General features: G+C 40.0%; 3 protein-coding genes across 3 annotated transcripts; all 3 read right to left on the bottom strand.

The window, feature by feature from the left end:
- Positions 1-24,924: 24,924 nt before the first annotated feature.
- LOC134490389 (cytosolic phospholipase A2 epsilon-like) lies at positions 24,925-49,766 on the bottom strand. Its single transcript, XM_063293403.1, has 19 exons — positions 49,688-49,766; positions 47,739-47,875; positions 46,699-46,827; positions 45,396-45,436; positions 45,026-45,068; positions 43,503-43,560; positions 41,421-41,578; positions 41,189-41,275; positions 39,846-39,883; positions 38,890-39,025; positions 35,389-35,525; positions 34,590-34,812; positions 31,674-31,788; positions 30,448-30,585; positions 29,825-29,932; positions 29,284-29,475; positions 28,217-28,386; positions 25,558-25,741; positions 24,925-25,321 (listed from the first exon to the last, which is right to left on the bottom strand). The coding sequence occupies exons 1-19, from the start codon at positions 49,764-49,766 to the stop codon at positions 25,113-25,115; spliced, it is 2,382 nt and encodes a 793-aa protein (XP_063149473.1). The 3' UTR covers positions 24,925-25,112.
- Positions 49,767-66,898: 17,132 nt separating this feature from the next.
- On the bottom strand, positions 66,899-111,784 carry LOC134487823 (cytosolic phospholipase A2 epsilon-like). The gene is made up of 21 exons (XM_063289902.1): positions 111,677-111,784; positions 109,978-110,067; positions 103,356-103,431; positions 100,903-101,039; positions 98,913-99,044; positions 97,024-97,064; positions 95,693-95,735; positions 90,662-90,719; positions 88,894-89,063; positions 88,702-88,788; positions 83,722-83,759; positions 81,976-82,123; positions 81,195-81,331; positions 79,203-79,425; positions 78,409-78,523; positions 76,106-76,243; positions 75,422-75,529; positions 71,708-71,899; positions 70,571-70,737; positions 68,693-68,879; positions 66,899-67,142 (listed from the first exon to the last, which is right to left on the bottom strand). The coding sequence occupies exons 1-21, from the start codon at positions 111,758-111,760 to the stop codon at positions 66,928-66,930; spliced, it is 2,586 nt and encodes an 861-aa protein (XP_063145972.1). The 5' UTR covers positions 111,761-111,784; the 3' UTR covers positions 66,899-66,927.
- An 8,803-nt stretch (positions 111,785-120,587) lies between these two features.
- On the bottom strand, positions 120,588-188,639 carry LOC134507588 (cytosolic phospholipase A2 epsilon-like). Its single transcript, XM_063318370.1, has 17 exons — positions 188,423-188,639; positions 165,015-165,151; positions 156,137-156,268; positions 155,279-155,319; positions 152,405-152,447; positions 151,252-151,318; positions 149,538-149,689; positions 140,311-140,469; positions 139,548-139,684; positions 138,540-138,762; positions 135,515-135,629; positions 133,215-133,352; positions 129,852-129,962; positions 126,689-126,880; positions 124,846-125,012; positions 123,037-123,217; positions 120,588-120,921 (listed from the first exon to the last, which is right to left on the bottom strand). The coding sequence occupies exons 1-17, from the start codon at positions 188,637-188,639 to the stop codon at positions 120,713-120,715; spliced, it is 2,421 nt and encodes an 806-aa protein (XP_063174440.1). The 3' UTR covers positions 120,588-120,712.
- Between the last annotated feature and the right edge of the window lie 16,169 nt (positions 188,640-204,808).

Raw genomic sequence — 204,808 nt, 5'->3', positions numbered from 1 at the left:
GGGTGAATCCAGCCATTGCAGTTCGTATCTGTGACTAGCAAAATATTAGATGTGCTGGGATTGAAAAGGAACCAGAGAACTAAATGCTGTTTGCTTGAAATTCTAGGGCATTATGGATTTGATGGAGAGTGTGCAAATGTTACTGAGAGTTAATTTATATAGATGCCTTGCATCACAGAAATGTCATCAAGCAAATTTCCTGTAAGGTAACTGAAAGAAGACCTTATTTAAATTGAATACATAAATAAATGCTTGCTCTTTTCAAATGACATCTATTTCAATTGTGTTCATGTTGTCATGAACCACTTTGGATACAGTTTATTGTGAAAAAGTGGCATACAAATAAATTAATCAGTGCATTCAGCATTTGAAGCCATGCAATTTTTTTTCCTAAACATATTTTTATTGAATGATGCTTGGAGTAATTAATCAATTGTTAATTGTTAACACTTGCATTTGAAAGACCCTGTAAAGTGAAGGGGGAGGAGGAACAAGGTGCTGAATCACAATTCTTAATTGTTGCAGAATTGGAATCCACTCCAATCTATGGCACTGTTCGTCATATAATTATGTATTTTATTCAAACACTATCTTTGGACTGGGGTTGTTGGTTGCAGTTAAGTAAAAATTAAAAATATATCTATGTGGATTATTAGGTTGCTTCAATCTGGCCAACTCTATATGTCTTGCAGGTCGGCAAATATACATAATAACATATCATAATAATACATGTCTCACTGTAGTGAACTGATAGGTTTCAAAAGATTTAGATCTGCTAATTTCCTGAAAATAATAATTTCAGATTTAGATGTTGGATATAAACTGGTATTTAGTAAAATGTAGGCAACTACTAATATAATATATAATGAAGCCACTGTTGAGAGAAAATCTAAATATTTCCCCCTTTTAGTAAAACTCTAGCTCTTGTTTTAGCTTGATAATTGCTCTGGACTGTTCTAGGCATCATAGGAGAGGTTGAAGTTGAAGTATCCCAAGGTCCACAGAAATGGAAACAGAAGGAGGGCAAGAACTCTTCCCAGTGTTGTTATGCACAGGAATTGCTGTGCATAAAGAATGAAGCTGGCAGGGCAGGAACCAGGGGTTCTCAGGCTAGAACCAATGCCATCAAGAGAGTGGCCAGTTGTTGACTGGGAAAGGCAAGAGGATAAAGCCTAGAATTTAATCCTGGATTATTGACCTTTCTATAGGTTTTGAATTCTGTCCCTTGCCATAGGCAGCATGCTATATCTATGTATTCATTCCTGTCTGCAGCAAAGAAAGTAATCTGAGTTGTGACTGAGAGCCTTCTATGGAGTAAACCAATTCCTGATTAAGAGGCTAAGTGTCTAGAGAGCTGAGATTTACAGTGAAGAATTCATATGAAACTTGGTATTAGTAAGTGAGGAAGAACTCAAGAGTTCATTTCCTGTAATGACCCTTCTTTATATTAGAAGTGAGCAGCACAAGTCACCTAATTTCACACAGTCAGCAACAAAATTATACATTTTGCTGACATTGCTAATTGGCAGCTGTAGTTTTCTGCAATTTAGCAGGCAAGATTTCCAAGTAAAACTGCGGTTAGCTGTGATGTGAAGCAGAGAAAAATGAATTCTAATGAAGTCAATGATACCCTCTGTACATTCAAAGGATATCCAAACTAATGTTAGTTGACTGAGAAGTTAGTAATAATATAAAAGCAGATAAACTGAGTTCTTAGGAAATTTCCCTGTAAAAATTATTCTTGCTGCTCAAGAAAGACATTAACTCTTTTTAGTTAATAACCAAAGGCCCGTTTATCCTGTCCTCATTATAAAAACTAATGCCCGATTAAATCATTAATTTTTAATTTTCTGCCTGAGGTACAGTACCTTGCATTCCACATGTTCACTCTCTTGATTTCCCAACAATTTTGTTTTGCTCTTTGGAACCTGCCAAACAAAACAAATTTATAAAATACAATACTGCAAGAGGGAGAAGAGATTTTTTGTTTGTTTGTTTGCTTGTAGTACATTTTAATAGTTACAGCCATTTCTTCTAATTCCCATTCTATAGAGACAGATAGTTGGCCCTTAACCAACACAAACAGCTGTTTTGCTCATAAACTCATCATAATATGGGCTGATCTTTTTAAAAAATTCCCATTAGAAAAAAAAAAATCCAGGCATACTTTCTCACTGGCTTCTTCCAAATTCCACTTATTCATATCTCCCAGCTGCAGTTTTTATATTTGGATTAAAAAAAACACTACTCTGTGTGATGATGGGATTTTAAAAGCCATCATGACAGGATACAATATTGGCTTCTTAGAGCTCTTATTATTAACTAACTGGTTTCTTCTTCTTTCTAGATAAGATAAAGGGAAGTGCATGCACTCCAATATGGACAGTCTACCCAGAGAGCCTAAGTCCTTTCGGTTTTATAATTCTTACCTGCAGGAAGGTAGTAGGTGATCCCATTCTAGAAACCATCAAGTTCCAGTCATGCTATGAAGAACACCTCTAAAATAACAATGGCTCCTAAGAGATAGTTACAAGCTTTGAAATGATAAAAGTTGCTCAGTAGGTGTTACAAACACTGAGTCAGAGCCCCACCTCTTTCAATTTCAGAAGCAGAAAGAATCCCTGGGCATGTGGCAAGAATGGGATTGCATCTCTCCATACTGTAGAATTGAAACAGCAATGCATATTCCACAGCAAAAGGTCACTGGGCTTCCAGGTGCACATAACTTCAGAATTCATCCTTAAAAGTAATAAAGCATTTCATTAGTTTCCTGTTATCATAAAAAGCTTAACAGGAGCTTAACACTCAACTGTAAATTTCAGCCTTCTCTATTATATCAGGGCCATGATATGATAATATGTGTATGTGGCAAATGGATTTGAGTGCCCTGGCATGGCTGCTGTTCTGCTGGTGTGAGCCAGCCATTGGAGTAAGGTAACGGAGAAAAGAAGCTTACTTTTGGCCTTGAAGGACAGCCGCGCTGCCACAAGGCCTGATGAGTTGACCTGGCTGCTAGCCAGAGTTGGTGTGGTGAGATTTGGAGACAACAGTCTCATTGATCCAGCCTAGTATATAGGTGCTGGGGACTAGAGCCCTGGGGGGCACCCACGTCCTCAGTTGGTGGGGAACATGCTGCCAGTCTAACCTAAACATTGGAGAGAAGGAGAGGAGAGAAAAAGTCTGAATGGAGTGGCCAGAGAGAAAGGTTGGAGAGAGAAGTTAAGTCTGCAGAGCGGTTGTCAGTTCCTGGTCAGGAAGGGAGAAGAAAGGTCCGGGGGTGGCTTCCCTGGAAAAAAGGAAGTGAAGACCCAGAGGGACGAGAGCTCCACCCAGGACCCAAGAGTGAGGAGGAGGGACCTGTCTGGCTGCAGGTGGCAGCTTCACCCAAGACCCCAGAGGGGATGGAGGGGAACAGCTGTGGTGCAGAAGCCCTGGTCTCTGTGGAAGGACTGGGCAGAAGACCTGAGAGAGGTTCTTCCCCCAATGGAGAAGCAGTAGGTGTTTGGCTGAGCAGTTCCGGAAGAAAGTCAACCCATGCTGAGCATGCTATGTAAATTCTAGCTCATTGCTTTCTTCTCCCTCCCCCTCCCTGGAAACAGGGAGGGAGATGGAGAGAAAGGAGGAGGAAGCAGGAGATATAGAGGGGGTTAGTCTCTGGGAGGGAGACTTAGGGTGAAACCTGATGCCAGGTGAACACTGGGACTGTGTTCTGAATAACATCACTGTATATGGTAAAAAGCATAAAAAGCCTCCACTGTCTTGTTTTCTGTGTCAACTGCTACACCTGCAAAAGCAATACACCTCCAGTTCAAAAAAGAACCCTGTCACACTCTGACAGTGTAACATCTCCACGTTCTTTTGGTGAAGAGAACTCTCATCTAACATTGTCGATCATCTTATTAGTGGAATCATAGATTCCATAATTCATGGTTTGTTGATTATGCTACATTTCTCTGGATAATGCTGTGCTATAAATAATGAATTATAGATCACAGTGGCTAAGTCCATACAACCCGGTGAGCCAAAACATTATGGCTTAGCTTCATTTGTAAACCTGGTAATTCATTTTAAGTAAGCTAGAATGATAGGGATTCAGGTTGGACTTGAACCAGAGAGAACTGAATTATCTGTAGAACTTGTGCTCCCATATCTAAATATAGTATTATATGTATGCTTCTTTATCTATAAATGTCCTTAGTTGTATCTTTCATGTAGCATCCTAAGAATGGAATTTTTATTATTGCACCAATCTGTGCCTGGTAGTGACTGATTATCAGGTTCACACCTTGAAAGGAAGCATGATTCAAGGATATCTGCTGCTTATCTCTTCCCTTTTCCACTGTAAATGCAGGGTCAGTGTATTAGAGTAACAACTTGGGCCTAGATTTGATCTTAGCCACAAGGTTGAGAAGGATACCCATGTCTCCCTTTCTAGTTAGTATCTTGCTTCCTTATCAGTAGTAAAGCCACTTTTTCTCTATTTGGGAACTTCTGCTGGTGCATTCACATGCTTGAACTTTGATCTACATTCAGTATAAGACCTACTGTACATAATCTTGTGGCTCTTGCTCTTGGATTGTCTGGGTGCAAGAGACCAGTGGCTCACTGTAACCTGCTAGCTTTGGATAACAAGATCCTCTCCAGTTGTTGGTACTTTTGGGGTGAGTTTTCCATCACGTTCTTGGCATCGCAAACAGGAAGCACCTGATAATGGATGACTGCTTTAGGGGAAGCATGTCCTGTAGTATTAAGGATAGGGGCCCAAGGGTAGCTCCACTTAACCTGGGCTTTCCTGTCTGAATTCCTAATTGGAGTCTTTTTTTTCTTTTGTTTTAAGCAATTGGCAAGCTCTGCCGGAGCAAGCAGTGAGATTCTGTTTTTGTGTATCAACCTGCAGGTTCTGAGGTGGTGAGGACTGCTGACTGTGCAGACTCTGCAAATTTTGCAAGTCTGAGAGCTCAGGCTGGTGTCTAGGAAGTACTTGTGCCAGCATTCCTGGCTGCTATTGATATGTGTATGACCTTCCCCATTGACCATTGCAGAGGGAAGTATAAGTGGAAGTGCAGAACATGGGGTCAGGAAGTGGGGTAAGAATGGGGTAGGAAAATCTCTGATCAGCATGTGTCTGTATGTGTGCATATACCTTGAGACTATTTCCTGCTGCTGATCAGAGCTATCTGCCCTGCATCCAGCTCACCTAACAGGTCTCATTGGAAAGCAAGGGAGATGAATGGTGGTGGCTGCTTTAGTAGACTGCAAATGGATAACTGAGTAAAAATAAGTGAACCTTGATGAATAAGGCCTTTAAAAATGGGATAAGGAAGCTCAAGTCTGCACCGCCATGGACCCCTAGTTCAGGAGATGCTATCTATCATGAGGAACTGTCATGGGGATTACTGGCAAAGAAGGAGGGGGCCCTCTCCAGGGGGAAAAGCGCATGCACAGTTTGGAAACCCTTGGGCTCCCAGCCAAGAAGATCAGAAAAGAACTGCCTTGGTGTTCTGGAGTCTTTCCTTTGGTGTCAAGAATTAGGGATGAAGAACCACGCTGAGCCAGAAATTGGACTCTAGTATTTATTGTTCTGCCCTATAGACAGATTCCTGCCAAACTGAAACCAAACTACTAAACTCTAAAGGAAAAACTCCAGAACGCTAAGGCGTATAACTCTTTTTTTTTTAATTTTATTTTTTATAGTAAATTTTATTAGGTTTCAAGAGAAGAATAAAAACTAAAAAAACCAAAAAAATTACAAAGAAAGAAAAAAACCCTAAAAAGTTACAGAAACACAAGAGAAAATTTTTTCAAATTTACAAAAAGATGTGGCTTCCGACTTTTAACAGCAAGGATATACAAACATTTCCATAATCAATCTCTTACTCTATATTAAACCAAAACACCACATTATTTCTATAAGTCAATCCAGTTTAACACATAATAAAAATCACTAAGTACAGTTACTCCTTCCCCTTATATTAAAATAAAGAAAAAAAGTTCATATAAACCTCCTAAACATCTTTCTCCCCTCCAAAAGATAAAACATATTTAATTATTCTCTTCCTACCACTATTCTTTACATTTCTGTCTACTGTAATAAGAATCAAATTAAAAAGCACCTATGCTGTCTGCTATTATACTTAGTAGTACAATTTTAATAATCCCAATCTTAATAAACCCAAAAAACAAAGCCAATTCAAAACAGTAATTCCATATCTTTAAAAGTGAGTAACATCAATCAAATCATTAAAGCAAACCAAATAAACATTTTTTGCCCTACTACAACAGTTTTAATAATTTTAATCTTAATAAATCCAAAAAACAAAGCCAATTCAAAACAGTAAATCCAAATCTTTAAAGGCAAACAGCATCAAACAAATCCTTAAAGTGAACCAGATGAACATTCTTCAATCCTCACCCCACTTCAAAATAAACCAGAGCAGTTACATATCCCCACAATGTGCACAGAGCTTTGCTCTTGAAAGACTCAAACAGCCCAACTGCCCCCCTCAAAGATTCCTGGTTCTTTTCATGGCATTCTACCAGGAGATCGATTTTACTTATGGCTTGCAAATCACTCTCTCCCTTAGATTTCTCCAACTCCACTATCCAATCTTCATCCAGCATCTCGAGAAAAATCCCAATCTGACTTCCGGTGGGGACATGGGGATCTGAACAGTTTTGCGTGAGGGCTTCGCAGGAAGAACTGACAATGGGGCAATTTAACAGCGATAGACTTCAGCAAAGGATTGTTACCTTGTCGTGGTGCTGGAGCTTGAGCACCTCAATGATGCCATGAGCTAAACCGTGAAGGGCCACCCAAGATGGGAAGGTCATGACAGAGAGGTCAGACTAAATGCGATCCCTGGGGAAGGTAATGGCAACCCACCCCAGTATTCTTGCCGTGAAAACTAAATGGATCAGTACAACCAGAGATATGTCAGTATACCATCGGAAGATGAGACCCCCAGGTCGGAAGATGGTCAAAATGCTACTGGGGAGGAACAGAGGATGAGTTCAACTAGCCCCAGACATGATGACGCAGCTAGCTCAAAGCCGAAAGGACGGCTAGCGGCCGACGGTGCTGGTGGTGAATGGCGAATCTGATGTTCTAAGGATCAACACACCATTGGAACCTGGAATGTAAGATCTATGAGCCAGGGCAAATTGGATGTGGTTATTGGTGAGATGTCAAGATTAAAGATAGACATTCTGGGCGTCAGTGAACTGAAATGGACTGGAATGGGCCACTTCACATCAAATGACCACCAGATCTACTACTGTGGACAAGAGGACCACAGAAGAAATGGAGTAGCCTTCATAATTAATAGTCAAGTGGCTAAAGCAGTGCTTGGATACAACCCAAAAAACGACAGAATGATCTCAATTCGAATTCAGGGCAAGCCATCTAACATCACAGTGATCCAAATATATGCCCCAACCACAAATGCTGAAGAAGCTGAAGTAGAGCAGTTCTATGAGGATCTGCAGCACCTACTGGACAATACGCCTAAAAGAGATGTTATTTTCATCACAGGAGACTGGAATGCTAAGGTGGGCAGTCAAATGACACCTCGAATTACAGGTAAGTATGGCCTGGGAGAACAAAATGAAGCAGGACATAGGCTGATAGAATTTTGCCAAGATAACTCAATGTGCATAACAAACACTCTCTTCCAGCAACCTAAGAGACGGCTTTATACATGGACTTCCCCAGATGGACAACACCGAAATCAGATTGGTTACATCCTTTGCAGCCAAAGGTGGCGGACATCTGTACAGTCGGTAAAAACAAGGCCTCGAGCTGACTGTAGTTCAGATCATGAACTTCTTCTTGCACAATTTAGGATCAGACTAAAGAGATTAGGGAAGACCCACAGATCAGCTAGATATGAGCTCACTAATATTCCTAAGGAATATGCAGTGGAGGTGAAGAACAGATTTAAGGGACTGGACTTAGTAGATAGGGTCCCGGAAGAACTCTGGACAGAAGTTGGCAGCATTGTTCAGGAGGCGGCAACAAAATACATCCCAAAGAAAGAGAAAACCAAGAAGGCAAAATGGCTGTCTGCTGAGACACTAGAAGTAGCCCAAGAAAGAAGGAAAGCAAAAGGCAACAGTGATAGGGGGAGATATGCCCAATTAAATGCAAAATTCCAAAGGTTAGCCAGAAGAGATAAGGAATTATTTTTAAACAAGCAATGCGCGGAAGTGGAAGAAGACTATAGAATAGGAAGGACAAGAGACCTCTTCCAGAAAATTAGAAACATTGGAGGTAAATTCCAGGCCAAAATGGGTATGATCAAAAACAAAGATGGCAAGGACCTAACAGAAGAAGAAGAGATCAAGAAAAGGTGGCAAGAATATACAGAAGACCTGTATAGGAAGGATAACAATATCGGGGATAGCTTTGACGGTGTGATCAGTGAGCTAGAGCCAGACATCCTGAAGAGTGAGGTTGAGTGGGCCTTAAGAAGCATTGCTAATAACAAGGCAGCAGGAGACGACGGCATCCCAGCTGAACTGTTCAAAATCTTGCGAGATGATGCTGTCAAGGTAATGCATGCTATATGCCAGCAAATTTGGAAAACACAAGAATGGCCATCAGACTGGAAAAAATCAACTTATATCCCATACCAAAAAAGGGAAACACTAAAGAATGTTCAAACTATCGAACAGTGGCACTCATTTCACATGCCAGTAAGGTAATGCTCAAGGTCCTGCAAGGTAGACTTCAGCAGTTCATGGAGCGAGAATTGCCAGATGTACAAGCTGGGTTTAGAAAAGGCAGAGGAACTAGAGACCAAATTGCCAATATCCGCTGGATAATGGAAAAAGCCAGGGAGTTTCAGAAAAACATCTATTTCTGTTTTATTGACTATTCTAAAGCCTTTGACTGTGTGGACCATAACAAATTGTGGCAAGTTCTTAGTGGTATGGGGATACCAAGTCATCTTGTCTGCCTCCTGAAGAATCTGTATAACGACCAAGTAGCAACAGTAAGAACAGACGGACTGGTTTAATATTGGGAAAGGAGTACGGCAGGGCTGTATACTCTCACCCTACCTATTCAACTTGTATGCAGAACACATCATGCGACAAGCTGGCCTTGAGGAATCCAAGGCTGGAGTTAAAATCTCTGGAAGAAACATTAACAATCTCAGATATGCAGATGATACCACTTTGATGGCTGAAAGTGAAGAGGAACTGAGGAGCCTTATGATGAAGGTGAATGCAAAAGCTGGTTTGCAGCTAAACCTCAAAAAAAACCAAGATTATGGCAACCAGCTTGATTGATAACTGGCAAATAGAGGGAGAAAATGTAGAAGCAGTGAAAGACTTTGTATTCCTAGGTGCAAAGATTACTGCAGATGCTGACTGCAGTCAGGAAATCAGAAGACACTTAATCCTTGGGAGAAGAGCAATGACAAATCTCGATAAAATAGTTAAGAGCAGAGACATCACACTGACAACAAAGGCCCGCATAGTTAAAGCAATGGTGTTCCCCGTAGTAACATATGGCTGTGAGAGCTGGACCATAAGGAAGGCTGAGCGAAGGAAGATCGATGCTTTTGAACTGTGGTGTTGGAGGAAAATTCTGAGAGTGCCTTGGACTGCAAGAAGATCAAACCAGTCCATCCTCCAGGAAATAAAGCCAGACTGCTCAATTGAGGGAACGATATTAAAGGCCAAACTGAAATACTTTGGCCACATAATGAGAAGACAGGACACCCTGGAGAAGATGCTGATGCTAGGGAGAGTGGAAGGCAAAAGGAAGAGGGGCCGACCAAGGGCAAGGTGGATGGATGATATTCTAGAGGTGACGGACTCGTCCCTGGGGGAGCTGGGGGTGTTGATGACCGACAGGAAGCTCTGGCGTGGGCTGGTCCATGAAGTCACGAAGAGTCGGAAGCGACTAAATGAATAAACAACAAACAGCAATAGAAATGTTTCTTCTAACAGTGAGATCGGGGCTTCTGTTGAAATGCTTGATGAAGATTGGACAGTCGAGTTAAGAAATTTAAGGGAGAGATCGAGTTGCAAGCCACAAGTGAAATTGTCTTTTTGATGGAATGCTATGGAAAAGAAGGGGTTATTAGGTATGGGAGGTTTTCTGAAGAGAAGTCAGAGTTTTTGAGGGGGGCAGTTGGGCTGTTTGATTTCTTCATGAAAAAAGCTCTGTGTGCATTGTGGGGATATGTAAATGTTACCACATTGTCAGTTCCACCTGCTGAACCGGTGGGCACAGCCATTCAGTCCGCCATTCCCATCAGAAGCCTAGCAGTTAATTCTTAACAAACCTCCAAGGAATGATATAGTTCCAAAGTTTGTACCAGTCTTTCTCAACCTTAGTAACTTTAAGATGTCTGGACTTCAACTCCCAGAATGCTGGCTGGGGAATTCTAGCAGGGCCGCAACTAGGGTCTTTGTCACCTGGGGCAAACATGGATTCCATGCCAATTTTGGTCCCTCCCCAGTGCTCATTTTGGTGCCCCCCCCAGCACAGCACCCAGGGCACATGCCCTGCTTGCCCCCCCAAACCCCCAGTTGTGGCCCTGAATTCTAGGAGTTGAAGTCCAGACATCTTAAAGTTACTAAGGTTGGGAAAGACAGGGGATATACCTTTGCCACTCAGAGAGAGAAAAAAATGTGAGGAAGAGAATAACACAACCATTCAGGGGAAACCATTCATCAGCCCCTTGAATTGGACCCAGAAGCAAATTGGTAACCAATGCAGCTCGTGGAGCAGAGGTGTAACATGCGTAGATATAGGAGTGCACATAATTGCCCATGCTGCTGCATTTTGCAGCCCAGATACAGTAACCTGAGTTATCATAAGGTAAGTTATGGCGACTTTCTTTTTGTACCTAGTAGTTAGATATTACTTAGAGTTCTTACTATGTCTTTACTGTCCTCTAGTGGATGTCCAGATATTTGCCAGCCAGATATGAAAGCCTTAGGTCACAATGCACCATTTGTGATGGATCCTACATGTTCTGAATTTTAAGTCTACTGTGTTATCATTTGAGAAGTGTATTCCAGCTCTAAATTATAGGATGATTTGGCATTTATTTATGGCACAGTTTGATCTCTTTCCCAGAACCACAAAACAAAATGTCATATTTTAATCTCCCTCACACATCACACCCACCCACACTGTAATGTTTAATTAATTTAGCAGCATGTGGTATTGTGAAATATGTACAGTAATTTTAAGCATAATGAAAGAGCAGTAGTGTGCATGGTTTGCATGCAAAAGATTCCCTGATAGCTTTGCCTGGGGATAAAAAAGAAGTTTGTGTAAATATGGAAAATTGCTTTCAGTGTAGTTCAGTCTTTCTTAACCTCATCCACTCCAGTTGCGTAACTTTCATCAGCCTTCATGAAGATTCTGCAACATTATTGAAGGCTGATGCAGAGCTAGGTAGATGGAAACTGTGACATAGTAAAAGGTTTCTATATACCATCATTATTCCTGCTTTTTATATTAAGAGATTTAAGATTTTATTTTTATTCATTTATTTATTTATTTATTTATCCAATTTGTCCCCGCCCATCTCCTCCCATCCGGGGACTCTGGGCGGTTTACAACAATCGATTAAAAACAATAACCATAAAATACACAGAATAAAATACAATAATAAATAATATAAATAAAGGTAAAAATAAAGAATCCAGGTGGTGAAGAATCTAAAACAGTCCAAGTGTGGGAGGAGTGGTCTATAGCAACCATCCCCATGTAGATCTATTCCCCTCTCCACCCCAGGTGAGGCGGCAGAACCAGGTCTTCAGACTCCGCCAAAAGGCCAGGAGTGATGGGGCCAATCTCACCTCCGGGGGCAGCATGTTCCACAGGGCGGGAGCTACTGCAGAGAAGGCCCACTTCCTGGGCCCCGCCAGATGGAATTCTCTTACAGACGGGGTCCGCAGCATGCCCTCTCTGCACAATTGGGTGGGACAGGTTGATGTAATGGGGAAGAGGTGGTCCCTCAGGTAACCTGGCCCCATGCCATGTAGGGCTTTAAAGATAATAACCAACACCTTGAATTGGACCCAGAAGCAAACTGGTACCCAATGCAGTTTGCGCAGCAATGGTGTTACATGTGCCCTTCTAGGGGCACCAAAAACAGCTCACGCAGCTGCATTCTGGACCAGCTGGAGCTTCCGGATACTTTTCAAGGGTAGCCCCATGTAGAGCGCATTGCAATAGTCTATATGAGAGATAACAAGGGTATGAGTGACTGTTTGATTTTCTTTAAGAAGCCATCTTGAGTGTTTATGCAAATGGAAAGGTAGTGTCATGAGTACTGATGGCGAGCTGGAAGGGGCCTCTATCCAGGGGGGAAAACACATGCGTAGTACTGAGGAATTAAGCAGCCATTCAAAGAGACACAGATCAGACCCGCCTTAACTTTTGGGGTTTATCTGTCTGGGTTTTTCCCACACTTCTTCAGTTTGTTAGGATTCTGTTTTATGTAGCAGTAATAAACACTAGAGACCTACTCCTCGTCTCAGCATGATTTCTGACTGTTAGGACATCAGTCCTAACAAACTCCTACTCCCATCGAAAGAGGGAGGAACAAAGAAAAATAAAAGAGAGACATTGGGAAAATGTCTTTGGAAAACCAGGAAATTCGGCTAGCCATCCAACAACTGGCAGCAGCCCTGCAACAACACCACCAACAAGTAGATCTCCAGATCAACATATTACACGCTGCCATGCTACAGCAGTTACAACAACCAGCTCCGATTAACCCACAACCAGTGCCAGCAGCAGCAGCAGCAGCTCCACCAATAGTCTTGAGATCCCAGGGCAGTCTACCAGAGAAGTCTGGAGGAGAAGCAGGACAGTTGAGAACCTTTCTCACACAGTGCACAATGTTTTTCGACAGCAGACCGGCAGAGTTTCCCACAGACAGAACCAGAGTCACCTTCATTCTAAGTCTGCTAAAGGGACCAGCAGCCAAATGGGCTATTCCCATGGTGGAGAACAACAACCCAATTCTCAATGATTACCAGAATTTTCTGGCAGGGTTCCGAGCACACTTTGATGACCCGATCAGAGAGGTCACTGCCAGCCAGGAAATTCAGAAGCTCAAGCAAGGCAACAAGAGAGTGGGAATCTACATTGCTGATTTCAAGCTGTTAGCAGGACATCTGGACTGGAATGAGAGTGCCTTGAAAGACCAATTCAAACAGGGGCTGGATGAAGAAATTAAGAATGAATTAGTGCGCCAGGGAACACCAGCTACCCTAGAAGCCTTATATCAGTTGTCTGTGGTCATAGATGCCAGGCTAGAAGAGCTCAGACAGATGCAGCCAGGGAGAGGCAGGGGCCTCAGGGCGCTTCCAGGATTTCCAGCTCTCTCCACAGCACTTCCTTACTCAGGACCAGAGGAGCCGATGCAGATCGGGGCGAGCAGGAGGCTTATTTCTGAGGCTGAGAGACAGAGAAGGAGAGACAGAGCCCTCTGTTTCTACTGCGGAGTCCAGGGGCACATGGTGAGAGCTTGCCCAGCGGGAAGCCAAGCAAATTCCGTAAGAGCCCCAGGGCAAGCAGCTGAAACAAGAGCCACCTCCGCCTCTACTTCCAACCAGGGAAACTCTGTCGATCTCCCTCCACAGAGCTCATCAGGGAGACCAATCAATTAAGGAGGGCTCATTCCGAGGATTCCAGGCAAGCCTTTTACTACTTACCAGTAATAATGCGTGTAAACCCAGAGCTCCAGGTCAAGCTAGAGGCCCTCGTGGATTCCGGAGCTTCAACAAATTTTATTGATGTACAGACCGTACAAGACTTAAACATCCCGACCATAGAATTGCCACGTCCCATAGGAGTGGAGACCATTGATGGCCAGCCCCTCAAGGCAGGGCCGATTAGAAGGTTCACAGAACCTGTGTAACTAACAACGGGAGACCACACTGAGTGGATCCAACTGTATGTTACGGCATCACTTAATGTTCCTATAGTCCTAGGCACACCTTGGCTGAAGATCCACAACCCATTGTTGAACCGGACTATGGGAGCAATCTCCTTCCCAGCTAAGGAATGCCAGCACCACAAGATTCAAGCCGCTCTCCTCCCTCCAGCAACCAACACAGTCACGGAAGCAGGGGGGGTCCAGTTGCCAGCCAAGTATGCAGATTTCGCAGACGTTTTCAGGGAACAAGAGGCCACAGCACTACCCCCCCATGGGGACTGTGATTGCACCATTGAGTTGATACCAGGAGCCAAGATTCCAGCAAGGAAACAATATCCCATGTCCCCCAAAGAACTAGCCACCTTAAAGGATTACTTGGATTCTAATCTCCAAAAGGGGTTTATCCGACCATCTACTTCCCCAGCGTCTGCTCCTACCTTCTTCGTACCAAAGAAGCCTGACCTGTTGACACCGGCAAACCAGGAGGCACCCATGAGAGTGGTCCACGATTTCAGTTTTTAAAATAAACTCACAATAAAAGAAAATTATCCCCTGCCGTTAATATCTGATCTGTCATGAGTAAGGATGGCGAGCAGGGGGCTCCCATCCAGACTGTCAAGCGCATGCGTAGCACTGATGAATTGTTCAGCCATTCAAAGAGACACAGATCGGGACCGCCTTAACCCTTGGGGGTTATATGTCTGGGTTTTTCCCACGCTTCTTCAGTTTGTTAGGATTCCTGTTAAGTACTAGCAATAAATATTAGAGACCAGTTCATTGTCTCAGTGTGTTTCCTGGTTGTTAGGACATGATCTGATGGATCGCTTACAGAAAGCACACATTTTTACTAGGTTGGACCTCAGGAATGCGTGCAATCTGATCCGGATGAAAGAGGGGCATGAATATCTGACTGCCTTCGACACCAGGTTTGGTAAATTTGAGTACCTTGTTTTGCCCTTTGGCTTGTCTAATGCAGGAGCCATATTTTCCCAATTTATGAATCAAATTTTCTCTGATTTACTAGATAAGTATCTGGTCATTTATCTAGATGACATATTAATTTTCTCTGAGGATGCTACAACTCATGTAACCCATGTACATAATGTCTTATAAAGACTGAGAGAGAACAAGCTGTTCGCCAAGCTAGAGAAGTGTGCCTTCGATTTAACTGAATTACATTTCCTGGGCTATAAGGTATCAACAGAAGGCATATCCATGGATCCTTCTAAGGTCCAGGCAATTCTCTCTTGGCAACCCCCCCGAAATGTGAAAGATGTACAAAGATTTCTAGGGTTCTGCAATTTTTACAGGCAGTTCATAAAAAACTTTAGTGACAGGGCTAGACCCCTCACGCAGCTTTTGAAGAAAGGGTTAAAATTCATTTGGGGGGAGAGGGAGCAAACAGCATTCTGAGAATTCAAGCAACTCTTTGCATCCCAGCTGCTTTTAAAGCACCCTGATCCCACGAAGCAATTCATAATGCATTCAGATGCTTCCGATATTGCCATTGAGGCGGTGTTATTGCAATATACAAACAAAACCGAGAATACATTACTTCCTTGTGCCTTTTTTTCACACATGCTCTCACCAGCAGAGAGAAACTATGATGTTTTTAACAAGGAGTTGCTAGCAATTAAAGCAGCATTCCAAGAGTGGAGGCACTGGCTAGAAGGTGCAGCCTTTCCTGTGAAAGTTTGCACTGATCACAAGAATTTACAGCTTCTACAAAACACCAGATCCCTCACCCCACGCCAAATCAGGTGGAGCCAGTTTTTCTCCCGTTTCAGTTTTGTTATTTCTTATGTGCCCGGGGCGCAAAACTGCTTGGCAGACGCCCTGTCTCAATCCCTTCAGGCAACCCCCGCCACTCACTAGGAAGTACAGGCTACTATATTACAACCTCACAACTTTGATCAGTCTGTGAGGGGGAACCAAACAGAGATTTTAGCAGCAGGCAGACAAGCAGAGGACCTATTTACAAGAGTCAGAGCTCAGCAGCAACAAGACCCGTATGCCAGGGCCAGGATGGATGACCTCCAGAGGGACCCACAAGACACTGCCTCACCATTCAATGTGGAGGCAGGAATCCTCTGGCATAGTGGGTGATTATACATTCCCCCCTCATTGAGGGAAGAAGTACTGAGACTTTGCCATGACCATCAAACGGCAGGCCACGGAGGTGTTTTCAAAACTCTCCATATTGCTCTGAGAGACTACTGGTGGCCTAAGATGACTGCAGACATAAAGGGCTACGTGGTGTCTTGTCATACCTGTAGACGAGCCAAGCCTCTCCCAGGGAAGCCCACAGGACTCTTGCAACCCCTACCCACCCCCAGTCAGCCTTGGGATACAATCTCCATGGATTTCATCACTGATTTACCCCCAGTCCAGGGGCTGACTTCCATACTAGTGGTGGTGGACCTTTTCACAAAAATGGTGCATTTTATTCCGTGCAAGGACCTCCCATCTGCGCAAGCCACAGCGCAGTTGTTCATGGACCATGTTTTTAGGTATAGAGGCATGGTAAATCACTTGGTGAGTGACAGAGGCCCTCAGTTCACTTCCAGGTTCTGGAGGGTGATTTTCCAGTCATTAGGGGTCCAGATCCACCTATCATCATCGCATCATCTGGCTAGTAATGGGCAAACTGAGAAAATTAACCAATGGTTACAGCAGTATCTCAGGTGTTATACCACTTATCAGCAAGACAATTGGCCAGCCCTACTCCCCGTGGCAGAATTTACATATAATAATTCTGTACAGTCCTCTACCAAGATGTCTCCTTTCCAAGCACTCTACGGGGTCAACCATCGGGTGTTGCCCACCTCTTCCCAGCAGGGAGCTGTTCCAGCCACAGCTGATTTTCTTAAAGAGCAACAAGCTGCACAGGAGTTGTTAAAGGAGCAGCTGAACAGGGCAAAGAGTGCTTACAAGAGAGCTGCAGATGCTCACAGACAAGAGGGGCCAGCAATTGCAGTAGGAGACAAAGTGTGGCTCTCTACCAAGTTTTTGACCTCTACCAGACCCTCCAAGAAGTTGGACTCTATGTTTGTGGGCCCTTTCACTGTGGTACAGCAGATAAATCCAGTGGCTTATCACTTAAAGCTATCAGCATCCATGAAAATCCATCCAGTCTTTCACAGAGCCTTGCTAGCCAAAGACCCTCCCCCAAGTACCTGGTAATTGTGGAGGGGGAGAAAGAATATGAAGTCAAGGAAATTCTGGACTCTAGGAGGAGGGGAAGGGGCATCCAATATTTCATACTCTGGAAGGGGTACCCTGAGGAAGAGCGCACTTGGGAGGATGCCAGAGATGTACATGCACCAACACTGGTTCATCGATTCCATCAGCTTTTCCCTCACAAACCCAAGCCTCGCACTCTACCAGAGATTCCTCATTTGGCTGAGCAAGCAGAGGAATCCCAAGCAGAGGAGTTCGTAAGTTTGCAGTTTCCACCCCTGCCTGAAGCCTTGACACCAGTAACAGAGGGGGGGGGGGGACCTCAGCCCTCCACTTCGGGCTTGCATTTCCCAGCAGGGAGGGGGGACAACTCTTCTAATTATCTAGCTATTTTCCAGCAGCGGCCACCTGGGCCAGAAGAGTTATCAGACCTGGAGAGCAACACTGATTCGTCCTTGGACGAGTTTTCCTTTGAAGACTTTCCATCGTTGCCCAGTTCCCATGGGAGCTTAGAAGGAGACATAGACTCTTATCAAACCTCTGGAAGGGAGGCGGCTGAAATGGAATGTGAATCTGGAGGGGAGGGTGATGTCATGAGTACTGATGGTGAGCAGGAGGGGGCCTCTATCCAGGGGGGAAAACGCATGTGTAGTACTGAGGAATTAAGCAGCCATTCAAAGAGACACAGATCAGACCCCCCTTACTTTGGGGGTTTATCTGTCTGGGTTTTTCCCACGCTTCTTCAGTTTGTTAGGATTCTGTTTTATGTAGCAGTAATAAACACTAGAGACCTACTCCTCATCTCAGCGTGATTTCTGACTGTTAGGACAGGTAGGGTATTCATTTAAGAATTCATGAAAAAAATAAACAGCGGGATCCAGAGTTCAGATATGTTATATATTATATGGGAGCTTGCTCAGGTTATAATTAATAAAAGCAATACCAGAGTGGGGATGGGGCTACAATGAGTGGTATCATTTTGGATACCATCATCACCCTAACTCTCTTGAGACTTTGCCATATACTGCAGAAAAGTCTGTAAGGTACACATATTTTATGGAAGGTATCGTTTACCTGAATTGCAGATTCATAGCCCAAAAATGTGTTAAGAACTGACCTTAACTTGCATGAAAGCTCTGAAAATGTGCAAGAATGCACATGAAATATCTTAACTATAGATTGCCCATAAAAATTATATCCAGTCACTTCTGCCTGCCTGGTATGTTCCAGCAGAGTGGGTGCTCTCCAGGTGCTCCCTCTATTAAACATTATCTTCTTACGGGACCAAGGAAGTATGCCTTCTCTGTCATGGCCCCTGCCCTCTGGAATAGCATCCTCCTCACCCCCGCCAGAATTATAGACAGCACCTTCTCTCCTGGGATTCCAAAAAGCCCCCAAAACCTGGCTATGGTCTCAGACCTTGAGTAATGTGTTGTGGGGACCCTGTTGTGATTGTTATTATGATGGTTGTTTTAGTCTGGGCTGTCTGTGTAGTTGTATGTTTTTAAACTTGTTTTTGCTTTTGGATTTTGTAGACTACCCTGTGTCTACCAGAGTGGGTGGCTATAACAAATTTAAATTTATTTATTTGATTTCTATAGCCACCCTTCTCAACAAGTGACTCTTTATATTATATTAGCATAGCATAGCATAGCATAGCTCAGAAAGCCCCCTGTCTCTGGGAATTGTACTGTATTCTTTTCTGTTCCATTATGCTCTATTCCAAGCTTGTAGCCCATATCAATTTGAAGATTCAGAGACTGAGTACCGTATGTTCAAACTAAGTACAGTAAGGTGTTGGTTGCATATTCTGGTTTATGCCAGAAATGCCAGTCATTCCAGATTTGGACAACAGGCTTAGCTTAGGGTAAGCCAAAGCTTTTTTGCTAAAATGCCATACAGGTTGGTGGAGGAAGTAAGGTAAAAGCATATGTACATTTGTATTACAATAGTAGAGAGTATGGTATGTATAGTTCATGACTGATACGTTGTGTTGTTCTCTGAGTGCTGCCTATTAGTATTTGTATTCACCAAACTTCAGCAAAGGATTGTTACCTTGTCGTGGTGCTGGAGCTTGAGCACCTCAGTGATGCCATGAGCTAAACTGTGAAGGGCCACCCAAGACGGGAAGGTCATGACAGAGAGGTCAGACTAAATGCGATCCCTGGGGAAGGTAATGGCAACCCACCCCAGTATTCTTGCCGTGAAAACTAAATGGATCAGTACAACCAGAGATATGTCGGTATACCATCGGAAGATGAGACCCCCAGGTCGGAAGATGGTCAAAATGCTACTGGGGAGGAACAGAGGATGAGTTCAACTAGCCCCAGACATGATGACGCAGCTAGCTCAAAGTTGAAAGGACGGCTAGCGGCCGACGGTGCTGCTGGTGAACGGCGAATCCGATGTTCTAAGGATCAACACATCATTGGAACCTGGAATGTAAGATCTATGAGCCAGGGCAAATTGGATGTGGTTATTGGTGAGATGTCAAGATTAAAGATAGACATTCTGGGCGTCAGTGAACTGAAATGGACTGGAATGGGCCACTTCACATCAAATGACCACCAGATCTACTACTGTGGACAAGAGGACCACAGAAGAAATGCAGTAGCCTTCATAATTAATAGTCAAGTGGCTAAAGCAGTGCTTGGATACAATCCAAAAAACGATAGAATTATCTCAATTCAAATTCAGGGCAAGCCATCTAACATCAGAGTGATCCAAATATACGCCCCAACCACAGATGCTGAAGAAGCTGAAGTAGAGCGGTTCTATGAGGATCTGCAGCACCTACTGGACAACATGTCTAAAAGAGATGTTATTTTCATCACGGGAGACTGGAATGCTAAGGTGGGCAGTCAAATGACACCTGGAATTACAGGTAAGCGTGGCCTGGGTGAACAAAACGAAGCAGGACATAGGCTGATAGAATTTTGCCAAGACAATTCACTCTGCATAACAAACACTCTCTTCCAACAACCTAAGAGACGGCTTTATACATGGACTTCACCAGATGGACAACACCGAAATCAGATTGACTACATCCTTTGCAGCCAAAGGTGGCGGACATCTATACAGTCGGTAAAAACAAGACCTGGAGCTGACTGTAGTTCTGATCACGAACTTCTTCTTGCACAATTTAGGATCAGACTCAAGAGATTAGGGAAGACCCACAGATCAGCTAGATATGAGCTCACTAATATCCCTCAGGAATATGCAGTGGAGGTAAAGAATCGATTTAAGGAACTGGACTTAGTAGATAGGGTCCCGGAAGAACTCTGGACAGAAGTTCGCAACATTGTTCAGGAGGCGGCAACAAAATACATCCCAAAGAAAGAGAAAACCAAGAAGGCAAAGTGGCTGTCTGCTGAGACACTAGAAGTAGCCCGAGAAAGAAGGAAAGCAAAAGGCAACAGTGATAGGGGGAGATATGCCCAATTAAATGCAAAATTCCAGAGGTTAGCCAGAAGAGATAAGGAATTATTTTTAAACAAGCAATGCGCGAAAGTGGAAGAAGACTATAGAATAGGAAGGACAAGAGACCTCTTCCAGAAAATTAGAAACATTGGAGGTAAATTCCAGGCAAAAATGGGTATGATCAAAAACAAACATGGCAAGGACCTAACAGAAGAAGAAGAGATCAAGAAAAGGTGGCAAGAATATACAGAAGATCTGTATAGGAAGGATAACAATATCGGGGATAGCTTTGACGGTGTGGTCAGTGAGCTAGAGCCAGACATCCTAAAGAGTGAGGTTGAATGGGCCTTAAGAAGCATTGCTAATAACAAGGCAGCAGGAGACAACGGCATCCCAGCTGAACTGTTCAAAATCTTGCAAGATGATGCTGTCAAGGTAATGCATGCTATATGCCAGCAAATTTGGAAAACACAGGAATGGCCATCAGATTGGAAAAAATCAACTTACATCCCCATACCAAAAAAGGGAAACACTAAAGAATGTTCAAACTATCGAACAGTGGCACTCATTTCACATGCCAGTAAGGTAATGCTCAAGGTCCTGCAAGGTAGACTTCAGCAATTCATGGAGCGAGAATTGCCAGATGTACAAGCTGGGTTTAGAAAAGGTAGAGGAACTAGGGACCAAATTGCCAATATCCGCTGGATAATGGAAAAAGCCAGGGAGTTTCAGAAAAACATCTATTTCTGTTTTATTGACTATTCTAAAGCCTTTGACTGTGTGGACCATAACAAATTGTGGCAAGTTCTTAGCGGCATGGGGGTACCAAGTCATCTTGTCTGCCTCCTGAAGAATCTGTATAACAACCAAGTAGCAACAGTAAGAACAGACCACGGAACAACAGACTGGTTTAATATTGGGAAAGGAGTATGGCAGGGGTGTATACTCTCACCCTACCTATTCAACTTGTACGCAGAACACATCATGCGACATGCTGGGCTTGAGGAATCCAAAGCTGGAGTTAAAATAGCTGGAAGAAAGATTAACAATCTCAGATATGCAGATGATACCACTTTGATGGCTGAAAGAGAAGAGGAACTGAGGAACCTTATGATGAAGGTGAAAGAAGAAAGTGCAAAAGCTGGCTTGCAGTTAAACCTCAAAAAAACCAAGATTATGGCAACCAGCTTGATTGATAAGTGGCAAATAGAGGGAGAAAATGTAGAAGCAGTGAAAGTTTTTGTATTTCTAGGTGCAAAGATTATTGCGCATGCTGACTGCAGTCAGGAAATCAGAAGACACTTAATCCTTGGGAGAAGAGCAATGACAAATCTCGATAAAATAGTTAAGAGCAGAGACATCACACTGACAACAAAGGCCCGCATAGACCTGGACCATAAGGAAGGCTGAGCGAAGGAAGATCGATGCTTTTGAACTGTGGTGTTGGAGGAAAATTCTGAGAGTGCCTTGGACTACAAGAAGATCAAACCAGTCCATACCTCAGGAAATAAAGCCAGACTGCTCACTTGAGGGAATGATATTCAAGGCAAAACTGAAATACTTTGGCCACATAATGAGAAGACAGGACACCCTGGAGAAGATGCTGATGCTAGGAAGAGTGGAGGGCAAAAGGAAGAGGGGCTGACCAAGGGCAAGGTGGATGGATGATATTCTAGAGGTGACAGACTCGTCCCTGGGGGAGCTGGGGGTGTTGACGACCGACAGGAAGCTCTGGCGTGGGCTGGTCCATGAAGTCACGAAGAGTCGGAAGCAACTAAACGAATAAACAACAACATGAAAAATTACCTTCATTTGCATCTCTGTTACGCTAATGATTTCATGTTCACTTTTGGCAGGGTTAGCATCTTGCCAAAGAGAAAGGTGGAAGACTCAATTATCAGTGCTGTTACTGTTTCCTGCCTGGCAATATTTCAACCATACACAAAGGAAGTATAGCTGGCCTACAATAGAGTCAGTACAAATAAAGGAGCCCATTCTTCTTTCTTGTGGACAAGAGTTGCTTCCACTGAGATAAGTAAGTCATAGCATGGGTTATTGCTTTCCTGAAGAAGTGAGGCACATTGTGAGATATATGAAAGGCTCTGGTTATTTTAATCTGTCTTCCCTGTGGGAACAGCTCAAAGAAGGAACATTTTTCTGGAAGCAGCTGCATTGGCAACGTCATTGTCTTCCTCCTCTTCCTTCTTCTTAGCACCTGCCCCTCCCCCGCCCCTCCCCTGGGCTCACTGATGCCAGCTAGCCTCAAGCCCCAGTGTGTGGGGGACCTGTCAGCGCTGGGCTCATCTGTCCCTCCCCGCTTCCTCGTTGTCCATCCCTTCGGGGGGCTTTGCATGACCCCTGGCCAGTGGCGGCAGCAGGCTGAGGCTGCTGAAGCAGGGTAGGCCCTCCAGGAGCCCAGCAGCAGGGGTGGTGGGGGTGAGGGCTGGAGGCAAGTCCAGTGCCAACATAGTCCTACTCCATGGGTCATGTGACACAGACCCCTTACTTCTTATTGATTGCTCATAATTATTCAGAAAAAGGTCACTTAGCCATGATAATGATTCGGGTGCTAGGAACTGGCCAAAAAAACAAAGGCAGAGAGACAACAGTTATATATGTGCACAAAGCTTTCTTGCATAATACTAGACAGGGATAACCAGGAACAAGTTCACACAAAGGCACAGAGTTCAGTTGATGACATTGGTTACACTCTCAGCCTAAGCGGCCCCACAGGATTGTTATGGGATAAAATGGTTGTCTTCAGCTCCCAGAGAAAAAGTGGAATGCATTAGCTAAGACATTTTATGGGTTATAACTAAGAGAAATGATTAGAATCATTACTCCCATAACATTCACAACAATTACGGTAAAGAGCAACACTTCATGCTTTTTAGGCCAGTGTGGCTGCAACTCCCAGGAGGCTCTTGAGACACATGAGAGTGCCTTCCTCACAAGTTGTTTTGGAATAGCCTTACCAATTTATATGAATTGAATGTAAGACAGTTCAAAGTCCTATAGTTGGGGACTTTGAATTGCCTTACTTTAACATACCATGTTTGTCCTTCAGAGGAGAAATCATACCTGAAGAGCATAAGGCTTCTGTACAGAGCTCCAGCCATCTCAAGCTCACTCTACAGAACAGCCTTTCTCAACTTTTTGACCCTGGAGGAACCCTTGAAATATTTTTCAGGCCTCAGGGAACCCCTGCACATTCAGGCTCAAGTATAGGCCACAAGTTACAAAATTATTATATCTGTTTCATGGGTAGGCCTGTATATATACATTAACAGTGCTCTTAAACAAAAATAAGGAATGAAACTTACCTCTTTAATGTGAAGTTGCCCGAATTTGAATTTTTTAAAAAAAAATAAATCGTGATCTCCCAGGGAACCCCTAGTGACCTCTTGCGGAACCCAAGGGTGCCATGGAATGCTGGTTGAGAAACCTGCTCTAGAGGGCATTACAATGCAGGGAAGGGAAGGGGAGGACTTACAGGGTGCATTGAGGAAGGAACTGCAGGAGTTGGGAGCAAATTTAGAAGCACCAAGCTGAAAGAGAATGTGTGCTGTGATTGTTATCTCAGTGGAGCTGAGAGCACCAGAAGCAACTTACAACCTGTGGAAGTTTTGTGAACTACAGCATTTAAGGAGAAAAGAAACTGATTTCAGCCAAGGAATTACCCTTTTCCTTTTTTTCCTGACTTTTGTGAATGAGAGCATCTTCAGTCAGGAATTGTGCAAAAGTATGCAAGTTCACCCATCCCGTTAAAAATGTGGCTTGATTTTTTTTTTGTTTATTTCTAATATTTTTTAAAGTTGTACATTTTTATCATTGTTTATTTGATACATAAGTTAAATTTTAATGATTAAAAGTGATATTTTTTTTCTTACCCAGCTGTAGCCCCAAGAAAATTAATAATTTTGTTCAAGTAATTTTATTATTGTAGGGGGTCACAGTATTATGAAGTTTGGGAATTCCTGCTTTAAGACTACAATGCCAGATCTTTTAAGCAAATAGAGAATTATTTGGTGAAATAACACTGGGACTCAAAACATTTTTTTCTATTTATATAAACATTAATATCCTGTCTTTCTAGTGATTGTGTATCACATTGGATGGATAACATTTGTGTAGCGTGCTAAGTGTTAATCAGATGCCCTTGGTCTTTGGACCTTGATGGTATAAATAACTTCTTCTGTAGTTCCACTTCAACTGAGGGGTGACTTATATCTGAGTACTGTGCTGTAAGCATGCTGAGAGATTATTGAAGGCAGTTTCAAATATATTCCACGGTAGCAACAAACCTAGATACGAAACCCAGAATTTGTATCTACATCTTAAGAAGTTTAGTGCTGTACTATCAGTCTCTCATCATGGGGAAATTGGTGAATTCTACAATTCATTTGTCGAAGTCTGAAACACTGACTTGCAGCACTAGCTGTTTCCCCAAAGTACTAGAAATGCTAGGAAAGGAGGACCTCAGGTGGCTTCTTGTTGGGGTCAAAATGGAGTTCGGTTAGATTCCTGAGTGCTCAGCATGTGTCAGTCTACATTCTAGCCTCACATCCTGTATACACAGGGACACAGGGAAGTTGATCATTTCTCAAGGATTTTTTTCCGTTCCACTGCTGTATACAGTGCCTGCAGGATCAGATGTTGGTTATTCAGAACATTGTATTCACTCAGTTCTATCAGCTGATCATATTCTTCCTCACTGAATGTCATTGAGTACGTTGAGTATGGAGTGCTGTTACTGCAGATGTCAACCTTACCATATTTCATTTCTGACTCAGAGCGTTTGACACCTAAAAAAAAAGGGGGGGGAGTTGAAATGTAACTTACCCAAAGTAAAGCATACTATAAACACAACTTAGACCTTCCTTAAAAGTTCATTTGAGTGTGCAAGCGCTCCTGAAAGTGGGTCTGTTGTTTTTTTAATGGATTTTATTTAAGTCAGATTATCCTCAGTGACTACTAGTGATGTATATGCTACATTAATGTGCTATGTTAATAATCATAAATAATTATAACATCAACATACCAGGTGCTTTGTAATAGCGAAAAGTATCATTCACTTGTGGAAAGAACAATAATATTGGTGCTGCTGGATTCTCTGCATCTTCAAATAAATAGCATTCCTTCAGATGTTCGTCATCCTCCTCCAGCACAGCTTTGGGAAATGGGATGCCTTGTTCTGCATAGTACTTGCATGACTGCTTCAGGGGCTAGATCAAAAAAGAAAAAAAGTAAATATAATGTCTAGTGTGTGGGTAAGATTATCATGTCTAATAGTATTGAGTTGCATAATAGGATAGCTTGATTATTTTAAAAACAGAAAAGTAAAAGAGAGATCGTACAATATCCTGACTTTCACATGCTAGCAAAATAAGGCTTAGGATCATCCATGCAAATTAGAGCTGTACATGGAAAAAGAGATGCCAGATGTTCAAGCTGGCTTTAGAAAAGGCTGAGAAACATGAGACATTATTGCTGATGTAGACTGGATAATTGAGAAAGTCAAAGAATACCCATAAGAAGTCAGTATGTGTTTCACTGATTACAGAAATGCCTTTGATTGTGTCAATCATATCAAGCTGTGGAAAACGCTCAGAAAAATGGGAATCCCAGAGCATCTCATTGTCCTCGTGAGAAACTTATATAGAAGTCAGGAAGCCACAGTATGGACAGAGCATGATGAAACAGTCTGGCTCCAGGTTGGCAAAGGAGTGCGACAAGGCTGTATATTCTCCCCTTATTTATTCAACCTATATGTGGAATATGTATTGAGAGAAACTGGATTGGAAGAAGATGGATGTGGATGGATTGGAGGAAGAAACATCATCAACCTGTGATATGCTGATGACACTACCTTTATAGCTGAATATGCACAATATCTGCAAGCTCTAGTAATAAATGTCAAGGACCATGGTGAAAAAAATGGGACTAAAATTAAATATAAAGAAAACCAAACTAATGACAACAGGTAGAATAACCTGCCTTCAAACTGACAAGATATTGAACTGGTAGATAGCTTCTGCCTTTTAGAATCAGACATCAACAGTAAAGGAACAGCAGCCATGAAGGCCTTGGAAAAGACGTTCAAATGTTATTATGTGTCTATACTTACAATGATCAGAATCTTGCAGGCAACGGTATTCCCTGTGATACTCTATGAAAGCAAAAATTGGACTTTGAAGAAGCAAGATAGAAACAGCATTGACACTTCTGAACTTTGGTGTTGGAGAAAGCACCTGAGAATACCATGGACAGCCAAGAAAACGAACAAATGGATCATTGAACAAGTCAACCCAGAGTTCTCACTCAAGGCACAAATTACCAGGCTCAAATTATCCCACTTAGGACACATTATAAGGGGCGCAGTGGCACTGCGGGTTAAACCGCTGAGCTGCTGAGCTTGCTGATCGGAAGGTTGGCAGTTCAAATTCGCGTGATGGGGTGAGCTCCCGTTGCTAGTCCCAGCTCCTGCCAACCTAGCAGTTCGAAAACATGCTAATGTGAGTAGATTAATAGGTGCCGCTTCGGCGGGCAGGTAACGGCGTTCCGTGTAGTCATGCCGGCCACATGACCACGGAAGGGTCTATGGACAAACACCGGCTCTTTGGCTTGAAACAGAGATGAGCACCGCCCCCTAGAGTCGGACACAACTGGACTTAATGTCAAGAGAAACCTTTACCTTTACCTAGGACACATTATATAAAGATCTAGATCTCTAGGGAAGGGTTGAATGCTGGGAAAGATAGAAGGAAAGAGAAGAAGAAAATGACCAGGAACAAGGTGGATAGTGGCTACAGTGGCTATGGGTCCTCTGTTGGAAGACTTGGAAGACCTGAAAGACCAGGTTAGGGACAGATTGTCATGGAGAAAATCTGTCTTTGTGGTCACTAAGAGTTGACAATGACTAGATGGCACATAATCAATAAGCCTGCTGCTTAGTCTGGATGAAAGAGTGGGTTTGTGTGGACAACATGAATGGTCATTTTATCTTGCCTGGTGGACATGATTTCTGGGTTCAACTACATAGTATAATGATGCAAAGAATTGTAAAGATCAACATTCAAGTGAAACCAGAACTTTTCTTGCTGGGATTAACGGACAGTCAATTAGAAAAGAGCCATGGAAGATTATTTTTATTTATGATTACTGCCGCGAGAGTATTACATTGCCAAAAATGGAAAGACTCTGAAACACTCACAAAGGAGGAATGGTTGGGGGTGATGACAGAACTAGCAGAGGGCAAAATGAACTTGTTTGATTAGAAAAAGATCAAGTACTACATCTGTGACTGGGAAACCCTTATGACCTTTTTGTTGAAAAAAGAGAAACTTATGATTTATGGGTTTGAAGATTAGAAAGGGTAGCTTATGGAATATGGAAAGAAGACAATTATGATGTAACCTTAGAGAGAGAGGGTAAAATATAAATGCATTTATAACGGGTGTCAAGAAGATCAGATGCTGCTTCTTTATAATCTTTTCTTTTTTCTTTTTCTATTTTTCTTTCTTATTCACTATTCTTCCTTATTTTCTTTGTTTCTTTTCGAGTATTTGTATTGTTTTTATCTTGTTAAAATTTCTTTAATAAAAATTATATTGAAAAGAAAAAAATCAGTAAGTCAATCAAAAGAGAGAATCCATATTAAAAAAATAGGTTGAATAATAACAGTAGGAAAGCAATCTCACCAATGACTGTGATCCTGCGCTGTAATTTAAATGTAGGATAACATCCACCTTTCTTTCTGGTCTCAGCAGAGGAGCAGAACTAGTATTGATGAAGAATCCAGTATCTTCTAGAGACAAGTAGTCTTCTGTTTGGGTTAACTGATTGGGTGAAGAAGAATCCAGTACAGTGTCTAAAGATAAGAGGAAGCCCAAGTTCTTATAATGTGTGATGGTTTGAAATTGTACTTATTCAGTGCAGCTCCTCCTAATTTGTACCTAAACAAATCCCCCACCCCCCAAAAGTGCCAAGTTATACAAAATCAGTGCAACCACAAATGATTAGATTTTCAAGCAGACATATGAACTGAATTACTGGAATCTGCTGCTTGAATCTGAAGAGACATGCAGTTGTTTGAATAATAATTTGGTTTTTATACCCTGTGATTCATGAGTCTAACCATGTGTATATTTGTATGTTTGTGGAGGGGGGTACAAACTAAAACAACCCCCCCCTCCCGTAAAGTTGGAAAAATAAGTAGAGTGAACTGAAAATATATGTTGATATTGATTAAAGGCACAGTCATGCTATGGCCCATTTAATCTATAACTACTGTGGCTTAATGCATTACAACTTCACCAACACACAAATTTAGATTTCTTGGCAATAAGGCAGAAGTGGTTTGCTATTGCCTTCTTTTTGAACATTTTTTTTACCTTCCCCATTAGCCTGTTGCTTTTTGGAGATTTCCCATTTAAGTACTAACTGGGCCCTGCCCTGCTTAATTTTTATGGATCAGGCAAGGTCAGCTAATCAATCAATCAATTAATTAATTAATTTACTATCCCGCCTTTATTATTTTTATAAATAACGCAAGGTGACAAATATACCAAATACTCCTTCCTCCTCCTATTTTCCCCACAACAACAACCCTGTGAGGTGAGTTGGGTGGAGAGAGAGTGACTGGCCCAAGGTCATGAAAGCCTCAATTATCTATGGATTTGTTAGAAGGTTGGTTTGGCATTGGAATGTATGTTACCTGAATCTATTCTTGTATTAAAGTACTCATTTAAGAAACCAATGAAATTACCTTTCCATCTACAGAAGTTTTCATTCTCATGGTATCTATTGTCCAGCTGGAGACCTTTGAAGAAATTGTGGTATTGGGCAACTGATAAGCGATCTGTAAGCACATCTCTAAAAGCACTGGATAGTGGTCCAGCAGAGGTATAGAGGTATGACTTCTGCTCATGTGGTCTAGTAGTTAAATGAGGTTTTTCATCTATAGAAGAGAAGTAGCAATGAATGAAACATGTTATTTACCTAGATTTGGCTTAGATTTGTAGTCCTTTGCAAAAATAAAGTATTATGTGTAAATATTTATTTAATCACCAAAAAGAGAAATCTCTTTTAACATTATGGTAGCATCACATTTTAATAGAACATTGTTCAACTACTGACTATTTTACTTATCTAACATATAAGTTAGTTATATTTCAAAGGAGCAGAAAATTCCTTTATAGGTGCAATGTTTTATGGTTTTTGTGTTTTTCTTTTTCTGCACTGTTTACATATGATTTGAAAACATTAGTAACAAGAGATACTGTAGGAGTGGTATGAGTACAACCTACCAATATTGACAATTTGGTCTTGAGTCCACTTGTGCCAGAAATCCTCAGAACTGTGACTTGTATTCCAAAAGTATAGCAAATTCAAGGAAAATATGCTGCTCCACATGCCTACACAGAAGAATGTATATAAATATATTTTTGTCTCCTTTTCCAACTCAGTAATCATTAAGGATGTCCTGGAGGCAGTAGGAAACCATCTCAGCAACTGGTAGGATCCAAATACTTTCTCTCTTTAATTCTTAGTTTATTCTCACATTTCCTTAGTAGCTAACAGCAGCTGCCACCGTTGCTGATGATGTTTTATCTTGCTTGAGGAAGGGTTCTGGAGAACTGAAAACTCACACTGATTTTGTGACTTCGTGCCACTCATTAAGATGTCTTCTTAATGTGAATGTGAAATAATTCCTGTGAGCCCCTGCTTTATTTTAAGACACAGCTGAACAGTTGTATAATGATTATTATTAACTTTACATTCAACAATCTTTTTTTTAATTAAGAGAACAAGTGCACTATTTGAGTTGAGTGTATTTGGATGGTATTATAGGACATTCAGATTTCCAGCTATCATTTTCTTTTAATTAAATTGTCAGTTCAGTATTACTTACACTATTATCATTTATTACCTTGCATATAACAGATCCGAGTCTCTGGTAGCTTTTTCATTAGATGTCCCATAAAGAATTCACTTCCAAAATCTTCAGCCCGAACAAAAGCTCCATATTTTAGTATTCCCACCTCATAAGGTGTGAATTCCATCCATTCTGTTGAAAGAATCACAGCCACACAAATGAAACCAAGACTTCTCCAAAGTCAGACAAGTAGACATCTACACATACAGTACAACAGGACTTTTTCTGTATTTTCCCCCATTTTCTTCTTTCCTTTTTTTTGTTTGTGTTGTTTATTCTTTTTTAATTATAGCTTTTTAAATAAAAGCTTAAATGATGTGACGTGTACTAGCTTTGCTCTTAATCGCCATTACTTGTATTGGTTCAAAAGTTCAATCTAAAGAACGAAGAAAACTCAGGACCATAGGTTAGACAGGGAACTTGAAAAACATGCCCAAAGTCAGTGACAAATCACTTTTATTGTGGCCAAGAAAACAACATGGGTGTCTACATACAGTTATCAGGATAGGGACATAAGACAGATTTGACCTTAATAGCATGAATTATTTTATGCCCATAATGTCCATTTGGGAGTGTGGAGGTGACATGTCATGGCCCTGCTAGAAAGAGCAAGCTATTTATTATTTTTCCAGCTGCTATTTATTCAATTAAAAATGTAAGGACTAATAACATGTCTTATTTGGTCCTTAAACTGGGGTGCCCCAAGTACAAAAGCAGTCTCATCAGTGACAATTCACTGAGTAATCTTGCACCATTTGCTGCTTTTCAGTCTAGAGTTTTTCACAAGGTTTGCAACCTAATGTATTAAAGAAATAACTCTAGCTGAAAATTTCAGACTACTAGAATAATCTTAAGTATTATTATAAAACCCAGATCTATATCTCATTAGCAGTGTATGAGTATGTCATCATTCATTATATATTGGATTTATATATCACCAACTCCATTCAGAGTCATGGTGGCTTATAAACAAAAATTAAAGGGTCCGTGTAACAGTAAAACAATAAACAAGCAATAAAATGTTAAACTGTAACATTAAAATGCCTATGGCCACACTGTCTTTGGATCTGATATACTGTATTACATTTGCATTCAAGGACCACGAGATAGCTTTCAAAATCTGAGATTACTAATCTGTATTTTATTTTCTCTACCTGTTTCATAAAAGCATAAAGAGACTAGTATCTAGCCAACCAAAGATCCCTTGGTATTGCCACTACCTTTGAAATCCATAGTGCTGTACTTCTGCTTTACATTGATGGCAGTGTAAATAGGGAAAGGATTCTGCCCCTCATTCACTGCTTGCTGTTGATCAGAAAGCTTATGGTTGTTTTTCTGTGTTTTAAAGGGAAATATAAAATCAATTAATGATAGAAAACAAGGTATTATTTTATTTTTTGTGGAATATTATGTAATAAAAGTATATATAACCTGTTCTGAAATTAAGTATGCTGCAAATGTTGACATCCATATATCAATTAGGTTTCCAAGAGAAATGCCATAGAAATACCCTGTGTCCTGATTACCAGGAAACACACTGAGACGAGGACTTGGTCTCTAATATTTATTAGTAGTACTTAACAAGAATCCTAACAAACTGAGAAGGCGTGGGAAAACCCAGCCATATAAACCCCAAAGGTTAAGGCGGTCCCGATCTGTGTCTCTTTGAATGGCTGAACAGTTCCTCAGTGCTACGCATGCGCTTGACAGTCTGGGTGGGAGCCCCCTGCTCGCCATCCTTACTCATGACACCCTGTACTCTTAATCTTTGAGACATAGAATGGGACTTCTGGGTAGGGAATGGCGAACTAGATGTCTCTAAAGGAGTGGAGATGATGATGTCAAACTAAGTCCAATGGAGCCTCTCTGGGTAAGGAGAGGATGAGAGATCGCCCACTTGTGCTCCAGAGGGTTTCTCCTTGTGAGGAGACCTCAGGACAGTGATTGGCCCATAGGTCTGAGCACCAGTAAATGAGGGGAGCCTTTAAGGACACTAGGTTCATCCAACCCCACTTTCTATGCATTTTTGGATTTATAATTATTTTAAAGTTAAAAGAGGTCTTCCAAGTAACAAGTTTGAAAAACTACCTGGTGAGTAAATCTTCATCCCAAAATAGAGGAAAAACTAACTACCAGCTTAAAGAATTTAAAGAATATAAAATAAATGGCAAAAAGCTAAATAAGAATTTAATTCAAGAAAGTTATAAATGAATTAAAGGACCAGATGAATTTGGAATATTAGGGCTTTTGCTAAGACTTTTGAAATAACTAAGTAAACAAATTATTATCTTCATGGGAACATAAATTGTTTAATCTTTCAGGAAAGAGATGATTGGTTGAAATTTGAAAATAAAGAAACAAAGAAACCTGAGACTTTGTTATTACAAACATGGGACACGAGAGGACACTAAAGTTCCAAGCAGGAAAAGAAGGAAAAAAAAAAAGGAAACCTGTCCTTTATTCTTGAACTGATAGAAAAGCAGTGAAATTTATAAAATAACAGACAAAGGTATGACCAGGGCTGCAACTGGGGGGGGGGGGCAAGCGGGGCATGTGCCCCGGGTGCCGTGCTGGGGAGGCGCCAAAATGAGTGCTGGGGGGGCATCAAAATGAGTGCTGGGGGGGGGGTGCCAAAATGGGCTCAGAATCCATGTTTGCCCCAGGTGACAGAGACCCTAGTTGTGGGCCTGAGTATGACACTTGAGACATTTCAAAGGTTTTCTGAAGAACTGGGGGAGAAATTTATAGCTAAACTGACAGCAATAATCTCTGCATCTGCAAATGCATTTTTTGAAGAAGACTCTAAAGAAAAAAAGAAAGATATGAAAAAGAATAATGTGGAAGAACTTATAGACTGACAGGATGAAGAGGTGAAACAAACTCCAGCTGATGTAAAAACATTGGAAAATAAAGGAATTGTGGATTATAAAACAGAGATGAGAGACAGAGTGGAAATACAAATGATAACCCAAGAGATGAAAAATGACCTGGGCAAGGATTTATTATTAGATTTACAAAAGAGGGTTTCTAAAGCTTTGAAGACATCTTTGAGACAGGAGAAAGAAAGTTTGAATGGAGATTCAATCCTACAACAGCAACTTGATGAATTAAAGATCAAGACTGTTAGAAGCAAAAGAAAGGAATACAAAGTTGACTTGTTTGATCAGGGTTAGAATCAGCAATATTTCTATAAAAGTCTGGAAATGCTTTATGGACTTTTTGCCAATACTTTGCCAGAAATGACAACAATTTTTGAAATTTTGAATGGATAAGAGGGGCGTGTTATGGGAAGAAGCAAAGTATGTATGTAATCTTACCAAGACATACAGGATCTGTATGTCTTGATGGACTGCAAGGTGAACATAAGGTAGCAGGGTGATGCAAATATAACCCTGAGCTGCATCAACAGAAATATAGTGTCAAAATCAAGAGAAGTCATCAGTCCTCTATACTGTGCATTGATCAGACTGTGCCTAGAATATTGCATCCAGTTCTGGACTCCACATTTTAGAAAGAATACTGATATACTGGAGCATGTCTAGAGCAAAGGAACCAAGATGATAAAGGGCCTGGAAGGAAAAATGTACGAGGAATGGTTGGAGGCACTGGATATAGTTAGCCTGGAGAAGAGAAGACTGAGGAAAGACATGATAGCTGTTTTCAAGTATCTGAAGGGCTGGTGGATAGCAAATAGAGCAGAGTTGTTCAGAGTTGTTCCAGAAGGCAGGACAGGAAATAATTGGTTAAAATTATAATGAAGTAGATTTCACTTGAACATCAGAAAAACTTCCTAATAGTAAGAACTGTTCAATAATGGAGCAGATTGCCTGGTGGACTTTCTGTTCCTGGAGGTGTTTAAAAGGAGGCTGGATGTCTACTTTTCAGGGATGCTGTAGTATTGGATTTCTGTACTGGGCAGGGGTTGGATTAGATGATCTAGGAAGGATTGGAAGGTACCTTCCAATCCTTATAATCTATGATTCTAGGAACAGCAAACATTATCCATACCATCCAGCTGAATGTTTATCTGCTTGCAATAGAAAAACAGTGGGCAATTTTCCCTAGGACTCAGGTCACACAGAATATACCCAAGAACCACTGGTTTCAAATCATACTATGAAAAAAAAGTACTCTACCCCATCATTCAACATATATTCAATAAGGAGACCCCACAGATCTATGCAGGATGTTTTTTGTCCTTCTTGTTTCCGCTGCCGCAGCTGCCTGTTGTAATATTTCAAACGCTCCATGGAAAAACAATTCAGTTTGTTTTTAGTTACATGTCTTTTAGCCTCATTGATTTGCTCATCCAGATTCTTTCTTGACCAGTAAGCATCTTTGTACAACTTTGCCATGGTCCTAGGAAAAACAGTACAAGAATATAAACAAAATCCTGTTGGATGAAGCTGAAGTTTAATCTAGTCAAATATCCTAGAAGATTCCCTCAAGAAGCCCCATAAAAGCAGCAGCTCTCCTATTATACTAGAATTACATTCCAAAGAATTACACAGAGAGTGGAATCCATGTTAGATTCAGCCAGCATAGCCAGTGTAGTCAGGAATTAGGGGAATTGTAGTCCAATATTGCCTGCTTCATCATAATGTCTTTATTTATATACTATTTATCAATATGGAATTTCTACCTAATTCTTAAAGCTAATAGTAGACAGATAATTATATCAAAAAGGATTTTTCTTGATATACTTTCAGCCCAAATCTCCTAGGCACATTTATATCCCCAGGCTTCAAGTGGATCTGTGGTCTTAGTTCAAATAAAGTGAAAATGAAAATAGGTTCAGAAGCAGCAAGGCACAGGCTTGTTTCTCAAGTAGGTCAGTGATTTCATGTCCCACCCAACCAAGCAACTGAACAACACAGAGAATGAGCAAATTTTATTTTTCTGGCATCAAATATGCCTTAATGCATGTATCCTTACCAGGTTGTGCCAGACAATCCAGTCATGTAGGTAGCACAGTCTATGAGATTTAGCTTCTGAAGACCTCGAAGACTCCCGTAGCATGCAGTCAGTGATCTCATACTGCCCCCTGTTGTCATGATTGCAACTACTGGGACCTCAAAGAACAAACAAGCAAGTAACTCAAAGAAGAACGAGACTCAGTTTTGGAAGGGGAAAATGAAATTCAGGATGTATAGTTAGGCTTCTTCTGTCCCTTCCCTTGCTTCCCTTTACAAATGCCCCTTGTTTGCTGCTGCTGCTGCTGCCTGGAGGTGGGGTGGGAGGACATTGTGTCCATTAAATAAGACACTCCAGGGTATCATCTTGCCATTTATGAAATCTAAGATCTCATGAAGGGTCAGACTGTGTTTCTGATCTATGGTGGGATTTGGCCAAATAAACCTGCCATTAATCCATTGGGGGGGATAAGAGGGACTGGCACCCTGGCAGAAACACCCTGAGAAACTGCTAGCATGAAAGAGAAATGACTTACACACACCCACAGCTGGATTGCCTATCCTTTGTATCATTCAGCACATACCAAGCTGAGAGATAACTCTATCAGGTACTCAATTTACCAGTAGGGAAGACAAGTTTTCTCAAAGGACCTTAAAGTAGGAGGGTTCCTTAGATTTACTGGAAATATAATCATGGAGGCAGATAATTTTTTTTCTGTTTAACCTTTTTTGTGGAGGCAGTCATCTTAAATTCAAGGTCCTCTTCCTTTTGGGAAAATACAGTACTAGTCAGCAATTGCTTAATAACTAACTGTTTAAATCCAAATATCACACATATTTCTCAAGCCTTCCTTTACTGGATTATTGAACTACCAACTGCATAAGCAATCTCCCCACCCCACCCCTCTCTCTCTTGATCCCAAAGTTATGGCAGCTCCCTTCCATATTTGTCATGGTCAGAGTTATTTGCTTATATAACAAAAAGCCTCTCCTCCACAATGACCCATCTATGGTGTTCTTTGTGACATATTCATAGATACACTAATACAGTATTATATATGATTGTATTATAATTTATAGTTTATTATGTTATAATTATTTCTTGATTATATCTTTATAAATTATATAATTAGACATAATTTATATTACATTATATAGTATATACTACACTACATTAATGTAATATACTAATATTTATTTCTTTTATTTATTTATTTATCACATTTATATTCTACCACATTTTATGCTGACTCTCAGCAGCTGTGGTAAAATGTGATTCTATTGTTTGAACTGCTGGATGTGAAGATGTGTGAAACATGTGCACATGTTGTTAATTCATGACGTATATTATGTTAAGATAAGTTTGTGCATGTGTGTCCAGGGCCGCAACTAGGGTCTGTGTCACCCGGGGCAAACATGGATTCCGCGCCCATTTTGGCGCCCCCCCCAGCATGGCGCCCAGGGCACATGCCCCAGTTGTCCCCCCACTAGTTGTGGCCCTGTGTGTGTCCTCCTGAGTTTTATTTGCACGTCAGAAATGTTTGCATTATTAATATATCAAAACCAGAGGAGACAATGTGCAATAGTTGGACAAGTCAAAACTATTATGCAGGGTATGTTTGTGACCACAATACAACCAAAATGAAGCTTTTAAAATCTGGGCTACCAACCATCTAAAAAGTTTGTAGAATTATCTGGCTGATTAATACATTTAGCATAAAGATATTTGGTTATCACTAATGAATTAGAGTTAGGAATATGAACCATTCAGTGGTGCTGAAGGATGTCAGTAATTTACAGTTTAATATGTAAGCGTTGCTTCTCATTTTTGGAAAGAAGGAGCAAATTCAGCATATCCAAAGAACTAACAGATCCAAACAAAATACCCTTTCAAGCAAACAGGAATGGCCTTAAAGTCAGTCCTAGGTATTAAAAATGGATCTTTCCACATAGACTGATACTGGTCGGAATAGAAATACTAATGAAAATTTTATGTAACTATGGATTTACACTTTTGGCACCCATAATTCTTAGTAAGTCTGAGTTCTACTGGGGAGTTTGCTTAAACAATTAGTTTATCTGTTTATCTAATTACAGTCTGTTGAAAGTCCAACTCCAATGGTACTAACTTTTCAGCACTTCATTACTTTCAGCTCAAGGAGGCAGTAAGATATAGCTAGAGCAGGGTTTCTCAACCAGGGTTCTGTGGAACCCTAGGGTTCCATGAGAGGTCACTAGGGCTTCCCTAGGAGATAACAATTTATTTAAAAATTATTTCAAATTCGGGCAAGTTCACATTAAAGAGGTAAGTTTCATTCCTTATTTTTGTTTAAGAACACTGTTAATGCAGATATACAGGCCTACCCATGAAACAAATATAATAATTTTGTAACTTGTGGCCTATACTTGAGCCTGAATGTGCAGGGGTTCCCTGAGGCCTGAAAAATATTTCAAGGGTTCCTCCAGGGTGGAAAAGTTGAGAAAGGCTGAGATAGAGAATTAAGGTTGTACTCTGCATCTCTTTGTCTATCACTCTGCCTGCTGTTTGTGTAACAGAATGCTAATTTTTGGTAACTTCCATCTGACTTTCTTCTCAGTTGCACATAGAGCACATGTTCCTTTGACTGTTTCTAGTAGGATTAGCAGGCTAGATGGTAGTCTTTGTCTATCCCTATAATGTATTTTCTGTAAATAAATCTCCTTTTTGTTATAGTTATAAAACCTGCTTCATTAATCCTTGTACAGATTAGATTCCCACTCGCAGGAATCCTCACCTGCAAATACAGAACCCTGCAACCTTAATTAGTTATTTGGTTTAAAAGTCTGATAAGTAGTACAACATTATTATAGTAATTATTAGATATTGCCAAACTTGAAATGAGGACAGATTGAAAGAGGTGGAGAAGGAATTGGGGAGCTTTTGCTTCCAATTCAGTGAAGCAACTTTTAGAGTTACTTCCCAAATCTTAAATTACTGTCAATCTTAACTTTAGTTTGTTAAAAATGTTTTCTTCATAAACCACAATATGGTTTTATTTAAATAAACTGCAGGTAAGATTCACTGTGCTTTGCTTAATCAAATTAACCACAACAAATTTGAAGATGAACCTCAGTTTTGATTAATCCAACATGGCGACAAAAGCTAGACTTGACCGCCATTTCCACCATCAAGTTCGACCTGTTGTTTAGTGCAGGAATCCAAATTAATGTATTCCAGTTAAACATCCAATGAGAGGAAGTCCTCCACCTCTCTTGGTAACTGGTTCTTGCATTGAATAGGTCAAACTATTTGGTATCTTTTCCTAACACTCAACCGGAATGGAATTAAGGAATATTGTTTCTAACATCCTTACAGGTATTTGGTAAGTGCCAGCTCACAAGTGATTATTCTTATTACTGCATGAGCAGCTGAAGAAATGGAAACACACAAAACAATGAGATACTAGGTTAATCCCTATCATGACATCTATATGTGATAAACTGGAATCCTTCAGGAATATCTGACATTCTGAATCATACACACCTCATGGTCCTGCAAGTCCTTTTCTAGCCTGAGAACCTTCTTCAAGGCACCAGCGACAACGTTCTTTCTTTTGTGTAAGAAATCTTGCTCTTGTGAACAAAGGTCATATCCCAAGCGGAGGTCAAGACCAGTCTGACTGGAATATATACACAAGGAAATATGTATAGGGAAACCTGTTTCAGCTTGGAATCTTCTTCATTACTTGAAAATGCTAATGATCAAGGAAGTCTTGAGTGACACCATGCTTTTCAATAATCCTATAATGACTACTTAATAAATCTGACATGAGAGGAATCGTTTATAAAGTAATTTGTTTTTAAATGGCAAATGACAATATTTATACAATGTTTTTTCATAGCATTTATTTTGATTATGATCTGTATAAAACAGAATGTCACTACTTACATCATCTCTTTTGCTATTAAAAGTGACTTTAAAATTCATGCCATACCCTTAGGTAAAGGTAAAGGTTTCCCTTGACGTAAAGTCCAGTCATGTCCAACTCTAGGGGGCGGTGCTCATCTCCGTTTCTAAGCCTTAGAGCCGGCGTTGTCCGTAGACACTTCCGGGTCATGTGGCCAGCATGACGACACGGAACGCCGTTACCTTCCCGCCGAAGCGGTACCTATTGATCTACTCACATTTGCATGTTTTCGAACTGCTAGGTGAGCAGGAGCTGGGACTAGCAACGGGAGCTCACCCCGCCGCGCGGTTTCGAACCGCCGACCTTCCAATCGGCAGCTCAGCGGTTTAACCCGCAGCGCCACCGTGTCCGTGCCATACCCTTATACACATATTATTTCCCATTTTCAACAGAAATGAAAACTATTCAGCTGAAACATACACAAACACTGCTAATTCCTTTAGGAAAACTGTATGCCCCCAGACAAGGACAGAAATAATTAGAATAGTTAAAATTGTAGCCATTACCATCCGAGACAGGATGGATGTCTTACCAGTCTTCTGTCTTCACATGCAAAGCAAATTTCTTACTCTGAAAATCCAGAATACAAATATAAGTTACTTTGCATTATTAATGTTTTTCATTTCCAGGAATCATCTATAACTTCTGGCACACATGTAAAAAAGTATTCAGCCATAAACTGAATACTGGTTAGTCTATATTACTAGACTAACCAGTGGGATGAACATGTAATCACATGATAATGAGTACTTAAGCTTGTGATTTCAGAGCTCATTTCTGAGACCATGTGAGGTGTCAGAATATTTAATAGGTATTTTAAAGTAGTTAGTCAACACTTTTTTCAGCAGGCTATAGGCTGTCAATCAAATACAATTTGTAGTCAATCAACTGAGAACCAGTTTGGTGTAGTGGTTAAGGCACCAGACTAGAAACTGGGAGACTGTGAGTTCTAGTCCCGAGTTAGGCACTAAGCCAGCTGGGTGACCTTGGGCTATTCACTCTCTCAGCTTGAGGAAGGAGGCAATGGCAAACCACTTCCGAAAAACTGCAGGGACTTGTCCAGGCAGTTGCCAGGTGTCAACACTAACTCAAAGGTGTGCACACAGACACAAGTCAATCAACCATGTCATTTTTAATTTATGAATGAATTGCATTTATATACATCTGTATTTTACAATTGCTTTTCTCAAAATCTTGAAGAAGAATGCAATTATGTTTTTTAAGTTTAATTTTACATTTTGAAACATAGGTTGGTAATAGCAATCCCTGTTTATTATTTTTATCATATTTGGTAGTTAAATAATGCAGTTTCTAACTTGAATGTTGTTTTTTGAGATAATCAGTAAAATTTTGTTGGCTGCAAAGAACCTGGAATTCAAGTTCAAAATGCTACTGATTGTACTGTGGTGGTTCTCTTCCCCTGCCCCATACTGCATCACACATTCATCTTGCCACAGCTACTTCTGAGGCCTGTAGGATTCAACAGAAGAAGCAGAGAACTATAGAGAATTGTAGCCAGAAGAGCAAAATGTTATCCTTTCCTCTACATAAATAGAAACAAAGTCCATTCATCAAGGCAACTACATCTTTTGATTAAAATTTATGGTTCCGTACTCTGTTCATTTACTTAGAAAGTATATTAATACTTGACTCTGAATGTGCCATTTATTGAACATATCAAATATCTGTGATAAAAATGCATGCATGCTTTGTTCTGCCTGGAACCTTTATTTTGCAAAAGCAGTTTAAATAAATAAGACTATTTTTGTACACGTTTGGGATCTTTTTCATGCAGGTACACACCATCATAATTTTATGACAATTTTAAAAAATAGAAGCAGTTTAAAGCAATATTCAGCAAAATTATACTCTTACCTCGGCTAATACTATTTTCTTGCTCTGAGGAATTGAATTTACTTCCACTTTTACAGATTTTTCTTTGTTATTATAAGAACACGGCCCCTGGAAAGATAAATACATTTGTGTAACCGGAGTTGCATGAATATGCAAGTTGTTCCACTCTTCAATATAAATGTTTTCAAAACTGACACAGTAAGAACAACAAACTCAGCATTAAAGAAAAAATGACATTTGATAATAAACTCACAAAAATATAATCTAGATTCTTCTTTGGTAATTTAATATCCAATATTGGATGTTTATATTTAATATAATGAAATGTAGATTTCATGCAGAAGTCAGAACCCAAACTAAATTCCTTGTGCCCTTCATGAGATCCTTTTGCAACAAGAGACAGTCTTTTTTCTAAAAGAGAAAAGGAAAAGAGTGTTCACAAAAGCAAACGCATGCCTTTTTTTTAACGCTACTTTTTAAAAAAAACGATCAGTCTGCAATGGCAGTTCCATCCAGAATACATTACAGTAATCCAGTCAGAAGATGGCACTGAATGGATCAGTAGATGGTGATAAAACATTTACAACAACATTTTAATTTAAAGTCTAATTTAAAACAACATATTGTAGGTATGATTGTGCCACATTAAAGGAAGATTATCCTTAATTTAAGCTGATCCCCTCCCCAACAAAAGGAAAGGAAAGGAAGGGAAGGGAAAGGAAAGGAAGGTTCTGTGAAGTGCAAGTTTTCCCATCTGGCTAATCTAAGATTGCCACCTCTAGCTGAAATTAATTAATTAATTGATTGATATTTCAAATTTAGTCACCGTCCATTTTACTCAGAGAGCGACTCTGGGCAGTTTACAATAAAACAAGAATAAAATACCAGTTAAAATACAATAAAACAATAAAACTAATTATTTTAATTTTATTAATTAAAATTTTTCAGGATTTATTCTAATCCTGGAAATTTACTCCTCCCCTCAAAGTGTGTGGATGAGGCACACTTGTATAGGCACTGTATGTACATATGCATATCTATATATCTACACCTGTCAGAAACCACACTAGGAAAGGTTCAAGGCAAGAACAAAGCCACAAAATTAATTGAATGAACAATGATTAATTTCAGTCGCTTATACAATAAAATATGCCATATATAAAATCCATTTATCCCCAACTTCATATACCAACCATTCTCTCACATGAAAACACAGAAGTATGCATACATGAACACACACCCTTCCCCGCTCCCTGCAGAAACAGCAAAGAGAGAAAAGAAGTAATAAAAGTGTTAGCAGTGCTGGGCAGGGAAGGACAGGCAGAAGAGAAGAAAGCTGGCTTGAGAAACGCCAAAGGCAGTTGCTAACTGGCTAATGAGTGGCAGGAAAAAGAGAGGCCCTGTTTAGACCTCACCCAAAAAGTTAGGATTCACCAAGCAAGCAAGCCTCCCAAGCTAATTTTCAAAAGCATCTACACTTTTCAGAAGAGAGCTCTACTACTCTTGGCACCTCCTGCTCACCCATTTATTCTCAACCAGGTCTTTTATTCTTTTCAGCAGGTGTAAAACCATCACCAGTCCCAATTCACAAGTAGTGATTGAGAAGGAAAAATCCAGCTCCATATTCTTGTAGAGTAAATACAGTATAAAATGTTACTTGGTACTTAACTCATTTCAAATGATGATATTCCTTTATGAGAATATCTTTTTCATAGAGCTTGACTAGAACTGAAATAGGCTGAAGAGACCATTCTTGATGAATCATATTTGTTTATTAGATTTACAGGCCGCCCGACTCCAGAGCATCTCAGGGAGGCTTACATTTTAAAAGAGTAGATCAGTGTTTCTTAAACTTTTTTCTCTCAGGACCCCTTCTCACTTTTAAAAAATGTGGAGGACCCCAATAGAGCTTTGTTTGTATGAGTTATATTTATCAATACTGACCATATTAAAAATTAAAACTGATGCATTCACTGCTGCTACACTTCTCTTAATTGCTTGATGGGATTTTAATATTGTTTAAGGCTGGCAAATAGTTTTGATTTGAGGACCTCTTTGAAGGTCTTGAGGGACCCCTTGGGGTCCTAGGACCACACTTTAAGACACACTGGAGTAGATAAACAATAACAAACAGAAGACATGTATGTCTGTACAAGGCAAACTCCATATAGTACCAAAAACACACCCGTCAGGGGCCTGGCAACTACCCTACCCCAAGGCCTTGGAGAACTGCCAGAGTTTTACAGATTTCTGAAACACCATCCGGGTGGGAGCCACACCCTGCACGATTATGGACGCCATACCTTCTGTAAGATTACAGAAAGAGTAATCTTACTTGAGTTTTGCGCCTTTTTCTTCTCCACCTCAATTTCCAAACAGCAAACTTGCCGAGACTATAGAAATATAAGGAAATATAAGAGTTCAAAATTAAATGTAAAATTCCTACTATTGTTTTCTCATCTGAATGACAGGACAGTATAACAACCAACATTGTTTGTGGGGGGGGGGGGGAGGGAATAATACCCATTTCCTATAAAAAATGATATGGCTGAGAACAACTATCTTTTGCTGTATCCAAATATTGAAATGTAACTCTTCTATAAACGTTTTAAAAGGCAAGTGACAAATTATATAAACATATTCTCTTCTTTTAACTGAGCTATCAGTGTGTTCTCTGAGAGAACATTGCCACCTTAGCCATATTTAATAATAAAAAACAAAGGATTTGAAAGTACACATTTTTGCTAGAGCCACAGCCTGATCCTATACAAGCTTGGAATGAGACTTATTGTCAAATAAATATTCATAGGATTGCAATATTATTTATTTTGTCATCTGTTATATATCTCATAGATTGGTGGGATAGCTTAATAAATATTGAATATTATTCATATTCATATTCATAAAAATTATATAAAATGTAAATATATTAATACATGTAAAACATTCTTATTTTTTATATTGTTTGCACTGTAGAAAATAGCCATAGAAAGAGTAAAAAATAAGCAGTTTTTATTTTTACATATGTTTGTTATGAGAAAGGGATGGAATATTCATGAGGTTATCTAAACAGTGATAACTCGATAGAACAAATAGGATTGTAACTGGAAAATAGGTTGCTTTTTTTCTTTAATATTCTGTGTCTCTCTGTGTGTGTGTTTTCTTTTGGTATGGAGAGCAAATGGCACTGGAATTCCAGCCACTCTGAGTTCTAGCTTAATTGAAAAGGTCAGGTAAAAATGGAATAAACTGGTAAATAAATGTTACAAGGCTGAGACAACACGCTGGGGCAGAAGCTTTGCAAAGCCACAATCAGTTCCACAAAAAAGGTGATGTGTTTGGTTATGAAAATGACGCCTCAATTATTCTTAATGAAGGAGACAGTATCATGGACAACCATGGCTCTCTTAATTTCATCATTTGTTCTTTCATGAAACTGTGATCCCTTACAATGGTATAAATAGTCCAACTTCCTTTAAGGTCTTGGGGAGGGGGTGTCTCTGTTTTTACACAGTGTATATCCTGTGTGGTATACAGGACATATACTGTGCATAACTGTATACAATTGTTGTATGATTATGTTGTATACAAATATAATCATATTTCCAGGAAATTGGAATACTGCCATAATCCTAGGATATTATTCACTCTGACAAGCAGGATAGAAGTTTAGCTGTAAAAATCATAAGGTTTAAGTATGAGATAGTTGAAGAAATCATGATTACTTAAATGAAAGTTTCAGACATATATCAGGAAAAGGAGAAGGTATCAGATAGCTCAATAGGAAATCACATTCATTTCATTCCATTCCCTTTTCAGAAAAAGTAGCAGAGGAAAAAAAGTCGATGAAATACTTACCAGAAGAACTCCATTTGTAATGATCAGTTCAGAAGTTCTTGATCTAAAAAAATGCATTTATAATTATTTTATTTGTTATACATAATATGATACAGCAAGGCATGGTTTTTAAAGTTACTGTTAAAAATAGTCCTAAGGAAATTCCTAGAAATGTTGAGAACAACAGTGAAAACTAGTAGTAGCTCAGGATATTTAAAAGACACACTTTCTTATGAGGTTTTGTCAAAATGCAGAGCAGCTCTGCTAAATAGTGGAGTATTGCAAAGTCTCCTTATCAGTGGAACAAAATATCCCCCAATGATATCCCCCAGACGAGAAGCAGGGGCATTGTAGATTCCGTAGAGATCCTTTAGATTCTGATTTTACTCACCTATTCTGTAATTCAAATTGTAATTCCAGCTCCTCATGATCCTGAAATTAGAGGAAAATATGTGTAAAGTTTCCTACCAAAACCATTCTAAGGGTTTTGTAAGAATCCTGAGAGTTGTAGTCCCACCACAACTGGAAAGCATCTGTTTGGGGAACTGCGTATTACTTCATTTTCGAGGCAATAACCTTTCCTGTTCTATATCAAAAGGCACAAAGATGCCTATTCTTCATATCACTGTTCTGTTCAAGCATACTGATAAATCTGGATTTTAAACATAGTTTACTGAATAAACTCGTAACACTAAACCATAATGGGTGAATGGCACATCAAACAGAGCTAAGAACAGAACAGACTGAAAAAAAATATTACTCCAGATGTCTTACAAACAGCTCATACAGTACTTAATATCACCGGCATGTAAAAATGATAGGTTGGGCACTATATGGCAGGTTTGCATGATTCACATTTATATCTCACCCTACCTCCATTGCCCTGAGGATGGTGTACAAGTTGGCTTTCTACTAACTCCCATTCCACTCTCATTATTTCCATAAAAGACGGGTTTGTCTCAAGAAAGGATGACTCAAGGTCACATATCTCTGTGTAGCTCACTGGTCTATAACTTTCAGCTGATCCTTAATAAATGCTACAATTCTTTCTGGAGGAGATTTATTTTAGAGGTTATCAGATTGAGCTCCTGTACTTCAAAATTCATTTATATTTATTTTAAAATGTATGTTCCAGTTCTCCTTATAGGAACCTTACAAAATGGTTTTCAGTGATGGTAAAATGATTCTAGAATAAAACATAGTCAAAACAAAATAAAAATAAGATGGAAACAGAGTTCTGCAAGCAAATGCTTATTCTGTCCAGTTATTTACATTAATTGTGCAAATAAATAAATGTTTATTTATTTACACAATTTTGGATTCTAAAAACAATTGTTTGCAAACCCCCAAAAAATCATATTTTTTCATATGCTCAAAACTCCGTATATAGTTTTGTACCAATTTTCCCTAACATAATTTTTTCGAGGCATTTTTCCCAACATAAAACTTTCCATAATATATTTTTTCATCTGCATTTTTAAAAATTATGATTTACTTATTAAGATTTGAGATCTTCCCTATAATGTTTAGTAAAGTGTGAAAATAAAAGGATAAGTGCATTCTGGTTTGTATAGTTCAGGGTGTAAAATAATTATATCAGTGTAGTGTGGGCATATGCATGCAAAATAATTTATTACTTTTGAGTAAACACACAAAGTTGCTCTGTTAAAAATGTTAATTAGGGTTACACAGACCTCTGGGTTGGAGTTAAAACACATGAACACTTTTTCATTCAGTGGGAGTCTAGCTATATCAAAGCATATAGTGAAAAGATTGTCATCTTGATAGACATCATCATCATGGACACTCAGCTCCAACATGTTCTGGTAAAAGAAATGAATGAGTGTTAAATAGATATGTCATAAAGGGTAGAATATACATTTAGATAGGGATACCTTTGGGCAAGGAGGGGTTATTATTTATTTATTTATTTATTTATTTTCCATCCCACCTTTATTATTTTTATAAATAACTCAAGGTGGGGAACATACCTAATACTCCTTCCTCCTCCTATTTTCCTCACAACAACTACCCTGTGAGCTGAGTTGGGCTGAGAAAGAGCTCAAGATCACCCAGCCAGCTTTCATGCCTCAGGCAGGACTAGAACTCACTGTATCCTGGTTTCTAGCCCGGAGCCTTAACTACTACACCAAACTATGAGGGCTCTTTAGTTTAGCTAGAAGAGAGTATATGATGAGATGTGATGTGCATTTCATTCTTTGCTGTTATTAAAAAATAAGGATCTGGTTGAACTGATAAGAGAGCAGTTCTGTAGGACTATGGAAATAGATGGCTGGTCTAACAGCTGCTCTAAATGGCAAGTTATGGAAGTGGAGGCTACAAATACATTGACCATGAGCGTCCACAGAAGGTTGGTTTTTTTGTCAGAGAAATGAAGGCAGCATTTGGCCTCATGTTGCAAACTCTGCCCCTTGTGTATGAGTGCAGTCTTGTGCTCCATATTGAATGGGGCTTGTACTACCCTGCTATAATGCTTGTCCCCTTTTGTGTCACTGAGCATGTACCTACTACATAGAATTCATAAGCTCAAGACACAGCATTTGAAAAATAAATGAAAATTGCTTTCAAATCTATGAAGGAATAGAAAGAGGTTGGGACGAGAGTCTCAGAACATATTACCTTCTGACTGGCCATACTTTTCCTAAATATTCACCCCTCCTGCTCCGCCGTTACCATACAGCCACTGAAATAAAATTAACAATGAGTTTCTTACCTTTACTTTGGGCTGCACTATAAAATGAAAGTTTTCATTCCAGACTGGGTCTTTGCAATTGGGAACAGTCTTTGTTCGCAACTGTGCAGAAGAAGCAGTTGGCAGCCATAGCGTCAAGTAGCAGTCAGAATGGCTCACTGTTGTAAAAGACCACAGTAAAAATAATTATGTGACAGGCAACACTGCTTTGTAGCTATACATTACAAAGATGATAGAGGCAAGATTGGTGTACCAGAAGAGGGACATGCATGTACACTTTTCTGTATACATAATATCCCTTAACCTTCCCTCCCTTGATCTGGCCTATATTTCCAATCTAATGCTAGAGGGCATAGCAGAATGATATATAATGTAAGAAGATATATGAGTGCATGTAAAAGCAGAATTTCTTTAGTCAAATTTTGGTACATCCTGTTGAAGAAGCTGATGTTTATTTATTTGCTTATTTTTAGTAATTTTATTACAAATTTAAAAAAGAAATACAGAAAAAAATCCCAATGCTTGTTTATGATAGGGCTAGCAGATCTGGGTTGCAAAAGTCTGCACAGCAACTAGTGGCATAAAATAGATGTATAATACTTCCTTTGCTGCCACCTCAGGTTTGTCCAGATGTTGACAGCCCAAATGTAGCAGCCCTAATTTATAATGCCACAAAACCCACAGTTTTAAGCAACACTAATAGAAAAGAAAAAATGATATTTACTCTAGGGAAATATTTTCCAATTACAATTATTTCTTTTTTCACTGAATTAAAGTGGGAGACAGATTTCCTATCTATATACCAAAAGGCTTATTTTTTGAGTATGATAATAGCAATCTCTAGTCTTGCCTGAAGTTAGGATATTTCTTTATATTAAAGTCAAGGTGAAGGATTCAGTGACTTCCAATCCAAAGACATCCCACTGAGGGCTGATTGGAAGGAAACAAGGCCAAAACACTGAATTTTGTGGATATACATCAGGTTGACTTCTGTCAGCAGAATAGCAATTTCTTTGAAACATTTCTTGTTTGCTCTTGCACAGAGTTTAGTAATTACTGAAGCATAGGGAAGAGCTTTCAAAAATGCCTCTTAGCTCTATAAAATTAGCTACTACCTGGACAGCAGAAGCTGCATTCTTGTCCTCTGGGAGAGGCAGAAAATGACAGGTGGCCATGGATATGTTTCTCATTATCTGTGTTAGCTAAGCAGGTCAGGGGGTATGGATGGAGTGGCAAATGCAATGGATAGCAGAGTGTCAGCCAGTTTCTGGCAGTGGTAGTCCTCAGAAACAGCAGGGGTTGAATTAACCCTCTGCTATCAAAATGCCCCAAACAGAAGGGGCCCAGAATCTCCACATCCCCAGTGGTGCCAGGAACATTGTCAATAGTATCATGCATGAATTTTCAACTGGCCATGGCATTACCTTCAGCTTAGAGCCTGAAAAGGAAAGGCAGCTGTCTGGAGAACATATTCAGTTGGGTTTGGGAATCCCTGTCCAAGTTTCTTCAAAGCAGGGGCCTTAATTTGAAGTATCTGTGGCCCTTCAGCTATAGCTTCTTGTATCATCATTGACTTTGTTAGCTGGAGCTTCTGAAAGTTGTACTTCAGCAACAACTGCAGGCTGCAGGTCCTATATTTGCTTTAAACTGTAAGTTAGACTGCCACTCCTTGCAGTTTAAAGACTATTAGGAGAAAAAATGAAAGAGTCAGAGAAACATGCCTTTTGGCATGCATTTTCTGAACTCAGCTCTACCCCTTATAATCAGAATTTTGAAATGCAGGGAGCTTACGTATTAACAGCTTGTTCTGCAGGAAGAATAGGTTCAGTGGCTAAGCTTCAACACCTTAGTTTTCCTTTGTTTAAATCAGGAAACAGTGTAGAACATTTCTTGATGAATCTCCTTAAGCAACATACTCCCAATGCCAGTCTACTACTACTCTGAAGAAAAAAAATATGAGGGCTACTCACGCGTATCTGCTTTCCGGAGATTCCTTGCTCTGATCACTCTTACACTAAGCAAATAACAAGGTGATACCTCTCCCTGCATAATAATAGTGTATAAAAAACAACATTAAAGTGTAAATTGCAAGTTAGAAGTTGGAATGGTTGGAAGAGAGAAGTGCTGAGCAGGAAAATGCCAGATAGTAGATCTCAAAAACTCAGAACGAACTTGAATATTTCCTCCAGCAAATGTTAAAAGGGTTAGGCAGTAATCTAAAAAGGAGATGCAAATTGGCTTGTAAACATCTGGGAATAGTTTATTCTATCCTCCATTGCAGGCTTATCTACTTGAGTCCCCTATTAGGTACCATCCAACATCTGCTAAAGTATTTCCAGTGAAAGAAAACTCATCTCCTTTGCTGTTGAACAGTCCTGACTATCAGGATTTTCCTCATACTCAACTGAAATTCCCTTTTGTGTAATTGCCACTAATTCATTCTAGTCTGTAGCAACTGACATCAAGGTAATACACACATATATCCATTCTTTGCATTAGTTAATTAAAGAAAAGGAACATTATCAGAATGTTGCTTGAGGACAACATTCCTTATACATTCCTTATATTCTACACAATTAGAGCCTAGCCCTTCACAGAGCACAGAGGAATAAAAATGATCAGACTTAAATAATTCAAGACAGTCATCATGGAAGCCCTGCACTTATATGTTTACAAGAGGCTAAAATGATATAATCTGTCTTGTAACCCATTATATTTGCAAATTTTCTGTGTTGCTGTTGATAAAAGGTAAAGGTTTCCCTTGACGTAAAGTCCAGTCGTATCCGACTCTAGGGGGCGGTGCTCATCTCCGTTTCAAAGCCTTGGAGCCGGCGTTGTCCATAGGACACTTCCGGGTCATGTGGCCAGCATGACTCACGGAACGCCGTTACGCCGAAGCGGTACCAATTAATCTACTCACATTTGCATGTTTTCGAACTGCTTGGTGTGCAGAAGCTGGGACGAGCAACGGGAGCTCACCCCGCCGCGCGGTTTCGAACCGCCGACCTTCCGATCGACAGCTCAGCGGTTTAACCCGCAGCGCCACCGCGTCCCTGTTGCTGTTGATAGTGTGCAGTTTTTTTGTACCTGCTGCTTATGCCAACTGCTTAAATAAAATAAAATCATTGCAGAATATCAAGGTGGCAGTGGCATTCTGGAAAAATTATCAAAATGAAGCTTATCATGACATTAATTCTCACAATCAAAAAAGTTGAATACCAGGACTGCACAAACCACTTGCAGGGGTGCTTTGTGAAGCAAGCAAAGGGACTTTCCAAACCATTGCTTGAAGCACTGTGATAGCCATATCTCTTGAAGGCTCAGCACAGCATCTTCGAGGACCTTTTCTAGTCTTGTATGTATGTGTGTATATGCACAGAAAACCTGTACACCTGAACTATTGCTGAAACACAGCTATGCCTAACCAGAAAATAAACTTGAAGTAGCCATACCATCTCTTAGAGAGAGCTACCCTCTTGACATTTTGAACAGTTTGCACAGCCCTAACAAATATTTCAGTTAAGAGATATATATATCCAAATATTGGTTAGTCATAGGCTACCAGGTAGGCTTGCATTCTAGAATCATTTCAGACTGGTTATATAATAATTTCCTGATTCCCACAAGGATACAAATCATAGGAACTATAAGCCAAGCATGGAGAAGCCATTGCTAGCCCTATGGGATAATGCCAAAGACCGACATCCAGCATCTGATCTTCCATAGTGATCCACCACAGTCAGATTTATTATTTAGATTACTAAAGTCAACCAACTTAATAATACACAATACTGTTCTGAACCCAGTAACTGGAGTCCACTGGAGTTGGGCAGCCAATACATTTAAATAAATAAACACAAACAAGAGCAAGTCCCACTCCCTTTTCGCACTGAAGATGTTGCCTAGTCTGGCAATGAAATGTCTGCAAGAAAACAAGACTCAGAGAGCACCAAGGACTCCACAAACAAACAAACAAATAACATTCAGAGGCATGATCCATCTTGGGTAATACCATTTGATAACTTTACTCTGCTCCCATTTGATAAATCCCATTTTGAATCCTTCCCTCATTCTGTAATAATTTCCACAAGAAGTGGGTGGGAAAGAGGAAGCCATAACTGCTAAGATACATGCTTTCAGCTAGCCACGAGCATGCTGATATTATATAGAACATAAGAAAAGGACACTCAACTTTGTTTTTACTCCACATATGAGGATACAAATAGAAATAAACCCGATGCTCACCAAATAAGATAGATCTCCATACACTTCCATGTTGTGGTCTGGGCAAAAATGTGTAGGCTGAATGTTCTCAATGGCAGCTGAGGACATTACTGTGAATGTTCACACAGATTTACAGCCTTTGAACCAGCGGAAGTAGATAAATAGTTGTTTCAAAAATGATTCAGAGCCACACCTTCTCTCCTTCTGGAGCAACAAAAAATTCCTGTCTTCTTTTTGTTACATCACTATTTAGAGTGGATGCCAAAGGATGAAATGTCTTTGAAGACATCATTGCTGATAGCATGAACAGACCGATACGTCTTTCCTTCCCAAATTGATTATATTGACTCTAGAATTACTTTTCTTCATTGAAACACATTACTGTAGTTGAAAAGGTGAAAATAGTTATCTGGCAAGATAGTGTATATGTGTCTCTTCTTCTGCAGTGCTCGAGTGGGGTCAGGTTTTGAAAAAGCAGCATCAATAAGCAATGGATTCTCAAAATTCTGCCCTATAGTTTCTTAGCTGAAGCCATGGCGCTTATTATTATTATTATTATTATTATTATTATTATTATTATTTTGGATGTTTTTAATATTGTGGATGTTGTTGGCATGATGTTGTTGGCATGAAAAGGATATTTCCCAATACAGTAGCCTCTTTTTTTGTAAGGTATTAATAAAATAATAAAAACCCTGAGATATTTTGGCTGAGATCTAGAAAAAACTCTTCATTATTTAAAAATATGATTTTTTTTTTTAAATAGAGGGAAAGCTTCTAAAATTAGCAACTGGAATTGGTACTTTATGCAGACATATATCAGGAATGTAATATGCAGGTCTTCTAAAAAGAATGAGTTTAGTTAAATAAAATATACTTACAACTGGCTGGCCAGAACCTTCTGGAAATAAGTCAGAAATCAGTAGGTTATTTTAGAAGGCTGGATGGTACCAAAGCCTATATGGATCTGCTGCCTTTGTTAGCTTTTGTTCATTCATCTGATACTTGATAATAAACTAGGAGTATCAGATACAGGTAGCAAAATCTGGATGCCACCAGAATGTAGCAAAAAGAGGCAGAAAACCTAGACTTTTTGCTGTCCTCTAATGGTCTGAATATTGGCAGGCAAGATTGGTAGCCCTAGATAACCCATAATATTGAGTTTGTGAGAAATAATGACATGATATGACTTCTGATTTCATAATCATCTTCTTAAGATAAATTTTACCTGTAGAACAAATCTTGAGAACCTGAAAACTTGCTTTTCTAACCTAGGTTACAAGTCTCTAAACTTGCTTTTCTAACCTGGGTTAGAAATCTCTAAACTTGTTTTTCTAACCTGGGTTAGAAATTTAGGGGTGGAATTTAAATAAGTTCCCCAGACATGCAGGAGATTGCTATTTATACTTTAATTTAAAAGGCTAATTTAAAGGAACTGCATACAAGAATGTTTTTCTGATTCAGAAGAAAGGTAGGATCATTTTAGGCATTGATTAGAGAAGGAAGGAGCTATTCTATCTAGTATCAGTGCTCAAGAGTGGGGTTCCGAATGTGGGATGTTACCCATTTCTTGGTTATGTTGAATGTTTGATTGTGGCTTTATAATTTTTTCCTGTATGCTATGTGTTTTATATATTTGTATATATTTTTATCATTTTCAATATTGTTAGCTGCCCAGAGTCAAGTACTGTATTTGAGATGGGCAGCCATATTGTCATGAGTACTGATGGTGAGGAGGAAGGGGCCCCTATCCAGGGGGGAAAATGCATGCGTAGTTTAGAAGCTTTGAATCTCCCATCAAAGAAACTCAGAGCAGACCCGCCTTGATTACTGGGTTTTATCCATGAGGGTTTTCCCACGGCCTTTCAGTTTAGCAGGATTTTCTGTCTAGTAGAGTAGAACAATAAACACTAGGGACACAAGCTACTGTCTCAGTGTGGTTCTTCGCTCCAAGATAGGACACGTATAAATCTACTAAATAAATGCATAAATAATAATAAATAAATCTGCATACAAAGCTTTTTTTTTTTAAGAATAGCTGTCTTTGTGGCTGTATTTGGAGGGTTTCAGCATAATCAAGTGGGTTATTATTGCTTTTCAAGGATATGATTTAATGTATGTGTTGGTAGTGATACCCTTGATAAAGTATTGATGGGCAGTAGTGCAATATAGGCTAATCCTAAACCATAAAGCCTTGTAAACAAATCAGTTAATTTTTCTCAGTCCTATACTAATTAGTTTCAGCTGGCATACCACTGAATTCCTATTTGTCATGGAATCAAAGTTAATCTTTTCTCTTGGCTGTTGTTTTAAGTGACTTGCTGGCTTTATGTGTAAATTAAGCCTATTTTTCAATCTCTAAATCAGATGGGTACTACCTGAAGTTCTAGGATCATACAGGGGCCCTGAAAACATTGAGTGAGGACCTTAATTGCCCTCTAGAAGTTGCCACCAGATTATAATGTTAAAGTGACAGAAAAGAATAGCTGTTAAGAATATGACTGAGGGGTGATTGGACTATATTACTGTCATTCTCACATCAGGTTTAGCTTTTTTCTCCCCTGGCATCAGTAGTTTTCCAGCATGCTGCTCTAAAACTAACTGCTGCCCTCAGTTCAGAATAAGCTATCTTCTTGCACAAAACAGTCTAATGGTGCCAGCAGGATTCCCTAGCCTGCTTGCAGATGGATTTCCTTTCTCCTTCCTGTTCATTTGCAACAGTCCTTGAAAAAAGCCTCCGGTCACTACTTGGGGCTTCAGTTAGACTTGAAAAAAAGTTTTTCCAGAGGCTTGTTTATAAACTTTGCTTAATCAGAGAGGTAATGTTAGTTTATGTAGGCCTGATTCAATTAAACTTATAAAAGTTCAGTGGTAAGCTTTTGTTATACCATATTGATGCATTCATGGAGTTCACATGAAGCTTTTGTCATGATGTCTTTACTCTCATCTGTAATTAAAATGAAGACTAAATACAGAATAATACATGCTTACATTCTACCCTTATTGCCTTTTCCCTCTCCCTTTGCTAATTCATGTTATTCTCAGTTCTAATCTGATACGATATAGAATTTAATTTTTTTTTAAAAAAAACCTCTCCCTGAGAAAAGGGCTTATCTTTATTTTATTACATGAAGCAGAGAGAGACAGTTTTGTGGGGGCTAATTGCTACATTTAGAATTTTGGGAACATATGCAGGATGTCACAGAATAGGTATTCTAGGAACATCTGGGTCCGTTTCGCATCTGTATCAAGCATGCTTTATCCATCCCTTAATCCAGTGTTTCTTCTTGGCAGCTTGAAGTTCACACATCTTCAAGCTGCCAAGGTTAAGAAACGCTGCCTTAATCTAAAAGTGATTGTGATTACAGAATGTATTTGCCAATACAGAAGTCATAGTATTGCGACTGCAGCGTAGACAGGAAAGGTTTACATAATCAAATTTAGGGAACTTCAGGACCATTATCAAAAACCAGCATACCAGGAAATTCATTCTGAAAGAGATACGGGGTTTGATATAGGACATTTCTGTGATACAGTATGCCTAAATGGATGCAGTTAATGTATACACAAAACTTCCCCCTTTTCCATATGTAATTTCTCCATGTGAAATATTAGCAGAAGCCAGTATTTCTTGGAAATATTGGCTTCTGCTAGCCAGAAGTGGAAATGCTTATGAAAGTGGTGTATAAATTGGTATTATTTTCTCATTCTGGATCATGGTGTAAGCTGCACTACTCCTAACTGCATATCTGTCTACCATTAAAGAGATTTGGAAATAGATTTTTATTGCAATTAGAGTATTTTTAGATGGTGCTTCATTTGCTTTGGTGACTGTGTTACCCCAGGCAGTTTCTCATAAAACAATAGAAGAATCAGAGTTTTAGGAAAGGTTGTCAAACCAGTCTTGGGCTGAGTGTGAAGTATCAGACATAATTTCCGGCTGAATGTTACTCTAGCAAAACACACGTGCAAGCGCGCACACACACAGATGTCAAAGTTCATTTTAAGGTTATGAATGAACATGCAAATCAAAGTACTCAAGAGAAGTAAGCAATTTAGGGATAAAAAAATGTCATTTAGGTGAAATTCTGTCTAGACTGAATAATTATAAGCCATTGTGCTGCGGGCAGCAAAACAAAATTTCCCCTCCTTTCCAAACATTCCTCTCTATTCCAGATAAAATAACCAAGTGAACTGAATCACGAGGTGCAAATGTCCCTTATTTCCACTCTTCTGGCCTTGGGATGTTCAGGTTACTTCAGGCAACCAGCCTTCCATCCCCAAGGCTTTCAAGTCCATCTTATAATTCATCCAAGACTGAACTGGTTCTTCTACATGGATCTTCATGGATACTACACTACAGAGATGATTATGGGCCATGAAGTCATTTTTGACTTCTAGCTGAGAGAGAGAGAGGGAGGGAGGGAGGGAGGGAGGGAGTAAAAACTGTTGGAGAAAATTAAAGAAGAGTTTCTGTGCTGGCATAGTGTCAAACTTTGCTCCCTTAAAATGCTGCTAAGCCAGGATTTGTGCATTTGGGTTCCTTTATCAAACCAGAATGAAAGAACAGTTGGAAGTCAGGACAAGGAGCAACAGCTGATTCTTTGCAAGGAAGGCAAACTACATTCTCAATTCTGGAGTTGCAATTGCTAACCTGAAACTGTTTTTCCTTTTCACAGAAAGAATGCAGAAAGAATTTTTCTTATTATCTGTTAACTTTATTAATTTATTTAAATAAACATAAAATTACATACAAACAATAATATCTTACAATACAAAAAAGAGAAGAAGAGAGAAGAAAAAGAAAAAAGAGAAGGGAGAGGAAAAAAAAGAAAAAGAAGAATATATATATATATAAAAAATAAAAAAAATAAAAAGGGGGGGATAAAATGAAAAATAAATAAATAAATAGAAAGATGAGGGTTTCCAACTTTCTAGACGGTACAGCTTAGTATCCTAGTGTGTTATTTTTTTTTCCTTAATTCTCTAAATTGCCTTCATTAATTCTAATAAGAGATTAAACAATTAAAGTAGTTTGCTATTTACATACTGTATATTCATATTAACTTTTTGAGTCCATTCCACATATTTAAAAAAGGGTGTCCAGTCCTTTTGAAAATCTTCCATATTTTTATCATTTAATTGGTCCATTAGTTTTGCCATCTGTGCCAAGTTTAGGGATTTAAATATCCATTCTTCCACAGATGGGATTAATTCTTCTTTCCACTTTGCAGCATAGATAATTCGGGCTGAAGTAATCAAATACAGTAGAAGTTTTCCATAGTTTTTTTCCAAATCTTTGTTCATAAAGCCCAATAAGTAGAGTTCTGGTAATTTATCAATGTTAACTGCCAACATTTTACAAATTATATTATGTATAGATGACCAAAATTTTTTCGCTTTTTTACAGGTCCACCACATGTATAAAGTTCCAATTTCTTTTTTACATTTCCAACAAACATTTGACGTAATTTTTCAGGGGTAGTATACCACATGTACATCATTTTATAAAAATTTTCTTTTAAGTTATAATTTAATGTAAATTTTAATCCCTTAGTCCACATTCTTTCCCAGACATCGTATTCAATATTATATCCAATTTTTTTCTCCCGTTTGTTCATACATTGCTTAATTTGTACATTTAGTATTCTCATTTGTAATAGCGTTTTATATATTTTAGAGATCATGTGGTCATTATTAGCATAGATTTGTTCATCCCACCAAGATAGTTTTTTTGTAAATTTGTAACTTTTGGCATCTATTTTAAATTGTTCTTTTAATTGAATATATGTAAACCATTGACATGAATATCCTTCATTTTCCAGTTCTTCTCTTGTTTTCATTGTAAATTTGGTCACTTCAAATTTTATTAAATCCGAATATTTTAGCCACTTATGGTTACCTATTGTTTCTCGCCTTACAAAAGCTTCTTGTGGGGAAATCCATAGTGGTATTGTCAATTTAAAATAGATGTATATTTTCCCCAAATTTTAAGAATAGATAGTCTAATACAATGATTGTTAAATGTTTTATTTACTTTCAATTTGTTATACCATAAAAAGCTGTGCCATCCAAATTTTAAATCATGCCCTTCTAAATTTAGTAATTTATGATCTTGTAGGGTGATCCATTCTTTTAACCATAATAGACCACATGCCTCATAATATAGCCTGAAATCGGGAAGACCCAAGCCTCCTCTTTCCTTATCTTCTTGTAGTAATTTAAATTTAATTCTTGGTCTTTTCCCTTGCCAAATAAATTTTAAAAGATCTTTTTGCCATAATTTAAAATTTTTATCAGTTATAAATATTGGAATAGTTTGAAATAAAAATAGCATTTTCAGCAGAATATTCATCTTAATTGCAGAGATTCGTCCCATAAGTGATAAATTTAATTTTTCCCACCTCAATAAATCTTGTTTAATTTCCTTCCATATTTTAACATAATTATTTTGGAATAAATCACTAGTATTGGCTGAAATCTCTATCCCTAGATATCTAACTTTTTTAACACTATTAAATCCTGATTTAATTTCTAATACATTCTGATTATTTTGTGGCATATTTAAATTTATCACCTTTGTTTTTTGATTATTTATTTTAAAACCAGCTAATTCTCCATATTCTTGTAGTGTCTTTAATAAGTAATCAATTGATATTAACGGGTTTTGTAAAGTGATAACTAAATCATCCGCAAAGGCTCTTAATTTATATGTTTCTTGTTTAATCTTTATCCCTTCAATTCGATGATCCTTTCTGATAGCTTCTGTTAGAACCTCCAATACCAATATAAATAATAAAGGAGATAGCGGACAGCCTTGCCTTGTTCCTTTTTCTATTTGACATTCTTGTGTTATCTCTTCATTGATCACAATTCTGGCTTTTTGAAATGTATAAATTGATTTTATTGCTTTTATAAATATATCGCCAAAATCCATCAATTCTAAAGTCTTAAGCATAAAATTCCAATTTAGGTTGTCAAAAGCTTTTTCAGCATCTAAAAATAACAACATAATCTGTTTTTCGTTATGAAATTGAGCATACTCTATTATATTTAAAACCGTCCTTATATTGTTTTTTATATATCTTTGGGGTAAAAAACCATTTTCATCATAATTAATTATTTCTTGAAGTATTGTTTTTAGTCTTTCAGTTAAAATTAAAGTAAATATTTTATAGTCATTGTTTAATAATGAAATACGTCTATAATTTTTGCATAGTGACGGGTCTTGTTTTTCTTTTGGGATTAGTATGATATTTGCCTCTGACCAAGATTTCGGTATTGGATTTCCTAACAGAATCGCATTCATTAAATCTTTAAGTGGTAACAAAATTTGATCTTGAAAGTATTTATAATAACCTGCTGAAAATCCGTCTGGACCTGGAACTTTGCCTGTTTTCAATTTTCTAATTGCCTTTATAATTTCCTGGGTTGTGATGGGATTATTAATTAATCCTTTTTGGTCTTTAGTTAATTTATTTAAATTTTGTTTTAATAAATAGTTCTCAATTTTATCAATTGAAGTTTCTTATATAGATTTGTAAAGAAATTATGAAATGCTGTTTTAATTTTTTCATTGTCAACTAATTCTTTCCCATTTTCTCAAATTTTAGTAATTTTTTTCCTTTCCTTTTCTTAATTTGTATGCTAGCCATTTTCCAGCTTTATTAGCATATTCAAAATTTCTTTATTTAATATATCTCAATTTTCTTTCAATTTCATCTGTTGTAAGTATTTTTAATTGCTGCTGTAAAATTTTTATTTGATGGTTTATACCTTCATCTGATGGTCTTATTTGAAGATTTTTTTCTTTTATCTTAATTTGATCAAGAACTGTTTGAATTTTTTGTTGTGTTTTCCTCTTTAAGCAACTATTTAAATACATAAAATATCCTCTCATATATGCCTTGCTAGTATCCCATATTGTCCTAATACTCACTTCATTATTTAAATTCCATTCAAAGAATTCTTTTAATTTCTTTTGGCAATCTTCTACAAGTTCTTTATTTCTCAACAAAGTTTCATTTAATCTCCACCTATAACTTTTTGGGTGGAGTTTTATAGCCAATTGAACTGGATTATGGTCTGAGAAGGATCAGGGGGAGAATTGATACATTTAAAATTTTATTTGCCAAATTTTTAGATACCCATATCATATCGATCCTGGAGAACAATTTGAATATGTCTGAATAAAATGTATAATCTCTAGCTGTACCGTTTTTATATCTCCAGACATCTACAATAGCCAAATTTTCTGACATATCAAAAAAAGATTGAGGCAATTTTCCTTGATTTTTTTAAATCTGTTGTTCAGATTTTCTGTCAATAATTGGTAAGGTAACTCTGTTCCAATCTCCCATCATAATCCAATTGTTATAAGATAATTCGGAAAGTTCATTTAATAAATTTTGATAGAATTTATTCTGATTATTATTAGGGGCATATACTCCAACCAATATTGCTTTAGAGTTTTGTAGTTCTAATTCTATTATTAAATATCTCCCATTTTTATCAACACTTATTAATTTAGGATTTAGATGGGGCTTTACATATATTGCAATTCCATTTATTTTTTTTTCATTTGCTGCTATAAATTCATTTCCTAATTTGTTATTTACCAGATATTTACTATCTTTTTTCGCAATATGAGTTTCTTGAAGATATATTATATCTTGTTTTAATTTGTATAAATAGTGAAAAACTTTTTTCCTTTTAGCTGGGGTATTGGCTCCATTTATATTCCAGGAAAGGCATTTTAATTCACTCATTGGAAAGGAGTATCGCAAATTCTTTAGAACTTGAAGCTAGTTCCTCTACACTTTGTTCCTCTATATTTAAACGTTTCACTTTACTTTCTTTACTTTCTGGCCTTTCCCTTCTATCTGTTTCTGATTCTAAATCTTTCTTATATTTTCTGAGAAATTCCTGAGCCTTAAAAATAGTATTCAATTTATATCTTTGTTGTTGGAATGTGACATTCACTCCTTCCAATACTTCCCACCTAAAGGGGATTTTATTTCGTTTAAGGACTTCAGTGAGAAAGAAATAATCTCTTCTTTTTTTTAATATTCTGTAATGATTGCCTATCATAAAACACCATCAGACTCATGAACAGGTTCATAAAGATATCTGATTTATTAAAGAATAGTATGCAGGATCACAAAGAAAGCTGAGAATGGGAAAAGCGCACCAAATGCAAACTAAAACCCCCTCGGTACAAATGAGATCTCTCCCCCCGTAGAATTTTCCCAGGCTCACAATCCCAGGCGCTCCTAACGGCTTCTGATGGTCCACGGGAAAAGACCTTGAGCAGAGCACATAACCCAAACACGTTCCATTGAAATGAACATAGATACAGAGCTTGGCACAAGGTTTCACAGCAGCTCCCTCCCAAACAGAAACGCGCATCAGCACCATGGCATGTGAAACGTTACGAAGTACAGTGCACATTGAAACAATGAACATGACATATTCTCAGTGGTATGTCTTTCAATATCATAATCTCCTCCCCTTCGATATTAATTTTCCCCCCCCAGGAGGCCTGTATTATCAATTCTTTGGTCTTCTTCCTTGCAAATTCAATTATTATATCTCTTGGTTTCTGGTTGTTGTTGTTGTTGTTTATTCGTTTAGTTGCTTCCGACTCTTTGTGACTTCATGGACCAGCCCACGCCAGAGCTTCCTGTCGGTCGTCAACACCCCCAGCTCCCCCAGGGACGAGTCCGTCACCTCTAGAATATCATCTATCCATCTTGCCCTTGGTCGGCCCCTCTTCCTTTTGCCTTCCACTCTCCCTAGCATCAGCATCTTCTCCAGGGTGTCCTGTCTTCTCATTATGTGGCCAAAGTATTTCAGTTTTGCCTTTAATATCATTCCCTCAAGTGAGCAGTCTGGCTTTATTTCCTGGAGGATGGACTGGTTTGATCTTCTTGCAGTCCAAGGCACTCTCAGAATTTTCCTCCAACACCACAGTTCAAAAGCATCAATCTTCCTTCGCTCAGCCTTCCTTATGGTCCAGTTCTCGCAGCCATATGTTACTACAGGGAACACCATTGCTTTAACTATGCGGGCCTTTGTTGTCAGTGTGATGTCTCTGCTCTTAACTATTTTATCGAGATTTGTCATTGCTCTTCTCCCAAGGATTAAGCGTCTTCTGATTTCCTGACTGCAGTCAGCATCTGCAGTAATCTTTGCACCTAGGAATACAAAGTCTTTCACTGCTTCTACATTTTCTCCCTCTATTTGCCAGTTATCAATCAAGCTGGTTGCCATAATCTTGGTTTTTTTGAGGTTTAGCTGCAAACCAGCTTTTGCATTTTCTTCTTTCACCTTCATTATAAGGCTCCTCAGTTCCTCTTCACTTTCAGCCATCAAAGTGGTATCATCTGCATATCTGAGATTGTTAATGTTTCTTCCAGAGATTTGAACTCCAGCCTTGGATTCCTCAAGGCCAGCTTGTCGCATGATGTGTTCTGCATACAAGTTGAATAGGTAGGGTGAGAGTATACAGCCCTGCCGTACTCCTTTCCCAATCTTAAACCAGTCCGTTGTTCCGTGGTCTGTTCTTACTGTTGCTACTTGGTCGTTATACAGATTCTTCAGGAGGCAGACAAGATGACTTGGTATCCCCATACCACTAAGAACTTGCCACAATTTGTTATGGTCCACACAGTCAAAGGCTTTAGAATAGTCAATAAAACAGAAATAGATGTTTTTCTGAAACTCCCTGGCTTTTTCCATTATCCAGCGGATATTGGCAATTTGGTCTCTAGTTCCTCTGCCTTTTCTAAACCCAGCTTGTACATCTGGCAATTCTCGCTCCATGAACTACTGAAGTCTACCTTGCAGGATCTTGAGCATTACCTTACTGGCATGTGAAATGAGTGCCACTGTTCGATAGTTTGAACATTCTTTAGTGTTTCCCTTTTATGGCATGGGGATATAAGTTGATTTTTTCCAGTCTGATGGCCATTCTTGTGTTTTCCAAATTTGCTGGCATATAGCATGCATTACCTTGACAGCATCATCTCGCAAGATTTTGAACAGTTCAGCTGGGATGCCGTCGTCTCCTGCTGCCTTGTTATTAGCAATGCTTCTTAAGGCCCACTCAACCTCACTCTTCAGGATGTCTGGCTCTAGCTCACTGACCACACCATCAAAGCTATCCCCGATATTGTTATCCTTCCTATACAGGTCTTCTGTATATTCTTGCCACCTTTTCTTGATCTCTTCTTCTTCTGTTAGGTCCTTGCCATCTTTGTTTTTGATCATACCCATTTTTGCCTGGAATTTACCTCCAATGTTTCTAATTTTCTGGAAGAGGTCTCTTGTCCTTCCTATTCTATTGTCTTCTTCCACTTCTGCGCATTGCTTGTTTAAAAATAATTCCTTATCTCTTCTGGCTAACCTCTGGAATTTTGCATGTAATTGGGCATATCTCCCCCTATCACTGTTGCCTTTTGCTTTCCTTCTTTCTTGGGCTACTTCTAGTGTCTCAGCAGACAGCCATTTTGCCTTCTTGGTTTTCTCTTTCTTTGGGATGTATTTTGTTGCCGCCTCCTGAACAATGCTGCCGACTTCTGTCCAGAGTTCTTCCAGGACCCTATCTACTAAGTCCAGTCCCTTAAATCTATTCTTCACCTCCACTGCATATTCCTTAGGAATATTAGTGAGTTCATATCTAGCTGATCTGTGGATCTTCCCTAATCTCTTTAGTCTGATCCTAAATTGTGCAAGAAGAAGTTCGTGATCTGAACTACAGTCAGCTCCAGGCCTTGTTTTTACCGACTGTACAGATGTCCACCACCTTTGGCTGCAAAGGATGTAATCAATCTGATTTCGGTGTTGTCCATCTGGTGAAGTCCATGTATAAAGCCGTCTCTTAGGTTGTTGGAAGAGAGTGTTTGTTATGCAGAGTGAATTGTCTTGGCAAAATTCTATCAGCCTATGTCCTGCTTCATTTTGTTCACCCAGGCCATACTTACCTGTAATTCCAGGTGTCATTTGACTGCCCACCTTAGCATTCCAGTCTCCTGTGATGAAAATAACATCTCTTTTAGGCGTGTTGTCCAGTAGGTGCTGCAGATCCTCATAGAACTGCTCTACTTCAGCTTCTTCAGCATTTGTGGTTGGGGCGTATATTTGGATCACTGTGATGTTAGATGGCTTGCCCTGAATTCGAATTGAGATCATTCTGTCATTTTTTGGATTGTATCCAAGCACTGCTTTAGCCACTTGACTATTAATTATGAAGGCTACTCCATTTCTTCTGTGGTCCTCTTGTCCACAGTAGTAGATCTGGTGGTCATTTGATGTGACCACATCCAATTTGCCCTGGCTCATAGATCTTACATTCCAGGTTCCAATGGCGTGTTGATCCTTAGAACATCAGATTTGCCGTTCACCACCAGCACCATCAGCCGCTAGCCGTCCTTTCGGCTTTGAGCTAGCTGCGTCATCACGTCTGGGGCTAGTTGAGCTCATCCTCTGTTCCTCCCCAGTAGCATTTTGACCATCTTCCGACCTGGGGGTCTCATCTTCCGATGGTATACCGACATATCTCTGGTTGTACTGATCCATTTAGTTTTCACGGCAAGGATACTGGGGTGGGTTGCCATTACCTTCCCCAGGGTTCGCATTTAGTCTGACCTCTCTGTCATGACCTTCCCGTCTTGGGTGGCCCTTCACGGTTTAGCTCATGGCATCATTGAGGTGCTCAAGCTCCAGCACCACGACAAGGTAACGATCCTTTGCTGAAGTGGTTTCCGGTTAATTTTTGCATATTTCGAATTAACTCTGAATATCTTTTCTATATCTTCTTCTAACCTTTCTTCCTCCCATTCAATTAAAATTGCAAGCATTTGAACCACTATTTCTCTTATTTCTGCCTCTTTTTTTTCAGGTACACCTCTAAGTCTAACACAATGTTCTTTTTCTTTTAACTCTAACACAGTTAATCGGTCTAATTCTATATTGTTTTTTACTTCTAATTTCTCCACTCTTTCTCTTACCTCTTGAATGTCTGCTTTTATTCTTTTGTCCATTGTCTCTAACTTATGATCTAACCTTTTTTCAAAGCCATCTATTTTCTCCTCTAATAGTTGTGTTAAATTTTGAGTAATATTTTGAATTGTTTTTTGCATAAAATCTTCAGACATAGCTTTCAACCATTCTCCTTCCCCGGCTTCTGAGCCTCTCCTATTCTGTCTCCTTGTGTTCATTTTGTTCTTATAAAAATCTTTATTTAACTATCTTAATCACTACACCTAATGTTATATTTATCTATATAAAACAATGTATAATATTTATATCAAAACATACAGAGCATACAATTCAAAATAATCTTATAAACGTCTGCAATATAGTCCAATATGGCATTAGAAATTAATTAATTCAGTTCCTTTTAAGTGAGGACTGGCAGTAAAGTTTTTTTGTCTCCAAAGTATAGAAAAGTTTTTTTTCCCCCTCCACTTAGAAAGTTTCTTCTTTTTCCCTTTTATAGTCAAAAGTTATTTCTTTTACTAGAGATGAAGGGGGCTGCAGAATTGCCTAGATAGCTAGGCTACTCATGTGGGTTCTACAGATGTGCCTCCAGGCTTCCTGGCTGCTTTGTTGTTGCGGCGAAAGTGAAGTATTGAAATAGAAAGCAAAGCTTTTGCCTGCTGCTCTGAAGCCGCTGGAGTCTTTCGCCGGCAGCGCTCCTTTTCTAGCACTGCCTGCGAGGTCTGCCCGTCTCTCTCCGACTCCGCAGAACTCTCAGCCTCTGTATGGTAGATATTAATTTTTCTGAGCTGTTACAAGGCTCGACCAGCCGCCATATTCCTTCACCAGAAACCCCCAGAATGCAGAAAGTATTTATTATAACTGAAAGCTTTACCCTAAACTGCAAGCTTCCAATTTCATCACTGGGAGATGGGGGCTCATGTTTCTAAAAAAAAGGAACTGCACTTCTTTATGGGAAAAAACTTCAGAGGAAGTATTAGGGTTGCTCTGTAACAAGGTTCATAACGTCTTCCACTCTGCATGTCCATAGAGTGGGACGGTGTGAGGAATGATGGAATGTTGTTTTTGCAATGGAAGACAGCTTGCTTTCCCAGTAAATTGTCAAACTAAGCTTGCTTTTTCAGTAAATAGTTTTGTAAAACTAAGACATGTAGTGCAGAGGATGTGGGATGAGGTTGGGTGAACAGGAGACTGTTTCCCTACCTTGACACGTGTAAAGGAAATAAGATGCTTAACCAATGCTGAAAATATGCTCAGAGCCAGTTCTAGCAAGCTTTGCAGTCAAAAACGACCCTGATCTACTTGTTCCAAGGAAGCTAGCTGCCTTATAAGGGAGGAAGTAAATAAGGGACTGGGGGAGATAAAAAGTGGGGAATGGGAGATATAAACAGGGGCGGGACTTCATGTGATATTTTTAGGCGTTTCTGATAGGCTGTACACTCCTCAGTACCTATCCAATGGGGAACAGGAGGAGGGCTCTACTGGCCAGGATAGGGAATAAAACTGTGTGCTTTGTGTTAATGGGGTGTGCCTACTTTGCTAGCCACCCGCCCTTGCAAGAATGTATTAAGTTTGCTTCTGCTGCTTCTCAAGAGCTTGTCAAATTTATTCTGTGAGCTGCATTTCTCACAACGGTGTCTGCTGATCACCCATTCTGGTGTTACTCTTGATGCAAATAGCTATATTTGTCCATATTTTCAGACATATATCAGATCTTTTGATGATGTGTGGGGCGGATGTCAGGACAAAATCTACAATGCATTTAGCACTTATGAACATAATTATTGTCTGGTATCTAAAGAGGCATGTCTACAATACTGACACACGGACATGAACTCCTTCAGGGCTGGGGTGATGCTGTGTCATTCTATGGCATACTTGTTTGTCTTTAAGGTCCAGTAATGCTTTGTTATTGTAGAAAGCAATGAAGCTAAGAGAAAGAAAGGCAACCACAATCAATTTATTATGACACACAGAAAGGAGTTTAATTCTTGCAGCAGTGCTGCCTTTTCCGTTCTATAGCTGCATGCAAAGCCTGAAAAATCATGTGCTGGTTATTCAAGATATTGTATTCGCTTAGGTTCACAAGCTTGTCAAAATCCTCATCAGAGTATCTCAGGCAGTAAGTGGAATATGGGGTATGGCAAGTAGAAACGTCAATGTTGCCTGCAGCCTTACTGGCTTCACAGCGCTTCTCACCTAGGATAAATAACAAACAGTTGAAGGTTATTGTATTATTGTATGCATTATTTCAGGAAGAAAAAAATGAATATTTATTTAATGAAAAGTTTTTAGCATCTGGACTTTATTTTTTAAATCTAATCTAGCATAATATAAATGTGCTTGTTTTATCTTGTACCTATTGGCACAATCTTATTTTGGCAAATAAAGGCTGTAGTCCTATAGTCTCTGGGATACCATTCCAGGGAAATTCAGGTTCTTCAGATTTTTTCCTTCTGAGGTCAGAGAGGGGGCTTCAAGTTCAGACAAGAAAACTGCATTTCTCCCTCAAGTGCCACCATTGGCTTGGGTTTGGCTGGTCCTTATCCATAGATACTCAGTGCCAGGAAGTTAAAGAAAGATTAGTAGGTATCAAGCATGGTGGATGAGAAGATATGGGAATAGGAGCATCAGAAAATGGGTCCCCCCGCCCCCCACACACACTTCACAATGCCCCTAAACCAGTCAAGGACAAATCTCCCTGGGTCAGGAGCTGCAGCTCATTTCCTGACTATCTGGAAGGTAGATGATGATGATGATGATGATGATGATGATGATGATGATGATGATGATGATGATGATGGAAGGTGGGCATTATTTACAAGAAAGGGTGGGGCTGTGTCAGTCCTATGAGGTAGACCAGATCAGGAAACTGACTCTACTTCATTGAGATAGGCTCTTGCAAGTCAGCTTCTGTTTTACCTTCCCTTCCTCTTATACCCCACTGAGTCAAGGAAGAGCCAGCCTGAGTCTCTTCCTAACACTATTAACTTTCCCAGAGCTCAAGGAATGCTTCTGCCCTTGTTGTTACTGTAATGTCTTCTGAATATTCCCTTCAAAGCCAGCTCCATGGCTCTCTACAGGCTGATCCGTTTGGGGGGTTTAAGGGTGGACATGGGAAAGTGAATCTCTGAAAGGCAAACTTTCCACTTACTATCAATGTTTTGTGGCAAAATAGCTGAATTTCAGCAGTTCAATTTCTGTTTATGGGGTGGAGGAGAAGGATAAAAATTGGAGTGGTTTGTCTCCTAGATCTTTAAAAAATTTAATGATTTTTCAGAAAATTAAGTCAACTTTTGGAGATGCCAGAACACCATAAGTGGGGTCCTGGGGAGACCACAGGACAGGAGCTCACCATCCCTGTTCTACACTGATCCATTATTCTGAGCATTTAGCTAATAAAATAGGAGAACTGATTCACAAACATGGTTGCCTAATTTACAATAATGCAAAGGCACTGTATTAATAATTCTTTTGTTCCTCATTGCTATCTTTTAAGACATACTATGAATTGTTGTTAATCATGGCATGTTTATTTTTTATCTTCATAATGCACAAAGAAGTAAACATAGAGGGTCATAGCAACCTGGAAGACCTGATGCATCTTTGCAAAAATCGGCTTACCCTAATCAAGGATTATGTGGGCTCCATAAGCAAAACTGAAGCACACAACACTTTCTGCAATAAAAGCAAAGTTGTAACCTCCATATAAACCATAACCAGTTCCTAGATTATGACCAACAACTTACCAGGTGCACTATAATTTTGGAAAGTGTCATTCACCAAAGGAAAGAAAACCAAGATGGGGCAACCAGGGGCCTCTGACTGATTGAAGTAGTAGCATTCTTTCAGGTCTTTCCTTTCTTCATCTGTTAGGACGACATTTGGAAATGGGATCCCTTGCTCTCTGTAGTACTTGCAAGCTTCTTCTAGAGGCTAAACTCATGAAAATCAAAGAAAGAGATTTCATGAGAAGTGAGGGCAAACCATTCTGAAGCCCAATTGTTCATATTGCACTGCAATAAAAAAACAATCATACAGTACCAGTTGAACAGGAAAGTTTGGGTTTACAGACCCAAGAATTAGTGGAAATTAGATTTTGAGGCTACTAAACCAAGTAAGTTTATGATGAACTTCTTAAAGGGTCTCCTTGCTTTTTATAACCTAAGTATTAGAATTGGCAGCTAGTAAAAGGAATAATATAATACAATCATAAAAATTAACAATGTCTGAACTTAGGACTTCATGATTTATATAGACTGCATTGTCTTACATTCATATGCAGCTGACAAATTGCTATGAAACAGCCTGTTTTCAACCCTGGACTTATTTTCTAATAGTGTGTTTGTGATCCTGATTAGGCTCTAGAGGTTTTAAAGGCATCATCTAATTTCTTCCTACTCTCCCGAGATCAGGGCTTTGGGAATTGGGGCACTTCAGGCAGTTGCCTGCATAAGGCTGAAATATGTTACTCAAAATATATGACTTCCTTATTTATTTATTTAATCACATGTGTATAGCTGCTCATCTCACATAGTGACTCAGGAGAGCATACATAATAATAACCAAAAGTATATACAAACCATTAAAACAACCAATTAGAATTAAAAATAAAAACAAGATAAAAACAAATTTAAAAAATCAAAATGGCAGCAAAACACACAGAGTACATTCCACTGTCATAGAGCCATCTAGCAGGCTCTACTCTATCATGGGATCTCCAAGCTAGCTGACAAAGCCACGTTGTAAGGGCCTTCCAGAAGGTCAACAGGAATTATAATTTGAGAAATGGCATAAATTACTAAACAGTACAGTACCTGAAGCAGAGAGAAGCAACTGGTACATTCAAGGAGAATTTGTATTGTTTTCTCATGACTGAAAGCAGGGGTGTCGAACTTGACAGCCATGACTGTGCAAGCCCCTCTCCTTTGTCCTTGTTTATGTGTGTCACACATGTGGTAAAGGTGAAAGGTCCCCTGTGCAAGCACCGAGTCATGTCTGACCCTTGGGGGGGAAACTGCTTTCACAACATTTTCTTGGCAGACTATAGAGCGGGGTGGTTTGCCATTGCCTTCCCCAGTTGTCTCCTTCCCCAGCAAGCTGGGTACTCATTTTACCGACCTCGGAAGGCTGGAAGGCTGAGTCGACCTGAGCCAGCTACCCGAGAATCCAGCTTCTGCTGGGATCGAACTCAGGTCGTGGGGAGAGTTTCGGCTGCAGTGCTACCGCCTACCACTCTGTGCCACACGAGGCTCCCATGTCACATATATAGTATATGTAAAAAGGAGCAGGGCTTTAATTGTGGCCACTTCCCTCCCCCTGTGGACACCCCTGACTGAAAGTGCTAATATTTACTTTTTTCTGCTTTTATATTTTAAAAGAGTAATCCTACTCTCATTTGGAAGTCAGACTCATTGAGCTTCATGGTAATTCTTTCAGAACAGACAAGTATTCAGTTGCATAAATATGGTATATTTTCGTGTACATCCTCAATCTTTTACTACTAAAAACAACCTGTGGGCAAATTCTACCAAGATTTTGATGAATTTTATTGTATCCATGAAATACATAGTATAGCTTCTACTTATTAGACATAAGCGAGCAAGCAATAAAATAACATCTATTACCAGTGTTTGTAAACCTGCACTGTAGCTCAAATGCACAATGACATCCACGTTCCTCTCTACCCTTAAGAGTGGTGGGCAACTTGTATTGATGAAAAATCCAGCATCCACCAGGCCCAAGTGGTCATCATATTCTGTTAGCTGATTGGGACAACAATCCAACGTAGTAGCTGGGAAGGAAACACATTTTTTCTCATCTGGAAACAATGCTATTTTCTACTGTTGAATTGCATTAAATTCAAAATTCTTAGAGGGCTTTTACTCATCCTTTTGGATGCACCAATTATAACTTACGATTTTCCAAGTGTTGAATATGCTCCTTTCCCCAAACTATGCTTAAATATTCCTATTAAATAATTCTGGAGTTACATAACATTCAACAAATCACAGGCTATGAGTTACAAGCAAATTCAGAAATTATTCTAATGTGCTATCTAAAAGGAATTGTACGGTGTGTAAATTCACAGTTAATATTAACTTTACTTGGCTAAAATAAGTATCGTATAGCAGTAAACAGCAGTAGAAATATGTATAGGCTGGTATAGGGAAAGACAAGGAATTAGCACTGCTTGTAAAATTAACTTATTTTATTAGAGTCCAGAAGAACTCCAATGTTTATATAGAAACTGTAATTAAGGTTATGAATGTATTTTTTCTATGTTCTAATGGTAATTGGACTTGTTTTTCTTTGATCTATCTTTTTTCTTAGATCTTTATCTGATATTTTAAACAAAATTAAACATTTGCAAGTCTCAGTGGTCTACTCAAGGCCCTGGTTGTATCTGAAGAGGTTAAATGGATCATAGCCTAAAATAGGATATACAAACAATATTTTGTATTCCCTGCAAATTTTTTGGTGCAGTCTCCAAAGTCTTTGTAAAATTTGCTACTTAGCAGCAGTGCTTAATGCATTGGAAGGGAGATATTATTCAATATATGGAGAATAATCATATTAACTGTTTTTAATCTGGGAAGACATGGCCTTGGCATGCATTTTGAACCCAAATTAAGACCTAAACTGAACAATGTATATCTGCAGCCTAAAATTTTAATCCCAAATGCACTCATTTAGAAATAGGTTTTAATGGTCCAGTGCTAATACTATGTTAACCATATTTAGAAACCACATGTGCTGTTCACCTTTCCATCTATTAAAATGCATATTCTCCATGTAACGGTCATGCAGCTGAAAACCCTTCAGAATATTGTGATACTCTGCAACAGATAAGCGATCTGTCAAAACTCCTCGAAGTTTCGTGGCTAGATTTCCAGGTGGGGCAAACATGCGGCTTTTTAGCTCATAGGGCTTTGTAGGTAAATGTGGTTCTTCATCTGCAATAAGGCACAAAGGGTGAGAAAGGCATTATTTCTTGGTTCAAAACATGTACTAACTTTTCACTAATTCAGTTGTTGGCTAAATTTAGACTAGGAATGGATTTCCAGATAAGGAAAATGATGAACTAGATGTCTCCGAAAGAGTGGAGATGACACAGCAATGACTAATGGACCAGCAGTGATCTTGATCCAACAGAACCTCTCCAGATAAAGGAGAGGATCAGAGATCACCCCCTTGTGCTCTGGATGGCTGCTGCTCATGAGGAGACCACAGCATAGTGGTCATCCCATGGGTCTGAGCACCAGGAGACAGGAAGCCATCAAGCTCTCAACTGTAGCAGAGCCTTTAAGGACACTGGGTTCAACCACCTCATTTTCTAATCATCTTTGGATTTACAATTATTTTACAGTTAAAAGAGGTCTTCCAAACAACAAGTTTGAAAAACTACCTGGTGAGTAAAACTTCATCCCAAAATAGAGGAAAAGTTAACTAGCAGTTTAAAGAACTTGAAGAATATAAAACAAATGGCAAAAAGCTGAATTGAGTAAACAAAACAACATTTCCATGGGAATACAAATTGTTTAGCCTGCCAGGAAGGAGATTATTGGTTGAAAGTTGAAAACAAGGTAAAGTAATAATGAAATCTGAGACTTCGTGAACCTAGAAATTGGCCACTGGAAGGGACTAAAGTTCTAGGCAGTAAAAAGAAAAGTGAAATCTGCAAAACGACAAAGATATGACACTTGAGATATTTCAAAGATTTTTGAAGAACTGGGAGAGAAACTTATAACAAACCTGACAGCAATAATCTCTGCACCTGTAAATGTATTTCTTGAAGAAGATTATAAAGAAGAAAATATGACAAACAAAAATATGGAAGAATTTATGGATAGATAGGGTGAAGAGGGGATACAAATCTTAGCTGATGGAGAAATTTTGGAAAATAAAGAAATGGAGAATTATAAAACAGAGATGACAGTCAGAATGGAAACACAAATGACAAATCAAGAGATGAAAAGAGACTTGGGAAGGGACTTATTTTTGGATTTACAAAAGAAGGTTTCTAAGACCTAGAAAAAATATTTGAGATGGGAGAAAGGAAGTCTGCATGGAGATTCAATCCTATGACAGCAACGTGATGAACTAAAGATTAAGATTGTTAGAAGCAAAAGAAAGGAATTTAAAATTGACTTGTTTGATCAAGGTTAAAAGATAAAATATTTTTATAAAATTCTGGAAACCCTTTTTGGCGTTTTTGCCAACTTGTGGACAGAAATGACAATGATTTTTGTATCTGTGAATGGGAGGCGGGGCTATGGGAAGAAGTGAACCATGTATGTAATCTCATTGGGGTAGGGAACTATTAATTTGCCTGTACTTGTTGCAAGGAAGATCAGGTGTCGCTTCTTTAAGTATGCTTTTCTCTTCTCTTCTTTCTTTCTTTTTTCTTTTCTTTTTTGGACTTTATATTTCTTTTTTTCTGATTTCAGTTTGTATTATCTTTTAGTATTGTAAAACTCTTTAATAAGAAGTATTTTTTTTAAAAAAAATTAGACTAGGTATATATACGAGGTAGGTAGAGTTTCATTTCAGTTTCAGAACAAAGCAGCCCCTATGTTCTGGCCAGAGAAGTTCCAAGAAGAAACTTGGAACACACCTTCTCTTTTCTTGTTATTCAGCCGAGGGCATTTATTTGGTCCAATGCATTCTGGCAAATGAATTCCTCTTTCAAGGGCATTTATGGAATGTCCATGAACATAAGCCAAATGAAACCATTTTTTCACTGACACTTGGGATCCCTCCCTCTCTCCTGTATTCACCTTAGAGTCACAAAAATACGTTGGATGGTATTCTGTGATGACTGCTACATTCCATCCTACAGAAAACTTAGCGGAGGGAGGGAGGGAGGGAGGAGAAAGCTCACATAAGCTCTGGCTGTCTCATCCTCCACATTCTCCCCTGGAAGTCTTGAACCATATGAATATGTATGTATGTACAGTGTGTGTGTGTATGTGTGTGTGTGTGTGTATGAAAACATAAAATGTCCCCCAACTAAACAATTGTTTTCAATGTTTCTTATGGATTTTGTTTTCAAATTATCATATATATATATATATATATATATATATATATATATATATATATATATGAGATACCCACACACGCACATGCACACAAAATAGTGTTTTGAAAAAAATTGTTTCAAGATGGTTATCCCAGCCCTTCTATATTTTTCTCTATTTATGGGTCTTTAACCCACCCTAATTACAGATACCATGCACCATAAACAATGGCTTTATCATGCCCATATACTGCCTCCCTTCACACCTAAAGAAAGACAACAATCTGGTTTCTGTTATTTGTCTCCTCTTTCTCCAAGATCTTCAGGTAGCTTTGCTTTGCTTGCTCCTTGTATTTCCGTGCCCTTCCTCATGCTTCTTCCATGCGCAGGCCATGCTACATGACAAGCCTCCACATGCCCAACACTCTACCTGCTAATCACTTTGTCTAATTTAAGCCAAGAGCAGCAGTCTTTGCTGCTGTGCTGGCTAAGTTAGACTTTTTGAAAAACCTAATTGTGAGCCTCAAAATGAATGTTTGGAACAGCCTGTTACTTCCCAAACAATGACACTCAAATCTGCCAGGTTTGTTTGTTTATTTATATTTATATATCAAATTTATTTACTGCCCATCTCACTCAGAGAGTGACTGTGGGCGGTTTACATAAAATAGGAATGAAACATTAGTTAAAATACAATAAAAGACTAAAACAGTACAATAAAAACAATCTTCTTAATAAATAATAAATAGTTGAAAGCTAGTTTGAACTTACAACTTCTTGCACAATCTTTATTCAATGAAGTATGATCACTAGCAAGACTTAATTAAATGCATAATGCTCATCAAAAAAATAAGCACAACATAACTTTATAACTGCTATGAATATTTATTGGGAGCAAGTCCCATTGAATCAATGAGATATGCTCTGTAGGATTAATATGAATTATCTATGAACTTCATTAGCAAGCATGCAGCCATCATTTCTGGTCCACTTCTATCTTTACATTCCTAGCTAAAGAATAATAGCAGGTAGGCTATCCTGATATAGTACTATCTTTCTCATGATGTTCATTTTTTTTAAGACTACACAATGCCTTAGTATCTTTTGCTAAGATAGACAGGCTTGTGGTTATTGGAATTATTTAAAGGAAAATATCATCAAAACAAGCCATTCATGGACTGAATGTAGATTGGGTTCACACATCCTGCTAAGCTGTGGTTTGTATAGCTAAGATTTACTGAACAAAACCACAGTTGACTCAGGTCCTGCAACACACTAAACCATAAACCATATTTTACAAATCACAGTGGCTTATTAATACAGCCCAAACCAAACAAGCTCCACATGAAGTGTGTGAACTCAGCTATAATATTTTGTCGGTCTTCTCAAACTGTCCTTACATACATTGGTTTAACAGTAGAAACACGGACAAAGCAGAAGCAAGAAAAATACTCACCAATATCTATTAATTTGTCTTGGGTCCATTGGTGCCAGAATTCTTCTGAACTGTTAACTCTATTCCAAATATACAACAAGTTGAGTGAAAATATGCTACTCCACATACCTAAGGAGGAAGGGAAGAGTGATATCTTTAGAGGCAAACTAAAAGCAAATCAGTTGAGAATTGTCCTGCCATTCATCTGACCCAGATGATCTCCCTTCATGTGTTATTTTTACATTTCTTTTCTTCTAGGAACTCAAGGCATTATATATAGCCATCTCTCCTGCAATTTTTCACCCATAACAACAGCCCTGGAGACATAGTGATGGGCCCAAAGTCACTAAGCGATCTTTCACGATTGAGGCTGGACTTGAACTTGGGTCTTCCCTAGTTCCTCATTCCTGACTTCTCCATGACAGAGAGTATAGAGACATAAACCAAAAGGCTCGTAGGTTCTAATCAATTCTCTTGGAATAGCCAAGGGTGGCAATGTATGGTCCTCCAACTATCGTTGGGTCACAGCTCTTCTCACCCCTTACCACTGACCATACTGGCTAGGGCTGATGGGTGTTGGAGTTCTACAACTTCTGGAGGACCTGATGTTGGCTGTCCTTGAGCTCAGGAGACAGATAGAAAGCCTCTGCATGAGGTGCTAATAATAATGCTTTGACATTTCTATCAGATAATTGATCACATCACCATGAAGATAGCACATCCGGGTTTCTGGAAGCTTCTTTATCAGGCGACCCATGAAAAATTCACTTCCAAAGTCCTCAGGACACACAAACGCTCCATACTTCAGAAATCCCACCTCATAGGGTGTGAACTCTAGCCATTCTAGGAAAAGAGTAAGGAAAAAAAGATGACCAGAGTACTCCTAATTGTAAACACATGTAAACAAACCTGCAAAACAAAAATAATTTCCATCAAGCAAAGAGGGAGAACATCTGGGGAAAGAAAGCTTAAACTGCTTCTTTCTACTTTATCCTTCTACTGGCAGGCAGAAACATTTTCATTAAGACAGGATTTTGATGTGCAAACCGTTTTGCTGCTGAAACTAGAGCATGTCAAGTGTTCTAGTTCCAATTGTTCCTACTGAGGTATTTTAATGACATCGATGTTTTAATGTTTTGATCAGACCTTGATCACTATCTATTGGTGGAACATCAGGATATAAATCAAGAATAAAATTAAGTCCCTGAATCATCTTTTTGCATTGACTCCATCCAAGGAGTTGTAGGAGAGGATAAACTATACTCTGTCAAGTCCTGTGGGAAATTACATAAGTATATACCGTACACACACACAAAACAAGTTATGTAAGAATTCTGTAAATTCTACTTTACAGAATTATTATGGACATAATTAGAGAGAAGATAAACTGCCTTGAGCTATGGAAGCAAAATTTAAATTAAAATGTATTTAAGTTTACATTAAGACGAATTTAAGTTTATTTAAATTTTAAATACAATTAAAGTGCATTACTTTAATATGTTGTTTGTTGTTTATAGTCACTTGGATCATGGAAGCAGCTTATAAATTGAACAAATAAAAAATTTGAAAAATAAGTGGGGTATAAAGCTTACAAACAAAATAATGAAAAGTAAATCACCTTGGGTTTTGAATTGGTTCTTGGTTCTTAGTAACAAAATAGAATTTCTCACTGAACATTTTTAAACCCAAATTTCCAGTGGAAGGGCGCTTTCTTTTTTCCCTACATGCATGTACACACACAGTTAAATGAATAAGCTTATATGAGAATATGAGATATATTTATTTATTCATTCAGTTTACTTAAGAAAGCCAAGGCTGAAATACACTCATGGGATTTTTTGTTCGTTTGTTTCCTCTTTAATCAGTGGCACCATACCTTTCTGAAATACAAATATACAAAAGTATATTTGAAAATCTTTGCTATTTTAATGCTTTGTCACAAAGGATTGCAGCCAGAGATAACTGAAATCTTATGCACAATTACTTGAGAGTAAACCATGTTGAGAAAGCCAGTTTGGTGTAGTGGTTAAGAGTAGAAACCAGGAGTCCATGAGTTCTAGTCTTGCCTTAGGCACAAAGCCAGCTCACTCTCTCTCAGCCCTAAGAAGAAGGGAATGGCAAACGACTTCTGAAAATGTTGCCAAAAATATTGCAGGGACTTGCTTAGGCAGTCGCTAGGAGTCAGGTCTGACTTGGAAGTACAAAACAAAAACAAAACAAAACAAAACAAAAACACCCACCAAGTTGACTTCAGCTTCTAAATACGTATCAGTAGAATGCATCTGCAAAAGCCTTCAAATATGTGGAACTAATTGTGCAAAATTTTGATTTCCAGCCTTTATTTTTAGATCACTTGTCTAAAACTTCAAAACAGCAGTTCATCCTATCAAAAAAGCTTTATTACAAATGTATAAGGGAGTTAGGGTGATCTATATTTCACGAAGCAAAAATCAGTCTCATTCTATATATAAAATAACTATATACAGTATATAGATGAAGTAATAATCAGATTTAAAGATTTTGGGGGGTTATTTAAAATTTGATTTTTTTTTTTATTTGATTCCATGGATGTTAATATTGGCAATGCTATGGCAGCCAGCTACAGTGCTAGATTTCTATCAGGTATAAATTTTAAGAAACAAAGTCTACCCTCATATAAATATTTTCTTAGTCAAGTATGACTCCTGATGACTTCATGGAATATCTTTGTAACTTTTTTGGCAACAAACTGAAGTGGTTTGTCATTGCCTTCTTCTGGGATTTATTTTATTTGCAGCCTAGTTTACAATTCTGGGATCTTCTGGTGCCCTCCCATTCAAGTATTAATCAGGTTTGATTCTGCTTAGTCACTTGGAGATCATCCAAGGTTGGTTAGATGCTGCCATCTATGCTGGTAACCAAGAGATATGATCCTATCATTCATATTTTGTGGCTCCAAATAGATTTAAATGCAAAGCTCATTTTGTTACCAATGAAAAGCATTCTCTCTCTTTAGCCTTTTCAATCACCTTTGAAGTCTTGAGTGCTGTACTTGTCCTTGATGTTGATAGTTACATAGATGGGCAGGGGGTTTCGACCATCTATCAAAGCTTCTTTTTGATCTGAGAGCCTATGGTTATCTTTCTAATTGTGAAGGAGAAAAAGTATTAACCAGAAAGCCATGGAATAGTTAGATAAAGTAATAACTAGAAATACATAAAGTAACCCTAAGAGCCAGTTTGGTCTAGTGGTTAAGGTGCTGGGCTAGAAACCAGGAGGCTGTGAGTTCTAGTCCCTCCTTAGGCATGAAAGCCAGCTGGGTGACCTTGGGCCAGTCACTCTCTCTCAGCCCAACTCACCTCACAGGGTTGCTGTTGTGGGGAAAAGAGGAGGAGGAAGGAGTATTAGGTATGTTCGCCGCCTTGAGTTATTTATAAAAATAATAAAGGCGGGATAAAAATTTAAATAAATAAATAAACTGAAAAATCATCTTAATGTTTAAACCCAAACCCAACATAAGATAAACCTAAATATAACAACTGAACATGAGTGAATAAAACAGAAACTGAAATGAGCAAAGGCTTTTCCTCATTATAATAAGCAATGGCATAGTTGCTTGATACCATCTTGTGTACCTGCAACCCAAATTAATGGTTTTAGTATTAATGCCACAGAACATTTACTTGCAAAGTTTACTAACTATTGGTAGATCTATATTAGCATTGGTATTCTAATTACTGCATTATCACAAGATGACTCTTTATGTTTGTATAGCAGGTATCTGTAATTCTTAGGAAATTAAAAATAATATTTTGGACTATACCCCATCATTTAACAAATACTCTATGATGAGTCCCCAGAGATCTATAAAAGTTGTCTTGTAGCCCTCCTGTTTCCTTTGATTCAACTGTTGATAGTAGTATTTCATACGGTTCATGGTAAACATGTCCATCTTGCTTTTGGTCACTTGTTTCTTAGCCTCCTGTATTTTTTCATCTAGATCTTTCTGGGACCAGTAAGCATCCCTATACAGGTGTGCCAAGGCCCTGAAGAGACACAATATAACCAATGAGGAGCATACCAGTAAAACTATATAAAACACTGAGCCTAGGAGCAATACATTCCTATTTTCTCCACAGTGTTTCCTCAGTCAAATTTTCATTAGGTTTATGCCAACAAACTCCAAACTGTTTTTATAGATATGGCTGAATGTTGCATCTGTAAGAGCAGCTCAGCAGAAGAACCAAACACCAGTGATGAGTTCTCTTCACTGGATATATTCAGTGACAGTCTGATTGAAGTTTTTAATATGGATTCCTACACAAAATGTCCCCTTTCAACTGGATGATTGGCCTACCAAAGCTCTGTATAGTTCTGAATGAGCCAGCAATAATATAACACATTTCTCAGACCTGCAAAATTGCTCTCTATGATGCTACTGATGCTTTTGGGAATACTTATTGTAAATGGTTTACAGGATAAATAAACAAAGATGAATGATATAGGGTATTTGAGAACATCTGCAAAATTACATAGTGACATACTTATTCAGTAAGATGAAAATGACTAATATGAAAATTGAATTAGATCTTTTGCCATTTGGATTTTATTCCTATCCTTATTTTTATATCTATTTATTAAGGGTATTTACATTTTCTATATATTGCATTTGTATTTTATTTACTGTTTTAATTGACTATCTTGTTGTAAACTGCCCAGAGTCCCTCCGGTGGGAGAAGATGGATGGTGACAAATTTGATAGATAGATAGATAGATAGATAGATAGATAGATAGATAGATAGATAGATGAAAGAAAGAAAGAAAGAAAGAAAGAAAGAAAGAAAGAAAGAAAGAAAGAAAGAAAGAAAGAAAGAAAACACAGATTTGGTGTTAAACATGCATAAACACACATACATCCACATTTGATTAAAACACAGATATCTTTAAAAATGCCTTAAAAGAAGAAGCCAAACCAATAGTCAAGCATGCCACAATTTTAGTATGATCACTGAGAAAGCTCTATCTCATCCCATGTATCAGTGGAGTGAAGAACAATGATTCTAAATGTAAACAATTGTTAGGTGGGTTAATGAGGGAATTGGTAGATTTTAAGACAACCTGGTTCCAGATTATGATCATTATATTTTGGGCCATCATTTCCAAGTCAGTTTTGAAGTGACCCGTAGCATTTCAGTAGTCTACTGTAGAAGCGTCAAAGCCATGAATGACTAGTCCCAGGCTAGAGCTGACTAACCAATGGAAGCTAAAGGAATTTCCCCTAGCCACTACCACTTTCTCAGATATGGAAATGTTGGACTGAGGAACACCACCAAGCAAGTATCTCCACTTTATCTAAATTATATTTCAGTGTATGTAGTATGTGCTTCTGAAACCAAATGGGATCTTTTACCATGATACACAGAGGGAAATGTGTATTTGCCACTGTAGGAAGATGCACAACAGGGAGATACAACAAATTGTAGCACACTAGCATTTGTAGGAATAGTCACATATATGCATATCTTTAAAATATGCAGATGATACTGTTTGGTGCATTTATAAATGCTTTGGATGCCCTTATACAAACAAAGGTGTCAAAGAGATGGAAGTCGTTGTACAGTCTGTATAATAAAAGCATGGGAGAAAAAGAAAAGTGAGATGATTCATAATTGCTAAGGAGATAAGAATATAAAAATTTCTACCTAGTATTGCCATAGACTTATGTAAAGGCCCTGCAATGTTAAAAAGTATTACCCACATGTCACTTCTCTTGCATTAAATTATCCTAAGAATCTTCACATGGATTTTCACTTACCATGAAGTACCAGACAAGCCAGTTAAGTATGTTACACAATCCATAAGATTCAGTTTTTTGAGTCCTCTTATAGAGCCGTATGTTGTTGTGAATGACCTTGTCCCACCTCCAGTTGTCATAACTGCCACCACAGGAACCTGGGTAAGACATGGACTTAGCAAATAAAAAACAAGCACAAAACAGAACCTGGGAAATGTTGATAATTAATATGTGGTGTTTGAAGGACAAGGGTTAGCCCTGCACTTACCCAAGTGCTTCTTCATATGTTCTAATACAGTGTTCCTCAAACTTGGCAACTTTAAGTCATGCTGGCTGGGGAATTCTGGGAGTTGAAGTCCACATGTCTTCAAGTTGCCAAGTTTGAGAAACACTGTTGTAACTGAATATCTAAAGAAGACCTGTATGTCATTGGCTACTCTTGGCATTCAGTCGCTTGAAAAAAGTAACTCAGCTTTTTTATAACATCAAAGGATATCACTGTGTCAGTTCTAGAGAGCTTGTTCTTTCAAATAACAATAAAGATGCATTCACAGAAAGTGTATTGCTTAATTATTAGAAAGATGTATATATCTACGTATATCCCATTTCTTATTTAAAAAATCTTTAAATAATAAGATTTAAAGCAGTTTACAGTAGTTGTCAGAAAATACAATAGAAATATGTTAAAAACACAATGAAAACAATCCAAAACTGTTAAGATGGCTGGGTTAGGGTTAGGGTTAGTAGTAGAATAAACTAATTTTTTTTAACATTAAGAAACATTTGTCAGCAACCCACATACCTCGTGATCTTGCAAGTCATAATCCAGCTGGAGAACCTGCTTCAAAGCTTGAGCAACAATTCTCTTGCGCTTACACAAGAATTCTTGCTCCTGTGGGCAGAGATCATATCCCAAGCGCACATCTAGGTTTCCTGGGCAGGAACAATGACTAAGACATACACATAGAACAGAGGCTTTATCTCAATATACAAGATACCTATGATCACACAGAAATGTAATAAAATAAGAGAGATGATTGAAAGTGAACAATCAGTGTCATAATCTATGAAATAGCCATTATCTGTTGAAGTATTCTACACAATATACTGCATATCTCAAAAGTACTTTTAGAGTACTTTTGATGGCACTCAGTTATAGACTTCATAAAAGGTACCTTATGAGGATTGTGCAAAATGGCCTCCTGTAATGAAATGGGAATTCCCTCTCCACAGTCTTTTTAGAATGGTATCAGGTAGAAAGAATTGGGCTGCCTGCATCTGAGAGACATGTGAATTAAGGCACCATTGGATGCCTGTTAACTAATACTGAATGCTTTGTAACTTATTTATTTGCCTTAGTAACCTAAAATACTTCAATACTAACTTAACATTCATAAGGAGTGGTACAAATTTATAGATACAATATAATATTACTATCACCTAAAGGAAGTGTCGGGGGGGGGGCTGAATGTGGTCCATAAAACATCTGCAGCCAGCTTCTGTTCTCCCCCCTCCATGAAACCTCTTCTATTTCCCCCATCCTAAAAAGGTTCCATGCAGGAGAAGTTCACACATAGCAGTTCCTATCTCTTTCTTCAAGGAAAAAGATTCTGTATGTCCTTTCGTCATACAGAGTAACTCAAAAAGTAAAGAGGAATCTGGGGTTCTGTGGGAAATGTTTCCCATCCCCAAAGTCCCTCTCCTGAGATCATTAACCTTGGATTAGGTCCACATCCTGGCCATAGAATCTTTTATGAAGCCCTTCTTCAAATGCTATATCAATCTGAAGGTGTTCTTAAAATAGAATGTATACTTATTTTTGTTTTAATATGATTTTGAAATTATCTTTCAGTTGAGCTGTAAGGGTTTTTTGTTTGTTTGTTCTCTCAGGCTTTTAAATATTTTAGCAGTTTTAGAAATTTTAGATCTACCATTTTACTCTGTATGTCTATCTCTTTCTTTGATTTGTTTGGTACAGGGTGGTGGTTTCAGCCTCTGGGATCTGAATTTTTTTTTGTTGTTATCTTGCTTTAATGGAATATGAACCTTTTTTATAATGTGCACAATTTTGTCAATTGTCTGTTTATTGTATTGCTGTTTTAATTCTTCTATACAGTGCTAAGAGAATTTATGTCACAAGTCTTATCTTAAATAAAAACAGAAATATTGTTGGGCTTAAAATAAAATATTAAAATGGCATTCCTATGAACACTCTGCTTAGTGAGACTTGTTTCTGAATAAGCATGTGGTCTAACTTTCAAGGCTGGTTGTATTGTTAACAACTCAGTTAGTATCGTAGCTCTTGTGTCTCTATTCTTCTAGTTTATGACTGGTTTCCTGTCATTTGGCTCTTTGCAAGCAATCTGACTGTGCTGTGTTTTATTGTAACTTATTTTATGGTCTGCTTTCCTAGAAATTTCAATTCCTATTAACCCCAGTTTTGACTTGTACAATGAATTTAATGTGATACATGATCTTCAACTCCACAGAGCTATCTGCAGCCCAGTTATGAGAAGTAACAACAGTATTAATTATCAGTGCTTCTTACCAATCATTCAGTTTTATGTGCAAATTGTACTTTTTTTCCTGAAAAACAGAATATGAACATGTAAAAATCATAGAAGGCAAACATATTTTCACTTTAAATTTAAAAATCATCAGCTGCAGTCTTTAAACTGCTAGTAAACTAATTTTGCAGGTTATTTCCCTTCAAAACACAGTGACTCAGGGTATGTTCCAGAAATAATTTGAACAACTTAATTCCTGTGTAAAGGAGCAAGAAGTGGCTTAGTGGAACAATAAAGCCCTGAGGCTGAAAGTTATTTAAATTCCAGCTTTGTAGCTGTTCTGAGTAGTAAGCCAATAATGGAATAATGTTCTTAGTTCATGAGGGCTCCTTTCTTTTTTGCACAAGACTAGAGGAAATTATCTTATGTGGTGAGCCAATCCACATGATTGTAAGTCTTGGGAAGATCTTCCACAGCTGAGCTGGTTTTCTTCCCACTCAGCTGCTGCTTCAGAAGAAATACTGCAAAAGTAGCAGAGTGGGAAGGTTTCTAATGAATATATAAACTGCCCACTTCTACTCTTTAATTGTTATATTTCTAGACTGGTATCTGAAAGTTTCCAGAGCACCTAAAATTTTTTGGTTTGTTCTGATCATGCTCTGAAGATTTCAATTCTAAAGAACAGCTGTGGTATACAATTCTGCATTTTCTGCTGTCATAATTCAATGGAAATATTTCTCAGTCACTACTCAGACCAGAAATTTGCTGTAGATATAGTATAGATGTAGACACTGAAGAAAATAAGAAGTGGAAGCCTCTCCTTATGACTGTGTACTCAGAATTGTGAAGTATGCCTAGCTTACATCTTACAGAGATGCCTAATTTGTAATTTCCAAACAGAAATAACCCAACTGGACTGGCAGTCCAATCTTAATCCAGTCCTGGCTATGGGATAGCAATAACAAATAGCAGAATACATATGGCCGAATGCATGTGACAGACACCTCTAACCTCCAGGAAATGCGACAAGTCCCGTATCTACCTACATCAGTTACCTGAGCTACCTCCCTCTAGTTCTAAATCCAATGTACAATGCATCTGCCTTCTGCCTAGCAGACTTTGTTCTTTAACTAGTACCATCCTCTTCAGCTTCTGCTTCTGCTTCTGCCTATTATAAGAAACTAATAATTAAAAGAAACTAATAATGAACTATTCCAAATGGCAAACTTCTTAAGTTTGGAAGAACATTTCTATCTGTATCTCTGTCTCTGTCTCTAACTGTAGCTATCTATATCATTGGTTATTTCCTAATAACCAGGGTTTATTTTCAAAGTCCTACTGATGCTGTTCTACTGTTACTGCCAGGAGTTCAACCAGAATTGTTTCTGGTTATCTTTGGCTGATTAGTGGAGTTCAAAAAATTCTGTGCTGCTCTTATTTTGTAGCAAGTGGAAGGGGGGAAATGCATTGGAATAGCAAATCAACCCCTTGAATCTACCCAGGAAGGATGGGGAAATGATTACAAAATACAATTGTGCCTTGTTTCAATGGGAAGAAAGAGATCCAGTGAGATAGGAATGGGATGAAATGAGGTGAGGTTTCATTAGAAACCTTCCCACTCTGCTACTTTTGCAGTATTTCTTCTGAAGCAGCAGCTGAGTGGGAAGAAAACCAGCTCAGCTGTGGAAGATCTTCCCAAGACCTACAGCACTGTGGAGATACACATCTCAGATTTGCACAAAAAGGCAGCATATGTTCTGCAAAGGAGGGCTGTGGGTGTGCAGTGAAGGAGGGCTGTGGGTGTGCATTCTTTTGCCTGAAGCAATCTAAATTTTAGGTTAAATAGAAGATAGTTATCCATGCTTGAAGAAGAGATTGTTTCTCCAAGAAGTTGATTCCATAGCATTAAATAACATTGTCCATATCTCCCAGGGTCTTGGTAGCTAAACAAAATCCTTTTAGGATCTATGGGTCAATTCTATGCTGCCATTATAAAGCTTCCATGTTTTCTTAGTTTAATATCCATCTTGTTTAATAATTCCAGTATTATTAAGCAAGGAGGTGGATTAATAACTTGTTTAATAATTTCAATATTATTAAACAAGATGGCAACTGAAAGACTGGATCTGTTAGCAGGTAAGTGCTGGCTTGGATATTAAACTGTTGAACTGTAAGAGGCAGTGATTTTCCCTGTGATGCCTTATGGAAGTGAAGGTTGAGGACAGTTTATCCTGGAGAAAGTCTATGTGGTTGCTAACAGTCAACACCAGCTTGATGGTGCATAATCAATCAATTAATACTTTGAAAGAAGAAGGGGGAAGAAAGTTGGAAGGAAAGAAATTGGACTGAGAAAAGAGCAGACTGAGAAATTGTTAAAACCATTAAAAAGAAGAGAGCAAAGAAAGCTTGAGATCTTACACTGGTCAGTTCCATGAAGCCTGTGTTTCAGCAGAAGGGCTGGTGCTCCAGTTTGGAGACTTGGCTGGGATCAAGGACTGATGCTCAGGAGGTTTGGGGGTGGGGGGAGGCTTCTGGCATTGGTGGTTTGCTTGGTGGTGAGAGGCTGTTGCCTGTGGTGGCCTCAGATGGTACTGAGTAGATTATACAGCAGAGATGACTACAGAGAAGTAGAGAGGCTATCACAGTGTTTGGATCCAAAAGTGCAAAAAGGTAGGAGGAGAGAAGAGAAGACTTTAAAATGAAAGAAGAAAAGAGGAAGGAGAGAATTAAATGGTGCAGAGCAAAACAGGGTGGAAACTGTGCCAGATGGAATTGCCGGTTATGCAGGCTATGGAGGAGGATGAGTAAACACAACTGAAGGAGGAATACCAACTATATTGCCCAATGTGGAACTGTGACCGAATTGAGGGAACAGTGAGCCACCAACCACATAAAAAGAAGAAGAGAAATAAGAGGCCATAAGAAAACAAGGAGAGGTATTTACCCTTGCCATAGGCCCCCAAATGGAAGAGTGGGGGGAGGCAAGAGGAAATAGAATAGGAGAAAGCTAGTCTGCTCCTGGAAAGGGTAAGGTTGGGTTATAGCATTTGAGAGCATATAGCTGCCAGGCATAGCGTACTGAAGTGTTGACTGTCCCATGACTGGGTGATTATGAAGGGGAGCTTAATTAGCCTAGGCAAAGAGAGATGGAAGGGAGGATAACAGTAGGGATAGGCAGGGAGATGGAAATGATCCATTCCAGGAAAGAAAGACTGAAATACTGATGCAAATCTCTACTTCCAGCTCCAACCCACCACCCCCTGATCTTACCTCATGAGCCAGGCATCCAAAAATCAGGCTACATAGAAGAAAGAAGGAATGGCCTTGAAGGACAGGAGGAAGAGCTGCCACCAAGGCAACAGTTAGATAAAAGGGGCCTGAGCTCTGGCCAAAAAAATAACTTGAGAAAATGTAACAGCTAAACCCCTCTCTAATTTATATAAGGATAAAGTGAGGGAGGAGGGAAGGACATCTATAGCTGCTACAATGGAATAGAACTGGCCAACATGGCGTTGGTTTCTTAGTCTGATTTACCTTGTAGGCCTAACAGGCTGGTGTTTTTGAATGCCAGTTCTGCTTGTAATAGATTCAACTTAACCATGATAAAATTGTGGATGAGAGGGTAGACTTGGAATATACTGTTGAAATCTGGCTAGATGAAGAGGGTTTGTGCCCCTCATTGAGATCTCTCCATCTGAGTTTTGGTTAGAACATCAGTCATAACCCCAGAGCCAGGAAGGTGGAGGGGCAGTTACAAGGAGGTTCTGCAGGTCTGAGACTATTTGTGAGATTGGGCCAAAGAGACAAGCTGGAGTACTGCTATTCTGCCATCTTTCAGCTCCACAGTAGCATTCCTACTTGACCTACATGATCGCATTATGAATTTACCCAGGCTGTTAGTCCTGGATGATTTTTACCTCTCCTCTCTGGGGTTGGGAGTGACTTGAGAATTCATGGCCATCATGACAACCATGAGCTTATCCCAGGTCATCATTAGCCCATCCTACAGAGCTGATCACACATTGGACCTAGCTTTTACCTCCAAGCAGATGAGACCCTTCAGAAGCTGTCAGGATCTGGATGGAGAGATACAGGTGCAGACACAATCCAAGCAAGACAGAGTGGCTACTTATTCAGAAGCCCACTGATTTTGGTATTGTACCATCTTTGATTCTTGATGGAGTAGTGCTCCACCACTGATGGCAGACCCACAATATAAGGGTCTTCCTGGACTCACAGCTCACACTGGAACAATCACAGGAAAGGGTTATGGGCAGGAGGGCTTTTGTCTAGCTTAGGTCAGCATTGCAAGTTAGGTCCATACTGTAGCCTTACCCAGAACAAGATGGTCACTTGTGCCCTTGTAATCTTCCATATGGATTACTATAATTCACCTTACATGGGGCTGCCCTTGAAAACCCCCTGGATATGAAAGACCCCCTGTGGCCTGTACATTTACTGCCATGTAACATTATTATTGCAGCAGCTGCAATGGCCATGCATATACTTCCAAACACAATTCAAGCAGCTGGTTATCACTGATAAGGCCCTATGTGACTCAGGGCTGAGATATCTTCAAGACCACCTATGCCATATAGATTCTGCCTGCCCAATCCACGGGCATAGGTATTGCTGAAAGTCCCCACCTATCAATAGGTGCAATAGAAGGGGGCTCTGAAAGTGGGCATTCTCAGTGGAGGCTCCCCTCCTCTGAAACAGCTTGCTCCTTGAGGCAAGGATGGCTGCCATTCTCATGGCTTTCCAAAGCTTCTGAAAAGTTGGCTGTTCTGAAAGGCTTTTTGGATATGTGGTGTAGAGTTCCCAGTTATACAAGGAAACTTATGTTAATTGCTTTTCAAAATTATAATGATATAATTGTATTTTTTAAAAAAATGTACATTATTTTATTCCTGTTGCATTGGCTGCATCTGTTGCTTTTGTAGATTTGTGTACATCTTAACTGAAGCAGTTTGTAAATTCATAAATACATATTCCTTCTAGTACTTAAAGAAGGCACTCACTTCCACTATTGGCACTTTTTCTCCCACAGGCAGGGAATTCAGCATCACAGTTGGAACATCTTCCTTGGTGGTATAAGAACAGGTACACTAAAGAAAAGAAGAAATTATATTTTTTGACTGAAAAGGCTTGTTCTGGTAAATTAATGAAGGGACATTTGTAATTATTGTGATTACTGAATTAGACTGACATACAGGATTATAATGTGGTTTTGTCTCTGGTAGTTTAACATTCAATGATGGATTCTTGTACTTGATACAATGGAATGTACTGGGACATGGCGGTGTGACAATTGCATCTGAACCCAGCTTAAAAGTTTGAGTGCCTTCATATGATCCTTTTACAGAAAGTGAAAGGTCTTTCTCTAAAAACAAAAGGAAAAGAATGTGGAAAAACATTATATTAGAGGTTTTTGATAACAAGCACAAAATACAATGAAACATTTCAGTGTGAATAACACAAAGGCAAGTTACTAAATTATTGGTATGTCAAGATAATCTTAACTATTCTGGAAAAAACCTTTTTAACAAACTTATATAGTCATCCATTCACCAAAGGAAATCTGGGTGGCAACCAGAATTAAAATATTCTCTCTCTCTCTCCCTCCCCTTCCAGGACTAGTCCCTGCAGTTTTTTGGCAAGATTTTGATGGTTTGCCCTTGCCTTCTTCTTAGGGCTGAGAGGGAGTGAGTGGCCCAAGGTCACCCGGCTGGCTTTGTGCTTAAGGTAGTACTAGAACACATGGCCTCCTGGTTTCTAGCCTGGTGCCTTAGCCCCTACACCAAACTGGCTCTTTCTCAAAAACAGAAAGAAAAAAAAACCATACAAATTTACAAATCAATGAAAGAAAAAGATTTAAAAAACCCTTTTAAAAACCTTGTTTCTAACATATCACACACACACATGTCCATTCCAAAGCATTAATGTTCTGGCCCCAGGGTTGGTGGGGAAAACCTAGGTCTTCATGGACTTCCAGAAGGCCAACAGGTTGGGGCAGTTCATATCCCAGGAGGAGACTGTTCTACAAGGCAGGTGCCACAATAGAGAAGGCACACTTCCTAGGGCCCACCAAGTGACACTGATTTGCCAGTGGAACCCAGAGCATGCTATGAACATTAAGGAACATTTGCAGCCATGGAGATGGTGGGGGAAACCTTTATTTGTAAAAGTCTCTTACAAATGTTCTCAAATAAAGCACATTTTACATAAATCAAATAACTGAGTGACCTTGAAGGAAACTCCACATCCTCATGGACATTAATCATGAATGTTTGACTGATATATGAAGGTAAAACAAAATGTACCTGTAGATACTTTGGTTACCTTGAATGGTGTGTGTTTTTATGTTTTAATATTGTTTTAGCATTTTGTAAACTAACAACAACATTATTATTATTATTACTACTACTACTACTACTACTATTATACTGTTGAAATCTGAATTCTTTTGTAATTTTTAGGAAGGTAGTACACGACTGGACTTAATGTCAAGGGAAACCTTTACCTTTACCTAGTACAGAAATACTCTAAATGATCAATAATTTTCTTTAGTGTGAGCAGATAAAATTCAAGTAACTTGTCTGCTCCGTGGTGGGGGAGTGGTACAGAAAAGGAGGCCAGACCAATGGTGGGTTCCCACCATTTTCTTGCTTCACTGACAAAATCTTCACCACCTAATTTCCCTCAGCTTGGCCATAGGCTGTCTGGGTGACCTCATGCAAGTTATTCTTGCTCACCATTAGTAACTCCATCTTTGAAGACAAAGAATACATTGACCTGATTGGCTGACAGCCATAATCACTGTGCCAAGTAATGGCAAGTAATAGATCATCACTGGAATTATGGGAAGATACCTCATGAATCATGAACAGCTTCCTCAGTTCTTTGTTTGGCAGCTGTGTTGTTTAGCACAGTAATGAAAACATCCAGTTATGAATATTAAATGATTTCATATAAACTCACGTGATTTATGTTGCTTTCTCTGATCCACCTCAGCCTCCAGTGTACAAATTTCACGACACTGTAATAAACAGAAATAACCAACAAAAGCAACATAAATGATCACTTCTAGATTTAAAACTGTTTTGTAAAATAACTTTGAACAGCACCAGTACTGCTGTAGAAGACCTAATAGCTAGGGAAAGAATAACTTGAAGATATATTAATATAAACTCAGCTTTTGGACATGAGAACAATAAGCATCTCCAAGACTGCCAGTCCTATGGAATGAGACTTCCATTGGTTTCCTTGCTGATTCAGGAAACAGACATATAAGGTAGGGTCATAGCTCAGTAAGCAAGATCTCAGGCCTTCTGCCATCTATATGGCTAGAAAAAAAAGTTTTAGCCAAAATATATACTTTAGAACTAAATAAATGTGTCACGTCCATTGAATGATTCAGTTAGAGTTAGGTTCTTGAAAACCCAGTAATTTCAGGTCCAGAGGATTAAGAATGTACTAAACATTCCTATAGAATTAATTGGGACATCAACATACCTCAGTCATGTCTCAAATTGGAAATCAAATCATTTAGTTTCATGGCAAACTTGATAGAATATTAACTGAGTATAACCAGCCCCTTAGCAAATCAGTTTATTTCTTTTAAGTCACATTTAAGTTTACATTGACTGAGCCCAGTTTTCTATAAATATTTTCTCTGTGTGAGTTTTTGTGTATTTGTTTGCATAATGGTGTGTAAGTTTCTGACAGAATGGTTTGCACATTTATTGCAAATGGTGGAACAATTAATTTTAAAAATGGGGTGCCATTTTTAAAAGTCAATTTTAACCAGCAGTTGTCTGTTATTGTTGTTGTTGTTATATCTGGTCCTAACCCTTTTCTGGAATGAGACTACTGGGCAGAGTTCATATGTGTGTATACTTTGTGTGTGTGTATACTTTGTGTGTGTGTGTGCATATGTGTGTACCTTTGAGTCAGTCTTGACTCCTGACAACTGCCTGGACAAGTCTATGCAGTTTTCTTGGCAGGGTTTTTCACAAGTGGTTTGCCATTGCCTCCTTCCTGGGGCTAAGAGAAAATGACTAGCCCAAGGTCACCCAGCTGGCTTCATGCCTAAGGCAGGACTAGAACTTGCTGTCTCGTGGTTTTAGCCTGATGCCTTTAACTACTACAGCAAACTGGCTCTTATATTATACATAATACATATACATACATATATACAGACACATACATGCATACACATTCATATAAGCACACCCAAAAACAAATATGTCACATGCAACATTTGTTGTGGAAAACATATCAAAGATTGAATTTCTGCATGGGGTTATAACCATTTTTTTCTCTAATCATCCCTTCTTGAGAGGATAGTAGTAGAGCTGGGCATAACTTTATAAAAAGAAAATAAATATATATAAAAAATAAAGCTTTGCAAAATACATTGGAACAAGCGAAACACCTCCCCATATTTTCCATTTCCCTTCCCATGGAAGGGTCAATGTCGCTGCATCAGAGGCTTTCCCTGCTGGCCAGTGAAATGAAACAGCTGTGAACACACACACACAAACACACACACACAGTCGCACAAAGAGCAGGGGAAAGGCTTTGAAGCAGCTGCACTGATTCTTCTTGATGTGGAACTGCAATATTTTAAAGAGGGGTGTGCCCCTGTGCTTTGCAAAGTTCTTCTTCTGAGTGTTTTGCATAAACCTCAATAGTCATAATGGGGGTAGTAGCTTCATTGGATAGCTACTGATAGCTATGTAGTAGTAGTAGCAGCTTCATCTGATAACTGATAGCTATGCCTGTTAGAATATATTCAGTACACATTGCAACTATTATCCAGAATAAAAGACAATATTCAGTAAAAATTAAATTAGTCCTTAATACAGCTATATAACAACAAGCCTATTTCCATAAGCCAGCAGTTCTCAAAGTGTGGTCTGGGGGCCCCTGGGGGCCCTGGAAACTTTTCAGGGGATCTATAAGGTCAAACAAATAAATATTTTTACGTATCTCAGTTTTGATTTCTAATAAAGTAAATAACAATAGATATAATTCACATAAACCAAAGCTCTTGGGGGTCCTCAATCATTTTTAAGAATATAAAGGGGTCCTGAGACAAAAAGTTTGAGAACCACTGCCATAAGCTATAACATCTAATTGTTATAATACATACAATACATAATACACCAAGGAGTCTACACTGATAATGTGATTGGATGGGAGGCCAGTGGAGAGAACCCATCAAGAAAAAGTTGTTTTTGCTTTGAGTAAAAGGGTGAAGAATATAGTTAGGAAGGCCACTCAACAGGCTGCTACATAAACCAATTGCTTTGCATTAAAACAAATGTTTCTAGACTGAAAAGTATAGGTGAATAGCTTCATAGTGAGCGTATTATCCACCAGAACCATCAGCTCCCACATCACAAGAGATGTGGACAGCTGACAACCCAGGAAGCAAAAAGGATTGGCGACAGAGAAATATCTGTTTGTCTGTCCGTCCGTCCGTCCATCCATCCATCCATCCATCTATCATCTTAATAAAATATATAATCTCTGTCTTGTCTGTCTCAGATGGCATAATGTCATTTAAGATGAATTGCTTACAAGGCAATTGGACAAAACATTCCACTCATCTAAAACAGGGATAGGGTGAAAACAGGGTTTTAGTGGCAAAAATATATTATCGAAGCAAAAAAGATAAAAAGAAAGTTCCTAGGTTGGGATATAAAGAGTAAACAAAAGGAGAAACAGAGCTGAACCCAGAGGAACATCACACTAATGGAAAGAACTAAAACATTAGAGTGAAACCAGAAAATTGTATTTTAATAATTAAAAATTGGTTCTCCAAGATGTAAAAAGCTGCCAGAAGGAGCCTAAAGTACAAACATAGATGACAAATAGTTAAAACTGGCTATGAAATTATTTAAAACATAGGAAATATATGAGGTTGACAATATTGCTTGGGAGACTGCTTCTTCAGACACTGCGTGGCGAAAAGGGGGAGAGGGAATATGAGCAGGGCAAATGAACCAGGGTAGTACCTGGTTGCAATCTTAGATGTAAAATAATGGCCAAGATAATCTGTATCAGTGTATCTCAATCTTGGCAACTTTCAGATGTCTGGACTTCACTAATCTGCACTAAGAGAGGAAGAAGTCTCAATGCCACTGCTGAGGGTAATGGGTTCAAAAGAATCTGGTAGGTAGCAAAAAGCTGGTGATGTAATTTAGCTTGCTGGGAGATAACAGACTGGAAATATACTACTTTTGCTTGAACAGGCAGGGTAAAAAAAATCAAAAGAGGGCAGATGGGAAAATATTTGTATTTAATTTAGTGGGACTCATAAAACCTCCATTCTTAACACTTGATTTGAACACTCACTACATGCCATAGTTGGTCAAGGAGAGACAAAGATTCTTAGCATGTGCTAGTTTAACCATGGCAGGAGACAGAAAGGAACAGCTAACTTAGTAGTGCCATTAAAGGAAATTATTAAACCTCTGCTGATTCTAGTGTCCCTGTCAACAAGCTGAGCAAAGAATGCGGGAGAAATTGGAGCCACTGTATAGTGCACCAGAGGTGTGCAGATAATCCCTGGGGAGAAAATGGGACAATATGTCATCATATGGAAACATTTTCTTCTCTCTTTAAATGTCAGGCCATATCATAAGACCAAGCAAGATCTAGGATGTGACCTGTTCATGAATCGGGGGGGGGGGGGTTAAGGAGGATCATATTATAAGATGCTAAAAGAGAAAAACCTACATCCAAATGTACTAAAACTGTTTGGGATATCTAAAATCTCTCCAAAGCACAACAGACAATTCTTAAATAAGAACCAGAAAGATAAGACTTCAGAAAAGTCACAATTTATACTAGGTGTATGATAAATTAATCCAGCTAGACAATTGAAAAGAAACATTTAATTGGCAATCAATGATTCAAAATTAAGAGAAGGAAATAAATACACTTTTTGTTAGAACTAACAAAACAATTTAACAATATTTGTTAATAACAGAGATTAAATATAAATTTGCAAGCTAACCTAATAATTGACAAAATAATTGCTGTTATCTCCTTCAGACTCAGCTAGGTTTCTGTTAACCCCAGTAACAGAAATAGAATAATCAATTAGAAAGTTTCAAAAAAAAATTGCTTTCCTGACCAATGAGTGTGTGAAATCTATTGGACCTAGCTGTATGAAATTTCATCCATAGTATTGTTAATGCAAAGGGCTATCTTAGTACCAAGGAATCAACTGAGGGTAGGAGATGATCTACTCTAGCCATGCCAGGATGATCTCTCAGAACATGAGGACTCTGACAATAGTCAGCTCTTGAGGCACTTTGGTTTATCTCCTGAAAAGCAAAACTGTTTCAGCAGAAATTGTGGGAAATGGGAAGAGATCCACAAAAAAACATGTTTCTGAATTCTGAATCCACAGAAAACATGTTTCTGAATCTTAAAATAAGTGGGAAATGTTTTAAGAGATCCGCAAAAAATGTGTTTCTGAATCCAGCAGTGTCCTTCTCAATGTCTTTTAAAACATACAAAGCTGGGTATCACAACCACACAATTAATGGCTGGTTTCTAATTCCACAACTCTTTTTATCAATGGTTAAGAAAGAGGACAAACCAAGAGATTAATCTTTTGCCCTGGGAATCCTTGGCAAAGTTGGGGAAAATGGGAGAGATATCTTAAACCCGTATATCTGTCAGGCTCACCACAATATCTCAGTTTAGAGGTGGTCTTCCTTTTAGATGAGTATGGTATGTATTTTACAATCCACATAAGAAAATCCAGATCTTATTCTATGCTTAAATAAGGGTTAAATTATATGGTCAGATTGTTTTGGAATTCAAACATCACAAATTTAAAGTACACGTACTTCAGAATGAAGTATCAGAATATTCTCAGCAGGAATATGAGTTGGCTACTTATATTTCACATTCACCTAGATTACAACACTATTATTAACAGTAATAAACTGCAAAAATGTAATGAAAAATAAAAAAATTAAAATTTACCACTAAAACGCCATTTGTAATTAGTGTTTCCGGAGGACCTGACCTAGAAAACAAATGTAAAGAGATAGATAATTCCAATATTCCTGCAAATATTGTTTCTGTCTCATCCAAAGAGAAACTGAAAATACATGTTTAGTATATGATCCATATATTGAGGTTTTAAAATTCCATTAGTAGCCCCAAATTGTGAGTGAGTTCTTATTTTGATGAAATAAAACGATGGCAAACCAATTTTATTTTATTGGTTTGCCATAGTTCCATCTAGTAATATAGAAAACAATGAAAAGACCACTTATGCTATTGCTTCTTCTGAACTAGACTTCTGATATTTGGCTTAAGCTTGTGAAGAGTTGGAATTTGAACTCAGGTTGAAGTAGTTATGTAAAAATGTGCTTTCTCATACTAATATAGTATTTATACATGTCTTTGTATAGGTGCTCAGTTTCTCGCTGTACTAGCACTGATGGTTTCTAACTGATTATAGATTTCATATCTTAAATAGAGAGTAAATTGAAGGATGAGTACCGTTGTGTCTCCTTATCTCTCCCTCCCCCTCCTTCTACAGCAGTGTTTCTCAACCTTGGCATGCTGGCTGGGGAATTCTGGGACTTGAAGTCCACACATCTGAAAGTTGCCAAGGTTGAGAAACACTGTTCTACAATATAGTACAGAGACTGCTTGTTGTTCTAATGAGAACCTCATTGTAAGTCATCTATTAAAGTTATTATGTTGCCTTTCGAGGAATGTACCTGTTTGTAATGTTTTTATACTATGAAGGATGCCTGTGCCTTTCTTTGTAGTTATCTTGTTTCCTTATCAATTATAAAGCAATTATCTCTGTTGGGGTCTCCTTTTAACATACTGTTGAAAGCTGTCTTTATCAACATTATGTACACTTATGTAACCTAGTGGCTCTTGCTTCTGACTCATTTGGGCACAAGGGACCTGTAATTCACTGTAACTTGCTAGCTTTACTAAAACATTGTTTGGATCCTCTCCAGATGTTGGTGTTTATTGGTTGAGTTTTTCTACCACAACCTTTATATTGTTCTACTTTCCTGTATTACTCAGACAGTGTGAGACAGATTTAAGGAAGCAACTTTATACTGTTGTTTCCTTATTATGGCAGTATATAGCCATGACAAATTAATATATGCATGACTACATTTTATTAATATATGGTGAAAAATAGTACTCAAACAGGCATACTTATTCCTACTGAAAATTGAAATTCTTTTATCTATTGCTGGTTTCTATTTTTTCAATTTATTTGAGATAATTCTGTACTATGTCACAGCAATATAGAAAGATAAAGAATGGAAAATGCTTACGCAGGTTCCACTATAAATTCAACTTCCAGCTCTTCTTGTGCCTGCCAGGAAGAAAACAGTTAGTAAAACTGAAATTGAAATAAGTGTATAATCTTTTCTTTAACATCATTTTTAAGTACATGCATAAACATTCACCTCACATTAAAAATTGGCAAATGACATATATTGAAAAATGATGTAAGCATGAAAACTGGAAATTTGTCAGTAAACAATTCACTTCCCTAACAAACACATCTATCATTTTCATCAATAATAAACAAATATATATGGAAGCTTTTATTTATTCATGTATTTGATTAATATCCTGCCTTTCATTCAGGACCTGTTCTGTTCCATAACAAAACAGTGATATGCCCACTTGTATGAGAGAAAGCTGCATTAACTCAATGAAACTTATTTCATAATAGATATATGTAAGCTTGCATTGTAAATGAGTGGGATTTTTCTGCTGATAGAAGAGAATAGGATTTTGCCAATTTGTTCTGTAACACCTATACACCCCCATTTGTTCTGGAGGATTGGTGGATCCTTCAGAATAGCACAGCTGCTGCTGGTAGTGTATGTAGGATGAAGTGTTAATTGACAAAGAATCCAAACAAATGTGAATCTTTTTCTTTCACAGAAAGACAACTCCAGATACAAACTATGGCATACAGTAAAACTTCCTTAATGGACTAATTGGGGAGAGGATGTGTCTGTGACTGATGAATGCCCCTTAAATCAGAGAGTACATCACTGCTGTGATTTTACATCATCTGAGTAATGACATCACACAAATGATGCAAACAATATAAATCACTGTGGTTTGGTCCTATGCATTTGAAGTCTGTTGTATCAAGAACTAGTAAATTGAAATTTCACGGTAGTAAAACAAAAGTAAGCAAACTTGTGCTTTCCAAATTACTTTTTTTCTTATATCTTGGCAATAATAATGATTTCTAGAATAGGTGGAATGGAAGTCCCAAGTATTTTAAGAGCACCAGACTGCTTACTCCTGTGTTAAAGTCAAAAACATAACATGGGAACTATAGCATGCAATTAGATAGTCACATTAGGTAGCATCAAATGTAGACAGTTATCAACTGTTTCCAAGTTAACAGAAAATATCACTGGACCAGATCTTTTTTTTCATCTTTATATTTTCATTTTTTAACCTTATATTTAAGTGGAAATCATTAGTTCTTCACTTTGAACTAACATGAAACTTACTCAGTACTGAGATAGTCTCAGACAGGGCAATTCTCCACCCAAGCTTACCTTCTTTTACTGGCCCCCCATGGAAATTATAACTGAAGAATCAACTAGAAATTAAAATAAGACTGCAATGCTAAACATTAGACAAAAGTGAACTGCATTGAAAATAGGTCAAAGGAGTTTTCTAAAGTGAACTCTATCAAGCATATAGTGTGACAGACATGACGTATTTGGAAAATCTATAATGTGGCATAATATTCTTGCCAACGCAGAAATGCAGGTTGCCTGCCCCTACTTTTTCTGGTGCTCAACATTAGCCAAATTCTGAGATTCTTTTTAATAAGATGCATGAAAATGTCATTATTAAGTTTAAGTTTAATAATAATAATAAATATTATTATTTATTAAATATATATGCCTCCTAACTCCCAGTGACTTATCATTTACTAGCAGCATTTTTGCAGGTACAGCTGATAAATCAATTAGAGAAAAATCTTGGGTTTTTTGAGATTCAGAGAAATTATGGTAGCCCAGTGGCCAGGTTTTGTAGTTACAGTCATGGGTAAGCCAGCCAGGCAGGCAGGCAAGAAAATGGCTTGTCAAGCTGCTGATGACTAATGGACTCTATTCAGCTTGGGGGGTCACAAACTGTAAAGGCATTTACAGTATACTTTCTCTTGCAGTATATTTCTCACCTGTGGATCACATTTAAAACACATAAGAACTTTCTCATTATCTGGAAGACGAGCTGTGTCAAAGTTTATAGTGAAAAGGTGATCATCTGAAGTAACAGCATCTGAGTCATACACGGAGAATTCTAGCAGGTTCTGTGAGGATCAAGAAGTATATTATATTGCTGGTATTATCCATATCTATAAAACAGACATTAGGGCAGATGTGGCTGAAATATAGATTCTGTATTTCCCTCAGCACCGATCATAATGTTTGGGGTTGCTGTGGGTTATGGCTTAGCAACCTACTTTTCCTTCTTTAACACAAGAAAAAGCTTGGAATATCTCTGCTTTATTGCCATTTTACAATAGAGGACACAAATAGCAGCCACAACAATGAAGACATTATGCAGGCAGATGCATCTATGGGAGGCAGGTACCCGATTTCTCTGGTAGCCCAAGTCAAAATGGCCATGGAGGACAGTGCCAAATGACCGGGCCATGCCTGCAACCGAAAGAGAGCAACAGGCATTCAGCAGATTCCAGCCTCTGATTGCATCATCACCAACATAATCAGTGAGGCACTTGATTGCTTTTATAGCATGACTCCTGTTGGAAGAAGAGGGAAAATATTCATTTTGAAACTAGGACAGCTAAATATGACTTTAAGATACCTCCATGGTGGGCTAGGGATACATTGGAGGCAACAAAATGAGGGTCATGTCCTCTAAAATTGGTTAACAAGGCATCTTCATGTCATATTTAGTGAGATATGAGGATGAACAGTCCCCTGATCATCCTAGTTGTCTTTCCTTAAGTCTGTTCTTATTTGTCTGATACCTTTCTTACAGTGCAGTGCCTAAAATGGATAGTCTTCCAGTTTTGGAAGATTTACTTCCAAAAAAAAATGCTGGATCATTTCTGGAGAGGACCTATCTGCATGATCTGTAAAAAAGATGGAATGTTCTCCTTCCTCCTTAATATTTAATCCACAGCACAGAATGCTTTGCAACCTTTAGTCTGTAGTAGCAAACACAAAGAAGAGTCTTGTGGCATTTATTTATGAAATTTATAACCCACCCAATTCCATCCTGACTCTGGCATACAAAGAGGAACACATTAGTTATGGAATCATCTTTCATAAACAAAAATCTATGTTATCAAGTAGATCAGGAGAACTCAGAATTTATTGATGAAAGCTCACTTTTCAATACATGCCCATAAGTTGCTTCAAGAGTTTTTTTGATACTTATTGTTGCAGGCTACAGCTGTCAGATTCTATTTATTCTCTTTCCTGTAGTGTTGTTACTATATTTAAAATGACATTGTAAATGTACAAGCTAGAAGTTATTGTGTGATTTTGTCATAAAGCCTTGTACACTTCAATGACTTTCAATATTCACTAGTAAGTAGGCTATGCATGATTTAAAAACAAATTGGAAGATCTTCAGAATTCATATGAGGTTTTGTACAGCACACCTCTGCCATTCATTAAAGTTGCCAGTTTTTCTTCAGGCTTCCACATAAACATGAACAAAAGTTGTGGCTGCTTTAAGGAGTTGATTCATTAAAGTTAATGTGACATTAAAGCAGCTGCAATTTTTTTCAGGCTTGCTGAAAAAAGAAAGGCTACTTTAATGAAGCAGAGAGGTGTTTCATTAGTTACAAGCAACTTTCAAGTTATAGTTATTTGCTTAACTCTAGATATAATACTTTACTTTTCATAATCTGGTGGAGGAGTAAAAATGAGAAATATTCTACCCATACTAGACAAAAGTTAGCTGTGTATAAATTCCTATGCAGAGTATAGAAGCAAATGCTATCTTATCCTTTCTCAGTGACCTTTCTTTTTAAAAAAATAACACAAATAAGCATGCCGGTGAAAGGCAAACAGAACCCCACCCCAAAACCTGCAAATATCTTGACATCAAGTAATGCATGCAGATGTGGTTAAAGTGGAATTTATTTTAGAACCTGTTCAGCAGCAGCTGAAAGAGAGATAAAGGTTTCTCACCTTGACTTGTCTTTGAATTCTATAGTAAAAGGTTTCATTCCAAACAGGGTTCTTGCAATTATTTACAGTTTTGGTCCTCAGCTTCTCACTTGTAGCAGTTGGTAGGTACAGGGTCACATAACAATCAGAGTGGCTCACTGTATAAGAAAGGAAAAAAAAGATAATGTTTCCAATTTCTAAGCCAACTGCCTAGTATACTCAAGACAGTGTAAATCACAAAGATGGCTGAGGCTACCTCATGCAAAAGTTTATCGTTATATCATTGGGTCTACCCTGACTTTATTGCAAAGCTCTTAAACAATAATCACAAAGCATTTATCTTGGGATACCTCAAAACAGAAAGTATGCCAATGAATCAACAAGTTCTGCAACTCTTATATCGTATGGCCTGTTTTAATGCATCAGTGACAGGTGTACATGATGTCTATTATTAACTTTCATCACACTGGTTATTTAAAGGGAATTGTCCAATATTTTCCCCAACTAGTTTTTATGAGTTTCAAATAATCTAAGGGACGCAGTGGTGCTGCGGGTTAAACTGATGAGCTTGCTGATCGGAAGGTCAGCAGTTCGAATCCGCGTGACGGGGTGAGCTCCCGTTGCTAGTCCCAGCTCCTGCCAACCTAGCAGTTCAAAAGCATGCAAATGTGAGTAGATTAATAGGTACCGCTTCGGCGGGCAGGTAACGGCGTTCCGTTTAGTCATGCCAGCCACATGTCCGTGGAAGTGTCTACAGACAAACGCTGGCTCTTCGGCTTTGAAACAGAGATGAACACTGCCCCCTAGAGTCGGACACGACTGGACTTAATGTCAAGGGAAACCTTTACCTTCAAATAACCTGCATCACACCAAGGGGAATTCATTTCAATTCTAATTCATTTCTAATTCTAATGAATTAGAAAACCTCAGTCTTTTTTTTTTTACTTTTCAGATTGTGTACAATACTGTATATATGCAGTTTCCTACAAACTGTAGTTCTTGTGAGTTCACATCCTCTGCCCATTTCTCTCTACACATATGATGCATCTGTGTGCCATAAGCATCCATTCCTAACCACAAAGAAGCCAGTATGATGAAACCTGCATTGTGATATCACAGTGCAAATTCTACCCTTTTTACTTGTACTGAGACATCACAATGCAAGTACAAAAAAATGGAATTTGCACTGTGACATCATAATGCACATTTCATCACCTTCCCCTCTTCCCCTCACAGATGCTTATGCATTTTGATAGAGATTGCATGAGTAGCAGGAGAAAGGTAGCACTCTAGCTATAATATCTGTATGACAGCATCAGAATTACATTTGAGAAATGCAAATGGCAGATGTACTTGCATGTATTAAGGGACTTGATTTTTTAATAGTGATAATAGTATTATGCAAAAAAAATCCCTGATGTTTTACCAACGAAGCATAATCCAAGAAGAAGTGTGACAACAATCATATATACAATGCAGTGGTTTAACACTCAGCACATCTCTCTGGTATAATGTAAGATGAAGGAAGAACTATATTAAAGGAACTGAAATGTATTAAAATGAACCAAGAGGTAAGTTCTGGGACTGATTTTATACATTCTCCTCATCAAAATGAAATTCTTTGTTCAATGGGTATAGGGAGGAACAGGCCCTGGAGTAAAGGGATGATACTAGGCAAATCTGCTTACCCTGCAAATATGCAATTCCATGAACAAGTTTAGGCACCCTGATCAAATTCTATGCTTTGGTATATTCCTAAATTAAGAGAAGCTGACACAGCCCCTACATGTTATAAAGTTAAGCATACATCTTTCTGCAAATCTGAATGCATACTTACTAGTTATGTGCAGTAAGAAAATATTGAATACGGCAGGTTCATGCATTTGGACATCCTTCCTATTGATTCAGTGTTACTTTTTTTTTAAACTCTAAACTTGTTAATAAGGTTCAAAATTAGCCAGGTGAAAACAAGTCAACAAATACTCTGGCCCATTTAATTTCTTAGGTTGTGATTGTTGCTCTGTTTCTTTTAAAAAAAAATGAGCTCTTTTAAGCAGCAAACTCGTTATTTGAAAATTAAGTAATTCACTCTTACAAAGCTGCTCAAATATCTTATGCCTCAGCAAAGCCAATCTATTTGTGATTTCAAGAACCAACATAATTTCTAATCTTTTTCTTTAGTTTTTTCTGCTCCACACTTTTTTCATGATCTTTCATAGGATATCCTCAGCATCAAGATTAGTCTTCTTACCCATACAGATAGCAAATATTTCTCTCAGCCAACTTCAGAATTAAGCTGTAAAGCCTACTGGGAAGTGGACATAAATGCAGTTCCTTATGCAATAAATTCATCAAGAATGAAATTCTGGAGCTGGTTTGAATCTACAGATGCCTAAATAACAGTGGCTAATGCATTTAATTTAAAAATGAAAACAGTTAAAGTCTGAAACTGTAATGAAACACCAATCACTCACAGAAATCAGCCCGGCGGAGATTCCTTAGTCGTATTACACGAACAGTAAGCAACCTGCAAGGAAATGTTTCCATTTGCTGAAAAGCAACATATAGAAGGAAAGGGTGAGTATGAGGTTGCATCCAAAGGACTACACAAGTACTTCTCAGAGCAGCTAGCTGAAGCATGACTGTTTGTTCAGCAAAACAACATTCAATTGTCTACACTAAAAATGAAAATTAAACACATATTGGATCATTTTAAAGTAGATCTCCTCCCTCCTCAGAGGGTGGTTTCAGTCTGTTGTGGTGGGGGAGAAGTAGTCAGCCTGGTGGGTGGGTCCTCTCTCCCCTAGTCTTTAACATCTGTATGATGGGCATGGTCATCCAGGTTCAGTATCATTAGTGCACTGATGATATCCAGTTGTACATCACTACCCTGAGTGGCAAGGGAGATGCTGTCAATATCTTTTCCCAGTGCTGGAGGCTGTAAAGGTCTGGATGGGAGAGACCAGGCTGTTGAACCCAAGTAATATAGAGTAACGTTGAGGTTCTCTGTTGTCATCAGTGTTGTCCCTTAACAACCATGAAGAAGCAGGGTTGTGATCTGGGGGTCTTTCTGGATCCACGGCTTCTGATTGAACACTAGGTACTAGGACACTAGGTTCAACCAGCTTATTTGTCAGCTGTGGCCTTACCTGAGGCAGGAGCAGCTAGCTACAGTAACTCATGTCCTCATTACCACCCAGTTAGACTAGTACACTGTGTTTTACGTGGGGCTGCCCTTAAAGACTACCCAGAAACTACAACTGTCCAGAACACAGCCATCTTAACTGACTCCTGGCACTGGGAGCATATAACCCCAACATTCTAGGCCCTACATTGGTTGCTAATTGTTTTCCAGGTGCAATTTAAGGTGATGGTTTTGATCTAAAAGCCTTCTATGGCTTGGCACGTGGATATTTACTGCCTACTTCAGCCAGTATTAACAAAACCTACTAGAACATTCAGGGAGAAGCTAATTGTAGTTCCACATTTCTGAGAGTTTGGGGGGCTGAAGCCAGAAAGGGCTGCATTTCTGTGGCAGTGCTAGTGCTTTGGACAGCCTCCCAATGCAGATCAGACTAGCCCCCTCCTTGCTGGTTTTTGAGAAATTGTTGGAAACTGAGCTATTTCAGAGGGCCTCCTCTTGAGCTTATTCATGATGCTATTCTTTTGTTCTTTTGCTCTGTCTTCTGTTCTTATTTACTGTTATCTCTTGTATATATCATTCTGGATAGCTCCTGTTAGCATTTTAATCAGACTGTGGATGGTTTGACCTGTTTTTTGTTCTATGTAAGCCATTGAGAATCATTTGGTTGTGGTGGGATAAATAATTGATAGATGAATAAAGAAGCCATATCTTTGGTTTGCTCCAAATTCCAAAGACATGCTTTCTCAGTAGCAACTAAAGGCAGCTCTGAATAGAATATGAACCTGACTGTCACTGTATACTTGAATTATGAAAAAATAAAATATATCCGGTCAACTTTTTATCCACATTTTGTTTCTAGTGTATTTATTGTATTTGTAACTGCTTTTTGTAACTTGATTTTAATTTTGTTTTTATTGTAAGCCGCCCAGAGTCCCTCCTTGGGAGGGAGATGGGTGGTGATAAAGTTTGATAAATAAATAAAAATAAATAAGTAAAAACTTGCTACCACTGATGAAGATCCAGGTTTCACCTTCCATAAATGGAATAACTTGACCCCTCAATAAAAGAGATTGTCCTTGTTTGTATAAAGGGGATGGAAATTATTTTGCCATTTCCCCATTGATCGGCAAATGATCATTCCCAAGGTCCCCAAGCTCTAAGGAAAAGCCAAAGGGTTGCAGAGGGAAGACTGGATTGGTAAAAATCCTTTTTAGATGACAAGAGTGTCAGCAGTGTGCACAGATTTGCTCTAAGCAATTATAAAAATCTAAAGCAAATGTATTGCAACCTATAAACAGACAGAAATAGATTCAGTATTTGGGGTATTTTTCCTCTTTCCTTTTGAGGAATGTTGTCCACTATTTAATGTTCCAAAATTGACTCTCTTTTCAACAGCACTCATCACAATGATTTGAGGGATGGAGCAGTTGTTGAAAATTGACAATTATTTTATTATTTATTTATTATTTAAATTGATATCACTGCCCATCTCCCCCAACGGGGGACTCTGGGTGGTTTACAGTAAAAATGATAATAAAAACATCCAAACCTAAGTTACACTCTAAAAAATATAAATACAATAAATATAAAATCCAAGCAAAGATGGAATCGCGATCAATAAGGGGTGCTCTGGTGCCAACCACCCCCAGGTGGAGCTATTACCCTCCCCATCCCAAGGGGGGTGGCAGAACCAGGTCTTCAATTTCTTCTGGAAGTCTGGGAGCGAAGAGGCCCATCTCAATTCCAGGGGCAGGACATTCCAAAGGGCGGGCTCCACTGCCGAGAAGGCCCACCTCCTGGACCCCGCTAGGTGAAATTCCTTTGCCAATGGGGTCCGTAGCATGCTGTCCCTGCCTGACTGGGTGGGGCAGATCGATGTTATGGGGATGGGGCAATAATATGGGGCAAAATAATTTCCATCTCCTTTATACAAACAATTAATGGCATTTGTTCTCTCTTTCCTGCATTGAACATTTTAGGACAGCCTTTCTCAACCCTTTTACCATGGAGAAACCCTTGAAATAATTTTCTGGACTCAGGAAAGCATGGCAGCTGAGTCATGGTATGTAAAAATTCCCACCATTATGTGTGCAAGCATTACACAATGTGCAAAGTTCAAAAATGATTTTTTTTCCAATCATAATCTCTCATGGAACCGCAGCTGAGAAAGGTTGCCTATGTCTAATAGGTATTAGGCTGCCATCTGCAGCTAATAGCAATGGATGACTTCCATGAGTTTGCCTAATTTTGTTAAATCTATTTAGTCATCACTGTAAATACCATAGAACACCATATGGAGAATGAAGAGATATATCTTTATCTTTCTCAGTCACGTGCAGCTCAACTGTGGAAGTAATGATTTAATTCCTCATGTGACATTGTAAAGAACTGGATTAAAATGTTTCCTGTCAACTCTGGGGTTATTTTTTTAAATGTTGCTGATATTTAGTCATGTTGAAGAAATGTGGTGCTTGGCATTCATCATTTCCTGTAATCAGGACACTTGACCACAATGGTTATTATGAGGTCACTTACACCCACTTCTCCCAATCTTTCCTTCCTGTAGGTGGAATTTTTGGTGTTCAGAAGTTAGTGGGTAACTTCCTATTAACTTAATTGTTATTTGTAAATGGATGAAAATACTGTATGGTTTTTATTTGGGTTATCCTCATAAGAAACCTTAAATGTAGACGCCTGTCCTACTACATATGAGGAACTGAAGGAGAGAATTTGTGGCTCTTTTTTATCCTTGGCTCAATAGGTATTTGGCACAGCCCTTCCAATTCCATGACCACTTGCCTGTCCATCATTATTTCTTTGCCGCTAACAGGAACAAAGTTACTGAAACAAAGAGTGCTAACTAACAGGAAAAAAAAGCTTGAATCCAATAAATTCAACTATTTTTGGCCAACAAGGCATTCCTTCTTTTGAAAAATCATTGAAGTTGTCTTCACTTAGTTAGAAGAGACAGACACTTCTGGAGCATTATAAGGGGTTGGGATTGCTAGGCAAGGCTGGGTTGCATTGTGCTTAAAAATGGAAAACCTGTGATATCCATTTCATCCTTGGTCTCTTCTAATTTCCTAATAAAGGAAAAGTGTAAATCAACTAATATTAAAGAATAAAAATGCTTATTAGAGGCCGGAAAGCACATTAGAATTCTAAAAAGCAAAGAAATCCATGCTTTAGTTATTCTACTATTCAGTGATATTGTGTTATCAAGGTAGTACGCAGAAGTTATTAAGGTAATCCTCAATGTATTTCAACAATATTCCTGTAGCATGCCCTTTTCAAAAGTTAATGTATGGCACTTAAATAAGTACCCAGCTATTTTTGCACAGCACTTTCCACACTGCTAATAGAACCCTCTTCATTTTGAACAGTGTCCTCACATGTTCTTTAGGCCATTCTTTGGATTGCCTTCTATTTTCTTAACAGTATCTTTTATGAAGAACAGAAGATAGAAATATTTCTGTTTTGCATTTTCCTACTGATTTGTTTTTGAACGTCTCCTTAATATTGCAATTATTGGGGTAGGTGCCATTCAATTTGTTCAATTGTTTTGTTAAATCACAGAGCTATGAAATGTATTTAGTACCAGAAGATTCTGATGTCAGGTGCCACAGTTAAGGATCCTATGTAAAAATATGTGAACAGTAGGCAAAAGTTCAGGAAGTTTAGAAGTTTTGCATTACACCTGAATATTTTTTTCTTATGTTTGGAAAAATTCACCTTAATGGAATTTCTGTTTGTTTTGTTGTTCAATCTCTCCCTCCTGACCAATCTCAAACACTTCCAACAAAAAGAGCCCATTGTGGTTAAAGGCAATAATTTGATTTTAGTTGCTGAAGCTCAAGGAATGAAGCATGGGTATTGGCTGTGGGTGGAGTAAAAAAAGTCAAAATGGTGGCTGCAACTATCAAAGAAATAGGGCATCAATCATATGGATATAGCTGCCATCTTGACTTTTTTGACCCCCTGTGAGAATGACCCTGGGGAAAAAAAGTACACATCCTGAGTTGGCTTTCCCATCTCCTTCTTCTTTCCAGCCCACCTTTATTGCTGGATCCAACCTCTCATTTCCCCTAGATTATAAATGGCCATTATATTTTCTGTACTGGAATCTTTCCACCCTAATCTCCTACTTTCATCCATTTTTAGCTTTTTTATTTATTGTGATAAGGGACGCGGTGGCGCTGCGGGTTAAACCGCTGAGCTGCCGATCGGAAGGTCGGCGGTTCGAAACCGCACGGCGGGGTGAGCTCCCGTTGCTCGTCCCAGCTCCTGCTCACCTAGCAGTTCGAAAACATGCAAATGTGAGTAGATTAATTGGTACCGCTTCGGCGGGAAGGTAACGGCGTTCCGTGAGTCATGCTGGCCACATGACCCGGAAGTGTCCTATGGACAACGCCGGCTCCAAGGCTTAGAAACGGAGATGAGCACCGCCCCCTAGAGTCGGACACGACTGGACTTTACGTCAAGGGAAACCTTTACCTTTACTTTATTTATTGTGATAACCACTCTTTAAAAAAGTAACTTATGCTAACAAAAACAAAAACAAAACAAAACAAAACCAAAACCTCATCTTGAACTATAAGATCTAGCCTGATCACATTTTTCTTGTTCAAAAGCTTCTGAAATTGTGGATTATTGGTGTGACATTCTGTCTCTCCTTAATTATTTACGGTGTGGTAGAGCTTAATAACTGCTCACTAAGGATGAGGAGCTCCTCCTCCGAGGTTTCTTTCTGGCACCGTACTTTTATTTTTAATCTTTTTTTTCCCCCATTTCCAAGGCTTATAAGAGCAGGGAGAATGAAGTAGTGGTATCACTGGAGTGGCAAGGGCAGAATTTTTGACCTTCCCTAACTTCGTGGAGAGAAGGTAGCTATGTATCTTTGGGTTTTTCTGCAAAATATTTGCATCAAGCTTCCCAGGGGCCTAAGAGCTGTATTTTTAAGTCTGAAGTCCCAGAGCTGAAAGTTGCCATTTTTCTGCCAAATTGCAGTCACACAATCCTCCGGGGGTGGGGTGGGGGGAGGCAAGTTCTAGGGGAAGACACAAAACAGCAGCAAAGGGCTACATGAACTCTTTGTGTTGCCCATTCCTAGTATATATTCAGCTCCATTGCGGTAAAATCCTCAGCCATTTCTTTTTCATGATCGGGGAAAAATACTGCTTCTTCTGTTCTTTGCTATTCACTGCACCAAGACTTCATTCAATGTTGGAGGCAGTGGGTGGCAAGGTTAGTCCCTTACAAAGGTGCAGGTGCTGTCTGGCCAAGAGTCAATGGCATGAGCCCTTGACGTTGGCACCCTGCCCCAAATGAGGCGAGGTCTGAGGGGGTCAGCCGTTGCATGAATGCAGAGCTCTGATTCTGCTCTCCCTTGGCCGCAATGCCATGACACGTCTCCATTGTTCAGCTCAAGAATGGGCAAGCAGAGTTGACTGCCAGACTGTTTCATCGGTTGATACTAGATACCTTTGTGTCCAAAACTTCACTTCAACTATGCAAAGCTGGCTTATAGGATCTGTAAAAGGACTTAATGTATAATTCAATTCACCCACTTTTCAAGTCATTCATTAGATACTGTAAAGATATGTCGAGTTTATTTTTGAATGAACCACAGTTGGGTGAGTTAACACATTACAAAGCTGAAACCAAACCACATTTTGGCTTAGTACAATGTGGCAACCCAGCCAATGAGGTGTAACGTCCATTACAGCATACGAGCTGTGATTTAGACATATGCTAAAGAAGTGGAAAAAGTATAGCAGTGATTAACATGTAGAGCAGCTATGGAAGAATTAAATAAATAAATTGTATTTATTTCATCTTAACTGATGACGATGTGGTTACCATCATCAGCCTGCTCAAGTAGTTCTTTAGTTAGTTTTCATTATTTTTAATGATAAATTCACCCTTTTCCTAATATTAAGTGTCCATAGTACCTTGCATTGAGAATGACCATGCATTCCATTGTCCTGGAGCAAAGGGTCAGGTTCCGTGCTTGCTACAGGAGATGCACTTATAGAATAGTCCTGGAAGGGAAAAGAAGTATATATGTGAATATGCTACAGTACATCACACACACACACACACACACACAGATGTAAGTCAAGAACTTGGTTTTTTTTTAATGTAGTACACAATACACCAAATAAGAAATGTTTTAGAAAATATTGAAATCCTGAAATGGGATATCCGGGGGTGGGTAGGTGATGAAATGTGTGCTACGATGCAAACGCTGCTTTTTATGTATCTGCGTGTGATCTTGCAAGATAGATATGAAAGGGTGGAACTTGCATTGTAACATCATGATGACATTTTGGCATCGTCCTGATTAGAAACAGACACTTTGAGAGGATACTTGATGATAAAGTACATGGGTACAAGAATTAAAAGCCAGCACTTTAAAAATTATAAGACAACAATTATCCTTGAAAGAGAACATTGGATTATAAGACAAAGACAACAAATGTAAAATTTATCCTGCTTTTTGTAAAATGTGGTTTTTAAACATTAAAAGTGAGAGTTAAATCTAATTGCTTTCATTGGAGCCTATTTCTATATATGTTTGTATAAAATTGCCATTTAGGTCAAGGATGGGCTATCAAATGGTGCTGAATTCCAACTGCATCTAATAGCCCAACAGTAAGGAATGATGGGAATTGAAGTCCAACAACATTCATTGTTGACAACAAATAGTCTGTTTGCTTAAGTAGTTAATAGTAGCAGGTTAGTGTGTCATGTGAAAAGTTATATCCAGTCAGCTCTGGGATTAGAGAAAATTAGTTTAACTCCAAAGAGTTCATTGGGGTGAAACTAACCAGTCCCAGTCAGCCTTGTTGTGTGATAGATGGTTAACCCTAATTTCCAGCTAAAGGCACAAAGACACATACATAGAACAAGCATGAAACAACAGGGCTTCTCTAGGAACTGCATCTGTGAACTTTTTATTGTCCCTCTGCAGCTGGACTGGGGTAGTGGTGATGGTTTAAAAGAGAAATTTGGTGAATCTCTTCCAGTTCTGTCCATAGCCACACCAACCCTGATCAGGTCTGAGCAAACTTTTTACATAGGGAGGAAGTAAAAATGAAATGACGGTCTCCCAGCCACCTCTTTGGTAATTGAATTTCCTTTGAAGTTGGCTGCTCCCTGTTTTACTAGGGCATATTTAGTCATCTTACATGGATGAATTCAGAGATATCAGCGGACTGCATCCTTCTGCTGTGTGAGCACAGCCTCCCAATAATGGAACCAGGCAAAGTTCCAGCAGGATTTCTTGCCTGATTTGTTGATCCCCCAAACTCTGGGTGTCAACTGAAGAACTGATTTGCAACTTACTTCTCATACCAACCTGTGGTATGACTACCTTGGCTGTCTCTGTTTTTCATTAGTATCTCCCAGGACTAACTGCAGCTACTTCTATAGGTATACAGTGGAGAATAAGTGAAAGGGAAAAAATGTCTTTTGCCAGTTTAGTTATAAAAAAGGTGCCTACTTAGTCCTTCTGCAGCCTATTCTTTCTAGACATGTATTTTCAAACATTTTTCTGCTCTTTTCTTTTCTTTTTAACACCCCAAAGTCTCAGCACAAGTAAATAATAAAAACAAAGACTGTGCTTTTCCAGAAGAATGGGTTCCTTACCTGACAGTGTGGTCCTGCTGTGGTCTCATGCAAGGCAGGTATTGCTTCAAAAGTCAACTCAGTGGGCTGGTGCTCCTGAAACATTCTTACAGTTGTTATGCTGACAGGAGTCACTAAGAAGGTACAGTACCTTAAAACTAAACATTAGGCCCGCCCATTTGGATTGCAGAAGGGAAATATGGATCCCAGCCCATTTTCTCCTACTTCAGTAGAAGAGAAAACCTGCCAAATTGTGGCTCGTTGCCTTGAGGAACAAGGTTGTGAAAGATAATTCCCAGTCTGTCTTTTCCTCCTTTTCTGTATTATGGAGAAACATATGTAGGCCCCTTGAAAAAACCCTTATTAAATAAATTAGAATTTAAACAAATTACGTGAGAGAGATAAACCCTTATCCACAGTCTGGAACAACTTAACCCATTTCACAGCTGAATATCAGGTCTGACTCAAGGTATTTGCAACGTTAATGTCTATTTAAAGTCAAGTCTCCTTCAAGCTGCATTCATCTCCTGGTGATTTCACTGACACATCCATGTAGTTTTCTTGGCAGCAGTAAGGAAGTGGCTTCTTCTGGGATGAATATTAGTTTATAATATTAATAATATCTAAGATAACAAATGTGTCTCATAAAAGTCTGTGCTGGGGGTACTGAGAGGGAAACTTTCAGCATGCTTAAAAGTGCTTGTGGAGGGAAAACAAGGGTTGAGGGGAATAAATGAACTTTGTAAACATTGGGATAATGTGGGCTAGAAAGCTATGGAAATTGGTTATTGTCTAGTTAGGATTTCCATCACTTTGCCTTTGTTCAGATGTAGACCTGGCTTGAGGCACCATGGAGTTGCTGTCACTGGAAGGAGAAGCCAGGGAAAGGGTCAGATAAAACTTTGTGAGAAGAACTTCAACTTGTCTCTCTTTCCACAAAAGACAAGCCTGCTCCACCTCCCTCTCAAGTTGGGAGGGAGGTGTGTGTGTGTCTTTATATAAAACACGACTGTTACCAAGCAGTTCCGGTTTGCTGCCATTTTAAGTATTTTTCAGCCTTTAGCCTGAACAATCCAGTGTGCCTGAGGAAAGTGTCTGCATGCACAAACAATGAAAGCTATATCCAGTATAGGTGCTCTATTGTTAGAACCCAAAGCAATTAAAAATGCAATTAGGAATTATCTGCAATCGTATAACATGCCTATTAGTTCTTCTCTCTATTTCATTTGGTTCTTCTAACTTGCCAACTCCTATACCTCAGTTCCCCTTCCTTCTCATCTGTCCTTATTTTGCCTTTGGTTAGTTAAAGAACCAAGACAAACTTGGGTTCAGATTCCCTCTCCATTTCTGTATCTAAACAAACATTATTGTATAGAAAGGCTTGGGACCAGCAGAACATTTCCAGCTCCCAATTCTCTACTGTATATTACTCAAGGAATCATAGAGCCTTTCTTAATCCTTGAAGGTTCATTTTTTCTTGATTATCCAGAAGAGAAGAACATCTGGATTCTAGTTCTTAGCAGAGATAGGTGTGTAAGGTTTGCAGAGCAAATCCTGGGAAGGAGTCCCCTTTAGGACCATACTGTCTCCTCTTCTATCCCCTTACAGTCCTATTGCATGAATACTCATCCCACTTTCCTGTAATGTAATATTATATAAAACCACTTGTTATGAGGTTCTCATAGTCAGTAAGTGTATATATTGTTTATATATTGTGTGTAATTCCTTTATATGCATGCATTCTAAAAAGTATGGATTTGTGTTGATTGGGATAAATCCTATAAAAATTCAAATGGAATAGATTTTTCATCCCTCCCAAGTTTTTCCTCACTGATCACCTTCTCTAATGCTTCCTCCCCAAAACCCCACCCATCTTGCATTTATGCTTTTGTCATTAGATTCTGGAAATCTGATTTCTGAGTAACTGCTCACCTTCCTTATTTGCACTTAGTTCTTTCTCTCTTCTGCATTTGTACCCCATCCCATGTCACATATGTGTCTGATTGAAGAGATGCTTACAGCACACAATGCTTTATGACTCTCAAGTGTAATTTGAGGGAAATTATTTCTCTACTAAATCATTTGAAAGAAATTTGGGTTGCTCCCAAACCATGTCACGAAATGCAAGCTACTTGCCTGGGAGTACATTCCATCATAAGTTCCTCATTAGCACTTGAAAGTAGAAATTAAAGCTGAGCTCGATAAGAATAAGAACATTATTATTAATGAATAATGGTGAAACCTGGAAATGTTGTATGCATGTTCTAAAAAGCAAAATTGTTGCCAAACTTGTTGACTATGTGAACCTCTTAACAGGTGATTATCTTTCAGATTAGTGTTATATTTACACAGAGTAAAACCTTTATGTGCTACCTTGATTTTTAATGTTATGCATTCATTCTGTTTGAATCATATGATGTGCATTATAGAACTTTACTATGAAAAGATTAATTACCTTAGTATACCAACTTCAAAATAATAAATGATTAAATGTTGATAACTATACTATTGAAGTCATCTAACAACTGACCTGCGATAATGAGGTCAACGGCACGGAATCTATGCTATGGATTGATAACCTCTAAGCAAACCTGCTGATTTAGCTTATCTTGCCTGGATCCTATTTGGTCACATGCAAAAGCAGGAAGACATGAGATGAACCATGAAAAGAGGAAATGCATTGCTTTGCAGGACAAAGAGTAAAGCCAATAACCTGTTTTGTTACTAAACTTTTTCTCACTGCCCTAAATGAAAAACAGGTTTGATGATATGGGCAATGTTAAATGCTTCTTCACAGTGTCCATGGAATAAATTGTTTCTTAGCCATGGAATAAATTGTTTCTTAGTGTTGGCAAAGTATGAATTCCATAAAAAATAAAATAAATTAGTAATGAAATTATGGTGGTATCTGCAAGGGATGGTCAAAATGGGCAAGATGGTAGACACAGCATTGCAATCCAAACTCCACCTTTTTCTATTTCTGACAATGTCACATGCATGTACAAATGGGTGGGCTTTGGAGTGAGACATCTGCCTAAAATCTTGTCTTTTTTGAAGCCTCCCGGGGGATACCACTGGGTGTATAGATGGCCTCAAAGGGAATATGGAAAAAAAAACATGTCAGGAACTACTGACAATGACTATGTTCTGTCTCCCAAATCAGAAGAAATATGCCTATGAATAGCAGATACTGAGAAATAACAGTAGGAATGGACTATTTTCCTACAGCCCTGTACATGTGTGTCCTAGAAACCTTTGGCTGACCATTCTGGAAACAGGGTGTTGGATTTGATAAGACTTTGTTTTTTAATAGAATTGAAGTGCTTGCACTCACAAACATTGGAAGTTTGTCTTTCCTTCCTATCTTCTTTGGTGTCACATATAATTCTCCAACTTCACATTGCAACACTGGACTAAATTGTGAAAGATTGAAATGGCTGCACCCACGTTAAAACAATTTATCAAAGGGAGAGGTTAGAGATACTAGACAAGATTCAAAGCACATAAATTAATTACTGCTTACAGTATTTCCCATTTCAACCGGACATATTTTCAAAACAAAACCTTTTTAAAAAATGAAACCTGTAGTTAGTCATAGTAACTGGAGCCCTCCTCAACCTCAACAGACCGTAGTAGAAATTAACAAACATAAGTACATTATCTTCAGCAAAGGATCGTTACCTTGCCGTGGTGCTGGAGCTTAAGCACCTCAATGATGCCATGAGCTAAACCGTGAAGGGCCACCCAAGACGGGAAGGTCATAACAGAGAGGTCAGACTAAATGCGATCCCTGGGGAAGGTAATGGCAACCCACCCCAGTATTCTTGCCGTGAAAACTAAATGGATCAGTAGAACTGAAATGGACTGGAATGGGCCACTTCACATCAAATGACCACCAGATCTACTACTGTGGACAAGAGGACCACAGAAGAAATGGAGTAGCCTTCATAATTAATAGTAAAGTGGCTAAAGCAGTGCTTGGATACAATCCAAAAAATGATAGAATGATCTCAATTCAAATTCAGGGCAAGCCATCTAACATCACAGTGATCCAAATATACGCCCCAACCACAGATGCTGAAGAAGCTGAAGTAGAGCGGTTCTATGAGGATCTGCAGCACCTACTGGACAACACGCCTAAAAGAGATGTTATTTTCATCACGGGAGACTGGAATGCTAAGGTGGGCAGTCAAATGACACCTGGAATTACAGGTAAGTATGGCCTGGGAGAACAAAACAAAGCAGGACATAGGCTGATAGAATTTTGCCAACACAACTCAATGTGCATAACAAACACTCTCTTCCAGCAACCTAAGAGACGGCTTTATACATGGACTTCACCAGATGGACAACACCGAAATCAGATTGACTACATCCTTTGCAGCCAAAGGTGGCGGACATCTATACAGTCGGTAAAAACAAGACCTGGAGCTGACTGTAGTTCTGATCATGAACTTCTTCTTGCACAATTTAGGATCAGACTAAAGAGATTAGGGAAGACCCACAGATCAGCTAGATATGAGCTCACTAATATTCCTAAGGAATATGCAGTGGAGGTGAAGAATCGATTTAAGGGACTGGACTTAGTAGATAGGGTCCCGGAAGAACTCTGGACAGAAGTTCGCAACATTGTTCAGGAGGCGGCAACAAAATACATCGCAAAGAAAGAGAAAACCAAGAAGGCAAAATGGCTGTCTGCTGAGACACTAGAAGTAGCCCAAGAAAGAAGGAAAGCAAAAGGCAACAGTGATAGGGGGAGATATGCCCTATTACATGCAAAATTCCAGAGGTTAGCCAGAAGAGATAAGGAATTATTTTTAAACAAGCAATGCGTGGAAGTGGAAGAAGACAATAGAATAGGAAGGACAAGAGACCTCTTCCAGAAGATTAGAAACATCGGAGGTAAATTCCAGGCCAAAATGGGTATGATCAAAAACAAAGATGGCAAGGACCTAACAGAAGAAGAAGAGATCAAGAAAAGGTGGCAAGAATATACAGAAGACCTGTATAGGAAGGATAACAATATCAGGGATAGCTTTGATGGTGTGGTCAGTGAGCTAGAGCCAGACATCCTGAAGAGTGAGGTTGAATGGGCCTTAAGAAGCATTGCTAATAACAAGGCAGCAGGAGACGACGGCATCCCAGCTGAACTGTTCAAAATCTTGCAAGATGATGCTGTCAAGGTAATGCATGCTATATGCCAGCAAATTTGGAAAACACAGGAATGGCCATCAGATTGGAAAAAATCAACTTATATCCCCATACCAAAAAAGGGAAACACTCAAGAATGTTCAAACTATCGAACAGTGGCACTCATTTCACATGCCAGTAAGGTAATGCTCAAGATCCTGCAAGGTAGACTTCAGCAATTTATGGAGAGAGAACACCAGATGTACAAGCTGGGTTTAGAAAAGGCAGAGGAACTAGGGACCAGATTGCCAATATCTGATGGATAATGGAAAAAAGCCAGAGAGTTTCAGAAAAACATCTATTTCTGTTTTATTGACTATTCTAAAGCCTTTGACTGTGTGGACCGTAACAAATTGTGGCAAGTTCTTAGTGGTGTGGGGATACCAAGTCATCTTGTCTGCCTCCTGAGGAATCTGTATAACGATCAAGTAGCAACAGTAAGAACAGACCATGGAACAACGGACTGGTTTAAGATTGGGAAAGGAGTACAGCAGGGCTGTATACTCTCACCCTACCTATTCAACTTGTACGCAGAACACATCATGCGACATGCTGGGCTTGAGGAATCCAAGGCTGGAGTTAAAATCGCTGGAAGAAACATTAACAATCTCAGATATGCAGATGATACCACTTTGATGGCTGAAAGCGAAGAGGAACTGAGGAGCCTTATGATGAAGGTGAAAGAAGAAAGTGCAAAAGCTGGCTTGCAGCTAAAGCTCAAAAAAACCAAGATTATGGCAACCAGCTTGATTGATAACTGGCAAGTAGAGGGAGAAAATGTAGAAGCAGTGACAGACTTGGTATTTCTAGGTGCGAAGATTACTGACTGCCGATGCTGACTGCAGTCAGGAAATCAGAAGATGCTTAATCCTTGGGAGAAGAGCAATGACAAATCTTGATAAAATAGTTAAGAGCAGAGACATCACATTGACAACAAAGGTCCGCATAGTTAAAGCAATGGTGTTCCCTGTAGTAACATATGGCTGCGAGAACTGGACCATAAGGAAGGCTGAGCGAAGGAAGATTGATGCTTTTGAACTGTGGTGTTGGAGGAAAATTCTGAGAGTGCCTTGGACTGCAAGAAGATCAAACCAGTCCATCCTCCAGGAAATAAAGCCAGACTGCTCACTTGAGGGAACGATATTAAAGGCAAAACTGAAATACTTTGGACACATAATGAGAAGACAGGACACCCTGGAGAAGATGCTGATGCTAGGGAGAGTGGAAGGCAAAAGGAAGAGGGGCTGACCAAGGGCAAGGTGGATGGATGATATTCTAGAGGTGACGGACTCGTCCCTGGGGGAGCTGGGGGTGTTGACGACCGACAGGAAGCTCTGGCGTGGGCTGGTCCATGAAGTCACAAAGAGTTGGAAGTGACTGAACGAATAAACAACAAGTACATTATAAAATAAAGTGACTGCACATGTTGTATTTCAAAATTATATCCTGCTTATTAAGGCAAATTCCTGTGAAATTACCTGAGGCAAGCCAAATTAGCATCTCAAAATTCTCCACCCTATTTTCAGTCAAGAAAATAGTGGGTAGCATTTTGAAAGGAGAAAAAAAAAAACCCACCAGAAACCAAACAGCCACTTTGCCCCTTGAAAGCTTATCAATTTTACTTAATTATCAAGCATGATATGGCTTCTTCCTGTGCCACCACCCCCCACCCCAAACAAATATGTGAAAATGCTGTTGTCCTTGGAAATGTGTTGATGACCAAGCATACTTGATCAAACTGAGTTTGGGAGTAATCTCATATCACCAGAGGACAATGTTAACAAAAACTGTTTTTCACAAAAGAGGCCAAAAAAACAAAAACAAATCTACCCCGCTGTAGGATTTCCTCCTGCATCTCTCATCTAACTCTCACAATTTAAATTCATCTCACATTTCCAGAATGATCCTTTCCTAACCTGAATCTTTTCCTCTTTCACAATATCTTAATTATTCATTCCAATATTTCAGATTAAATGAGGTTGCTTTTCTTCTTCTATGTCAAGAACTGGCAATTCTCGCTCCTCCTGCCATGCAAGTTTTAAAGTCTTTTTTTTTTTACATTGATATGAAGCAAAGCAGGTATATTAAGCCCCCAACCTATTTTGCTCATGTCCCTTTGATGATGCCAACCTCTTTGGAGGCCCAATTTCCGTTTTAAAATGGAGCTTCCAGTTGCAATGTTTCCTGTTTAGTTTATTTATTGAGAACAAAGAAAAAAGAGCAATGCAAACATAGTTTTTATCTTTTCAGATATTTTTTTTAAATACTTGTAACCTGCTCAGAGAATTTTGACTATTAGAAATATTTTTGTTGTTTATTCATTCAGTCGCTTCCGACTCTTCGTGGCTTCATGGACCAGCCCACACCAGAGCTTCCTGTCAGTTGTCAACACCCCCAGCTCCCCCAAGGATGAGTCCGTCACCTCTAGAATATCATCCATCCACCTTGCCCTTGGTCGGCCCCTCTTCCTTTTGCCCTCCACTCTCCCTAGCATCAGCATCTTCTCCAGGGTGTCCTGTCTTCTCATTAGGTGGCCAAAGTTTTTCAGTTTTGCCTTTAATATCGTTCCCTCAAGTGAGCAGTCTGGCTTTATTTCCTGGAGGATGGACTGGTTGGATCTTCTTGCAGTCCAAGGCACTCTCAGAATTTTCCTCCAACACCACAGTTCCAAAGCATCGATCTTCCTTCTCTCAGCCTTCCTTATGGTCCAGCTCTCACAGCCATATGTTACTACGGGGAACACCATTGCTTTAACTATGCGGACCTTTGTTGTCAGTGTGATGTCTCTGCTCTTAACTATTTTATCAAGATTTGTCATTGCTCTCCTCCAAAAAATTAAACGTCTTCTGATTTCCTGGCTGCAGTCAGCATCTGCAGTAATCTTTGCACCTAGAAATACAAAGTCTGTCACTGCCTCTATGTTTTCTCCCTCTATTTGCCAGTTATCAATCAAGCTGGTTACCATAATCTTGGGGTGTCTGTGTGTGTGTGTGTGTGTTTTTGAGATTTAACTGCAACCCAGCTTTTGCACTTTCTTCTTTCACCTTCGTCATAGGGCTCCTCAGTTCCTCCTCACTTTCAGCCATCAGAGTGGTATCATCTGCATATCTGAGATTGTTAATGTTTCTTCCAGAGATTTTAACTCCAGCCTTGGATTCATCAAGCCCAGCACATTGCATGATGTGTTCTGCATACAAGTTAAATAGGTAGGGTGAGAGTATACAACCCTGCTGCACTCCTTTCCCATCTTAAACCAGTCCGTTGTTCCGTGGTCTGTTTTTACCATTGCTACTTGATCGTTATACAGATTCCTCAGGAGGCAGACAAGATGACTTGGTATCCCCACACCACTAAGAACTTGCCACAATTTGTTATGGTCTACACAGTCAAAGGCTTTAGAATAGTCAATAAACCAGAAATAGATGTTTTTCTGAAACTCTCTGGCTTTTTCCATCATCCAGCGGATATTGGCAATTTGGTCCCTAGTTCCTCTGCCTTATCTAAACCCAGCTTGTACATCTGGCAATCCTCGCTCCATGAATTGCATAATTTACTTATTATATTTATTACATAATAAATTAGAAATAAAATAACCTGTAGTCACAGCATTAACAATCAAAATAATAATATCAAGAATAATAAGAATCTAATATACACATGAAAGAAGCAAAGACTACAGTTGTGAACCATATCACTTAAGGCACTTTTTATTTGATACCTGAAGGTTTAGGAAATGATATAACCTCATAGTCAAAATGTATTATGATCTTACTGTATTGTAAACTGACATAGCCACTGGTGATAAATTAATCTATAAAAATTGCGACAGCTGGTTCAGCAATCTTCCAGTCATATTTGAAACGATGTCTATTTCTTCTGGTGTTTTTTTCTCTCTATTGCTCTTTGTAAAGCTTGGAGGATTGCATTTTTGTTATTCTGAATATTATAACTAGTTAGCTCTATTAACTTATCAAAATTCTCCTTGGTGTATTCAAAGTTTTGTATTCCATATGGAGAAAGAGGACTAGTCACGTCAACTTCACCCTGCTTCAGTTCAGCGGGACCGCGTTTTATACCTGCAAAACACCATTTACCATTAAATATATTATTTGCTCAAAATCCACACAACAAAGTCTGTATTTTATTAGCACTGTCATTCCTATTGTAAAAGCAAGTCAATCCCGTTTTCACAAATGAAATCTGATAAATATACTGTCTTTGCAGAACAGAGGGTCACATGAAAATAGAACCTTATTTGTAAGATGAGAAGCTACATGAAGAAGTCTTAATGTGATCAATTTTAATCATTCCAGCACAAAATACTTTATTTTCCTTTTTAGCACTGTTGACATACATACCCACATGGTTTCTCACAAACAGTAATGCCCATGTGGTTACATTATTTTATGATTGTATATCACAAGAGTTGGTTTCGTGTGTTTTTGTCCCAAAACCTTCTGCTGCTGCTGGTTTAGATGAGGGATAGGGAATCTGTGGCTTTCTAAATTACAACTTCCACCATCCTTCACCATTAGCCATACTTGCATAGTAAAAAAAACCCAAATCATAAAACACACACACACAACACGCACACACCATCAATTCCAAATAGAAGTTGTAACTGAGTTGCTGGAAGTTGTAGTTTGGAAACATCTCAACGGCCACAAGTTTTCCCTCCCACTGACTTAGGTAGCAATTCCACACAATTACATATTTATTACATTGATGCTCTGCTTTGGTTAAGAAAGCAGAGTGACAAACATGGAATCTTAGCCACTTCCCCAATCAGATGCTGACTTAGTTCATATAATTTTAATTTCTGTAACATTCTCTATCTACTTCATTTGACTTTAATAAACAGTGTAAACTGAGTGAAACAAAAATTATATTATGAAGTTGTAGACTTTGAATGATTTTCCTTTCTTGCAGCATACTACAATTAATATATACTCAGAAGTAACTCAATTGAGTTAATTAGGATATGAAGTGATAAGTCTGTATGTATGTGGAAAGGTCCTCTTAGGGATTCTACAGACAGGTCTGGGGTAGGGAAAGGCTTGGTGACAGAAAAAAAAGTCATCTTACACTAGCCAGAACACAATCGGGGGGAGTGTTCTGGTGCTCTTCCATTCTGCCTTGTTTTCCTCACAGCATTAAAGAGACAGAAAATATGTAAGTATGTTTAATACTGATATATGTTTTCAGCCTGTCTGATGACATTTTAGAGAACCAAGGACATTATGCTTCCAGCAGATCCATGGCCATCCCCTTATACTCCTCTGGAATGGAATAACTTTGGCTCCACTATCCATCAATTATGGTAGAATGGCAGTGATGTTGAGGCCTCTGTTTGCTGAGAAAGAAGTCTGCAGCCTTCAGCTATCAAGTCACAAAGCATATATTTCCTTAACCTTCCATTTTTTCTGCATTTTCTTCCTAACTTCCTGTTTGTTGTGGGATGGAGTATTATTGTACAAACAGACATCTAGCATCCTTATGATGCTAAGGCTGACGACTCTAAAAGAAGGCACGACGAATATTGGAGATGAAGGAAGAACATGCACTTCAAATGCATGATATTGCTCACAATATTATATCCATTTAACATAAGAAAGCTCAACTTTGCAGGTGGGCAGCCTTTGAAGGTTGTGCTGGGGATTGCACTCAAAAAGTAGGTAAGGCCAGAACAAAGATATGGGGGCAGACAAATCCTAAATTGGATAGGATAGGATAGGATAGGATAGGATAGGATAGGATAGGATAGGATAGGATAGGATAGGATACTTTCCAATGTCTTTAACAACCCCTCCTCCAACATTACCATATTATGCAGTGCAATTTGTGCACAACTTTTCCAAAGCTCTTTTGGGCCAAACCTAGGGTTGGAGTCCTTGGGACCTCAGACTGTATACCACTGGCTTAATATAATTTAAACAGTTTATTATCTTCCTGCCTATTCCAAAGTTGTACAACTAATAAGATTTCTTTTTTAAAGAGAGAGTTACTGTATATAAACTTAGAAATGAGGGATAACTTAGCAGGAGGATTGTCAGTAATGATGACAGGCTTGTGTACCCTTCCAAATTTACTGATTTATAGTAGCACAAGTGTAGTAGTGGGTTTAGTTCACCAAATGGTAAGTATTTACCTGTGAAAAAATGGTTGGTGTGTTAAGGAAACAAGGAACTTACCTGGTGCTTTGTATTTCCTGAAGGTGTCATTTATTAGTGGGAAAAAAACCACAATAGGTGCTTTGGAGTCTGTAGAATCTTCAAAGACATGACATTCCTTCAGATTCTTTTCCCTGCTCATATCTACTTTGGGGAAAGGGATCCCTTGTTTTGCAAAGTATTTGGAGGCATCCTCTAAAGACTAGATTATCACAGGACAAAGCAAATAATAGCAATAAGAACAATAAGAATAATAATAAGTAGTAATAGCAGTCAGATTTTTTTCTTGATTAATGCAGCTTCTTTCTCTTTTACTCCAATTCAGTTCTATGTAGGGCATCAAGGGAAGGCTTTATAGGGATCTATTAGTCAAGGATAACCTCCCTTGGCACACAATTCAGCTTATCTGTGCACTGAGAATGTATTTGGGTAAATGAGCATGGGTCCACTGAGCCTGTGTAATGGTATGTGGGAATGACCTTGGGAGACAGGGCAACAAGACACAATCAAGGGAACAGTCAGATAGAAGGCAGCTTAGAGAAGTACTTTCACACTCACAAGATTGATATCAGCCTTACGAGGTAGACCAGACAGGAAACATGACCAGACGACCTAATTCTACTTTATTGTAAGGTTACATTAACAGAATCTTGCAAGTACTTCTCTCCACTAGTCCCCTAACAGCTCAAAAACTAGGGAGGGTCTCTTCTGAGCCTCTAGCCCTGCCCACATTCCTGCTGCAGGCTCAGCTGTCTCTTATCTGACCATTGTCTAGTCTGCGGCTCTTCCTCCTGTCCCCCAAGGTCATTCCCACATACCATTACAGTCTGTGAGGATCTTCCGTGAAAATAGGCTGTGTCTGGATTCAGACTGGATTCTGGATTATGCCCTTAAAATGTTCAAAGTGCTTTTCATACATTATCTAAGTCATGCACAGGAGAACTTCACCAGCCCCTTTAGTAAGCCAGAGGAAAGAAGTGGAGGAGCATTTCTTTGCTTGGGATGTTTTTAGGCAGGATATCTGCCCAGAAGTAGACTATTGCTCTTGAATAGCCTGAATCTTGTAATCAGAGCTGATCAGCACTGGCTATGCTTAGATGGAGTCTCAGGTTTTCTTGCATATAAGCCTATACTTAAGTACAGGGTGGCACTGGAACAACTTCCCTTCAATTTCCCAACTTTGTGTGCTCCATGCATTGTCTTCAAGCCATAACAGCTTCCCAAGAGACTTTGATCTTTTCATTGGATTTGACAATGCCTTCTGTCTCACTCACTTAAGAACCTGTATATTTGGAACTTGGACTATACTAACACCTTGCTATTGACTTCAAGAGTCCCCCTTTTCAGGGGGAGATGGGCGGTAATAGAAATTTGAAAATAAATAAATAAATATTAAATAAATAAACAGTGAATGCTAATTTCAGCTCTGGAATGTTAATCGCTTTACCAAAATCTTTGGCCCGACAGATTTGGGAGGGAAGATACTGATATGGAGGGAAGGGCAAATCCTCTCCTACCTGGTTTTGTGATCTCCACAAATAATCTCCAAGACCTTTAAAGAGGACTTTCTTGTTGTCAATGCTACAATTACAGTATTTAAATTCCTGCATAAGTGAGTGAAAATGCAGTTGTGTATGTTTGTCCCCAGTAGGAACGGCACCATCCTTTTAGGCTACAGGCCCACTTAATGCTAGCACTCCAAGCCCAAGCAAACAAAACCATGTATATGTTCATGCACATGAGCTCTCACAGTTCTTTTCTGTAGAGTTCTGTAAGGGTAAGACACAAACCAATTATGCAAAAACAACACTTAATTGTAAGTCATCTCACTGATGTTTGTGATCCTGAAGAATAATTCAAATGTATAATGACATCCACTTCTCTCTCTGGCTTCATAAGTGGTGCATAGCTGGAATCTATATAGGCAGCTGTATCTACAAGGCACAGATATTCCAGTGGAGTCATCAGCTGGTTAGGAAAAGTGTCTAGTATGGTATCTGAAAGATAAGCATTTTCATTAGCAGTTCATGGCTTCATAAAGTAGTTTGCTGCCTCTTTATTTAATTAAGCTTCTTCTAATTTTCTTTAGGACATAGATAGAAGTGTTCATATTCACTACATGCATATCCACATCCATATCTATATCTTGCATTCTAAAAGCCCGGTTCTTTGCTTGCTTCTCTGTCAGGCACCACAATGCAATATGAATCCTTTAGGCAAGTTCAGGTAAAAGATTCTTCATTTTACAATTAGGAAGCTTTATAAAACCAGAAATGAATCTTGGGCCCTTATGATACTGTAGAAGGAGAGTTGTGTTAGTCTATGATGGCAAAAAAAAGTCTGGTGGCATCTTTTCCAACTATAAAATTGTATTAAAAGGCTTAATACATAGCCAGAAAAGGTGTTACCAGAATTCTGACTTTCTGGATCCTTATGAGTAACTCACAATGGCTTGTGAAGCACAGAATGTTATTGTTCTTATGAATTCTTATTCATTTACATCTGATGCAGGAGGATCCTGTCTCTCTGTGACCACATGCTCTTTTGAAGATACTATTAGGTAGCACTGAAAAGAGCCAGACTGGAACAAAATTGAAGTAGGAACTGAAGAGCATCTAACCAGCATGAAACAAGGAAGTCATTGATTCAGTACCGATATATTTGCTTTAATAAATGAAAAAAGAGAACAGAAAGAAAAAAAAAGAGAGAAAGAAAAGAGGGAGGGAAAAAAATAAAGAAAAATAACAAAACACATGCTTCATTCAGCCTAATTTTTGAACTAATCATTAAACCTCACCACATGGAATTATATTGACCAATATTTCCATAATGTTGAGAGATCACCAACACGTAGACAGAAAGTGAATACATCTCAGGAATCCAAAATTGTAGGTCTATGATAGCACTGGCTTTCCAATGCTGAATAGTAATCTTTTTTGTTGCCCTCCATGTTTGATAAAGCCATAATTCCTATCATTATCATATGATGATAAATTTCAAGTTTGGGGTATAATTCAGAAGAACATTAGCATATTTAAACCATATATTAATAAATATATGGTTATTAAACAAAAATGGGCAATAGCAGACAAGCCAGTATCACATGAGCAACTATACCCATGTTATACTTTCAACATAATGAAGTTAACAACCGACTTTTAAAAACATTCCCTGTGGTAGCCAGTAAATGTGAAAAAGAATATTTTGCTAAATCATTCTCAACCTTAAGATTGTAAGGAATATCTTTAAAACTCTTTAAAAATCTTACCCATTGGTATGGGATATTCCTATTTCACAGTTCTTGCAAATACCCTTAGCAATACTGTTTTATTGTTCATTTAAAATATTGTAGAATTAGAATTATCCAAAACATGTTCCAATAATGCACCTGAACCAGATTGTGAATTCATGAGACTTGCCATTTCTGACTACAAGTACCATATTTGAGTGGCTAAATTCACATATTGTGAGAAGCTGTTAATGTGATTTGTTTGGTTTTGGGAGTCCAGCCATTGTGGTTTACTTGACAATTGCTATTTTCAAGGGAGAGATATGTTGACTTTTAGACATCTTAGTAACTATATGTTATCATGAAACTTACATTTTTAAAATCAAGTCAGCTATCATATTAATAAACAAACTGATGCAAATTTTCTTAGCATTGACCATGTACCTTTCCATATATAAAAATGTTTATTCTCTAGATATCCATTGTTTAATTGGAATCCATTTAAGAAATTGTAGAACGATGATGTTGTTACACGCTCTGTTATGATGTCATGAAGTATCTTCATAATTTTACAAGTAGGGATGGTCAGGTAAGTATTCACTGCTTCTTCTGCTGGTAACAAAGGTGGCTTTTCTTCTGAAGGACAGAATAAATTATACAGGTTAATTTAGTGGGGCAGGCACTAAGAGGAGAAGTATAAGATGGACTAATGTATATTGCAATATTTTCTTCATTGATTATCACTTGGGGATATTCAGCCTGTACAAAGTCAGGCCCCATAGAAAATTTATTATATACATTACTAAACATTCAGTGTTTGAATCAGTTGCCATTTTCTTCTAAACACTTCCTTCCCTTTTGGCACCTAACTTTTGAACATTCCTTAGTCCAGTAACATTTTCTGTGAACAAAACAGTAAAACGTATTGTGATTGGTCTATGGGCCCTGACTTTTGGTACACTCTGTGCACCCTCCCTACAGAGAGAGAGAGAGATTGTGTGTGTGCGTGCATATATACAAATATACATATACACACACACATATAAATAAATGCAACACAAATACTCTTTTCAGGTGTTCATTAATGTAGAATTAGTATAATCGGTAGGCTAGCCTCTGGATACATGTGGAATAAATATCCTGCACAGTCATGCACACACAGCTGTCCACTTGGCTGGTGAATGAAACTATTTTGGGCCATGAACAGGCAGGATATAGACCTGGCCATTAGACATTATACTATATCCTTGTACGACATCTAATTGAGAAATACAGTAAAGATCTTGAGTTTCTCTGTACATGGCTTTTGCTAACTTCAAGTCAGCATTTCACTCAAGCTCAAGACCCCTTCTATGGGAAAAACTAGGATCAGAGTAAAGTTCAATCCACAAGGGTCTAATTTCAGATCCAATCCCTGTACACAGAGGAATTTTAGCTCCCCCTCTGTTCAATTTATGCATCAACTCATTAGCAAAGAATTCTCAGATCCAAACTTCCATCTGCCTAGAATACCAGATATGGATATTCTACTTTTGCTTTATGCAGATGACACAGCCATTATCTCAAGATCCCAACTGGCCTTTGGTGCACACTCAAAAGCCTAGTGTGCTACCACAGTGAAAATCACCTTATCCTAAACTTCCAGAAAACCAAAATAATGGGTCTTTGCTAAAAAAAATTCAGGAAGCTTCACTGCGCAATAGAAGGGCAGGAAATCGAGCAAGTGAGGGTTTTCAAATATTTAGGTGTTGCCTTTCAAGACTCAAGGACATAGAACTCATACATCAATGTGGTGGTTGTGTAGGCTCAAAAAAACTCTTCAGCCATCCTAAGATTCTTCTATACAAAAGGTGGAGAATGTATCCCTATACTTCTCAAATTATTCACAGCAAAACCAATGGCTCAGTTGCTCTGTGGCTCCCAGCTAGGCTCTTTCTAAATTACACACAGATGAAAACTGTACAAACTAGGTTTATAAGAGCAGTGTTCCAAGCCCCAAAATGCATATCTAATGAAATTTTGAGATTAGAACCTGATCAGATGAGGATTGAGGTTACAGCATGGTTATTAATCTTTAATTACTGGCTTAAATGCCATTATTTTCCAGCTGGGCTGATTCCATCCCTTCTCTCAGATGAATTTGAGATCTCTTGACTCAAGCAATACATAAAAAAACTTCTATCCTATGGCCTCTCCCTTGTCTCCCTATATTCTCTTGATTTCACTCAGGCTAGGAGAGTTATTAAAGAAAGACTTTTAGACATTGAAGCCCAGAATGAAAGAGGACTTATCCCAAATTCTGTCCAAAGTTGGTTTAACCATGTTATATGGAAACCAGCCAATTACATCAAGTCACTCATCTCTCCAGCCCAACGAAGTTTCTTCTTCAGAGCCAGATATAATAGTCTACCCTCAACACTTTTATATGGGTGATTCAATAAACTCCCATGATTAGCCAAACCTACCCTTGTGGTGATGCTTCAGTTGAATCTATTCTGCACTGCGCCTTCTACAACAATATCTGAAGACTTATCTTCCCACTCCAGCAACATGCATCAAATTATTCTGAGGAATTTCATGTCAGTTTTCTTCCACAAGAAAAGTGTTATCACCCATAATGTAACACAATTCTATATAGCTGCTGTGAATGTGCACAAGCAACTTACTATTGCACACGACTGACTTCCTCCTACCTGATTCACATATCTTCTGTTATGTAGGCTTGACATCCTGACTCACATTACTCTAATGTGAACTACTCTATTTAATAATTACTTTAATACTTTGGACTATTAGAGCTCAGAGTACATTCATATAAGTATTCACCTTTTCGATTTCTCATGGCTATGTGGATGGTTTATATGTTTGTTTTTTTCTTTGCGGTAATTAGTTCATATGTGTTCTGTTTTATCTGGCCACTGAACAAAATAAATATTATCTATCTATCACTTGGTACATGAACACATATAATTCAGTGCAGTACCTGCTCAACATGATTTTGGGATGGATGGTGACTTATATCCTGGAAGCGCTGGGGAAGTCAGTACATACTGTTCTAAATATGCATTTATGAGATTAATTCTGTGCTACCTAAGTGTACCGTTATGCTGACCATTATTTTTTGTTGTTACTCTACAGCAGCATGGCTGGCTGGAGAATTCTGGGACTTGAAGACCACACAGCTTAAAGTGGCCAAGGTTGAGAAACACTGCTCTATAGGGTGCACCTATTAACTTTTTCATTCATTGACATTCTGAAATAGGAATGAGATGTATCTACTGAAGTACGCCCATATATGTCAACAACCTACAGCATTTGTGAGAAAGACTAGTTGTAAACCCAAATTGTTAAACAACTGAAGCTCACCTGAAGAAAACAACACAGACCAGTGAAGTTCTGATATATAATTTGCTGCAGTGGGTTAAGTGGTCCTTTACATAACATTTTAGAATGAACTTTTTGCAATAATATAGCTACTTTGATTTACCTTAATGGAAACCTACCACCCAGGATTTTATCACCAGAATTGATATTCTAGAGAGGTATTATATAAACTAAATAATTAAAATCCATAATCAAATTTCAAATGAATGAGTCATTTACTAACCTATTTGCTTTACTCTGTTCCAGGTATATCTACGCCAAAAACTGTCTTCTGAGCTGTCAGATGCTTGCCATAAATCCAGTAGATTATAGGAAAATATATTACTCCACATGCCTAAAGAAAGATCAAGATCTAGTAAGATATTCAGGTATAGGTCTGAATTGTATATATCAAAAAGTCTGTTTTCCAAATATTTACCAGTTCCAATTGAATGTGAAGACTGCCATCCTATGGTTCCCAAGAAAATGTCTCAGTGGCCATGAGTCTTTCTGGGTCTCACTCCCTAAGGCAGTTTCTCAACCTTAGCAACTTTAAGATATGTGGACTACAACTCCCATGGCTGGCTGGGGAATTCTGGGAGTTGAAGTCCACACATCTTAAAGTTGCTAAGGTTGACCTTAAACTGCTTTAAGGTTACAGAGCAAGCTTCAGCCTCAGAAATGGACATCTGCATGAACTTCACCCAGCCCAGTACCCAGAGAGTCCATTTTGAAAGATTTTAAAGGATTTAGACTTCAGCTAAATAATTTGGATTGCTGAATAAGAAGGCGTTCAAGCTTTAAAGAATTGGATGGGAAAGTGCTTGTTGGCATTTTTTGTTGTGTAAGGAGCAATTCACAGAGATGCCAGGTAGCCTGGTTACTATGGTAATTGAATACTTCCTTAAGTATCAGCAGGGTGAGAAGGTCAGACTTAATTGTCCTCAGGTTGGGGTGTGGAAAAGGATGACCAAATAAGCAAAAGCTGCTGTTTGGGGGACTTGCCTGGGGGGACTTGCCTGGACTTGCCACCAGAAGTTTCAGTTTCTGTTTTGCAGCCTCTCTTCCAGCCCAGCTCAGCAGCCACTCTTTCCTTCTCTGCATGTGTGCGTGTGCATGAGCTTGTAAATATGTTTTCTTTGTATTTAAGAAGCTTTTGAGCCTATCCAGCTCTGGATAAGGAAACTGTTTTATGCTTTCTTTAAATACACTTATTTTTATATAAATTCCTGGTGTGTTTTTTTCTGATCTCTTGGGCCAAACGCTTTCCAGCACTCTGCAACAGTGCTCAGCAATAAAACATAGACTTTGGAGTGGGAAGGTCCCAGCACCAGTTAGCAGCCTCTATCAATGTGGCATGGGGAACAGGACAAGTACTCCTCAAATGGCATCGGAGGCATCAAGGTGGAAGCTGTGACCATGTGATTGAAGTCCCACCCCTTTCTACATGTGCTTATTGTCAACTCATGTACAAAAGGGGTGGGACTTCGAATGCATGTTCACAGCCACCATCTTGACTTTTTAGACCTCAGCCCCATGAGTAGCCCTGGCTCTGCCTCTTGGTACACAGACTTACAAGAAAGATACACTATATTTGAGGAAAAGATTTCAGAAGAATTTAATTACAGATAATGTAAGAAGACTTTACTCAACAATAAGAGAAATATATCCTTTGATAAGGGATATTAAAAGGAAATAATTGGATGAGTTTTAAGCAGTACATTTTTATAATGTTTATGTTCGTAACACTGTACTGATGTTCTTCTATTATTTGTTTCCATATTGTATAAAATGGTCTCCGACTGTCAAACAAATCAAATGTTTATCACAGCCTATCAGCCAGAAAGCACAACAATAAAATACATAGACCTGTAATTATTAATAAAACTTTTTTAAAAATTGCAATAAACTTAGATAAAATACATTATTATAGTAACTGTAGTACAAATAGCAGTGGCAATCACCAAAATTTGTGTTAAGCTTCAACAAGTAGGTAGGGCAGATACAACAGATGATGGGGGAGAAAATATTCCTACCACAGAGCACAAAAGCCAATTGGAGTGGAAATGTTGGAAGTGAAGCATTGTGGGTAAACAGGGCAACATTGCATAAGCTGCCACAAATGAGAAAAAGATGAGTGGAAGTTGCCTTCCTGTGGGGTGGGTAAAAGTAGAGGATGATACTGGCTGCTCCTTCCCTAGAAATAGTCAGTGGCCCATACCTGAGGTGGTGTGAACTGCTTATGAGAATCAGACCTGCAAATTTCAGAGGCCCCCTCAGCAATTTAGATTCTAGCTTAACTGCCACAAGATGGCAGTCTTTCCTTATTCTTTATCTTGTTGAAACTGTCAGACTCCACAGGAAAGGAAGAATTTTCTGTTCATTCATGTTTTCTCCTTAAAAGCATACTACAAGAGCAAAAGGGATGCACCCACACAGAATTGCTTTAAGCAATATGCTATTGTAGTATTGAGTCTGATCTGTTACAGTTCACAATCACAGGCAACTGTGCCAGCGTATCGAATCTATGGTACAACATTGGGAGAAGTTGAAAATGCTTTAGAACAGCATTCCTCAACTTTTTTTTTTTTTGCCTGTGGCCCTCTTCCAATCTTGTTTTTTTCTGTGGCCCCCTGTCCAGGTCCCATTACCTGATATGGACATTGGACAGCAACTGGTGTGCTTTCTGGTATCAACAATGCAGTATTTGCAATATAATACACTTTGCTTTTCTGTGGCCCCCTCAGCAAGTGCTGTGCCCCCCCCCCATTCCATGTTTTTCACCTGTGGCCCCTTTGAAATACCTTAGGTTCCCCAGGGGGCCATATGCCCCCAGTTGAGAACCACTGCTTTAGAGTATAAAGTCTAAACATTAAATCTTAGATCCAGTAGAGTGGAGACAAATGAAATATGCTTCAACAAATATAAATGGATCTCCTAGCTCATAGTTTAGGACAGTGTTTCTCAACTTCAGAAATTTTAAGACGTGTGGACAGCTGGGGAATTCTGGGAGCTGAAGTGCACACATCTTAAAGTTGCTGAGGTTGAGAAACACTAGTTTAGGACCTTAAAACATAGTGAAAGGATCTGCTTATCTCCTTCTTTCAATATGTAGCAGCCTTTGGATCCTGGTACAGTTCTGGTGAAAAGCTGGTGAAATAAGAGGAATGATCATCCTAAATTATATTTGTTTTATGAGGACTTGAAAGAGGAGAGAGGGTAAAAAGTACATAGCCTTCAATTATTTTGTCAGTGATGGGACAGAGGAAATGTTTGCAAGCTAATATATAGATTGACCTTTATGTGGAATATTTTAATCCCTTTCCAGGGTCAGATACAAGGTCCATTTAATCTAACTAAAAGATAAAGGGTGACTTTTATTTTGTCCTCTGTGGAGTTTCAGGAGAGCAGTAAAGCTTTCTGAAAAGAAATGCCATTGTCTCATGGAATGCATATGAGAGGTTTAGCAACACTAATATAATTCTAATATTTAATTAGTCAAATTGTTATTTTAGAAACTTGTAAACAGACCTGGGAAAATTTGCAGAATGTTGTATATAACTTTTTTAAAAAAACAAATCAATCAGGTAAAGATCTTGAAAGGCACCTTTCATGAAGCAGATTTGAGATTCTGGAACCTTCTTCATCATCCGACCCATAAAGAATTTGCTTCCAAAGTCTTCAGCACGAATGTAAGCACCATATTTTAACAATCCAACCTCAAAGGGAGTAAATTCCATCCATTCTACAACAAAATCATATCAGTTATAAGCTCAAATTAAACACTGGTTTTGCAAAATATGATTTTGCAATGGTTGACCTTAGCTAAATTAGCCTTTTAAATTTAATATTTATTAGTTGCTTTTTAGGCCATGTTTCCACCAGGCTAAATATAGAAAATATATTGGGGGGAAATGGAATGTTGGATAGAATAGGCAGGTGTAAGGAACAATCACATGAGAAAATCTGCTTTAGATCACACAACTCCCTTGAAGAAATTGAATGACAATATTTGCTTGGAAGGCCTTCTCAAAAGCTGCACTGAAAAGACCAAGCAAAGATTAAGTGCCCAGTATCACTTTTAGGGCTGCCTTTTTATCTTCTCACTCTTCTTCCTCCCTTTCTAATCCCTCAGGTGATCAGTAACTGAAAATCTCAGGAGAATGAAGGTGACAAAACAGCAATCCTGCCTTTTGTTCTTCATGAGTGTCTGTGGTATTTATGCTGGCTCTTGAATTAATGTTCCATATTCTACTGTTCAGACTTACATTTGCAGATGCTCTCTACCTACAAAGCCTTCTTTGTTCATGTCAGATAGTTCTGCTGTCCATTATCATTACAATAACTGGAAGCTTAGAGAGGACAATGATAAAATGAATAGTTTTCTCCTGATGTGACAGCTGGCTAGTGCTCCTTCATGCTCACAACAGTTTGTCTCTTAATGGCCAAAACCCCAAAGCCTTAGTGTCAGACCCAATTACTCAGATATTCTAAGCATCTCAGAAGTCTTCTCAGCAATTGTCTGGCAGAGGCAGTGATGCCTGGTCCTCCGACATAAAAGGGATACCCCCACGATCAGACAAGTTAAATAGGGCCTTCCTTAGTGACTCCACTTTGGCAGCCTCTCAAGCTGCCTGTGTTTACATTATGGATAAATGGCTGCTAATGAAGTTAGATATTATTCATGAGAGGACAAGAAATTGATCCATCCTCCAAACTGCTGCTTAGTGATCACACTGCTTCCAAAGGAACAGACGAGACTGGGATTATGAATTCTCAAAAGACTAACATTCTACCATGACACATAGTGTTTAATTAAAGCTAAACCTAACTGGATTTTTTACAGTTCATTTTGGCTCCAAATGATAAAATTTGAGAGGCTTGAGATTTGTTCAGGAAAAAAAAATCCCGTAGTGTCTTTTTTTAGTTTTGTTGAAATTGAAAAGCTTGGGAGACAAACCAAAGTACACAGCAGACTTTCAGGAGGAAATGTGACAGCTCTGTAATCCCTCTTTCCCTTTGCAGTCAAAAAGATCTAACACAGTAGAACTGTAATAATTGTATTCACTCCTTACTGCCACAGAGATCGTCCAGCAGGGGCTGTGAATCAGAAACTCTATCATGTCACCCAGCTAGTTAAGGAGATTTTTTTCTACTTCTATTTTTCTGATTAACTTCATTTATTTTCTTACATTTGACCTCATAATGAGGGGGGCAGTGATTTGAAGTTGGGGAAACCCATTAATTCCCTTACTCTGTCTAAGATCCAGTGGCTGGAAGGAACTGAGAAAAATAATCAATCAAGAATATATTCAGAATATCATATATTCTGAGACTGTGCATACAGCCATGTTAGGGCTGAGAAGGCTGCAAAAAGGTGTCCCCTAAGGACTTAAAAAAAAAAAAAGATACCTGGGTGCTCCTTCCAGTCTCTCTCATTCCACAGTTCTTCTCACATATTTATTTATTTAGCAAATGTATGTAGCCACCCATCTCACAAAAAGTTACTCTGGGCGGCGTACAATATTGATCTTTTTCCCCTCATTTTCTGACTCCATTTTTATTCTCCTGACTCCCCTTCCCCCAATTTAACAGGCAGTGATAATGAGATCTTTTGCTTCTTTAAGGCTTTGCAAGTCAAAGATACAGCCATACACCACATCTTCATTTCTTCAGGTCTCATGAGAGGGAGAGAGGAAGAAGAAGAAGGGGACAGGACAGAACCTTCACAGTTGTTTTTTTTTTAAAAATCATGCATGCCATGGAATTGGAAGTCCTTCTTTGGACTCTGGACCAATAACAGCACCACTGTGATACACATTGAAATGAAATAAATGTTTGCTTTTCCTGGTGGATTGATAAAACCCCTTACTATTCTCAGGTTAGAATCAATATGGGTAATGTTACCTTTAAATTCTTGAAGGCTATATTTGTCCCTGGTATTAAGGACCATATATATGGGCAGAGGATTCTGACCATGATTCAGGGCATGCTTCTGCTCCGAAAGTGTGCTGCTACATCTCTGTAAAAATAAATACTTGAACTAACAACAAATCATAAAAATGTCAGAGATTTAATCCTATGAGAACTAGAAAGAATGGGAAGAAGAACCCTAACCTTAATTTCATCCTCCTCATAAATCTGACTAATTTCTGAAATAAATTCTCACACTGTCTCTCTATCCTTTTCACATCTCATCTGGCTTCATTGAAAATAACAGAACTGACCAAAATTTCTCTCAAAATCAGCTTAAGAAATTCTTTGACATTTTATTTATTGGGAACTCTACCCAAACTGTTGGGAGAATTTCAGACCACCCTGGAGTGTATTTGGTAAAATATCATCACTTGTGAATAGCATGGTGTTAGCCCTTCAAGGTAGTCCAGACAAGAAGCACAACTATGAGTACTAACTCTATCTTTATTGTAAGACTACATTAACAGAAACTTGCAAGAATGAAAGTATTTCTCCCCTCTTCTACTTTTACTCTCCAGAAAACTAGGGAGGGTCCCTTCTGAAATGCTTCCTATACCACCCCCCCCCTCCACTTCTGTCGACTGAGATAAATTTACATGATGGTAGCCCAGTCTGCGGCTCTTCCTCCTGTCTCCCAAGGTCATTCCCACATACCATTACACATGATAGGCCCAGTTCCATCCAATATATTCATATTGCTGAAGACAGCAATAAGCTTGGCTCTTATACCTACCTACCCATTTCTCTTAGCCCATTAGTTAGAACTAACTTTTTTTTAATCTGTTCAATTGTGTCTGATTCTTGGAGACTACTCAGACAAGTCCTGCAGTTTTCTTTGCAAGGTTTTTCAGAAGTGGTTTGCCATTGCCTCCTTCCTAGGGTTGAGAGAGAGTGACTGGCCCAAGGTCACCTAGCTGGCTTTGTGCCTAAGCGGGGACTAGAACTTACAGTCTCCCAGTTTCTAGCCTGATGCCTTAACCACTACACCAAACTGGCTCCCTAACAGTATTAAAAAGTTTCATTAAGCATACCTAAAGATTATTTCTTAGAAGATAAATGTTCTGGGAATTTTAACTCTTTTTTAAAATCCTTAATACCCTATTGTTGGAGAATTCCAGTGGCATGTCCTCTTCTAATTGTATCATCAGCAAAGAGACTGGAAAAAACTGAAGTCTATATTTACTCAGTTCTAGGCAAGGCCCTGAGGTCTCCTTGCCCATCTCACTGGGATTATCTGCCATTTCATTTGCCAGATTGCCTGTCTCCAGTTGTTTCTGCCTGTCCCACGTGCTCCAACACAGAGGATATGCTCCAATCACTTACTTAAAACAGTGTCATCTGATGTACTTGGGAGGTGTGCCTTTGCTATTATGGCACCTACCCTGTGGAATGAGCTCCACCCTGAGATTCAACCAGCCCCCACTCTCTTAGCTCTCAGGGAGATGTGAAGACCTCGATGTTCTCTTGGGCGTTGGGGCCAAGATGTTAGACAGGCTCAACCGACAATATATGTTTGCGTCTTGTTGTGATTTCTGGTTGTTTTCAGGGATGTCTATTGTGTTTTTGCTTTTATTGTATGCTGCCCAGAATCACATTTTTTGCAAGTTGGGCAGCCATATAAATCCTTTAAAAGAAATAATTAGATTATCCCATTCTTAAAACGCTTTCCCTAAATATTCCATATGGTTCCTTGTGTAACTTCATAACTCCATTATGAAAAAGTCACCACCAGTATTTGCTAATTTTTGTATCCCCTCTGAGTTCCCTTTCCTTTTCTATGCATTAATCATAAACTGGGATAAGCAGTCTACCATGCTCCCTCTTCTGTGGTATTGGGGTTTTAGGAACGTTTTAAGGGATAAAATGGCAGAAAGCGAATGTATCAGTGAATGCATTGATATTCACAGTACTCGTTAAAAGGGTTTGATGACTTTTAGAAATAAAAAATGTGATCCTGAAGTTTATATAAGACAGAAAAGTTACTACAGGAACTTTAGACTGAAATCTTAAATACACTCAGAAGGGCAAAAGCAGTGCAGGTTATAGTAGGATATACTTCCATAATCATGAACAGCATTATGTTTTTAAAGAAAGACCAGTGTGAACACAAGAATGGGGAAAAGAGAGTTACCAGAGTAATTTTAATCTATTGTGAGCTTGGTTTTAATGAAATAACAAGGAAAGTCAGGATACTGACTTTGGACCCGAAATAAGGATTTTGCACTTGGTATAGAAGGAAAGGAGAGCCAGTTTGGTCTAGTGGTTAAGGCTCCAGGCTAGAAACCAGGAGACAGGGAGTTCTAGTCCTGCCTTAGGCATGAAGCCAGCTGGGTGACCTTGGGCCAGTCACTCTCTCTCAACCCTAGGAAGGAGGAAATGGCAAACCACTTCTGAAAAACCTTGCCAAGAAAACTGCAGGGACTTGTCCAGGCAGTCTCCAAGAATCGGACACGATAGAACAGATTTTAAAAAAAATGAAGGAAAGAACTTGGGGAGTTGCCAACAAAATACTTTAAACATCTTAAAGAAGCATCTTATTTAGGCATTTGGTCTGAATGTACTGAGCACCTAAACTATGTAAAGGCCCACCACCTGGCCCACCATCCAATGTCACATCTTCACCTGTTCCATTGTTGCATATTACATGATGAGCGCAAGGAACGTTTTATGTATGTTCCATTGAACACACATAGAATCTCCTCCTAACCTTTGTGTTGAATGCCAGGAGGTCAGAAGTAGAGGCAGCATAATGTGAATGCAGACTTCTGAGGATGGGATCAGCCCAGGTGCCTTCAACCCCATACCTGCTTTGTACTCTGCACATTCAAATGGAATGTCTGAATAAGGCTATTGTGTTGCTTGCATTGCTTTGATCTTTCAGCATGTATATTTTTTTGCCTGGTTAGACTTCTGTCAGTTCCCTTCCAATAATTGAGAAATGAGAAACATCTATTACCCCATTGCCTAATGCTTTTTCAATGAAAAGTCCCCAGAGATCAGTAATGCAGGTTTTGTAGCCATCCATTTGCCGTTGCTTCAGAATATTACAGTATTCTTTTAAGTGACATAATGTAAGGCAGTTCAGCTTGCATTGGCACATGTTTCTGCGAGCCTCTGCAACTGCTCCTAAAAGGTCCTGCTGTGACCAACCAGGCTCTTCATACAGATTTGAGAGGGTCCTACAAAAAAGACACGGCTTGAAAACAAGAGTTACAACTCCCTAAATATTATTAAGGATTATTAATATAACTACTGCCTGAATATTATTAATGATATTTAAACAGTTAACCATCAAACTAATAAAAAAAGTGAGAAAGGGAGGATGAGGAGGAGGAGATTATAACAGTTTGGAAGAGTTGTGATACAACTTGAGAATTTTTCTGCCAAAATACTTTTAAACCCTTAGGAAAAAAATTTAATAATAGTGAAAATAAGCAGAACCAACCACAGTTGGTTCCACCTTTCCAAGAAATGCAGACACTGATTTATGGCCAAGCCAGCCAAAAGATCTTAGAGATTTTCAAGCATGTAATTTCAATCCTGTGCTATTTACATATTTATATTTGGATATTTCATCCTGGAACCCTGCCATTTATTCCAAAGATTCAATCACACCTCCATCCAATCTGTTAAAACAGAAGCCTGCCCAAGGCCAACTGGTGAACTTAATGAATGAGAATTGCCCCATATTCAGATACTACAGTACCATTTTTTTCTGAATCAGAGTTTTAATATCATCATTCTGTATACCGGAAGCAAACAGATTTTTGCTTTAATTTTATTGTATTTTTAAATTCTAAATACATGAATGCTGCCCATCAGTCCCATTTTCTGATCAACTTACAATGACATTTAAGACATAATGCTTATTAGCAACAGCACCATAAGAACAGCCAATATGAATACTTGATAAGTAAAGGGGTTAGAAATACCAAAAGAAAACCCTTTCCTGTATTATTCTTACCAAGTAGAGCCAGAAGATCCAGAAATGTATGTAAGGCAGTCTAAGAGATTCAGTTTCTGAAGACCAAGTAAGTGGCCATGTAAAGCTGTAAATGCCCGGGCCCCACCTCCTGTTGCCATGACAGCCACCACAGGCACCTGTTCAATAAATAAAGCCCAATAAAGTGAAAAACTTAATTTTATCAGTGATGAAAAGGAGCAAATAAGAACGGCCAAGAAATTTCACAAACCAAAATTGGAGAAATATTCCCAGACCATTTTTTCTAAATAAATAATAACTGAAGCATTTGCTACTATTCATAAAGATGCTGGTTTGTTAAAGTGAATTTTCAAAAGCTGCTTAACCAAGGTTTTTTTTTAAAACTGATGATTTTAAAATAATCCCATCTTGCTGGTTTCTCTCACATCATTTTTATTTATCTAACCTGAAGTGTCCACTTAAGGGTTTCCTCCTGGGTTGAAGAATCAGAGATATATCTTTCATAGAGGAATGTGAAATATTACCTAGAATGGGAACTTTGCATTCCACACTGTGATGCAAAAATCTCTCTGTATCTAGCCTATGTAAGTTACTGTATGAATGTATTCATATATAAGTTATGAATGTATTCATTCATTCATAACTCTTCTCCATCCCATTTCCAAATCAGTCTGCATAACTCTCCCATCTAGGCTTAGATTTGCCAAAGGTCTAGATAATTAATGGAAAACTAAGTCCTAATTTTTCCATCCTGAATTGCTTGCTGTGGTTATGCTTTACATACCTCCTGATCTTGCAAATCATTTTCCACGTGAAGAACATTTTTCAGGGCACCTGCTACAATTTTTTTCCGTTTCTGTATAAATACTTGTTCATCCAGACATAGTTCATACCCTAAACGTACATCAAGTTCTTTTGGCCTTGCATGTAGTCCATGATGAAAAGAAATAAAGTATTGTTGTTATGATTTACTCAAGAATGCGCTATAATAATATGCATTACTATGGAAAAGTATCTCAAACGAAATCAGACTTCCAGCCTAACCCAGCCATAGGATTGCAAGACCTCAGTTGATGGTGGAGGCAGCAGTGATTATTGCATCATGCACAGAAATCATTGCAAGACCCGAAAGTCCAGGTTAGGGACAGATCATTATGGAGAAAATCTATCTGTATGGTAGCTAAGTCAACTTGATGACTCATAATCAATCAATCAATCAATCAAAGCATGTTCTCTTACCAGTCTTTTACCTTTACACGTAAGTCAATTGATTTGTCCTAGAGATAAAAAACAGCATTGTTAATAACTTGTTTTAAAATCAAATATCACTTATTTGGAAGAGATTTTTGAGATTACTGTCTGAAATTGCTATGGAAAACATCAGCAGTTTCTGTACTCACCTACATATTCCCTCCCTCCCTTCTTCACACATACACAAACATACACACACATCACCATATTTTGAGCATAGGACTCCAGAAAACAGAAATAGAAATCCCGGGGGTTGTAGGGCGGGGCAGGTGATTGAGGTGGTGATGGGTAGGGGACGATATGACAGGAGCCAGAGGGTGGGACATCATAGAGGGCAGGTAATCATGCTTGTTACCTGTGGCGTGTTCCAGCCCTCTGTGCTCGAACCTGGGTCCTGGACAACAGACTCGTGGTTGCCCTGACTTTCGGCTGCTGCTCTGTAACGCCAGGTCAATAAACAACAAGGCCCCCCTCATATGTGACTTGATCACAGAAGAGTGGGCAGACCTGGCATGTATTACTGAAACCTGACTGGGTGTGGAAGGAGATGTTGCTCTTTCAGAGATATGCCCAGCTGGGTTTCGAGTCTGGCATCAACCACGACCTCAGGGCAGGGGAGGTGGGGTGGCTGTTGTCATCCGAGAATCCCTAGTGGCCGTCAGGGGTCCTGCTCCACAAATGGCTGGGTGTGAGACCCTGTTCTTCAAGCTGGGTTCCCAAGAACAGTTGGGAGTGTTGCTACTGTACCAGCCCCCCTGGTGTGTAGCAACCTCCCTGCCCGAGCTGCTGGAAGCCATCTCAGGCTTGGCAGTGGAGTTCCCCAGGCTTATCGTGTTGGGGGACTTCATTCTGCCTTCCCTGGGGCAGGCCTCGGAAGCAGCCTGGGAGTTCATGGCTACCATGGCAGCCATGGGCCTGTCCCAGATTATTCAGGACCTGACTCCAGACAGTGGCCTCACCCCAGACCTAGTTTTCTTGTTGGAGCAGTGGCAAGATGATCTGAGGGGAGAATTACATCTTTCCCATTTGTCATGGTCAGATCATGCCCTGGTGGCCTTGAGATTCTCTCATGCCACCCCCCTCTGCAGGGAGGCAGGACCCATTCAATTGGTCTGCCCCCGGCAACTGATGAATCTGTCTGGGTTTCAGAGGGAGCTGGGGGTTATACCCGAGTCTCTCCTGCATGGTCCAGCAGAGGCCCTGGCTGCTGCCTGGAATAGCGAGGCGGCCAGAGCCTTGAACAGGATCGTGCCTGTGCAGACTCTCTTGCCCACCCAAACCCGGCACTCCCCGTGATTTATGGAGGAGCTGAGGGTATTGAAGAGGGTTAAGAGATGTCTAGAGCACCGCTGGAGGAAGACAAAAACCAAACCCGACTGAACACAAGCTAGAGCCACGATTAAGGCCTACCTTGTGGCGGTAAGAGCAGCGAAGCGCCAGTACTTCTCCACTCTTATTGAGTCTGCAGAATGCTGCCCGATGGCCCTGTTTAAGATTACCCAATCCCTTTTAGGGAAAGGGGAGTCAGAAATCCATCTACAGGGCCATGCAGAGGAATTTTCAGGGCACCTGCAGGATAAAATCACTTGGATCCAGACTGAGTTGGACTCCAAGCATGAGACAGAGTCGGAGGAGATACACAGGGAACATACTTACCAGGTTATCTGGGATCAGTTCGATCCTGTTGAACCCGAGGAAGTAGACAGGATCCTCCAGACTGTAAATGCTACCACTTGCCAATTAGACCCATGCCCCTCCTGGCTGGTGAAAGCAGCATGGGAGGTGACATGTGGCTGGGTCCAGACAATGGTAAACACATCCTTGAGAGAGGGGATGTTCCCAGCAGCCTTTAAGGAAGCACTAGTGCACCCCCTCCTCAAGAAACCATCACTGGACCCTACTATACTGGACAATTTTCGCCCAGTCTCCCACCTCCCCTTTTTGGGAAAGGTGGTTGAGAAAGTGGTGGCTTTGCAGCTCCAGAAGATTCTGGATGAAACGGATTATCTAGACCCCTTTCAGTCAGGTTTCAGGCCTGGTTATGGGACGGAAACAGCATTGGTCACACTTATGGATGACCTGTGGTGGGAGCAGGATGGAGGCAGTGCATCCATCCTTGCTCTTCTTGACCTCTCAGTGGCTTTCTATACCATCGACCATGGTATCCTTTTGGACCGACTTAGGGAGCTGGGGGTGGGCGGCGCGGTTCTGCGCTGGTTCACCTCCTTCCTCCAGGGTCAGTCCCAGTCGGTATTGATAGGGAGCAAGAGATCTGGCCCACGGCCCCTACTTTGTGGAGTGCCGCAGGGTTCAGTAGTCTCTCCGCTCCTTTTTAACATCTACATGAAACCACTGGGCGAGATCATCCGTCACTACAGGGTGAAGTATCATCAATATGCAGATGTTACCCAATTATACATCTCCATCCCGGGTGAAGTAAGTGATGCCGTGGCCACCCTCTCCGAGTGCCTGGGGGCTGTGGGGGCCTGGATGGGGGATAACAGGTTGCAGCTGAACCCAGGGAAGATGGAGTGGCTGTGGATTAATGGCTCCTTGATTTCTGGGAAATTGTCATCTTTAGTTCTGGATGGAGTTGTACTGCCCCAGACAGACCTGGTGCGTAACTTGGGGGTCCTCCTGGACTCACGGCTCCTGCTTGAAGAGCAGGTGGCAGCCATGGCTAGGAGGGCCTTTGTGCAACTTCATGTTGTGTGCCAGTTATACCCCTTCCTGGAGCGAGAGGCCCTGCAAACGGTCACTCATGCCCTGGTTATCTCCCATATAGACTACTGCAATGCGGTCTACCTGGGGCTACCCTTGAAGAGTATCCAGAAGCTACAGCTGGTGCAAAATGCAGCCGCGTGGGTGATCTTGGGTTTCCCAAGATCAGCACATGTCACCCCGTTGCTCTGTGAGCTGAATTGGTTGCCAGTATGCTTCTGGGTCCAATTCAAGGTGTTGGTTATCACCTTTAAAGCCCTACATGGCACAGGTCCAAGTTACCTAAGGGACCGTCTCCTCCCCATCACATCAACCTGTCCCACCCGGTTGTGCAGAGAGGGCATGCTACGGACCCCGTCTGCAAGAGAATTCCATCTGGTGGGGTCCAGGAGGCAGGCCTTCTCTGCAATAGCCCCTGCCCTTTGGAATATCCTTCCCCCAGAAGTGAGATTGGCTCCCGCCCTCCTGGATTTTAGGAAACAGCTAAAGACCTGGTTCTGTAATTATGCTGGGGCGGGAGAGAGAATAGCCATTCCTGGGGATGGTTAGTTTCTTAGGAGGACCCTGCTCTGCTTGCAAATCACAGAGAGCTTCCAGCCATCGGGGTTTTTATCGTATTTATTTTATTGTGTATTATGGTGTTTTACAGTTTTATATTTTTATTCATGTTTTATTGTAAACCACCCAGAGTACCTTTTGGGAGATGGGTGGTGATAAATTTGATTAATAAATAAATAAATAAATAAAGATATTTATATAACATTTTCCAACACAACGGGATACCCATGCAAAGTGTCTCTCCACACAACAAGCCAACTATCACAATCCTCCAAAAGGATAATTCTTCCATATACAGTATCAAAAATATCTCAGAAACCACCACCACATTACTACAGGCTCTTGGCATCACTGTAGCCCACAAAGCAACAAAATCTCCTCAAAGCATCCTTAGCAAACCTGAAGACCAAATGGCAAAGCAGAAATTATTTACAAAATACAATGTTTTCTTCATTTCTGTCTTCAAGTCAGTTTTTGACTCCTGGCAACTGCCTGGACTAGTCCCTGAAGTTTTCTGGGCAAGGTTCTTTGGAAGTGGTTTGCCATTGCCTCCTTCCTATGACAGAGAGACAGAGAGAGGGACTGGCCCAAGTCACCCAGCTTTGTGCCTAAGGCAGGACTAGAACTCAGTCTCCTGGTTTCTAGCCTGTTTCTTTAACCAGTACACCAAACTGGCTCTCAAAAATACAATGTATGGACTGCAAAAACCACTCTGTAGGACAAAAAGGTAGAAGATTGGCAAAACATATCCATGGACATCAGTTGGCAGTCAGAAGACATGATGAAAATTCATTAATTCCACATCACATTAACAAGTTCAACCACAATTTCAATGGGAAGTTCCAGGAATTTTAGATGAGGCTAAGTCTAGGAATTCAACAGAATTCCCAGAAGTTTGGTACTCTGGCAAATTAGCTATCAACAGATATAGAAATGAACCCCACTTATGAACTATTCAGAAGGAGCAACCAAAAGTCAAAGAAAGGGGCAAACAGTCCTGCACACATCTGCCTTTATCACATATCTACTAACTAGCACTCAAATAAGCAGGTACCAGGACCTATCAACAACCATAAGCCCCAGACAACAGCATACCAATCAGAGATGAAACAATACCACTGTCAACACAACCTGCCCAAACCCAGACAAGGGTGGCAGGATAAGTTGATGTATATATAAACAGCTGACAAACCTCACTTCCCTATGTCAGAGAACTGCTGGTGTTACCTAGTTTAATAATGTGCTCTCTTACAAGAAGAAACTAAGCTCAGAGAACATCAAGAATCCAATCTTGAGATATTTCCCTTTAGGGTCCCTCTCATTGTTTGTTGAACCTGTTCACCAAACTACTGAGGCATTTTATTTGAAATTTTTTTCAGACAGCTGCTTATCTTCATAGCATTCAGGTAATTAACTACAGAACTGCTTTTGCTTGGACAAGATGGAACATTCTGCCGGAAGAAATGCTGGGATTCTCCACCTCAGTTTGTCCATATAATAAACAGGATATCAAGTCTGGGACATCTTGCTCTGTTCTGCAGTTTTACACCACGTTATCATATATATACTGACTGCACGGCCAGGCAGATCCACTCAAGCTTAAATTAAATATTTGTTGGAAGATAAAATCCAAGGGTGATTCTATTAACACTCAATTTCTCACAGTGGCTATTAGAATAAGGAAACAATCTGTTGAAGGCTACCTCATAGAATAGAAGTTATTTTTGTTCATTGTTGTGATGTATTTATGTATTACATTATTGGTGGTGGTGGTGGTGGTGGCTCTTCTTAGCATTTGTCTTACGTGGTTCCAGGTTCTGCTTGTTTTTGCTTGCCTACTTTACATAGTGATGCATGAGGTGACAAGAGGTTTTTGTTCATCATCCAGCTTGTCACAGAGCCTAAGGCAAGGGAGAGCATGACTGGCCCAAGGTCATCCAGCTGGTTTCCATTTCTAAGGGAGAACTAGAAATTGGTTCTACCCACTCCTAGTCCAGCACCTCAACCATTACACCCAGTTGGTTCTGGTATGATATTATTGATTCTTGCATCCATATTTTTGCTGGTATTAACTGTTTGTGCTTACCTTAGATGTGGTTTATTGACTGTAATCATAACATTATACTCTATTTCTGTGGAATCTATGTTTTACTTTAATCTCCTTGAGAACACTGATCTGTTTGTAAACTCTGTAAGGTACAGAGTACAATTATGGGATGAAGCAAATAATAATTAACCAGCAGAATAGCAGAATAATTGACCAGCAGAATAGGTCAGGATTATCAATTTATTATATTCCAGTGACCTACAGCCACTCTAGAGCCAGTTATATGGTTCTGCGGCAAACCACAAGGATGGAAAAATGACAACATGCAAGCTGTGACATTGTGAAGCAAATCCCACCCTTGTATACTTGCACCCCATCTTACATAAGTATGTAAGTTCTGGGGTTTGCATTGCGATGCCATGATACAAGTTTTGTCACTCCCCCCACCGCCACCACTAATGGAGCCAGTTCTCTTGATTGAAGTTTACACATCTGCAATGTGTAATTTAATTGATTAGCATAACTGAAAGGTCTACTATAAGAATCCATATGAGTTGCATCAATTCAAGGCAGATATCCTGCTTTAGTCCCAAAGTTCTGAATCTGTAGGATCAAGGTGTAATGGACTTAAAAGTCTGTGGATATTTACAGAAAGAACAAAGACTTTTAGAGCATCCCATGCACCTTATAAAAAGAGGATTGGGCCTGAAACACTGAGCTCTAGTAGAATTCAGTTTTAACTAGCATGATCAGGAAGGACACTTCCATAAAGCAGGCAAGTCAAGCAAATGTAGCTTCTCTAATTGAAAGTTTTGTTTGCCCAACTCTGGAAAGTATTAGAGTTCTGTGATCCATTGAATCTAAAATTTATAATAAACCTACATGACAGACAAATCACAAAAATTATTTAAATTTCACATTTCAAAATCTTCTTGAAGTCTAGAGAACAAATGCTACAAGAAATAAACATTTTTTTTGTTTCTTCCTCTATTTCTCCAATATGCAAATGAAGAACTTTTTAAAATGGAACCAATTAGATGGTTTCTGTGTGATCATCCCACGTAATTTCTTTATGTTGGGTGACATTTGGCACATTTTCCTATATGTTTTGAATTTTTAATACCTCAAAATTTATACATTCAAATGCCAAAAGTATAGCAATATTATCCTCCCTGTTTGTAATATTCTACATGTCTGCATAATAACATTTTCCTTACTTTATTTAAGAAATCTGCTACTTGGGAAGTCATGAGCAGCACATGCCTTCAGTGTCAAAGATTTCTTAATATCTCTGAAAGATCTTTCTCTGAAAACCTAAATATTTAATTCTCACATTGTCCATTTGGGGGGGAAGATATGCCCTCCCCAGATATTGCTGAACTATTTCAAATATCCCTTTTCATTGGCCAGAATGGCTGAGGTCACTGGAAATCACAATGCATAGTACCATTGGTGAAGATAAGATTATTCCTCTAACATTTGTTAGCTTAAAAGCTAATTTACATGTTTAAAGTAATTAACAATAGCATATTGAGCCACCCTTATTTTTGCAATATAAAATTAAGTTTTTAATCTTTTTAAAGATTCCCTATATTCCACCATTAAACAGTATTTACCTTGGCTATAGTGACTTCTTTTTCCATAGAGATTGAATCCAGAGGTAAAGTAAGGCAAACTTTTTTATCTGTGTTTCTACCTGAAAAACACTAAGAGATAGAACAGATTTATACACAACACACACCAGCCTTAACTGTTCAAAACCTGTAGCCATGAACTCAGTGGAACTTTCTCCTGTGTAGACATGTATAGGATTGTAGCGTTAAGTCCTTTGTGAGATGGGCAGCTATATAAATTTGACAAATAAATAAATAAATAAAATTGTTGCATTAACACATAGCATCAACCACTAAAATAAGAGCATCTTCAGGTTATTATACAGCCTGTTTCCATTGGATATGCTCCTGATTTATAAATCCTGAATTTAAAAAAAACACATCAGAAACTACTGTATATTAGGCAAGTTCAACTGTGAACCCAGAATCCAGTATATTACATTAATTGCAACATAGGGTTCTAGGTTTTATCTGTTTTTATGAATTTTTTTGGGGGGGGGTGTTGTATGTTGCCCAGAGTGCATTGGAATTGGGCAGCTATAATACATTTAATAAATAAATAAATAAGCAAGCAAGCTTTTATTGGCTCATGAGGGCCTGTTGTTACATGAGTGAGACATTTATGAGGTAGCTGGATCAAAACCATCCTCTATATACTGCAATTAGCTAACAATTAACAATAATTAACAACAAAGGGCAGCATTTTGGAAATATTCACAGTAAGAGCAGGTGATGGTCATTCCTTCTGTTTCTTTGTTGACCGCTGCCAGTTCCTCTTGTTCCAATGAGCTAGAATGTAGGCTAGATACATAGCACTTTTCCTGAGCAAAGAGGGGGGTGAATGGCTACTGCCAACTGAGGAGAGTGCAAGTGAATTTTACCTCTGGTAGTATTCTCCTCATCCCTCCATATTCTGAAAGACTGAATTCCATCTGCAATTTCACTCCCAAAGTTTCTCCCAATGTCCCCCCTCCCAATTTGGCTGCATGTTTACATTAGAAAACACACTATACCTTGTATGGCGTGTGTGTCCTGACAAGCAGGAACCACGCCGAGATGAGGAATAAGTCTCTAGTGTTTTATTACTGCTACAGTAGACAGAAAATCCTACCAAACTGAAGAAGCGTGAGAAAACCCATACAGATAAACCCCAAAAGTCAAGGTGGGTCTGTTCTGTGTCTCTTTGAATGACTGCTCAAATTCTCTCTACTAAGCATGTGTTTTCCCCCCTGGATAGGGGCCCCCTCCTGCTCACCATCAGTGCTCATGACAGTGTGTGTGTATACACAAAAGGTTAACTGTCCCATTGAACTGAATATGTGGGTATATCTTATCGGGTACAACCAAATTAGTTAGACCAATCAACATTGTATGATTCACGTCCAGCTAAAGTCAAGTGGACTGAATAGTTTTAGCAATATCAGGAAATTAAACCATCACCCAAATAAGAATAATTCATTTCATAACGGGATGGAAAGCTCAAGGAAGTTTGCACTGCAATACCTTTGTTAATCTTAGAAAATGCCACAATATTCTTTTGTTATGTTTAACAGAGGAGAAATAGGTTTTCTACTCACATCTTCCATATATATAGAAAGACTATATCATGAGACAGATCACAAGTGTACCCATCAATGTGATAAAATGTGGATAGGCCTTAACTAGCATCAGTGATGGCTGGGTGACCCTAGAAGATGGTATCAGTCATCAGTGGGGGTCCTGCCTCAGTACTTTTCTCCAAAATAAATGTATGTTATAGGGGATGTAATGGGAGTAGCTTTGCCTTGCTTTTTGAATTACAAATGTGCCTTAAAAACATACAGGAGTTGTGCCACAGAATTTCTTTGGTAATTCAGCTTCCAGGGCAGATTCTTTATACTTGATGTAATGAAATTCAAGAGGAACAGCAAAAGTCAACGGAAGTTTCTGAGACTCTTCATATGATCCTTGCACAGTAAATAAAGCAATTTCATCTGTGGAGAGGGAAAGATACAATCACACAGGGAACTCACTCATTAATGAAGCCAAATTTAACTTGCATCCCATAAAAACATAAAGCAAACCCTTAACTTCTAAGACAAAATGTTACAATTCTCTAAAGCAAACTCACCATTACATATCTGCTAGCACATAACTTTGCTCAAAATGTTTGTTATGAAACAGTAAATATTCAGGAAAGCTTCATACAAAAGACCACATATATTCCAAGTAGGGGTCTGTGTGTGTGTGTGTGTGTGTGTATTAAAGGCATATATTATGGAAAGCTGTGTGCCTAGCTGCATATACAATATACAGTATGTATGTATGTATGTATATATATATATGTGTGTGTGTATATGTGTATGTGTGTGTGTGTGTAATATTATTTATTTCATGATCCTCTGTTAATTTTTCTTGCCCTTTTTCAAAACCATATAAAATATCCCTGAGCTTTAATACTGGGAGAGAGATCCATATTTTCCAAAATATGAACAACTCTATAGACTTCCAACATCATTCACCTTACCTAACTTAACTCCATTCTCAAAAGCTCCATTTGTACACATTTTTTTTTTTTGTTATCTTTTGGGATGAGCCAGAGTTTCAGATAGATGATAGTGGACTCTGTATGCTATTCCAACTGGATTCCATTTTCACAAACCACTGTATTTTACTTGAAAATAAATATTTATTTTTATAAATATTGATATTTATCTGATACCAATATTCTGAACACATATTGAGACACATGTTGAAGTAACTCTGCTGTAATATTTGGAAACCTACTGTATTTTGCCTAAGTTAGTCAGGTTAGATTAATTTTATATCTCCATTTGCAAATACTGTTTTTTTCAAGCCCCTCTAAACAAAACATTAGTCAGTATTCTAGCAGCCACATTGTGAATACTAATCTCCATACCATCTTCAATAGCAGCACCATGTAAAAGGTATTAAGACCTACAATATATATACAGTTTATCCTCACATGTTAATGTGCAAAAATGTATTATATAACATGCGATGACATACTATACATTCAATACATTTATAAACTAATAAGTGTCATAATTTATAGTGATCTGCAAGGCTACCTGCTTCACAGAGAACCAATTTAACCAGTGTATTTGATCCCGAGGGGCAAACTGAGAATTTCCCTGTCCCATGAGACTGGGGACCATTATCCCCCCCCCCACTTTTTATACAGAACACCTTGTCTCCAGATGTCTAGTTGGTGCCCTCTTTTGTGCTGTTTCAGAGGGCATTCAAGGCAGAGGTGTTCTGTAGGGTATTTGAGGTTTAAATAATGGAGGAATCCTCTTTTGCCAGGATGTGCTTGGTTGTTTTGGAAGAGAAATACACACACACACACACACACACCAAGCCTTAAGCCTATTTGGAGTCAATGGTCTATAAATATTGGAATTAACTAACTAAATTTGTATCATACAATTTTTTTTTCACTCAGTGATCAACATGCATTTATGTAATTCATGTGATTCATCTAATTTTACACCATTGGCCAATGATTCTTAACACAATAGAGGTTAATAATAACCTTTTGAATCATATTTCAGTGTCTTTTCCTTCTTCACTTCTACCTCCAAGCAGGAAATTTCACGGGACTATCAGAAGAAGAAGAAGAAGAAAATCTTAATGGCCAAAGCAAGACAGCTTTTAAAAAAAATTAAAAGGACATCCCTGGGAACTTTTTACAAAATGGAAATTAGCCTGGAATACCTAAATAAATACCTAAATAAATAACCAAACTAGAATTATGTGCTTATTTTAAATATATGAAGTTAACATAATTTTTTCATGAACATTGACAGTACTAAGCTGCAGGAGATATCTATGTTTGGTTGTGAAATTGATTCAAGTAGGAACCAAAATAGAAAACTTTAAGAAAGCTTGAAATGAGTTCTGCAGATCAGCTCTACCTCAGCATCCAGTGGCTGGGAGCAGATGTGACTGCCCCTTTGGTGAAGCCCTGATTCTGCTGAACTTTTCAAAACCAAAGTCCCTCAAATTGCCTGAGCAGCCCCACTTGGAAACCTCAGTAATCTCAACCCAAAATGGTTTAAATAATTAACTCCACCCCATTGTTTCTGTATGCATTTCTGTGTGTTTGTGAATACATTTTGCTTCGTTTGTTTGCTCTGGAGGGGTGGGGAATGAGAAGGTAAAAAAAGGTCTCCTGCACAAAACCTCTGATAATACTATCATCTTACACTCCCACCCTGGCTTTTTCCCTGTGCCTCCCAGCATATTTAGGACTGCTCTTTTAGACCTCATGACTGTCACCCTATGCCTGCTTACATGAGAGAAAGCTCAGTTAAATATAATGGGCTTTACTTCATAGTGTTTACATTAGGATGCCCAGTTATTGTCCCAGTAGGTAATACTGGCTTGTTCTGAAGCCCTTAAACTCTTGACATAGCAGGGTATTTTAATTAAAGGAACAATTCCTGTTTGATTTGCTTACTTATACCATAAGGACAAAGAATCTCTGTGCATAGCTAAAAAGGTTCTTTTATATCTCATTTCATTAACGGGAAACATTGTGCTATCTACCTCAACTAGTTTTAAACCCCACCCCCACCCCCCACAAAATACAGTCAAATTTAGGACTTCAGAGTTAAAATAGCCATATGCCCACAGCAATATGAGTTTTTAAAAAGAGAGAAAAAACAAACCAAAATAGAGATTACCACTAATACACCATTAGTAACAATATTCTCATGAAGAACTGGGCTGTAAAAAAAAATAAAAAAAAATATTTGATGTGTCATAACAGGTTTTTGGTTAGTTAAATCTGCCTTTTATTTGGTGACATGAATTAATGATATTAGACTCTGTATTAACCTTGTTGGCTGAGATTTGCCCATATCATATCACAATCCAATATGAAGAAGCTTTTAAAACTGATTGTAGGTTTATCAACTGCAGGTGAGCAGTATAGAAATTAGGCAAGATTATGAAGCACCTAAGACTAAGATCAAGCTGAACATCATTTTGACAGTTTATTTTCAAACAAATTTATTTTCATATTGAAATAATGAAATTCATTGATTGATTGATTGATTGATTATATGCCATCAAATCATTTTCGACTCCTAGCGACCACATAGATAGATTTTCTCTATGAGAAATAATGAGAAAAGGGGCATAATGTATTAATATATACAAATGAATAAATGAATATTGTCTGCAGCAATACCAGGTACAGAACTTACCTAAGTTCTGATTGTCCTAGAAATTCAGTTTACTTGTAGGCAAAGGATAAGATAAACCTGGCCCATCAGGCTGCAGAAATCCCAATAATTTAAGTGCTTGCATAGGCAGCACGTATACTAAATTGGAATGATCCCAATAATTTACAGATGTAAATTTGTAATTTACATCTGTGAATTTGTAGACTTCATGTTCCAGAATTCCCCAGCCAGAATTATCAGAGTTAAAATTTACATATCTGGGAACTGCTAAGGTTGGGAAATACTGTTCCAACCCAACAGCTACATCCAACAGGCTTATAGTTCTGGGAAGTCAAGAAATGTGTCTCTGCATGTAACCTATGCCCTGTGCCATTGGTCCAGCAGCCAGGGTTGTGTAGTGGTTAAAGTGCTTGGTTTGCACCAAGGAGATCTAGGTTCAAGCCCACCCTTGGACATGGAAGCTTACTGAGTGACTTTAGATCCTGTCCCTTGAGCCAAGCAGCTTAAATAACAGAGTTTAGAATTCCTATTCATCTTAAAGGAGTCTGAGTGTTTTATAACTTGCACTTAACCATGGCACAAACATGATCCAGCAATCTCTGTTATTCTGACATGTCCTCCTGCTGTTGCCTTCATCTCATCCCCAATCCCTTTGAGCTGACTGCTCTTTTAGAGTTTGTGTAATTTGCTTTTTGTATTTTTTATTATTTTCTTTTAAATGATCTTCTGTTATACACCACACAAAGTCATTGTGGAACTGGGTGGCCTATAAATTAATATATTTAATTTAATTAATAAATCCATATCTGAGACACCTTAAAGTCACCCTTGTTTTATGCATTAAGCAAACAGTTTTGCCATGAGTGTAATGTGAGGTACTTCCCCTGACCATTCAGATGGTGTGGCACCTATTGAGCATTTTAGGCTGGTGCAGCCAAGCCCTCTCCCATCAGGTCCAAGGACTCTGTCCCTCAGGTCAATCTTGGATAGAGGAGAATCTGGCTTTTCAAACAGGGTTCTCCTACATATCAAGCCCATTTCCTAAGTGATCTCCAGCTCAGAGATTGGATCAGGCTTGAATGACTGAAACCAACTGATGGGTCTAGCCAGGATCATGATCATGATCATGATCATGATGATAATTATTTGTTAGTTTGTTATCTCACCTTTTCCTCAGGAGCTCAAGGGATCATACACAGTGCTCTGTCCTCCCATTTTTCCCCACAACTCTGTGAAATAGGTTTTGCTTAGAGACAGTGACTGACCCATAGCATAAAAATCATCAAGCAAAATTATTGTGATTGCAAGATGCCTTTATGACTGGTCATGACAATGAGAAAGGGAGAGGACAGCAAAACTAGAAGGTTTAATCAGTGCCTTTCCTTAATATACCATCCATATCTAAAACCACTATGTAGCAACAAGCCTTAACAGGGGCTTTAAAGACAAGGCAGGGATTGACAGAGTGGGCAGCAAAATTTACATTGGTATAGTTTTCTAATGTCTTGAAGCTGCATGTAGGATATATTTTTAATTTTTATCCCACCTTTATTTTTTTTTTTTATAAATAACTCAAGGTGGCAAACATACCTAATACTCCTTCCTCCTCCTGTTTTCCCCACAGCAACAACCCTGTGAAGTGAGTTGGGCTGAAAGAGAGTGACTGGTCCAAGGTCACCCAGCTGGCTTTCATGCCTAAGGTGGGACTAGAACTCACGGTCTCCTGGTTTCTAGCCCAGCACCTTAATCACTAGACCAAACTTAGCAGTTGGAAAAGGTCTGTTGAATCATCTGCCCAAACCCCACTATTTAGCTGTTCCTGCATCTTCCCACTGAAACTATGACCAACCTCACTCCTAATTAATCCAATAGTACCCAACTGCTACTTTCCCCCCTCCCCAATAAGGTAGAATAGGCTAGGGCTATCACATCTGAACAGCAAAAAAGCTCTCACTTTTTGCTGCCATCCAAAGGTCACCTGGATTTTTTGTGGCCCAGATCTGGTAGCCTTAGAATAGGCATTTTTAAAAAAAAAATCCCTCCAGTTTGTTTGAAGATTACTACTACTACCACCACCACCAGAACCTTACTTGGTCCATGTGATGACAGAATGATAGGTCCAGGTCCACCATTGCAGAAAGAGAGCATGGGTGAACATTGCTAAAAGGAAGGAAGCCTGAAGGAGGTGGAAGGTGTGTATCCCAGGATGCCCACCCATGCCAGGATGTCAGACAGAGACATGCAAAGTCAGACAAATTCTATCCAATATTTCATGCCTGAACAAAGCCACTCCTGTCCGTACACTCCATAGCAGGCAGAGAAGCATTTTTTTTAATGTTATAAGTTCTTAAAATTCTAGGAGGTACTTACAGATTCTCCAAACTAAATTCTACCTTCAGATTTTCTTGAATCTATAAAAGGACAAATATATTATTTCATTATGATATATATGGAGTTATCTAAGTTCCTTTAATACACAATGATATATTAACTTCTTGTAATAGAACATCTTTTCTGTTACTGCTACCCCACTACAGATTTAAGTATTAATGGTATTTAGTAGTCAAGTTAAATAAAGTTGTGGCCTTTTAATATTTCTTTTACTGTCTTGTGTCTTCATTTCATCCTGTGGCTGTGTGCCCATTTTAGCAGGAGGCCTTGTCTGATTCCTGCTATCACATCTCCTAGAATGGAACTTAAATATCTCAGGATGTTTACAACATAATTAGCAGGCTTGTTCTCACTTGTCCTCAGTCCAGTACCAGCACAACTGCAAGTGCAACAGCTCACTGATGTTTGAATGTCATTTCCAATTCCATTAAACCAAGACTCCTCATCCTCTCTTGGTGATAAAATAACAATGATGACATTTTGCTTCCAGGGTATGTTTCTTGAAGGATGGTTATGTCTGCATGTCTGTTTGGACATGTGAATTAAGTACAAATTGAAAAACCTTTCCCACTACCTTTACTCCCTTGATTATTTTTGTGGTAAAGAATTTAGAAACTTTAGCCATTATACATCTGAACACCAGTGAGGTTCGTAGAATAGCCATCCTGCCCTTCCAGCCTGTTGTGCTTGAGAGGTGTGATGGATGGATGCTGAAAGTTCCCATTACATGTATGCTCCTCTCTTCCCACTCCCCATTTACTACTGGGGAGTAAATATTAGCAGTTTTGGTTTTTGTTAATCATGCACTTCCTTTGACCAGCAGTTCAGCCTCCTTACTTTTGGATCCAATGGAAACGTGAGGCAAATTGTTTCTCCAAGTCGAAGTTTAGTAACATCAAAGAAAACAGTGAGGGGATGGCCATCCAAAAGGCAGCTGTTTTCATCATGAACCGTCAGCTCCAAAATATTCTGAGAAGAGAAGGAACCATAAATCAGCAGGTTTTGAATCTGGACTACCAAATGAAAAAGAGAAAGAGTAATATTCAGTGGCCAGACTCTTCTCTTCATAAATAAGAAGGCAATTTCATTTTCATTACAAAATTCCAGCTATAATTTACATTAAACTGGTGTCCCTTCCAGATGTATTGGGATTATAAATCTCTGGATTCCTGGATAAGGTCTCTAGGCATTCTCGGAGTTGTAGTCTCACTCCTCCAAAAAGCACCAGATTGGGGAAGGCTGGTTTCAACCTTTATGCAGTAGTATAGCTATAGTTGTATCTTACACAAAAGCATATGGGTTAAAATTACTCCTTGAAGTTACCTATCAGTTGTAATCTACCACAGCAGGTTAACGTATCATTGGCCTCTGCAAAAAAGAGTTTTATAAATGTCCTTCAGATGGTATGTAACTCTACTGATGTCCAACTTGCCCATTTTACTACTAGACAGGCATAGAGGACCAAAGTACATGATTATCACATAGTTCAATCTGGCATAACTTAATTTTTTCTTAGCAAAATCAAGTGCAGGGTGGACAGGATGAGCTTGATAGTTGTAGTAATTTGGTGGAGAGGAAGAGAGATAATCCTCTTCTCCTGCTTTGCAAGTTTTCTTCCCACTGCAAATAGTTAGCTTGCCACAGCATTTCTAATTGTGACAGCAATGCAGACACACTCTGAAAACCTCCTTCCCCCACAATAACTATTAAACAAAATCAGCTATGATATGCTAAAAGTAGGTGACAAATATTTTCTCCAGATACAAATACAATCTTACCCTCCTACTTACATTTGTGGCTATAACTTGTATTATCTTGTTCAATTGCAACTTACTCTGTTATACTAAAGGCTCTATATCCAGGATGTACCAAAAATTGGGGCCCATAGACAATGATATAAATGGCATTAAGTGTTCAAACTGGTTACCATTTTCTTTTAAACACTTCCATACTCATTTGATACTTGACCTTGAATGTTTCTAAGTACAGTAACATTTGCTCTGGAAAAAAATAAATTAATAAAACATGTCATGATTGCTCTATAGAACACACTACCCTGTGTTGCATAGGTTTGCTGCCTATATAGGACTGCATATATACGTAGCTGTGTAATCACTTCTTTGGCAGGCACAGTATATGGCCTGGTGACCTGTGTTTAGCCCGGTAGGACAGCAATTATCCTAGAATTATTTATTAATGTGTTTTGCATGCCATAAAACCCTTCCCTTTGATTCAACTTCAGTTACTATCCTTGGGCAGCATAGTGGGAGCTGCAGTCCAGTGAATCTCAAAGACAGGAGATTTGGGAAGGCTACTTACTTGAACTAATCTACCCTGCCTATCTCTAACATTTCTAATATTTTATGACTCAGTTACTCACAATTCTGAATGTACACACCATCATTATGAAAAAGCAATACACTGAAGTAATCTAGAACCCGCTGTGCTAAATGTGATATAGGGATTCCTACTGAATAAGGATTTTTTTCTCTTGTTTTAATTGCATAAGCTCTGGCCAATTATTAAAATAGAAACCCAAAAATAAAGAAACAAAAAGCAAAGCAGAACAGCTACTAATAAAACATAAGTAAAAACATTAAGAAAAAAAGTTTGGTATTACATTCTCCCCTTCTCTTCCATTTATTTCCCAAGTTGCTAACTATTACCTAAATATTTATACTGTACTTTGAACTTTAAACATTGGAGGTTATTGCTAGTATCTGTTTTGCTGTAGCATTTCCAACATCAGTTATATGATTTGTCTGTCTTGTTAATAGAAAAATATAGTTATATACCACCTGTAAAACATTTTATACTAACTTTCCCTCAAATTATACCTTGGGATAAATTTTATTGAATTTTTTCCATAGCTCTTACCATTGTTCTATTGTGATTACTTCTTTGAAGTTCTGCATCCGCTTTATTGTGCAATTTTTAATTTGTTCCAATGCCATGTCATATTTTAATAACAGTTTGTATATATGTCTTAACAGATGAACCTGATTTTATATAAGTATTTCAAAATCTGTCATCTTTCTCAAGGTCCTTCTTTGTTTCTAGAGAAAGCTTTTCATTCTTCCAGCAATTTGTAATACATCAACCATGATAAATTCCTATTTTCACTGAGCAGTTCTTGCTGTATCTTTAATCCGTTTTCTGAGTCTGGCTGTACCATATTGGCAAATGTGATTAAATCTTTCTTACTATAATTGTCCTTGAAGTAAAAGGCATTTGATAGTGACCTAATGGTGGGATCACTGGATATTCTTGCTTTTAGAAGATTCCATATTTTTAACAAGCATTGGCTTATAATATGGCCCTTCAAATTCTTCTTTTGTTTCTTTATACCATAAATACATGAAGTCCATTCGGTAAGCCAGATCCTTCTATAATTGATATTCTACTGTTTGTGGATTTTATCCATTCTGTTATCCATAATAGACAACTTGCTCAATAATATAATTTAATATTAGGAAATACAAGTCTTTCTCTTCCTTTTGAGTTTTGCAAAACTTTGAATCTTACGCTCAGTATTTACCTACTCTGTATAAACCTACTGACTGTTCTTTGCCAGTCCTGCAAGCTTTTGTCTGAGATTAGAATTGGTGCCATTTGGAACAGGAAGTTCATCTTAGGTAATATATAGCCAAGGAAGTCTTTTTCCACCTATCAGGTCTTGTTTCCTTTTCATAATTTATTACAAATATTTTGAAATATGTTTTTCTTGCATCCTGTCAGATACAGTCCCAAATATTTCACTGAGTTTTTTTGTTTTGTTTTGGTTATCTCACAACAAAATCTTTTTCTTCAGAGGTTAAACATCTTGTTATTATCTTGTTTTCTTTTCATTGTGTTTTTCCTCAGATTGTGTAAATCTTTAGCGTGAATAATTATTATGAATTAGCTATCATGCAATGAATATGTATGTGTGACTTTTCCATGACAGCTGAGCCCTTGGCGTTTTTTGCAGTGTGATTCTATACCTGTTTAATCAAAAGAAAGACCCACTGGCTGAGATCATACATCATGGCAAGCCACTATATTTGACTGGTTTTGTTCAGTTTTGATTCTGATTTTGAGTTGGAGTTTGATTTGGCAAAACTTGGCAAAAGTTTGGCAAAAAGTTGCATGAACTGAGCTATTGTGATTAGTAATTTGGTTTATGAGTTAGTGAGCTATGTGAAGCCAGCTATTGTGGTTTTTTACACAATCATGATTTAGTGCAATGTATGGACCCAGACACTATGAGACTTACATCACAGAAATGTGGGTTCATGATTATAATCTTTGCATTAGGGAATATTGTTAAGTCACAATATCCTTAATTAACTATTCTTTTTGCCAGATGAAATACAGTGTTTGATTTCCACTAGGCTGTAAAAGGTATCTGTTTTAGGTCAAGGATATAAACCTTGCCAAGCAATGAACCCAACAGAATGCAATCTTTCTTGCTCCCAGTTTGTTAAGAATATAAAAACAGGAAGATACCAAATGGATTACAGAATCTAGAACACCTGCACATACATATTGGTACTTTCTGAAGGAAGAACGTCAAAAAGTAACTTAAAAACCTAAGAAGATATGTGAGGTCCATATAGTCCATTATTGTAGTCTAATTCACAGTGGCTACTTCTAGAAAGCTCACAATTGGGATTTGATCATAAAAGCAACTTCTCACTGATGTCTGCCTGCAAATAAATTGAACCTCTAGGAACTTCTAAGCTTGAGCAAGTTCTGCATCTGTTATTGTTGTGGACAACATTCATTCATTCATTCATTCATTCATTCATTCATTCATTCATTCTAATAAACTGTGGTCATATCTGCTGCTTTTCTTACCGTTTCCAGGCATTTTACCTAGTATTTCTTGCTAAGAGCATTATAATGCTTTTCATAACTCAAAATGGTGATCAGCTTGATCTTAGATGTTTTTGTAATATTTATTTATTTATTTATCAAATTTGTCGCTGCCCATCTCCTCCGACCAGAGGGACTCTGGGTGGTTTACAATATAGAATAAATATACAATAAAAATTCGAATAAATATACGATAAAATTCTAATAAAATCCCATTAAAACTAAAACAATTTCTTAACTACCCCAACTCATAAAATCCAGATGGCTATGATCTCTTCAATCATTATGTAGGAGGGGCACTTTAAGGCACTAGCCAACCCCAAGTATGTCGATTCTCCTCCCTGCCCCAAGCCTGGTGGCAGAACCAGGGCTTCAACTTCCTCCGGAAGGCTAGGGGCGATGGGGCTAACCTCACCTCTGTGGGCAAGATGTTCCAAAGGGCAGGCACTACTGCTGAGAAGGCCTGCCTCCTGTACCCTGCCAGATGGAATTCTCTTATTGACGGGGTCCGCAGCATGCCCTCTCTGCATGAGCAGGTGGGACGGGCTGATGATATGGGGAAAAGGCGGTCCCTCAGGTAACCCAGTCCCATGCCATGTAGGGCTTTAAAGGTAACAACCAACACCTTGAATTGGACCTGGAAGCAAACTGGTATCCAATGCAGCTCACATAGCAAAGGTGTTATGTGTGCCCTTCTAGGGGTGCTAAAATAGCCCATGCAGCCACATTCTGGACCAGCTGAAGCTTCTGGATACTCTTCAAGGGTAGCCCGAAGTAGAGCACATTGCAGTAGTCTATATGGGAGATAACAAGGGCATGAGTGACTGTCCGAAGGGCTTCCCGATCCAGGAAACTGGTGCACAACACGAAGCTGTGCAAAGGCCCTTCCGGCCACGGCTGCCACCTGCTCTTCAAGCAGGAGCCATGAGTCCATGAGGACCCCCAGATTACACACCGGGTCTGTCTGGGGCAGTGCAACCCCATCCAGAACTAAAGATGACAAAGTCCCGGATACAGAGGAACCCTTAACCCACAGCCACTCCGTCTTACCAGGGTTCAGCCAAAGCCTGTTGTTCCCCATCCAGACCCCTACAGCCCCCAGGCACTGAGAGAGGGCGGTCACAGCATCACTTACCTCACCCGGGATGGAGATATACAATTGAGTATCATCGGCATACTGATGATACCTCATCCCATGGTGACGGATGATCTCGCCCAGCAGTTTCATGTAGATGTTAAATAGGAGAGGAGAGAGGACCGAACCCTGTGGCACCCCACAAAGGAGAGGTCAAGGGTCAGATCTCTTCCCCCACTATCACCACCAACTGGGACCGGCCCTGGAGCAAGGAGGTGAACCAGCGCAAAACTACACCGCCCAACCCCAACTCCCTGAGCCAACCCAAAAGGATACCATGGTCGATGGTATCGAAAGCGACTGAGAGGTCAAGAACAGCGAGTATGAATGCACTACCCCCATCCCGCTCCCGCGAGAGATCATCCATAAGTGCGACTAATGCCGTTTCTGTCCCGTATCCAGGCCTGAAACCTGACTGAAAGGGGTCTAGATAATCCGTTTCGTCCAGAATCCTCTGGAGTTGTAATGCCACCACTTTCTCAACCACTTTCCCCAAAAAGGGGAGGTGGGAGACTCGACGAAAATTATCCAGTACAGTAGAGTCCAATGATGGTTTCTTGAGGAGGGGTTGTACCAGCACCTCCTTAAAGGCAGCTGGAAACACCCCCTATACCCCTAGGTCTATCCTGGGCTCTCCCTGGTCGGCCAGTCAGTTCACTGTCTAGCTGGTAGTTGACCTGCTCCACCAAACCGGGCCTCCAGGCTCGTTCTGCAGGCTCACTGCACTACTGGGCTGCTGCACTCGCTCTGCCAGGCTGGACCTCCAAGGTGGGTCTGCAGGTCTGTCTCGCCACTGGTCTGCTGGGCCACCAAACTGCTCCACTGGGCTGGCCCTCCAAAGTCAGGCCGTCGCGCCACTGAGTTGTCCATCTGCCGCGCTGCCAAACCACCCCACTAGGCTGGTCCACCGAGGCTGGTCAGCTGGCCCATAATGCCACCGATTCACCACGCCGTCAGACTGCTCCCCCATGCCTCCAGGCCACCAGGCCACCGCAAGCCACCATCCAGCATCCCCAGGGGTCACCCCGCCAACACTCCTCATGCCACTCGAGCCTCCCCTGAGTCCCATGCACCGGCAACCTGCTGCACCGCCAAACCTCCAGGACTTGCCCGTCGCTTCGCACCTCCAGGGCTCGCCCAGGTCTGCTGCCCCTCGCCGCTCTGATTAGACAATATTGTCTAATTTCCATGCTGCGCCCAGGTTATTATCCTATAATTAATCTTAAAACCTTCTTAACTATTTGTTTCTGTAGGAGAAATCTCAGCCAAGTAGGTTAATGTAGGGCATACTGTTATTACCTCATGTCTACTAACCTGATACAAAAACATTAGTATAATCTTTAAATGATATGAACGCTTAGCTATTAGTCATCATCAAATAAATTATCTTTCTTCTACTGCAGTTTATTTGTTAAAGCCAGAGCCTGAAAATAAAGTATTGGAGAGGGTGTTGTTTTTAAGCCCTGCTTTTGGGATTCCAGAAGTGTCTGGTGAGCCACCACTGACAATGATTCAGAAAGGGTCTTATCTGATCATAGCCTACAACCTAATTTTTAGTCAGCTGAGTATTCTTATGCTGGTGCTGCCAAGATACAGTAGTACTAAAGCAGCAAAGAATCTGGAATGTTGTAGTTTCACCACAGAAGAAATGGCAAGGAAGGATAGTGGGGTGGTCTGCTTTCTCTCTTTGCACATATAAAGTCCTCCATACCAGTGTTCAGAAAGAGTTACTTAACAAACCTTTCAGATTGTATCTTACTGTCATGTAAGGACTGTCACCTTCTACTTTTGAGCCTCTTATCTGTACTGCAGTGTCTAACAATTAAGGTAAAGAGAACTTCATGTATTCCCTAATCTGCAGAAGAGAAGATAAGCCTAGTATATTAAATATCATGTTTTCATTAGAATATCTTTGGCAGTTGGTCAACTGTCTGGGTTGTACTCCAATCCCATCTCCAGATGTTGTGCTATTTAACTCCCCTGTCTTTTGAAAAAGTATAAACAATGTCAAGAGTCCCCAGACATTTTGAACCTTGGCACAGACCTGAAGACCTGGGAAGGTGCTATGCAGCAGCAGCTGCCTCCAGCAGATCCATCCACTGTCATTTCAGGGGTTCCTGATAAGCTGAAGGGACGTAGTTCAGTATATTTTCTCTTTCCTCTGTAACTGTCTTAACCTATATGCAATAAAATCTCTTTAGCAGTCACCCTTGTCATAAGTACTGATGGTGAGCAGGATAGGGGCCCGCTCCTGCTCACCATCGGTACCCATGACAACCCTATTGTCTTTAAATCTCGGAACTTGTTGGCTATTGGGTGGCCACAGATGCCAACACAGACATTAATAGAAAGTTTTCTGATACTCTATGTTCTGTTTTCTCATGATCGCATCTCCATACTGGGAAACTCAGATTCCCACATGTCTGCTTCATGACCCATGTTGGGTATAACCCCATGCCATAGAAATATGCCTGTAATGAAAGTACATGTTCAAGGTTTTGTACCTACAGATAAACTGATGCTATATTATATGCTTAAGAACTACACATCATTCTGTGAAACATTTGCAGTCTTTTTCTTGCTTCCTAGAACAGTATAAAACTATAAAAAGATTGCTCTCTTACAATAGAACCATGGCATTGGCATAGTCCATTTCACTTCTAGACAAAATTACAAAACAAATCCATTATTATTAGTCCAACCATTTCAAATTGGTATTTATTGCTAATGGATGTCATTACAGTGTTTTTCTTAACTCAGTTTTAGAAGAATTTATTTCTTGTTAGGCTATGTTTATTACACTCTACACATATCACCCTACCTTTTCTACCTGTTGTCACAAAAGGCATTTTAGCAGAGATTTAAATAAAGATTGCCTATAACAAGCCAGATGACTCAACTATCTTAACAGAATTGTTAAATACTGATCTCATTTGTGAATAATTACAGTCATTGAGAGACAGATATTGTTCCACCAATTTATGCCACTGCCTTTATGAAAGTCTTGAAGAGACTTTCAACAAGTTCTGTGACACCATGATTTGTGTCCCCACCTCTGGTATGGGCCAATGCTTGTAGGTTGTATAAATGTTATATTGTTTCCGTGATGTGGGTTCATAACACTATTATTATTATTATTATTATTATTATTATTCCTGCTTTGTTGTTTCACATTTAGAGTTCCTGTGGTGATTGAGGTCCTTGTTAATTGTATAAACAAGTAAACAAAATGACTATTCCAGCTATGGGTGAAAAAATGGCCTTGATTCACCTCTCAGATTGTTAACTTCTGCCTTATTCATCTTTGCCATTGTAAATATTTTCATTTTTACTTTGCCCTGTATATAAGGATATGTTAACAGATTAAATAACATGCAACTGAATCCCAAAACTAAGTTCTCCTTTACTAATGCTACATACTATATTATAATCCAATTGTTATACCAGTGTGATTTAATGCTGTTATTAATAAATACAGTGCTATATTTATTAAAAATCATGTTAAAAATCATAACAACCATCAGCAGTTCCTTGATCACTCAAGAAATGTCCTGTAAATATATGCCCAGTAATTTTTCCCCCAGTTTGGCACTGAAAAAGGAAATGAAATAAAATCTGTTCATAAAAACTATTTTGGATCAATGCCTTTTCACAGATGAAGATTTACAAAATCTGAATCTGAATCAGAAGCTCAAAGAATAAATTAAAGACCTTGTGCCTTACTTTGACTTGATTCTGTATCCTGTAGCAGAAGGTTTCATTCCATACTGAATCTTTACAGTCCTTGATGATCTTCGTCCGAGCCATTTCAAAAGAAGCTGATGGCAGGAACAAGCTCACATAGCATTCACACTGGCTAACTGTTGAGTTTTAGTTTTTGTTTTTAAAAAAGGAGGGGTTAATGCAGTATTCTTAGACAACATACAATCATGAAAGTTGTATTTTAATATTTGTCAAGATCATTATCTTTATTTTAATCATTGTCAAGATCATCTAAATATGCGTACATATAGCCACAGAATACAAAGAAATCAAGAGTTGTCTTAACTAAATCTGATTTCTGAGTTCACAGTGATTGAATGGATGTTAAAGTTTAGATCATAAAAGCACAGAACTACATAAGGCTTTAACTATGTCCACTCAACGAATCGTAGAACTTGGCTGATGCATAGTCTCTAATAACAGGTTTCTGTTACAAGCTCCAAATAAGTTATATGCACCATGCAGATGAAGCATAATTCACATCATTTGTGTGATAGTATAATGCACATGATATCACTTGCTGTCCTCTGCAGACACTCTTGTCTATAATGGCTACATAAAATGCCTTTGTTTAACTGTATATGTGAGTTGTTTCTAGCTTCTCAATCATCTCCCCCACATCCCCTACCACGTACCACTCTAGCCAAAGGTCAAGTTTATGCAATTTCTCCCTCTAGAAGTAGAAGAAGCTCTAGGAGTGGCAAAAAAAATATCATTGCTACAACAGGGTGACATTTTCAGTCTATTTTATATACCAGTGCAGAGTTACAGACATTAACTTTAACTATGACACCCAACTAATATAATCCCTACCTATAGACTGTACAGCTACTGCAACTGTTCCAAATATAGTACTGTACAGAGAATTACAGTATCTTGCTTCATTGGCATCTCAATGTAAAAAGTGAGGATGCAAGAAAGGGTTTTGTTATCTCAGTAACTGCTTGATAAAAATAATTCCTAGCTGCTCTCTTCACTTTCATAGTGACTGCAGAAAATAATTCTCCTCAGTCCTCTACTCCTCTTGAGATAGGGTGCTTTAAAATGAATTAACAAGTAAAATATTACTTTCTTAGTAGTATTTTGGCTATTATTCTGCTTTTTGTATCAGAATTTCTACACACTATCACAGCCTATTTTTTGTTTTTGCTGGCTTAGTTGATGAATTCTAGCCTATGATTCAGAGGATCATAATAAATCTAATAAACAACAACAACAACAACAACAACATAGGTTGCTTGTAGAAGTTGCAGTAGGATTAGAAAGAGATGTTGATCACATGCAAAAGGGAGGCAGATCCTCTGGTCAAATATCAACTTTTCTACTGTATGCATTGAAGGAATTAAATCACTTTTTAAGATTTTGGACAGATTATAATTGTACTCAAAACTGAAGAAACCTCTGCAGGAGTTAGTGACTGCAGATTAACATACCGGTACAGAGGTGTCCATAGTCAGGGGATCAAGAAAGTCATGATAATGGCTACAACTATGCAGTGGAAGCCCCATCCCCTTTTGTTTACATGCTTCGTTCATGTGGTGCGTGGAGAAAAGAGGCAAAGTTTCAGTTGCATGATCAAAGCCACCATCTTGCCTTTTTTTGACCACCGCCTGCCCCCTCACACACACACTCCTGTGCTGGAAGAGACTTGCCTCACAGAGAAGTGGGGCTTTTCAGCAAGTCCCCACTGCTACTAGTCTATTGAAACAGGAAGTGTTATCTAAATATACATAGCCTACTATGTTCAGAGACTTTACAGAGTAGAGCTAAGTTGCAGAGTTACTACATGGGTCAGAAAAAAAATAAGTTTGATAACAATTAAGTTTTTACAATCTAAGCAGGTAAGTAGTTTGAGTTTTAATAGAACATGTAAATAATAGGGCATTTTAAAACTTACTCTTCCCTTATTCCAAAAGTTACCTTTCAGAGATAATAAACAAAGGAAAGCACTACAGAGTGGATTAACCTTTCAGTCCTTGTTAAAGATGAAAGCTCCCAATACAAACATCTTTTGGAAATGTACCATATAGAGCTTTGAGGAAGGTGGCTTTTTCCCCCTTTTAATAAGTCTACACAATCTCTTGAAACAAACTCTTTTTGAAGGAGAAAATGCAATTCACAAATAAAATAAAAATATCCTGAAACTGTATGTACCTTTGCAGTATAACAGCAACTGTATTGTATTGTATTGCATTGCATTGCATTATTCAATGTAAATATCTATGTCAGGGCAAATTAATAGTGGGTGCCCAGTATCCCAGATGGAATTTGTAGAAATGGCAGAATACTCACATAAATTGGCTTTGTGTAAATTTGTTATTTGTATGATTTTCACAGACAGCAAACTGCAAGATGCCTTCTCCATCTGCAGAATAACAGCAAACAGAAGTATTTATTGCCCTGTGCCCATCAACACATGGTCAATCACTGCACCTACCCAAAGGGCTTTAAAGGCAGAAAGAGATGATGCTGAAGCCAGGTGAAATATTCTGCCTACAGGATCCAGGTCATAAGGCCATTGTATGATGTGGGAAGGGAAGGGAAGGGAAGGATGGATGAAGTCAGGGAAGCTGTGGGATTACATGGGCTTCTTTTTCATCTGTTCATGCGACCTGAATGAATACTTTGGGTGAGGCTGTACGTGGTGAAGAACATTTCTGCTTGCTGCTTCCCAAGTCTAAAATTGCCAGCCAGACCCTCAGAAAGTCCATTTTACCTCACAAAGCTTCCTTGCCATCTCCCTGAAATAAGCTCACATAGCACTGAGGCAAGCTAAGTCCCTTCTCAGTTCAGCTTTTGTGGAATCTTGCTTACATCCATCCACCCTGCCAAATTACTATACAGGTAGTCCTTGCTTAATTACCATTGATTCAGTGACCGTTCAAAGTTATGATGGCGCTGAACAAATGATATTTACAGCTAGAACTCGAAGTTACGGCCATTGCAGTGCCTCTGTGATCACATGATCAAAATTCAGGCACTTGGCAAGATGCCTTCTCCATCTGCAGAATAACAGCAAACAGCAGCTGCCTCGTGAAGGGCCAGGTCGGGCACGCCTTGTCAGCAGCCGGAGGAAGAAGTCGGAGAAGGTCAGCTGTGGGTGGGAGAGGATGGCAGGGGTGGCAGAGTGCACAGCGGTGGAATGCCAGGAGGCAGAGTGCAGGGTAGCAGTGGCAGCAGGGGTGGCGGAGGGCAGGGTGGCCAAAAGAGTTGAGATGTGGGGAGATAGGCAGGTGGGGGAGTTGAAGCAGAGGCAAGCGCAGCAGGGCTGGAGAAGCATGAGGTCCTGGCTTAACGAGGGTGCAGTCCTAGCCTAACAGTTGCAACTGGGACGGCCAAAACTGCTGTTGCTAAGCGGTGCGGTCACATGATGTTTCACCTAATGATTGCTTCACTTAGCAACAGAAATTCTGGTCCCAAATAGGGTCATTAAACAAGGACTACCTACAATATTCATTATTGGGGCAGGGGGATTAAAACTGTTTCTGCAGGTATCTCTACAAACAGTCCTTGTAGAAAAGCTTCTTGATTCTCACTGGATATAGATGATCCTAAGCTGAACAGTGGATCTCTGTGCTTGGTTCAGATACTGATCTTCAAGCCAGGAAGGAACATCCTCTCCAGGTGTTTCCAATCTGATATGGAATAGTTTAAGAGTCTGTTCAAGCTGTTTTTATTTCCCTGCAAAGTAGGCTACAGTGGCATTGTGTAACTGAGCAAGCTGATTATGCAGTATCTTCGCCTCAGATAGATCCTGTAGGAGCCTAACTGTCTGGTGGCAGAGTTGGCGTTATCTGATAGTTCTTGCATTTCGCCAGCTTCATTTGGGGCTGCTGAGTGTAGGGTTGATAGACAGTGGTGATTCTGCATGAAATCTAGATAATAAGTGAGATTACAATAATTTGTTATCACTGAGGAGCATATTGGTAAGTTTCCATATGAGTCTTATTATGGTATGATATGGGGATGCTTTTAGGGGTAGACATGTGGCTTTCTCCATCACAGAGGTGTATGGACTGAAGCTGACCTGCATCCTCCTCCTGCTCCATGATTTGTAGTTATGGATCCTGTAAGGGATCTTAATTTAAGTTTCCCTTGATTTATATTGAAGCATCTCCTCTGCTTGCTTAACGAAGAAGTCTCGCCTACAGAGGATTGACTAGTTTGGTGCAGGGGTGTTTCTCCTGCATGCAGGGGTAGAATGTCCTTTAATGAATCGGTGATTATTATCCTGTTTTGTAGACTTGATTTGATATCATCACAGCACTGTATTAGGTTCATTCACTCTTCCTCAAAAAGCATAATAAAAGGCTTCATCAAGTCAGATTTATTCCCTTCCTTCAGCCTGATGGAATTTTTCTGAAGAGTATTATATGGGGCAATGTTGTCAGAAATGGGCCTGGATGCATCTCAGTGAGATCTCAGATTTTTAATTTTTTACTTTTATCCCTGAACATGTTTAGCTTTTGTAGCTACTTTCTTTCCCTTTTCTTATTTTCATTGGGTTTTGTCTCCTGAATGTTGTTCAGCTTTATACTTTCAGAAGTCAAACTTATTTAGGCTGTCAGATGTAGTAATTAAAGGGATAAATTTAATACATCAAATGCTCCTGCCTTTTGGAGGTGCATCTACCACCCCTAAAGTCCGTTAGTCTGCCTGCCCCTAAAGATCTGGGTTCCCCTCCCCAGCCACAAGTATTAAGAGTAGGAGGAGTGACCTGCTGGGTGAGTTTTTCCTTTTTTTCTTCCAGCACTTACGTGTATCTATGCTGCTATTTTCCAGCGTGGTTTTTTACATTTTGTTTTATTTTGTGGTCCTGATTGATGTTTACTGTTATTGAACGTAATGATATTTTTTAAAAAAAGAACCTTGAATTTTCTTTTAAATATGGGCTTGCAAAATATCCATCTGGACAAGAAGTGGGAAGAGGGAAAAATATATTGCAGCAGCTGTTGTAAAGAAGGGGTGGGTGGTGGGAAAGACCCAGCACTGCAGCAACACAGAATTTGGAGAGATCTCAAAGGATATTTTCTAAATAATTTCATGTGTGACACGTCCGAGGAGAGAGGAGAAAAATTAACAAACAATTTACTGTAAAAAAATAAGAAAAGAAAAGATATTGAGACAAATAAGGTATTTTAAAAGGAGCTGGGCTAGTACACTGCTACAGACACACTCCCTTAAGGCTAAGCCCAAGCAGTAAATACAGAAGAGAAGGCTCCATGGTGGCTATAATACAGTTAATAGAACTGAACTTTCCAAAGATCTTGGTTCCAAAGCACTGTGCTAACTGAAATATTTGACGTTTATCCAAAGTAAGAATCTAACTTTTGTAGAAGCATATATATGCTTCTACAAAGGGGCAAGGAGTCGAGGAGGATGAAGTTGCTGGAGTGTGCAGCCGCGTGAAGGCGAGGGATTGCTGTGGCGGAAGCAGAGCCGGGCCAGGCTGGTTGCAACGGCTCTGCGGCTACAACTCACACACACACACACCCCGCGGGCAGGCAGCCATTTCACCTCCTCCCTGGCTGGAGAGTTGCTGAGAGTTATCTGCATGAACTGTTTCTAAGTGACAGTCATTGTAACCCAAGATGACCGATTGAAGAGCGGATCAAAGGACTGCAATCAGAAGGGTTGGGCTTGTACCCTGGATTTTGTCCCCTGTCTCTGGGTGAGAGCCGGGGAGGGCTTTGAATCACAGGGATTGTATAATTGGGGCCTGAGCAGTCCTTCCTCTCCCAGCCAGGTTTCCTGTTGAACCCAATGAAGTAGACAGGATCCTCCGGACTGTAAATGCTACCACTTGCCAATTAGACCCATGCCCCTCCTGGCTGGTGAAAGCAGCGTGGGAGGTGACATGTGGCTGGGTCCAGGCGATGATAAACACATCCTTGAGAGAGGAGGTGTTCCCAGCAGCCTTTAAGGAGGCACTGGTGCGCCCCCTCCTCAAGAAACCATCACTGGACCCTACTATGCTGGACAGTTTTCATCCAGTCTCCAACCTCCCCTTTTTGGGGAAGGTGATGGAGAGAGTGGTTGCATGGCAGCTGCAGAGGACCCTGAATGAAGCGGATTATCTGGACCCTTTTCAGTCAAGGTTCAGGCCAGGTTATGGGACTGAGACAGCATTGATCATACTCTTAGATGACCTCTGGCGGGAGTGAGATGCGGGTAGTGCGACCATCCTTGCTCTTCTTGACCTCTCAGAGGCCTTCGATACCATCGACCATGGTATCCTTCTGGACTGGCTTCGGGAGTTGAGGGTGGGCGACACAGTATTGTGCTGGTTCTCCTCCTTCCTCTGGGGTCAGTTCCAGTCGGTGTTGATAGGGGGGAAAGGTCCAGCCCACGTCCCCTACTCTGTGGGGTGCCTCAGGGCTAGGTTCTCTCCCCTCTCCTATTTAACATCTACATGAGACTGTTAGGGGAGGTGATCTGACGGTTTGGGGTAAGATACCATCAACATGCTGATGATACTCAGCTTTATATCTCTACCCCAGACCGCCTGGGTGATGTCCTGACCCAGTGCCTGGAGGCTGGGAGGGCCTGGATGTGGTGCAATGGGCTTCAACTCAACCCAAGCAAGACTGAGTGGCTTTGGGTTTGTGGGCCTCCTGGTGCTAAGGTTTTTCCACCTCTGGTCTTGGATGGAGTTTCACTGCCCCAGAGAGACCTGGTGGGCAATCTGGGGGTCCTCATAGACTCACGGCTCCTGCTCAAAGAGCAGGTGGCAGCCATGGCTAGGAGGGCCTTTGCACACCTTCGGGTTGTGCGCCAGCTGCCCCCATTCCTAGACCAAGAGGCTTTGCTCACAGTCACTCATGCCCTCGTGACCTCCCATCTGGACGACTGTAATGCGCTCTACATGGGGCTGCCCTTGAAGAGCATTTGGAAGCTTCAACTGGTGCAGAATGCAGCTGCACAGATAGTAAATGGTGTTGGGTACTCGACACATGTAACACCACTGCTACGTGAGCTGCATTGGTTGCCAGTGTGCTTCCAGGTGCAATTCAAGGTGCTGGTTGTCACCTTTAAAGCCCTTCATGGCTTGGGGCCGGGTTACCTAAGAGACCGCCTTCTCCCAGTTGTTTCTGCCCATCCAATTTGATCTAGTAGGTTGGGTATGCTGTGGGTCCCGTCAGTCAGGGAATGTCAGCTGGCGGGAACTAGAAGGCATGCCTTCTCCTCCTTAGCGCCTGCCCTCTGGAACATCCTTTCTCCAGAAATTAGGATGTCCCCAACCCTGTCAGCCTTTCAAAGGCCGTAAAGACCTGGCTTGTGCCCAGGCCTGGGGCCTCGAGTGTGTGGATGGTCCCGTCTCTTGGCTGTATTAATATCCATGCATTGCTCACTTGGCAGCCATGTATATTTATTTTGTATTTATTTTATATTTTAACTGTTTTAATTGTAATTGTTTTATGGTTTTATTGTTCTAAGCCACCCAGAGTCACTCGTTGAGATGGGCAGCTATAGAAATCAAATAAATAAATAAAATATGTATATTGGTGTTTTGTTTTGGTGCCTTCAAGTCAGTGTTGACTCCTGGCAACTGCCTGGACAAGTGCCTGCAGTTTTCTTGGCAAGATTTCAGAAGTGGTTTGCCACTGCCTCCTCCTAGGGCTGAGAGAGTGACTGGCCCAAAGTCACCCTGCTGGATTCGTGCCTAAGGCAGGACTAAAACTCACAGTTTCCCGGTTTCTAGTCTGATTCCTTAAACACAATACCAAACTGGCTCTCATATTGTTGTTCGAAAATACTTAATATTGCAAGGATGTTGTTGCTGTTGTTGTTGCCTTCGAGTCGGTGTTGACTCCTGGTAACTTCTTGGACTAGTCCCTGCAGTTTTCTTGGAAAGGTTTTCAGAAATATTTTGCCCTTGCCTCCTTCCTAGGGCTGAGAAAGAGAGTGACTGGCCCAAAGTCAGCCAGCTGGCTTCATGCCTAAGGCAAGAGTAGAATTCACAGTCACCTAGTTTTTAGACTGAGGCTAATTAAATCATATATTACTGATAGTCATATATATTGCAATAGAACTAGTTACATGAATTAACATCAGATTTACTGGGGATTATAATTTTAAAACTACAGACAATAAAACTGAATTCAAATGAGAAACAAGTACAAATGGTAAACATCTCCTTCTCTCCTTCTTAGACATTGATAATTGCATTATTTATAAATGTCGAATGAAAACCCAGAGAGATTTCTTCCAAATTTGATGCTCAATCCAAAATAATAAACTTCCAGCTCTGGTTGGGATGTAAAATAAATTAAAATAATTATCTTTCAATTGGCTGAAGACATACTAAATCCAAGCAATAAATGCTAGTTTATTGCTTAATTAATGGCTAAAAAGAAACCAACAGAGTGTAATGGTTGCCTATTCTGACAGACTCAGTCTCACAAGCAGGTGCTTAAGGATAACTGATTTACTGAAAGAATAGTATGCAAAACAAAGAAAGCTGAGAATGAGCAAAAGTGCGCCAAATACAAACTAAAAACCCTTGCTTCAAATCCAGTCCCGCCCTCGCTCCCTCTTAGCAACCACCCCCTCCCCAGGTGTTAGCAACCGTTGCCCACATCGGCCTGGGAAAGTAACCTTGGACAGAGTCAATAACCCAAACATACATTCCACAGTGCAGTAAACAGATTCCAGCCTGGCATGGCTGGAAATTTCCCTCCCGCAAACCCGGGTCAGGAAAATGACATGCGAAACGTTACGATGTATCCAGAACATTGAAATGGTGAACATGACATATCGCCCCCCCTAAAAAAAATGAGGAGTTAAGGAGCAGGTTTAGTAGGGTAGGTAGCATGAAAACGAGCAAGTAAAACAGGAGTGCGAACATCTTGAGCAGCAACCCATTCAGGATGTGGGAAATGCTTCCAGCGGACCAAGTATTGCAATGTAGAATGAAGGCACCGAGAATCTAGAATTTCTTGGACTTCAAAGTGTTGTTGGCCATCAATCATGATAGGAGGAGGAGGTGAGGGGTGTGGATGCCAGCAGTCAGATTGATGGAAAGGTTTGAGTAAGCTGCAATGAAAAACAGGATGCAAACGTTTAAGATTATGAGGCAAGTCCAATTTAAAAGTAACTGGATTAATCTGGGCAACAATAGGAAATGGCCCCACGAATTTGGGTGCCAACTTTTTTGAGGGTTGGGGTGATTTAATAAATTTCGTGGAGAGGTATACTTTATACCCAACTTGAAACGGTGGCTGAGGTGCTCGTTTGGTGTCAGCATAGTGCTTGTAGGTGGCCTGGGCATCAGCAAGAGCTTGTTTAATTTTTGGCCAGGAGTCCCCAAGATGTGCTGCCCAGTCTGCCGGGGACGTAGGAGGAGCGGTTGGTTGAGGAAGCTCAGGAATGGGTACGAAATCGCGCCCAAAGACAGTGCGGAATGGCACCTGACCAGTGCTCTGATGCACTGCATTGTTGTAGGCGACTTCAGCAAAGGGCAGGAGATCGACCCAATTATCTTGTTGATAGTTAACAAAAGCACGCAAATATTGCTCCAGTGTGGAATTAAGTGCCTCTGTAGATCCGTCAGTCTCAGGATGCGACGCAGTGGAGAGTGCTTGTTTGGTGCCCACCAATTTCATAAAAGCCTGCCAGAATTGTGACGTAAATTGTGTGCCTCTGTCAGTCACCAAACAGGAGGGGCTCCCATGGATCCTGTACACATGTACAAAAAAGAGGCGGGCTAGTTGTTGTGCGGAGGGAATGGAAGCACATGGAATGAAATGGGCTTGTTTTGAGAAGAAGTCTTTTACAACCCAGATCACAGTTTTCCTCTGGCGTGGAGGTAAATCCACGATAAAATCCATAGAAATCTCCTCCCAGGGGTGAGAGGGGCTGGCTACTGGTTGCAACAACCCCTGGGGCTTCCCCACCTTCCATTTGGAGCCAGCGCAGACAGGGCAGGAGGCAACATAGTCTTTAACATCTCGCCTTATAGTTGGCCACCAGAATTGGCGCCTAACAAAGTGGAGTGTTTTAGCAAACCCAAAATGCCCAGCCAGTTTGTCATCATGGCAACGTAGCAAAATGTCTTTACGCAAAGCCTCAGGCACATAGAGACGATTATTTTTCCAAGCAAAATCGCTGTCAAAAGTAACCTCGTGTAAGCTTGCTTGCAACCAAGTGTCAGATTTCAATTGGGAAAGAAACTGTTGTTGCAAGTCTGAAGGAACTGGCAAACGTCCCGGACGGGGTGAATGTGAAGCATCTGGTTGCTGTGCACGAGTCTGGCTGCGGGTCACAGCTGCCAGACTCAGTTGGGGCTGTGTCCATAGCGTCCCTACAATATCAGGCACAGAACTGGAATCTTGGGGTCTGCGGGACAGTGCATCAGCTAGAAAGTTTTTCTTTCCTGGGATAAATTTTAACTTGAAATCAAAACGGCTGAAGGATTGAGCCCATCTAATTTGCTTTGAGTTGAGTTTACGAGGTGCACTGAGTGCTTCAAGGTTCTTGTGGTCAGTCCAAACCTCGAATGGGTGGGTAGCCCCCTCCAACAAATGGCGCCAAGTGTCCAAAGCAGCTTTAACAGCAAAAGCCTCTTTCTACCAAACGTGCCACCTCCTCTCAGTCTCAGAGAATTTACGGGAGAGATAAGCACAAGGCTTTAAACATCCTGATTCATCTGCCTGTAGCAGGAGTGCTCCAATTGAGAAATCAGAGGCATCCACTTGTACCACAAATGGTTTGTTAGGATCTGGATGCTGCAAAATGGGTTCTGCTGTGAATAGTTTCTTAAGCTTGTCAAAAGCCACCTGGCATGCAGGCGTCCATTTCAGTAAAGCCCCCGGATTTTTCGATCTCCGTGTGTTGCCTTGCCCCTTAGTTTTAAGCAACACAGTGAGGGCCAAAGCTATTTCCACGAACCCCTTTATAAATGACCGATAATAGTTCGCAAAACCGAGGAAACTTGGAGCTGCCGCCGTGTACGTGGTGCCTCCCATGCCAGAATGGCTTCAATTTTAGCTGGGTCCATTTCAATACCCTTGTCTGAAATTCTATACCCCAAATAGTCAATTTGTGATTTATGAAAAGCACATTTAGACAGTTTAGCATACAGTTCAGCTTTTCTCAGCTTGCTGAGCACTTGTCTGACCAGCTTTACATGCTCCTCCATTGTTTCTGTATAAATTAATACATCATCCAAATATACCAAGACACCTTTGAACAAATGGTCATGCAAGACCTCATTAATCAATTGCATAAAAACCCCAGGCGCTCCCGCCAACCCAAAAGGTAACACTTTATATTGGAAAGAGCCCAGAGGACAATTGAACACAGTTTTCCACTCATCCCCCTCCCTTATACAGATATGGAAGTATGCCTCCCTCAGATCTAACTTGGAGAATATTTTCCCCTTTGCCAGATGTGGTAACATGTCTTTGATTAACGGGACAGGATATTTATTTAATATTGAGACTGCATTCAAACCACGGAAATCTGTGCATAATCTCAAAGTTCCATCCTTCTTTGGTCTGAATAGAACGGGCGCCCCCACTGGGGAATTGGCCGGTTCGATAAAGCCCCTAGCCAGATTTTTGTCCACAAACTCCCTTAGCGTTGCCAGTTCTTTTTGGGTCATAGCATAGATTTTTGGCTTAGGCAACTTTGCATTAGGAATAAAGTCTATGGCACAGTCAGTTTTTCGGTGCGGCAGTAGCTGATTCGCTTCCTTCTCACCAAATACATCCGCAAAGTCCTGGTATTGCTCTGGCAACCCCTCTAACGGATCAGCAAGGAAGTGCGGAGTTGTGGCTGCCGCCCTCCCCACTTCACCGCTGTCCAATTCATCCCCCTCCAGCGCTTTGTAAAATCCATCTGCGAAAGTCACCGTCCTGTGAACCCAGTTTATCTGTGGGTTCTGCTGAACAAACCAAGGCATTCCCAAAATGACCAACGGAGCCCCCAGAGGCGCTACCACAAAAGGCAGCTTTTCCCAGTGGCTTCCCATTTGCAATGCCACCATCCCTGTGGACTGCGTAGCTGGTTCACCCCCCGCCGTGGTTCCATCCAATTGGGTGAAGATCATGGGTCGTTTCAAAGGGAATGTGGGCAACTGCAAGGCGGCTACTACATCAGGGTGCATTAAACATCGTGAGCACCCTGAATCAATAATTGCCCACAGTTTCACCATCCTCGTTTGTGACCCCAATTTCACCTTCTGTCATGTTCGCCATTTCAATGTCTTTGATGCATCGTAACGTTTCGCATGTCATTAATTGGATGCGTGTTTCATCTCTCTGGGGAGGATGGGAACAGTTATCTTTTGGCTTTGCTTTGGAATGTATTTGTATTATCTACTGCGCTCAAGGTTACTTTCCCAGGCTAGCAACTCTGACGATTGCTAGCACCTGTGCCGGGCGGGGCTGTTACGAGGGAGGCGGGATACGTTTGCACCAAGGGTTTAAGTTTGTATTTGGCGCGCTTTTGCTCATTCTCAGCTTTCTCTGTATTTGTCTTTAGTTCCCTAATAAATCAGATTTCATTTAGCAGCCTCTTGTGAGTCTGAGTATTTGGGCTAGGGCAATCATTACATAAAGCTGAGAATCTAAGATCCTAACTCCGCTGGCCCCTGTCCAGGAAAGACAAGTGTCTAAACCTGTGAGGGAGAGAGCCCGCGATGACCGAACCTGACATCATGATGATGGACGAAGGGGAACCGGACTCGACCGTGAGGCAGTCCGGCCGACCGTCCCAAGGTGGGGAGCTGTCAGCCATCCGAGAAGAGGCGAGCTCCGAGTCGGAGAGTGAAGCCGGGAGGCTGAAAATCGCCCCGGAGACCACCGTAACTTCTCCGGGCGAGCTGCTCACCTGGGATGAGACCCAAGGAGATGCCACGGTAGCGGGGGGCCCATCCTGGAGGCAGAGATACCCATTATCCCCCAACGTGGTGCAGGTGCAGCCAACGGAGGGCTCCCCCACTCCGGATTGGATCCGAGTGCTGGAGTCCAAAATGGATTCGTTGGAGGCTATACTGAAACAGCTGAGCTTGGATGTGACCTCGTTGCGAGAGGTCCGGGAAGAATCAAGCCAGCGGCATTCAACCCCTTCTTCCCAAGGGCTGTCCCCGGAACGGCGACGGGCGGTGCGGAGGCGCGAAGGGGACCAGTTGATCCAGATGGAAATCGCAGCATCGCCAGGGCGATCGCCCCGGGGCCCCATGCCGCCCCAAGCCAGGGAAGCACAAGCTGCGGCAGCACCGGTGGTGGGGCGCAGCCCGGCGGGAGGCGGCATGCGAGACTTCCCTGTCAAGTTTGATGGGGACCCGACCAAACTCTCGTTCTTCCTGACGAATGCGAAAGCTTACATGGAAGAATGGGGGGCGTTTTTCCAATCGGAAAAGGCAAGGATCATCACCATTGCCACCAAACTGAAGGGGAAGGCGGCAGACTGGTATGTCCAGATGTGCCAGTCGGAAGCGCCTGAACTGGAAAGTTTCGATGAGTTCCTCTGGGCGTTGAAACAACACTTCGAGGACCCCTTAGCAAAAGAGAGAGCAAAGCGAGCCCTGAAGGAACTCAAGCAGGGGTTCAGATCAGTGGCAGATTATGCTTTGGAGTTCAAAGCGCTAGCTGGGAAGGTGGATGACTGGTCCCAAGCAACCATTATCGAGCTATTCAAGGATGGCTTGAATACAGAGGTGCTGCGCTGGTCCCTGGGGAGGGACGACCCATATACGCTGTACGAATGGATCCTGCTGGCGGGGAGGGCTGAACATGCCCATGAGATCTTTGCCCAGCGGAAGACCGCCAAATCGGGGCGGGAGGTGAAACCCAGCCGCCCATCGAGCACCGGGGGGAAACCGGGACAACGACCCTGGGACGAGGAGCGGGAGAAGCGGTACGCAAAAGGCTTGTGTTTGAGATGTGGTAAGGAGGGGCATCGAGTGGCAGCATGCCCGAAGGCAAAGGGAGAGGAACGGCCCGGAAAACCGTCGGCGAAGTCCCCTGCATTGCCGAGGAAGCAGAAAGCCGCGGTGGCTGAAACCGAGGGAGACGATGTGATGTTCTACGACATGGAAGGGGAGACCGAAATCCTGCAGCCGGCGGGAAACGCCAGCCACCTGCTCTAAAGGGCGCCGCTGAGCAGGTGGTAGAGGAAGGGCGCGAGCCTTCATCGGTGAGTGGCAGTTACCGCATTCTCACGGTGAAATTGAAATTGGGCTCCCAATCCAAGACTGTAGAAGTATGGGCCATGATTGATTCGGGGTGTTCCCGGTGTCTTATGCACCCCGACGTGGTAGCGGCTTTGGAGCTACCCACTTTCCCTTTACAACGACCCATCGCTTTTACACAACTGGATGGGTCCATGGCAGGGGGCAAACCGGTCACCCATTTTACAGGGCGCGTAGCCTTGCAACTGGGCAGCCACCAGGAAGGGTTGTCTTTTGTCGTGGCTCCTGTGGGGGGACCCTTGGTGGTGTTGGGGGTGCCCTGGTTGGTGCAGCAAACCCCCCAAATAAACTGGGTTTACCGAACTATCACGTTTAGGGATGGGTTCTATCAAGTGGCCGAGGGGAAGGGTGCCCCAGAGGAGATGGTGGGGGTTGCGGCAGCTGCGACTCCGCCTTACCCGGCCCCTCCTCTGGAAGGCTTGCCGGCCGAGTACAGGATGTTTGCTGATGTATTCGGTGAAAAGGAAGCCGACCAGTTGCCCCCCCATCGAAAGACGGACTGTGCCATAGAACTCCTGCCCAACACCCAATTGCCCAAGCCAAAGATTTATTCCATGACACAAAAGGAACTGACTCTGTTGAGAGACTTTGTGGACAAAAATCTGGCGTGCGGATTCATTGAGCCGGCGAATTCACCGGTGGGGGCGCCGGTTCTTTTTCGCCCAAAAATGGATGGGACATTGAGACTTTGTACCGATTTCCGCGGATTAAATGCCGTCTCAATTTCCAACAAATATCCCTTGCCATTGATCAAGGACATGTTGTCACATCTGGCCAAGGGAAAGATCTTCTCTAAGCTTGATTTAAGAGAAGCCTACTATCGTGTACGAATCAAGGAGGGGGATGAGTGGAAAACTGCATTCAATTGCCCGTTGGGAGCTTTCCAGTATAAGGTGTTACCGTTTGGTTTGGCTGGGGCCCCTGGGGTATTTATGCAATTAATCAATGAGGTACTGCATGATCATCTGTTTAAAGGGGTACTGGTGTATTTGGATGATGTATTGATTTATACTGAAACCATGGAAGAGCATGTGGCTCTGGTAAGGAAAGTATTGTGTAAACTCAGATCAGCTGAATTGTATGCCAAACTGTCTAAATGTGCCTTTCATCAGACCCAAATTGACTACTTGGGGTATAGAATTTCAGATAAAGGCATAGAAATGGACCCTGCCAAGGTGCAGGCTATCATGGACTGGGAGAGTCCCCGCACCCGCAGGCAACTTCAAAGTTTCCTGGGGTTCAGCAACTACTACAGATTATTCATAAGGGGATTCGCTGAGATTGCCTTGCCACTAACTGAACTGCTTCGAACAAAAGGGGTGGGAGATACTCAGAGAGTCAAGAATCCCGGGGCGCTGTTGCGGTGGACGCCTGCTTGTCAAACGGCGTTTGAGCGGCTAAAAGCAGCTTTTGTCAAAGAGCCCATTTTACAGCACCCTGATCCCTCAAAGCCTTTTGTAGTACAGGCAGATGCCTCCGATTATTCTATTGGGGCATTGTTGATGCAACAAGACGGGACAGGATGCCTCAAGCCCTGTGCCTACTTGTCCCGCAAATTCTCCGAGACTGAGAGACGTTGGCATGTCTGGGAGAAGGAGGCATTTGCAGTAAAAGCCGCATTAGAAGCTTGGCGGCATCTGTTAGAGGGGGCAAATCATCCCTTTGAAGTATGGACTGATCATAAAAACTTGGAGGCTCTTAGTACCCCTCGAAAACTGAGCCCCAAACAGGTCCGTTGGGCTCAATTTTTCAATCGATTCAATTTTCAATTGAAATTTATTCCGGGGAAAAAGAACTTCTTGGCTGATGCCTTGTCAAGGCAACCTCAGGACGCTGGGGCAGCGCCAGAAGTGGTTAGCACCCTATGGACGGCGCCCCAATTGGGCATGCAGGCTGTGACGCGAAGCCAGACGCGCGCGCAGCAGCCGCCCACCATGGACGCTGCCCAGCCAAGCGCTTTGTCAATTCCCTCCCAGTTGCAACAAAAGTTTCTAAAAGAACTGAAAACGGATACTTGGTTGCTGGCGAATAAAGACAGTGTTACTTTTGACAGAGGCTTCGCTTGGAAATCCAACCGCCTCTATGTTCCTGAAAGCCTCAGAAAAGATGTGTTACTACGTTCACACGATGACAAACTCGCAGGTCACTTCGGGTTTGTAAAAACCTTGCACCTGGTTCGGAGGCAGTTCTGGTGGCCCACATTACGTAAAGATGTCAAAGACTACATTGCCTCCTGCACTGTTTGTGCAATGTCTAAACGCAAGGTGGGCAAGCCCCAGGGCCTTCTGCAGCCGGTGGCCGCCCCTTCTTCCCCTTGGGAGGAAATCTCCATGGACGTTATTGTAGAGCTACCACCCAGCCAACGCAAAACGGTCATTTGGGTGGTCAAAGACTATTTCTCCAAGCAAGCTCACTTCATCCCTTGCGTGTCCATTCCGTCGGCACGTCAATTGGCTCGCCTATTTCTTGTACATGTGTACAGGCTACACGGATGTCCCTCCCGCTTGATTTCGGACAGAGGTACACAATTTACCTCACAATTTTGGCGGGCGTTCCTCAAACTGTTAGGCACAAAGCAAGCCCTGTCCACGGCTTGGCATCCTCAGACGGACGGGGCCACTGAGGCTGTAAATTCTACTCTGGAGCAGTACCTTCGAGCTTTTGTGAATTATCAGCAGGACAATTGGGTAGACCTCCTACCGTTTGCTGAAGTGGCTTACAACAATGCAGTGCATCAAAGCACTGGCCAAACCCCATTTCGGGTCGCCCAGGGTAAAGACTTTGTACCTATCCCTGATCTACCGCAACCTCCTACAGGATCAGCCACTCCAGATGATTGGACAACACAACTGGCTGACTCCTGGCCAATGATTCAACAGGCATTAGCTGATGCACAATCGGATTATAAACTGTATGCTGATCGGAAGCGGGCCCCCCAGCCTGCATTCCAAGTCGGGGACTCGGTTTACCTTTCCACCAAGTTTCTCAAGTCCTCACAACCTTCAAAGAAACTTGCGCCTAAATTTGTGGGTCCTTTCCCGATTACCGCTCAGATTAACCCTGTGACTTTTAAACTTGACTTGCCTCATAACCTCAAACGCTTACACCCTGTTTTTCATTGCAGTTTGCTCAAACCGACTATTCCTTCTGACCGCTGGCATCGCCAACCTCCACCTCCAACCCCCATCATGATTGACGGTCAGCAACACTTTGAAGTTAAAGAAATTTTGGACTCTAGACGCCTTCGCAATACTTTACAATATTTAGTTCGTTGGAAACATTTCCCTCATCCAGAGTGGGTCGCTGCACCAGATGTGGCTTCCCCTGTCCTGGTGGCCCGTTTCCACTCTGCTTATCCCACTAAGCCGGGTCCCTAGGTGTGTTTTTAGGGAGGCGGTATGTCATGTTCGCCGTTTCAATGTCTTTGATGCATCGTAACGTTTCGCATGTCATTAATTGGATGCGTGTTTCATCTCTCTGGGGAGGATGGGAACAGTTATCTTTTGGCTTTGCTTTGGAATGTATTTGTATTATCTACTGCGCTCAAGGTTACTTTCCCAGGCTAGCAACTCTGACGATTGCTAGCACCTGTGCCGGGCGGGGCTGTTACGAGGGAGGCGGGATACGTTTGCACCAAGGGTTTAAGTTTGTATTTGGCGCGCTTTTGCTCATTCTCAGCTTTCTCTGTATTTGTCTTTAGTTCCCTAATAAATCAGATTTCATTTAGCAGCCTCTTGTGAGTCTGAGTATTTGGGCTAGGGCAATCATTACACCTTCACTGTCAGGGTAGGGAAATGTCCACTCACCGAAGTGTGATCGTGCCCTTCCTTTTCCACCTGCCCAGCGGCGCCCTTTAAAGCAGGTGGCTGGCGTTTCCCGCCGGTTGATCACAAACAGCCTCCTCCTCATCTCCGAAGAAAGGGACTTCCTCCGGTTCGACCTCTGCCAATGCTGCCTTCATTTTCCTTGGTAGAGAAGGGGATTTTCCAGATGACTTTCCCCCCCGGTCTTCGGCCTTTCTCTTTGGGCACGCCGCCGTTCGGTGCCCCTCTTTTCCACACCGCAGGCATTGACCTTTTGCAAAGCGCCGCTCCTTCTCTTCCTCCCAGGGCCGCTGACTGGATCTCCCTGGAGGAGCCAAGGCGCAGGACCCTCTACCGAATCTCCCATACCGCATCGATTTTCGGTGGGCAAACGTTTCTAGGTCATGCTCAGCACTGCTTGCTAGCTGAATCCAATCATACAAAGTTCTTGGGTCTTCACGCCCCAACGACCACTTCAGAACTTCGGTCTCCAGTCCATCTTTGAACATTTCCACAAGCATGGACTGGGACCAATCCTCCACCTTTCCAGCCAGCGCTTTAAACTCCAGTGCATAATCCGCTACAGAGCGTGACCCTTGAACCAGCCCCTTCAATGCTCGCTTCGCTCTTTCCTGAGCTAACCGGTCTTCAAAATGTTGCCGTAATGCCCATAAGAATTCCTCAAAGTCTTCTAACTCTGGGGCGTTCGATTGGGACAATTGCACATACCAATCAGCCGGCCGCCCCTTCAGCTTTGTGGCAATGGCATTTATTTTGCCCCTCTCTGAGCGGAACCCCTGTTCCCAGTCTTCCATATAACTACTCACATTAGTTAAGAAGAAGGACAATTTGGTAGGGTCCCCATCAAATTTTATTGTGAATGGTGGGGGTCTCGCAGTTTCTGGTCACTCATCCCTCTGCACGGCCCCTAGCAGGTATCTCTCCGCCAGAGGGGACCTTGAAATGGTCACCCTCGGACCCCTCTCTTCTCCTCGATGCCGCACCCTGCTTCTCCCTCTGGGCGATGGTAGGGGTGCCGGGGAGATGGAATGCCTGCGAGGGGATCCTTCCCTTCCTCTCCCCGGTGAACCTGAGCCCATGGACAATTTTTTCAGCAGGAATTCAACCGAATCTAATTTGGCTTCCAACACCTTTATACGGTCAGGAGTAGGTGACCCCTCGGGTGCCTCTTTTCTGACCACCGTAGGTGACAGCGGGTACCGCTGTTTCCAGGAGGCTTGTGCCCCCCCAGTGACCGATTCCTCATCCCATGTAAGGTAGTCCCCAGCCGAAGTGCTGGTCGTTTCGGGCACCTTGGGTCAGCCCTCCGGAGCATCGCTGCAGGGTACCTTCTCCGCTCTAACCACTGTGGAGTCCAGTTCCCCTTCGCTCGATGCCTCGCTCGCCATCTCTACGGTCTCAACTCGTTCCTCGCTAGCGCTCCCCTTCACAGGTGGTACTGGATAGGGGCTAGCAGAATAAGGGTTTGAAGATTCTCAGCTTTATGTAATGGTTGCCTATTCTGACAGACTCAGTCTCGCAAGCAGGTGCTTAAGGATAACTGATTTATTGAAAGAATAGTATGCAAAACAAAGAAAGCTGAGAATGAGCAAAAGCGCGCCAAATACAAACTAAAAACCCTTGCTTCAAATCCAGTCCTGCCCTCGCTCCCTCTTAGCAACTACCCCCTCCCCAGGTGTTAGCAACCGTTGCCCACATCGGCCTGGGAAAGTAACCTTGGACAGAGTCAATAACCCAAACATACATTCCACAGTGCAGTAAACAGATTCCAGCCTGGCATGGCTGGAAATTTCCCTCCCGCAAACCCGGGTCAGGAAAATGACATGCGAAACGTTACAATGTATCCAGAACATTGAAACGGTGAACACGACACAGAGCTAGTGTATGTCAAAACAGGAAAGATGGCAATCATGGCCATGTGATCAGAGTCCACCGCTCTGCACTCTGCTGCCCCTGCTCCGTCTTCATCCTCCTGCTGCTGACATACATGCAATGTCAAACCACAAAAGGGGCAGTGCTTCAGTCCCATTGTTGCAACCATAATCTTGCCTGTTTTGACACCCCCCTCCCGATGCCACTATAGAGGGCATTAACTAAATTGCTGAGTGATTAACAAGAATCCCCTGAAAAGTTTGGGTTATTTAGGCATAATTATGATTTTCCAATTTTATACTAACTCATTGATTAGAATCAATCATGGAAACCGAACTTTCTATATAAATGCCAGGCTCACAATAGAAGAGCTTATGTTATAAGCAATGATCTAGATCCCTTTCTTTCTACTCTACATAGAAATTAACACAGGGCTGGCATTTAACCTTTGTTGGATTCTCCCAGAGTTATTTACCCTCCCTCTGAATGTTGGAGTGGGTTGGCAAGCTAGACACATGTGTACATAAGCAGCTAACCTGCCAAAGGTTTTTAAACGTTGAGGAGAGGTTTTATGATTGACAGAGGATTTGATGAACCAGAAAATTCAGTTCTGCAAATCACTTGGTCTTCTTCCTATGTGTATTAACAAAAACTAAGCTTGGCATAATCAAGTTTGGATTTCTCTTCTGATTATAAGAAATAGCACCCTATTGAGTTTCAAATATAATGTGGCGAAAGGCATCATGGAGATTACAGTCTGGAATTTGCCTCTGTCAGAGAATGTGACAATAGATAGATGATAGATAGATAGATAGATAGATAGATAGATAGATAGATAGATAGATAGATAGTCCTTCTCCATGATTGGCTTAGGATGACTGTCCTGAGGGCACTGCCATGGCTGCTGACAGTGCACTTAGTAGCCTGGCCTGTATTTCTTTTAATAGTAATTTTATTAAATATTACAATTAAAAAGATAAAAACTATTACAAACTAAAAGAGAGAGAAAACAGTAAGAAGAAAAAATAGAAAATGCAGAAAAAAGAAGGAAAAATAGAAGGAAAATAGAAAAAAATGAAAAATAAGAATATAGTAAAGAAAAAGAAATGTATAAAGAAATGACTTCCCCTTTCATCACAAGTATCAATGATTTTAGTAACTTATCACCTTTTCTTAAAATATAACAAATAATCTCTTCTTCCCATATCGCATCTCTTATCTATAAAGAAATCTTTAAAGCCTTGTCATTCAGTCCTGATCAGCAAAAGCCCATTAAAGGTTACTAAAGATAACAACCAATTATTTTAACCTTGATGAAATAAATCAATTTTATATTCCTTCCTTTTATTTTTAACAATCTTGATCTTTAGTCCCTTCAAATAATCTCCTAGAACTTGATTTCTTTTCATTTTTTCTTTGTCCCTTCTCACAAAATTCTTCAAAGCTTTAACAAGCCTCTTTTGTAAATCCAATATAGGGAAATTATCTAGGTGACATTCTTGGTTTGTTATTTGTATATCCCTTTAAATTATTAAGAAATCAGCCAGTTTCTTTTGTATATCCAGTGTAGCATCTTTTTCCTACAAGCATTCTTGTAGCCTGTCATTTTTAAATACACATTCAGGTCAGTCTCAGTCTTGTCTGGTAAAACTTGTTCTTCTATAACATCCTTTAAACACAGTACATCTATAATGGCAGACACACCTCAAATTAACTTCTGGGTCCATTGTTCAAAAATATCATCCAATGTTAAAGTATTTTGCTCCATTCTGTATTAGTAAGTCAAATTTAAGTGTTCTTCTCCTTTAACTGTAATCTTTAGTTCCTTCTGGTTCCCTCCAGGGTCCGATCTTTGAAGTCCCATCCAATCACATTTTTTTAAAGTATTCCAAACAAAAGCATTTTCCCACAGGAAGGATTCTTATAATTAATTTCAAAATCTTATTTCAAATTCATCTGGACCCTTAGTCTATTCTAATCATCCTTTTGCTGTTCATTAAAAAAAAAAAAATTAAGTCCTTGAACTTGTATTTTAAACTTCTTTCACTAAGGATTGAAGGAAACTCATCCAGTTCTGTAAAACTTGTCAATCCAAAGATTCCTAATACAATAGCTGAAAAGCAGTTAGCAAGCAATTTCCAAAATAGTTTATTTATTTATTTATTTGATTGATTGATTGATTTCTGTAGCTGCCCAACTCAGCAAGTGACTCTGGGTGGCTTAACAACAATAAAACTAAAAGACAGTTAGAACAGTTACAATTAAAACAATTAAAATACAAAATAAATACAAGATAAATGCAGGGGTGGCAGATTAGAAAGGAAGTATGCAAACTCTGTATCAATAAAGGCACTGACTGCAGTATGAGTGAAGATGACTCTCCTTCATCTCCCAGAGCACTAAACCTACCAGGGACCATTGTCATGAGGTCTCCTTGTGAGGAGCAACTGTCTGAAGCACTTGTGGGCAATCTCAAGTCCTCTCCTTGAGGAATTATGAAAAGCCAGTCTACTTGCCGGCTCTTCATACCGCCGCGGTCGTCAGTGCTGCTCTTCAGTTTATTTATTTATTAAATTTATCCCCACCCATCTCTTCCCATCGGTGGAGTTTGCCATTTCTTCCTCAGAAGTCCACCCTGGCCTGTATTTTTGGTTGTAGCTTCCCCTTTCCTTTGTTCCACCCCAGTTCTAAGAACATTTGTGTGGATTACGTCAGTAAAAGCTTTCTTCACGAGACAGGATATTATTGCTTGCCCTGGAACAAAGATTATATAGATATTGTTTACAAACTGTTTCAGTTGTGTGTAAATGACCATGTTCTATGATTGGGAACGCATGCCACTTTAATTAGATTGTTCTTTTTTGCCACTTCATCTGAGAGAAGTACATGATGACAATCATCGAATCAAATCAAATTATCCATTCAGTCGTATCTGACCCTTGGTGATTTCATAAGCCAGCTCTCTCCATGATTTCCGATCTTGTACAGCTTCTTTCAGTTGCTTTATATTTTGGCCTGTGTCTGCTTTGATTACATCCAACCAGCGCATTCTTTGGCATCCTCGTTGTCTTTTGCCACTGACCGTTCCAAGCATAATGTATTTCTCCAACGATGTTGATCTCATGACATGACCAAAGTAACTAAGTCTAAGTTTTGTTATTTTTCCTTCTAGTGACATGACCGGTTTTATGCACTTCAACACTTCTTTATTTGTTATCTTTGCAGTCCAAGGGATGCTCAAGAGCCTCCTCCAACACCATAGTTCAAATGAATAAATTTTCCTTCTATCCAACTTATTTACCATCTAATACTCACGACATTCTTCTGTCCAAAAAGTTGGATAGAAGAATGTCCTGAGTAATAGATGGTAAATTCTTCAGACTGAAAATAGCCGTTGTCTGTCCAGTGCAATTCACTAATGCCAAGGAGGTCAATTTTTAACCTGACCATTTCTCATTATACAATATCTAATTTACCTTGGCTCATTCCTCTGACATTCCAAGTTGCTATTCGTTGTATTTTCAAGTAGCGCAGACCCTTGCTTTCACTATTGGTAGCATCGGCACCTGACGTTCCTACTGGATTTGCCCCAGGCACATCATAAAATCCAGAGCTACTTGCTATAGGTCCTTGCTCTTCCCCAGTCATTTGTTGGGTACCTTCTGGCCTGAGGGTTTCACCACTGGGCACCATATCGAAATAATTTGAGACCCTTTTCATGGAATTTTCTTGGCAAAATTTTTACAAGTTAGGTTGCCAGGTCTTTCCTTAACCTTCCCCATTTGTCTGGGCTTGGGACTGGCATGTACACTTGGCTGAACAAGTGTACATGGCTGGGTTGATGACAATCATATGAATATATATATTTGTTGCCCAGAGAATAGAACAGTGTTTTAATCTCCATGCAAGAACATCAGGAAACAGGCAGGGCAAGTGGATGTTAGAAGGGAGTTCTATGCTAATTATTACTGATTTGTGGAGTCCTTGATGCTCTCTGAGTCTTGTTGTTTTCTTGCAACTAGGCAACATCTTCAGTGCGAACAGGGAGAGGGCCTTGCTCTCTGTTTATATACAGTGGCTTGCCCTGCTCGTGTTGGTGGAGGTGTTGTTCTCTCCTTGAGAGTTCCTTGATTGGGCTGTTGTTTGCTGCTTGGTTGATCGACTGAGTTAATAGTTCCAGTAGTCATCTACAACATACAGTGTAAGGACTGTAGCAGCCACTATGTAAGATAGACAGGCAGAAGACTAGCAGAGCACATCCACCAACACCAACTAGCAGTCAGAAGACACAATGAAAACTCCTTAATCTCACAACACATGGACAGACTCAACCATAGTTTCAACTGGGAAACTGTGAGCATCCTAGACCAAGCTAAATCCAAAAACACTAGAGAATTCCTGGAAGTTTGGCACTCAGACAAAGCAGACATCAATGGACACATAGAGGTAAACAACATTTACATACCATTCAAAAGAGACAATAGAAAAGCCAAAAGACCAGAACACCTCCTCGCCAGCAGTCAACAACCAGATATGCAAAGATTAACTTCAGGATTAACACCAGATGAACAACCAAACAGTACATTATACCTTAATCAAGGAACTATTAACTCCGTCAATCAACCAAGCAGCAAACAACAGCCCAATCAAAGAACTCCCAAGGACAGAACAACACCCCCACCAACACAAGCTGGACAACTCATGGTATATAAACAGAGAGCAAGGCCCACTCCCTCTTCGCACTGAAGAGGTTGCCTAGTCTGGCAATGAAATGTCTGCAAGAAAACAACAAGGCTCAGAGAACACCAAGGACTCCACAGTTCAACCCTGAGCTACAGATATTCTCTTCGATTGGTATTACTGATTTTTCCCTTAGAAAGGCACAACAAGAAGAAAGAAGAAAAGCACAACAAAGAAGGTAGCACCAGTCAACTTTTCAAATTAGGGTGTTGTATTTAAATTATGCTCATGAGATAGGATGAGCCAGAAGTAAACTTCCTTCACATATTAATGTGAACTTACCGTTATAAGCTGGCTCATGGAATACAAAGAATATTTGTAAGTAAAAAACTCAACAACGAACCAACAAAGACAGAACATTAGGGTTGGCATCTTTACATGGTCCCTTTTATAGTCCTTTTATATTTGAACTGATCCTAATTTGACTTATTTTCTTTTAGTCCAAACTGGTGGTGTTATCCTCTTAGTGAAGTCTGTTTTATTTTTAGGGAGTTTTATCTCAACTGCTGCCAATCACTGGGCGCAGCTGTGGCCTTAATCTCATGGCCTTGACAGGGCAGTCTGCAGGAGGGTCGATAAAAGTCGAGATGGGGGATGCCGCCACGCAATGAAAACCTTGTCCCATTTATGCGCATCATTTGTGCAGGGCACACACAAAAAAGGGGCAGGACTTCTATCCCATGGCCGTGGCCTCCATCTTGATTTTCTAGCCCCACCCCTTCACTACAAGCATCCCTAGTCTTGAAACTTGTTTTCAGAGCTGCCTTAAATGGGGCAAAGTGAATGGTACAGTATAAGTTTGTTCCTCCAAGGCTATGAATAAAGAGGAGGAGAAAAGTTTTAAAAACTCAGAAGAAAGTAGAAAACATTTACAAACTGAAAATGCTTCCTGTTAATAAGAAACACTTCTGTTAATAATTCCTACACTTCCTGCAGTAGAACTGATTTGCATCTCATAATTTCTCCTGTTGGGGATAATAATTGTGAGCTTTATTTTTTTGGAATACTGTGGATTTTAAGTCATCGATTGATTGGGATGGTCAGGTCATCACAGCCTATGACTAAAGAGGATTAGCATTGGCAGAAGCTTTTAGTTTTTTTAGATGGTTTTTCATGGCAGCGAGGGCAGAAACCATAGGAGGCCGTACACTGAATGCCTAGGAACATAGGCCGGTGGTGCTGGTACAAACTGCAAATTGCAAAGCAATTTGCAAATTGAAGTTTGGAATGAGGATTTAGCCCAAACAGGTCTATCACAAGTGGCATTTTTGAACCATTAAAAATCTGCAAGGTGACAGGAACAGCATCATGATGTAAGCCCCACCCCACAGCATCATGCGCATTACTTTACATCTCAAGCAGAACAAACTCTTCTTTAAAGAGGGTTTGGGCTTGTAAGACTAAAATGATTTTTCCCTGTTGTTTTGGCTAGCTCCTCTCTTCCTCTTTTTTTTCATCTCCTAATTTTGTCTTTGTTAGTTCGTTGTTGAGTTTTTTACTTACAAATATTCTTTGTATTCCATGAGCCAGCTTATAACATGAGTTCCACATGAAAAAGCTAGAACAGAATTGTTTGAATAAACAAACCCAGAGCCAAAAATCATAACAAAATGCTGCAGAACATAATATATATATTTAAATATTTATTACAGGCTATCAGTCAGAGGAAAGGCCATGATAAGGTAATGACATAATTTTATAACACTGTAAAATATTAAAAAGCATCATTAGTAAAGAAAGAGAGAATATTTAGAACAGTAAATGGTCACATCTATATGTAAATTGTTACAGTGCCTACAGATTACAAACTTTATACCAAATTGCACAACTTGCAAATAAAATGTCGGTCCAGGATCTGCCTACCTGATTCGTCTAAGTTTAGTCCTTCCATATATTCAGCTACCCCACAATATTCCTCACACTTCATCTTGCCTTAGATTTTTAAGCAAATATATGGAATTCTGGAGGTGAAACTATCAAAGGCACCCATTACCTCCTAACAGTCTCCTCACTACTGCATTATTGTTTACAATGCAACTGACAGGCTTTCTCATTTCAGATTTAGAGCTTTGTGGGAAAAGACTGTTCCCCCCTCCTTCCACAGCTCAGCCATGGAGGCTGAACAGAGTTTGACATATTCTCTTTCCCCCCTCCTGTTGGTAGCTTTCCTAAATGCCCGCTTCAAACATGCAAGGAACAAGCAATTGTTACTTACCTCATTAGCCTAGCCCACGTCCAATGCTCGGCTGAGTGATTCCTGAAATAGCAGCAAAGCTTCACCTGTAGCTCAATTTTTTTATGACAACACCTTCCTGAACCAGACAAAACAGGAAAGGTCTGTTGATTTGCATATTCCGCATCATCTCAAATCTCGTAAACTATAGTAGTTGGTCATTCCTCTTCAACATCACCATACAAACATTTGGTTTACTTTCATAAGTTTGGAAATGTTTTAAAAATAAGGTATGTTGGGTGCAGCATTTTTATTTTATGAGCAGAAATATCTCCAATAGGAATGCCATGTAGCCTGCTACCATGGTTAGAAAAGGCAGAGATCATTTTTACCAATCCTCCCTGCACATTTGTTCCAGGGGTATATTGGGCTTTTGAAATGGATGCCAGGGGTCACAAAAGTCTGTCACAGTGACATAACAAAAACTAAAATGAATTTCAGTTCCCTTAAATTGTATTACTATTTGTATTTCAATCTGATTAAGAACAAAGACACCACGTAAAATACTCAATTTGTCAATCAACACAGGATAAAACACATAAACCAGTTTCCACTAACATCTTGATCCTAGAGCCCTGGTGGAAGAGCCAGAGTTTATAAGCTTCTGAAATGCCAACAGGATCAAGGTCATAAACCTAATTTCTCCTTTAGCTTTGATCGGTTTCATAGGCATTTATCAGACTTCACTGGCACTGCAGAGCTATAAAAATGCAGAATGTTAGACACTGAGAATTCAAGTGTGAATTAACTGTATTATCTCCCATCACTTATTCTATACCAGTTTGATGAACTTTTGGCCTGAAGTCAAAAGCATCCCTGAATCTCCTTTGTTCAACCTCTGAAGTTTCCCCCAATCATCAAAATATTGCATAAAACAGCAAATAGCAATGATAAATCTCCACTAAAAGTTGACAGAAAGGTCAAAGAGGTACATTAAGATATGAATTCATACAGTTTGATGGACAAATATACTAACATCCATGGGATCTCCACTCTCAGGACTCAGCAGAGACCATAATGCAGCATCTAGAAACTACAGCACTCCCACACATACTGTAATGGTTGCCTATTCTGACAGACTCAGTCTCGCAAGCAGGTGCTTAAGGATAACTGATTTATTGAAAGAATAGTATGCAAAACAAAGAAAGCTGAGAATGAGCAAAAGCGCGCCAAATACAAACTAAAAACCCTTGCTTCAAATCCAGTCCTGCCCTCGCTCCCTCTTAGCAACTACCCCCTCCCCAGGTGTTAGCAACCGTTGCCCACATCGGCCTGGGAAAGTAACCTTGGACAGAGTCAATAACCCAAACATACATTCCACAGTGCAGTAAACAGATTCCAGCCTGGCATGGCTGGAAATTTCCCTCCCGCAAACCCGGGTCAGGAAAATGACATGCGAAACGTTACGATGTATTCAGAACATTGAAACGGTGAACATGTCACATACCAGCAAAAGCATGGATCTGGTATGGTATGACCTTTGTCATAATAAAAAAGAAACTAGAGAAGAAGTTACCTGAGGGACCGTCTCATTCCCATTACGTTGGCCTGCCCCACCCGATCATTCAGAGAGGGCATGTTACGGACCCCATCTGTAAGAGAATTTCATCTGGTGGGGTCCAGGAAACGCGCCTTCTCTGCAGCGGCCCCCACCCTTTGGAACATCTTGCCCCCAGAGGTTAGGCAGGCCCCTTCACTCCTGACTTTCCGGAAGGCCCTGAAGACTTGGTTCTGCCATCTCACCTGGGGCGGGAAAGTGGAAAACCATTTTTGGGGGTGGTTCACACCCTAGAGGCCCTCCCACCAACTTGGAATTTTATATCCTCTTGGATTTTGTCCTAACAAGCAGGAACCATGCTGAGACGAGGAATAAGTCTCTAGTGGTTTATTACTGCTACATTAGATAGAAAATCCTAACAAACTGAAGAAGCGTGGGAAAACCCATACAGATAAACCCCAAAAGCCAAGGCGGGTCTGTTCTGTGTCTCTTTGAATGGCTGCTCAATTCCTTGCTACTATGCATGTGTTTTCCCCCCTGGATAGGGGCCCCCTCCTGCTCACCATCAGTGCTCATTGTTGATGTTTTCCTACTAACGATTAAGACTGCTATTGTACCTAATCATTTTGGCCGGGTGAAGAGGTTGTATTTGATTGTCTACTTTCACATGCTTGATGGCAATCGCCTGGGGGGAGGAACCTGCCCGGACTTGTTTCACTTCCTTTTTTTCTCTGTGTTGGCATGTAGCAAGCCAGGCTTGCTCTCAATGAGAGCTAAGTCCTTTAAATATGTTTTGCTTTCTGTAAATAAATTATTTTTATAGAAATGCTTGGTGTGTGACTTTTCTGATCTCTCCTGGGCTAAAGGCTTTTCCAGCATTCTGCTAACAGGTTATGTGCCCAGTAAACAGCCCAGTAAGCCCAGTAAAACCCAGAGAGAATAGAGAGATCAGCTCCACACCTCATGCACAATTTAAAGGCAGGTAGCAAAGACCTGTGAAGATTTTCTTTGGAGCCACCTGGAGATTTTCCAGCAACTGCCGGTCTACAGGACAAAGAAGCCAGCTGAGGTGACTTGCAAAAGAAGGAAGAAGCCATGGCTACCTCCCAGCCCTCAGCGATGCCTCTGGAGCGCCTATCAGAGACCAACTATTTGAATTGGGCCCTGAAGATGGAGATGTATCTTCGCAGAGAGAATCTTTGGCTGCCAATTGGTGAGCAAAACCCCCCAAATCCCAGTGCTGGATGGCTGAGACAGGATGAGCGGGCTAGAGCCACCATTATCTTGGGAGTTGAGGACAATCAGCTAGTCCACGTGCTAGGCATGCAGTCTGCAAAGCAACTTTGGGATGCTTTGAGAGACTTATATGTAAAGGCAACAGCAGGGAGTAAAGTTACTCTGACGAAAAAGCTGTACAGAGCCTACCTTGCAGAAGGAGATAGCCTTCCTGAGCACCTGCATTATATTCAGCAGCTGTTTGTTGAGTTGCAGGAGAGAGGAATGGAATTTACTCCTCTCACAAAATCCTATATCCTCCTGTCCTCACTGAATGCAACGTGGGACACGCTGATTTGTACCCTGGAGGCTATGCCTGAAGCAGACCTCACCCCATCGTATGTTACACAGCGCTTACTCGCTGAATGGGAGAAGAGAGAGGAAAGATCCCCCCCCCCATCTCTTCTGGAAAGCTGCAAGACCAGAAAATGAGGGAAAAGAAGGGAAAGGAACCTGAGGCCACAGCGCTAGCAAGCCAGAGATGCTTCACTTGTGGTTCAGCTGGACATTTGCAAAGAGACTGTGCCATGAGACCCAAGAGTAGAAAGACAGAGCAGAAGAACACAAGGGCAACACAGAAGAAGGCTCTTCAGACAACCCAAATTGCACAGGTTGCTGAGAAGGGTAATTCTGATGTATGGGTGTTAGATTCTGGGGCCAGTTGTCATTTATGTAATTGTAAAAGCTCTTTTGTGTCACTGTCTAAAACTGAAAGACAAAGTGTATCTTTGGCCAATGGGTCTGTGACCAAAATTATGGGACAAGGTGACTTGTATTTATCCTGCTTGGGAGAAACTGTAAAAGGTGTGTTGTATGTGCCAAATTTAACAATCAAACCTTTTATCTGTGGCACAATTGGCTGCAACAGGGTATATCATAACATTTAAGAAAAATGGTTGTGAGATACGAAAAAATGGGAAATTGTGTGCTACTGGTATGTTAAAAGACTCCTTGTACATTGTGCAAAATGCAAGGAAGCCAAGCTGCAAGGCTGCAGTTGGCAACACGCCATATCATGGCCAATGTGTACACCTGATGCACAGGAGATTTGGTCATGCTAATTTCAAGTATATAGCACAAATGCCACAGCTGTGTGCTGACCTAAAGATAAAACCCTGTGATAAATACTTAGACTGTGTAGTTTGCAAAGAATGCAAAACACTAAAAGCTCCTGTGAGTAAGCACAGTGACAGAGTTACAACTAGACCTTTGGAAATTGTACACTCTGACATTATTGGTCCTTTTGCTCCAAGTCTTGGACAAGCAAGGTATGCAATGACCATCATTGATGATTTCTCAAGATACACATTTATCTACATCTTAAAACATAAAGATGAGGCATTTGAGAAATTTAAAGGTTTTGTGACATGGGCAAACGGAAAATTCCCTAGGCCTGTATCTGCACTCCAATGTGATAGAGGAGGAGAATACCTTTCTCACAAATTCAGAAGGTTCCTAGTGAAAAAGGGGATAGAACAAATTCTTTCTAACCCTTACACCCCTCAGCAAAATGGTGTTGTTAAAAGAAAGGGCAGAACCTTGCAAAATGCAATGGAATGCATGCTAAAAGATTCCTATTTATCTTTTAAGTATTGGGGAGAGGCCATATCTACTGCTTGTTATGTACAAAACAGATTGTATAACTCTGTGATTCAGGACACTCCATTCCATTTGTTTTATGGTGTGAAACCAAAGGTAAACCATCTTAGAGTGTTTGGTAGCACTGCTTGGGTTCACGTTCCAAAACAGCAGAGAAGGAAAGGAGGCCCCACAACAAAGAAAGCCATCTTTGTTGGCTATAAACAAAGCCAAAGGAGCTACAGGTTCATAATGGGAGAGAAATTAATAATTAGCAAAGGCGCTTCTTTTGCTGAACAAAACTGGGGGAGATTAAATTCTAGCTCTCCAGTTGATCTGACCACCACAAGAGAACAGCAAGGACTTGCTGATGGTGATCTTTTGCCTGATGAGGACTTTAAACCAGAAAAGCAAACTGAAGATCTGTCTGATGAGACAGATGCTTCTCAGGAAAGTGATAGGAGTCAAAATTTAAGCCCTGTATTACCTCGCAGATCTCAGAGGAGTAATAAAGGCGTTCCTCCATCACGTTTTCAGGCTGAAACAGTAAAGGCTTTTCACATATTCACAGAACCTGAGTCTTTAGAACAAGTGAATGCTTTACCACCTGAGATTGCATAAAATTGGCATTCTGCCATGCAACAGGAATTAGCATCCTTGAAAGAAAATAAAACATAGAAACTGGTAAATCTACCTCCCAATGAATGCTGTCTGGGTTGTAGGTGGGTTTTCAAACTAAAAAGGGATGCTGATGGCAAAATCCAAAAATATAAAGCAAGGTTAGTTGCAAAAGGGTTCACTCAAAGGAAAGATTTAGACTTTGACAAGACTTTTGCACCAGTTACTAAAGGTGAATCAATTAGATTACTGTTAAAAGTTGCTGCACTGAAAGGAATGTCAGTTCACCACTATGACATTCAAACTGCATTTCTCTATGGTGATTTAGACCACAAATTATACATGCAGCAACCCCCTGGCTATGAGAAAGGGGAGAATCTAGTCTGTGAACTGCAGAAGTCAATCTTTGGGTTAAAACAAGCTGCTAGATCCTGGAACCAAAAAGTAGATGAAAAACTGCAGAATTTTGGTTTTGAAAAAGGAAAAGCAGATCCATGTGTATATATGAAGAAGGACAAACAAGGCTGCATGTATCTGTGCATTTATGTTGATGATTTGCTGCTGTTCACATCAATAGAAAAACAAAGGCTTGATTTTGAAGCCTGCATGAAAAGCCATTTCATATTAAAAAGCCTTGGAGTTGTGACAAATTACCTAGGTTTGGAAGTACACAGGGAGAAGGATGGTAGCTTTCTGTTAAACCAACGTAGTAAAATTCAAAAGCTCCTAGAGGATTTTAATATGCAAGTCTGTAAACCAGTCTCTACTCCGATGATAATAGATTTTCAGAAAGATATAGGAGAAACTCAATTAACTGAGGCAGAGAACTATAGATCTGCAATTGGAAGTTTACTGTACATTGCAAATCATTCTTGCCCAGATATCTCAAATTCTGTGGCCATTTTAAGTAGACAGGTAGAGAAGCCTACATCTACTGGAAAAGCAGCATTGAAGAGGTTAATGAGGTATTTGCAAGGAACAAAGAATTATTGTCTGAAGCTAAATGCCTCTGGAACCGAGAAATTGCAGGCTTTTGCCGATTCTGACTGGGGAGCAGATGTCAGTGACCGAAAATCCACTTCTGGGATTTTAATTCAATTTGCTGGATCTAGCTTAGGCTGGCATTCTAGAAAACAAACACTTGTTGCTCTTTCCACTGCAGAAGCAGAGTTTTATTCTCTAACACAAACCTGTAATGAGGTCACATGGTTTAAACATTTGTTAAAAGATATAGGCATGGAAGTGAACCAGCCTATAACTGTTTATGAGGATAATCAAGCTTGCATTGCTATGGCAAAATCTGAAGCCTGCAGAAATAGAACAAAACATATCGATATTAGATATCAATATATCAAAGATATGATAAGCAAAGGAGAAATAATGTTAAAATATTGTGAATCAAAAGACATGATTGCTGATATTTTAACCAAACCTCTTCCTGTACCAAGACACAAAGAGTTGACAAAGCAAATTGGTTTGCATCTTAATCTGTAGTATAAAAAGGGGAGTGTTGATGTTTTCCTACTAACAATTAAGACTGCTATTGTACCTAATCATTTTGGCTGGGTGAAGAGGTTGTATTTTATTGTCTCCTTTCACGTGCTTGATGGCAATCGCCTGGGGGGAGGAACCTGCCCGGACTTGTTTCACTTCCTTTTTTTCTCTGTGCTGGCATGTAGCAAGCCAGGCTTGCTCTCAATGAGAGCTAAGTCCTTTAAATATGTTTTGCTTTTGTTTTGCTTTCTGTAAATAAATTATTTTTATAGAAATGCTTGGTGTGTGACTTTTCTGATCTCTCCTGGGCTAAAGGCTTTCCCAGCATTCTGCTAACACTCATGACAGATTTTATATTTATTTATTACATTTTATAATAATTGTAATGTGTCTGGTTTTATGAGATTTTAACATTTATGATTATAGTTTTATTTTATTGTAAACCACCCAGAGTCCCTCTTTTGGGGGAGATGGGTGGTAATTAAATTTGAACAATAAATAAATAAATAAATAAAGATGCATGAAACAATCAACAACATCTTCAGAGGAATAATATTCACAAGGGAAGAAGAAAACCACAACACACTCCTCTTCCTGGATATCCTCATCAGCAGAAGAAACAATGGCAAATTAAAAACACAAGTCTAACGAAAAACAACCCACACTAACCAAGTGCTCCATTACCAGAATAACAACCCAGCCCCCCACAAGATGAGCTGTGTAAGAAGGTTATTCAAATGAGTAAAAACACATTGCTGCAACCCAGAACACCAGAAAAAAGAAACAGACCACCTATCTTCCAACAAAATGAATATAACTTACAAAAAGTGCCTGAAGACTTCCCTTACTTTGGTGAATCTGGAGAGTTGAAATTTGACCTCTCTGTTTTTACATTCCTGTGGGAAACCGTCTTTGTTATTATTTTCCACTATGCTGATTGGATTACTTCCATAAATAACAAGTTGGATGATGCGTTCACTGAAAAACAAAACTAGCCTTTTGAATGGAGTTCACTTTCCTGAGTTACTAGAGGACACCATAATCTACTGCAGTGAGACATGGAAGAAATTAAACAGATTTTCAGTGAGCTTTACCTTAAAGTCACTCAAGTTTTAGACCATCTCTCAGAAGTTTTGGATATTAAATTGTTACAACAATTGGAGAAAATTGATAATGATGTGAAATACTCAAAGTGTCAGAACCAAGCCTGCCTCTGACTCGGAAAGTGAAACTTCTTCATAGTCAGAGTAGGAATTGGAAACTTATTGGTCCGAAACCAGGAAAATGAAGTGGCATTGTTGATGAATTAAAAATCTGCAAAATGAAACTCCCAGCTGAGCCAGCAGTGAGGGAAGAATCCACGGCGCTGATTGGGCAAGATCCGGAGGAGGATTTGCATAGACCAATCAGCGTGCACCAACAACGAGCTGAAAAGTGTGCACAGGAGAAAGCAGCCCGATTGGCTACAGGAGTCTCCAAGCGCACCAAAGATTGTGATAAGAGGCATCTGCGCCGAGAGTGAGCTGCTGGAGACAACTGATCCTCTAAGCCTGCAGCTTTGGAAGAAGAGTCCTTACCAGTGTCAGAGACAGTGTCTGTTGCCGAAGAGGAACCAGCGCCTTCACTCCACTACGAGGAGGGATTGAATCACGTGTCTGCGGCAACCGAGGAATCAGAGTCAGCCGAGCCCAGCAGCCTTCATCTTGCATCCAGCCTTGAAACTCTGCGATCTCCGCAGTAGCATAGTCAAGCCGAGAGGTTCCTGCACCGCCGTTTGTCCGCAATCCTGTGCAACCGTGCTTCGCAGGCTCAGCCATGTTTTGGAGTTTCACAACTATCTGGGTTCCTGGCCACTCTGGGGCTTCCAGTTGAGTTCAGCCTTGCTTCCAGTCTTCAGCCTTGCTCCAAGCTTCCAGCCCAGAGAATCCAGCCTAGTCTGGGGCTCCCAGCCAAGTCCAGCCTTGCGTCCAGTTCCCAGCCTTGCTCCAAGCTTCCAGCCCAGAGAATTCAGCCTAGTCTGAGGCTCCCAGCCAAGTCCAGCCTTGCGTCCAGTTCCCAGCCTTGCTCCAAGCTTCCAGCCCAGAGAATTCAGCCTAGTCTGGGGCTTCCAGCCAAGTCCAGCCTTGCGTCCAGTTCCCAGCCGTGCTCCAAGCTTCCAGCCCAGAGAATTCAGCCTAGTCTGGGGCTCCCAGCCAAGTCCAGCCTTGCGTCCAGTTCCCAGCCTTGCTCCAAGCTTCCAGCCCAGAGAATTCAGCCTAGTCTGAGGCTCCCAGCCAAGTCCAGCCTTGCGTCCAGTTCCCAGCCTTGCTCCAAGCTTCCAGCCCAGAGAATTCAGCCTAGTCTGGGGCTTCCAGCCAAGTCCAGCCTTGCGTCCAGTTCCCAGCCTTGCTCCAAGCTTCCAGCCCAGAGAATTCAGCCTAGTCTGAGGCTCCCAGCCAAGTCCAGCCTTGCGTCCAGTTCCCAGCCTTGCTCCAAGCTTCCAGCCCAGAGAATTCAGCCTAGTCTGAGGCTCCCAGCCAAGTCCAGCCTTGCGTCCAGTTCCCAGCCTTGCTCCAAGCTTCCAGCCCAGAGAATTCAGCCTAGTCTGAGGCTCCCAGCCAAGTCCAGCCTTGCATCCAGTTCCCAGCCTTGCTCCAAGCTTCCAGCCCAGAGAATTCAGCCTAGTCTGGGGCTCCCAGCCAAGTCCAGCCTTGCGTCCAGTTCCCAGCCTTGCTCCAAGCTTCCAGCCCAGAGAATTCAGCCTAGTCTGAGGCTCCCAGCCAAGTCCAGCCTTGCGTCCAGTTCCCAGCCTTGCTCCAAGCTTCCAGCCCAGAGAATTCAGCCTAGTCTGAGGCTCCCAGCCAAGTCCAGCCTTGCGTCCAGTTCCCAGCCTTGCTCCAAGCTTCCAGCCCAGAGAATTCAGCCTAGTCTGAGGCTCCCAGCCAAGTCCAGCCTTGCATCCAGTTCCCAGCCTTGCTCCAAGCTTCCAGCCCAGAGAATTCAGCCTAGTCTGGGGCTCCCAGCCAAGTCCAGCCTTGCGTCCAGTTCCCAGCCTTGCTCCAAGTTCCGAGTCCTGCTCCAAGACTCCAGTCCTGAGAATTCCACTTAGTCCAAGTCTTCTAGCCAAGCCGAGCTTTGTTCTGAGTTTGACTCCTGCTTCCAAGTTCTAGTTGCAGTGTCCTAAGCCACTCCCATTCCAGATTGCCAGTGATCCAGTGCCAGAACTGCTCCAGCATCCCGCTCCAGTTCGAGATCTGTTGCTTCCAGCACACTGCGTTCCAGCAGTATCCAGTCTTCCTGTCCAAGGAGAGAGTCCCGTGTTGCTGCCTGCTGTGTCGAGTTAGGCTTTTGAATTGAGTCTTCGTATTCAAGGACTTAAATATTGTAAATAGTTAGTTAATAAAGTGTGTTTTTTAAGACCTTGCCTGGCTGCATAGTCTGAACAGGACACAAAGTACAAAGTCAGCTTTCAAAAGAGGAAGATGGGGATTTGTTGCTGTTAGCTGCCATCGAGTCGTTTACGACTCATGGCGGCCCTGTGGATAACAGAACGAAAGGCTCTTCGGTCTTGCGCCATGTGCCTCACTGTTCCAAAGTTTGCATCCATTGTTGTGGTAATTGTATCAATCCATTGCACTGAAGGTCTTCCTCTCTTCCGCTGGCTCTTGACTTTACCAAACGTGATGTCCTTTTCAAGCGATCAGCCTTTCATTATTTCTGTAGTCCATTTCCATTTGCAGTACAACAATCCCATCTAACACAATTTTCCATTATTTAAGAACATAAAAGAAAGACCTTCAGACACAGTTTTTCACCAAAGAGAAATAACTAAATATTGTCCCTCCTCCCTATAATTTTTAATCCTCTCCACCAGCTGTAATAACAAAAAGTAACTTAACTATATCTTCTTACTAACTCCGTTCCTAGGAAAGATTGAGCTGTTGCAGTTTGAAGGTAAGATAGAATTGAACTCAAAAAGAGAAGTGGGGAAGACTGTACTGTTGAAATATGAAGAAAACTTGGCTTTAAACGTTGGATGGTCCAAGAAGAAAATTTGGACTTTTTAAGGTGGAATGATGAAATATTGGATGTGCAAAAGAGAAAAACTCTTTGTATAATATTGAGATATATAAATGGTTTGGTTTACTTTGAAGTGGGATAAATTTTAAATATTTTTGTAAGGATGGCTTTTTAAGGGTTAGGATAAATGTTTTTGTTTTCTGGATGCCACTCTTACTTTTGGGAAAGGGATATTAACAAAGGTACTTTTTACATGTGTTAATAATAAGATATATTTTTGCCAAGATGGCTTTTTAAAGGTTATGATTGATGTTTCTCTTTTCTGGAAGCTAATTCTTACTTTAGCTAAAAGGATATTAACAAAGTTGTTTTTCTTTTATAGGAGTTAGTAAGAAGATGTAGTTAAGTTACTTTTTGTTAGTTACAACTGGTGGAGAGGATTAAAAATTATAGGGAGGGGGGACAATATTTAGTTATTTCTCTTTGGTGAAAAACTGTGTCTGAAGGTTTTTCTTTTATGTTCTTAAATAAGGGGAAATTGTGTTAGATGGGATTGTTGTACTGCAAATGGAAATGGACTATAGAAATAATCTTTACCATAGTGAAAATTGGAGTAAGAAATTGATGTTTTTTAACTTATATCTTTGATATAGAAAGTCAGAAGTCACTCTTTATGTATTCTTTTCTATCCATTTATTTCTGCACTTTTATAGTTTTTTCTTTTTTTCTTTAGCTCTGTATTCTATCTTTTCTATCTTTTATCTTTTGTATTTTAACTATACTTTGAAAAAAAATTAATAAAGCTCTATAACAAAAGAGTAAGAAAAACTAAGAACAGGCCCACAACTAGGGTCGGTGTCACCCGGGGCAAACATAGATTCTGTGCCCATTTTGGCACCCTCCAGCACGGTACCCAGGGCACATGCCCCGCTTGCCCCCCGCAGTTACAGCCCTGCTAAGAAGGAAACAAAAAGACCAGAACAAATCCTCTCCAGCAGTCAACACCCAGATAAACAGGGATTAATACCAGGCAAACGATCAGGCAGAAAACAGTACCCTAATCAAGGAACTGTTAAGGAGAAAACCACACCCCCACCAATATTGGCAGGGCAAGCTACTGTATAGCAAAGTAGCAAACCTCACAGTCACTAGCACTGATAAGGTTACCTAGTTGTGTAATGAAACATCTGCAAGCAAACAACCAAGCTGAGAGCACCAAGGACTCCACATAGCTAAATCAATTTACCAAGGCCATCTTGCTCCATGGATTTTCACTTCCATATTTAATCTCAGTTAGCCCCCAAGCCAAGGACTTGTTCAAACAGAGGGTCCTGGATTTTAGACACAAGTTGATATAGAGACACTTGCTAACATCAAATCCTTAAATGGCTAGCCCAGAACAAAAAGACTTTTCAACTAGGAAAATATCTAACTATGGGTCTGACACAAGGCCAAAGAACAGCCCTAACCAGAGCAAGATTTGAGATCCTGGATTCTATGGTAAAACACAGGTGATTTCATCAAATACCTTATCCAGAAAGGACATGTATATGTGGCGTGCCACAAATAGAGGACATCACTCATATCCTCTTAGACTGCTTCAGCTAGAGCACAGCATTTAAAGTCACTAATTGCCTGGACAGCCCTTGGGGTCATCAACAGGCTATTTTACCTCCAAGGAACAAACACATGGAGAGTAAGAGAGAGTGCCAAATTTATAACATCCAACTGAGAGCTTCATATCAAGATAAGATTGGGGTGCATAGAACCTGTGAAGCCCTTTTTTTCCTTGAACAAACCCATCTTCCAATTCATTTGCGCTATCTGGCAGCTTAGGGAAAACCCTTCTATCTAAAGTGACTGGAAAAATGATAAAACAATGCACCAGTGGACCTGTTTATTTTTATTATTCCTTTTCTGCCATTGCCCCCACCCTGTTGAACACCTTGCTTCTGAGGTGAGGTTGGCCCCCACTCTTCTGGTGTTCAGGAAGAGTGTCACAACCTGGCTCTGCCAACCAGCTTGGGGATCCAAGAGCGATAGGCAGCCCTGGGGGTGGCTGGTGGCTTAAAGACACTCTCTCTGCCTCTTCTATCTTCTTTTTGTATTTTTTGTATTTTTATAATGGTTTTATAACTTTTATTTGTAAGCTGCCCAGAGCCACTTTTATGGTGAGATGGGCAGTGTATAAATTTGATAATAAATAAATATTATTGTTATTATTACTATTAAGTTATTATTAAGTTGTTGTTATTAAGTTGTTGTTATTGTTATTAAGTTGTTGCTGTTGTTGTTGTTATTGTTGCTCAGCAGAATAGTAAGGAGTTCAGGGAAAGAAATGTAAGTTATTTTTTTTAAAAAAATCTGCAGAATATCCAGCTGGCAACGTTCTGCATGTCAGGCAAGTATTATAACCATTAAGCTCCT

The sequence above is a fragment of the Candoia aspera genome, chromosome 1 (genome assembly GCF_035149785.1).
Source record: "Candoia aspera isolate rCanAsp1 chromosome 1, rCanAsp1.hap2, whole genome shotgun sequence".
NCBI lineage: Eukaryota > Metazoa > Chordata > Lepidosauria > Squamata > Boidae > Candoia > Candoia aspera.
The sequence above is the reverse complement of the archived record's forward strand: the minus strand, read 5'-3'. Positions and strand labels throughout refer to the sequence as shown.

Excerpts from the sequence above, each read along its gene's own strand:
- LOC134507588 (XM_063318370.1), bottom strand. The coding sequence starts at position 188,639 with ATGGTGCCCAGTGGTGAAACCCTCAGGCCAGAAGGTACCCAACAAATG. Across the intron at positions 126,881-129,851 it reads GAACAGAGTAAAGCAAATAG|AAGAAAAGCCACCTTTGTTA; the intron begins GTTAGTAAATGA and ends TCTGTCCTTCAG. Across the intron at positions 125,013-126,688 it reads ACATTTTTATATATGGAAAG|ATACCATACTAGACACTTTT; the intron begins GTACATGGTCAA and ends CTTATCTTTCAG.
- LOC134490389 (XM_063293403.1), bottom strand. The coding sequence starts at position 49,766 with ATGCAGGGAGAGGTATCACCTTGTTATTTGCTTAGTGTAAGAGTGATC. Across the intron at positions 41,579-43,502 it reads GAAAAAGGCGCAAAACTCAA|AAAAAAGACTGTCTCTTGTT; the intron begins GTAAGATTACTC and ends TTTCTCTTTTAG. Across the intron at positions 39,884-41,188 it reads AGAAAATAGTATTAGCCGAG|AGTAAGAAATTTGCTTTGCA; the intron begins GTAAGAGTATAA and ends CTGGATTTTCAG.
- LOC134487823 (XM_063289902.1), bottom strand. The coding sequence starts at position 111,760 with ATGTTTCAGGAGCACCAGCCCACTGAGTTGACTTTTGAAGCAATACCT. Across the intron at positions 89,064-90,661 it reads GAGAAAGCAACATAAATCAC|AGAAAGACCTTTCACTTTCT; the intron begins GTGAGTTTATAT and ends TTTTGTTTTTAG. Across the intron at positions 71,900-75,421 it reads AGACAAATTAATAGATATTG|ATGAAGAACCACATTTACCT; the intron begins GTGAGTATTTTT and ends GCCTTATTGCAG.